At 39.6% G+C, this 241,622-nt stretch overlaps 1 protein-coding gene across 1 annotated transcript; it reads right to left on the reverse strand.

Moving 5' to 3' along the window:
• Positions 1–76,267: 76,267 nt before the first annotated feature.
• LOC128651172 (high affinity immunoglobulin epsilon receptor subunit gamma) lies at positions 76,268–239,822 on the reverse strand. Its single transcript, XM_053704479.1, has 6 exons — positions 239,689–239,822; positions 227,704–227,798; positions 200,310–200,360; positions 180,281–180,349; positions 80,977–81,003; positions 76,268–78,117 (listed from the first exon to the last, which is right to left on the reverse strand). Exons 1-6 carry the CDS (start codon positions 239,735–239,737, stop codon positions 78,055–78,057), a joined length of 354 nt encoding a protein of 117 aa, XP_053560454.1. The 5' UTR covers positions 239,738–239,822; the 3' UTR covers positions 76,268–78,054.
• Between the last annotated feature and the right edge of the window lie 1,800 nt (positions 239,823–241,622).

Below are 241,622 nucleotides of genomic sequence, written 5' to 3' on the forward strand. Positions count from 1 at the left end.
CAAGGACTCAGTTGACAGCTTGGCATATCACTAAAAAACGTATTTATATTTTAGGAACTAGTATGTGTCTAGATTGCTATCTAGGAATGTCACCAAATCATGAATCATCTTTTCGGACTTGACTGTCCCTTGAACTATAGCTATGGTGTATATCTTTAACATTTAAAAGATACACATGAGAAATACATATGCCATTGATGTTTTAAGATATGTTTTGATTGTTTTGGAATAACAATAATGATACAAGGATTGATTAAACGTGTCATTTATTCAAGTTTAAATATGGTCAGCCTACCTATAGCCATATATGGGAGTAGAATTATTTTGTTAACATATTTTTAAAAAAATATTCATCATCTAAAATATTTGCATTACACACAGAGATTTATTTGGTTACACTTTTACAATAAGATAGAATAGAAAATGAAATACATGTGCTGTCATGTATGTCATGAAATGAAATACATGTGCTGTCAACATTACAATAAGATTGTTTATTAATAAGATTATATGTCCTTGTTCATGTAAAAAGGACAAAAACGCTTTAGAAATGGAAATACATTCATTAACAATTGTGCTCACCATCCCTTAAAAGGACATTATTTTGTTTTTAAAAAGAGGATACACATAGACAATACTATTTCAATAAAATGAACACTTTACAGGGATTATATCATTGTATCAATCCTCAGATCATTTGTTAAAGGTGCATCAATTCATGCAGAGTTTCTAAATACACACATGGATGTGAAAATTGAAATATACATATATACACAAATAACAATCTATATATACATATATAAAACAATTACTATGCTAATCATAATCATGCAATGATAAAGCTAAGAGAAAAATATATAAAGACAAATAATAAGATTACATTGGAGATGTTAATCTTAAAGTCATTTACAATTGTCTTATATGATTTTTTATAAAAAAATATTTTTGGTAGGTCCCTTTAAGGATCAACAAGATAAACTAGAGCTTTAAAAAAATAACATGAAGAATGAGGACAAAGAATCGTGCAATTACATGTCTTTTATTAGTATGTAAGAAAACATCAACAACGTTTAGAAATAATCTTGTAAAAATAAGGAATATTTGAGCCATATGACAAGGTAACAGAGTGCATCACAGTCCATGAAGAGAGTTGCCAAGGGCCACCATAGCCCCATTGGAGACATATGACAAGGTAACACAGTGCATCACAGTCCATGAAGAGAGTTGCCAAGGGCCACCATAGCCCCATTGGAGACATATGACAAGGTAAAAGAGTGCATCACAGTCCATGAAGAGAGTTACCAAGGGCCACCATAGCCCCATTGGAGACATATGACAAGGTAACACAGTGCATCACAGTCCATGAAGAGAGTTACCAAGGGCCACCATAGCCCCATTGGAGACATATGACAAGGTAACACAGTGCATCACAGCCCATGAAGAGAGTTGCCAAGGGCCACCATAGCCCCATTGGAGACATATGACAAGGTAAAAGAGTGCATCACAGTCCATGAAGAGAGTTGCCAAGGGCCACCATAGCCCCATTGGAGACATATGACAAGGTAAAAGAGTGCATCACAGTCCATGAAGAGAGTTACCAAGGGCCACCATAGCCCCATTGGAGACATATGACAAGGTAACACAGTGCATCACAGTCCATGAAGAGAGTTACCAAGGGCCACCATAGCCCCATTGGAGACATATGACAAGGTAACACAGTGCATCACAGTCCATGAAGAGAGTTGCCAAGGGCCACCATAGCCCCATTGGAGACATATGACAAGGTAAAAGAGTGCATCACAGTCCATGAAGAGAGTTGCCAAGGGCCACCATAGCCCCATTGGAGACATATGACAAGGTAAAAGAGTGCATCACAGTCCATGAAGAGAGTTACCAAGGGCCACCATAGCCCCATTGGAGACATATGACAAGGTAACACAGTGCATCACAGTCCATGAAGAGAGTTGCCAAGGGCCACCATAGCCCCATTGGAGACACATGACAAGGTAAAAGAGTGCATCACAGTCCATGAAGAGAGTTACCAAGGGCCACCATAGCCCCATTGGAGACATATGACAAGGTAACACAGTGCATCACAGTCCATGAAGAGAGTTGCCAAGGGCCACCATAGCCCCATTGGAGACATATGACAAGGTAAAAGAGTGCATCACAGTCCATGAAGAGAGTTGCCAAGGGCCACCATAGCCCCATTGGAGACATATGACAAGGTAACACAGTGCATCACAGTCCATGAAGAGAGTTGCCAAGGGCCACCATAGCCCCATTGGAGACATATGATAAGGTAAAAGAGTGCATCACAGTCCATGAAGAGAGTTGCCAAGGGCCACCATAGCCCCATTGGAGACATATGACAAGGTAACACAGTGCATCACAGTCCACGAAGAGAGTTGCCAAGGGCCACCATAGCCCCATTGGAGACATATGACAAGGTAAAAGAGTGCAACAGGCACAACAATAAACTTTTAAAAAGGCCAAATGGCAACAATAAAAAAAAACATCAACATGTGGACGGAGGATTCTTATCTGCCACCTTGGAGCATCTCCAGATCCTCCACTTACTGGTCATCCTCTTCATCGTCCTGTGCATGTCCAGCTCCAGATTCAGGCCTTGAACTTAATCGCATAATTTCACACAGAGTCAAGTCCTGAACCCGGAGCTGGGCCTGCATGGTGTCGTTCATCCCTCTCAGGACAGCTGCGTTCCTCAACACGGCCTGCTCTACTCTTGCTATACCTTCTAGCATGAGCCATGCTGAGTCACAGCCTAAAATAAAGAATAAATTAAATATTAATGATAATTACACAACAGACGAAAAAAATAGAAAAGATACATTGTCATCATAAAGACAAATCATTCTTTACATCAATTAGTTTAAATTTATTCTTTACACATGAATTATGTTATTCAGACAGACCGAAATCATTAAAGGGACAGTTTACTCAAACATGTTGTCCCCTTTAATTGGTTTTAGATGATCCACTCATACAGCTTGAGTGTATAAAATCTCGTTAAAGGATTTACATTGTACTTACATTAGCAATTTAAATATTTTAATTATACTGTGGTAGGCACACCTATCCTTAAACATTTTGGCATTGAGGACAAGCTGTGTAAACATAGCAACCTGAAGAAATTACATTCCCACTGGGTTAGACAAGAGATAATGTATAAACATTTGTACATTAATTGTTGGATCCAAGTAGTGGTGATTGGTATATGTAGTGATATCCAATTAAAGGGACACTGAACCTAAATATTTAATTGACTGATTCAGATAGAGCATGACATTACAAATATTTAAAAATTACACATATTCTTTAAATGTTTGAATTCTATAGCTAGATTTTGAATGCAAGAATGTCGGTTTTTAGGGCAGGCCATATTTGTTTATCAACTTTGTTTGTCCCTGCTGGTTGATGGATACATTCATCCAACAATAAAGAAATGATGTCCACAATTATTTTATTTTTTAAAATAATTATAGGCATTTCTTTGTTTCAATAAAGATATCAAGAGAATGAAGAATAATTCATAAGAGTAGTAATGGGCATGGGCAGGGGTCTGGGTCTGGGCATGGGCAGGGGTCTGGGCATGGGCAGGGGTCTGTGACTGGTCAGGGGACTGGGCAGGGGCGGAAACCAGATGACCAGAAGTGGTGGATCCATCTGAAAATTTAATAAATATATATTAACATCTCATACATCATGAAATCAAATCAACGCATTTCAAATTGATTATGTTTTCAATATACTTAGAAGTGTGTTTGAATTTGTAAACAATTATGAAATGAGGATATGGTATGCATATAGGCACTCAGATGAATATCAATTACTGTCTGTACAATTATAACATTATTATTGTGTTTCTGCCTGGAATATGCTTGTGACATAATGATGGCATGAATTATACATTTAAAAAAAAAAAAAATTTCATGCTGCCTGATATAGAAAGGGGGCAGTAGTGTATTTGAACAGACAAATAATATTCCTTTTTAAAGTGCAAAAGCTGTAGACTTTGAATGTCTTCAATGAAATGATTTCAAATAAAGCAACATGTTGGAAACATGATAGATATATTTCACATACCATTAGACTCCAAGGCAGCCTCTTCCTCCTCCGTCACATATGTTAAATCAATCTCTGTAAAACATAACATGTTGTGTTCACGTTAAGAACAGATATTATAACATATGTTACTGTTGTTCAAAGACACACATCAATGTTGCATTAAAGATATACACACCCAAAGTTATGATTTACATCATTTTGATGGAGCATACAAATTACATTAGATTTGTTATTCTCAATGATTCATATTTTCGATGTATTGTTTGTATTAATTTAAAAATCATAAAAGCATAGTACATAGAACATTTAAGATTTCTCATGTGTGTATCACTTGATGACTGTTGTCAAAAATGAACATGGAAACAAACATATGCTATACATCTTCTGAATAACAAATTTGTAGACTAATAAAGTTTTAATTATTAATCTTTCAATATTAAAAGAAAATTAATATATAATCAGAAGAGAAAATTATATGTTTGTTTCAAATGTTATGCTTCATCAGAATCATGCTCATAATATTGATTACCAATACACCTTCAATGACATATAAATGAGTCAATGGACTTACCAGGAGACCGCAAAGGCGGCTCTATGTCACTGCTGGATTCCTGTGGGCTCACCACACCAACTCTCTCTATGAATGATATAGATATATATTAGGAAACACATTTGGGATATCACTAAATCACATCTGTATCGAATTTTAAGATTAATCAACTTGAAAATGTGAAGAATAGAGCAGTCATTAAACCAGAAAATGCTTGATTGAATCAAGGGGATTCTGTTAAAAATGATGTATTGAACATATGTTTAATTTCAGACTATATTAGACATCAAACTCATCTCATACGATGCTATTGCATATCTAAATATACCCATTGATCAATGTTCTTAAAAGAATACACACAAACCACATTTTGAAGAGCAGCTGTTGACAAATCTAAACAAACACATGTGGCACATCGAGCCATTTGTGCAATGTACAGTAATCTTGTTTAGGACACAACACATATTTATCACAATACAAAACCAAATTGATTAGTACAAATATGTAATCATGGTGCTGTTAGAGTATGCTGATATCTATAAAGTAACTCCAACAGTGAATATGTGAATTATATATCAATATTGTTTAATCCAAAGAATGTAAAGATGAATGAATCTATTGTTTATTAAAGGGACACTGACATGATTAATTTAAATCATTGATTTCTCTGTTCAAACTGTTCAAAATGATTTTACATTGACTCCTATTATAATTTGAATGTTGCTACATTTTAATCTTAAAGGCAGATAAGCAATATTGTATTCAATAAATATTGTTTGTTGAAGGTATCCACCAATCATCAATAAAAACCCAGGTTGTTCAACCAAAATTGAGATGCAGATAAACGTACATTCTTGATTTTAAAATACATTTAGCAATAGAATATTTCACATATGATGATAGTATTATATTTAAATGTTTATTAATATTGCATACTCTATCTGAATGACAACATTAATAATTGTAGATCAGTATCCCTTTAATATAAAATTATATTGATTTGACAATGTTGGTGTTAATGAATTCTCTAGTCCATATGTTGATGTAATGAATGGGATTGAGCATGCAATTCAAATCTAATATGTTATTTAAGGATATCCGAAGAATTATTTAATTTTCATCTATTAAAGGGACATTACATATAAATATTGAACAATGTGGATTTAGTATGTAATGTTCTGTCCATGTTTCTAAGACAAATGTCAATTAAAATGAGACATACCATACTGTGACAAGCCCTGCCTTAAGGATCCAGCAGCAACATCCATATCTGTAATATATTAAATGAGGATTGCATATCATTAATACAAATCATGCCATGTTTAAAATCTTTACATTATTAGCAAATCAATTTAAAACTATTAATCCTTTGGTAGTCCCATGAGTTAATTGTTTCCTCAATTCAATTCATGATAAATATATCCTGTACTCTTATTTTCAATCAGTTGTGTTGTTTACTGTAGCTTTAATTATTTTTTGGTGTTATTTCATTCTCATCAATTGATGTGCATATGTTATAATTTATTTGGATTCTTCTTTTTTTATTATGTATAATATTGAAAATAAGAATACTGTATTCTTCACATATATAATAATTCACATTTCATTTTGACCAACATGTATAAAGCAATGCCACTTACAGCAAAGCCATGTTAACGTGTATGCGCAATTCCATTTTCGCGATCATTGCGCAATGATTCAAAGCGGAATTACGCATCCGTCATTTGACCAACATGTATAAAGCAATGCCACTTACAGCAAAGCCATGTTAACGTGTATGCGCAATTCCATTTTCGCGATCATTGCGCAATGATTCAAAGCGGAATTACGCATCCGTCATTTGACCAACATGTATAAAGCAATGCCACTTACAGCAAAGCCATGTTAACGTGTATGCGCAATTCCATTTTCGCGATCATTGCGCAATGATTCAAAGCGGAATTACGCATCCGTCATTTGACCAACATGTATAAAGCAATGCCACTTACAGCAAAGCCATGTTAACGTGTATGCGCAATTCCATTTTCGCTCTGTGACGCATATTCTGTAGAGCGCAAGACACATCATTCCTATTTCATGTGTCACTAATCTAAAATCAGATATCTAAACATCATATGTAGTGTATGTTGTGAGATCTGTATAGGTTTAGTATCTGACTATATACACATTTATTGATTAAAAAAAATAAAATAAGATATTATATGAAGTTGGATAATTACCTGGTTCAGATTCTCCATCTCCTCCCAGGCCACCGGACGGAGAAGCAGCTGCCCTGGCCCCCGCGTCAGGACTTTCAGATCCCGCAGCTGGGAGGGAAGAAGAGGAGGCCGAGGATGGCGAGGATCTGAATCTTTTGGGGACCCGGAGATTGAGGAGCTCGCATAAAGTCACCTCATAAGGGAGTAGGTACAGTTTACGCGGGGCCTCTCTTTTGCCACCTCTTTTACGGGCTTGTACCCAGTCCCTTATGAGGTTGACTTTTTTGGTTAACCGCAACCTCATATCTCCGAATCTCCCAGAGGGCCTTCTTAACAGGCGCATCTGTCAACCTCCTCTTGTTCCCAAACAGCTGGGGATAAAAGTCCTTGACGGCGTGGACCAGTGCAGCGCTCTCCTCCTTGGTGAACCTGGGAGCTGACATGCCTGCTGGGTTGTCCAATAAATATATTATAATAATAATATAAACTGCCTGCAGGCATTAGAGAACTGACAAAGATGGCAACGTGTAATGGACTTTTATATGGTGAAGTAAACATGAGATGCACCATGGGACAAGTTATCTGTACATCTGATTGGATAAAAGTTTGAAATATTGTTAGAATGTCTGTGAGACCATCCTGACTCAAGTTGTGTTTGTGTGATGAACTCTGATTGGCCGTTCCTTAATGTTTCATATCTTAGTAACTTCCTTACACATACCTCATGGTGGTGCTGTAACTTCATTTTTCATGTAGACTTATTTGTAACTCATGGGCCTGTCATGCGGATATGTGTGACGCAGATTTAATATCCGTGATCCGTTAAATATTAATGATTAAATTCTATTTAACATCTAATACTGTCACATTATTAATGTTGTAGACATTTCTCGGTTTAATAACGGTCTGTTTCTTTAATACAAATACACATTTAATATTGTATGTCTTTATTGTTCATAAAATCCATTTATTGACTTATTGTGAAGTATTGATATTGCTCTATTAAATGTATTTCATAATGCACATTGATTGTGTGCTATTGCGTGACATTAGACTTTAATGTTTAAAGATGCTAATCTGGTGTTTCAAGATGCGTTTCCCACGCAATATTTCTGAATGTTCAAATTCAGGTTATAAGGTCAGTAACTTGGATAATCTGTTTATAAATGTTAAACTACAGGTTTGTTTGTTATTAGTAAATAAACCTCGAGCTTGTATTTGTCTGAAGTGCTCATATATGTTATTGTGCAATGGCGTCTTTATTTTTAAATAGACATTACAAACAAACAATTGTATCAAATGATCTGTAGAGATAGAAGATTGTTTAGACTTTAAAATGTAAATCAATGTATCTTAGTATTTAGATATCCTCAACAGAAGAAATTTAAATGCACATGGTTGAGACAATCACATAAGGCATCTATATGCATCCACCAATCTTCATCTACTGAGCCTATCTCGATATGCTTTTCAAGCAAAGTATGTCAAGATAGGAAGAGAAGTAAATACACTCTTTAAATCTCTTAAAGGGACACTGTCCAAACAAATTTAGCGTTGGTGATTCAGATTGAGCATGAAATGTTAATCAACGTTATAATTTAATCCGATTCTCAAATGTTAACAATTATCTTGTTATCTTTCTTTGCAAATCAATAATGATATTTGAGATTACGGACAATTGTTTAAAAAAACCTGGGTTGTCCTTGATGATTGTTGGATAAATTAATCCACCACAAAAAACCAAGTTCAGTCCAGAGTACTGAAGCTAATAAATTATCTATTTAATGCCTTATTTTTAAAGTAATGATAGCAACATCACAAGGAGCATTCATAATATGAGACAATTTTTAAAGTTGCTTAAAATAGAATACTCATTCAGAATGTATAAATCATTAATTTTTTAACTGTCTCCCTTTAAGTATATTTTTAGTTCATGTCCCTTTAAATAAACATTTCACAATAATGCTTGAAATATCAGAAACCTAGGCACCTTCCTTTTGATAAATTAGTATAACATATGAGTATATAAAATTTAGATTAACTTCTGGATTGTTTTACACACTGACTGAAATATATATTGTTAAGGGAGGTATTTCGGAGTCTTCAGCTTAGAGGGACATTAAGCTATATGTTATGTATGCATTTTGGATAAGATTATAATATTTGAACAACTTAATATGTTTTGGTATTCAATCATTAGATTGTAATTATATATATATTTTGGATTAAATACATATCTACATAGGCTATTTTGATGCTGATTGTTGGTTGCACATAGATACCTTATGTAATTGACTAAGATATGTGCATTGATTTTTTTTTTTACAAAGTATATTTAAAGACTGAATGTAATTCTATAGTACTTTCTAAATATGTTTAAATTCTTTTATGAATTATTTAAAAATCAATACACAATATACTTTGTGAATGTCCCTTTAAGGACCAAAACATTTGTAATGTTGATTTAACATTGTCAAAATAAACTAAAGGGGAATGAAAATTATATATAGATATGTGATGTCTAACCCAAGAGGTAAGATTTTAAAAACTACATAATATTATTAACTATAGTTAAATGACTCCACTAGAAAATCAAATCAATTAACCTGCCATCCAATAACTAGCTTGTGAAAAATATAAAGTTAAATGACCTACCATTTATAAATGTAAAAATTAAAATAATTTAGCAAATAATGTTTTGAGATACCTAAGGAAGATACAAGATCTTATAAAATTAATTTTACATTCAACAACACTGTCACTTTAATGTAATTGAACCATTTCCCCTTCTTAAAAGTGAAAAAAATTAATTTTTGTGAAATTGACTACATATCCGAAATTATTTTAACATCTAAGAATTTCAAAAGAAAAGCATCGATGGATCTCACTCCCCAATGAATGTTAAAAAAGATAGTTTAATGTAATATTCTCTGAATCAGTGGATTTTCCACAATTAATGCATTATTTGATCTTATGCATGTGCTTGTCAAATAGACAACTACCAGTCATGGGAGTCAAATTGATTTTTATTGACAGATTATATGGATATTTATTATAATCTGTTCCAAAGAGTGTATTTAATACTAAAATGTTTATTATTACCATTTTAAAATTTAATAGTTTCTGAACCAAAAATAAAAAAATATTCCTGGAAGTCATCAGATGCCAATCTGAAATGTAAAATTTTTTTTTACAAAAGTTAATACACACGTAGTCAAAGATTCATAAAATACATTTACAATCATCTTGTGTCTATGCTCTAACTTTGTTCAACATTTTTTAAAGATATTTATTAATTATATTTAAAAAAAATAAAAATATTGTGTAATAAAATAAAAAAAATAAAAAATCTGATTTTCGAATTATACATAAAAATGTATATCACATTTCAATAATATATATGTTGAACATAAATGTCATATTTCATGTCCATTCAAATACCTCTATATCAACTATAATATGTATTCCTTTTTATGATTGTGATCCCTAAATATCTAATGATGAAATATGTATGACTAATGTATGTAAGCTACCAATAATCAACATTCTTCCTGTGATTCTTAACTAGCATGCATTGGTACACCAACCTGGATAATGCATGGTCTTTGAAAGTCAATTCAGGGGTAAACAGTTGATCTTCAATAGGTGTCTTATTCATCATTTCAAAAATAGAGGACTGAAATCCCATCTAAAAATTAGAAATTCATCTAAGTGTCTGATTGTGATCCCTAAATATCTAATTAAGAACTAAATATGACTAATGTATGGAAGCTACTAATATTCAACATTCTTCCTGTGATTCTTAACTAGCATACATTGGTACACCAACCTGGATAATGCATGGTCTTTGAAAGTCAATTCAGGGGTAAAAAGTTGATCTTCAATAGGTGTCTTATTCATCATTTCAAAAATAGAGGACTGTGAAATACCATCTAAAAATTTGAAAATCATCTAAGTGTCTCCAATAGGATGCCTCAACAGCCTTATTCTATTAAATAGTTGGCACTTACCATGTGAACATGTCTTTGTATGCTTTTCAAGGTCAGCAGATTTGAAAGATAATGCCAGACATGATCCCATTGGTATACTTCAATTTCAATCTTGGCTTTTTCCACTGTCAGTCTGGGCAATCTTCACTGTCAGGCTTCTAATTCTTCCCTTTCAGTCTTTAGATTAAGTCAGCTCCCTAATGGCATAAAAGGTTTATTCAAAATTACTACAAGTGTGTGAATCATTTCTCTAGCCCTCTCCCACCCACCATTTCATAAGAAATTTCTGTCACTAGCTTACTGTGTAGCATCTTGTGTTATGTTCTATCAAGTGTGAAGATGAGTCATATTGAGCAGAACAAACCTCTAATGTGTGACATTGAACCATAGTCATGCTAGAGGATCCCTTTCTGAGTATTTTCATTTTAAGTAATGTGTAAACTAAATACTAGTTTAGAAAATGTATGCCATATGATGTATTTGTGTACAATTCATGCCAGCAACAGTCCAGACATTTATACTTACCAGCTGATGTCCTCTTTAAAAACCAGGTGGCAAAGACTCGCTACAGGACCCAATGGCCAGAGCATAACCTATATTAATAAATGAAACACATTTTTAGCATTTGATGAACAATCCTAACATGTTTGCACAATTCTCTACTTGTCATTTCCCTACAGTTCACATCTATTGATAATACTCCAGTCTAACTTCTATTCTTTACCGTCTAAAGTTGCGGTTGATGATGTCTGCTCTGACATTGAGCCCCTCGTCCCGGAATGGCCCCTCTAGAACAGGATCATCCTCCTCATCTCTGAGGAGGTTTCTGTCCGGCCGGACGGCCTGCAGCATCCCAGCCCGCTGTGCAATATTATGCAGGACGCTACAGGCTACAACGATCTTAGCCACCTTCTTTGGGTTGTACTGGAGGGCTCCTCCCGACCTGTCCAGGCACCTGAACCTCATCTTCAGGAGCCCGAACATCCGTTCAACCACCGCCCTGGTTCTCTTATGAGCCCTATTGTAGCGCTCCTCAGACACATCAGTTGGGCTACGCAAGGGGGTAATGAGCCAAGGCCGGCTCATGTACCCAGAATCACCTATACATTATGAACAGAACATAATTCCAACAGAATCCTCAAAATAGTATTTGTAGTACAATAAAAAGTTTTGTACACGATAATCCATTAACAAATGTTTATTTTAACTTTAAAATATCTAGTTCAATATTATTCTCTATCTTCCCATTTCAGCTAAGACATGCTACATATGCGTATTTCTCCTAAATCAAGCCTTGTGTAAAATGCTAACTACATGGTTACATTACATTCTCTATCTGAGCATTTAAGGTAAGACATGCTACATATCTGCATTGAACTAAAAGACATTTGCGGAAAGAGACAATGACATGGTTAAATTGCATTAGCTAATATCTTCACATTTCATCTAAGACATGCTACATATGCGTATTTCTCCTAAATCAAGCCTTGTGTAAAATGCTAACTACATGGTTACATTACATTCTCTATCTGAGCATTTAAGGTAAGACATGCTACATATCTGCATTGAACTAAAAGACATTTGCGGAAAGAGACAATGACATGGTTAAATTGCATTAGCTAATATCTTCCCATTTCAGCTAAGACATGCTACATATGCGTATTTCTCCTAAATCAAGCCTTGTGTAAAATGCTAACTACATGGTTACATTACATTCTCTATCTGAGCATTTAAGGTAAGACATACTACATATCTGCATTGAACTAAAAGACATTTGCGGAAAGAGACAATGATATGGTTAAATTGCATTAGCTAATATCTTCACATTTCAGCTAAGACATGCTACATATGCGTATTTCTCCTAAATCAAGCCTTGTGTAAAATGCTAACTACATGGTTACATTACATTCTCTATCTGAGCATTTAAGGTAAGACATGCTACATATCTGCATTGAACTAAAAGACATTTGCGGAAAGAGACAATGACATGGTTAAATTGCATTAGCTAATATCTTCACATTTCATCTAAGACATGCTACATATGCGTATTTCTCCTAAATCAAGCCTTGTGTAAAATGCTAACTACATGGTTACATTACATTCTCTATCTGAGCATTTAAGGTAAGACATGCTACATATCTGCATTGAACTAAAAGACATTTGCGGAAAGAGACAATGACATGGTTAAATTGCATTAGCTAATATCTTCACATTTCAGCTAAGACATGCTACATATGCGTATTTCTCCTAAATCAAGCCTTGTGTAAAATGCTAACTACATGGTTACATTACATTCTCTATCTGAGCATTTAAGGTAAGACATGCTACATATCTGCATTGAACTAAAAGTAGACATTAGCGGGGGGGGGGGGAAATATATGGCTAAATTGCATCCTATAGCTGAACATTACGCTAACATTTTAAAACTACAGTGGCAATTGTCAAAATAATTAACCATGTTGTGCACAAATACTCACCAACGAGATAACCAGGGGGCATTTGTCTTTCCTCAAACTGTCTCCACAGGGACGACAGAGAGAGGATGCGGGCATCATGACAAGCTCCTCCAAAATTCGCACACACATGCATAATCCTCATCTGTGCGTCACAAACATACTGCACGTTGAGGCTATGAAAATGTTTGCGATTTCTGAAGGGCGAGTCATCAATTGGAGCACGCAGCGCAATGTGGGTACAATCTATGGCTCCCAAGACATTGGGCATTTGAGCAATATCAAAGAATTCCCGCTTCAGGCGCCTCCAATCACCATCATTCTGTGGGAATCCTATGTATTGCTTACTGATACGTACCATGGCGTCCAGAAAGTTATCAAACACCCCAGAGAATGTACCTTGAGCCAGGCCATGCATGTACAGTTCTCCGGATTGAAAACTCCCGGAGGCCAGGACGTATAGACAGCTTAGCATCCTACTCATGGCGGGAACAGCAGTCCTTATTCTTATACGTGGCTCCAAATGAGGTTTAAGAAGATCGTAAAGGCCAATGAGCTGTTCGCGATCGAGCCGATACTTATCAAAAACCTCATGTTTTCCAAGGTGGGTCTCACCCTGTAGACCCGAGGACCTCGAACCAGATGACCCCTTCGTCTCAGTCTGAGCGGCCGAGGCTGCCTGATTCGACCAACAGCTAGTTCGCCAATAGCAGCACCAGCAGCGTCTACCATGTCATCGTCATCCATCTTTCAAAACAGCGTAACAAGGTAAGCACTTGATCTGATGTGGATCACAAGTGATGCATTGGCCATGTTGTTTGGGGGATTTATAGTACAATTAGTCCAATGGTAGTGAGTTTGTAATGATTGCTGATTGTATTCACCTGTTTGTATGTGAGCGACGCGAATGCTTTCACAGTGGGCGTTGTTGTTTGTTGTTTGCTGAAATATTATTTTCAAACAATGATTCTCAATGTGAAAGTGTCAAAGATCACACATACAGTGCATGTTTGTAATGTTTGTTCATATGCGTAATCAATATTTCTTAAACGCGATCTTATAGTAACAAGCACACGTCCAGGCTAACATGAATGAAAGTGCATAGTTGTGTATAATGTGCATCGAATGTGATCGATCAATGTTGCTGCAATATTGTTTATAAACGATAAAGTAACAGCTGCCATCTGTAGGATTGTATATATAAGTGATTGCCGAGCTGTCAATATTTTATGCGTCCCTTTAAAATCGCACTAATGCTGAATAACTTCCGGCTGTCATCTGTAGTATTGTATATATAAGTGATTTCCGAGCTGTCAATATTGTACGCGTCCCTTTAAAATCGCAATAATAATTCCGAACTTCCCGTCTGCCATCTGTAGTATTGTATATATAAGTGATTGCCGAGATGTGAATATTGTACGCGTCCCTTTAAAATCGCAATAATAATTACGAAATTCCCGTCTGCCATCTGTAGTATTGTATATATAAGTGATTGCCGAGATGTCAATATTGTATGCGTCCCTTTCAAATCGCACTAATACTGAATAACTTCCGGCTGTCATCTGTAGTATTGTATATATAAGTGATTGCCGAGATGTCAATATTGTATGCGTCCCTTTCAAATCGCACTAATACTGAATAACTTCCGGCTGTCATCTGTAGTATTGTATATATAAGTGATTGCCGAGCTGTCAATATTGTATGCGTCCCTTTCAAATGGCACTAATACTGAAGAACTTCCGGCTGTCATCTGTAGTATTATATATATAAGTGATTTGCGATCTGACAATATTTATTAATTGTCCCATTGAAATCGCCTTAATAATGCTGTTCCAAACTGTATTGTAGTATTGAGTGTTAAAGTTCCGAAAGGGGCGGTACAGTCATGAATCTGTGATGTGTATGGTTGAATCTTCTAATGACGTCATGATATTATTAACCTGCCTATGTAGTTCTGAAATCCTCATTGTGTTGTTGTATTGTGCTACATTGTTATTGTGTGCTGAATAAAATCTAAATGTGTGCTTTGTGGTTGCGTGATGGGTGATGCGTGTTATGTACATGTACGTATATATTGTGATTGTGTCCCACATATGCTGACTTCTATATAGCGGTCTGGCATTGTTGTTCCTTCCCATAAAGTGACATCTGTAATCTGGTGTACTGATGTTCTTGTTGTACGTAATTCCTAATGGTTTCTGGTGATGGAATCATAATGTTAAAAGTAAAGTAAAATCCATATGTTGTGTTTTGTGATTCCTCTAGAGAATGTAATGTGTTTTTCCCCCATCATTTGAATGCACATGTATGAGTGAATGTTAAAAGTAATGTATGTGCATCCATGAGTGATCATGTGTTAAGCCTATGTAGATATGCTGTTGCTGCAAGCATATGAGTTGAATAACTGAAATGCAATAATAAAGGTAAATGAGAATTGTTTCCCATTGTGTAGTGTTTGTGAATCCTGAAAAGTTGACATTATTTTTGTGTCTGTTTAAATGTAATATTTTTAAAACAAAAATGTTGTTACTAGTGATGTTGAATTGTAGTTGATGTAATATAAAAGTCTGAAAGAATGTAATGGTGTTGTGAATATTCAAACAGTAAAATCCATAAATCCACCATAGGGAAATAGTCATTTCTTGATCTATTTATCATAGCTGGGTCTAACGCATGAAATCATGTCTTTTCTAGCGCTGGTATTTGGAGTTTTTCTGTCTACGCTATTTGCGTGCGTTAGGGAAATGAGGGTTTCGCGTGCACGAGCACGTCTTCCCAATAGAAGTCAATGGAGGCTCTAAAATTTGTTCTTGTTTTTTTTCTAAGACTGGTTTTCCTCGTAAAGTGAATGACGTCATGAGCTTTTGTGAAAAAGTAACTAAATCGTGTTCTTTTTGTAATAAATAAATATTTTGTGTATGTCATGTGGTGTATATTGTTTGTATGCATCGATGAGTGTATGTTTGTGATAATGTTATTAGTTAGATGTAGGTATATGAGGGTCTTTTCCCGTGTGTCAATGTAAGTCAATGGGAAAATGGATTTGTGTGTTTTTTTTTTTCAAACACCCGAGATCTCGCAACTTTAATCCTTTGTATTTTGATGAAAAATTATTAAATATGAAAAATAAACATAGTGTAGTGTTTGTATGAGTGTAAGTGTACTTTGTGTAATATTTTTTATTTGATTCGTGGATCTTTTTTTTGTCAGTATATGTTTACTACTGGGTCTGAGGTGTCGGTAGAAATGTGAGCGTTAGGTTTTTTTTGAGTGTCGGTAACTGAACTCTAAATACCGGAGTCCGTAAGAAACCCGCGTTAGGAGCCTCTAACGCTGGTTTTCACGGCTAACGCCGAACTCCAAATCTAGGCCTTGGTATTCTTTGTTTAATAAGCAGCAATGCACTATTAGGAGCTAGCTGAACATATCTAGTGAGCCAATGACAAAAGGCATATATGTGCAGCCTCCAATTAGCAGCTACCTGCCAGAGAGTTAAGCACATTAGATAACAGAAGTAAATTATTGGAAAGATGTTTAAAATTGTATGAGCTGTTTGAGTCAAACTTTTGGGTTTCATGTTGCTTTAAGGAGTGTGCACATGTTAATAGCAGTCTACAGCAGCAGTGTTTGTAACTATGTATGAAATTGCTATAAACAATGCTGCCAGATGGCTTAAAGGGACAGTGAAGTCAAAATCAACCTTTAATGGACTGGATAGAGCATGCAATATTAAACAACTTTCTAACGGCTAGATTACGAGTTTTTGCGTTATGAGCGGCTTGGTGCTAACTTGCAAGTTATTTCCACCGCTCACCTCCCTATAGCGCTGCTATTACAGGTTTACAAAAACCCAGCATGAGCAGGCAATATGGCAGCGTTGAGCTCCATTGAGCACCATACCGCACCCAATTACCAGCATTGCTTTGAGCTGGTTTTACGTGCTCGTGCACGATTTCCCCATAGACATCAATGGGGAGAGCCGGCTAAAAAAAAAATAACACCTGCAATAAAGGAGCGTAAAGCTCCGTAACGCATCCCCATTGATTCCTATGGGGAAAGAAAAGTTATGTTAACACATAACATCCTAACATAAACCCTGAGTCTAAACACCCCTAATCTGCCGCCCCCGACATCGCCGCCACCTATATTATACTTATTAATCCCTAATCTGCCACTGCCGACACCTACATTGCAGTTATTAAACCCTAATCTGCCACCCCCGACATCGCCGCCACCTACCTACACTTATTAACCCCTAATCTGCCGCCCCCAACGTCGCCGCCACTATACAAAAGTTATTAACCCCTAAACCTAACCCTAAAAAATCAGTTCTTTTACCTGTAAAAAAAAATACAAACAACCCCCCAAGTAAAACCCACCACCTACACAACCAAACCCCCCAAATAAAATCCTATCTAAAAAACCTAAGCTACCCATTGCCCTGAAAAGGGCATTTGGATGGGCATTGCCCTTACAAGGGCATTTAGCTCTTTTCCATTGCCAAAAGTCCCTAATCTAAAAATAAAACCCACCCAATAAACCCTTAAAAAAAACTAACACTAACCCCCGAAGATTCACTTTCCAGGAGAAGTCTTCATCCAAGCGGGCAGAAGTCCTCAACAAAGCCGGGAGAAGTCTTCATCCAAGCGGCAAGAATTGGTCCTCCAGGCGGGCAGAAGTCTTCATCCAGACGGCATCTTCTATCTTCATCCTTCCGACGTGGAGCGGCTCCATCTTCAAGACATCCGGCACAGAGCATTCTCTTTTTTGACGGCTACTGAAGAATGAAGGTTCATTTAAGGGACGTCATCCAAGATGGCGTCCCTTGAATTCCGATTGGCTGATAGAACTCTATCAGCTAATCGGAATTAAAGTTGAAAAAATCCTATTGGCTGATGCAATCAGCCAATAAGATTGAGCTTCAATCCCATTGGCTGATCCAATCAGCTAATAGGATTGAGCTTGCATTCTATTGGCTGTTCCAATAAGCCAATAGAATGCGAGCTCAATCCTACAGGCTGATTGGATCAGCCAATGGGATTGAAGCTCAATCCTATTGGCTGATTGGCCTGGAGGACCATTTCTTGCCGCTTGGATGAAGACTTATCCCGGCTTCGTTGAGGATGGATGTCCGGTCTTCAAAAACTGTAAGTGGATCTTCGGGGTTAGTGTTAGGTTTTTTTAAGGGTTTATTGGGTGGGTTTTATTTTTAGCTTAGGGTTTGGGCTGAAAAAGAGCTAAATGCCCTTTTAAGGGCAATGCCCATCCAAATGCCCTTTTCAGGGCAATGGGGAGCTTAGGTTTTTTTAAATAGGATTTTATTTGGGGGGTTTGGTTGTGTGGGTGGTGGGTTTTACTGTTGGGGGGTTGTTTGTATTTTTTTTTGCAGGTTAAAAAGCTGATTTATTTGGGGCAATGCCCCGCAAAAGGCCCTTTTAAGGGCTATTGGCAGTTTAGTTTAGGCTAGGGTTTTTTTTTTTAATTTGGGGGGGCTTTTTTATTTTGATAGGGCAATTAGTTAAGGTGTAATTAGTTTAAATATTTGATCATTTCTTTTTTATTTTGTGTAATTTAGTGTTTATTCTTTTTTGTAATTTAGTTAATTGTATTTAATTAATGTAATTGATTTAATTGTAGTGTAATATTAGGTGTTAGTGTAAGACAGGTTAGGTTTTATTTTACAGGTAAATTTGTATTTATTTTAACTAGGAAGTTAGTAAATAGTTAATAACTATTTACTAACTAGTCTACCTAGTTAAAATAAATACAAACTTACCTGTGAAATAAAAATAAAACATAAGATAGATACAATGTAACTATTAGTTATATTGTAGCTATCTTAGGTTTTATTTTATAGGTAAGTATTTAGTTTTAAATAGGAATTATTTAGGAGTTAATGATAGTAATTTTTATTTAGATTTATTTTAATTATGTTAAAGTTAGTGGGTGTTAGGGTTAGACTTAGAGTTAGGTTTAGGGGTTAATAACTTTAGTATAGTGGCTGCAATTTTGGGGGCAGCAGATTAGGGGTTAATAACAGTAATGTAGGCTGCAGCGATGTTAGGGACAGCAGATAAGGGTTAATAATATTTAACTAGTGTTTGCGATGCAGGAGTACGGCGGTTTAGGGGTTAATATGTTTATTATAGTGGCGTGATGTCCGGAGCGGCAGATTAGGGGTTAATAATTTTATTTTAGTGTTTGCGATGCGGAAGGGCCTCAGTTTAGGGGTTAATAGGTAATTTATGGGTGTTAGTGTACTTTTTAGCACTTTAGTTATGAGTTTTATGTTACGGCTTTGTAACATAAAACCCATATCTACTGACAGTGGGAAGTGTAAGGAGCGCCTAGAATAAAAGGCCAGGTCCAAAGAGGATGATAAAAGGGTCTAACAGTGATAATGCTAGAAATATTTAATAACACATATTACAAATACAACAAAGTACATGGATCCATAGTACTAATTAAAAACAATGATAATGCGATAATACAATGAGAGAATAATACAATGATGATATGGGTAAAAGCATACAATATATGGCAATGATAAAGTGCAGTCAAAAATAAAAGCAAATATAAATATGGACAATATGTTCAAAAAGGTATGTAGTATGACCCCTAGGGGTCAAGGGCACAATGTGGAGAAAAATATATATATAGGTGATGATCAAGTGTGTGCAAAATGTGTCCAGAAATAAGTCTATTAATCCATAGTGAAAAAAGTTGTCTAATACTCCTAGTGGTCAAATTTCTTATGATCCAAAAACAATCCAAGTTATCCAACTGATCCAAATAAGTGAATGTGCTCCAAGAGATGGAAAAACAAAAACAAAATTGTGAACAACGCCAAAATTGGGTAAAAATGCGAAAAAATAAGAAAAAATACTCCAAAGTGATTGAGAATAAAAATAAAAAATAAAAATAAAAATAAAAATACAAATAGAAGAAACCAGTATGGATAAAATCAATAATAAGCAAAAAACTCCATAACCACAGGTTTGTTTTTGGATCATAAGAAATTTGACCACTAGGAGTATTAGACAACTTTTTTCACTATGGATTAATAGACTTATTTCGCACAGTTTTTTGGATTTTATTGATTATATTGTCACACACTATCACCTCTGCTTATTTTTGGACACATTTTGCTTATTTTTGGACACATTTTGCACACACTTGATCATCACCTATATATATTTTTTTCTCCACATTGTGCCCTTGACCCCTAGGGGTCATACTACATACCTTTTTGAACATATTGTCCATATTTATATTTGCTTTTATTTTTGACTGCACTTTATCATTGCCATATATTGTATGCTTTTACCCATATCATCATTGTATTATTCTCTCATTGTATTATCGCATTATCATTGTTTTTAATTAGTACTAGCTAATTTATTTAATTAATTTAATGATAGTGTAGTGTTAGGTTTAATTGTAACTTAGGTTAGGATTTATTTTACAGGTAATTTTGTATTTCTTTTAGCTAGGTAGTTATTAAATAGTTAATAACTATTTAATAACTATTCTAACTAGCTAAAATAAATACAAAGTTACCTGTAAAATAAATATAATTCCTACAATAGCTACAATGTAATTATTAATTACATTGTAGCTATCTTAGGGTTTATTTTACAGGTAAGTATTTAGTTTTGAATAGGAATAATTTATTAAAGTATAGTGTAGTGTTAGGTGTAATTGTAACTTAGGTTTATTTTACAGGTAAATTTCTCTTTATTTTAACTAGGTAGCTATTAAATAGTTAATAACTATTTAATAGCTATTGTACCTAGTTAAAATAAATTGAAAGTTGCCTGTAAAATAAAAATAAATCCTAAGATAGCTACAATATAATTATTATTTATATTGTAGCTATATTAGGGTTTATTTTAAATGTAAGTATTTAGTTTTAAATAGGATTAATTTAGTTAATAAGAGTTAAATTTATTTAGATGTATTTAATTAATATTTAAGTTAGGGGGGTGTTAGGGTTAGACTTAGGTTTAGGGGTTAATAATTTTATTACAGTGGCGGCGGTGTAGGGGGGGGCAGGATAGGGGTTAATAAATGTATTATAGGTGGCGACGGTGTAGGGGGGCAGATTAGGGGTTAATAAGTTTAATATAGGTTGCGGCGGGGTCCGGGAGCGGCGGTTTAGGGGTTAAACTAGTTATTTAGTTGCGGCGGGGTCCGGGATCGGCAGGATAGGGGTTAATAACTTAATTATAGGTGGCGGTGTTATAGGGGGGGCAGGGTAGGGGTTACTAGGTATAATGTAGGTGGCGGCGGGGACAGGGAGCGGCGGTTTAGGGGTTAATCAGTTTATTAGCGTGTCGGTGGTCTCTGGGAGCGGCGGTTTAGGGGTTAATAAGTTTATTATAGTTGCGGTGGGCTCCGGGAGCGGCGGTTTAGGGTGTAAGAACTTTATTTAGTTGCGGCGGTGTAGGGGGGGCAGATAAGGGGTGTTTAGACTCGGGGTACATGTTAGGGTGCTAGGTGCAGACGTTTCCCATAGGAATTAATGGGATGTCTGGCAGCAGCGAACATGAACTTTCGCTATGGTCAGACTCCCATTGATTCCTACGGGATCCGCCGCCTCCAGGGTGGCGGCTTGAAAACCAGGTACGCTGGGCCGGAAAAGTGCAGAGCGTACCTGCAAGTTTTTTGATAACTAGCAAAAGTAGTCAGATTGTGCCATACTTGTGTGCGGAACATCTGGAGTGACGTAAGCATTGATCTGTGTCGGACTGAGTCCGGCGGATCGAAGCTTACGTCACTAAATTCTACTTTTGCTGGTATCTAGGGCTGGATAACTAAGGCGAATCAGCCTCGCCTCAAATACGCTGCGGAATTCCAGCATATTTGAGGTAAACACGTTGATAACTAGAGGCCTATGTGTATGCACGTGCCTTTAGCACTCTATGGCAGCAGTGTTTGCTATTGCTATAATCATTGCTGCAAACATTTCTGCCAGAAAACTAAAGACATACACACACCTGAGCTCACCTAATATTACTCTTAAAGGGACCGTCAAGTCCAAAAAAACTTTCATGATTCAAATAGAGCATATAATTTTAAACAACTTTCCAATTTACGTTTACCACCAATTTTGCTTTGTTCTCTTGGTATTCTTAATTGAAAGCGAAACTTCAGAGGTTCATATGCTAATTTTCTTAGACCTTGAAGGCCACCTCTAATCTGAACCAGTTTTTCACCACTAGAGGGCCTTAGTTCATGTGTTTCATATAGATAACATTGAGCTCATGCACGTGAATTTACAGAGGAGGGAGCACTGAATGGCTAAAATGCAAGTCTGTCAAAAGAACTGAAATAAGGAGGCAGTCTGCAGAGTCTTAGATACAAGGTAATCACAGAGGTAAAATGTGTATTACTATAACTGTGTTGGTTATGCAAACCTGGGGAATCGGTAATTAAGGGATTATCTATCTTTTAAAACAACAAAAATTCTGGTGTTGACTGTCTCTTTAAACAAAGCATACAAAGAAAACAAAGCAAAATTGATAATAGAAGTGAATTGGAAAGTTGTTTAAAATTGCATGCTCTATCTAAATTACCAACGTTTAATTTTGACTTTACTGTCCCTTTTAGACACATGCATGATCCTCAGCTCAACTAGGATTGTTCTTTAACCCCTTAACGACTCATGTCGTACAGGGTACGTCTTGCACAATCTGGTCTTTAAAGACCAGAGACGTACCCTGTACGACATAGGAGTTTAAAGCAGCTGGAAGCGATCCTGATCCTGCACACCCCTGTGTGCCTTTCAATAGACTTCAAAAACAAAACTCTGGTATCCTTAATCTCATACTTCTTGCATCTAAAGCCACCACCCCCTTCACTTGTGTATTCTGGAACTCTTGCTCTGTTTGCAACAAGCTCACTTTTATCATTACCTCTTTATCTCCCACTCTCTCAATCTTCTGACTCTCACAGAAACCTGTCTCTCTCCTTCAGACACAGCTTCCTTTGCTGAATTGTCACAGGGGGGTCTCCACTTCAGCCACACTCCTAGGTCGTCTGATAATAGAGAAGGAGGTAGTGTTGGTATTTTACTTTTCTCTCATTGAACCTTTCAACAAATACAGCCCTTCTCTTCCCTCATATTTTCTTCATTCGAACCCACATGATTAGCTTATTCTCTCCCCTCTCTATACATGTTGCAGTCATATACCGCCCCCTTACTCCTCAACTCTATTTCTAGATCACTTTTCCATCTGGCTACCTTATTCCCTTTCCTCAGATACCCCTGCCCTCATTCTTGGCAACTTCAACCTCCGTGTTGACAATCCCACAAAACAGCTTCTGCCACTTACTTCCTATTTTGGCCTGTCACAATGGACTGACTCTCCCACTCACAAAGATGGTCACTCCCTTGACCTGATTTTCAGCTATTGATGCACTCAAACTTCACAAACTCCCCTTTTCCTCTTTCTGACCATCATCTCCTCACTTGTAACATCATTTCCGTCCCTACAACTCTCTATCCTTCTACCCCTCACACCAAACTTCACAGAAAAATCAAGTCATTAGATCAGCAACAGCTCGCTAGCTCTCTAGAACCTCCCCTCTCTTCCATCCCCTCCTTTTCCTGCCCTGATTAATCTATCTCCTTTACATCGGTCCTTGACAATCTGGCCCACCCTACCATAGCTCGGAAATTATACACTGACTATCTTCACTACAAGTTCATCTTCAACTCTTACTATTTTACTTACTATAAGTAACATTACTTCTCTACTCTTATCTCTACTCTTTCTTCAAACCCAAAACGTCTGTTCTCCACATTCAATACTCTTCTCCTCCCACCCTACCTCCTACTACAACTTCTCTCTCAGCTCAAGATTTTGCCAGCTACTTCAACAACAAAATCGATTCCATCTGAAATGAAATCAGCTCTCAACATACTACCGGTCTCCCACCCCCTCTAAAGTTTACAATCATCCAAAACCCACATAGCCATAAATTTAGCTCTTTTTCCCCTGTTACAGAAGAAGATGTTTCTGCCCTTATACTGTCCTCTCGCCTCACTACCTGTCCTCTTGACCCCATCCCCTCACAGCTTCTCCCTTCCCTCTCTTCTACCATACCCCTATACTCACACACATCTGCAACCTCTCCCTCAGCACTAGTATATTTCATATATTTCATTTTGCAAGCTTTCATACTGTCGACCACCCTCCACGTTTCTCTCATGTTTCTCTTCCTAACTGTCTAACCATACCTTTAGTGTAGCCTTTTCTGGGGCATCCTCTGCCCCGTTACCACTTTCTGTTGGGGTACCGCAAGGCTTTGTCCTCTGTCCCCTCCTCTTCTTAATCTACACATCATCATTAGGTTCCTTAATAAAGTCCCACAGGTTTCAATATCATATGTATGCCGACGACACCCAAATCTACCTCTCTGCACCAGACCTATTTCCTTCCTTGCTAACCCATGTCACTAACTTTCTCTCTCATATCTTTTCTTGGATGTCCTCTCACTACCTCAAGCTAAATCTCTCCAAAACCTTATTTCTCTCCTTATTTCCCCCCTTCTTAAAATCTACACCCCCCATTTCTCTATAACTGTTGATAACTCCATCATTACCCCTACCCCACATGCCCGATGTCTTGGGTCACATTAGATTCAGATCTTTCTTTTACTCCTCACATTCAGTCTTTGGCTAAACCCTGCCGCTTACACCTTAAAAAACAGCTCTAAAATGAGAAATTTCCTTCCACAAGACACAACTAAGATTTTAATTCACTCTATCATCCTTTCCTGCCTAGACTACTGCAACTCTGTCCTCTCTGGTCTCCCTAGCTGCCACCTAGTTCCTTTACAATCCATAATAAATGCCTCTGCCAGGCTCATTTTCCTTACACATCGCTCTTCATCTGCTGCACCTCTCTGCCAATCCCTTGACTGGCTTTCTCTTGTCTCCAGGATTAAACACAAAATTTTTACTCTGACATACAAAGCCCTCAACTGCATTGCTCCCCACTTACATTTCAAACGTTGTCTCCAGATACTCTCCCTCCCATCTCCTTCAATCTGCTCATGATCTCCTACTCTCCTCCACACTTGTTACCTCCTCACATGCCCGTTTACAAGACATTTCCAGACTGGCTCCCATCTTATGGAACTCTCTGCCTCACTCCACAAGACTCTCCTCTAATTTTTAAAGTTTCAAGCGCTCCATAAAGACTCTACTATTCAGAGATGCATACAACCTGCACTAACCTTCCTATCTCCACTGCTATCCCCTTGAACCCCTTAGCATGTAAGCCTATGAGCCCATCTGTTTGTAGTTCACTTTCACAAGAGCCGACTACAACAGTGCAACTCTCGGCAGGGCCCTCTACCCATTTAATCCCTGTAAATGTTATATTGTATATTCCCAGCATGCATTGTACAGTAGGGAGTGAGCTCCCTGGAAGGCTGAAAGTGTTCTATCATCAGCTTTTAACAACAGCAAAAAATAAGGTATCACATTAATGTAAATGTTCTCTGATTTAACACTTTCTGTGCAGATTCCTCCTACTCCCATACTGGAATAGTTTGTTATAAGTCTAGCCAATAACACAAATAGAGCAATGTTTATTTTGCATATTTTAGATAATGTACTGTTAGCAGTTTTAGGCTTTATACGTATAGGTTAACTTATGTTGGTTCTTTTGTGTTTCCTTTTTATTATGTTTTTCTTCTTTATAACTGTATAAAGCAACAGATCAAATAAAAAAAGCATTACACCCCCACAAAAGTGTGCAAAAGTGTATTAAAGTTTAGCATATAGTAACTCCAAGATATGTGTGTATGTGACTATATGTGTGTGTGTATGACTATGTGTGTGACTATGTGTGTGTGTGACTATATATGTGTGTGTGTGACTAAATGTGTGTGTGTGAGACTATATGTGTGTGAGACTATATGTGTGTGTGTGTGTGTGACTATATGTGTGTGTGTCTATGTGTGTGTGTGACTATATGTGTGTGTGTGTGTGACTATGTGTGTGTGTGTGACTATATGTGTGTGTGTCTATGTGTGTGTGTGACTATATGTGTGTGTGACTATATGTGTGTGTGTGACTATATGTGTGTGTGACTATATATATGTGTGACTATATGTCTGTGTGTCTATGTGTGTGTGTGACTATATGTGTGTGTGACTATATGTGTGTGTGTCTATGTGTGTGTCTGACTATATGTGTGTGTGACTATATATGTGTGTGACTATATGTGTGTGTGACTATATGTGTGTGTGTGACTATATGTGTGTGTGTGACTATGTGTGTGTGTGACTATATGTGTGTGTGACTATATATGTGTGTGACTATATGTGTGTGTCTGTGTGACTATATGTGTGTGTGTGTGTCTATGTGTGTGTGTGAGACTATATGTGTGTGAGACTATATGTGTGTGTGACTATGTGTGTGTGTGACTATGTGTGTGTGTGACTATATGTGTGTGTGACTATATTTGTGTGTGACTATATGTGTGTGTGTGACTATATGTGTGTGTGTGTGAGACTATATGTGTGTGTGACTATATGTGTGTGTGACTATATGTGTGTGTGTGTCTATATGTGTGTGTGTGACTATATGTGTGTGTGACTATATGTGTGTGTGACTATATATGTGTGTAACTATATGTGTGTATGTGACTATATGTGTGTGTGTCTATATGTGTGTGTGAGACTATATGTGTGTGTACCTATATGTGTGTGTGACTATATGTGTGTGTGTGTGACTATATGTGTGTGTGTGTGTGAGACTATATGTGTGTGTGACTATATGTGTGTGTGACTATGTGTGTGTGTGACTATATGTCTGTGTGAGACTATATGTGTGTGTGACTATATGTGTGTGTGACTATATGTGTGTGTGTGTGTGTGTGATTATATGTGTGTGTGACTATATGTGTGTGTGACTATATGTGTGTGTGTGTGACTATATGTGTGTGACTATATGTGTGTGTCTGTATGTGTGTGTGAGACTATATGTGTGTGTGTGTGACTATATGTGCGTGTGACTATATGTGTGTGTGTGACTATATGTGTGTGTGACTATATGTGTGTGACTATATGTGTGTGTCTGTATGTGTGTGTGAGACTATATGTGTGTGTGTGACTATATGTGTGTGTGACTATATGTGTGTGTGTGACTATATGTGTGTGTTTATATGTGTGTGTGTGTTTTGTATGGGCATATTTTAATTTATTGTCCCCCTGGAAAAAATTCTGTGAACGCCCATGCCTGATTCTTGCAGTTTTTTTTGTATTTGTCCCAGGCAGCATTCTAGTGTTTTGAACCAGCTGTGAAAAAGAGGGGGGGGGGGGGGGGATAACCAGATAATGCATCTTCTGTTTTCATATTGCTCTTCTGATAAGTTAGAATGGAGGACAATGAGTGGCATATTAACACACAGCTATACTTAAGACTTTCTCTTTCTAAGGTGTGAGGGGGAATTTTTACTGTGTGGACTGTTTATCTCACTATGCAGAGCCTGAGCCTGGGTGTGAATAATATACATACCTGCATATATATACACATATACATATTTATATATATATATATATATATATATATATATATATATATATATATATATATATATATATATATATATATATATATATATATATATATATATATATATATATATATATTGCACAATATAGCCCCCAAAGATGTTGCATGATTTCTCTCCATGCAAGTGAGTTTATGATCACTAGGCCCTAAGAGAGACTTTACCATACACCTGCATATCAATCTAAGGGACTAATTTAACTTGGGGCAAATGTGGGTTCCAGAAGGTAACTCATTATCTGTATATAGAATAGAGTAATGTTTCCTTAAGAATTTCACAAATGTTTTAAATAATTAGCAACAAAAAATAGATGTGATGTTGCATAAGGTTTATCTACTAAGTAAGTGCATTTCTGTATTTGTGATATTTCCCATTTACCAGCAATTAAAGGGATATGAAACCCAAATTTTTTATTTTGTGATTTAGAAAGAGCATGTCTTTTAAACAACTTTCTAATTTACTTCCATTATCTCATTTGCTTCATTCTCTTGATATCACTTGCTGAAAAGCATATCTAGATATGCTCAGTAGCTGCTGATTGGTTGCTGCACATAGAGGCCTTGTGTGATTGGCTCGCACATGTGCATTGCTATTTCTTCAACAAAGGATATCTAAAGAACTGAGCAAATTAGATAATAGAAGTAAATTGGAAAGTTGTTTAAAATTACATGCCCTATCTGAATCATGAAAGTTTAATTTTGACTAGACTGTCCCTTTAAGCTGCTCCCAGAATAAGCATTTTTACAATAGAGCTAGATATTATCCATGCAAACGTGTCTAACCCACTTCATGATGTCCTTATTGTACCTTTATTCAAATCCATGCAGTAATATTGTCATCTTTTTTTAATCTTTGGGTAATGCAAAATGTGTCTTAGGCATACAGCATTTGAATTTTTGGAAAGAAATTTTAGTTTTTATAATAAAGAGTTATTTTTAAAGTAGAGTTTGGCTTGTGATGGATTTTCATTTTGCTTAAAGGAGACTAATCTTGACCTTAGCTACTACAGCATTCTTACGGCTAGATTACGAGTTGTGCGTTAAGGTAAAAAAGCAGCGTTAACAAGTCCTAACGCTGCTTTTATACACCCGCTGCTATTACGAGTCTTGCAGGTATAGGGGCCCCGCACACTTTTTTGGTCTTACCGCAAACCGACTTACGTAAACTTCGTAAACCCTTTTTTTCTATGGGACTTCCATAGCGCCGGTATTACGAGTCTGTCCTGGGAGGCCAAAAAGTAAGCAGTACACCCTCTACCTCCAAGATCCGTAACGCATTCTAAAGTCAGTAGTTATGAGTTTTACACTGCTGTAGCATAAAACTCATAACTAAAGTGCTAAAAAGTACACTAACACCCATACACTACCTATTAACCCCTAAACCGAGGCCCTTCTGCATCGCAAACACTATAATAACGTTTTTAACCCCTAATCTGCCACTCCGGACATCGCCGCCACTAGAATAAACATATTAACCCCTAAACCGCCGCACTCCTGCCTTGCAAACACTAATTAAATATTATTAACCCCTAACCTGCCGTCCCCAACGTCGACGCCACTATATTTAATGTATTAACCCCTAAATCTAAGTCTAACCCAAACCCTAACACCCCCTAACTTAAATTTAATTTAAATAAATCTAAAGAAAATTACTATAATTAACTAAATTATTCCTATTTAAAACTAAATACTTACCTATAAAATAAACCCTAAGCTAGCAACAATATAACTAATAGTTACATTGTAGCTAGCTTAGGGTTTATTTTTATTTTACAGGCAAGTTTGTATTTATTTTAACTACCGGTAGGTAGAATAGTTATTAAATAGTTATTAACTATTTAATAACTACCTAGCTAAAATAAATACAAATTGAGCTGTAAAATAAAACCTAACCTAATTTACACTAACACCTAACACTACACTATAATTAAATACATTCCCTACATTCAATACAATTAAATAAATTAAATTAGCTAAATTACAAAAACAAACAAACACTAAATTACAGAAAATAAAAAACAAATTACAGATCTTTAAACTAATTACACCTAATCTAATAGCCCTATCAAAATAAAAAAAGCCCCCCCCAAAATAAAAAAAACCCTAGCCTAAACTAAACTATCAATAGCCCTTAAAAGGGCCTTTTGCCGGGCATTGCCCCAAAGTAATCAGCTCTTTTACCTGTAAAAAAAAATACAAACAACCCCCCAACAGTAAAACCCACCACCCACACAACCAACCCCCCAAATAAAATACTAACTAAGATGTTGTATTGGTCTAGGGGTTACTACCCCTGTTTAACTTGTTAAATAAATACGTTACGGTTTGTTTCTGATTGTACGCAAAGGATATTACTTTACCTGTAGTGTATTGTTTGGATGTAATTGTGTACCGGGTTCCTTTTTTTTTCTTTTTCTTTCTCTCACTTGCTTTTCACCTATAATCTTCATAACAAACTCTTCTAATCTACTTTCTTCCCCTCTTGAGACTTTTTACCCTCCTGCTCCCATTCCATCCTCCCCCCCCCCTTTTTTTTTTCTTTTTTTCCTCTTCCCTTCCTTAGATGGCTCCTAGAAGCAGCAGGTTCGCCTCTCATGGCCTTACCTTAACTACAATCAACGCGAAAGGACTGAACAGCCCAGTTAAGAGATCTATAGCCTTCAAATCACTTAAAAACTTACACAGCCATGTTCTCTTTATCCAAGAAACACATTTCCGCAGAGGTAAGGAACCCAAGTGGTTCAATGCACAGTACCCAACAGCCTTTTTTGCCTCTGGCACATCCAAAAAAAATGGAGTCGGAATACTGATCCACCAATCTGTTCCTTTAAAAATCACGCATATAGAGAAGGACCCAGAGGGCAGATATTTAGTTTTGACAGGCATTCTATATGACCACCCCATAACTCTAGCGACACTCTATAGTCCGAACGCCGATCAGCATTTGTTTATGACCAAAATTTCAAAACTCCTTCTAGATCTCGCGAAGGGCCCGATATTTCTTTCTGGTGACTTCAACTTGACTATGGACGCACGACTTGACACATCAAACGGGACTACCAGCACCTCTACCAAAATTGTCAAATCTGTTAAGACAAACGATCTCAAACCTTTTATTGCATGATATATGGAGATCTATACACCCAACGCGTAAAGATTTTACATACTACTCGCCCCCACATAATAAATATTCCCGTATAGACTACTTTTTCACTGACACGACTGGACTGGACATGGTCACATCTTGCTCAATTGGTTCTATCACTTGGTCAGACCACTCACCTGTATCTTGCATTATAAAATGGCCCGATCTACCCCCCACAACATATATTTGGAGACTAGAGGACAATTTGCTGGACAACCCTGTAATACAATTAGAAATTCAAAAATCTTTGACTGATTATCTAGCACACAATGGCTCCTCGCAAACCTCGCTCCAGAATGTTTGGGCGGCTCACAAATGCGTTGTGCGGGGAGAATTCCTCAAGCACAAGGCACGCCTTACTAAACAACACAGACTGAAACACACTCAACTGCTGGATAATATAGCGCAATTAGAGGAGACACATAAGAAGGACCCGAGGGACAGGGACGCTAAAAAGTGCCTAGAAAATGCTAAAAAAGAACTTAATGACGTATTAATGCTGGCCTTTCAGCGTAAGATGCTAGCTGTGAAACAGCAATACTACGAGGGGGGTAATAAACCAGGGAAACTGCTAGCTAGAACCACACGCAGAAAACAACTAAAAACACATATACACTTTATTCAAGAACCAGATGGCACAATCTTGAAGGGCAGTAAACAAATTGCCAGTTCATTCCATTCTTACTATAACGCTCTATATAATATAAAACACACGAATAGATCTAAGGACCAAGGCAATGACATGTTGACAAGGCAGCAAAAGATAGATCGATATTTGGCTACACTAAAGCTACCGCAGTTAGAATCTGACCACAAAGATAGTCTGGATGTACCCATCTCGTTAGAGGAACTCACTCAGGCTATTGCTGATTTTCCCAACGGTAAGAGCCCTGGACCAGATGGGATTTCCCCTAGATATTACAAGTTATACGTAAAAACACTGGGCCCTCTGATGTTACAACTATTTAATGATTTGGTAAAAGATCCCTCAATCACTAGTACAATGCTCGAAGCGCACATCGCGGTCATCCCCAAGTCAGGCAAACCTCCCACTTCCCCGGCAAACTTTAGGCCCATTTCACTGCTGAACATGGATGTTAAGATATTAGCCAAAATACTAGCGAACCGTCTGAATAAATACCTCCCTGGTCTGATTTCCTCAGATCAGGTGGGATTTGTGCCGGGACGAGAAGCGCAGGATAATACCAATAAGGTGATCCAACTGATAAACTATGAGCAGGTCGAGGGTGTGCCTATGGCGCTATTCTCGACAGACGCGGAGAAGGCCTTCGACCGCGTGGATTGGATTTTTTCTCAGGCAGGTCATGAAGGTAATGAACTTCGGAGAACCTTTCATTAATATGGCCCTCGCACTATACTCGGCCCCAAACGCTCGGGTTAGAATAAATGGAACACTGTCGGACACATTCACCATAACAAATGGGACTAGGTAGGGTTTCCCCCTATCCCCATTACTTTTTGCACTTTCCATTAAAGCGCTGGCACAAAAAGTAAGGAATAACCCAATCATCAGAGGCATCCGGGTAGGCAATACAGAACATAAACAAGCACTCTATGCGGATGACGTTCTCTATACTCTCACAAACATTGACACTTCCATTCCTGAGCTGTTGAGAGAAATTTAAGAATATGGTACACTCTCAAACTTTCACCTAAATCTTTCTAAATCTGCGCTGCTCAATATTAATGCCCCTACCGAACATACTCAGCTCCTGGCTACAAAATACAAAGTACCTGTAGCAGCCTCAAAACTAAAGTACTTAGGTATAGATTTATCCGCTAACCATCTAGACCTTTATAAACACAACTACTTGACCCTACGGAAGGAAATAATTAATGATTTGTCTTCTTGGAGAAATAAATCATTGTCCTGGTTAGGGAAAATAGGCCTAATTAAAATGAACGTATTGCCACGTATTTTATACGTGATGCAAACAGTCCCAATCTCTTTACCAAAATACTTTTTACCCCAACTGCAACGAGCTATAGAACAATTTATATGGTCGGGGGTAAAACCGAGAGTACCTAGAAAGACGCTGTATCTTCCCCGCGATAAAGGTGGTCTGGGGTTCCCTGATTTGTCTTTGTATAGGCGGGCAATTTTGCTACAGAGACTGACAGAGTGGTCACACAACACCGCACAGAAGCAGTGGGTCAGACTAGATGGACAGATTCTACAGATGCACAATGTTAGCACCTTAGCATGGGTCCCTGGACCGAAACGCCCTAAACTACTCTACAAATACCACTTAACACTAGAGACTCTACGTGAATGGGATAGGTTATTAGCCACTAGCACACATATATCCTCACCCAATTCACCAATGACCCCAATTATAGAAAACCCCGACATACCATATCACGTGTTAAGTAAACGCATGTGCTCACCTTACAGTTTAGGAGCAGGCATCCTGCACTTTGCACTGGAAGACGGCAGGCTGCGTCAACAGCACAACATGTTAGAGCACTATGGGGAAATCTTTTCCTCATGGCTATGGTACCACCAATTAGCACACTTCCTGATGCACCACAAAAATAGAAACAACTTCCTTAGGGAACTCACACCATTTGAGCTCTTATGTACGGGGTGTCTTCCACCAAAACGACTGATTTCCAAAGTATATAAGCTACTTCTGGTGCACAACTGCCATCATACACTAGGGCCTGGAATAGGGACTTCAATAACATAATAGACGAAGAGGACTGGTTGAGATCGTTTAGACTAATTAGACGTTCCTCTGTTTCAGCTAGAGTACAGGAAATACATCTTAAGCTACTTACTAGATGGTATTACACCCCAACAAGACTCCATCAACTGTTTCCCTCGGCTAGTTCTTTATGCTGGAGAGGGTGTGGCGAACTGGGCACACTTATGCATATATGGTGGTCGTGTCCTAGACTTGCAAACTACTGGACGTCAGTTCTTAGGGACATTTCCGACAGAATAGGAACACCAATTCCAAACACGCCAGAAACGATTCTATTCATTCATCTCCCTAACACTAAAACAACTCACATTCGGGCCCTTCTCTTGATAATGCTAACTGGAGCCAAAAAAATCATCCCCAGAAAATGGAAATCAAAAGACGTTCCAACACTTGCTGATTGGCGTGCCACAGTAGAAGAACTGTTGGCATTAGAAAGATTACATTACCTTAAGTCTAACCAAATGGCTACATATGAAATGATGCTGGCAGCATGGTGCTCTGCTTCTTTGTGACACCTGTAATTGTAATTAATCACCTAATACGCCATCTCACCTGAGTGGCTGCAGGAGCCAACCCCCCCTATCTCCCCCTTTTTTTTTCCCTCTTCTTCTCCCTGCTAACCTGTCCCCAGTACGCCTCTATACTTAAGAGAAAGAAAAATGATAAGTTTTCTATAAGTTTGCATAATTATATTTGAAAAATTGTTAAAAATTTCAAGCTGGTTACCACCGGAACGAATTAAGACATCCTTGGACATTGCAGCTCTACTGACCTTTTTATTCGTTCTAAATATAGTCTGGACAGTAGCATTGTCATGTACATGTTTCTACTTTATAGTTTTGTATCTATAAAAATGTACCTGTACTCTGTATAACTGATTGAAATACTTAATAAAGCTTGTTTAAAAAAAAAAATACTAACTAAGAAAACCTAAGCTCCCCATTGCCCTGAAAAGTGCATTTGGATGGGCATTGCCATTAAAAGGGCATTTAGCTCTTTTGCAGGCCCAAACCCTAACCTAAAAAATAAACCCACCCAATACACCCTTAAAAAACCTCTAACACTATCCCCCGAAGAATTAAGGTAGAAAAAATCCTATTGGCTGATGCAATCAGCAAATAGGATTGAGCTGGCATTCTATTGGCTGTTCCAATCAGCCAATAGAATGCAAGCTAAATCCTATTGGCTGATTGGATCAGCCAATAGGATTGAAGTTCAATCCTATTGACGGATCCAATCAGCCAATAGGATTTTTTCTACCTTAATTCCGATTGGCTGATAGAATTCTATCAGTCAATCGGAATCTAAGGGACGCCATCTTGGATGACGTCAGTTAAAGGGATATTCATTACGAAGAAGCCGTCGTTTGAAGAGGATGCTCCACGACAGATGTCTTGAAGATGGACCCGCTCCGCACCGGAAGGATGAAGATAGCAGATGCCGTCTGGATGAAGACTTCTGCCAGTCTGGAGGACCACTTCTGCCGCTTGGATGAAGACTTCTTCCGGTGAGTGAATCTTCGGGGCTTAGTGTTAGGATTTTTTTAAGGGTGTATTGGGTGGGTTTATTTTTTAGGTTAGGACTTTGGGCCTGTAAAAGAGCTAAATGCCCTTTTAAGGGCAATGCCCATCCAAATGCCCTTTTTTATTTAGGTTTTTTTAGTTAGTATTTTATTTGGGGAGTTGGTTGTGTGGGTGGTGGGTTTTACTGTTGGGGTTGTTTGTATTTTCTTTTTACAGGTAAAGGAGCTGATTACTTTGGGGCAATGCCCTGCAAAAGGCCATTTTAAGGGCTATTGGTAGTTTAGTTTAGGCTAGGGTTTTTTTTATTTTGGGGGGTCTTTTTTTATTTTGATAGGGCTATTAGATTATGTGTAATTAGTTTAAAGATCTGTAATTTGTTTTATATTTTCTGTAATTTAGTGTTTGTTTGTTTTTGTAATTTAGCTAATTTAATTTATTTAATTGTATTGAATGTAGGGAATGTATTTAATTATAGTGTAGTGTTAGGTGTTAGTGTAAATTAGGTTAGGTTTTATTTTACAGCTCAATTTGTATTTATTTTAGCTAGGTAGTCTATTAGTTATATTGTAGCTAGCTTAGGGTTTATTTTATCGGTAATTATTTATTTTTAAATAGGAATAATGTAGTTAATGATAGTAATTTTATTTAGATTTTTTTTAATTATATTTCAATTAGGGGTGTTAGGGTTAGACTTATGTTTAGGGGTTAATACATTTAATATAGTGGCGGCGACGTTGGGGGCGACAGATTAGGGGTTAATAAGTGTAGGTAGGTTGCGGCAACATTGGGGCGGCAGATTAGGGGTTAATAAATATAATGTAGGTGGCGGCGATGTTGGGGGCAGCAGATTAGGGGTTAATAAGTATAATGTAGGTGGCGGCGGTGTCCGGAGCAGCAGATTAGGGGTTAATAAGAATAATGTAGGTGTCGGCGATGTTGGGGGCGGCAGATTAGGGGTTAATAAATGTAAGATTAGGGATGTTTAGACTCAGGGTTCATGTTAGGGTGTTAGGTGTAAACATAAAATGTGTTTCCCCATATGAATCAATGGGGCTGCGTTACTGAGCTTTACGCTGCTTTTTGGCAGGTGTTAGACTTTTTCTCAGCTGGCTCTCCCCTTTGATGTCTATGGGGAAATTGTGCACGAGCAAGTATGACCAGCTTACCGCTGACTTAAGCAGCGCTGGTATTGGAGTGCGGTATGGAGCACAATTTAGCTCTACACTCACTTCTTGCCTTTTAACGCCGGGTTTGCAAAAACCCGTAATACCAGCGCTGTAGGTAAGTGAGCGGTGAGAAAAAACTGCTCGTTAGCACCGCACAGCTCCTAACGCAAAACTAATAATCTGGCCTTATATTTTTCTGGAGAGTTCACCCTTTTACCTCACAGCTGTCATCTGGACATCTCTCCCAACATTTGAATGTGCCATTGTTTACCTCTGCTAACAGAGCATAACTGCTGCCCCCCCCCCCCACACACATTTATATATATATATATTTGACAATAGAAGCAAATGGGGAAGTTGTTTAAAACTGTATACTCTCTCTGAATTATGTAAGTTTAATTTTAACTTGACTGTCCTTTTAACAGGAAGAGAAAGACAGAGAGAGGCAGACAAAAGGGAGGAAAGAGAGAAAAGGGAAAATGAGAGAGACAATGTAATGGATACCAGACCACCAAGGCTTCCCCACACCCTCCTACTACCTGGCTAACTCCTTTGTACAACAAATTTGGCCATTTCAGGGTTTACAGGATCTCTGAGATTTGTGATATCTGTTGTTTCTACTATGTGAACTTTGTCAGAGAAGAGCTGATCTCTTACCGGGAAAACCCTTCTAGGCTAGCCAGGCTCCTGGAACTGCCATCCGGCTGCATCACAATGGATACCCGCCTAACCTCTGTCAAGCTGGCCGGGCTCCTGGAACTCCCAGTCAGCCGTATCACGCCAGACACCCGCTAACTTTACCCCTGGTCGCTCCAGCGGCCCTTTGCCCCAGAGCTCCACTCTTTTGGGGATTGGTAGCCCCTAGGGAGGACAAGAGGTGGGAGAATTGCCGGAGGGGAGCTCCTTTGGGAACCAGGGGTTTTGGACACCCCTACCCCCCTATCTTTACCGGGTTGTAACTCTGGTCCCCAGTAACGAATCATGGACTGTGGCATCTGGGGACCGAGAGCTTTCAAATGACACCCTGGAAGTGCTCCCCCGAGATCACCCCAAAACCACCACCTCTGTGTACTAGGACTCTGTGAGCCTGTGGCTGCTATGGAAGGCGCCAGCCTGTCTGGAGGGGTGGGAATGGTAGGAGATTTGAGAGTAAGATAAGACCCTTTGTTTGTGTATAAAAGGAGTGTGTGTTTCCTACTAATATCTAGTATCCATCATTTGTGGCAGTGGTGGGATCTGCTTCTTCCACACGGTCCCTGCTGACAGCGGAGAAGTGCCACAGTAGCCGGTAACCATGGAAGCCAAGTACCGACGGAGACTGCAAGAGGCGCTGGCCCAGCTGGTCGGTCCTATGTCTGCACAGGATGAGCTGGGAGTGAGAGACTTTATCCGCCGGCAACTCTGGATGGAGGCTCTTCAACAACAGCAGGGCTATCGGATAACGAGCCTCCCCACTGATGAGGAAATATACTTGCTCCAGTTGGACTTACGAGTGCCTCTCCTGGGAGAGCAGCCCAGGGAGGAATGGCTATCTGAATTAGATGGACTGGTCCAGACTGAGATGATGTTGGATGTAAGCTACAGGGCCCTCTGATGGTACGCTATACAAAAGCAGCCATGGCTGGAGGATGGCTCCACCACAGAGGGCTTTGGCTATGGCGGCCCTGGATTACTATTTAAAAAAATGACAGAGGACCCACACTTTGGGAGGAAGACGGACCAGAGCATGGAGGAAATCTGCATGCACCAAGAGAAACTGCTGGATCTCTTGGAGGAATCCTGGCTACTAGATGGTCTGGATTTTATAAGTGACCAGAGAGAGACACTGGAAAAGGAATACAAGATGCTACTAGACCTCATTCAGCAGCATGCCACAGATTCTGCATGTAGCTGTGGCACAACATTCTGGGATTCATGGAAGTTGCCCTCCGTGGAGTGGCAACACGGAATAATCGACCAAGAGCTGCTAGATCCCGATCAACCATCTGGCCCCAAGCTTATGGTCCTGGACAAGGGAGCCACCCCAACAGAACCACTGGCAACAGGGCAGAGAGCTGCTTTCCTCTGCCCAGCACCTGCAGCAGCTCCGGGAAGCCAGGGAGAGGAGACAATTGGTCTCTCTCCCCACTGGCAGAGCCAGGTACAGGGAGAGGCGGCAGTCAGTCTCTCTCCCCAGCGGCGGAGCTGTCCCCTGGGAGCGGAGGTAGTCATCCTCCCTCCCCTTCCACAAAACCCCTTCCTGAGAGAGGAGATAGTCGGTCTCTCTCCCCAGCGTTAGAGCCAGGTGCAGGGAGAGGTGGCAGTAGGTTGCTCTCCCCAGCAGCAGAGCCAGGTGCAGGGAGAGGCAGCAGTCAGTCACTGTCCCCAGTGGCAGCGCCATTCCCAGGGAGCGGAGGTAGTTGTCCTCCCTCCCCTTACACAGAACACCTTCCTGGGAGAGGAGATAGGTTGTCTCTCTCCCCTGTGGCAGAGCCAGGTGCAGGGAGAGGCAGCAGTCGGTCGCTCTCCCCAGCAGCAGAGCCATTCCCAGGGAGCGGAGGTAGTCGTCCTCCCTCCCCAGCAGCAGAATCCCTTCCCGGGAGAGGCGACAGTCGGTAACTCTCCCCAGCAACAGAACCAGGGAGAGGAAATGGTCGGTCTCTCTCCCCAGTGGCAGATCCATCCCACAGGAGTGGAGGTAGTCGTCCTTCCTTCTCTTCAACAGAACCCCTTCCTGGGAGAGGAGACAGTCGTTCTCTCTCCGCAGTGAAAGGGTTAGGTACAGGGAGAGGCGGCATTCGATCTCTCTCCCCAGCGGTTAAACCCCTTCCAGGGAGCGGAGACAGCCTTGGAAACCTGGTTTGGGACTGTGCATTGTGTGACTATCCCTGTGCCCAGGGCTCAGGGGATGAAGGCTAGCAGGGAACCCCAAGTATGCCCCAAGCCCAGGAGGGATGGGATGACCCCTTCCAACAACCGACAAGTGGAGGGCCACCGTCAGACAGCCCCAGGCTGACCCGTTAGGGGTCTAGCCGAGTCTGCCGGTCTGAAAGGGGGAAGATGTCATGGATACCAGACCACCAAGGCTTCCCCCCACCCCCCTACTACCTGGCTAACTCCTTTGTACATCAGATTTGGCCATTTCAGGGCTTACGGGATCTCCTAGATTTGTGATATCTGTTGTTTCTACTATGTGAACTGTGTCAGAGAAGAGCTGATCTCTAACCGGGAAAACCCTTCTAGGCTGGTAAGGCTCCTGGAACTGCTGGCTGGCTGCACCGGGTACTCGCCTAACCCTTCTCAAGCTGGCCAGGCTCCTGGAACTCCCGGTCGGCTTCATCATGCCAGACACCCGCTAACTTTACACCTGGTTGCTCTAGCGGCCCTTTGCCCCAGAGCTCCGCTCTTTTGGAGATTGGTAGCCCCTAGGGAGGACAAGAGGTTGGAGAATTGCCAGTGGGGAGCTCCTTTGGAAACCGGGTGTTTTGGACACCCCTACCCCCCTATCTTTACCGGGCTGTAACTCAGGTCTTTCAAATGACACCCTGGAAGTGCCGCAGCTCCCCCGGGATCACCCCGAAACCACCACCTCTGTGTCCTAGGACTCTGTGGGCCTGTGGTTGCTATGGCAGGCACCAGCCTGTCTGGAGGGGCGGGAATGGTGGGAGATTTGAAAGTAAGATAAGGCCCTTTGTTTATGCATAAAAGGAGTGTGTGTTTCCTAATAAAATAAGTACTTCTTGTTTCACCTGAATGCTAGTCTGTCTAGTTATTTGGGTGGGAATTGCTATAATCACTTTCTTTGCTACATAGCGGCCTGTTCCAGGTATGGAAAGTATCCTTTTGGTGGAGCTACCCACTCGGGGTAGCTGGGGTATCCGTCACAGACGAATTAGAGGGAAAGAAAGAAAAAAATTGAGTAAAATAGAGAGAGAGAGAGAGAGAGAGGGAAGGAAGGAAAGAGGGGAGAGAGAGGGGATAGAGAAAGACGGGAAGAGAAAAAGAGGGGAGAGAGGGAGAGAAAGAGGGGAGAAAGATGCGGGAGAGAGTAAGAGCAAGATTGTTGAGAGTGAGAAAGAGGGGAGAGAGAGGGGATAGAGAAAAAATTTGTAAAATAGAGAGAGAGAGAGAGAGAGAGAGAGAGAGGGAAGGAAAGAGGGGAGAGAGAGGGGATAGAGAAAGACAGGAAGAGAGAAAGAGGGGAGAGAAAGGGGGGAGAGGGAGAAAGATGTGGGAGAGAGTAAGAGCAAGATTGTTGAGAGTGAGAAAGAGGGGAAAGAGAGGGGAAACAAGGGGAGAAAAAGAGGGATAGAGAAAAAGAGGGGGAAAGAGAAAGAGGGGAGAGAGAGAGAATGAAGGGAGAGAGAGAGTGAGAGATAGGGGAGAGAAAGAGAGAGGGGAGAGTGAAAGAGGTAGAGAGAAAGAGGATAGAGAGAGAAAAAGAGGGGGAGAGAAAGGGGGAGATAGAGAAAAAGAGGGAGAGAGAGAGAAAGAGGGGAAGATAGAGAAAAAGAAGGGGGAGAAAGAGGAGGAGATAAAGAAAAAGAGGGGGAGAGAGAGAGAAAAAGGGGGAAGGAGAGAGAAACAGGGGGAGAGAGAAAGAGGGGGAGATAGAGATAAAGAGCGGGAGAGAGAAAGAAAGAGGGGGAAGATTATTGAAAGGCAATCTACACCCATTCACCGGAGGGGTCTCCAGTTCCAAGTTCCGCCAATCGCACACTTAAGAAGACACGGGCAAGTTCCGGCAGCTGCCATTTTAGCAGGCCTCGGTCATCAAATTCAAAATGGACACGCTCACATAGGGCGTTCACATAGGTGCCACATAGAAGCTGTATATGGCAAAAGGCGGCGCTGGTTCTTAGAGGTCTTCAAAGAATTCCTTTCTGTGTTTCACGATCCTCCCAAAAGGGTTATGTCTGTATAGAGTAATATCAGACAAACAGCTCCACAGGTGGTTTCACAACAACGGTCAGGAAAGAGTAAAGCTGAGTCTTTGAATAAAAATATAGTTGTTTATTTGGCTCAACGCGTTTCAACGTCTTTACCGTCTTTTTCAAGAGCTATTATTCAAAGACTCAGCTTTACTCTTTCCTGACCGTTGTTGTGAAACCACCTGTGGAGCTGTTTGTCTGATATTACTCTATACAGACATAACCCTTTTGTGAGCATCGTGAAACACAGAAAGGAATCCTTTGAAGACCTCTAAGAACCAACTCCTCCTTTTGCCATATACATCGATTTTACAGCCTTTGAGAGAGACTGTTGGAAGGCAGCGGTTCTGTACAGAGGGAAGTAACTATCCGTATTGTACACATTTCTTTACTTGCCACATAGAAGCTGGTGACTAGGTCCGATACCGGGCTCTATAACCGGATCATACTGTCGACGTCAGGCAGCATAAGGGGCCAAGGTGAAGACATGGGATAATTTACCTGCCACCGCCCACGTGTACAGATCTGCTCTGGAACTGAGTGAGTAATAGTGTGTGATACTACCACATTTATTAGGCCACGACAGGCGCACACCTTACATGAAAGGGACACTTTGGCCATGCTCATTAATTAACAGTGTTACTGACCATCAGCACACCAATAACACTCCCTTTCTAAGCCATTGGAATTTCTTGAAAACTGATAATACTACTCCTGGACACTGCTTAAATATCTCATTTGGATATCACAACTGAGCATTATATTTAAAGACACATCTGCTCCAGTTATTCTGTTGATATAGCAGCCAGGAAATGGAATAAAATGGATAAAGCAAATAAACCATCATCTCTGGCACCCTCTGTGTCTTCATTTTTTCAAGCAGCAGATCATAATGTTACAGATAAATCACAGTCACAAGAGACAGTTTCCTCAGATGTTCAACCAGATAACTCTGGGATTCAACATGAATCGTTACTAGCCATACAAACCCAAATTGCAGGTCTCCCCTAAAAATCTGATTTGGAGTAATTTAAATCCTTTATAAAAGAGGAATTGAGAAATCTCAAGAAGGACTTGAATGAGATGGGATCACGGATTGATTACCTAGACGATGGACAGGACAACTTAAACAACCAGGTCAGTTCTAACACTCAGCAACTGTCTATCCAAGACTCAATGATACAAAACCTGCAAGAGAAAATTGAAGACCTCAATAACAGGGGGAGAAGGAACAATCTTAGGGTCAGAGGAGTTCCAGAAGAGATTACTCAAGAACAACTCAAAACATACATTAAAGAGTTATACCACTTTTTAACTCCTCATTCCCCTCCACTACAGAACGAGAATATTGAAAGGGTACATAGAGTTTTGAGGCCTCCTGCTAAACCACCGGCCCCTCCCAGGGATATCATACTAAGGTTATTGAAATTTACAACAAATAAGAGATTTGGCAAGCTGCCAGGAACAGACAATCTATAACTTTCCAAGGACATAACTTGCAACTATACAAGACCTTAGCCCCCAAACAATTCAGCGGCGGAAAGAAGTGAAATTCATCACAAAAGTACTGCAAGAGAACAACATACGATACCACTGGGGCTTTCCCTTTAGCCTTATTATAAATCACAATGGATCCCAAGTAGTATATACGAACTATAATGACCTGGACAAAATTATCGATGTGCCTTCATCTTCTCTGGAAAACGATACTCTTCAGCCTAAAGAGCAACGCTCCCAATGGACCAAAGTTCAGCAACAAAAAAGACGCAAAGTGGACCCCTCCACATCAACGAACACTTAAAGGGACAGTATACACTCATTTTCATATAACTGCATGTAATAGACACTACTATAAAGAATAAGATGCACAGATACTGATATAAAAATCCAGTATAAAACTGTTTAAAAACTTACTTAGAAGCTGTCAGTTTGGCTCTGTTGAAAAGGTAGTTGGAAAGCCCACTGCGAGTGGCAAATAAGACCCTCCCCCCCTCCCCCTTCTTTTGCATATGAAAAGACCCTTTACACAAACAGGAGGAAGCTGGAGAAGGTAGCTGACAGTATTCACATAAAACTTTGGGGCTTGGTTAGGAGTCTGAAAATCAGAGCAATGTTATTTAAAAATAAGCAAAATTATACATTTTATTTTAAAATAAAACTTTATGGGCTATATAAATAGATCATCTACAAAACATTTATGCAAAGAAAAAATGAGTGTATAATGTCCCTTTAAACTTAATTCACAATAAGGCCTTTCATAGAAAGTGAAAAGGACTTGAAAAAGTGATATGATGAGGACCTCAGAGCAGTGGTATGATGTACATTGTATGCCTTTTCATATTTTTGTAAACTTGGTTTATATTATGTTAATCATTAGATACCCATTTGCTCTGATAAGAGTCACGTTACTTTACCCTGACAAGTCCTATAATAATTATATAATTCTGACAGGTAAAGTTATTACATATAATAATACCTGCAACCTTTCTCTCTCAGTAACTGAAGCATAAAATTATTTACTTCCTCCCCTATTACAGTTAATGAATATATCAATTTAGGTGACAACTCCTATTTAGCCATAGATACTGTTTGCATATTAAAAGTGCACCCTGACGACGTTCTTCCCCCCAGAATGGCGCATAAATGGCAAAATGCGCAGAGTTCATGTTTTTGTTGTATGGTTTATTTAACTCTTATTGTTTGTTCTCTTTTCTCTATTCAATCAACAATTGCAATTTCTTGCAGGTTAATGGTTTGACTTTTTGGATATTTTGTTATTGCAATGCCTAACCAATCTGTGTCTCATAACAAATTGTTTAGTAAAGAACTTTTCACATCATACTCGCCTAATTTCACAATTCACAACCTAATAGAATACACCCCACAATCTCCATCATCCAATGGATAACAAACCTCGTAAGGTAAAGATCCTCTCGCATAATGTCAAAGGTTTAAATTCCCCCCAAAAGAGATCCACAGCCATAAAATTATAAAAGACTCAAATGTGAAATAGTATAGTATTCCTACAGGAGACACACTTTAGGAGGGGAAGAGAGCCTCTTCAATCCTTTCGAAAATTCAGGGGAAGCAGATTTTGCGTTACACTCTACCAAACACAATGGGGTGGGAATAATTAGGAAAGATCTCCCTTTTCAGATTACATCCTCCCACAATAAAGAAGGGAGAAATATAATTATCACAGGAATACTTTATATAAAAGTGTAACAATAGCCAATATATACCCCCAAATAATAATCCCCTACCATTCTTTCAAAACTTCCGCAATAAACTATTAGAACTGATGAGAGGATGTTTGATCTCTAGCACTCAGTCCCACAGAAAACATTGAAACTGATAAAAGCAATGCTAGCCACTTTGGCATTACATGATGCCTGGAGAATTTATCACCTAGACTAGAAGGATTTTACTTTCTTCTCTCATCCACACCAAATCTATACAAGAATTGATTACTAATAGACGTTACCGACTTAGCCCTTGTTCAGAAATCTGACATTTATCCCCTGACCTGGTCAGATCACGCTATGATTAGTCTTACCCTTGAATGGCCCACATTACAAACCCAGGACAGAGTTTGGAAATTAGACGAAACTTTGCTTAAAGATCCGTTAACATGTATTCAACTCACAAAATCTATAGAAGAATATTTTAGATTGAATAATAACACAGAAGTGGAAATACAACATGTATGGGAGGCCCATAAATGTGTTATCAGAGGGGAGCTTATAGCAATAGCAGCAGCCAAAAAAACCCCAAAACCAAACATATTTGAACTCCTTACTGACAGACCTAAACAAACTACAGGAAATACATAAACAATTCCCCCAAAATCGCTCCCTGTTAAATAGTATTGAACATAAAAGAAGCCAATTGAACCTAGGTATTTAGGTAAAGAAACCAAACGGAAAGCCCCTTTCCTTAAAAAAATATATTATGAAGGAGCTAACAAAAAAAAATATTGGCTAGACAATTAAAACAGAAAACCAATAAACTTTACATTATGAACATTAGAGATAAGGAGGGTAAACAATGGTCCTCTTCCTGAGACATAGCAGATACATTCAACATACTATGAACAATTGTATAATCTGGACAGGGACACCCAGCCCCCTAATTCAGTAATTCAGAAGACATTCTTAAATACCTTTCTCAACTTAATCTACCTTCCCTTACATTGGAACAAAAAATAATTTGGCTTACCCTTAAAGAACTTCAAACAGCCATCTCTACTTCCCCTCTAGGTAAGACCCCCGGTCCAGATGGGTTCGGAAAAGCATATTACTCCAGATTTAGTGATATCCTATTCCCCCATCTCCTACATTATTACAGGTAATTTTGAAATTATTATTTTAACTAGGTAGCTATTAAATAGTTATTAACTATTTAATAGCTATTGTACCTAGTTAAAATAAATACAAAGTTGCCTGTAAAATAAATATAAATCCTAAAATAGCTACAATGTAACTATTAGTTATATTGTAGCTATATTAGGGTTTATTTTATAGGTAAGTATTTAGTTTTAAATATGAATAATTTATTTAATTATAGTAAATTTATTTAGATTCATTTAAATTATATTTAAGTTAGGGGGGGTTAGGGTTAGGGTTAGGTTTAGGGGTTAATAACTTTATTATAGTAGCGGGGGGTTAATAAGTGTAGTTAGGTGGCGGCGATGTTAGGGAGGGCAGTTAGGGGTTAATAAAATTTATTATAGTGTTTGCGAGGTGGGAGTGCGGCGGTTTAGGGGTTAATACATTTATTATAGTGGCGGCGATGTCCTGTCGGCAGATTAGGGGTTAATAATTGTAGGTAAGTGGCGGCGACGTTGGGGGCGGCAGATTAGTGGTTAATAAATATAATATAGGTGTTGGCGATGTTAGGGGCAGCAGATTAGGGGTTCATAGGGATAATGTAGGTGGCAGCGGTGTCCGGTCGGCAGATTAGGGGTTCAAATTTTTTATTATAGGGTTTGCGATGTGGGGGGGCCTCGGTTTATGGCTTCATAGGTAGTTTATGGGTGTTAGTGTACTTTATAGCACAGTAGTTAAGAGCTTTATGTTCCCATGTTAGCCCATAAAACTCTTAACTACTGACTTTTTTTGACGGTAGGAGTCTTGTCGGTAGAGGGTCTACCGCTCACTTCTTCCAAGACTTGTAATACCAGCGTTAGGCAAATTCCATAGAAAAGATAGGATACACAATTGACGTAAGGGGATCTGCGGTAGCCTCAAGTCGCGGAAAGAAAGTGAGCGGTAGACCCTTTCCTGTCTGACTCTAAATACCAGCGGGCGTTAAAAAGCAGCGTTAGGACCCCTTAACGCTGCTTTTGACGGCTAACGCCAAACTCTAAATCTAGGCGATAGATAATAACAAATCCTTCCCCACATCAGCCTTATAGGCTCATATAACTGTCATACGTAAACCAAATAAACCCGCAGACCAAATACTGAGCTATCGCCCAATCTCATTGCTGAATTCGGACGTTAAATTATTTGCAAAAATTATAGCAAATAGGCTTAATTTAATTCTCCCCCAAATAATCTATCAGGATCAAGTGGGCTTTGTCCCAGATAGAGAAGTGAAAGATAACACTGTGCGAAATCTTCATTTGATTTTACATGTAAAGGAAAGGAAAGTACCAACCATATTGCTTTCTACAGAGTCCGAGAAAGCATTTGACCGGGTTCGGTGGTCATTCCTAAAGGCAACCCTTCAAACATAGGGGAGCTTATGTTACACTGAATTTTCGCTTTATACAACTCTCCCAATGCACGTATAAACCTTAACGTTATCCTATCTCCCCCATTCCATATCACCAATGGTACCTGGCAGGGACAGTAAAAACAAAAATGTAGTGACCAGCGCCAAAATAAGATACTACAAACTCCAACTAGATAATAGGACACCCTCTAAAAGCCTATAAAATAATCCACAAGTGACTAAAAAATACTAGGGAGCACTCACAGGAGCTTAAAGGGACAGTCTAGGCCAAAATAAACTTTCATGATTCAGATAGAGGAAGTAATTTTAAACAATTTTCCAATTTACTTTTATCACCAATTTTGCTTTGTTCTCTTGGTAGTCTTAGTTGAAAGCTTAACTTAGGAGGTTCATATGCTAATTTCTTAGACCTTGAAGCCCACCTCTTTCAGATTGCATTTCAACAGTTTTTCACCACTAGAGGGTGTTAGTTCACGTATTTCATATTGATAACACTGTGCTCGTGCACGTGAAGTTATCTGGGAGCAGGCACTGATTGGCTAGACTGCAAGTCTGTCAAAATAACTGAAAAAGGGGCAGTTTGCAGAGGCTTAGATACAAGATAATCACAGAGGTTAAAAGTATATTATTATAACTGTGTTGGTTATGCAAAACTGGGGAATGGGTAATAAAGGGATTATCTATCTTTTAAAAGAATAAAAATTCTGGTGTAGACTGTCCTTTTAAGAGTATAACTAAACAGGACCAATGTAAATTCAAAATATCAATTTAAAATATAAAAATATTAAGAGTAAACCTATATCTCACAAGCGCAGAAGATTAACCACAAAAGTGGACACAGGATTAATCACAACAGCTATATCTTAAGAGTAATTTACACTATGAAGGTGCCGGTTACAAAAACAGATTTATTCAAAACAATATTCACAAATGTAAAAAATGTTGATACTAAGACATAAAATGTAAATATTTTAATTACATAAACATTGTTAAAAAATGATTATATATATATAGGTCGACCTATTACAGTTTAAATACACAGTACAGAAGCAATATTTAAAAAAACAAGGAACACTGATGGAAAAGTTCTTAAAAAGGTTTGGGGCTTTAATCCTTAAAGTAGCAGCTGAGTAGTACCCCTGTACAGCCTGAGGGGCCCATTTATCAAAGGGCTTGCGAACCTGATCCGACACTGCGGATCAGGTCCGCAAGACCTCGCTAAATGCGGAGAGCAATACGCTCTCCGCATTTAACATTGCACCAGCAGCTCACAAGAGCTGCTGGTGCAACGCCGCCCCCTGATGACTCGCGGCCAATTGGCCGCCAGCAGGGAGCTGTCAATCAACCCGATCGTATTCGATCGAGTTGATTTCCGGCGATTCCTGTCCGCCTGCTCAGAGGCTTAATTTAATTCTCCCCCAAATAATCTATCAGGATCAAGCGGCCCTTCAAGCTCCGTACGGAGCTTGATAAATGGGCCTGTAAATGTTCATGTCAAGGCTATATGGCAATGTGGCAGTCTTATTCAGCTTGTAACATATGTTAATCCAGAGGTCTCTATACGGATGTGCATGAAGTTTAATGGAGCTGTCCGATTGGTTGTTACAGATGACACTGTGCTCCTACGGACAGAGAGTCCTCTTAGTGTGTTATCACAATTGGAAATAACAAATGTATATCCGTACTCACATATCAGTTAACAGGAGCCGGCTTCCAATATGCAAAGCACCGATCGTGCCGTGGACCACCCACAAAGTGTATGGGTTAGATGTTGGGCAGGAGTGCTAAGCTGTACAATAAACTGGATTCGGCTAGAAACCCGGTGACACAATGCAGTATTCTTTTACGGGTTTAGAATTGGTATTACAAAACTAAACATCCAAGATCAGTCTCAGAGGACAGTACTGCTGTTTTCACCATAAGAGGTTATTTTGCCTGAATCAGAGGTTTAAAATATCAAAAGCTCCCTTTCTGGAGCAGCAGAACGAGCAACGCGTTTCAAAACCGAAGTTTCTTTATCAAGCTCTAATTTGATCTGTCAAACTGCTTCCATTTAAACACAACTCTGGTGCCTTTTTTTATTATCCTTCACCTGTTGCTTAAAGGAAAACACACATCGTAGTGTATATTAAACCTGGGCATATAACATCATATGGGATATACAAAGAATCATTATAAACAATGCAAGCACAGTTATATTACAAAGTAAAAGGAAGCAGAAATGGTGTCTACACAAACTAATGTAGTATCCTACATCCTAAATAAAAACTGTCTATAATAGCCTAGATATACTTAAATAGGATCAGGTCCGACAGACTTCGCTGAATGCGGAGAGCAACACGCTCTCCATATTCAGCATTGCACCAGCAGCTCTTGTGAGCTGCTGGAGCAACGCCGCCCCTTGCAGATTCGCAGCCAATTGGCCGCCAGCAGGGGGTGTCAATTAACATGATCATACTCGATCGGGTTGAATTGCGGCAATGTTTGTCCACCTGCTCAGAGCAGGTGGACAGGTTATGGAGCAGCTGCTTCATAACTGCTGTTTCTGGCGAGCCTGCAGGCTCGCCAGAAACACGGGGCTTCAAGCTCCGTATGGAGCTTGATAGATATGCCCCCATATATTCACAAAACCAACTCTTGGAGAGAGAGAGAGTGGGAGAGAGAAAAAATATCCCCAGTAGATATTCCACACAAATTCAGAACATATTCAGGTAATTTATTTAGGAGTCTATTTAGCTGAGGATCTAGACTCGATATATAGACTGAATTATCTCACTATTAAAGAAGCTCTGTCTCGTGACTTGTCCTCTTGGAATGCCAAAAACCTTACATGGATGGGTCGAATAAACTCCATAAAAATGAATGCCTTCCCCAGACTTCTATATATATTGCAAACTTTACCTATTCCCATCCCCACTAGATATTCCACACAAATTCAGAACATATTCAGCTCATTTATTTGGAAGGGAAAACACCCCAGAAAAAATAGAACCATTATGACCCGTTCTAAAAACCAAGGAGGGCTGGTTGTTCCTGATATAGAAGCTTATAAAACTTCTGTGTTTCTCCAACGTATCCTGGATTGGAGGATCCATTATAACCAAAAACACTGGATAGCATTAGAGGAGAGATTAAACCCAGGGATAAATTTAGCCACCTTGTGTTGGCACCCAAATTGTAATCAAGTAGTTAAACTCATTCCTAATCCCATCACTAAAGAAACTATTTGGATAAGGGAGGTAGTAAATGGGGAAAATCCATACATATCCTCAAGACCATCCCCTTTGACCTCATTAGTACACAATAACAAATTCTCATTAAGTCGCTTAGGAGCTCTCATTGACCCAATAGCCCCAACACCGGACATAGCCACACACCAACTTATTAATAACAACACCATGGGGCCTATTTAACAAAGGTCTGTCAGACCTCGCTGAATGCGGAGAGCAACACGCTCTCCGTATTCAGCATTGCACCAGCATGGTGCCACGCCGCCCCCTGCAGATTCGCAGCCAATCGGCCGCCAGCAGGGGGTGTCAATCAACACGATCGTACTCGATCGGGTTGAATTGCGGCGATGTTTATCCGCCTGCTCAGAGCAGGCGGACAGGTTATGGAGCAGCGGTCTTTAGACCGCTGCTTCATAACTGCTGTTTCTGGCGAGCCTGCAGGCTCGCCAGAAACACGGGGCTTCAAGCTCTGTACGGAGCTTGATAGATATGCCCCCATATATTCACAAAACCAACTCTTGGAGAGATGCTTCATGTGGGCTCACAATTGGTTCAATTAAAGAAGAACACAACACTACTTAACCACACACAAACATAATAACAATTTAATCCGTCCTCTTCAAATCATCACATAAAACACACCCTATCTAAAATACATAAACTTCTTACATGCCCACCACCAGGTAATTTACCAAATTCAATTGAATCTTGGGAGAGGGAATTGGGAATGATTATACTTCTTCACATGGCAACTAGCATGTTTTGCAACACTAAAACCTCCTCTTCCTCAACCTCGCTACTAGAACTTAATTACAAAATACTTCATAATTGGTACCTAACTACTAAGAGATTATATATATTGTACCCTTCATCCAATAATAGATGCTGGAGGTGTGGACATGTGGGAAGTGGGATGGGACACATGTGGTGGTGGTGGTGGTGTTCACAGATCAACCAATACTGGAGGGACATAGTCAAAGAGATAGAAGAAATTTATCAAACTGTCATTCCTCTAGACCCCTTAATACTATTGCTCAATAAGCACATTAAACTTCCTTCTAAAAGCCACAAAATTCTATTCAGGATAATGACAAATAGTGCAAAGGCCCTCATAGCAAAAAATTGGAAATCGTCCGAAGTCCCTACCTTAGTCATGTGGAGACTTAAAGTCACGGAATTGTAGTACAGATATTTTAAATTAGATACTAAAGATTCCTTCATCGAATCACAAAAAATATGGGAGTAATACCTGAAACTCTGATCTACTACTAAATCCCACAACTCTCTTTACTCTTAGACTAATACATCTAGACATTAGTAAAAGGCAAACACTTTATTCAAACAGGGAAATAACATACACATCATTTGGGATGACTCACTCTTATACGCAATAACAACATTTACTCATATGCAATAGGTGAGATAACCACTAGAATATATGTATATATCAAAATAATGAGACACACTCAATGTTTATGTTTGAATTTTAAAGTTTATTATTAAAATGTAAAACTGGGAACCTTTGTTATACAGATGAAATGATAACTCCAAATAAAATATTGTTACATACTTTGCCCCATTGTATGATACTGTATATTGTTCAAAGAGTCTCAATAAAAAAGATTGTTAAAAAAAAAAAAAAAGATGAATAGAGAGAGAGAGAGTGGGAGAGAGATAAAAGGGGGGAGAGAGCAAAAAAGAGGGAAGAGAGAGTAAGAGGCAGTGACTAACATAGTGACTCCTACTACTGCGTTCTGAATATACCAAGACCTGATAGTGTATTAGCATATCAACGGTTTCCAGTAGAAATTATTATGACAATCTATATTAAAAAACATTATTGGGCATTTTTATGTACCGACATGCAGGTGGATCACTATAGGAATGCCAATAGGAAGCCTTGGGATACGTACAAGGTAATATAACTTATTGTGTTATTGTATTCTCATCCCACTAGGTGGAGGTGGGAGGGTAATTAGCCTGTTTTTTTTAAATCTGATGCTTTAAATTTTGGGGATTTATCTCACCCATCCGCTCATATCCCTCTAATTGTGTGTCAGTGGGGAGGGGTATAACAAGCTAGACAATACCCCTCTCAACCTAGCTGAAGACCTCACATTGGCTCGGGACTGTAGGCTGTCACAGCAGGACATACCTCTAAATTCCAGACTGTCCTGCACAAACCAGGACAGTTAGGAGGTATGTTAACATCACATGGGTAAGTGGTTACGTGATGCTTTTTACTGTTGGTTCATTAATATACCTTAACTGACTCTCCACATTCAGCATTGCAGCAGCAGCTCTTATGAACTGCTGGTGCAACGCCGCCCCCTGCAGATTTGCAGCCAATCGGACGCTAGCAGGGGGTGTCAATCAACCTGATCATATTCGATCGGGTTGATCTCACGCGATCTCTGTCCGCCTCCTCAAAGCAGGCAGACAGGTTATGGAGCAGTGGTCTTTAGACCGCTGCTTCATAACTGGTGTTTCTGGCAAGTCTGAAGGCTCGCCAGAAACACGGCCCTTCAAGGATCATACGGAGCTTGATAAATGCGCCAATAGACTGAAAGGAATATGAAACCCAACATGTTGCATCTGCACTAACTTTTTACTCTAAACCCGTACGCGTGCTGTCCTGCGTGCATTACAAGTTTACTTTCAGCAGTATTAGCACTCAAGCGTGAGCACCAAATACCATTCCACTTGTAATCTGGCCCAATGTGTTTATTTATAGCATGTATATAATTGTATTGGATCACCTACATTTTCATTTGCGATACACTAAACTGTGAACTTTGCACAATGTATGCATTTGCAGCAGTGCATATGAGATCTTCAGTGAGTAATAACATAATAATTATAATTCCAAATAAATTATAAATATAATGCTATCTTTATTCTGCATATGGTGTCTGTTTCTATCTTCCTTGCGTTTTTTGTACTATAATATACACATTTGCATGGTATTCTGCACTTAAATATAATATGTTTTGTTTTCCATGTACCTCTAATCCTTGTTCTATTCCCTTTCTGCCATACATAGGGTTTAAAATGTGTGTGTTTTTTGCTCTTTATCTGCATTTATTTAATTATTTATTTATATTGCATATAAGGGGTTAAATTTGCTGAGAACTGTATGCTTTGGATGGCGTCTCTTTCAATAAGGTTTTTACCCAATCAGGTATACAACACACCTTTTTATACGCAATGTCAAGTGTAGCACCTTAGGCTATGATTACGGCTTAGCGCTGAAACATGTAAGTCGTTTGGTGCTCTCCAAATTTTGTATTGTACTGAATTGGACCCTACTTGGCTGTTATTTTAACTTTGCTTTAATAAACCGAAGTTTTATTATACTCAGTGGGACTGTGTTTTTCTTTTGTTTACATAATAACATAACCATAAAATCTCTTGTTTCAGTATACCACAATATTTCCTCTAAATTATCATCTCTCGTAAGTGATGCATTTTTTATTCAGATATATATTTTCGCTGTATACTTTTGTACAACACTATACTACACTATGGCCTCTACTTATCAACGCGTTACTTTACCTGCCTTCGCCGGCCCAATACGCCTGCCTAAGCTCGCCTACCATCGCCGCCGCGGACCTGAATACGTTCGCCTAAGTTATCAAAAAAGCTGTCAAAAAGCCGTGCACCAAGTACGGGGCGATGAGCAGCGGATTGTGATAGTTATCACTCATCAGATCTCGCTGCTCTTCGGCTTTTTTACAACTTTATTGACAAGCTGTCACTAAGCACCCACACTAACTACACTGTTCTACCCCCTATACCGGCGCCCCCGGAGCCCCCCGCAACTAAATAAAGTTAGTAAACCCTAAACCGCCGCTCCTAGACCCCGCTGCAACTATAATAAATGTATTAACCCCTAAACCGCCGCTCCCGGACCCCGCCGCCACCTACATTATACCTAGTAACCCCTATCCTGCCCCCCATATACCGCCGCCACCTATAATAAAGTTATTAACCCCTATCCTGCCAATCCCGTACCTCGCCGCACCTAAATAAATAGTTTAACCCCTAAACCGCCGCTCCCGGACCCCGCCGCAACCTATATTAAACTTATTAACCCCTAATCTGCCCCCCCTACACCGTCGCCACCTATAATAAATTTATTAACCCCTATCCTGCCCCCCCTACACCGCCGCCACTGTAATAAAATTATTAACCCCTAAACCTAAGTCTAACACTAACCCTAACACCCCCCTAACTTAAATATTAATTAAATTCATCTAAATAAATTTAACTCTTATTAACTAAATGAATCCTATTTAAAACTAAATACTTACCTTTAAAATAAAGCCTAATATAGCTACAATATAAATAATAATTATATTGTAGCTATCTTAGGATTTATTTTTATTTTACAGGCAACTTTCAATTTATTTTAACTAGGTACAATAGCTATTAAATAGTTAATAACTATTTAATAGCTACCTAGTTAAAATAAAGAGAAATTTACCTGTAAAATAAAAACTAACCTAAGTTACAATTACACCTAACACTACACTATACTTTAATAAATTATTCCTATTTAAAACTAAATACTTACCTGTAAAATAAACCCTAAGATAGCTACAATGTAATTAATAATTACATTGTAGCTATTGTAGGATTTATATTTATTTTACAGGTAACTTTGTATTTATTTTAGCTAGTTAGAATAGTTATTAAATAGTTACTAACTATTTAATAACTACCTAGCTAAAAGAAATACAAAATTACCTGTAAAATAAATCCTAACCTAAGTTACAATTAAACCTAACACTACACTATCATTAAATTAATTAAATAAATTAAATACAAATACCTACAAATAAATACAAATAAATACACTAACTAAAGTACAAAAAATAAAAAAAGAACTAAGTTACAAAAAATAAAAAATAATTTACAAACATTATAAAAATATTACAACAATTTTAAGCTAATTACACCTACTCTAAGCCCCCTAATAAAATAACAAAGCCCCCCAAAATAAAAAAAATTCCCTACCCTATTCTACATTTAAAAGATACCAGCTCTATTACCTTACCAGCCTTTAAAAGGGCCTTTTGCGGGGCCCAAGAAAACAGCTCTTTTGCCTGTAAAATAAAAATACAACCCCCCCAACATTAAAACCCACCAACCACATACCCCTAATCTAACCCAAACCCCCCTTAAATAAACCTAACACTACCCCCCTGAAGATCTTCCTACCTTGAGTCGTCTTCACTCAGTCGAGCCGAATTCTTCATCCAAACGGAGGCTGAAGAGGTCCATCATCCGGCTGAAGTCTTCATCCAAGAGGGGCTGAAGAGGTCCATCATCCGGCTGAAGTCTTCATCCAAGCGGGGGCTGAAGAGGTCTTCCATCCGGCTGAAGTCTTCTATCAAGCGGCATCTTCAATCTTCTTTCTTCTCCATCTTCATCCCGCCGACGCGGAACATCCTTCCTCCACGACGAACTCCCGACGAATGAAGGTTCCTTTAAGGGACGTCATCCAAGATGGCGTCCCTCGAATTCCAATTGGCTGATAGGATTCTATCAGCCAATCGGAATTAAGGTAGGAATAATCTGATTGGCTGATGGAATCAGCCAATCAGATTCAAGTTCAATCCGATTGGCTGATCCAATCAGCCAATCAGATTGAGCTTGCATTCTATTGGCTGTTCCGATCAGGTTCTATTGGCTGTTCCTATCATCCAATCGGAATTAAGATAGGAATAATCTGATTGGCTGATGGAATCAGCCAATCAGATTCAAGTTCAATCCGATTGGCTGATCCAATATAAATCCTACAATAGCTACAATGTAATTATTAATTACATTGTAGCTATCTTAGGGTTTGTTTTACAGGTAAGTATTTAGTTTTAAATAGGAATAATTTATTAAAGTATAGTGTAGTGTTAGGTGTAATTGTAACTTAGGTTAGTTTTTATTTTACAGGTAAATTTCTCTTTATTTTAACTAGGTAGCTATTAAATAGTTAATAACTATTTAATAGCTATTGTACCTAGTTAAAATAAATTGAAAGTTGCCTGTAAAATAAAAATAAATCCTAAGATAGCTACAATATAATTATTATTTATATTGTAGCTATATTAGGGTTTATTTTAAAGGTAAGTATTTAGTTTTAAATAGGATTCATTTAGTTAATAAGAGTTAAATTTATTTAGATGTATTTAATTAATATTTAAGTTAGGGGGGTGTTAGGGTTAGGGTTAGACTTAGGTTTAGGGGTTAATAATTTTATTACAGTGGCGGCGGTGTAGAGGGGGCAGGATAGGGGTTAATAAATTTATTATAGGTGATGACGGTGTAGGGGGGGCAGATTAGGGGTTAATAAGTTTAATATAGGTTGCAGCGGGGTCCGGGAGCGGCGGTTTAGGGGTTAAACTATTTATTTAGTTGCGGCGGGGTCCAGGATCGGCAGGATAGGGGTTAATAACTTAATTATAGGTGGCGGCGGTATATGGGGGGCAGGATAGGGGTTACTAGGTATAATGTAGGTGGCGGCGGGGTCCGGGAGCGGCGGTTTAGGGGTTAATGCATATATTATAGTTGCGGCGGGGACAGGGAGCGGCGGTTTAGGGGTTAATCAGTTTATTATAGTTGCGGCGGGGTCCGGGAGCGGCGGTTTAGGGGTTAATCAGTTTATTAGAGTGGCGGTGGGGTCTGGGAGTGGCGGTTTAGGGGTTAATCAGTTTATTAGAGTGGCGGTGGGCTCCGTGAGCGGCGGTTTAGGGGGTAATAAATTTGTTTAGTTGCGGCGGTGTAGGGGGGGCAGATTAGGGGTGTTTAGACTCGGGGTACATGTTAGGCTGTTAGGTGTAGACATCACCCATAGGAATGAATGGGATGTCTGGCAGCAGCGAACATGAACTTTCGCTATGGTCAGACTCCCATTGATTCCTATGGGATCCGCCGCCTCCAGGGCGGCAGTTTGAAAACCAGGTACGCTGGGCCGGAAAAGTGCTGAGCGTACCTGCTAGTTTTTTGATAACTACCAAAAGTAGTCAGATTGTGCCGCACTTGTGTGCGGAACATCTGTAGTGACGTAAGAATCGATCTGTGTCGGACTGAGTCCGGCGGATCGAAGCTTACGTCACTAAATTCTACTTTTGCTGGTGTCTAGGGCTTGATAACTAAGGTGAATCAGCCTCCCCTCAAATACGCTGCGGAATTCCAGCGTATTTGAGGTCGACACGTTGATAACTAGAGGCCATTGGCTCTTCTACAAATATATGAAATATAAACAATAACAATTTTATGTTTTGCTGTAAGTTGTGTTAAATGTGTTTCAGAATGGTAGGAAGTGCTAGAGAAAATTCCAGTATTGTGTGCTTGGTTTCTCTTGGGTTATATTTAGTTATGTATGATATAGTGACTTCCTCTTTCCCTGCATGCTTCTTTAAGAGCTTCTATGCAAGGTACAAATGTAAATTTTTTAATTAATTATTGAGCTATCTATTATATTGCGTGGACTATTAGGCAGCATATTGTTGGGGATTATGGTTCCACTCACACTCATAGCTAAGACTGTGTACTATAGTTCTTGTGGCCCCAGGAAAAAACAGAGAAATTGTTAAAATACCTTCCTGTTTTGCAATTTTCTCTGATCGCCGCCATGTTCTGATATAATACGGCCTCTTTCCCTTCCCACCGTGGGACTCATTAGCATAATCCAATCACGTGGAAAACCTGTGTTTTCTCTCTCATGGCCCTTGCTATAAGTATTACATGCACATTTCTATTGTAGCTCTATCACATGGGATCACCTTTTTACATCTTTGGGGACATTTGGAATTACAGGTAGCTTTAATGCCTTTGTCAGACTTACAGTATATATAGAAACCCAACTTCTGTATTGTTAATCAACTGGGTATTATCGCCTAAAATATTAATAGCAAAAGGCACTAGACAGGGATGCCCCTTATCCCCGTTTCTATTTATTATATCGATAGAGCCCTTGGCGATAAGACTAAGGAAAGATCTGGAAGGTATTACCATAGGAAAAAGGTCATTAATCCTGTCACTTTATGCAGATGACCTCCTGCTCTTTATGGTCAATTCAGGGAAGAATATACCTATTTTATTAGATATTATAAATAATTTCGGTTCATTTACAGGATATAAGATAAATATGGCTAAATCAGAGATTATATGATTACAAAAGGATGAAAAAAGTTTAAAATCCACACCATTTAAAGAAACTCAAAAGCAAATTAGATATGTAGGAGTGGCCCTAAGTACAAATCCCAGAGAATGGTACAAAATAAACTATGATAGTCTCTGGAATTCTATAGCTGCCAAACTTTTCCATTATCTCTCTCAGCCAAAATACATTTGATAAAAATGATTATCCTCCCCAAGATTTTATTTTTCTGCCAAAACCTCCTCCTTTTTATTAAAGAGAGAGACCTAAAAAAAGTTATATTCACAATGTAGACAGTTTTTTTGGAAAGGGAGCAAAGCAAGAATTGAAGTTAATGCAAAAAAGAGAATATGGAAGTTTAGGATTTCCTAACATAAAGTATTATAATTGGTCCTGCATGGTTAGGGTAGCCAGTGATTAGATTACGGAAGAAGGAGTGCTGTCACATCTGCAGATTGAAAATTACATATTAGCCCCAATTTCCTTGTTAGGGGTATTGCAAGCAAGGATGAAAGATATTCTGAAAACAATAAGAGCCAGAGAGGTCATATTTAATATTGTCAAAGCCTGGAATAAGTTTAAAAAATAATTACAAATTAGGAATCAATTATCGAGATTCGCACCCATAGGGGGCAATGTAGAGTTTACGCCGAGCCTGGTGACTAATGTATTTAAATAATGGAAACAAAAAGGCCTGGTTTACCTATACCAACTTGAAGATGTAAATTTGGGCACGATTAAATCATTTAGGTCTCTAAAAAATGAATTTGCATTATCTAGATGTGATTTCTTTACATATCTGCAGATCAGACAACACTACTTCATTCAGATGCAAAATTCTGAGAGGAATTGGTCACTGGGGGAAATAGATAAGGGGATTAGAGCATATAAGGCAGGTTTGAAGTCTATAGCTGTTTGGTATAATTTACTAATGTACAGAACAGGACAGGCAAATGTGGAGCATAGATAAGGGGATTAGAGCATATAAGGCAGGTTTGAAGTCTATAGCTGTTTGGTATAATTTACTAATGTACAGAACAGGACAGGCAAATGTGGAGCATTTACAAAACAACTGGTTACAGGATTTGGCAGAAATTTCAGGTAAAGATATTATTCAAAGTTTTAAATTGTTTAATAACTGTACCAAGTCCCAGGCTTGGAAGGAATCACATATGAAAGTGATTAACAGAGCATATACTGTATATGACCAGCCAAGATAGCTAAGTGGTCGCCACATAAAGGGGCCTTGTGTACTGAATGTTCTTATCCGAATGCAGACCAGACTTATCTCACTGTTTCTGGTCTAAGGTAAGCTTCTGGCTGAAAAGATTTCTGGTCAAGGAAATAAAAATAACTAAAAGAGATGTCATTCTCCTGCATAATTACACTTATGCAGGGGAGAACATCTTCCTGATTAATACAGCAATTTTAATAGGCAGACTCAGCATATTAAGTTCTTAGGAAGCTAAAACAAGCCCGAGTAGGGCAAAGTTTACAAAGCTCATGCTCAGACAAATTAACTTAGAAAGATACAGCTCTTCTATATAGCAAGAACATTCAGTAAAACATTTTTTTGAAAAATGGCTTAATGTTATACTTGCCTACCCAGATGAAATCCAGAGGCAAATTACTGTTTGTTTTAAAAACTCTGATTTTTTCTGTATATCTATCTTATCAGGGACCTTTCAAGAATGGTGGATGGATCAGTGTCAGGGTGCCAGGAATCAGACTGAGACGAGAAGTGCAAAAATAATCACTCCTTTATTAATAGCAAAAAATAATACAAAGCCCACAAGTCAGATAACAAGCCAGGAGTCAAAACCAGAGCTGGTAGTCAGATGAGTCGAGTCACGAGCCAAAGCGAATAGTCAGACAAGCCGAGTCAGGAGCCAAAGCGAGTAGTCAGACAAGCCGGAATCAGGAACAAGGAGAACAGCAGAGTCGGGAACAAGCCAGGGATCAGGAACCAGAAGGGACGTCAGACAGCCAGGTAATACACATCAACTGGAACTCACAAACAGGTCTTAGACAACACAAGGGCAAAGCATACTGAACAGAGGCCCTTTAAATAATAAGTGATGACATCACAATTCTGAGACTGCAACCTGTCGCTGGCCAATGCAGAGAGGGCCACAGAGTGGCCCACCCTGCATCGATTGCTTACCAGAGGATATTACACAGTGACTCAATATTGAGGCATCACTGCAATACCCTGAAAGCCTCTGGAAGCGATCGCGATCGCTTCCATCACTTAAAGCCCCTGAGGACATGTCAGGCACATCCTTGGTCCTTAACAACCGTTTTTTGTAGGACGTGTCTGGCACGTCCTCGGTCACTTTGAAAAAGCTCAGGTGAAACGCACTTCAGGCATTCACCTGCCGTTGTATACCTGGAGATATAATTATGCTGTATTTATATAATGTGTGTTAGGTGTGTGTAGGTGTGTAGGTACTAATTTTGAGATATCCATATCATTACTAAGAGCTGGACTATGCCCAGGTATTTTTTACAATCATTGTGAATACTCACCCAGTGAAAGAAAGAACCTGATAAGCCCACTGATTTCCCACTGTTTCTGGGGCTCACGTAAACATAGAAAGTAAAACGTTAGGGATCTTTTTTTATTCACTGGATGTTTCACAATGGGCCTCTTAGTCTATTGTTGCTCTAAGATTTATTTGGACACTTACTTTATAGGTTAAACTGTAATTTGTGATGTATATACCGATACACTTGGTTCATGGGTGTATCCAATCCCAGGTACGCAGACAGTGCTATAATTGTTGTTTTTTTAAAATTGATTTTAATTTAGTATCAAGATGATACTTTTTAAGTAAAAGTTATCGGCTAGATTATGAGTCTTGCGTTAGGCTTAAAAAGCAGCGTTGGCCGGTCCCAACGCTGCTTTTTAATGCCCGCTGGTATTACGAGTCTTGAAGGTACAGGTGTACTGCTCCAGACTCGGAAATACCGCAAATCCACTTACGTCAATTGCGTATCCTATATTTTCAATGGGACTTGCATAGCGCCGGTATTACGAGTCTGACCAAAAGTGAGCGGTAGACCCTCTCCTGTCAAGCCTGGTACCGCTTTTGAAAGTCAGTAGTTCAGAGTTTTACACTACAATGCTGTAGCATAAAACTCTTAACTAAAGTGCTAAAAAGTACACTAACACCCATAAACTACCTATTAACCCCTAAACCGAGGCCTTCCCACATCGCAAACACTAAAATACATTTTTTAACCCCTAATCTGCCGAACCGGACATCGCCGCTACTATAATAAATATATTAACCCCTAAACTGCCGCACTCCCGCATCGCAAACACTATTTAAATATTATTAACCCCTAATCTGCCGGCCCTAACATAGCCGACACCTACCTACATCTATTAACCCCCCAATTGTGGCAGGCATGGGCTCAGCACTGTCCAAAGTATCAATATATTTGGATAAAGTTCTTAGACCTTTTGTTAGCTCTAGTTCATACATCCAAGACACAGGAGATTTTCTTCCACCAATAAAAAAGTGCTGTCCAGAGTACTGAAACAAAAAAAAAGCTTAGATGCCTTCTTTTTCAAATAATGATAGCAAGAGAACGAAGGAAAATTGATAATGGGAGTAAATTAGAAAGTTGCTTAAAATTGCATGCTCAATCTGAATCACGAAATAAATTTTTTGGGTACAGTGTCCCTTTAAGTTAGGGGATGTTAGGGTTAGACTTAGGTTTAGGGGTTAATAACTTTATTATAGTGGCGGCGATGTTGGGGCGGCAGATTAGGGGTTAACAAATGTAGGTAGGTTGCGGCGACATTGGGGGTGGCAAAGTAGGGGTTAATAAATAAAATGTAGGTGTCTGCGATGTTGGGGGCGGCAGATTAGGGGTTAATAAATATAATGTAGGTGTCTGCGATGTTGGGGGCGGCAGATTAGGGGTTCATAAGTATAATGTAGGTGGCGGCGATGTCCGGAGCGGCAGATTAGGGGTTAATAATATAATGCAGGTGGCGGCGATGTCGGGGGCAGCAGATAAGGGGTTAATAAGTGTAAGATTAGGGGTGTTTAGACTCGGGGTTCATGTTAGGGTGTTAGGTGTAGACATAAATGTATTTTCCCCATAGGAATCAATGGGGCTGCGTTAGGAGCTTTAAGCTGCTTTTTTGCAGGTGTTAGTTTTTTTTTCAGCCGGCTCTCCCCCATTGATTCCTATGGGGAAATCGTGCACGAGCACATTTTACCAGCTCACCGCTAACGTAAGCAGCGCTGGTATTGAGGTGAGATGTGGAACAAAATTTTGCTCTACGCTCACTTTTTTGCGGCTAACGCCGGGTTTGTAAAAACCCGTAATACAAGCGCTGTCTGTAAGTGAGTGGTGAGCATAAACTGCTCGTTAGCACCGCATAGCCTCTAACGCAAAACTCGTAATCTAGGCGATTATTTTTCTTTCCTGATTTAGACAGAACACACAATTTTAAATAACTTTCCAATTTAATTCTATTATCAAATTTTCTTAGTTTTCTTGTTTTCCTTGGTTGAAAATCAGGAAGGTAAGTTCGGGAGTGTGCATGAGCACTATATAGCAGCAGTTTTACAACAATGTTATACACCAGCAAGAGTACTAGATGGCACCAAAAAGGTTAACACTTTTGTGTGAGTTAAAGTAGAGTTTTGAAGAGGGACTATTGTGTGACCCCCACCTACCAACTGCATTTAGCTACCTACAGGTCGTTCAGTATTGGCAGCTGGAAAACCCTATGTATAAACTGTGTATGAACCTAAATCATATACAGGCTACTAGGATAGAGCTCACCAAAGCCCTGTCTCATGTAAGCAAGCACTTGACATTATATTTGTGAAGCTTTTAAATATAACAATAAAACACTATTACTGTTCCTCTTTTTAATGACAGTTACAATACAAATAGTAAATGCAGACTAATTAGATTCCTTGGAATATATCTGTCTCACAATATCACTGTGTGCATACCTGAAATAATGTGTGCAAATAATTGTATAATTTGCATAAAATGTTCACAAATGTGCCCAAAATATTACAGTGGGTGGACAAGGTCCCTGATTTGGGAACATGTCCGCCTCCCTACGTGGCGAATGTTCTATGTCTATGTCTGCTGCCCACAATGTTCTATTGCAAAAGGACTTGCTTGTACACTTATGCGACCAAATGTATTCGGGGTGTTTTATCTCCGCCTACTCATAGATGATGTAGAGATTAAGAAGCAAGGCCTCAAAGGCAGCATTCATTGCTTAATATGAGCCCCTTGTGTCATTATGCTGTTTATTTAGATAAATTCTTGTTTTTTTATATTTACCAAATGTGTTTTGATTGTTTGAAATGTTTTTATAATATATTGTACATTAATGCTCGATCAGTGCAATAGTTCAGAGCATCAGTGAGCAACCATTCTTCTACCTCCACTCTAATTTTATGGCTGAAGCTGCAGTTGGCTGATTTGTTGGCCCTTTTGTGAAATTATGTGCATGATCCTTTTACTATAAGTGTCTGTGGCATTGTCTCAAAAAAACCCCATCTGGTTTCTACATTTAGAAATCTTTGTGCACATGTACATTACTATTTAAGAAAATGGAATCAGTCAGTAAATAGACTATAACCTCCTGACAACTTGCAGAGGATTTATGTTCACAAATGGAAAAGATAATTCTCTGCTATGTGTTGCCTTTCTGCTTTTAGTACTTTATACCTGGAAGCGCTTGCTGTTCAAATATTTATTGCTTGGTCTTAATAGATTTTTTCATCTATGGATATTTAAATTAGTTTAAAAAATTAAAATAAGTTTATTCACATATTTACTGTAAATTCTACTGTAAAGATCATATTTTACATAGCAAAGCACCACTGAGTATGACACTGGTGCATATACAATTGACACAGAACAGTTACTTTTGTACCAATATGGCTATGCTAATTTACTTTTCTTAAAACTAGCAAAAGTTGCACTTGCATTTGATTTGTAATTAAGCATAATATACACAGCAAAATGTTTGTGAGATGATTGCAGAAGTTTACTTTATTCCATGCGATCGTCTAGGATTTCCAGCATATTTCTTTATTATATTGTCTGTGCACCTTCCTCTTTCTGTCTCACCCTCCCTAACTACCTATCTACTATATTAATGTTATATATTTTTTCCATTCTCTATACAAATTTTTGGCGGCACTGTACAGGGGCGGCACCAGGGCAGGCAGTACTCTTAGATACCACATGACCTGTAAGCACATGCTGAGAGGGTGGGACAGGGCAGTGGATAGTGTTGTGCAAGGGCGGGATCGGATGTGACCGTGTTGTGTTCCTTCTGCTCGACGGTACAGAGGCTCCTCAGCGAACTCCACAGTCAGACACAGGTATTATCCTCACAGGTACATACACACTTATGTTTACTACGGCCAGGCAGATGATAGGGTATATGTGTGTGGCATGCCCAGAGGCCCCTGACCTCCTGCCAGTGCCCTCCACTATTCTACTAGCACTTAGTCCTGCTTCTTTTTGAAACCTGGGGTTGGCAGAGGAGGCCGAGGTAAACCCATTTTTGCTCTTCACAGATAGATGACAGGGGCAACACTGAACTATCTTGTGAGTTGTGATGCAATATCTAAATAAAACTGTTTTTGCCTATTGAGAAACTCTTTTACACTAGTTGTCCACAAGGCTTACACCTCACTGCCATGCAAAGCATTATCCAAGTGTGCCAGTCCTGCAAAGGAAGAGCCACTCACCATCAGATGAATAATGTCCAACTTTCAATTGGGCCTTAGTCTGGCATAAATAAGTGACCTGTTAGAGCCCTTTCATGTGGCATGCAAGGGAGTTATTTAAGGGCTTATATAATTGGCTGAGATAGTAAAGAGGGGTCTAAGAGAGTGAGGAGAGGGCTGTGAGTGAGTGAGAGGGGGGCTGAAAGAGTCATGAGGGGGCTGTGTGTGAGGGAGAGGGGGCTGAGGGATTAGGGAAAGGGCTGTGTGTGAGGAAGGGGGTTGTGGGTGAGGGAGAGGGGAGCTGAGAGAGTGAGGAGGGAGATGTGTGTGAGGGATAGAGGGGGCTGAGAGAGTATGGAGGGGCTGTGTGTGAAGTCGAAGGGGACTGAAAGAGTGAGGAGGCGCTATGTGTGAGGGAGAGGGGGGCTAAGAGAGAGTGAGAAGGGGACTGTGTGTGAGGGAGAGGGGGGCTGAGAGTGTCAGGATTGAGCTGTGTGTAAGGGAGAGGGGGGATGAGAGATTTAGGAGGGGTCTGTTTGTTGGGAAGAGGGGGGCTGAGAAAGATGAGGGGGTTGTTTGTGAGTGAGAGGTGGCTTAGAGAGTAAGGAGGGGGCTGTGTGTGAGGGAAAGGGGGCTGTGTGTGAGGGAGAGGGGACTGAGTGATGAGGGAACTGTGTGTGAGTGAGAGGAGGCTGAGAGATTCAGGAAGGGGGACGTGTGTGAGAGGGAGAGAGGGCTGAGAGTGAGGAGGGGCTGTGTGTTTGGTAGAGGGGGCTGAGATAGTGAGGAGAAGCCTGTGTGTGAGGGAAAGGGGACTGTGTGGAAGGGACAGGGGGCTGAGAGAGTTAGGATGGGGCTGTGTGTGAGGGAGAGGGGGCTGAGAGTGAGGGAGCCGTGTGTGAGGGAGAGAGGGGCTGAGAGTGAGGAGGGGGCTGTGTGTGAGGGAGAGAGGGGCTGAGAGTGAGGAGGGGGCTGTATGTGAGGGAGAGAGGGGCTGAGAGTGAGGAGGGGGCTGTGTGTGAGGGAGAGAGGGGCTAAGAGAGTGATGAGGGGGAAAAAATGTCCAGAGTAATTGAGCACCAGTGTAGTATGCTTACTGCCAGGCCTCACACCAAAGACCCAAAAACATACATGAAAAACAGAGGCAGCAGCACCACTTGAAATAATCTCCAAATTTATTGGAAGTGCAACAAAGTTAAAACAACAATGTTTCGGACATACAAGTCCTTAATCATGCATAAATGATGTGGCAGACTTAAATAGCACTCTAAGCCCCTCCCTCTCTGACATCATAGAGCAAATCCCCCTCTACAACAGAAAAATATACATTTAAAGAGACAGTGCATAATATAAACACATAGGTAAAATTACCTCAATTAAGCATATCTCACATTTTGCATTATAAAACCTAGACTGAATTTATAAACAACATTCCAAAGATAGAGGTTACATCCCCTGCTTTATTCATAATCTAAGATGAAAAATATATATAATTTCACAAACATAGGGATAAATCCCATTCCTTGTTCATTCCTGTAGATATCCTACTTTCTAAATGATAGATCCAAAAGGCAAACATACATGAAAAACAGAGGCAGCAGCACCATACATACAGCCCCATTAAGGGAAGATACAAAATCTAACAGGGGCTTTTGTCTCTTAGGTTAATAATCAAAGCACACATTTTTTTTAAATTATTAACAAAAATTGGGGCATTTTACAACAGAGCAATCCTCTTATAACAGAATTTTTTTTTAAAAATCCTATGGCAGCCTACAAACGGTCTCATAGTTTGAGAGATAAAATTATTAGATCAGATGTAGGCCCCAGTAGGATACAAAGGCAGACTGTAATAGGTGCCTTGTTTGGGATGCATTAATTGTAACATCTTAATAAGGGGTCCTTATTTTTTCCATCCTCGTACTGGGAAGAAATTTACTATTAATGGGTTTTTCACCTGTAACACTGAATATGTCATTTATATCCTTAGATGTCTGTGTTCAAAACATTATGTTGGAGAGACGACAAGAAGGGTCAGAGACCGCATTGTCGAACATAAATCTAACCTTAGGAACGGAGTTGAGCAATCACCAGTAACCTGTCATTTTAAGGAAGCTAGGCACTCAGTGAGTCAATTAAGATTTCAAATTATTGAACACATACCTATAGACAGACGAGGGGGGGGGGGTAGAGACAAAAGGCTTAAACAGAGAGAGGCCTTTTGGATCTATCATTTAGAAAGTAGGATACCTATGGAAATGAACAAGGAATGGGATTTATCCCTATGTTTGTGAAACTATATATATTTTTCATATTAGATTATGAATAAAGCAGGGGATGTAACCTCTATCTTTGGAATGTTGTTTATAAATTCAGTCTAGGTTTTATAATGCAAAATGTAAGATATGCTTAATTGAGGTAATTTTACCTATGTGTTTATATTATGCACTGTCTCTTCAAATGTATATTTTTCTGTTGTAGAGGGGGAGTTGCTCTGTGATGTCAGAGAGGGAGGTGCTTAGAGTGCTATTTAAGTCTGCCACATCTGTAACCATTTATGCATGATTAAGGACTTGTATGTCCGAAACGTTGCTTAGTTGCACTTTCAATAAATTTGGAGATTATTTCAAGAGGTGCTGCTGCCTCTTGAGGGGGGGGGGGGGTTGTGTGTGAGGAAGAAGGGGACTAAGAGAGTGAGGAGGGGGCTGTGTGTGAGGAAGTGGGGGTATGAGAGAGTGAGAAGGGGCATGTGTGTGAGGGAGAGGGGGCTGAGAGAGTGAGGTGGGGGCTGTGTGTGAGGGAGAGGGGGCTGAGAGAGTGAGGAGGGGACTGTATGTGAGGGAGAAAATGTCCCGGGGAAGCAGGCAAATGGACTAGTGAGTGATATTTACTTTCACCAATCACAAACATCTACTTTACCTGATATTCCGCCCCATCAGCAAATCAAAGCTAGGCAGGGGGCAGAGCTACAGCACCCAGTGTTTCTTGCTAAGATCGTGGCAATCGTCTAATAGAAGCCGGTAACTTTGATTAAACTACCCACTTTTGCTTTACCCTACGTTACAACAAAGCCACTTTACTTCCCCCGCCTAGGCCGGTTTACCACTTGTTCAGGAATGACCCGAATAGTCCGGGTTTCCAAGTGTGTGTCCGTGTTTTAAGCTCTGTCAGGACCGGACATGCAGATCGCCGGGTTTGGTGAGTATTCCGCAGCTGTAGCGTGATGATGGCAGTGCCAGCGCTAGCACTGTGTGACTGCTGTTGATCCTCTGAGCCTGTAAAACGTTGATGGCAGCATTAGCGCTACACTAGGTTAGCACCAGATCTGTTATTGTACTCATTCCTCTGAGTCAGCCTAAGAATCACTCAGTCAGTGAGAAGCAGTCCAGTCGTCGTGTAGTGAAGGTGAATTTGAGTGGCAATCTCTGGAGCTTATTTACTAGTCCAGTGTAATTTTTTTTTGCCTAGCTCACACTGTACCTAATTTTAAATGTACAGTATAGGATAACTATCCATAGTCTGGTAATAATTTATCAATAATAGCCTGCACATTTTGGATGAAAGCACCAACTTAAAACTTGTATAGTTTTCAGCTCTGGGTGTTGAGATTCTGAATACTAGGGGGGTGCTCGATGGAGGGGGGGAGGTCTGTGTTGCTAGGAAACCAGGTATACAAATCCACACTCTTTGCAGAAATCTTTGCAGAACCCTGCAACCAGTAGAGGATACTAGATCAGTTGGGATGAGGGATGGTAACTTGCCCCTCTGAGCACTGAAGGGACCCTGTAAGACTGTGCATATCTGAGTGTGCAAATGAGGTATAGTTTTATGTATGTGTGAGATTATCTGTGTGCAGCACACAGAACAGGTCTATATGCATAGTGTATACTACTGTATATGTATAGTGTATACTATATGCATAGTGTATACTACTGTATATGTATAGTGTATACTATATGCATAGTGTATACTACTGTATATGTATAGTGTATACTATATGCATAGTGTATACTACTGTATATGCATAGTGTATACTATATGCATAGTGTATACTACTGTATATGTATAGTGTATACTATATGCATAGTGTATACTACTGTATATGTATAGTGTATACTATATGCATAGTGTATACTACTGTATATGTATAGTGTATACTATATGCATAGTGTATACTACTGTATATGTATAGTGTATACTATATGCATAGTGTATACTACTGTATATGTATAGTGTATACTATATGCATAGTGTTCGGATTTGGCCTGACCTGAAGGTGGCAACCCTACCCCTGCCTGAGGCCATATGGTTATATAGTATTTATGTTCTTGCAGTGGATTTTGCAGCCACGCTTGGTGCTTGTATGTTTATTATTGTGTTTTTGTTTTTTTGTGGGCTGATTCTATATTTAATCTTTATTTATGTACAAAGCAGGCATCGTTTCTACCTATAGCTGGCACCTCTGTACTGATTCACATCTCTCCCCCTCGCATCTCTCTCCCTCTCCCCTTTTCTATGTGAGAAATAATGTGTATATCAGAACATCACTCAATAAACACATACCAAATACACTGCATATATAATTTGAAGACAATATGCTTATACAATAGTTTTTTACCATTTGCCAATAATAAAACAAAAATGTCCCCGGATTTAATTTTAAAAATCTGGTCACCTTAGCATGAGGGAGAGGGGGGCTGAGAGTGAGGAGGTGGCTCTGTGTGAGGGCAAAGGTAGCTGAAAGAGTGAGGAGGGGGCTGTGTGTGACGGAGAGGGGGACGGGGAAGAGAGAGTGAAGTGGGGCTGAGAGAGTGAGTATGGGGTTGTTTGTGTGTGAGGGAGAGGGGGCTGAGAGAGTGAGGGGTCACTGTGTGTGAGGGAGAGGGGGCTGAGAGTGAGGTGGGGGCTGTGTGTGAGGGAGAGGGGGCTGAGAGAGTGAAGAGGGGAATGTGTGTGAGGGAGAGAGGGGCTGAGAGAGGGAAGAGGGGGCTGTGTGTGAGGGAGAGGGGGCTGAGGGAGTGAGGAGGGGAGGACTGTGTGTGAGGGAGAGGGGGCTGAGAGAGTGAGGTGGGGGCTGTGTGTGAGGGAGAGGGGGCTGAGAGAGTGAAGAGGGGGATGTGTGTGAGGGAGAGAGGGGCTGAGAGAGGGAAGAGGGGGCTGTGTATGAGGAAGAAGGGGACTGAGAGTGAGGAGGGGCTGTGTGTGAGGGAGAGTGGGGCTGAGAGTGAGGAGGGGGCTGTGTGTGAGGAATAAGGGGACTGAGAGTGAGGAGGGGCTGTGTGTGAGGGAGAGAGGGGCTGAGAGAGTGAAGAGGGGGCTGTGCGTGAGGAAGAAGGGGACTGAGAGTGAGGAGGGGCTGTGTGTGAGGGAGAGTGGGGCGGGAAAGAGATAGTGAGGAGGGGCTGTGTGTGAGGGAGAGCAGGGTGGAGAGAGTGAGGAAGGGGCTGTGTGTGAGGGAGAGGGGGCTGAGAGTGAGGTGGGGTCCGTGTGTGAGGGAGAGGGGACTGAGAGAGTGAGGAGGGGGCTGTGTCTGAGAGAAGGGGGCTGAGAGAGTTAGGAGGGGGCTGTGTGTGAGGGAGAGTGGGGCTGTGACAGTGAGGAGGGGCTGCTTGTGTGTGAGGGAAAGGGGACTGAGAGAGTTAGGATGGGGCTGTGTGTAAGGGAGAGGGGGCTATGTGTGAGGGAGAAGGGGACTGAGAGGATGAGGAGGGGGCTGTGTGTGAAGGAGAGGGGGGCTGAGAGGGTGAGGGAGAAGGGGATGTCTGTAAGGCAGAGGGGTTGAGAGAGTTAGGATCTGACTGTGGGAGGGAGAAAGGGCTGAGAGAGTGAGGAGGGGGCTGTGTGTGAGGAAGAAGGGGACTGAGAGAGTGAGGAGGGGGCTGTTTGTGAGGGAGAGTGGGGTGGGGAAGAGAGAAAGAGGAGGGGCTGTGTGTGGGGGAGAGTGGGGTGGGGAAGAGAGAGTGAGGAGGGGCTGTGTGTGAGGGAGAGTGGGGCTGAGAGAGTGAGGAGGGGGCTGTGTGTGAGGGAGAGGGGGCTGAGAGAGTGAGGAGGGGACTGTGTGTGAGAGTGGGCTGAGAGTGATGTGGGGGCTGAGAGAGTGAAGAGGGGGCTATGTGTGAGGGAGAGTTGGGTGGGGAAGAGAGAGTGAGGAGGGGCTGTGTGTGAGGGAGCGTGGGGCTGAGAGAGTGAGGAGGGTGCTCTGTGTGAGGGAGAGGGGGCTGAGAGAGTGAGGAGGGGACTGTGTGTCAGGGAGAGGGGGCTGGGAGTGATGTGGGGGCTGTGTGTGAGGAAGAGTGGTTCTGAGAGAGTGAGGAGGGGGCTGTTTGTGTATGAGGGAAAGGGGGCTGAGAGATTTAGGATGGGGCTGTGTGTGGGGAAGAGGGGGGCTGAGAAAGAGGAGGGGACTGTTTGTGCGGGAGAGGGGGGCTGTGTATGAGTGAGAGGGGACTAAGTGATTAGGGGAATGTGTGTGAGGGAGAGGGGGTTGAGAGAGTGAGGAGGGGGCTTTGTGAGGGAGAGGGGGGCTGTGTGTGAGGGAGAGGGGACTGAGTGATTAGGGGACTGTGTGTGTGAGGGAGAGGGGGCTGAGAGAGTGAGGAGGAGGCTGTGTCCTTGGAAGAGGGGGCTGAGAGTGAGGATGAGGCTGTGTGTTTGGTAGAGGGGGATGAGAGAGTGAGGAGGAGGCTGTGTGTTTGGTAGAGGGGGCTGAGAGAGTGAGGAGGAGTCTGTGTGTTTCGTAGAGGGGGCTGAGAGAGTGAGGAGGAGGCTGTGTGTTTGGTAGAGGGGGCTGAGAGAGTGAGGAGGAGGCTGTGTGTTTGGTAGAGGGGGCTGAGAGTGAGGAGGGACTGTGTGTTTGGTAGAGGGGGCTGAGAGAGTGAGGAGGGGGCTTTGTGTGAGGGAGAGGGGGTTATGTGTGAGGGAGAAGGGGACTGTGAGGATGAGGAGGGGGCTGTGTGTGAGGGACAGGGGAATGTGTGTAAGGCAGAGGGGGCTTAGAGAGTTAGGATGGGACTGTGAGAGGGAGAAAGGACTGAGAGGGTGAGGAGGGGGCTGTGTGTGAGGGTGAGAAGGGGATTGTGTAAGGTAGCTAACAGGAGCTGCCTGGTTGTGATGGGGGTTTAGAAGGTTAGAATAGGTCTTTGTGTGCAAGAGAGGGGCTGAGAGGTTAAGGAGTGGGATGTCTGTGAGGGAGATGGGGCTGAGAGAGTGAGGAGAGGGCTGTGTATGAGGAATTGGGGAGCTGAGAGAGTGAGAAGGGGAATGAGAGAGTGAGGAGGGGGCAGTGTGTGAGGGAGAGAGGGGCTGAGTGAGTGAGGAAGGGGCTGTGTGTGAGGGCAGGGTTTTGCATGAGGGAGAGGGGGGCTGAGAGTGAGGACGGGGCTGTGTGTGAGGGAGAAGGTAGCTGAGAGAGTGAGGAGGGGGCTGTGTGTGAGGGAGAGTGGGGCTGGGAAGAGAAAGTGAAGAGGGGCTGTGTCTGAGGGAGAGTGGGGCTGAGAGAGTGAGTGGGGGGTTGTTTGTGTGTGAGGGAGAGGGGGCTGAGAGAGTAAGGAGGGGTTGTGTGTGTGTGATGGAGAAGAGGCTGAGAGAGTGAGGAGGGGACTGTGTGTGAGGAAGAGGGGGCTAAAAGTGAGGAGGGGGCTGTGTGTGAGGGAGAGAGGGGCTGAGAGAGTGAAGAGGGGGCTGTGTGTGAGGGAGGGGGGCTGAGAGGGAGGATGGGGCTGTGTGTGAGGGAGAAGGTGGCTGAGAGAGTGAGTGGGGGGTTGTTTGTGTGTGAGGGAGAGGGGGCTGAGAGAGTAAGGAGGGGTTGTGTGTGTGTGATGGAGAAGAGGCTGAGAGAGTGAGGAGGGGACTGTGTGTGAGGAAGAGGGGGCTGAGAGTGAGGAGGGGGCTGTGTGTGAGGGAGAGAGGGGCTGAGAGAGTGAAGAGGGGGCTGTGTGTGAGGAAGAAGGGGACTGAGAGAGTGAGAAGGGGCTCTGTGTGAGGGAGGGGGGCTGAGAGGGAGGATGGGGCTGTGTGTGAGGGAGAAGGTGGCTGAGAAAGTGAGGAGGGGGCTGTGTGTGAGGGACAGTGGGGCGGGGAAGAGAGAGTGAGGAGGGGCTGTGTGTGAGGGAGAGCATGGTTGAGAGAGTGAGGAGGGGACTGTGTGTGAGGGAGAGGGGGCTGAGAGTGAGGTGGGGGCTGTGTGTGAGGGAGAGGGGGCTGAGATAGTGAGGAGCGGGCTGTGTCTGAGAGAAGGGGGCTGAGAGAGTTAGGAGGGGGCTGTTTGTGTGTGAGGGAAAGGGGGCTGAGAGAGTTAGGATGGGGCTGTGTGTGAGGGAGAAGGGGACTGAGAGGATGAAGAGGGGGCTGTGTGTAAAGGAAAGGGGGGCTGAGAGGTTGATGAGGGACTGTGTGTGAGGGAGAGGGGGATGTCTGTAAGGCGGAGGGGTTGAGAGAGTTAGGATGGGACTGTGGGAGAGAGAAAGGGCTGAGAGGGTGAGTAGGGGGCTGTGTGTGAGGATGAGAAGGGGATTGGGTAAGGTAGCTAACAGGAGCTGCCTGGTTGTGATGAGGGTTTAGAAGGTTAGAAGAGGTCTGTGTGTGCAAGAGAGGAGCTGAGAGGGTAAGGAGTGGGATGTCTGTGAGGGAGAGGGGGCTGAGAGAGTGAGGAGAGGGCTGTGTGTGAGGAATTGGGGAGCTGAGAGAGTGAGAAGGGGGCAGTGTGTGAGGGAGAGAGGGGTTGAGAGAGTGAGGAAGGGGCTGTGTGTGTGTGATGGAGAAGAGGCTGAGAGAGTGAGGAGGGGACTGTGTGTGAGGGAGAGGGGGCTGAGAGTGAGGAGGGCGCTGTGTGTGAGGGAGAGAGGGGCTGAGAGAGTGAAGAGGGGGCTGTGTGTGAGGAAGAAGGGGACTGAGAGAGTGAGAAGGGGCTCTGTGTGAGGGAGGGGGCTGAGAGGGAGGATGGGGCTGTGTGTGAGGGAGAAGGGGGCTGAGAGAGTGAGGAGGGGGCTGTGTGTGAGGGAGAGTGGGGCGGGGAAGAGAGAGTGAGGAGGGGCTGTGTGTGAGGGAGAGCATGGTTGAGAGAGTGAGGAGGGGACTGTGTGTGAGGGAGAGGGGGCTGAGAGTGAGGTGGGGGCTGTGTGTGAGGGAGAGGGGGCTGAGAGAGTAAGGAGGGGTTGTGTGTGTGTGATGGAGAAGAGGCTGAGAGAGTGAGGAGGGGACTGTGTGCGAGGGAGAGGGGGCTGAGAGTGAGGAGGGGGCTGTGTGTGAGGGAGAGAGGGGCTGAGAGAGTGAAGAGGGGGCTGTGTGTGAGGAAGAAGGGGACTGAGAGAGTGAGAAGGGGCTCTGTGTGAGGGAGGGGGGGCTGAGAGGGAGGATGGGGCTGTGTGTGAGGGAGAAGGTGGCTGAGAGAGTGAGGAGGGGGCTGTGTGTGAGGGAGAGTGGGGCGGGGAAGAGAGAGTGAGGAGGGGCTGTGTGTGAGGGAGAGCATGGTTGAGAGAGTGAGGAGGGGACTGTGTGTGAGGGAGAGGGGGCTGAGAGTGAGGTGGGGGCTGTGTGTGAGGGAGAGGGGGCTGAGAGAGTGAGGAGGGGGCTGTGTCTAAGAGAAGGGGGCTGAGAGAATTAAGAGGGGGCTGCTTGTGTGTGAGGGAAAGGGGGCTGAGAGAGTTAGGATGGGGCTGTGTGTGAGGGAGAGGGGGCTATGTGTGAGGGAGAAGGGGACTGAGAGGATGAGGAGGGGGCTGTGTGTAAAGGAAAGGGGGGCTGAGAGGGTGATGAGGGGCTGTGTGTGAGGGAGAGGGGGATGTCTGTAAGGCAGAGGGGTTGAGAGAGTTAGGATTGGACTGTGGGAGAGAGAAAGGGCTGAGAGGGTGAGTAGGGGGCTGTGTGTGAGGATGAGAAGGGGATTGGGTAAGGTAGCTAACAGGAGCTGCCTGGTTGTGATGGGGGTTCAGAAGGTTAGAAGAGGTCTTTGTGAGCAAGAGAGGAGCTGAGAGGTTAAGGAGTGGGATGTGTGTGAGGGAGAGGGGGCTGTGTGTGAGGGAGAGAGGGGCTGAGAGAGTGAAAAGGGGGGCTGTGTGTGAGGAAGAAGGAGACTGAGAGAGTGAGGAGAGGGCTGTGTGTGAGAAAGAAGGGGACTGAGAGAGTGAGGAGGGGGCTGTGTTTGAGGGTGGGGTTTTGCATGAGGGTGAGGGGGGCTGAGAGTGAGGAGGGGGCTGTGTGTGAGGGAGAGTGAGGCGGGGAAGAGAGAGTGAGGAGGGGCTGTGTGTGAGGGAGAGTGGGGCGGGGAAGAGAGAGTGAGGAGGGGCTGTGTGTGAGGGAGAGTGGGGCTGAGAGAGTGAGGAGGGGGCTGTGTGTGAGGGAGAGGGGGCTGAGAGTGATGTGGGGGTTGTGTGTGAGGGAGAGAGGGCTGAAAGAGTGAGGAGGGAGCTGTGTCTGAGAGAAGGGGGCTGTGATAGTTAGGAAATGGCTGTGTGTGAGGGAGAGTGGTTCTGAGAGAGTGAGGAGGGGGCTGTTTGTATGTGAGGGAAAGGGGGCTGAGAGATTTAGGATGGGGCTGTGTGTGAGGGAGAGGGGGCTATGTGTGAGGGAGAAGGGGACTGAGGGTGAGTAGGGGGCTGTGTAGGGTTGCCACCTGTCCCTTAAAATACAGAACACTTATAAGTTACACATGCTGCAGGGTGTGCAGGGAGGAATATAAATAGTGCTGTCCAGAAACACAATACATGTTCCTCCCTGCACACCCTGCAGCATGTGTAACTTATAAGTGTCCAGGAAAACATGGCTTAGGTGGCAACCCTAGGGCTGTGTGTGAGGGTGAGAAGGGGGCTGAGAGAGTGAGGAGGGGGCTGTGTATGAGGGATAGGGGGCTGTGAGTGTGAGAATGGGATTGTATAAGGTAGCTAACAGGAGCTGTCTGGTTGTGATGGGGGTTCAGAAGGTTAGAAGAGGTGTTTGTGAGGAAGAGAGGAACTGAGTGGTTAAGCAGTGGGTTGTGTGTGACCTAGATAGTAGTACTTATTAGATAAATGCTCATTTATTATAAATTCTTGCATTATGCAGAGTGACCTAAGAACACAATTCTGGACATATTGTGAAAAGTGTATTTTTTTTTATCAAGCTGTGAATAAAAAAAGGAATAAAGAAAAAAAATGTTTTATACAGTTTGCTTGCGCAAAGTATGATGCATCAGAAGAATGGTGCATAATTTTAAGGTAAATTCACTTTTTCCTCTATCTTAAATAATTGCATGTTAGCAGGAACACTCCAAATAAATAATTATCATTTTTTCCCCCAATGTCTTGTTCCTGTATATATAATGCATTTTGGTTTCTTATATATAATACAACTTTAATATTTAAAAAAATATATATCTGTCTCCTAGATTTATGGCCTGGTGCTCCTACATTTTAACTGTCAGGTAGTCTTCAAACTGGTCAGGTAGTTTTCAAACCATTATCTTAACCTATCTATTTTATTGTCCAAGAGTAGCCCCTTATGCTAATTGTTTCCATTAAAATGTAATATCAAACTGAAGTTTGTCAGGTAACCTAAGTATTAAAAAGCTTAGAAATGTATTTAATATGCTTGTAATTGTATAAGCTTTATTTGTATATTTACATCTTTTTGCTATAATAATTATCTTGGCCTCTCTAACATAGTATGTATGACTTTCTATTTGGGTTGCAACTTGAGGTTTGTTTCACTGTAATGTCCTTGTTATCATAAAAAAATACATAAAAATAAGGCCCAGTTCAACGTAACTGTCCCTAATTGTCAGCATAATTCTTCATTATATACAGAAATATTTAGTTTCCAATAGTACAAATAGTATAGTGCAATATATACAATGTTATAGTGCTCCACATTTGTGGATTGGTATTTAAAAAAAAAATGTGCATTACCTTAAAGGGACATTGTAAACTAGATTTTTCTTTGCATACACGTTTTGTACATGATCCATTTATATAGCCCATCTAGGAGTGTTTTTGTAAAAATGTATAATTTTCCTTATTTTTAAATAACATTGTGCTAATTTTCAGACTCCTAACCAAGCCCCAATATTTTAGATGTATACTGATGTCTACAGAATCCTGGTTGTGTAATGGGTTTTCTTTATATGCAGAGGAGGTGGGGGGAGTGTCTACCTGTTCCTTCTTTCTCAGCCCCTTCTAGTGGGTGTCCCAGCCTAACCTCATCAACAGTGCTAAACTTAGAACTTCTAAGTATGTTTTTAAAAGATTTTACACTGGATTTTTATATCGGTATCTGTGCATATTCTTCATTATAGTAGTGTCTATTACACGCAGTTGAAGGAAAATCTCAAGTTTTCTCATTTTAAAAACTGTGGGGGTGGAGTTGGGGGCAGAGAGAAAGGGGCCCCATTTTGTCATCCTGTCTTGGGCTCCACAATGGCTAGGGCCGTCCCTGGGGTGTACCTATTATCAGTACAGTATGCATTGTTTTTGTATTGGCCAATATACAAAAGAGCAATTCAACACTTTAAAAGCATGTATAGAGTGTATATACAATTAACTAATAATTAGTTAATTGTATATATAAATATATATTTGTTAATGGAAAATTAAATGCAATAAATGTAGGAGCACTGTTCTTAATTGTTAAGTCTGTTCACAAACTTTGTATTGATTGTACTGTGAAGCCTTTACGTCTTAAATAAAAAAATAAAAGAAAGACAATAGTGAAGAAATTGGACTTAAGCACAAAGTATTGCACACTCACAAGCTTGCCCTATACCTATATATATTCATTTGTTTTTGTTTAATGCGCTTGTTGTGGGGTTTGCTAGGTATTCTGACAGTCAAATTCCAAAACAGATAGACCAAGCGGAGTTGCTGAGAACACAGATACAAATATCAGTTTGGTTTTGCTCCTTTGTTTAAGGTTTCATATTGTGCTTTTTCCACTTCACCCAGACCCTGAAGGAAAAAAAATGAGAAGAAAGTCAAGTATGGGATAAAGACAGCTTTCAAAGTGTATTTCCAATATAATCCAAGTAGGGATAATCTCATTTTAACAAATACAGATTTAAATCACAGTCTCCTTACTTTTCTTTTCTAAAATGACTAACAGCTAGATTCAAAAAGTCCAAAGGGGTGGACCCATATTGTCAGGGCCGTCTTTAATACTGACTGGGCAAACATTTCCTTGGGCCCTCCCCCCCCCCCGCCCATGCAATTTCACTCTCCACCCCAAAAAACAACTAAATCAATTTTTTTAATTTTTTTTTTTAAATGATTAGCCCAGCAGTGGATCATCCACTATTGGGCTAATCATTTTCAAAAAAATATGAAATAAATTGCAATATGTGAAACTGAACCTAAGCAGTACTAATAAGTAAATAAATATATAAATTCCTCCACTGTGGATTAATTTAAAATATTTACTAATTAATTAAATGTTGGTTTTTAATTTATTTATATATTTTTTTTTAAGTACATAAATATTTAATGCAATGCACGGCATTGCATAGTAAAAATCAGTGTCGGACCTAATGTCTACAGGGCCCTGGTACAAGAATGTTGGGTCCCGCTAAAAGCATCTCACCAGTTTTGGGATATTCACTAGATATTTATTGTTTAGACAGCCACTGTACAGCAAAATTATCACTTTTATGAATACCAAGGGAATGCCTAACATACCAAACTCCCCTAACCCATATACACATATACACACACACACACTCTCCAAAGCATACACATATACATATACACACACACTCTCCAAAGCATACACATATACATATACACACACACACTCCAGAGCATACACATATACATATACACACACTCTCCAGAGCATACACATATACACACACACTCTCCAGAGCATACACATATACATATACACACACACTCTCCAAAGCATACACATATACATATACACACACACACTCCAGAGCATACACATATACATATACACACACACTCTCCAGAGCATACACATATACATATACACACACACTCTCCAGAGCATACACATATACACACACACTCTCCAGAGCATACACATATACATATACACACACACACTCTCCAGAGCATACACATATACATATACACACACACACTCTCCAGAGCATACACATATACACACACACTCTCCAGAGCATACACATATACATATACACACACACTCTCCAGAGCATACACATATACATATACACACACACTCTCCAAAGCATACACATATACATATACACACACACACTCCAGAGCATACACATATACATATACACACACACTCTCCAGAGCATACACATATACATATACACACACTCTCCAGAGCATACACATATACATATACACACACACTCTCCAGAGCATACACATATACACACACACTCTCCAGAGCATACACATATACATATACACACACACTCTCCAGAGCATACACATATACACACACACTCTCCAGAGCATACACATATACATATACACACACACTCTCCAGGGCATACACATATACATGTACAAACAATCACACACTACAGAGCACACACAAATTTATGTACACACTCCAATATATAATCCAATATTAAAAATACAATGTATGTGTGCTTCAAGATGGAAGAGAGCAGTGTCTGCAGCTGCACAGATGTTCAAATCCTCATGTGCCTGCCGCTCCAGCTTTCTGCTGCATGCGCCTACAGTCAGCCCTACCCTGAACAATCCCCACCACCAGAGCAGTTACCTGGTAACAGTGGTAACCCCAGCAGAACCTTTTCTTATACAGTATGATTGGTTGGATGCCGAGTTAGGGCTTAGCATTCAGTGCTGCACAGTGCACACCTAAAACAGCACATGGCACTAGCTTGGCATGTCACATGACACCGGCATGCTCTGGCACAGTTTCCCACAAATAAATATAAGCAGAGAACTTTTGACTGTGACAGTATTAGGACTGACATCAGCAGTCTGGCATGAACCAAAAAAAAAATAAATTATTTTTTTTTAGGACTCTTGGGCCCCATAACAAAGACTGGGCCCTGGGCAGCTGCCCCTTTTGCCCTGTGTTAAAGACGGTCCTGCATATTGTACTGCAAAAAGGTCCATAGGGATGAAGCTATCTGCATATATAGGTTGCTATTTAAAGAGAAATGCAGACAGAATTCAGGGATTTTTGGACCTTTTTATTGTTGTACAAAAGGGTCCACTCCACTGGTGTAATGGTGAAGCGCTCCTGGTGGCTGACAGGAGGGAAATTCTGCTCTATCCAAGTGCTGACAAGAAGTGACTGATATAATTTGCCTTTATACACAAAAACCTATATTAAAAATGTTACCACAGCAGTATTAGCTGATAAAAGTTTAGTAAAAAAGAGGTAGCAGCAGGAAATCCAGGCATAGTTGAAGTGTGAAAGAGAGAGCCCAGTTTATTTGAATGGTAGTTTTTAGACATGTGCATTTGTTGTATTCTGTGAACAATGAATACTGAAAATGACTGCTACTGCAGCATATGGCTCTTTTCAGAGCCATATTTATCTTGTAAAAGTGTAAAACACAAAGATCCGTGCAAATCCAGATGTTTGTGTGTTGAACGTTCACAAAAGAGCCGAATACCGTGGGAAGTGGTCTTTTTCAGCATTCGTTGTTCCCAAAATACAACAAATGCACATCAAGTAGTTTTTTGCAGTGGCTTTGAATATAGTTAACTATTACCAGCTGCTTGGCTAAGTACATTGTGCCTTTAACATATCCTGTTTTTGTACTATGACGGATAATACAAAATGAAGCATGCTAAATAATTTTGATTAATAAAGCTATGAGCTATACTCACCGTATAGACCCTGTCATCATCGCTTTTCTACAAAACAAAGAAAAAGAAAAGAAAAATATATAAATATAAAAGTTAAAAGTATTAGATCAAAATCTGAAATATTACAAATTGTTATTACTTCAAACAAAATGTTTTTGTGTGATTCAGTTTCATCTGATAATCTCAAAATGTAGATTTAGGTGTTAGGAATAATTGTTATCGTATAGGGCTAGATTATGAGTGGAGCGGTATTTAACATTCCCGCTTGAGCGATAACTTGGCTAGAAATAAGCTTTTTGCATTTGTTGGGTAGAGCTCGTATTATGAGTTGAAAGTAAACCGTTTTCACTTGTGTGCACTAATCCAACGTGCACAAAAAGCTGAAGATATAATATCGTGGCCGCGGTAAAGTATTCCCCCCATAGAAGCCAATGGAGCAAAAAGAGTGAAAAAAATACCCAACTTGCGTGCAAAACCGATCCCATATTTTCAAGTGTGCTAACCCAAAAATTTCACATTCCAATGGGTTTCACATAGAAAAATATGTTCTATTTATTCATAAATACATATTTCTACATATATCTGATGTTATTTTGGTAAAATAAATATCTATACCTATATATGTATGTATGTGTGTATGTATGTATATATATATATATATATATATATATATATATATATATATATATATATATATATATGTATATATATATAGAGATATAAAATATTAGAAAGAAAGAGCGCTACTATATTTTAGAGAGCTAAAGCGGATTACAGGCCGCACCATATCACACCCACACTTAATTAATAAAGGGGATATTCTGAACAGGTATGCCGAACATATATATGTTTTTATTAAAAACAAAGCCAAAAACAAATACTGTGAAAGTGGCCAATAACACAATTCAAGTGTAGTGCACTACCAACAGGTAATATTACTAGCATGCTATTTTGAGCCGGCTCATAAAAGTTCATCTCTGCTACCGGGCACTTGAGTGTTAATACACACTCCGTTTTTGTGTGAACAAAATGCCGTTCTTGATTCTCCTTAATTATTTATTCACTGATCCGGTACCGGATTTAAAAGATATATGCGAGAGTCAATGTGTGGCAAAATAAACAACCAGTCGCTCCAATCACATATGCTGCATTCCAGCAATCCTCAGGGTACAAGGCTTACTGCTGCACGGCTTACCTTCACTTCATTCACACACTCAATGGGTATTTACCAGACAGAAACTCTTCCGCGGTGTGTCTCACTGTGATGTATACGGCCGATGCAGCTCTTCACTTGCCCAGATTGACTGGTTGTTTATTTTGCCACACATTGACTCTCGCATATATCTTTTAAATCCGGTACCGGATCAGTGAATAAATAATTAAGGAGAATCAAGGACGGCATTTTGTTCACAAAAAACCAGAGCGTGTATTAACACTCAAGTGCCCGGTAGCAGAGATGAACTTTTATGAGCCGGCTCAAAAATCCATAGCATGCTAGTAATATTACCTGTTGGTAGTGCACTACACTTGAATTGTGTTAATGGCCACTTTCACAGTATTTGTTTTTAATAAAAATATATATATGTTCAGCATACCTGTTCAGAATATCCCCTTTATTAATTAAGTGTGGGTGTGATATGGTGCGGCCTGTAATCCGCTTTAGCTCTCTAAAATATAGTAGAGCTCTTTCTTTCTAATATTTTATATATATTTTTTTGATTGCTAGCACATAACACGGTACCCATTAGCATTCTGAGTGCCCCCTGCCCTAGTATCATAATACTGCCCTGTCCCTCCCACTTTCTGAAGCTCTATTTTATTTTATAATAGAGAAAAAAGAAAGTGCAATGTAATTTGTAAAAGATACACAGAAATATACAAAGTATGATTCTAATTTGTTAAAGTAACACATAAACTTTCAAAACATAATCAAAATTTGTAAAATCATGGCTGGATATAAATCTAACAGTCTTTTCTCCAACATAGGTGTGTCCGGTCCACGGCGTCATCCTTACTTGTGGGATATTCTCTTCCCCAACAGGAAATGGCAAAGAGCCCAGCAAAGCTGGTCACATGATCCCTCCTAGGCTCCGCCTACCCCAGTCATTCTCTTTGCCGTTGTACAGGCAACATCTCCACGGAGATGGCTTAGAGTTTTTTAGTGTTTAACTGTAGTTTTTATTATTCAATCAAGAGTTTGTTATTTTAAAATAGTGCTGGTATGTACTATTTACTCAGAAACAGAAAAGAGATGAAGATTTCTGTTTGTATGAGGAAAATGATTTTAGCACCGTAACTAAAATCCATGGCTGTTCCACACAGGACTGTTGAGAGCAATTAACTTCAGTTGGGGGAACAGTGTGCAGTCTCTTACTGCTTGAGGTATGACACATTCTAACAAGACGATGTAATGCTGGAAGCTGTCATTTTCCCTATGGGATCCGGTAAGCCATGTTTATTAAGATAGTAAATAAGGGCTTCACAAGGGCTTATTAAGACTGTAGACTTTTTCTGGGCTAAATCGATTCATTATTAACACATATTTAGCCTTGAGGAATCATTTATTCTGGGTATTTTGATATGATTATATCGGCAGGCACTGTTTTAGACACCTTATTCTTTAGGGGCTTTCCCTAATCATAGTCAGAGCCTCATTTTCGCGCCGGTATGGCGCACTTGTTTTTGAGGACAGCATGGCATGCAGCTGCATGTGTGTGGAGCTCTGATACATAGAAAAGTCTTTCTGAAGGCATCATTTGGTATCGTATTCCCCTTTGGGCTTGGTTGGGTCTCAGCAAAGCAGATTCCAGGGACTGTAAAGGGGTTAAATATAAAAACGGCTCCGGTTCCGTTATTTTAAGGGTTAAAGCTTCCAAATTTGGTGTGCAATACTTTTAAGGCTTTAAGACACTGTGGTGAAATTTTGGTGAATTTTGAACAATTCCTTCATACTTTTTCGCAATTGCAGTAATAAAGTGTGTTTAGTTTAAAATTTAAAGTGACAGTAACGGTTTTATTTTAAAACGTTTTTTGTGCTTTGTTATCAAGTTTATGCCTGTTTAACATGTCTGAACTACCAGATAGATTGTGTTCTGACTGTGGGGAAACCAAGGTTCCTTCTCATTTAACTATATGTATTTTATGTCATAAAAAAATTTAGTAAAAATGATGCCCAAGATGATTCCTCAAGTGAGGGGAGTAAGCATGGTACTGCATCATCCCCTCCTTCGTCTACACCAGTCTTGCCCATACAGGAGGCCCCTAGTACATCTAGTGCGCCAATACTCCTTACTATGCAACATTTAACGGCTGTAATGGATAATTCTATCAAAAACATTTTAGCCAATATGCCCACTTATCAGCGAAAGCGCGACTGCTCTGTTTTAGTAAATTCTGTAGAGCATGAGAACGCTGATGATATGGTTTCTGAAGGGCCCCTACACCAGTCTGAGGGGGCCAGGGAGGTTTTGTCTGAGGGAGAAATTTCAGATTCAGGAAACATTTCTCAACAAGCTGAACCTGATGTGATTACTTTTAAATTTAAGTTGGAACATCTCCGCGCTCTGCTTAAGGAGGTGTTATCCAATTTGGATGATTGTGATTATCTGGTCATTCCAGAACCACTATGTAAAATGGAAAAGTTCTTAGAGGCCCCGGGGCCCCCCGAAGCTTTTCCTATATCCAAGCGGGTGGCGTACATTGTTAGTAAAGAATGGGACAGGCCCGGTATACCTTTAGTACCTCCCCCCATATTTAAAAAATTGTTTTTCCTATAGTCGACCCCAGAAAGGACTGATGGCAGACAGTCCCCAAGGTCGAGGGGGCGGTTTCTACTCTACACAAGCGCGCCACTATACCCATAGAAGATAGTTGTGCTTTCCAAGATCCTATGGATAAAAAATGAGAAGGTCTGCTAAAAAAGATGTTTGTTCAGCAAGGTTCCCTTCTACAACCAATTGCATGCATTGTCCCTGTCACTGCAGCCGCGTGTTTCTAGTTTGATGAGCTAGGAAAGGCGATTATTAGTAATTCTTCTTCTTATGAGGAGATTATGGACAAAATTCGTGCTCTTAAATTGGCTAATTCTTTCACCCTAGACGCCACCTTGCAATTGGCTAGGTTAGCGGCGAAAAAATTCTGGGTTTGCTATTGTGGCGCAGAGCGCTTTGGTTAAAATCTTGGGCAGCGGATGCGTCTTCCAAGAACAAATTGCTTGACATTCCTTTCAAGGGGAAAACACTCTTTGGCCTTGACTTGAAAGAGATTATCTCTGATATCACTGGGGGCAAGGGCCACGCCCTTCCTCAGGATAGGTCTTTTCAAGACCAAAAATAAACCTAAGTTTCGTCCCTTTCGCAGAAACGGATCAGCCCCAAGGGCTACGTGCTCTAAGCAGGAAGGTAATACTTCTCAAGCCAATCCAGCCTGGAGACCTATGCAAGGCTGGAACAAAGGAAGGCAGGCCAGGAAACCTGCCACTGCTACCAAGACAGCATGAAATGCGGGCCCCCGATCCGGGACCGGATCTGGTGGGGGGCAGACTCTCTCTCTTCGCTCAGGCTTGGGCAAGAGATGTTCTGGATCCTTGGGCGCTAGAAATAGTCTCCCAAGGTTATTCTCTGGAGTTCAAGGGGCTTCCTCCAAGGGGGAGGTTCCACAGGTCTCAGTTGTCTTCAGACCACATAAGAAGACAGGCATTCTTACATTGGGTAGAAGACCTGCTAAAAATGGGAGTGATTCATCCTGTTCCATTAGGAGAACAAGGGATGGGGTTCTACTCCAATCTGTTCATAGTTCCCAAAAAAGAGGGAACGTTCAGACCAATCTTAGATCTCAAGATCTTGAACAAGTTTCTCAAGGTTCCATCGTTCAAGATGGAAACCATTCGAACACTTCTTCCTTCCATCCAGGAAGGTCAATTCATGACCAAGGTGGATTTCAAGGATGCGTATCTACATATTCCTATCCACAAGGAACATCATCGGTTCCTAAGGTTTGCATTCCTGGACAAGCATTTCCAGTTCGTGGCGTTTTCTTTCGGATTAGCCACTGCTCCTAGGATTTTCTCATAGGTACTAGGGTCCCTTCTGGCGGTGCTAAGACCAAGGGGCATTGCTGTAGTACCTTACTTGGACGACATTCTGATTCGAGCGTCGTCCCTTCCTCAAGTAAAGGCTCACACGGACATTGTCCTGGCCTTTCTCCGATCTCACGGATGGAAAGTGAACGTGGAAAAGAGTTCTCTATCTCCGTCAACGAGGGTTCCCTTCTTGGGAACTATAATAGACTCCTTAGAAATGAGGATTTTTCTGACAGAAGCCAGAAAAACAAAACTTCTAGACTCTTGTCGGATACTTCATTCCGTTCCTCTTCCTTCCATAGCGCAGTGCATGGAAGTGATAGGTTTGATGGTAGCGGCAATGGACATAGTTCCTTTTGTGCGCATTCATCTAAGACCATTACAACTGTTCATGCTCAGTCAGTGGAATGGGGACTATTCAGACTTGTCTCCGAAGATACAAGTAAATCAGAGGACCAGAGACTCATTCCGTTGGTGGCTGTCCCTGGACAACCTGTCACAAGGGATGACCTTCCGCAGACCAGAGTGGGTCATTGTCACGACCGACGCCAGTCTGATGGGCTGGGGCGCGGTCTGGGGATCCCTGAAAGCTCAGGGTCTTTGGTCTCGGGTAGAATCTCTTCTACCGATAAATATTCTGGAACTGAGAGCGATATTCAATGCACTCAAAGCTTGGCCTCAGCTAGCGAGGGCCAAGTTCATACATCAACCATCAGGGGGGAACAAGGAGTTCCCTAGCGATGGAAGAAGTGACCAAAATCATTCTATGGGCGGAGTCTCACTCCTGCCACCTGTCTGCTATCCACATCCCAGGAGTGGAAAATTGGGAAGCGGATTTTCTGAGTCGTCAGACATTGCATCCGGGGGAGTGGGAACTCCATCCGGAAATCTTTGCCCAAGTCACTCAACCGTGGGGCATTCCAGACATGGATCTGATGGCCTCTCGTCAGAACTTCAGAGTTCCTTACTACGGGTACAGATCCAGGGATCCCAAGGCGGCTCTAGTGGATGCACTAGTAGCACCTTGGACCTTCAAACTAGCTTATGTGTTCCCGCCGTTTCCTCTCATCCCCAGGCTGGTAGCCAGGATCAATCAGGAGAGGGCGTCGGTGATTTTGATAGCTCCTGCGTGGCCACGCAGGACTTGGTATGCAGATCTGGTGAATATGTCATCGGCTCCACCATGGAAGCTACCTTTGAGACGAGACCTTCTTGTTCTAGGTCCGTTCGACCCACTCCAGCTGACTGCTTGGAGATTGAACGCTTGATCTTATCAAAGCGAGGGTTCTCAGATTCTGTTATTAATACTCTTGTTCAGGCCTGAAAGCCTGTAACCAGAAAAATTACCACATAATTTGGTATATCTGTTGGTGTGAATCTGCAGGATTCCCTTGGGACAAGGTTAAGATTCCTAAGAGTCTATCCTTCCTTCGAGAAGGATTGGAAAAAGGATTATCTGCAAGTTCCTTGATGGGACAGATTTCTGCCTTGTCTGTGTTACTTCACAAAAAGCTGGCAGCTGTGCCAGATGTTCTAGCCTTTGTTCAGGCTCTGGTTTGAATCAAGCCTGTTTACAAAATTTTGACTCCTCCTTGGAGTCTCAACCTAGTTCTTTCAGTTCTTCAGGGGGTTCCGTTTGAACCCTTACATTCCGTTGATATTAAGTTATTATCTTGGAAAGTTTTGTTTTGGGTTGCAATTTCTTCTGCTAGAAGAGTTTCAGAATTATCTGCTCTGCAGTGTTCTTCTCCTTATCTGGTGTTCCATGCAGATAAGGTGGTTTTGCGTACTAAACCTGGTTTTCTTCCAAAAGTTGTTTCTAACAAAAACATTAACCAGGAGATAGTTGTGCCTTCTTTGTGTCCTAATCCAGTTTCAAAGAAGGAACGTTTGTTGCACAACTTGGATGTAGTTCGTGCTCTCAAATTTTACTTAGCAGCTACTAAGGATTTCAGACAAACTTCGTCTTTGTTTGTTGTTTATTCTGGTAAACGGAGAGGTCAAAAAAGCAACTTCTACCTCTCTCTCCTTCTGGATTAAAAGCATTATCCGATTGGCTTATGAGACTGCCGGACGGCAGCCTCCTGAAAGAATCACAGCTCACTCCACTAGGGCTGTGGCTTCCACATGGGCCTTCAAGAACGAGGCTTCTGTTGATCAGATATGTAAGGCAGCGACTTGGTCTTCACTGCACACTTTTTCTAAATTTTACAAATTTGATACTTTTGCTTCTTCTGAGGCTATTTTTTGGGAGAAAGGTTTTGCAAGCCGTGGTGCCTTCCATTTAGGTGACCTGATTTGCTCCCTCCCTTCATCCGTGTCCTAAAGCTTTGGTATTGGTTCCCACAAGTAAGGATGACGCCGTGGACCGGACACACCTATGTTGGAGAAAACAGAATTTATGTTTACCTGATAAATTACTTTCTCCAACGGTGTGTCCGGTCCACGGCCCGCCCTGGTTTTTTTAATCAGGTCTGATAATTTATTTTCTTTAACTACAGTCACCACGGTAACATATGGTTTCTCCTATGCAAATATTCCTCCTTAACGTCGGTCGAATGACTGGGGTAGGCGGAGCCTAGGAGGGATCATGTGACCAGCTTTGCTGGGCTCTTTGCCATTTCCTGTTGGGGAAGAGAATATCCCACAAGTAAGGATGACGCCGTGGACCGGACACACCGTTGGAGAAAGTAATTTATCAGGTAAACATAAATTCTGTTTTTGTGATGGACAGTGATCCTCTGGGCGTTACTCCCTCCAGACAGAGTCTTTCAAATTTCGTCAGTTCCCTCAATAAATCCTGTTTATGGGGTGAAGAGCCTAGTAAATGTGTAATTTGAGCATATTTTAGCCATCGAGAGAAGGCTCCACCGGCCAGTTCTGTAAGTTGTGATCTCAGTTTCAGTTTTCCTCCCTCTGTCAGGTAAGTAAACGGTATAGTTGGGCCTGTATCTGGGGAATACGCTTCATTCGGGATAAGTCCCCTATGGAATTCCGCATTTATCGGAATTGGTGTCATTGGTGAGATGTATGTCGTGAGGCCTTTGGTCTTAAGTCGAAATTGTCCCATGTACTGAAGTAATGAGCGTAGAGAGGGGAGGTTCTGGATAGTATGGGTCTACATGTTTGTTTAATCCAGCACAGTGGCCCTATCGTAGGTGAGCGCAACAGGAAGGAGTCTATGGAGGACCAGGCTTTTGTATGTGTGACATCATGCCACTCTAGGATTTTTTGCAGTACTACGGCTTTGTAGTAATGTGGTATTAACGGTACCCCCAAGCCTCCCCTACATAAGGGTTTCGTCAAGATCCTTTTACTGATACGGGGCTTTACCTTTCCCCATATAAAGGAGTTTATCATGGATTGTAGTTTTGTCAGGTAAGTCAATGGCAGTTGGATTGGTACAGCCTGGAGGAGATACAGGATTTGGGGCAAGGTGGTCATTTTAACTGCCTGGATCCTTCCCCACCAAGACAGGGGTTTCTCCTGCCAGGAGTCAAAATCTTTCCTAAGTTTGTATAAAAGTGGTGTGTAATTAAATTTGAACAACTTATTAATAGAGGGGGCCAGATAGATTCCAAGGTATTTGATTTTATCTTGAAGTAGGGTGTATGAGCATAGGGTTTTGAGATTCTCAAAGTTTTCTTTTGGTAGATTAATATTAAGGATTTCAGATTTTCTAGCCTTGATAGAGAAGTTAGAATGGGCACTAAATCTCTCAAATTCTGTCAATAAGTGTGGCAGAGACTTATGTGGGTGTGTTAGGAAGGTGAGAACGTCGTCAGCGTACAGAGTGAGCTTATACGTGTTGGGACCTAGCTGTGGGCCAGTGATATGTGAGTTTTTCCGTATGTGGGCTGCTAATATCTCAATTGATACGGCAAACAGCAGAGGAGACAGGGGGCAACCCTGTCTCGTGCCGTTTCGATTTCTAAAGCTGTCAGAGAGTGTGTTATTTGCCCTGACCCTGGCGGTCGGGCGGGAATAGAGGCTAAAGATCCTCCGAAGCATCATGGGTCCTATCCCAATGGCGGTCAGGCAGAGCCTTAAGAAGGCCCAGTCCAGCCGGTCAAATGCTTTTTCAGCATCAGTTGAGATCAGGATGGTAGGTGTTTTTGACCGGCCGGACTGCTCAATTAGGTGTAAGACCCTTGTGGTGTTGTCCCTTGCCTCTCTTTTTGGGATAAAGCCAGATTGGTCGGTGTGAATAACCTGTGGCAAAATTTTGTTCATTCTGGTCGCTAAAATTTTTGAGTAAAGCTTTATATCTGTATTGAGTAAAGATATTTTCTATAATTGCCCACCTGAGTAGTGTCCTTGTCTGGTTTAGAGATAACCGATATGTATGCCTCAAGAGAGCCCTCTGACCATGTTGTACCCTTGTCTATGGACTGGAATAGGGTTGTTAGATGGGGGGTGAGCAAATTTTTAAATTGTTTATAATAGGTATTTGGAAACCCGTCTGGGCCTGGGCATTTGTGTAAGGGGAGGGAATTTATGGCTGTTGCTACTTCTTGAGGTGTAATGGGGCTGTCTAGAAGTTCTGATAATTCTTTAGGGATGCTAGGGAGAGAGGCGTCTATTATGTACTGTTCAGTGGCTGAGGGTGTTGCAGTTGCTGGGGGGGCTTGGAGATTATAGAGACTGCCATAGAAGTTTTTAAGCTCCTCAGCTATTGAGGGGCTGCTTACTAAACTATTCCCTGCACAATTCACTATCTTGTGAATGTGAGTGTTTAGCCTATGCTCCTTAAGTGCTCTGGCTAGAGAGGGGCCGATTTTGTTAGACCTAGCAAGGAATGTCTTTTTGAGGTATATCGCCCTAGTCTGGGCTTCCCTGTACAGTAGCCTGTTTAAGTCATTTCTGTGTTGTCTCAGGAGGTTAGAAAGGGGGAGGTCCGCGGGTGTTTCTTGATGTTGTTTCTCTAGAGTGCTTATGGAATGCAGGATAGTCGAGCGTTGCGTTCTAAAGTGTTTCGCCTGTAAAGCTTTATGTTTGATGAGTTCTCTGCGCAGAACCGATTTATGTGCTTCCCAAAGTGAGTGGGGGGAAATGTCAGCAGTGTTGTTAATCCTAAAATACTCCTCAATAGTGTCTGCTATGTGTTTGGAGAGTATTTTATTTTTTAGCAATGCTTCATCTAGCTTCCAAACAAAGGGGGATAGAGGAGCATGGCTGGATATAAATCTAAATGTATTAAAATAGAAAATATTAAGTGTAAAGCTGAAATATAATAATACTGAAAGGACCCAATCTGAAATGTTAAGTAATATAAAATATAAAGCACCAAGTATAAATGTAAACTCTCATATCATGCAGTGCTATATTGCTTTAGGCTTGTGTCTCCTTCACATACAGCAATGCATAGAACACAGCTTAAACAAGTATATCAAAATCTGCCTGTCTAGAATCCTGTGAGAGAACTTGCAGTACTGGACAGTTTCGCCATTTTTCTTATTCTGTGAGTTCAGCCCCATGTGAAATCTGCACAACAATTTTTCTCCAAGCAAGAGAATCTTTTATTATCAAGCTCTGAGAGATTGAAGAAAGTGGAATCACTCTGATAATGACAGACTAGGTAAATTACATCTATATGGTTCTACTTGTGAGGAAACTATTTTAAAGAATTTTAAAAATGCACAATAGCAATTTTTTATGTTTTTTTTTTGCAAGATCAGCATTGTTTTGCCTTAAATGGACATATCCCTTGATAAGGCTCTTGAGTATGTTTATCGTGTCTCCTCAGTTGTGACAAGTTAAGGACAGATATAAATGAGTTTCTGTGTTTATTGAGAAATGAGTGCAGAAATGTTGTAGGGTCGTAATCCTATATTCGGCAGGATACACTCCAACTTCTCTGCAGCAGTTGCAAAATGCACATTCTCAGAGTTAATTATAGGAAAAGGAGCACAATAAATAATTAAAGCATATTGCAGACTTTGCTATGTCCCCAAAAAAAAACATTTTATGGTGAATTTAATTTTAAGAAGCATCCAATCTTTTTGTGATACAATATGTGATGGACATTAAAAGTAACCAGACAACTTGGGCCTCAATCTATTGGGAGCCACAATTTCAGCTGTTTTTTTGGCCAGAAAAGGCTACTTTTTGATTGGCACAGTCACAATAGTGCATATTTTGCTGATTCTCTTACTTGCAAATGGGTAATCAGGAGCTTGAAAAAATCCCTGTTTTAGGCTTACTTTTCAACTACTTTTTGAAAAACAGACTTTTATATTACACCTATGTTAAACTTTCTGAAATAGCCAATGTAGAGATTCTAGAGGTTTGTTAACATATTTGGTTTCAATTAATTAAAGCTCCAATCATGCCTATTGGCAGGGCCGGATTTACCATGAGGCAGAGTAGGCATGTGCCTACAGGCGCCTTCCAAAGAGGGGAGTCTGTCTCTCTGCTTCATATGCCTTTTCTGCGCACCTGTGAGGCTCTGCCCTCACTCGCCATATTAGATAATAACTTTGCCCTAAACAAAGATGGCCGCCACGCTGGCCCGTCCAGTCCGTTTCTCCAGTGAATATGGACAGAGCAGACAGAGAATAAGTGTGTGTGGGTTGGTTCTTTTATGGGGAGTGACAGTGAGTGACTATTTCTGTGCTATTACAGAGCACTCTGAGAGCACGTGGACATGTATCAGCTGCAGCAGCAGTGGCTGTCAAAATCAAAATGACAGATTGTACAACCAGAGTGCAGCCTTTAATATAAAATACCATATGTATGAATATTATTGCTAAAATGCAAAATGCTAAGGCTATTGCACAGGATAAACACACTTTAAAAAAACAACTGTCCCTTGGTTGATTGAGCACATTGCAGGATTGGTCAGCAAAGTTTATAAATGAAGCCCCAGTCTAGACAACCTGCACTTTTCTTGAATAATTTATTTATTTTTTTTAAATAATGTTCTGACTGGAATCTCATCATACTGGGCAAATACTGTCTGGAGTGTTTTGTTATAGATCATGGACTGCCTTTTATGTGGCAAAATTAGCAGCTGCTGCGATAAAAAAATCATAATTCTATAAAGTTTTAGGCTGTATGTATAGGTTCATACATGTGAACCGGGAGTGCGCGAGGGGCGCTTTAGATTTTTGTTGCCTACAGGCACCTAGGTTGTAAATCCGGCGATGCCTATTGGAGAGGCTGTATACAGTCAACGGGGTAAACATTTACATATGTATAGGGACATACATAAATGTAAGCATGAAGACAATGTGATATTATGTACAGCTATGGGGATCTGCAGGAGAATTCACTTCAGTACACCTACATCCACATATGGCATGTTTTTATATTTCATATTTGATTGTATTTCTCACTTGCACTGGCATGATTGTCACAAACAGTACAGGTGTTATTAAAATCAGGTGCTTACAGGAGATCGCATAATCATGAAAAGTGAAAAAAACACTATTTTGCAGGATTTTTTTTTTTAATAATATTTATTGAATGTTTTCAATATTGCTAAAACAAATGTTCAATTAGCAGGTAACAGATTCAGCATTGCTGTAAAACAATAATACATATGTGTAATCATATAGACCAAAGCATAAATTAGCAGATATAACAAGACTTTTTTATGAATAAAATACGGTATATTGCATTAACTAAATCTCACAGAATCGTATTCTGCTGTAAATGGGAAAATATATATTGAAAAGGAGAGAGGGGTCATTCTCTAGTAATTAAATACAAGGTTAGTTTTATCACAACTTGTAAGTATGGGGTGGAAGCGATGACCAAGAGTTAATTAACAAGGAAAAAGTATATAAATATGTAGATGTCAGTAAATGTTGGTACTACCTCCATAAATAATATTAAACGAGGTAAGAAACCATTTTTAGGTAAGAGAGTGTAAGGTCTTGATTAAAGACCTTGAGCAAAATGTGTGTTTTGTTGCTAATAACATAAACCCAAATAATAGAGGTGGATTAAATGAGTATAAATTGTTATAAGCTTTTGTTACATTAGAAAGGTTACATACACAGAAGTATTTGTTCAGTGTATGTGGCTTTAAAGTGAAAGTAAAGTTACCTGGTTTGCGATCCTCAGTAGCAGTCTTTGGGCATAAATAATATGACTTTCATTCATCTTTTTTTTTAATGGAGCTGGAATCAAAGTTATCGCCTTATTTACAAAACTTTATAACCTATCCAAATTCAACCCGTAAATAAATAAAAAAATTCACTCCGGGTCACGTGTTGTCAACAGCCAATTGAAAATCTGGCCGTTAGGCGGCCGTGAAACACGTCACCCGCCTACTTATTAATCTACGCATGCGCAAATGTTTGGCCAGACACTAATATATCAGGAGCGCGCTCCTGTTTCTCTGGGCACAAACAGTTTTGCCGTGAAGCGCATGCGCAGTAGACGGAGCCGTACGGGATTTGCGCATGCGCAATACAAGGCCATACCCCAAGATATCAGGAGCGCGCTCCCGTTTCTCTGGGCACAAACAGTTTCGTCAAGAAGCGCATGCGCAGTAGATGGAGCTGTACCGGATTAGCGCATGCGCAATACAAATAGCCACTGTGAATGCGCTTTGGAGCTACGTATAGAGCGGGTTGGGACCGCTCTATACGTCAGAACCCAGAAATATAGGAAGTAGAGGATGGGAGGAGTTGGAATAAATACGGTAGGAAATTAGATTTTTAATAAAACTTCTAATTATTGATACATTTATGAAAATAAAGTTAGCGATCATAATATACTAAGGTAGTAGACAAAATTAATGTGTTCGAAGGGGACCAACTTTACTTTCACTTTAAATATGTCGTAAACCAGACTGGAGTTGAGGAATTGAGCTATAACGAGGATTGTAACAAAGTATTCAAATATGAGAATATTCACTATTAGTGTTGTTTCTTTGTAAATAGATATGATATTTGTTAAAGGCATGGATTTCCATAAAACAAGTTATCTTAGGAAATATAATCAGTACTTAGCATGAAGTTCATGTAAATAAACTTAGTGAGCAATGATTAGTAAGCAACAGTTCAAGGTAACGATCATTTGTATACTTAATAGATAGACTGTAGTTAAATAGTTCAATACTCTGTAGACTGCAGTTATACTTGCGGTTTCCCTGAGTAGAAGTGTTCCAATATCAGACTGGCGTCTGGAAGGCCGTATGAGTGGGGTGTCAGCTGAGAAGTTTGTGGCTGTATGAACAGCGTGGTTAGCTGAGCGGTGCTGTCAGGTGTGAGGAACTGATGAGGCTGTGTAAACAGCGTGACAGGTGAGCAGAGAAGTGATGCAGCTTGTAGGCAGTAGTTGGAGATCCAGATTACCTGGTAAGTCAGGATAACTATGGAGGCTGGATATGCAATTGTCAGCACACAGGTAACAAAAGTACCGCAATGATTGGAAGATGTATTTCAGCAAAGTAGAAGTATAGCAAAACTACTGCAAAGAACACAAGGCTTTTAAGTTAATCCGAAGAGATTCATTAGGAACAAAATAATCAAGCAACGATGGTAAGAGGAAGTGACCTTTTATAGGGTGATTAAGAGGAGGTGCCAGTCTTAAAGAGACAATACGGAGTATTACAGATCCCCCTACTCAAGGAATCCTCTCCGAGGATTCGGATTTAGGTTTCATAGAGTAACGCTTATGAAAAATTCTGAGCAACTTAGGCGCATGAAGATCAGTGGATGAAACCCAAGAGTTCTCTTCTGGACCTTATCCTTTCCATGATACAAGATATTCAAGTTCATTACGGCATAGACAAGAATCGAGTATAGTCTGGATTTCATATTCATCTTGGTTATCAATTTTGGGTGGAGGAGTATGTAAACAGTTGGTATGTTTATTCGGAATATGAGGTTTTAATAGAGATACATGAAATGAAGGATGTATTTTGTAAGAATCTGGTAGATCTAGAACAATTGTACTTTCATTGATAATCTTCTTAATAGGAAATGGTCCTACAAATTGGGATCCGAGTTTTCTAGAGGGTACATCGACTCTTAGATGTTTGGTACTGAGCCAGACCATATCTCCGATCTTATATTTGCGACTTGGTCTGTGTTTCAGATCATAGTAGTATTTCTGATTTCTTTGAGCGTTGTTTAGATGTATCTTAAGAAGATCAATTCCCTTCTTTAGTGTAGTTGTGAAGTCAGATGCACTTTTTATGGATGTTTTATCTGTATCAGAGAGAAGAATACTTTTAGGTTGGTAACCATATGTAGCAAAAAATGGTGTTGTTTTACTGGAAATGGAAAGTGAGTTATATGAAAACTCTACCATAGGTAGTAAAGAATACCCATCATCCTGTAGATGAGACACATAACATCGTTGATACTGTTTGAGAATCTGATTGACTCTTTCCGTAAGTCCATTTGTCTGGGGATGAAAAGCTGTTGAAAGTCGAGAATCCATTTTTAGATGTTTACATAGTGCTTTCCAAAAGAAAGAGGTCAATTGTGTTCCACGGTCACTAATTATTGTACTGGGTAAACCGTGGAGCTTTACAATATGTCTGATGAAGATTTTAGCTGTTTCTGTTGCAGTTGGAAGATGAAATAAACCAGTTTGGTTAAATGATCCAAAACAACCAGTATAGTATTGTGGTGCTGTGAGGATGGTAGTTCAACATTGAAGTCCATTGATATGGTTGACCAGGGGGTGTCAGGAATTGGATTTGAACATAAGTAGCCAAAAGGTTTCTTGCGTTGAATTTTATTTCAAGCACCAACATCACATGAAGTAACATATTCAAGAATACTTTGGTTCATTTGAGGCCACCAAAAATATCTTCTTATAAGTTTGATAGTTTTTTGTACACTAGGATGTCTTGAGATTAAGGAGTCATGAAAATGATTAATAACTGTGTCTCTGAGTGTTTTAGGAACATACAACATATTGTTCTTGAAATATAAACCTGATTGGCCTTGTTTTAAGAATGTCAGTTTAGACAGATCTTCTGAATTTAAAGCTTTGAGAATCTCCTTTTTCGAAAGAACATAAGGATCCTATTATTTTGCTTGGAGGTATTATATGAGATTCTGTCTTTATTCGTGAGTTAGATTCCCTTGCTCTGGATAATGCATCAGCTTTAATATTTTGAGTTCCTGGGCGGACCTGTCGAGAGGACAGGGTTTTACTTTTTTTTAATTATTCTAAATTTTTGTGATCTGTGAATATAACAAAAGGTTTAGAAGTGCCTTCTAAAATGTGTCGCCATGTTTCCAGAGCACATTTGATAGCAAGTAACTCCTTATCTCCGATGGAGTAATTTGTTTCAGCTGGTTGCAGCCGTCTAGAATAAAAAGCTACAGGTAGTGGTTTGGATGTTTCATCTAAGCATTGAGAGAGAACTGCTCCAAGTCCTGTGTCAGAAGCATAAGCTTCGACAATAAATTGACATGTGTGGTTTGGGAGGTTCAGGATAGGTGCAGTGGAAAAACTATGTTTTAAATGTTGGAAAACTTTTTCTGCTGAAGGTGTCCAGATGAATTTTTGGTTCTTTTTAGTTAAAGCAGTCAATGGTTTGACTATGGTAGAAAAATGTAGGATACATTTTCTATAAAAGTTTGAGAAGCCTATGAACCTTTGCATAGATTTAACAGATGTTGGTCTAGGCCAATTAGTTATGGCTAGTAGTTTCTCAGGATCCATCTGTACCTTGTCTGGGGATATGATGTAACCTAAAAATTTAATTTCTTTAACACTTTTCCAATTTTGCAAATAATCTATGATCTCGGAGTCTTGTAAGAACCCAGCGGACATGCTTTATATGTTCTTCTTTGGTTTTGGAATATATCAAGATATCATCTAGGTAGATGATTACACAGATGTCAATTAAGTCTCTAAATATATCATTTATGAAGTATTGGAATGTACCTGGGGCATTACAGAGCCCAAACGGCATGACCCTATATTGAAAAAAATTGTACCTAGTTCTAAAGGCTGTCTTCCACTCATCTCCTTCCTTCATTCTGATGAAATTGTAAGGGCCTTTTAAATCTAATTTGGTATAGATTGTTGCTCCATTCAGACGTTCAAGGAGTTCAGGGATGAGTGGAAGAGGGTTAAGTTTTTTTATAGTAACTGAGTTTAAGGCTCTGTAATCGATTATGGGACTTAATGTTTTGTCTTTATTTGTTACAAAGAAAAATCCAGCTGCAGCTGGAGAGGTAGATGGCTCAATAAAACATCTAAATATTGTCTTAGGTGTTCTAATTCTTTTTGTGACAATGGGTACATTTTTCCATAGGGTATATCTGAGCCTGGTATTATGTCGATGGGGCAGTCATATATTCTGTGTGGAGGGAGTGTCTCTGCTTCCTTATCACTGAAAACATCTTGTAAATCATTATATTCTAAGGGAAGACTTGGTTCTATGCTTCCTATAGATGCATGTGGGTAGCATGGGGATTTGCAATATGTAGAAGAGAGAGTGATGTTATTATGTACCCAATCAATATGAGGATTATGTTTTATCAACCAGGGGTAACCAAGGATAATGGTATGTAGAGATGAGGGGATAACATCAAAAGTGATGTATTCAGTATGTCCATGTTGGGTTATTAACATGAGTGGTATGGTATGATGCGTAATAGGGCCATCTTGTATCAGGGTACCATCGATAAATTTCACAAATACTGGATCCTGTTTAAGTATAACAGGTATTTTATGGAGTTTAACAAACTGATAATCGATGAACAGACGAAAAGTTCCTGGATCGATAATGGCATCAGTCCTGACCTTTTGGTGGTCCCACTGTAAGTTGACATGACATTTTATTTCCAGATAAAGTAATAAAAAGATTTTTCTTACCCTCCTTCTGTCAATTTAAAATAGGGCACATAGAAACAACATGTTCTTTATCAGCACAATAAAGACATAAGTTTGATATGCGGCGTCTGTTTTTCTCTTCTTGAGTTAGTGGGCCTTTTATTATGCCAATTTCCATAGAAGTCATAGAAGCAGTTATTCTGTCTGGTTAATAGTTTGAGAGTTTCCTCTGGGGTATGTCACTCTGTAATCTGTCTGCAGGTCTTTCGCTTATCCTCCTATCCAAAGTTGTACTAAGTTTAATTAAACCATCTAAATTCTCAGGCATGTCCAATCTTGCAAGCTCATCTTTTAAAGTTTCTGAGAGACTGAGCCTAAATTGATTCTTCAAACTGCTTTGATTCCACATAGAGTCAACTGACCAAATTTTAAATTCTGTAATGTAGTCTTCTATTTGGGCATTTTCCTTGTTTCAAAGCTCTAAGTCTGGTCTCAGCTTTGATTTGCTTATCACTGTCTTCATATAAAATAACCATTGTTGTGAGTAAAACATCAAGAGATTCAAGAATTGGATCATTTGTCTCAAAAAATCTATTAGCCCATGCCCTAGGTTCTCCTGTGAGAAAGGAGACGGTTGTACAAACCTACATTTTTTTAGTATGGTAAGTATGTGGTTTCATTGAATAGAGACGAAGACAAGCATTTTTAAAATCCCTAAACTCAGATCTTTTACCAGAAAATGGACTTGGGAGATTTATATGAGGTTCAGGTATGTCAGAGATTCTAGGAGACATTATGTCTTTCATTAGAGCTTTTAGTGCTGTATTTTCTGTTTGTACCTCGGTAAGAACCCAAGCTAGCTAGTCTAACTTTTGGTTGATGTTAGCAAATTTCTGTTGGATCCATTTAGAATACAAAAGAAATATTAGTATATTTTTTGCGCTTGATTATTATGTAAGGTCTTGATTAAAGACCTTGAGCACAATTTGTGTTTTGTTGATAATAACATAAACCCAATTAATAGAGGTGGATTAAATGAGTATAAATTGTTATAAGCTTTTGTTACATTAGAAAGGTTACATACACAGAAGTATTTGTTCAGTGTATGTGGCTTTTAATATGTTGTAAACCAGACTGATAGGAGTTGAGGTATAACGAGGATTGTAACAAAGTATTCAAATATGAGAATATTCACTATTAGTGATGTTTCTTTATAAATAGATATGATTATTGTTAACAGCATGGATTTCCATAAAACAAGTTATCTTAGGAAATATAATCAGTACTTAGGATGAAGTTCATGTAAATAAAGTTAGTGAGCAATGATTAGTAAACAACAGTTCAAGGTAACGGTCATTTGTATACTTAATAGAGAGACTGTAGTTAAATAGTTCAATACTCTGCAGACTGCAGTGCAGATATACTTGCGGTTTCCCTCAGTAGAAGTGTTCCAATATCAGACTGGCGTCTGGAAGGCCGTATGAGCAGGGTGTCAACTGAGAAGTTTGTGGATGTATGAACAGCGTGTCAGTTGTGAGGAACTGATGAGGCTGTGTAAACAGCGTGACAGGTGAGCACAGAAATGATGCAGCTTGTAGGCAGTAGTTGGAGATCCAGATTACCTGGTAAGTCAGGATAACAATGGAGGCTGGATATGAAATTGTCAGCACACAGGTAACAAAAGTACCGCAATGATTGGAAGATGTATTTCAGCAAAGTAGAAGTATATAAACTCCGGACAGGAGTAGCAAAACTAATGCAAAGAACACAAGGCTTTAAAGTTGATCCGAAGAGATTCATTAGGAACAAAATAATTAAGCAACGATGGTAATAGGAAGTGACCTTTTATAGGGTGATTGAGGAGGTGCCAGTCTTAAAGAGACAATACGGAGTATTACAGAGAGTGAGTTTTGGGATGGAACGTGCCATCATAAAATGTATGGAAATCGATGGGTTCTTACCTCTCAGAGGAGGGAAAAAAAACAGGTTGTGTGGGTGGGGGCGACGTTGGGGGCGGCAGATTAGGGGTTAATAAATTTAGGTAGGTGGAAGCGATGTAAGGGACAGCAGATTAGGGGTTAATAATATTTAACTAGTGTTTGCGAGGCAGGAGTGTGGCGGTTTAGGGGTTAATATGTATATTCTAGTGGCAGCGATGTCCGGAGCGGCAGATTAGGGGTTACAAATTTTATTATAGTGTTTGTGATGCAGGAGGGCCTCAGTTTAGGGGTTAATAGGTAGTTTATGGGTGTTAGTGTACTTTTAGCACTTTAGATATGAGTTTTATTCTACAGCGTTGTAGTGTAAAACTCATAACTACTGACTTTAAAATCGGTACTAATCTTGACGGGGTAGGGTGTACCGCTCACTTTTTGGCCTCCCAGGACAAACTCGTAATACCAGCGCTATGGAAGTCCCATAGAAAAAAGCCTTTACGAAATTTACGTAAGTAGGTTTGCGGTAAGACCAAAAAAGTGTTCGGTGCCCCTATACCTGCAAGATTTGTAATAGCAGTGGGCATAAAAATGCAGCGTTATGACCTGTTAACGCTGCTTTTTTACCTAAGCGCACAACTTGTAATCTAGCCGATAGTTAATATACGGGTAGATTACGAGTTTTGCGTTATGAGGGGTGCGGTGCTAACATGCAGTTTTTTCTCACCGCTCACTTACCTATAGCGCTGGTATTACAGGTTTTTACAAATCCGGCGTTAAAAGACAAGAAGCGAGTGTAGAGCAAAATTGTGCTCCATACCGCACTCCAATACCAGCGCTGCTTAAATCAGCAGTGAGCTGGTTATACGTGCTTGTGCACGATTTCCGCATAGACATCAATGGGGAGAGCCGGCTGAGAAAAAGTCTAACACCTGCCAAAAAACAGCGTAAAGCTCCATAACGCAGCCCCATTGATTCCTATGGGGAAACTACATTTATGTTTACACCTAACACCCTAACATGAACCCCAAGTCTAAACACCCCTAATCTTACACTTATTAACCCCTAATCTGTCGCCCCCGACATCGCCGACACCTGCATTATACTTATTAACCCCTAATCTGCCGCTCCGGACATCGCCGCCACCTACATTATACTTATTAACCCCTAATCTGCTGCCCCCAACATCGCCGACACCTACATTATATTTATTAAACCCTAATCTCCCTCCCCAAAGTCTCAGCAACCTACCTATTTTATTAACCCCTAATCTGCCTAATCTGCCGTCCCCAACATCGCCACCACTATTCTAAATTTACCTAAGTCTAACCCTAACACCCCCTAAATTATTCCTATTTAAAACTAAATACTTACCTATAAAATAAACCCTAACGGCTAGATTTAGAGTTTTGTCGGTAATGACCCGCATAGCTAACGCTGGCTTTTTTCTGGCCGCACCTTTAAAATAACTCTGGTATTGAGAGTCCACAGAATGGCTGCGTTAGGCTCCAAAAAAGGAGCGTACAGCATATTTAACGCCACTGCAACTCTCGATACCAGAGTTGCTTACGGACGCGGCCAGCCTCAAAAACGTGCTCGTGCACGATTCCCCCATAAGAAACAATGGGGCTGTTTGAGCTGAAAAAAAACCTAACACCTGCAAAAAAGCAGCGTTCAGCTCCTAACGCAGCCCCATTGTTTCCTATGGGGAAACACTTCCTACGTCTGCACCTAACACTCTAACATGTACCCCGAGTCTAAACACCCCTAACCTTACACTTATTAACCCCTATTCTGCCGCCCCCGCTATCGCTGACCCCTGTATATTATTTTTAACCCCTAATCTGCCGCTCCGTAAACCGCCGCTACTTACATTATCCCTATGTACCCCTAATCTGCTGCCCCTAACACCGCCGACCCCTATATTATATTTATTAACCCCTAATCTGCCCCCCACGTCGCCTCCACCTGCCTACACTTATTAACCCCTAATCTGCTGACCAGACCGCACCGCTATTATTATAAAGTTATTAACCCCTAATCCGCCTCACTAACCCTATAATAAATAGTATTAACCCATAATCTGCCCTCCCTAACATCGCCGACACCTAACTTCAATTATTAACCCCAAATCTGCCGATTGGAGCTCACCGCTATTCTAATAAATGTATTAACCCCTAAAGCTAAGTCTAACCCTAACACTAACACCCCCCTAAATTAAATATAATTTTAATCTAACGAAATTAATTAACTCTTATTAAATAAATTATTCCTATTTAAAGCTAAATACTTACCTGTAAAATAAATCCTAATATAGCTACAATATAAATTATAATTATATTATAGCTATTTTAGGATTAATATTTATTTTACAGGTAACTTTGTATTTATTTTAACCAGGTACAATAGCTATTAAATAGTTAAGAACTATTTAATAGCTAAAATAGTTAAAATAATTACAAATTTACCTGTAAAATAAATCCTAACCTAAGTTACAATTAAACCTATAACCTACAAATAACTACAATGAAATAAACTAACTAAAGTACAAAAAATAAAAAAGAACTAAGTTACAAAAAATAAAAAAATATTTACAAACATAAGAAAAATATTACAACAATTTTAAACTAATTACACCTACTCTAAGCCCCCTAATAAAATAACAAAGCCCCCCAAAATAAAAAAATGCCCTACCCTATTCTAAATTACTAAAGTTCAAAGCTCTTTTACCTTACCAGCCCTGAACAGGGCCCTTTGCGGGGCATGCCCCAAGAAGTTCAGCTCTTTTGCCTGTAAAAAAAAAACATACAAACCCCCCCCCCAACATTACAACCCACCACCCACATACCCCTAATCTAACCCAAACCCCCCTTAAATAAACCTAACACTAAGCCCCTGAAGATCTTCCTACCTTATCTTCACCATACCAGGTTCACCGATCGATCCAGAAGAGCTCCTCCGATGTCCTGATCCAAGCCCAAGCGGGGGGCTGAAGAGGTCCATGATCCGGCTGAATTCTTCATCCAAGCGGGAGCTGAAGAGGTCCATGATTAGGATGAAGTCTTCTATCAACGGCATCTTCAATCTTCTTTCTTCGGGAGCCATCATCTTCCATCCGACGCGGAACATCCTCTTCTCCCGACGCCTACTAGCCGAATGACGGTTCCTTTAAATGACGTCATCCAAGATGGCGTCCCTCGAATTCCGATTGGCTGATAGGATTCTATCAGCCAATCGGAATTAAGGTAGGAATATTCTGATTGGCTGATGGAATCAGCCAATCAGAATCAAGTTCAATCCGATTGGCTGATTCAATCAGCCAATCAGATTGAACTCGCATTCTATTGGCTGTTCCGATCAGCCAATAGAATGCGAGCTCAATCTGATTGGCTGATCGGATCAGCCAATCGGATTGAACTTGATTCTGATTGGCTGATTCCATCAGCCAATCAGAATATTCCTACCTTAATTCCGATTGGCTGATAGAATCCTATCAGCCAATCGGAATTCGAGGGACGCCATCTTGGATGACGTCATTTAAAGGAACCGTCATTCGGCTAGTAGGCGTCGGGAGAAGAGGATGTTCCGCGTCGGATGGAAGATGATGGCTCCCGAAGAAAGAAGATTGAAGATGCCGTTGATAGAAGACTTCATCCGGATCATGGACCTCTTCAGCTCCCGCTTGGATGAAGACTTCAGCTGGATCATGGACCTCTTCAGCTCCCGCTTGGATGATGACTTCAGCCGGATCATGGACCTCTTCAGTCCTCCGCTTGGGCTTGGATCAGGACATCGGAGGAGCTCTTCTGGATCGATCGGTGAACCTGTTATGGTGAAGATAAGGTAGGAAGATCTTCAGGGGCTTAGTGTTAGGTTTATTTAAGGGGGGTTTGGGTTAGATTAGGGGTATGTGGGTGGTGGGTTGTAATGTTGGGGGGGGGGTATTGTATGTTTTTTTTTACAGGCAAAAGAGCTGAACTTCTTGGGGCATGCCCCGCAAAGGGCCCTGTTCAGGGCTGGTAAGGTAAAAGAGCTTTGAACTTTAGTAATTTAGAATAGGGTAGGGCATTTTTTTATTTTGGGGGGCTTTGTTATTTTATTAGGGGGCTTAGAGTAGGTGTAATTAGTTTAAAATTGTTGTAATATTTTTCTTATGTTTGTAAATATTTTTTTATTTTTTGTAACTTAGTTTTTATTTTTTGTACTTTAGTTAGTTTATTTCATTGTAGTTATTTGTAGGAATTGTATTTAATTTATTTATTGATAGTGTAGTGTTAGGTTTAATTGTAGGTAATTGTAGGTATTTTATTTAATTAATTTATTGATAGTGTAGTGTTAGGTTTCATTGTAGGTAATTGTAGGTATTTTATTTAATTTATTGATAGTGTAGTGTTAGGTTTAATTGTAACTTAGGTTAGGATTTATTTTACAGGTAATTTTGTAATTATTTTAACTAGGTAGCTATTAAATAGTTCTTAACTATTTAATAGCTATTGTACCTGGTTAAAATAAATACAAAGTTACCTGTAAAATAAATATAAATCCTAAAATAGCTACAATGTAATTATAATTTATATTGTAGCTATATTAGGATTTATTTTACAGTTAAGTATTTAGCTTTAAATAGGAATAATTTTTTTAATAAGAGTTAATTAATTTCATTAGATTTAAATTATATTTAAGTTAGGGGGGTGTTAGTGTTAGGGTTAGATTTAGCTTTAGGGGTTAATGCATTTATTAGAATAGCTGTGAGCTCCGGTCAGCAGATTAGGGGTTAATGTTTGCAGTTAAGTGTCGGCGATGTTAGGGAGGGCAGATTAGGGGTTAATACTATTTATTATAGGGTTAGTGAGGCGGATTAGGGGTTAATAACTTTATTATAATAGCGGTGCGGTCCGGTCGGCAGATTAGGGGTTAATAAGTGTAGGCAGGTGGAGGCGACGTTGAGGGCGGCAGATTAGGGGTTAATAAATATAATATAGGGGTCGGCGGTGTTAGGGGCAGCAGATTAGGGGTATATAGCTATAATGTAGGTGGCGGCGCTTTGCGGTCGGCAGATTAGGGGTTAATTATTATAGGTAGCTCGCGGCGACGTTGTGGGGGGCAGGTTAGGGGTTAATAAATATAATACAGGGGTCGGCGGTGTTAGGGGCAGCAGATTAGGGGTACATAAGTATAACGTAGGTGGCGGTCGGCAGATTTGGGGTTAAAAAATGTAATCGAGTGGCGGCGATGTGGGGGGACCTCGGTTTAGGGGTACATAGGTAGTTTATGGGTGTTAGTGTACTTTAGAGCACAGTAGTTAAGAGCTTTATGAACCGGCGTTAGCCCAGAAAGCTCTTAACTCCTGACTTTTTTCTGCGGCTGGAGTTTTGTCGTTAGAATTCTAACGCTCACTTCAGACACGACTCTAAATACCGGAGTTAGAAAGATCCCATTGAAAAGATATGATACGCAAATGACGTAAGGGGATCTGCGGTATGGAAAAGTCGCGGCTGAAAAGTGAGCGTTAGACCCTTTTTTGAGTGACTCCAAATACCGGCGGTAGCCTAAAACCAGCGTTAGGAGCCTCTAACGCTGGTTTTCACGGCTACCGCCAAACTCCAAATCTAGGCGTTAGTTAGCTACAATATAACTAATAGTTACATTGTAGCTAGCTTAGGGTTTATTTTTATTCTACAGGCAAGTTTGTATTTATTTTAACTAGGTAGAATAGTTACTAAATAGTTATTAACTATTTAATAACTACCTAGCTAAAATAAATACAAATTGACCTGTAAAATAAAACCTAACCTAAGTTACACTAACACCTAACACTACACCACAATTAAATAAATTCCCTAAATTAAATACAATTAAATAAATTAAATACAATGAGCTAAATTAACAAAAAAACAAACACTAAATTACAGAAAATAAAAAACAAATTACAAGATCTTTAAACTAATTACACCTAATCTAATAGCCCTATCAAAATAAAAAAAGCCCACCCAAAATAAAAAAACCCTAGCCTAAACTAAACTACCAATATCCCATAAAAGGGCCTTTTGCGGGGCATTGCCCCAAAGAAATCAGCTCTTTTACCTGTAAAAAAAATACAAACAACCCCCCCAACAGTAAAACCCACCACCCACACAACCAACCCCCCAAATAAAAGCCTAACTAAAAAAACCTAAGCTTAGGTCACCTTAATAGATTTCTCACTCTCATTCAAAAAGGCTACAAAGGCAGCTTCCCTCCCATACCAGGATGAAAATCATTGATAAATCTCTTATAAAGCTTAATAGCTTTATTGAAATGGCCTCTATATCTTCATAGATCAGGGCACCCTCCCACCACCCCAAAAAGAGGTTGGCGTTGGAGGAGGCAAACCGTTCCCCCATCGCTGTGCCCTGTCTCTGAAGATAGAAGTAATCTTCGAACATTAGGTAGTTGTTCTCAAGCAAAAATTTGATTACCCTTACAATATAAGATTTGAAATTGTCAAATGTCAAAATTAGTACCCTGGTCTAGAAAATATTTGATTGCCCTCAGGCCCAGGGAATGGGGAATAGTGGAATACAGGGAAACTACGTCTATGGTCAAACAACTGTTGTTTTCCTTCCACTTAAATGTCTTGAAGATATTAAGGACATTAGTGGTATCTTTTTTTTTTTTTTTTTTTTTTTTAAATTTGTTTCTTTTATTTTCCAACAATATATTTACATAATTGAACTATTACATGTGAATTCCTGTTCGCCTCGCAGGGCGTTACATTGCAAGGAAATAATAATAAAGAAAAAAAACAAAAGAACATAATCAATTCATTAAGCACTGTGCAGGCAAAAAAAGAAAAAAAAAAAAAGACAAAAATTATAAGCTGATTCTAATAATACTTCTTAGAACAGGACTAATCTTAAATAATAACATTCTAACCCTTACGGGTCGTGTATTTCAGGTATCTTGTCTTAACCCATTGTTTGTGTTAATTCTGCTTGGGTAATTCCATACTACATTACTGAACTTGTTAATCCGCTGAATCTATGAATTACCTGCTACACTGAAGGTGTTCAATGAATTGGCCAGGATTAACATGAGCTGTGGGAAGAGGAGAGGGATAAGCCCAGTAGGGGGTAGAGGGCTTGAGGAAAGGGGACGAGAGGGTTGAAAAAAAAAAAAAAAAGGAAAGGGGGGGGGGGGGGAAAATAAATAATTCTTGGAAAAGGAAAGAAACCTAGATATTAATTTCCCATTTTATTTCTGAATTCCAATATCTTTACCAGTTTCCTAGAAGGACTAGATCTGAATTCCTAAATGGGTAAATTAAATGGTCTATTTCTTCTTTTGGGAAAATCTTTATAAAGTCTGACCATTTTTAAAAAAATCTATTAATATCTCGTGGTTCAAATAGTTTTGAATCATGCTGTTCTAGTATGCATTGCTTTTTCAAGCAATTTTTAATCTCTGATATACTAGGAGTTGACATTTCCTTCCATTTCTTAAATAGTAAATATCTTGCTGCCAGTATAGTAGTATTGACAATAAATTCTTTGTCTAGTGGGGATCCTTCTTCTGTTCTGAAAAATATTATTCTAACATATGAGAACACTACATGGGTAATACCTATTGTTCTGGTGAGCCAAAATTCCACCCTTCTCCACATTGCTCTAACCTTTGGACATTCCCAAATCATGTGCTTAAGATTAGCTGCACCCAGTGAACATTTTGGACATTTGTTAAATTGAGTATTTCCCCATCTGCAACCCTTTTCCGGGGTAATATCCGTCATGTAGAGAAGTTTCAGATGTGACTCCCTCCATGTAGAGGAAAGTGTTGTCTGACTAACAATTGATATAGATGATTGGGAGTATCCCTCATCTAAATGTATTGGCTCTATAATTGGATCCCATTTTGATTCTATTTTTATTATGTTACTTGGCCCTTTGCTTACATTTAGTAGTTGATAGCAAGGAGAAATGGACATCTGTCCTTTTTTGACCAGCAATAACCAATTCTCTAGTGGTCCCAGCGACCAATTCCAACCTGATGTGCTTGCTAACTTCCAAATATAATGTCTTAACTGGAGATAAATAAAAAAATATTTTTGTGGGATGCTGAACTCATTCCTGAGATCATTAAATGATTTAATGCAATTCCTTGTTATATCTATTAATTGTGTCACTCTTTCAAGACCCTTTTTCTGCCATCTTTGAAGAGGTGATATTTGTAGTCCTAATTCGAACTGCGGGTTTCCAATTAAGGGTAGATAATTTGAGATTTTTTCATTAATTTTTAACATATTACAGATCTTTAGCCATGCTTTTATTGGAACAACCAAAGAATGAAATTTCTTGATTTCTTTTGGTATATCAGTCATTTTATTATGAATTAACGCTGTAGGGAGATAAGGAAAGCTTATATTCCTCTCTATGTCATTATCTGTTACGTAATCTTTACAATGAATCCAATCTGTTACTATACGGGCTAAGAAAACAAGATTATATAGATGTAAGTCTGGTAGAGCATATCCTCCAAATTTTATAGGAAGAGATCATTTTTCAAGAGAAATTCTAGATTTCTTGCCTTGCCATATAAATTTTCTGAGTGTTATATTTAAGAGTCTTATATCTTTTTGTTTTAATAAGGTTGGTATATTCTGACATATATACAGGATTTTTGGTAATAATATCATTTTGTACAGAGCAATTCGGCCAGAGAGTGAGATAGGGAGGTTCTGCCAAACCTTCAATGTATTTCTAGTGGCTTCTAAGATTGGAGATATATTAAGAGAATACCATTGTTCTGGATTTGAGGAAACTATAATACCTAAATATTTAAATGAATCAATTGCAATCTTAAACGGTATATTTTCTATAGGTTGTTTTGGATAGATTAGCCAGTACAGTTCAGATTTATTAGTATTTATCCTATAGCCTGAGAATGAGCTAAATTGGGATATAATAGATAATAATTTAGGGATGTTTTTCTGAATATTACTCATGTAAATTAAAATGTCATCAGCGTATAATGAAATTTTCAGTTCTTTTTTCCTTATTTTAATTCCTTCAATATCCTGCCTAATTAAAATTGCTAGCGGTTCAAATGCAATATTGTACAGCAATGGAGATAGAGGGCAGCCTTGCCTTGTGCCTTTCACCAGGTGGATATCTGTTGATTGTCTTGTGTTAACTAACAGCTTAGTGTGTGCTTTTTTATAAAGATTGTCAATAAATTTAAGGAATTGACCTTTAAACCCAAATTGTAATAATGTATGTAATATATGGTCATGATGAATCGAGTCGAATGCCTTTTCGGCATCGACTGAGATTATTGCTTTGTCTAAATGATCTTGCCCTCCGCCTTGTGTTTGCATCGGCTCTTTTCTAACATAATCAATAGTAAGAAATAGCTCACGGATTTTAGCTGAAGAGTTTCTGTTTGTCAGTAAGCCAATGCTTATTACCATGCAACAATTGACGGCTGTAATGGATAACTCCATAGCAAATATTTTATCCAAAATGCCTGCATATCAGAGAAAGCGTGATTGCTCTGTTTTAAACACTGAAGAGCAGGAGGGCGCTGATGATAATTGTTCTGTCATACCCTCACACCAATCTGAAGGGGCCATGAGGGAGGTTTTGTCAGATGGGGAAATTTCAGATTCAGGAAAATTTCTCAACAGGCTGAACCTGATGTTGTGACATTTAAATTTAAATTAGAACATCTCCGTGCACTGCTTAAGGAGGTATTATCTACTCTGGATGATTGTGACAACTTGGTCATTCCAGAAAAATTATGCAAGATGGACAAGTTCCTAGAGGTTCCGGTGCACCCCAACGCTTTTCCTATACCCAAGCGGGTGGCGGACATAGTGAATAAGGAGTGGGAGAAGCCCGGCATACCTTTTGTTCCCCCTCCTATATTTAAGAAATTATTTCCTATGGTCGACCCCAGAAAGGACTTATGGCAGACAGTCCCTAAGGTCGAGGGGGCAGTTTCTACTCTAAACAAGCGCACTACTATTCCTATCGAGGATAGTTGTGCTTTCAAAGATCCTATGGATAAAAAATTGGAGGGTTTGCTTAAAAAGATTTTTGTACAGCAAGGTTACCTTCTACAACCCATTTCGTGCATTGTTCCTGTCACTACAGCAGCGTGGTTCTGGTTCGAGGAACTAGAAAAGTCGCTCAGTAGAGAGACTCCATATGAGGAGGTTATGGACAGAGTTCACGCACTTAAGTTGGCTAACTCTTTTATTTTAGATGCCGCTTTGCAATTAGCTAGATTAGCGGCGAAAAATTCAGGATTTGCAATTGTGACGCGCAGAGCGCTTTGGCTAAAGTCTTGGTCAGCGGATGTATCATCCAAGACAAAATTGCTTAACATCCCCTTCAAGGGTAAAACTCTCTTTGGGCCAGAATTGAAAGAGATTATTTCAGACATCACTGGGGGAAAGGGCCACGCCCTCCCACAAGATAGGCCTTTCAAGGCCAAGAATAAGTCTAATTTCTCCAACATAGGTGTGTCCGGTCCACGGCGTCATCCTTACTTGTGGGATATTCTCCTCCCCAACAGGAAATGGCAAAGAGCCCAGCAAAGCTGGTCACATGATCCCTCCTAGGCTCCGCCTTCCCCAGTCATTCTCTTTGCCGTTGTACAGGCAACATCTCCACGGAGATGGCTTAGAGTTTTTTAGTGTTTAACTGTAGTTTTTATTATTCAATCAAGAGTTTGTTATTTTAAAATAGTGCTGGTATGTACTATTTACTCTGAAACAGAAAAGAGATGAAGATTTCTGTTTGTAAGAGGAAAATGATTTTAGCAACCGTTACTAAAATCGATGGCTGTTCCACACAGGACTGTTGAGAGGAATTAACTTCAGTTGGGGGAACAGTGAGCAGACTTTTGCTGCTTGAGGTATGACACATTCTAACAAGACGATGTAATGCTGGAAGCTGTCATTTTCCCTATGGGATCCGGTAAGCCATTTTTATTACAGACAGTAAAAAAGGGCTTCACAAGGGCTTTTTAAGACTGTAGACATTTTCTGGGCTAAATCGATTTATATATAAACATATTTTATACTCCATAGCCTTGAGGAATTATTTTAATCTTGTGAATTTTGTAAAATAACCGGCAGGCACTGTATTGGACACCTTATTCTCTAGGGGCTTTCCCTAATCATAGGCAGAGTCTCATTTTCGCGCCTGTATTGCGCACTTGTTTTTGAGAAGCATGACATGCAGATGCATGTGTGAGGAGCTCTGATACATAGAAAAGACTTTCTGAAGGCGTCATTTGGTATCGTATTCCCCTTTGGGCTTGGTTGGGTCTCAGCAAAGCAGATACCAGGGTCTGTAAAGGCGTAAATATAATAACGGCTCCGGTTCCGTTATTTTAAGGGTTAAAGCTTCCAAATTTGGGTGTGCATACTTTTAAGGCTTTAAGACACTGTGGTGAAATTTTGGTGTATTTTGAACAATTCCTTCATACTTTTTCGCAATTGCAGTAATAAAGTGTGTTCAGTTTAAAATTTAAAGTGACAGTAACGGTTTTATTTTAAAACGTTTTTTGTACTTTGTTATCAAGTTTATGCCTGTTTAACATGTCTGAACTACCAGATAGACTGTGTTCTGAATGTGGGGAAGCCAAGGTTCCTTCTCATTTAAATAGATGTGATTTATGTGACACAAAATTTAGAGAAAATGATGCCCAAGATGATTCCTCAAGTGAGGGGAGTAAGCATGGTACTGCATCATCCCCATCCCTTCGTCTACACCAGTCTTGCCCACACAGGAGGCCCCTAGTACATCTAGCGCGCCAATACTCCTTACTATGCAACAATTAACGGCTGTAATGGATAATTCTATCAAAAACATTTTAGCCAAAATGCCCACTTATCAGCGATAGCGCGACTGCTCTGTTTTAGAAAATACTGAAGAGCATGAGGACGCTGATGATATTGTTTCTGAAGGGCCCCTACACCAGTCTGAGGGGGCCAGGGAGGTTTTGTCTGAGGGAGAAATTTCAGATTCAGGGAAAATTTCTCAACAAGCTGAACCTGATGTGATTACATTTAAATTTAAGTTGGAACATCTCCGCGCTCTGCTTAAGGAGGTGTTATCCACTCTGGATGATTGTGAGAATTTGGTCATTCCAGAGAAACTATGTAAAATGGACAAGTTCCTAGAGGTCCCGGGGCCCCCCGAAGCTTTTCCTATACCCAAGCGGGTGGCGGACATTGTAAATAAAGAATGGGAAAGGCCCGGTATACCTTTCGTCCCTCCCCCCATATTTAAAAAATTGTTTCCTATGGTCGACCCCAGAAAGGACTTATGGCAGACAGTCCCCAAGGTCGAGGGGGCGGTTTCTACTCTAAACAAACGCACCACTATACCCATAGAAGATAGTTGTGCTTTCAAAGATCCTATGGATAAAAAATTAGAAGGTTTGCTTAAAAAGATGTTTGTTCAGCAAGGTTACCTTCTACAACCAATTTCATGCATTGTCCTGTCACTACAGCCGCGTGTTTCTGGTTCGATGAGCTAGAAAAGGCGATCATTAATAATTCTTCTTCTTATGAGGAGATTATGGACAGAATTCGTGCTCTCAAATTGGCTAATTCTTTCACCCTAGACGCCACTTTGCAATTGGCTAGGTTAGCGGCGAAAAATTCTGGGTTTGCTATTGTGGCGCGCAGAGCGCTTTGGTTAAAATCTTGGTCAGCGGATGCGTCTTCCAAGAAACAAATTGCTTAACATTCCTTTCAAGGGGAAAACGCTGTTTGGCCCTGACTTGAAAGAGATTATCTCTGATATCACTGGGGGCAAGGGCCACGCCCTTCCTCAGGATAGGTCTTTCAAGGCCAAAAATAAACCTAATTTTCGTCCCTTTCGCAGAAACGGACCAGCCCCAAGTGCTACGTCCTCTAAGCAGGAGGGTAATACTTCTCAAGCCAAACCAGCCTGGAGACCAATGCAAGGCTGGAACAAAGGAAAGCAGGCCAAGAAACCTGCCACTGCTACCAAGACAGCATGAGATGTTGGCCCCAGATCCGGGACCGGATCTGGTGGGGGGCAGACTCTCTCTCTTCGCTCAGGCTTGGGCAAGAGATGTTCTGGATCCTTGGGCGCTAGAAATAGTCTCCCAAGGTTATCTTCTGGAATTCAGGGGCTTCCCCCCAAGGGGGAGGTTCCACAGGTCTCAATTGTCTTCAGACCCACATAAAAAAACAGGCATTCTTGCATTGTGTAGAAGACCTGTTAAAAATGGGAGTGATTCATCCTGTTCCATTAGGAGAACAAGGGATGGGGTTCTACTCCAATCTGTTCGTAGTTCCCAAAAAAAGAGGGAACGTTCAGACCAATCTTAGATCTCAAGATCCTAAACAAGTTTCTCAAGGTTCCATCGTTCAAAATGGAAACCATTCGAACAATTCTTCCTTCCATCCAGGAAGGTCAATTCATGACCCACGGTGGATTTAAAGGATGCGTATCTACATATTCCTATCCACAAGGAACATCATCGGTTCCTAAGGTTCGCATTCCTGGACAAGCATTACCAGTTTGTGGCACTTCCGTTCGGATTAGCCACTGCTCCAAGGATTTTCACAAAGGTACTAGGGTCCCTTCTAGCGGTTGCTAAGGCCAAGGGGCATTGCAGTAGTACCTTACTTGGACGACATTCTGATTCAAGCGTCGTCCCTTCCTCAAGCAAAGGCTCACACGGACATTGTCCTGGCCTTCTCAGATCTCACGGATGGAAAGTGAACGTAGAAAAGAGTTCTCTATCTCCGTCAACAAGGGTTCCCTTCTTGGGAACAATAATAGACTCCTTAGAAATGAGGATTTTTCTGACAGAGGCCAGAAAAACAAAACTTTGAACTCTTGTCAAATGCTTCATTCTGTTCCTCTTCCTTCCATAGCGCAGTGCATGGAAGTAATAGGTTTGATGGTAGCGGCAATGGACCATAGTTCCTTTTGCGCGCATTTCATCTAAGACCATTACAACTGTGCATGCTCAGTCAGTGGAATGGGGACTATACAGACTTGTCTCCGACGATACAAGTAAATCAGAGGACCAGAGATTCACTCCGTTGGTGGCTGTCCCTGGACAACCTGTCACAGGGGATGAGCTTCCGCAGACCAGAGTGGGTCATTGTCACGACCGACGCCAGTCTGGTGGGCTGGGGCGCGGTCTAGGGGACCCCTGAAAGCTCAGGGTCTTTGGTCTCGGGAAGAATCTCTTCTACCGATAAATATTCTGGAACTGAGAGCGATATTCAATGCTCTCAAGGCTTGGCCTCAGCTAGCAAAGGCCAAGTTCATACGGTTTCAATCAGACAACATGACAACTGTTGCGTACATTCAACCATCAGGGGGAACAAGGAGTTCCCTGGCGATGGAAGAAGTGACCAAAATCATTCAATGGGCGGAGACTCACTCCTGCCACTTGTCTGCAATCCACATCCCAGGAGTGGAAAATTGGGAAGCGGATTTTCTGAGTCGTCAGACATTTCATCCGGGGGAGTGGGAACTCCATCCGGAAATCTTTGCCCAAATTACTCAACTGTGGGGCATTCCAGACATGGATCTGATGGCCTCTCGTCAGAACTTCAAGGTTCCTTGCTACGGGTCCAGATCCAGGGATCCCAAGGCGACTCTAGTAGATGCACTAGTAGCACCTTGGACCTTCAAACTAGCTTATGTATTCCCGCCGTTTCCTCTCATCCCCAGGCTGGTAGCCAGGATCAATCAGGAGGGCATCGGTGATCTTGATAGCTCCTGCGTGGCCACGCAGGACTTGGTATGCAGACCTGGTGAATATGTCATCGGCTCCACCATGGAAGCTACCTTTGAGACGAGACCTTCTTGTTTCAAGGTCCGGTCGAACATCCGAATCTGGTCTCACTCCAACTGACTGCTTGGAGATTGAACGCTTGATCTTATCAAAGCGAGGGTTCTCAGATTCTGTCATTGATACTCTTGTTCAGGCCAGAAAGCCTGTAACTAGAAAAATTTACCACAAAATATGGAAAAAATATATCTGTTGGTGTGAATCTAAAGGATTCCCTTGGGACAAGGTAAAAATTCCTAAGATTCTATCCTTTCTTCAAGAAGGTTTGGAGAAAGGATTATCTGCAAGTTCCTTGAAGGGACAGATTTCTGCCTTGTCTGTGCTACTTCACAAAAAGCTGGCAGCTCTGTGCCAGATGTTCAAGCCTTTGTTCAGGCTCTGGTTAGAATCAAGCCTGTTTACAAACCTTTGACTCCTCCTTGGAGTCTCAATTTAGTTCTTTCAGTTCTTCAGGGGGTTCCGTTTGAACCCTTACATTCCGTTGATATTAAGTTATTATCTTGGAAAGTTTTGTTTTTGGTTGCAATTTCTTCTGCTAGAAGAGTTTCAGAATTATCTGCTCTGCAGTGTTCTCATCCTTATCTGGTGTTCCATGCAGATAAGGTGGTTTTACGTACTAAACCTGGTTTTCTTCCGAAAGTTGTTTCTAACAAAAACATTAACCAGGAGATAGTCGTGCCTTCTTTGTGTCCGAATCCAGTTTCAAAGAAGGAACGTTTGTTGCACAATTTGGATGTTGTTCGTGCTCTAAAATTCTATTTAGATGCTACAAGGGATTTTAGACAAACATTTCCTTGTTTGTTGTTTATTCTGGTAAAAGGAGAGGTCAAAAAGCAACTTCTACTCTCTCTCTTTTTGGATTAAAAGCATCATCAGATTGGCTTACGAGACTGCCGGACGGCAGCCTCCTGACAGAATCACAGCTCATTCCACTAGGGCTGTGGCTTCCACATGGGCCTTCAAGAACGAGGCTTCTGTTGATCAGATATGTAAGGCAGCGACTTGGTCTTCACTGCACACTTTTACTAAATTTTACAAGTTTGATACTTTTGCTTCTTCTGAGGCTATTTTTGGGAGAAAGGTTTTGCAAGCCGTGGTGCCTTCCATCTAGGTGACCTGATTTGCTCCCTCCCTTCATCCGTGTCCTAAAGCTTTGGTATTGGTTCCCACAAGTAAGGATGACGCCGTGGACCGGACACACCTATGTTGGAGAAAACAGAATTTATGTTTACCTGATAAATTACTTTCTCCAACGGTGTGTCCGGTCCACGGCCCGCCCTGGTTTTTTTAATCAGGTCTGATAATTTATTTTCTTTAACTACAGTCACCACGGTATCATATGGTTTCTCCTATGCAAATATTCCTCCTTTACGTCGGTCGAATGACTGGGGAAGGCGGAGCCTAGGAGGGATCATGTGACCAGCTTTGCTGGGCTCTTTGCCATTTCCTGTTGGGGAGGAGAATATCCCACAAGTAAGGATGACGCCGTGGACCGGACACACCGTTGGAGAAAGTAATTTATCAGGTAAACATAAATTCTGTTTTTCGTTCCTTCCGTAATTTCGAGGAACGGACCGGCCTCTAATTCTGCATCCTCTAAGCAAGAGGGTAATGCCTCACAGTCCCAAACCAGCCTGGAAACCAATGCAAGGCTGGAACAAGGGTAAGCAGACAAGAAGCCTGCTACGCTAACAAAAACAGCATGAAGGCGTAGCCCCCGATCACGAGACCGGATCTAGTGGTGCATGACTCTCTCTCTTTGCTCAGGAAATAGAAAATAGTTTCTCAGGGTTTATCTTCTGGAATTCAAGGAACTACCCCCAAGGGGAAGGTTCCACCATGTCTCACTTATCCTCAAACCAAATAAAGAGACAGGCGTTTCTTCCATTGTGTAGAAGACTGTTAAAGATGGGAGTGATACACCCAGTTCCAATGACGGAACAAGGGAATGGGATTTTACTCAAATCTGTTCGTAGTTCCCAAAAAAGAGGGAACCTTCAGACCAATTCTGGATTTAAAGATGCTAAACAAATTTCTCAGGGTACCATCGTCAAATGGAAACCCATTCGAACGATTCTTCCCCACTATCCAGGAAGGTCAATTTATGATACGTGGATCTAAAGGATGCGTACCTACATATTCCTATCCACAAGAACATCATCAGTTCTAAGGTTCGCCTTTCTGGACAAACATTACCAGTTTGTGGCCCTCCCATTCGGAATTAGCACTGCTCCAAGGATTTTCACAAAGGTACTCGGGTCCCTTCTAGACGGTTCTAAGACCGAGGGGCATTGCAGTAGTACCATACTTGGACGACATTCTAAACAAGCGTCGTCCCTTTCAAAAGCAAAGGTATACAGACATCGTTCGGCTTTCTCAGATCTCACGGATGGAAGGTGAACATAGAAAAAAGTTCTCTGTCTCTGTCAACAAGAGTTCCCCTTCTTGGGAAACAATAATAGATTCCTTAGAAATGAGGATTTTTCTGACAGATGTCAGAAAATCAAAATTTCTAAGAGCTTGTCAAGTTCTTCATTCTGTTCCACGTCCTTCCATAGCTCAGTGCATGGAAGTAGTAGGGTTGATGGTTGCTGCAATGGACATAGTTCCTTTTGCGCGAATTCATCTAAGACCATTTACAACTGTGCATGCTGAAACAGTGGAATGGGGACTATACAGACTTGTCTCCAGTGATTCAAGTAGATCAGAAGACCAGAGATTCACTCCGTTGGTGGCTAACCCCTGGGCCACCTATCCCAGGGAATGAGCTTCCGCAGACCAGAGTGGGTCATTGTCACGACCGACGCCAGTCTAGTGGGCTGGGGCGCGGTCTGGGAATCCTGAAAGCTCAGGGATTATGGTCTCGGGAAGAGTCTCTTCTCCCGATAAAACATTCTGGAACTAAGAGCGATATTCAATGCTCTCAGGGCTTGGCTTCAGCTTGCAAAGGCCAGATTCATAAGATTCCAATCAGACAACATGACGACTGTTGCGTATATCAATCATCAGGGGGGAACAAGGAGTTCCCTGGCGATGAAGAAGTGACCAAAATAATACAATGGGCGGAGGATCACTCCTGCCATCTATCTGCGATCCACATCCCAGATGTGGAAAACTGGGAAGCAGATTATCTGAGTCGTCAGACATTCCATCCGGGGGAGTGGGAACTCCACCCGGAGATCTTTGCCCAGTTGACTCAATTTATGGGGGCATTCCAGACATGGATCTGATGGCGTCTCGTCAGAACTTCAAGGTTCCTTGCTACGGGTCCAGATCCAGGGATCCCAAGGCGACTCTAGTGGATGCACTAGTAGCACCTTGGACCTTCAACCTAGCTTATGTGTTTCCACCGTTTCCTCTCATTCCCAGGCTGGTAGCCAGGATCAAACAGGAGAGGGCCTCAGTGATCTGATAGCTCCTGCGTGGCCACGCAGGACTTGGTATGCAGACCTGGTGAATATGTCATCGGTTCCACCATGGAAGCTACCTTTGAGACAGGACCTTCTTGTTCAGGGTCCATTCGAACATCCAAATCTGGTCTCCCTCAGCTGATGGCTTGGAGATTGAACGCTTGATTCTATCAAAGCGTGGGTTTTCAGATTCTGTGATAAGATACTCTGGTTCAGGCCAGGAAAACTGGGTAACTAGAAAGATTTACATAAAATATGGAAAAAGATATATCTGCTGGTGTGTAATCCAAGGGGTTCCATGAAATAAGATAAAAATTCCTAAGATTTCGTTCCTTTCTGCAAGAAGGTTTGGATAAAGGATTATCTGCGAGTTCTCCTAAAGGGACAGATTTAGCTTTATCTGTCTTTACTACACAAACGGACTGGCAGCGTGTGCCAGATGTTCAAGCATTTGTTCAGGCTCTGGTTAGGAATCAAGCCTGTTTACAGACCTTTGACTCCTCCCTGGAGTTTAAATCTAGTTCTTTCAGTTCTTCAAGGGGTTCCGTTTGAACTCTACATTCCATAGATATTAAGTTGTTATCTTGGAAAGTTTTGTTTTTGGTTGCTATTTCTTCTGCTAGAAGAGTTTCAGAGTTATCTGCTCTGCAGTGTTCTCTGCCCTATCTGGTGTTCCATGCAGATAAGGTGGTTTTGCGTACTAAGCCTGGTTTTCTTCCAAAGGTTGTTTCTAACAAAATATTAACCATGAGATAGTTGTACCTTCTTTGTGTCCGAATCCAGTTTCAAAGAAGGAACGTTTGTTACACAAATTTGGACGTAAGTCGTGCCTCTAAAATTCTATTTAGAAGCTACAAAAGATTTCAGACAAAACATCTTCTCTGTTTGTCGTCTATTCTGGTAAAAGGAGAGGTCAAAAAGCGACTTCTACCTCTCTTTCCTTTTTGCTTAAAAGCTTCATCCGATTGGCTTACGAGACTGCCGGACGGCAGCCTCCTGAAAGAATCACAGCTCACTCCACTAGGGCTGTGGCTTCCACATGGGCCTTCAAGAACGAGGCTTCTGTTGGTCAGATATGTAAGGCAGCGACTTGGTCTTCACTGCACACTTTTGCCAAATTTTACAAATTTGATACTTTTGCTTCTTCGGAGGCTATTTTTGGGAGAAAGGTTTTGCAAGCCGTGGTGCCTTCCGTTTAGGTAACCTGGTTTGCTCCCTCCCTTCATCCGTGTCCTAAGCTTTGGTATTGGTTCCCACAAGTAAGGATGCGCGTGGACGGACACACCAATGTTGAGAAAACAGAATTTCATGCTTACCTGATAAAATTACTTTCTCCAACGGTGTGTCCGGTCCACGGCCCGCCCTGGTTTTTTTTAATCAGGTCTGATGAAATTATTTTCTCTAACTACAGTCACCACGGTACCATATGGTTTCTCCTATTTTTTTCCTCCTGTCCGTCGGTCGAATGACTGGGGTGGGCAGAGCCTAGGAAGGACTATATGGCCAGCTTTGCTGGGACTCTTTGCCATTTCCTGTTGGGGAAGAGATATTCCCACAAGTAAGGATGACGCAGTGGACCGGACACACCGTTGGAGAAAGTAATTTGTCAGGTAAGCATAAATTCTGTTTTCTTCTTGCCCGGTTTTCTAGGTCTTCTATTTTCAATTGCATTCTCAGTACTTTAATGTTTATTTCTTCTATGCTAGAGTTCTGATTCAGGGTGGTATCCTCTAAGTCAGAAATTCTCTGTTCTGCCTCAGAGATTCTTTTAGAGAACTGCTGTACTTCTGTAGTTAGGGAATTGATATCATGCTTAATTTCATCTCTCAGCTGTTCAAACTTAGGAGAGAGGGCTTCTAATATTTTGGTAACTAGTGTTTGTATGTCAATTTGCTCATTTACAATTAATGGACTGACTGGGTGGGAGTCTGCTGTAATATCTTAAATGTTCTTATTTTTCCTCTCTCTTTGTTTTGTTGCCATGGCTGAGGGAGAAGTTCTAATTTGTGCAGTGATGTATTTATCCATAGATTGTGAAAAAAAAGTGTAAGTGTGTCACTGATTAAGTGATACACAATTATTGGAGGGGAGGGGAAAGGAATTTTCCAATCCTACTGTGCAAGTAAAAAAAAAAAAAAAAGGGAGGGGAGGAGGGGTGAAGTGCCGTGAAGGAATTTATCAAGTGAATTAAGTGAAAATTAATAAAGTGCTATAGTGAATTACGTGGAAAAATTACAGTGAAAGAAAAGGAGAAAAAAAAAAAAAAAGAAGGAAAACACAAGGAGAAAAAAAAAGGGCGGCAGGCCCAAGTGTTTCAGGTCATCTCAGCCATGCAATTCTCCTATTGAGTGAAATTATTTCTAGTTCAATTATATTATTTTCTTTTTCTTTCCCTTTTCTCCTCTTTAAATCTTATATGGGTGTATAATAGTAAGAGAGTTACCCTTTTTTATGTTTTTCAAGAATCGTGCCGGCGTTTAGTTACCTTACACAGAGTTATGTTAGTTTAAATTATACCCAATTTGGTGTGATTTCAAGATAGTTATAAAAATCTTATAAGAAAATCTATTAGCAATTTTCCTATTCAAAAAAAAGATCTACTCCAATCACCCCAAGTGATCACGGTTCTGTGCTATCTACTACTCCAATTCTATTGAGCCCAGTCTTTATGAATACTTTAAGCTACATAGCAGCTTTTGATAGTACTCTTATTTCTCTTTTCCTTCCTTCCCCCCTCTCTCTCTCCTCTCTGTTCCCCCTTTTTCAACAAGCAAAAAAACAAAACAAAAAAGAAATATATTTAAGCGTAAGAAGTAGGAAAAACAAAATGAGCTTAAACAGCAGCCTAGGGTTATTTTCCAACCATCTTTAGCATGTTTTTCTCTTTAAATAGGGCGTAGTCAATAAGGCAAAACTACTTTTAATTTTATTATGCTAAATATGTATACAACACTATTCCCTTTACCGTTGTATTTATGAGACTTATGTAGAGACTCAGTAAATTATATAAGTTTATGCAGTTGTAGTTCTACCTTTCTGATTAGTATAATTGCTATACTTATATAAAAGGCAGTTTAGACACTTACATTCAGCGATTTAAACCAAAAAGCCCTTAGCTCTATTATACATATTTCAGTTATTTTGCTTGATTTAATCAAATACAACCTAAGTAAGTTTCTGGTAATTCGCTTTTGTATATTATGTATCAATTTCAATATACTTAAAAAAAAAAAAAAAATAATAAAAAAAAAAAAATGGTAGAGGGAATCTAACAATGTTGACACTATATTCTAGTATGCCAAGAGATACAAAATTTTCTTTTTTCTTTTTCTCTCCCCCTCCCTCTCTTTGTACTCAGCAGCTGTTAGCTTTAAGCATATATCTCAATCTCAGCTATGCTGTGTATTTTTTTCCCTTTTTCCCCTCTCCCTTCTTCCCCCACTATGGGTCTATTATTCCAGTTTAATATCAGTTAAATCTACTGTTATTTCTTTCGATATATTTATACACTCCTGCCAAGTGAAAGGAAACAATAGGCTCAAAACAATTTTATAGTCCCCTTCGCAGTTTGCAACTCACTGTCGTGTGAGGGAGATCAATATTCAGGAGAAACAAAGCTACATAACAAGGCAAACAAAAAAGTAGCAAACAAGGGAGCCACAATGAAAGTACCTGACCCGATTCTACGGGATCTGCAAGTCCCAAGGCAGCAACGGAAAAAGTACTCGCACTCTGGATAGAAGACTAGTCTCCCCCGCGCAGCATCGGTGGGGGGGGGGGGGGACCGCAGGAGAGTGAGAGAAAAGAAAAAAAAAAGCCTGGGTTTGTTTGAAGGCGTAAACCGCTTCACAGTGAAGAAGGCGTCTATGCTCCACAGGCTTCCTCCCTGTTCTCAGCGTGCTAGTCAGATCCGCTCAATCTGACCCCACCTAGACCCAGACTGTGTGCGAATCGTTCCGCCTCTGGATGTAAGCCGGTCCCGATCAGGATAGAACACTCCTCCTCTCTGTGACTGGAACAATCACACCAGGGGATTTGCCAGGCTCCAATCACCAGCACCGAGTGATAGGCTCTTCTTGACCGCTCAGTGTATGTTCGCGGGACCACCATCTCCATTTTCGCTGTTCTTCACGGAAGGGTAAGCGGCTTTTGCAGGGCTGAGCATCTTCTGCTCCCCCTCACGCAGCACCGGTGGGAGGGGGGGTTGATGTAAAGTTCTCGATATGCCAGAGAAATCAGCTTTGGAAGGATACTGCTCCTCCAGTTGTTTATATGGAAACCGGGATACTAGCAGTTCTTTTAAAATGTAGCTGTCCTTCCCCAGTTTTTATTTTCTTTCTTTGTATAGGAGCTAGTACTTTTGGCAACAGCAAAGGAAGAAATAGTTATCTCAGTCTGTAAGTTGCTGCAAACTGCAGCTGGGTGCGTTGGCTTAGCACCTGTGGAGTGTTTGGAGCTGGTAATAAATTGCTAAATGAGCCACCCACAGGCTAGGGTTTAGGCACTAATTCTCTGCCAAACAGCTCAGGGAGCAGAGAGCAAGTGTTCTCACGTCCTCTCGCTTGTGCTCCACCCAAGACACTCCCTCTCCTCCGTGGTATCTTTTAAATGACTCATTAAACTCGAGACCAAAGGCTGCAGGATACCATCAACCCACTCAGATAGAGGCTCTAACAAGGAGCCTATGCCAGACACAATAGGTGTGCCTTTGATGTTATCCAGACTTTTGTGTGTTTTGAGTAGGTGATAGAAAATTGGCATAACAGGATTATGAACATATAGGCAAAGAGGTCTCTATATAAATAAACCCATCCATGAGACCATTGTCAAGTAATGAAAGCAGCTCTCTTTGAATCCGCTTCATAGGGTTTCCAGAAAGCTTTATATAGACTTATTGATCATTTAATTGCCTCAATGCTTCAGAAACATACCAATGTCTATCACAAACAACATTGCTGTTACCTTTATCGGATTTTTAAATCACAATTTTTTTTCATGATCTTGTAGTGATTTCAAAGCCTCTTTCTCTTTCCTAGTGAGGTTATGTTTGTGTATTTTGAGTGTTTTTTTTTAAAAAAATTCTACAAATTGATTAGATTCTCTGTTATCCTTTTCTGAAAGAGCTCTAAATGTTTTCTCCTTGATTGTGTGGGATAAAATTTTGATTTGACCTTCATTTTCTTTTTTGGTTCAAGGGGTGGTTCCATGGTTTTAGCACTTTCAGACATTAAGTCTTGTAAATCAAGAACTGCACATTCATCCACAAAATTAATATCTAGAGGTGAAATATTTAGAATATCCAAAGCAGCCCTCTAAACAATGAGCCAAAATGTTTTTTTTAGGGGGAGGAGGCGTATGAGTCTGTTAACATAGAGTATTGTTTGAAGGAGATTGAAGTCATTACTCGGAAAAAAAACCTAGGCCATAAATAAGTACCTTAAGCTCTTCACTGGTAAGGATATGAGAGGATAGGTTAATAACTACATAATAAATTGTATGCCTTATCATTTCTGTCCCCTTAGTTGTTAACGGTTCTGTTTGATCTTTGTATTCTGGGTGATATTTACATTTGTTCCCCCACCTTTCATACCTTTGGTGTCCCTGTGAAAAACCTGGGTCTTAGGTTGTGTAATGACCTTCTCTTTGTTTGCCTCCATTCTTTCTTTGGGCCTAGCTTCCAATTCTGATTGCTGTGCTTCACTGTTCTTAGTTTCCCTGTCAATCCTGACTAGATTGCTGGGTGTTGTTTCAGCCTCAGTTTCAGACTGTACAAATTCATCTGATGTGAGCAAATATCTGCCTGAGGAAGATCCATCATCACTTGTTTCTACATCACTAAATGTGACTGTTTTCTTTTTCCAATTTATTTTTTGCTTTCTACATTTGGGGCCCTTTCCCTTTGAATTAGATTCTATCTGGCCTACCATCTGACCTCTGATTTTATTTTTTCCAAATATAAACCCGATTACTTGAGTAATCTTTGCTATCGCTAAGATATTTAGAATGTTTAAGGTTAATAATCTGATTTCTGACTTCTTCTACAGCCTGGTGGAGTATGGCATCATATGTTCTGTATTCCACAACATTTTTAAAGTTATTCATCTCTGATGAATATCCTCTTTAAGTGAGGCCAACTGTGACAGCTTAAACTTAATTAATAGTCCCATCAGTCTCAGAGAGCACTCAGTGAGTACATCATTCCATTCCATAATAAAGTCTTTATCCTCAACCTCAAAAGTGGGGATTTTTTGCAATCGCAATCCCCTTGGTATCATGCCTCTGTTAATATACTTGTCAAAGAGCCAGTTATCAAGTCTTAGTCTCTGTTCCTTAATTTTAAGTTTTTCCATAGTCATAAGTAAGTCGTTAAGGTTAACATTATCTTTGTATGATTCCCCATTGAACAGATCATCGATGTCCAGTTTATACAAATCACAGTCATCAGTAGTTTTTTTTTTTGTTTTTGTTTTTTTTTAATTATATTTTTATTGAGGAAAAAGAAGTTTACAAACACAAAACTAGTATACAGTTTACATGAATGCACACTTTAACATATTGAGCATCATCATAGAGGCAAAACAGGAATAAATTTACATATAATCCAAGAGTTTCTAAGTTTCAAAATTCCATGCCTTGCCACCGCAACTGGTATTAAAAGGTGAACAGCATCCTCATTTTTATCTCTAATACATGCTGGGTTGACCACTCAAGGGTCCATTAATAGTGCATAATAATTGTAAAGTTGGGGTAGTTTAGAACCTGAGTCAAAGAGAAGAGAGGGCTATTTGGACTCAGCACTCCTGTGGTGACCCTATATGTAAGATAAATTATAGGGTTAATGGGATATGAAGGCTAATCCTGTACTAAGTCTATGAAGGGACAGCAAACATCCAAGGTCCCAACCGGCAGACCCTCTCATATACAAGATGCTGGCAATGAAGCAGTGATGTGTGGCATAGCCTGCCATCAGGGAAGGGTTAAATAGGCTTTTGCTATAAATATGGTTTTAATAATGAGAGGGTAAAGGTTAATAGAGCTACTTTATTGAGGTTTAAAGTGCAATGTGCATTATAGGGAATGCTATATATGTTAGATAAACCTCAGTTGCCATTGTGGGATGCTATACAATTCGGTTGTCACCCTCACTATTGCCCTTATGGGTGGTCTGAACTCCGACCAAGCATGTTACATATCCATGTATTTTATTTATTTTTTGCCCCAGAAGCTCTCCTACTTTTGCCCCGCCCAGGCCTCGGCCGCTGGCCACGGGAGGAACTCTTGCAACATATTAATCTAATAGATGGATGCTATATTTCTTTATAATATAAGTAGACGCCATTTTATTATTTGTTTACTGAGGTTAATCCCCTAGGGCCCCCCATCAGCCCCACAAGGACACCCCTGGTTGAGCTAAGAAATCTATTTAGGATGGCGATGCAATTTTTCGGATGATATAAATAATACTGCATTGGATATAGAGCCAATAATAAGCGGGTCGGAGACAGCTCCCGCAATGTGTAAATTCAAATTATGAAACAGTGCCGGGTGAACCTACCTCCATCTAACAGTTCTGCCTGTAACACGCACATCAGAATGATTTATAACAAGCAAAGTCTAACTAACATTTTTAAATTTCAAACCTAGCGCAACTGCGCCTAACATTAAAGAAAAAACACATAGTGCTGTAATCCCTGCCACTGCACAAAACATATGCATTTACAGATAGCTGTCTGGATAAACATTTATAACACAATAGTTACTGTAAAAGCATGCCGCTGTGTCTTTATCCTCCGGGTTGTGATTCCCAGCGTGTGTTCTCCCTAATGAACATGACACCAGTTCTTTGCATAGATTGAATGAGTTTGGGCCGTTGCAATGTAGGCTCAGAGTGTTTATTAAAGAGTTGAACTCCTAATGAGTCCAGAGCCTGTGGTGGAGTGTGTGCACCGCTGTCATGTCCAGTGAGTACGGCCAGCGCCGTGCGGTTGCCAATTAAGGTGCTGTTGGACGGTAGGTAACCTGGTAGCTTAACAACATTTCCTGTTCTGGAGCTCTCTCCAAGTCCCTTATCGGTTGTCATCATCTGTGAGCTCGAATCTACCCGACTGGGCAGACCGATGTCATTGTAGGTTGCGGTGTATGTCAAGCCTTGGTTTGAGTGCATGGCTGCTGTGTCTAAAGCTTTAGCGGTTATAGCATTCAGTGCCTCTACCTGAAGGTTTTGTCTAAACAGCAAGCCGGTGATGGGACTGACTTGTTGAGTTCTCTTCTTTTCAGGGTTATCATTATTTGCTCTCATCGATGTATTTTTGCCCCCATACATGTCTGTTGTTAGAATTTTATCTGGTGTTTCAAACTTAGTTCCATGCTGCTTCGAGCCCGATGTCGGCATATGAGGAGCGGTGATGCATTGTATCGGCTTGTCTGTTTTTAATGAATGAGGTGTTGTTTGTAGAGATTTCCAATTGATATCATCTGTGTGCATGGAATGGTCGTTCTGTGTGAGCCGCCAAGAATTTACTAATACACAGTCAAATGGCCGGCAGAAATCCCCACTCAATTGCTTGCTGCATGATGCCGGGTTGTTGCTTGAATTGATAGGCTCTAGTGATTCCGGAGCACTCGCAGATCTATGCGGTATTTTGCTCATGAGCAATTGTATTTCCAGCTCCGAAGGAGCCTTGTCAATTAGTGCTTTGAATATTGCTTCCAGTCGAATAAGTATAGGGTCACACATGATGTAGGAATTTTCTGCCCACGTCTCAGTTATTAGATGTGCTGCTACCCCTTAACTTTGCTTTTCAAATTGAAGAGGCCCAGTAAGCCAGATTGCTCTGACAGCACTGGTAACCCGGCTCTTCCCGGGGGGGGGGTGGATACCAAATAACAGGCCGCCGCCTTTGGCCTTTCTCCGAGCTGAGTCCAGTCATCAGTAGTTTTAAGCGAAAATAATTATTTCTCCATTTGCACCTCCATGGTAGACATAGAGAACAAAACGATATAACATGAAACTATAGCAGTGACTCATTCATACAACTGGAACATATATATAACTCACAATATGAACCAGAATTAAGTTATGAGACTCTATCCAGGGGTATGGAGGAAAATGGGTATACAACAATAGAACAGATTCCCCAAGTCTTCTTAAAACAAATATTGAATGAATAGTTTTTCTTTAGAAGACGGCTATGTAAGCCTATTCTTGAAAGATCCAACATCCAGCACAACAGCACAGAGTAAGGAGCATACAATGGACCAAGCCGTTACTCACATGGTTCACAGGCTACCAAGGTTAAGGAAAATCTTCAGAACGTCTTCAGACCGGCTTGCCGCTATTTTCTTCCTGCTTTCAGCACTAGAGGCTCCAGTTCCACAAGAGGGGTCCCACCGGCTACACAGGAAGTTAGTATAGCGTCTCTGCAAGCTGCCGCCGGTCACGTGTCCACAGTTCAAATCTTCGGCTGGTGTTACTGGATCTTTATCCAGGTACTATGAATCCAAATAAGCCACTGCAAAACTCGAAGAAGTATAGCAATTTCCTCCACTCGCAAAGAAGATATAAAAAACAACAGAGAGTCTTCTTCTAAATGAGTACTGATTTAATTTATTCACAAAAACATAAAAAACTGACTAAAGAAAACGGCCTGATGCGATATCTTTATACTGGCTGCTTAGTATCTTTCTAAGGGACCCTTAAACGAGATTGTGCAATTGTGAACAGGTTTTTATAGAGGATGAGCCTCCATGTGTGCTAAGTCCAAACATATTGATGACAGTGTATATATTATTGAACTTATGGTCACAAATGCTCTTTCCAGATTACAAGTTCAATAATATATGCACTCTTGTGAACAAGTTTGGAGGCTTGTCCCCTATAAAAACCTGTTCATAATTGTGTAATCTCGTTTAAGAAGTATGTCTATCCTGTTAAGATACATATGGCATTCATATGGATACTGAGTGTTGAGGGTACCTTGTGATGACAATAGATGAATGTCACACATGTAAATTAGTTTTTTTTCCTTGCTGAGTGAACTAAGAGGTTCCATGAAGAGAGCATTGCTGTAACCTTAAGAGGTATTCCCAGTTTCTATTTCGATAACATGTAGTTAGCATTCAAAAAATCCTTTTTTTGTAGCTTTTCTGTTGAAAACTAGTTTGTGGTAGTGAGTTTTTAACAAATGATACAATATAGCATTGTGATCACTCAAGAAACTTCAAAGTCGGACAGTACGGAAAATTATCTATTCCTTGATACCTTAAACAGCTTCCAAACAGCAATATATCTGATCACATCAAACTTGTGTATCCATTGGATTTAGACAATGCTGAGAGTATTCCACCTTTGATAAAACAATGGAAAAGACCTGGTAAGGTACCCGATTGTAATGAAAAAATTATTATAGTACTTAGCGCTAAAAGGGCTATGGGCAAAACCACAAAAAGAATGGAAAGTTTAAAAAAATCCATAGGGTTTAATAAAAGTACTGATAGTAAGTAAATTAAAGTTGTATTGGATGCTTGAAATACAAGGGATTCCTTCTAAAGCCTACTGAACTGTCAAAACTATGAAATCTCAGGTTTACTGAAACATACAAATACCAATGTTCAGTTTTGACTGTGACAAGAGTAGATTAGGGTATGTATATTGAAACCCTTGGAAATGGTCAAGACATGTTTTGGAACAGGCAATGGTCTCAGAAAGTAGATATGGATGGAGAACAGAACCAGGCAGCAGAAACAGACCGAAAGGTGCACTAAGTTCAGGACTACCACATTAACTCCCTTTCCCCATAGACTTCTAAAAAGCTAGATCAACTGTGCTAAAGCAAAGGTGCTTTGGGAATACTTCAAATTCCTATGATCTTCACTTAAAAGAAATTATTATTTTTATTTTGAAATTATATATATAATTGAGAATTATATATACAGTATAATTTAGAATCTCCTTTTCGAAAAAACATAAGGATCCTATTATTTTGCTTGGAGGTATTATATGAGATTCTGTCTTTATTTGTGAGTTAGATTTACTTGCTCTAGATAATGCATCAGCTTTAATATTTTGAGTTCCTGGGCGGTATGTTATATAGAACTCAAATCTATCCAAGAACAGTGCCCATCGGACCTGTCGAAAGGACAGGGTTTTACTTTTTTTTAAGTATTCCAATTTTTTGTGATCTGTGAATATAAGAAAAGGTTTAGAAGTGCCTTCTAAAATGTGTCGCCATGTTTCCAGAGCACATTTGATAGCAAGTAACCCCTTATCTCAGATCGAGTAATGTGTTTCAGCTGGTTGCAACCATCTATAATAAAAAGCTACAGGCAGTGGCTTGGATGTTTCATCTAAGCATTGAGAGAGAACTGCTTCAAGTCCTGTGTCAGAAGCATCAGCTTCGAAAATAAATTGACAAGTGTGGTGTGGGAGGTTCAGGATAGGTGCAGTGGAGAAACTATGTTTTAAATGTTGGAAAGCTTTTTCTGCTGAAGGTGTTCAGATGAATTTTTGGTTCTTTTTAGTTAAAGCAGTCAATGGTTTGACTATGGTAGAAAAATTTAGGATACATTTTCTATAAAAGTTTGAGAAGCCTATGAACCTTTGCATAGATTTAACAGATGTTGGTCTAGGCCAATTAGTTATGGCTAGGAGTTTCTCAGGATCTAGAGTTTCTCAGGATCCAGGGGAGAGATAGCAAAAGAGGGGGGAGAGAGAGCAAACGAGGGGAGATAGAGGGGGAGAGAGAGCAAAAGAGGGGGGGAGAGAGATAAAAAGAGGGAGGGAGAGAGCAAAAGAGGGGGGAGAGAGCAAAAGAGGTGGAGAGAGAGCAAAAGAGAGGGGAGAGAGCAAAAGAAGGGGGGAGAGAGCAAAATAAGGGGGAGAGAGAGCAAAAGAGGGGGGGAGAGAGAGCAAAAGAGGGGGGAGAGAGAGCAAAAGAGGGGGGAGAGCAAAAGAGGGGAGAGAGATAGCAAAAGAGGGGGAAGAGAGAGCAAATATAAGGTCTTGATTAAAGACCTTGAGCTAAATTAGTGTTTTGTTGCTAATAACATAAACCCAAATAATAGAGGTGGATTAAATGAGTATAAATTGTTATAAGCTTTTGTTACATTAGAAAGGTTACATACACAGAAGTATTTGTTAAGTGTATGTGGCTTTAAATATGTAGTAAACCAGACTGATAGGAGTTGAGGTATAACAAGGATTGTAACAAAGTATTCAAATATGAGAATATTCACTATTAGTGTTGTTTCTTTGTAAATAGATATGATATTTGTTAAAGGCATGGATTTCCATAAAACAAGTTATCTTAGGAAATATAAGCAGTACTTAGGATGAAGTTCATGTAAATAAACTTAGTGAGCAATGATTAGTAAGTAACAGTTCAAGGTAACGGTCATTTGTATACTTAATAGAGAGACGGTAGTTAAATATTTCAATACTCTGCAGACTGCAGATATACTTGCGGTTTTCCTGAGTAGAAGTGCTCCAATATCAGACTGGCGTCTGGAAGGCCGTACGAGCAGGGTGTCAGCTGAGAAGTTTGTGGCTGTATGAACAGCGTGGTTAGCTGAGCGATGCTCCGGTAGCTGTCTGAACAGCGTGTCAGGTGTGAGGAACTGATGAGGCTGTGTAAAGGTGAGCTGAGAAGTGATGCAACTTGTAGGCAGTAGTTGGATATCCAGATTACCCGCTAAGTCAGGATAACAATGGAGGCTGGATATGCAATTGTCAGCACACAGGTAACAAAAACATAATTTATGCTTACCTGATAAATTCCTTTCTTCTGTAGTGTGATCAGTCCACGGGTCATCATTACTTCTGGGATATTACTCCTCCCCAACAGGAAGTGCAAGAGGATTCACCCAGCAGAGCTGCATATAGCTCCTCCCCTCTACGTCACTCCCAGTCATTCGACCAAGGACCAACGAGAAAGGAAAAGCCAAGGGTGAAGTGGTGACTGGAGTATAAATTAAAAAATATTTACCTGCCTTAAAAACAGGGCGGGCCGTGGACTGATCACACTACAGAAGAAAGGAATTTATCAGGTAAGCATAAATTATGTTTTCTTCTGTTAAGTGTGATCAGTCCACGGGTCATCATTACTTCTGGGATACCAATACCAAAGCAAAAGTACACGGATGACGGGAGGGATAGGCAGGCTCTTTATACAGAAGGAACCACTGCCTGAAGAACCTTTCTCCCAAAAATAGCCTCCGATGAAGCAAAAGTGTCAAATTTGTAAAATTTGGAAAAAGTATGAAGCGAAGACCAAGTTGCAGCCTTGCAAATCTGTTCAACAGAGGCCTCATTCTTGAAGGCCCAAGTGGAAGCCACAGCTCTAGTAGAATGAGCTGTAATTCTTTCCGGAGGCTGCTGTCCAGCAGTCTCATAAGCTAAACAAATTATGCTACGAAGCCAAAAAGAAAGAGAGGTAGCGGAAGCTTTTTGACCTCTCCTCTGCCCAGAGTAAATGACAAACAGAGAAGACGTTTGTCGAAATTTCTTAGTTGCCTGTAAGTAAAATTTTAGAGCACGGACTACATCCAGGTTGTGCAGTAGACGTTCCTTCTTTGAAGAAGGATTTGGGCATAAAGAAGGAACAACAATCTCTTGATTGATATTCCTGTTAGTAACTACCTTAGGTAAGAACCCAGGTTTAGTACGCAGGACTACCTTATCCGAATGAAAAATCAAATAAGGAGAATCACAATGTAAGGCTGATAATTCAGAGACTCTTCGAGCCGAGGAAATAGCCATTAAAAATAGAACTTTCCAAGATAACAACTTTATATCAATGGAATGAAGGGGTTCAAACGGAACGCCCTGTAAAACATTAAGAACAAGGTTTAAACTCCATGGTGGAGCAACAGTTTTAAACACAGGCTTAATCCTGGCCAAAGCCTGACAAAAAGCCTGGACGTCAGGAACTTCTGACAGACGTTTGTGTAACAGAATGGACAGAGCTGAGATCTGTCCCTTTAATGAACTAGCAGATAAACCCTTTTCTAAACCTTCTTGTAGAAAGGCCAATATCCTAGGAATCCTAACCTTACTCCAAGAGTAACCTTTGGATTCACACCAATATAGGTATTTACGCCATATCTTATGGTAAATCTTTCTGGTAACAGGTTTCCTAGCCTGTATTAAGGTATCAATAACTGACTCAGAAAACCCACGTCTTGATAAAATCAAGCGTTCAATTTCCAAGCAGTCAGCTTCAGAGAAGTTAGATTTTGATGTTTGAAGGGACCCTGTATCAGAAGGTCCTGTTTCAGAGGTAGAGACCAAGGTGGACAGGATGACATGTCCACCAGGTCTGCATACCAAGTCCTGTGTGGCCACGCAGGTGCTATTAGAATCACTGATGCTCTCTCTTGTTTGATTCTGGCAATCAATCGAGGAAGCAACGGGAAGGGTGGAAACACGTAAGCCATCCTGAAGTCCCAAGGTGCTGTCAGAGCATCTATCAGGACTGCTCCTGGATCCCTGGATCTGGACCCGTAACGAGGAAGCTTGGCGTTCTGTCGAGACGCCATGAGATCTATCTCTGGTTTGCCCCAACGTCGAAGTATTTGGGCAAAGACCTCCGGATGAAGTTCCCACTCCCCCGGATGAAAAGTCTGACGACTTAAGAAATCCGCCTCCCAGTTCTCCACTCCCGGGATGTGGATTGCTGACAGGTGGCAAGAGTGAGACTCTGCCCAGCGAATTATCTTTGATACTTCCATCATAGCTAGGGAGCTTCTTGTCCCTCCCTGATGGTTGATGTAAGCTACAGTCGTGATGTTGTCCGACTGAAACCTGATGAACCCCCGAGTTGTCAACTGGGGCCAAGCCAGGAGGGCATTGAGAACTGCTCTCAATTCCAGAATGTTTATTGGCAGGAGACTCTCCTCCTGACTCCATTGTCCCTGAGCCTTCAGAGAATTCCAGACGGCACCCCAACCTAGAAGGCTGGCGTCTGTTGTTACAATTGTCCAGTCTGGTCTGCTGAATGGCATCCCCCTGGACAGATGTGGCCGAGAAAGCCACCATAGAAGAGAATTTCTGGTCTCTTGATCCAGATTCAGAGAAGGGGATAAGTCTGAGTAATCCCCATTCCACTGACTTAGCATGCACAGTTGCAGTGGTCTGAGGTGTAAGCGTGCAAAGGGTACTATGTCCATTGCCGCTACCATTAAGCCGATTACCTCCATGCATTGAGCCACTGACGGGTGTTGAATGGAATGAAGGGTGCGGCAAGCACTTTGAAGTCTTGTTAGCCTGTCCTCTGTCAGGTAAATCTTCATTTCTACAGAATCTATAAGAGTCCCCAGGAAGGGAACTCTTGTGAGTGGAACGAGTGAACTTTTCTTTTCGTTCACCTTCCATCCATGTGACCTTAGAAATGCCAGCACTAACTCTGTATGAGACTTGGCAGTTTGAAAGCTTGAAGCTTGTATCAGAATGTCGTCTAGGTATGGAGCTACCGAGATTCCCCGCGGTCTTAGTACCGCCAGAAGAGCACCCAGAACCTTTGTGAAGATTCTTGGAGCTGTAGCCAATCCGAATGGAAGAGCCACAAACTGGTAATGCCTGTCTAGGAAGGCAAACCTTAGGTACCGATAATGATCTTTGTGAATCGGTATGTGAAGGTAAGCATCTTTTAAATCTACAGTGGTCATGTACTGACCCTCTTGGATCATAGGTAAAATTGTCCGAATAGTCTCCATCTTGAACGATGGAACTCTTAGGAATTTGTTTAGGATCTTTAAGTCCAGGATTGGTCTGAAAGTTCCCTCTTTTTTGGGAACCACAAACAGATTTGAGTAAAACCCCTGTCCCTGTTCCGATCGTGGAACTGGAAGGATTACTCCCATTAACAAGAGCTCTTGTACGCAGCGTAGAAACGCCTCTTTCTTTGTCTGGATTGTTGACAATCTTGACAGATGAAATCTCTCTCTTGGAGGAGAGTATTTGAAGTCCAGAAGGTATCCCTGAGATATTATATCTAGCGCCCAGGGATCCTGAACATCTCTTGCCCAAGCCTGGGCGAAGAGAGAAAGTCTGCCCCCCACTAGATCCGATCCCGGATCGGGGGCCCTCAATTCATGCTGTTTTAGGGGCAGCAGCAGGTTTCCTAGTCTGCTTGCCCTTGTTCCAGGACTGGTTAGGTTTCCAGCCTTGTCTGTAGCGAGCAACAGCTCCTTCCTGTTTTGGTGCAGAGGAAGTTGATGCTGCTCCTGCTTTGAAATTACGAAAGGAACGAAAATTAGACTGTCTAGTCTTGGCTTTGGCTTTGTCCTGAGGCAGGGCATGGCCTTTACCTCCTGTAATGTCAGCGATAATCTCTTTCAACCCGGGCCCGAATAAGGTCTGCCCTTTGAAAGGTATATTAAGCAATTTAGACTTAGAAGTAACATCAGCTGACCAGGATTTTAGCCACAGCGCCCTGCGTGCCTGAATGGCGAATCCTGAATTATTCGCCGTAAGTTTAGTAAGATGTACTACGGCCTCCGAAATGAATGAATTAGCTAGTTTAAGGACTCTAAGCCTGTCCGTAATGTCGTCCAGAGTAGCTGAACCAATGTTCTCTTCCAGAGACTCAATCCAGAATGCCGCTGCAGCCGTGATCGGTGCAATGCATGCAAGGGGTTGCAATATAAAACCTTGTTGAACAAACATTTTCTTAAGGTAACCCTCTAACTTTTTATCCATTGGATCTGAAAAAGCACAGCTATCCTCCACCGGGATAGTGGTACGCTTAGCTAAGGTAGAAACTGCTCCCTCCACCTTAGGGACCGTTTGCCATAAGTCCCTTGTGGTGGCGTCTATTGGAAACATTTTTCTAAATATCGGAGGGGGTGAGAACGGCACACCGGGTCTATCCCACTCCTTAGTAACAATTTCAGTAAGTCTCTTAGGTATAGGAAAAACCTCAGTACTTGTCGGTACCGCAAAATATTTATCCAACCTACACATTTTCTCTGGTATTGCAACTGTGTTACAATCATTCAGAGCCGCTAACACCTCCCCTAGTAATACACGGAGGTTTTCCAGTTTAAATTTAAAATTTGAAATATCTGAATCCAGTCTGTTTGGATCAGAACCGTCACCCACAGAATGAAGTTCTCCGTCCTCATGTTCTGCCACCTGTGACGCAGTGTCTGACATGGCCCTAATATTATCAGCGCACTCTGTTCTCACCCCAGAGTGATCACGCTTACCTCTTAGTTCTGGTAATTTAGCCAAAACCTCAGTCATAACAGTAGCCACATCCTGTAATGTGATTTGTAATGGCCGCCCAGATGTACTCGGCGCTACAATATCACGCACCTCCCTCTGAGCGGGAGATGTAGGTACTGACACGTGAGGCGAGTTAGTCGGCATAACTCTCCCCTCGTTGTTTGGTGAAATTTGTTCAATTTGTACAGATTGATTTTTATTTAAAGTAGCATCAATACAGTTAGTACATAAATTTCTATTGGGCTCCACTTTGGCATTGCAACAAATGACACAGGTATCATCCTCTGAATCAGACATGTTTAACACACTAGCAAATAAACTTGCAACTTGGAAATACAATTCAATTAGAATAATATTAAAACGTACTGTGCCTTTAAGAAGCACAGAAGATCTATGACAGTTGAAAATTAATAAATTGAAACAGTTATAGCCTCAATCCTTGTAAACAACACAACTTTAGCAAAGGTTTAATCCCATTAGCAAAGATAACAAATTCTGAAAGCAGGAAACAAATTACAGAATAAACGTTTTTTTATCTCAGTCAAACTATAATTCTCACAGCTCTGCTGAGAGAAATTACCTCCCTCAAAATAAGTTTTGAAGACCCCTGAGCTCTGTAGAGATGAACCGGATCATGCAGGGAATACAATGAGTTGCTGACTGAAATATTTGATGCGTAGTAAAAGCGCCAAAAAACGGCCCCTCCCCCTCACACACAGCAGTGAGGGAGAACAGAAACTGTCAGAAAACAGATTAAGCAACTGCCAAGTGGAAAAATAGTGCCCAAACATTTATTCACTCAGTACCTCAGCAAATGAAAACGATTTTACATTCCAGCAAAAACGTTAAACATAATCTCTAGTTATTAAACAGCTTTATGTATTTCTTACAGTGTAATTCTAGTGAAGTACCATTCCCCAGAATACTGAAGTGTAAAGTATACATACATGACATTATATCGGTATGGCAGGATTTTCTCATCAATTCCATTGTCAGAAAATAAAAACTGCTACATACCTCTATGCAGATTCATCTGCCCGCTGTCCCCTGATCTGAAGTTTACCTCTCCTCAGATGGCCGAGAAACAGCAATATGATCTTAACTACTCCGGCTAAAATCATAACAAAAACTCTGGTAGATTCTTCTTCAAACTCTGCCAGAGAGATAATAACACACTCCGGTGCTATTTTAAAATAACAAACTTTTGATTGAAGATATAAAACTAAGTATAATCACCATAGTCCTCTCACACATCCTATCTAGTCGTTGGGTGCAAGAGAATGACTGGGAGTGACGTAGAGGGGAGGAGCTATATGCAGCTCTGCTGGGTGAATCCTCTTGCACTTCCTGTTGGGGAGGAGTAATATCCCAGAAGTAATGATGACCCGTGGACTGATCACACTTAACAGAAGAAAGTACCGCAATGATTGGAAGATGTATTTCAGCATAGTAGAAGTATATAAACTCCGGACAGGAGTAGCAAAACTAATACAAAGGACACAAGGCTTTAAAGTTAATCCGAAGAGATTCATTAGGAACAAAATAATCAAGCAACAATGGTAAGAGGAAGTGACCTTTTATAGGGTGATTAAGAGGAGGTGCCAGTCTTAAAGAGACAATACGGAGTATTACAGATCCCCCTACTCAAGGAATCCTATCTGAGGATTCGGATTTTGGTTTCCTAGGGTAACGCTTATGAAAAATTCTGAGCAACTTAGGCGCATGAAGATCAGAGGATGAAACCCGAGTTCTCTTCTGGACCATATCCTTTCCATGATACAAGATATTGAAGTTTATTATGGCATAGACGTATCAATGTTGAGTGGAGGTGGAGGAGTTTGTAAATGGTTGGTATGTTTATTTGGAATATGAGGTTTAAATAGAGATACATGAAATGACGGATGTATTTTCTAAGAATCCAGTAGATCTAGAACAACTTTACTTTCATTAATAATCTTCTTAATATGAAATGGTCCTACAAATTGGGATCCGAGTTTTCTAGAGGGTATATAGACATTTAGATGTTTGGTACTGAGCCAGACCATATCTCCGATCTTATATTTGGGACTTGGTCTGTGTTTCAGATCGTAGTAGTATTTCTGATTTCTTTGAGCGTTGGCTAGATGTATCTTAAGAAGATAAATTCCCTTCTTTAGTATAGTTGTGAAGTCAGATGCACTCGGTGATGTTTTATCTGTATCAGAGAGAAGAATACTTTTAGGGTGGTAACCATATGTAGCAAAAAAATGGTGTTGTTTTACTGGAACTGGAAAGTGAGTTATTATATGAAAACTGCCATAGGTAGTAAAGAATACCAATCATCCTGTAGATGAGGCACATAACATCGTAGATACTGTTCGAGAATCTGATTGACTCTTTCTGTAAGTCCATTTGTCTGGGGATGAAAGGCTGTTGAAAGTCGAGAATCCATTTTTAGATTTTTACATAGTGCTTTCCAAAAGAAAGAGGTAAATTGTATTCCACGGTCACTAATTATTGTACTGGGTAAACCGTGGAGCTTTACAATATGTCTGATGAAGACTTTAGTTGTTTCTGTTGCAGTTGGAAGATGTTTTAACGGGATGAAATGAGCCAGTTTGGTTAAATGATCCACAACAACCAGTATAGTATTGTGGTGCTGTGAGGATCGTAGTTCAACAATGAAGTCCATTGATATGGTTGACCAGGGGGTGTCAGGAATTGGATTTGAACATAAGTAGCCAAAAGATTTCTTGCGTTGAATTTTATTTCTAACACAAACATCACATGAAGTAACATATTCAAGAATACTTTGGTTCATTTGAGGCCACCAAAAATATCTTCTTATAAGTTCGACAGTTTTTTGTACACCAGGACCAAAAATAGGCCCGGGCATTTTAAGGCAAAGCAGCCCACTCCTTCCCCATGTTTTATTTAACCGCCCACATACACCAATATGCACGCACACACATATAAACATACATATGCAAGCACATTACACATATAAACATGCATATGCATGCAGATTACAAATATACATATGCTCATAAGCACGCACACCACACACACTCATATGCACCCACACATACACACAATCATATGCATGCACACAACACACATGCACACAATATACATGCACACCGTACACCACACATATACACAATTATATGCATGGACACCATACATGCACACCACTGATACCCACACTCATAAGCACACACACCACACATAGACACACCACACACTCATGCACGCACAACACACACACGTATGCACGCACACCACACATACACACACTCATATGCACGCAAACCATGCATACACCCACACTCATATGCATGCACACAACACATACACCCACATATACACACAACACACAGTCGCATGCATTAATACCATATATATATATATATATATATATATATATATATCTGAAGCGGTTATAGTGGGCACTTTTCGTTCTACAAAAACACATAAAATACCAATGTATGAGATAAAAATTTTTACAAGTCACATCAAATATAACTTAACAGAGGACCCATAGGTCACTTGAAACATGCATGTAAATAGATTATTTTTGGTACTAGTAATGTGAAGTCTTTTTTATAGCTATCGCTCAAACTGGAAAGAGGCGTAAAGGGGTTCCTTACACCTAGCCCATAGGGCCCCACTACTTTATATTACAGATATATGTAATGTTATACAGAGGTCCCCTTTGCCTCACACAAATAAATAATATTATGGAGAGTTTCCCTCTGAGACACACACACTATATCCCCAGTACATTATATAGAGATATATAATATTATGTAGTAGTTCCCTCTGGCACACACACACCATATCCCCAGTACATTATATACAGATATATAATATTATGTAGTAGTTCCCTCTGACACACACACACACACAATATCCCCAGTGCATTATACACACATATATAATACTATTTAGTAGTTCCTTCTTAAAATCATCCCTGAACTCCTTGAACGTCTGAATGGAGCAACAATCTATACCAAATTAGATTTAAAAGGTGCTTACAATCTCATCAGAATGAAGGAAGGAGATGAGTGGAAGACAGCCTTTAGAACTAGGTATGTTCTTTTTCAATATAAGGTCATGCCGTTTGGGCTCTGTAATGCCCCAGGTACATTCCAATACTTCATAAATGATATATTTAGAGACTTAACTGACATCTGTGTAATCATCTACCTAGATGATATCTTGATATATTCCAAAACCAACCATGCCCCTTGCCATGCCCATCAGTCACGCCCCCTAACGGCTCTCCCACCCGGCCACGCCCCCCACTATGGCACTCATCCTCTCTGCTGCTCAAGGCCAGGTATGTTTGTCCTTGCACAGTCTCTACTGCGAATGACTGCATCTGACAAACATACCTGGCCTTTTATTATATAGAATATATATATAGTTGTGGAAAAAATTAAGAGGCTACTGCAAAATTATCAGTTTCTCTGGTTGTACTATTTAAAGGTATGTGTTTGAGTAAAATGAACATTTTTGTTTTATTCTATAAACTACTGACAACATCTCCCAAATTCCAAATAAAAATATTGTTTAGAGCATTTATTTGTAGACAATGACTGGCAGTGTTTTTAGACCTCAATGCAAATCAAACAAGTTCATATTCTTTTTTAAACAACACAATACTAATGTTTTAACTTAGCAAGAGATCAGAAATCAATTTTGGTGGAATAACTCTGATTTTTCCCATAACAGCTTTCATGCATCTTGGCATGCTCTCCACCAGTCTTTCACATTGCTGTTGGCTAACTTTATGCAACTACTGGCGCAAAAATTCAAGCAGCGTGGCTTTGTTTGATGACTTTTGATCATCCATCTTCCTCTTGATCAGAGGTTTTCAATGGGGTTCAGGTCTGAAGATTGAGCTGGCCATGACAGGGTCTTGATCTTGTGGTCCTCCATCCACACCTTAATTGACCTGGCTGTGTGGCATGGAGCATTTTCCTGTTGGAAGAAACAATTCTCAAAGTTTGGGAACATTGTCAGAGCAGAGGAAGCAAGTTTTCTTCCAGGATAACCTTGTACATGGCTTGATTCATGCGACCTTCACAAAGATAAATCTGCATGATTCTAGCCTTGCTGAAGCACCCCTAGATCATCACTGATCCTCCACCAAATTTCACATTGGGTGTGAGAAACTTTGTCTTGTAGACCTCTCCAGGTCTCCCTCTAACTGTTAGATGACTAGGTGTTACGCAAAGCTGAAGATTGGACTAATCAGAGAAGATGACCTGGAATTAGGCAGATTTATCTTTGTGAAGGACGCATGAAATAAGCCACATATAAGGTTATCCTGGAAGAAAATTTGCTTCCTTCTGCTCTGACAATGTTCCCCAACTCTGAATTGTTTTTTCCAACAGGACAATCCTCCATGCTACACAACCGGGTCAATCGAGGTGTGGATGGAGGACACCAGATCAAGATCCTGTCATGGCCAGTCCAATTTTCAGACCTGAACCCCATTGAAATCCTCTGGAATAGGATTAAGAGGAAGATGGATGGTCACAAGCCATCAAACAAAGCGGAGCTGCTTAAATTTGTGCATCAGGAGTGGCATAAAGTCAATCAACATCAATGTGAAAGACTGGTGGAGAACATGCCAAGACACATAAAAGCTGTGATGGAAAAATCAGGGTTATTACACCAAATATTGTTTTCTGAGCTGTTACTGAGTTAAAACATTAATATTGTGTTGTTAAAAAATGAATATGAACTTGTTTTCTTTGCATTATTCAAGGTCTGAAAACACTGCATATTTTTTTGTTATTTTGACGATTTAATTTTCTGCAAATAAATGCATAAGTTTTATTCAAACACATACCTATTAATAGTAGAACCAGAGAAACTGATAATTTTGCAGTGGTCTTAATTTCCCTCAGAGCTATATATATATAATCTCCCAAATAATCATTTCTACACTTACCTTCAGCTATGACACTATGTGGGGACTTTGGTCAGAAAGAACACAGACTTTTGGGAGAAATCTCCCTTTCGGCTCACACAGGCTTTATACAAAGTGGGTACATTTTCTGTATCTGAAATATATCAGACCTTCTTACAATTGTGTCTACAATCACTTCAAGCCTCGCTTTTAGCAGGTTGGGAAAGGGAAGATCTCACACGGATTACGTGGGTGGAGGCTCCTGATAGTTTAGAAAAGGCAAGGAAGCCAACCTTGTCTGAAGCATTCAGGGAATCTCCGGTTCGGCTCCTCCACAGGGCCTATCTGACATCAAGAAAACTGGCTAAATGGGTTGCTAATTGGCCCAATAAATGCACAAAACGTTCTATAGATTCCCCAAACCTAATGCACTATCTATGGGTGTGCCCACCAATAAACCAATTTTGGAGCAAACTCCAATACTGGATTCATAAGAAACTGAACATATCAATTATACTCCAACCGGATAGCATCTTATTTATGCACTGGGAAGCACAGTACAGACAGTTTGATTCTGTACTCAGTTCAATAATTCTAATTGCCAGAAAGTGTATCTTTAAACAATTGATAAAAAGGACAGGACCCTCTCTTTCTTACTTTAGAAGCATGTTAAAACTTCAATTGTTTACCAAATAATTGGATGTAAGAGTAGATGTACAAAATAGACTAGCCCTTTTTCTATGAAAATGGCGCAGATTCATTTTAACATTTGAGTTGGAAGTACAAAGACAAAGTCTTCTGCCATTTCGACATAACACCATATTCTTAGAAGACTCCTTGCAAGGAGAATATATTTGCTTCCAATTGCAATTTTTATTTTTTTCTTCTTTCCTCTCTCTCTCCCCCCACTCTCATTTACTGGGTCCCACTGCCAGTGACACTAGACTCTACTAACTCCTGCTACACAATACATTTTGGTAGGATGCTCAATTTTGTTCACTGTTTAGTTACTGTTTCTTCTGTATTTAAAAGGGACAGTCAAGTCCAAAATAAACTTTCATGATTCAAATAGGGCATGTTATTATAAACAACTTTCCAATTTACTTTTATCCCCAATTTTGCTTTGTTTTCTTGGTATTCTTAGTTGAAAGCTAAACCTAGGTAGGCTTATATGCTAATTTCTTAGACCTTGAAGGCCGCCTCTAATCTGAATGCATTTTGACAGTTTTTCACCACTAGAGGGCGTTAGTTCATGTGTGTCGTATAGATAACATTGAGCTCATGCACTTTAAGTTACCTAGTAGTCAGCACTGATTGGCTAAAATGCAAGTCTGTCAAAAGAACTGAAATAAGGGGGCAGTTTGCAGAGGCATAGATACAAGGTAATTACAGAGGTAAAACGTGTATTATTATAACTGTGTTGGTTATGCAAAACTGGGGAATGGGTAATAAAGGGATTATCTTTTTAAACAACAAAAATTCTTGTGTTGACTGTCCTTTTAAGATTTAATGATTAATATTTAAATGTAAAATCCTGAAAGAAACATGTAAGATGCTTGCCCCAGGTCTTATCCTACAAATGATACTCGGCTTGTAACTTTTATCTTACTGGACAATGTTCAATATAATGTGTCATATAGCGAGTGTTATGTATGTCTACAATTCCTCTTTCAATAAAAAGAAGTTTAAAAAAATACAGTAGAATTGCATAATCAAGAAGCGCATAATAAAAAGACATTGCTATAGCACTTACTCTGAATTTTAAATGAAACTTTACCAGCCCTCTGTATTATTTGACAGCTGTCAGCCAATCACAGACTCATATAGTATAGGCTGCCACAGAAAAGTATGCATTTAAAAAGTCTGAACACAATTTGATATTGGAAGTAAATTTGTAAAGTTTCTTAAAACTGGATGTTCTATCTGAATTTTGCCCATTTTTATATTAGTGTCCTTAAAAAAACCTCCTTCCTTCCCTATTGTCAAAGCAATACTGCTAACAAATGTATGGGGCTGCAATTGTTAAGTGTGAGATGAGCAATACACAGAGAGCTCACAGTTACTGCATGAGGAGGAAGTGGTCACTAATCTCTGGTCACTAAAATAACTCTTCCTGTTTTATATGTGACAGCTTTTCTGACCATATATGTTTCTGGTTAGATGAGATGGAAATTCTGGGGGACTCAATTCTTAAAGGGACAGTAAACTCAAAATTAAACTTTCACGATTTAGATAGAACATGCAATTGTAAACAACTTTCCAATTTACCAAATTTGCTTTGTTCCCTTGGTATCCTTGGTTGAAAAGCATATGCACATATCCTCAGCAATATGTGCAAAGCTGCAGCTGATTGGTGGCTACACACATTTGTCTCTTGTTTATAGCTCACATATGTGTTAAGCTAGCTCACAGTAGTGCATTGCTGCTCCTTCAATAAAGGATTCTAAGAGAATGAAGCAAACTTAATAATAGAAGTAATTTGAAAAATTGTTTAACATGGTATGTACTATCTGAATCATAAAATAATAAATTTGGGTTTCATGTCCCTTTAAGAAAATGTGTTACTCGATATATAGGCGGAAAACATGCAAGGCTGGAGATTTACTTTGTGCAGCAAAAAGAAAAGCTTACAAGAGATTTTCCACACTATGGGCCAGATTACAAGTGGAGGTGTATTTTGCACTCATGTTCGAGGGTTAAAACTACTAGAAGTTAGTTTGCATTCATATTACAAGTTGAAAATAAAAAAATGATGCTCTCTCGTTCGCAAAGTCATGGTAACAAAGAGACTTTAAGAAGTTGCGAACCCAACATCGCATTCCCTCATAGATTTCAAAGGAGCCAAAAACCTAACACCCACAAGTTGCGCAAACACAATCGTGGTTATTTAAAAGCGCAACATAATAAGATAATATTGCATATTTTATAATCCAATATTCTACACATAGCAGAATATGTTCTATTTATTCTTAAAGAGATCTTTTAATATATATCTGATGGATTTTTGCTCAAATATATACTTATGCTTTATACCAATATATAATCATATATATATATATATATATATATATATATACATATATACACAGATATATATCAATATCTATTTAATAATACATAAAACATATTCCGCTATGTAAATACACAGTTAAACATTTTATTAAATATGAATATTGCATAAATATAATTTTACATGTTTTCATATACTTGACAGCAAAGGGCTCCAATGCACATACGTAGTGTGTATGTATATATATATATATATATATATATATACCGTATTTGCTCGATTAAAAGACAATCCTGATTATAAGAGGAACCCCCCAACTGTGGATATTATTTAAAAAAAAAAAAAAGACCCTGATTATAAGATGACCTGACCCCCCCATAAAAAATATCACACAGTTTTTGCCATAAACACTGTTTTATCAGTGCAACAACTAACAAATAGATTATCTGTAAAATCTCAGAGGGAAAAACCATTGCATTTCTCCTCTTGCAGCTATGAAAATTCTCAGTCCCCTTTGCCTCACAAATAGCCCCCTCTGTCTCTTCACCTTCACCCTCTTAATCTTAATTCTGAACCCCTCTCTCTGCTGTACCCACAGCTGAGCTGCTCCCCCTCATCATGAATAATCCTCATTCCAGTAAGCTGTCACCCCCTGCCTACTGTTCTGTCACAGTCACACACAGCTGTAGAGACTGAGCGAGGACAAACACACCTGGCCTTCAACAAACTAACTTGTCCGCCGGGGGCGTGACCAGTGTGACTGGACAGGGCATGACTGGACAGGGCCGGTCGTGACTGGGGCAGGCGTGACAGGGGCGGGGCCGTGCGGGAGCGGCCATGGCCGTGATAGAGAGAGAGCAACAGAGAGGGGGAATGAGAGCAAGAGAGAGCAACAGATAGAGGGGAGATAGAAAAAAAGAGGTGGGGGAGAGAGAAAAAGAGAGGAGAGAGAGCAAAAGAGAGGGGAAGCGGAGCAAAATATGGGGGGGATGAGAGCGCAAAAGAGCAGGGAGAGAGAACAAAAGAGAGGAGAGAGAGAGCAAAAGAGAGGGGAGAGAGAGCAAAAGAGAGGGGAGAGAGAGCAAAAGAGAGTGGGAGAAAGAGCAAAAGAGGGGGGAGAGAGAGCAAAAGAGAGGGGAGAGAGAGAGCACAAAAGAGTGGGCGAGAGAGAGAGCGCAAAAGAGAGGGGGAGAGAGTGGAAAAGATAGGGGGCGAGGGAGAAAGATAGGGGGAGAGAGGGGGAGAGAGAGCAAAAGAGAGGGGGAGAGAGAGCAAAAGAGGGGTGAGAGAGAGCAAAAGAGAGGGGGAGAAAGAGAGAGCAAAAGAGGGGGGAGAGAGAGCGCAAAAGAGAGGGGGGAGAGAGCAAAAGAGGGGGAGAGAGAGAGAAGAGAGGGGGAGAAAGAGAGAGCAAAAGAGGGGGGGAGAGAGAGAGCAAAAGAGAGGGGGGAGAGAGAGAGCGCAAAAGAGAGGGGGGAGAGAGAGCGCAAAAGAGAGGGGGAGAGAGAGAGAAAGCAAGAGGGGGGAGAGAGAGAGAGCAAAATAGGGGGGAGAGAGAGAGAGCAAAATAGGGGGGAAGAGAGAGAGCAAAATAGAGGGGGGAGAGAGAGAGAGAGCAAAAGAGAGGGGAGAGAGAGAGCAAAAGGGGGGGAGAAAGAAAGCAAAAGAGAGGGGGGAGAGAGAGAGCAAAAGAGGGGGAGAGAGAGCAAAAGAGAAGGGGGAGAGAGAGAGCAAAAGAGAGGGGGGGAAAGAGTAAAAGGGAGGGGGAGAGAAAGAGCAAAATAGAGGAGGGCGAGAGAGAGAGCAAAAGAGAGGGGGGAGCAAGAGAGAGCAACAGAGAGAGGGGAGATAGAAAAAGAGAGGTGGGAGAGAGAGCAAAAGAGAGGAGAGAGAGCAAAAGAGAGGGGAAGCAGAGGAAAAGAGGGGGCGAGAGAGCAAAAGAGAAGGGAGAGAGAACAAAATGAGAGGAGAGAGCAAAAGAGAGGGGAGAGAGAGCAAAAGAGAGGGGAGATAGAGCAAAAGAGGGGGAGAGAGAGCAAAAGAGAGGGGAGATAGAGAGCAAAAGAGAGGGGGGAGAGAAAGTAAAAGAGAGGGGGGAGAGAGAGCAAAAGAGAGGGGAGAGAGAGAGAGCAAAAGAGAGGGGGAGAGAGACCGCAAAAGAGAGGGGGGAGAGAGTGGAAAAGAGAGGGGGACAGAGAGAGCAAAAGAGAGGGGAGAGAAAGAGAGAGGGAGAGAGAGAGAAAAAGAGAGAGGGAGAGAGAGTAAAAGAGAGGGAGAGAGAGAGCAAAAGAGGGGGGAGAAATAGAGCAAAAGAGAGGGGGGAGAAATAGAGAGCAAAAGAGGGGGAGAGAGAGAGCAAAAGAGAGGGGGAGAGAGAGAGAGAGAGCGCAAAAAAGAGGGGGGAGAGAGAGAGCAAAAGAGAGGGGGAGAGAGAGAGTGCAAAAGAGAGGGGAAGAGAGAGAGCAAAAGAGAGGGGGAGAGAAAGCAAGAGGGGGAGAGAGAGCAAAATAGGGGGGAGAAGAGAGAGAGCGAAATAGAGGGGGTAGAGAGAGAGCGAAAGAGAGGGGGGAGAGAGAGAGAGCAAAAGAGAGGGGTGAGAGAGAGCAAAAGAGAGGGAGAGCTGTACTGCAAAAAAATGGCCCGTGTAAAGGGGCTTTAGGACTAGTATATACATAAATACATACATAAATACATACGTACACATATATAAACATATATATAAAAAATATTTGGTCGGTGGCTTCCGCTTATATGGCTTTCTTGCTACGGGGTATCAGTTATAGATATTTGTTGCAGTGAGTGTGATTAGTAAAATTATGGGGTACGATCCTGACAATAGGATAATACTACGGTTATATAATATATCGGACACTTGGGGTTATGTGCCTTACATGCGGCGCTGGCTAGCGCTACTGTGCTTTACATGGGCTAAAATGGTAGATCCATTGCAGGTGTGTAGGGGTTTCACATCTATCCGTTTGTAGTGCTGTATAGCCCAGCAGTGCGATATGAGCTAGAGGTGTCTCTGGTTACAGATTATGTATTGCTTTAGTTTCTTTTAATGTGTCAGAGGGGGTTAGCCGCTCATAGTAGGATCCTACAGGGTTATATAGGTTGGCACAATGTGTTATTTACTACTGCTGGCAGAGTTCTTAATCCAATAGCATTGGGTTAGGCTCTGCATGAGGCTGGGTACGAGATTAATGTAGTTGCCGGTGTTACCCGGTGTTTGTGAGGTATAAATTCCAGTCTGACTATGCAGGCTCTTGATATGTGGGTTTTGTTTAGATACAAACCTGGACTTGTTCGTTAGCCCTGTGGCCTAGGCATAGCACTTTGAGTATTTTGATGCAGGATACCTACTTACGTGGAATTAACCCTATCTTGTATTTTATAAGCTTATATACTATGGTGGTTTTAGACATTACCTTATGACCCACTGGGGGCACACTGCCGTGCCCTAGGAGGGTGCTAGCAGCTGACTTATAACTATGGGAGCACAGGGGTTTTGGTGTAACCCTGGGGGCCTCATACATACTATATATTGTGGAGAGCTCCCATTATGTGTTTAACACCTGATAGTATCACGCCGAGCCTCTTCTTTAATTTACAGGGGTTTCTATCTCTACAGTATTATTGAATTTGCTTGTCTTGCTAATATGGGGTTGCCCGCATTTTAAATTTAAATTTAATTTAGCTGGATGGTTAAGTTTTGCATTTTGGTGATGGGAGTATGTATTATTTTATTATGTATATTGGCAAAATATTGGATGTGTTTTCTTTTTTTCAACAGTTTTTTATGTGTCCTGATGAAGGCTACATTGTAGGCCGAAACGTCAACTTATAATTTTTCACTGCTGTAATGATGAAGAATAATAAATGATTTCCTATTCGTATAAATCATGAGAGTGACCTCCTTTTCCTGTTTTTGTGTATATATATATATATATATATATATATATATATATATATATATATATATATATATATATATATATATATATATATATATATATATATACATACATAGAAACATATTTAGACATGTATATGTACAGTATGTATCTCTATGTTAAAGCCCTTTGCCTGCCTTTTTTTTTAACGTCTGAGACCTCATATCTTTGTGCCCTTATAAATTTTTTGTGCAATATTTTTTTTAAATATTTTTTATTAGATAGTGTTATTATGAAGGGAACTGTAGTTTTAAATATATTTTCAATGTGTTCTGTGACACTTTGTTGACTCGCATAACAATTAACCAGAGCTTTGAGGTTGCAGTAATCATTCTGGGGTAAATCGTGATTACCCTTGCATGTTTGCATTTACTTTAAACTTGTAATATGAGCAGAATTTAACTTGCACTCATAATCTGGCATTATAGGTTCTGTTTGTCCTTGTTACCCTGACTGGAATCACTTATCCTCCGAGATAAAACTACCAATTTTCTGTTATATAAGCCACAACTAAAGCTAATCCGTTAATGTGGGCTAGGGGTTCTATTCTCTCTTTCCTCCTGTTTTTGTCTCAGATCACGTTCCATGGGTCTTGGGGATGTCAGTTATTCCTCCCTCTGTCATGTTTATGTTATAGTATTTTTCGAATTTTACTAGTGTTAACAGTAAACTTATTCTGAAATCTTAACTTTTTCATTATTTTTTTATTTATTTTTTTAATTATATTTTTATTGAGGTTTCAAGTAATAATAAGAAACAAAATAGAAAAACACAGCAGGGTTAAAACTTGGTTATATGCACCAACAATTGCCAAAATGTAAACAATATAGTCAGTTATGTCTGTTATTTGGGACCACACAGAGGGCACAGATTTAGAAGTTGAGTAACTGGGTACCTCAGTTACTATGTTACACTAAAACAATCAACATATTTCCCAGACTTATGTACAAATATGAATCAGAATAGCAATTTATACAATTAGAGATTGACCCCGTGTTTGTAAGTGGAACCTCTTTTTCTTTTAAGGGGTGATGGGGAAAGGAGGGTCAGTGGTCCAGAGCCACTCATATATAAGTGAAAAAAAGGGGGGGGTAGTTAAAGTGATGTAGTTTCTAATTGGGCTAGTGAAAATGCTATGATATGGCAGGGGCACTGAGTATAGTTATCTAGTGGGGGGCAGTATAGGGCTATTAAAATATTGACATGACATTATGGAAGGGTGGGTGGGAGAGAAAAAATATCTATAGTACACATTTCCAATAGAGGATGGGGTGGGCAGAGAAAGATCCGGTAGGTATGTTAATTGAAATACATATGCATTTAGCGTTGAGCAGAATAGGTTATAGACATAATACAGGTTTAAGCATAGACATAAGACAGGGTACTCACAATGCTGGCATTGGTGAAGAGCCTAATTAGCTAGTATAAACACTTATGAAACGGAATAACCACACACCAAAAACAAGGAATGCAAAAGGTCCCAGACCCAATGTACATTAACCCCAAGAACATTAAAGGATCTGTAAGGGTTAACTCCCTGTGCCTCTGTTTGGATCCTCCCTCCTGCTCAATTTTGCCTATTTAAACACTGATCTCCCAGCTACCTTTGCTGGTTAATTGAGTTGTACTCATCTTTAGCACTGCTCTAAGCTACCTGCCACACGAATATCAGGACTTCCTATTTTTCCTGACCTTCGACTTGTCCGCATTGCATCCTACCTTGCACCCCACTGCTGAGACTTATTTTCCATCTACCGGAGCGCTCCGAGGACTTCTGCTAAACTGCACTAACGTATCAGCCGATACGTCATCAGCTACCGCCCGCATCTCCACTCTGCCTCTCAGTGACTCACGGCCTCTAAGTCACGCTGACGCCGCTGCAGCTCTCCGGCTTCTCTCCCACTTCGGATCAGGTTTGACTGCATAAACTAAGTAATTCATTTGTCTCTCAGTCCAAACTTTCCAGTTCTTCCCCGGATACTCTTAGCTTCAATAACTGGTAATTTTGTTATCATATTACATTTCATATCACCTCTGTCCTTATCATTTCCATGCTTACTCTACCTAACACACTGCCACATTAGGTAATGGTATGTTTTACCTAGATATACTTACTACCTGCAGAGTGGCTAAAACTAAATATCACTTTGGGTTACCTAATTCATTAATAGGTAAACCAGGTGAGACAAAACCAATCATAATCTCTATATATCTATGTTATTACAATACAGCTTACTTAGTTCCCAGATACATATTGATAGATGTTTTTTGCACATTTATGATCCTTACAGAATTAACCAGCCATAAGAGTAATAGGAACTAGAGTTGAAACTTTATTTTGTTCCTATAGAATTTCCTGAATAAACTAGGATTATGGATCAAGAAACGATATGTAATAGGATACAAACATTGTCTGATAGGATGGACACTTTATCCAATTCCTTCCATGAACTGCAGGTTGAAAACCAGGCTCTAAAAGCCTGTTTAAGGGAAGTACTCGCTCCTAAACCTGCAACTGCAGAAATTCACCCTGAGCCCCTAGTCTCTCCCCCAGAAAAATTCTCTGGAGAACGTTCCCAATTCAGGGAATTTAAAAACTCCTGTATGTTAATGTTTGAAATGAAACCCAGAACCTACCCATCAGAAAGATCTAGAGTTCCTACAGTGATTTCTTACCTCCGGGGGGAGGCTAGGGCCTGGGCAGATACATTCTATGAGTCTGAAGATCCCATTTTGGGTTCTCTTGCTACCTTTTTTACACAAATGTCAGCATTGTATGATGACCCTTATAGGCAGGTTTCTGCAGAAAATGCCTTGCGGTCACTCAAGCAGAAAAAGAATCAAGTAGAAACTTACATTACACAATTCAAAATATATGCCAGAGACTCAGAATGGAATGAGGTTTCCCTCAAGACTCAGTTTAGACTAGGTCTTTCTGAAGAGATCAAGGACGAACTGTCACGCATTGGAATACCTGCTTCCTTAGAAGATTTTTTTGCCTTGACCATTAGTATAGACAGGCGCCTCAGGGAAAGGCGAACTGAACGGGCTAATTATTCCAAAAGTTATCTTCCTACCACCTCGTATCAACCAAGAGACGCACCCCAACCTATGGACATAGGAATCCTTAAAGGGCCCTTGACCACTCAAGAAAAGTCCAGAAGGAAGCAATTAAAGTTATGCATGTATTGTGCCTGTCCTACCCATGACGTTAAGGACTGTCCAGTTCTATTGAAGAATAAGAAGGGTAAGATATTGGATTCCTCAGTTAGCCTTCTAACTAAATCTAGTAATACTACTTACATAACAATTCCTCTTATTTTGCAGTGGGATCAGCACAAGATCACCACTGAAGCTATTGTGGATACTGGTGCGTGTAGAAACTTTGTTGATCTAGATTTCTCCAACATAGGTGTGTCCGGTCCACGGCGTCATCCTTACTTGTGGGATATTCTCTTCCCCAACAGGAAATGGCAAAGAGCCCAGCAAAGCTGGTCACATGATCCCTCCTAGGCTCCGCCTACCCCAGTCATTCTCTTTGCCGTTGTACAGGCAACATCTCCACGGAGATGGCTTAGAGTTTTTTAGTGTTTAACTGTAGTTTTTCATTATTCAATCAAGAGTTTGTTATTTTCAAATAGTGCTGGTACGTACTATTTACTCAGAAACAGAAAAGAGATGAAGAATTCTGTTTGTATGAGGAAAATGATTTTAGCAACCGTAACTAAAATCCATGGCTGTTCCACACAGGACTGTTGAGAGCATTAACTTCAGTTGGGGGAACAGTTTGCAGTCCTTTGCTGCTTGAGGTATGACACATTCTAACAAGACGATGTAATGCTGGAAGCTGTCATTTTCCCTATGGGATCCGGTAAGCCATGTTTATTACGATTGTAAATAAGGGCTTCACAAGGGCTTATTTAGACTGTAGACATTTTTTGGGCTAAATCGATTGATATTAACACTTATTTAGCCTTGAGGAATCATTTATTCTGGGTATTTTGATATAATAATATCGGCAGGCACTGTTTTAGACACCTTATTCTTTAGGGGCTTTCCCAAAGCATAGGCAGAGTCTCATTTTCGCGCCGGTGTTGCGCACTTGTTTTTGAGAGGCATGGCATGCAGTCGCATGTGAGAGGAGCTCTGATACTTATAAAAGACTTCTGAAGGCATCATTTGGTATCGTATTCCCCTTGGGTTTGGTTGGGTCTCAGCAAAGCAGATACCAGGGACTGTAAAGGGGTTAAAGCTTAAAACGGCTCCGGTTCCGTTATTTTAAGGGTTAAAGCTTCCAAAATTGGTGTGCAATATTTTCAAGGCTTTAAGACACTGTGGTGAAAGTTTGGTGAATTTTGAACAATTCCTTCATGTTTTTTCGCAATTGCAGTAATAAAGTGTGTTCAGTTTAAAATTTAAAGTGACAGTAACGGTTTTATTTCAAAACGTTTTTTGTACTTTCTTATCAAGTTTATGCCTGTTTAACATGTCTGAACTACCAGATAGACTGTGTTCTGAATGTGGGGAAGCCAGAATTCCTATTCATTTAAATAAATGTGATTTATGTGATAATGACAATGATGCCCAAGATGATTCCTCAAGTGAGGGGAGTAAGCATGGTACTGCATCATTCCCTCCTTCGTCTACACGAGTCTTGCCCACTCAGGAGGCCCCTAGTACATCTAGCGCGCCAATACTCCTTACTATGCAACAATTAACGGCTGTAATGGATAATTCTGTCAAAAACATTTTAGCCAAAATGAACCCTTGCCAGCGTAAGCGTGGATGCTCTGTTTTAGTTACTGAAGAGCATGACGACGCTGATATTAATATCTCTGAAGGGCCCCTAACCCAATCTGAGGGGGCCAGGGAGGTTTTGTCTGAGGGAGAAATTACTGATTTAGGGAACATTTCTCAGCAGGCTGAATCTGATGTGATTACTTTTAAATTTAAATTGGAACATCTCCGCATTTTGCTTAAGGAGGTATTATCCACTCTGGATGATTGTGAAAATTTGGTCATCCCAGAGAAACTATGTAAAATGGACAAGTTCCTAGAGGTGCCGGGGCTCCCAGAAGCTTTTCCTATACCCAAGCGGGTGGCGGACATTGTTAATAAAGAATGGGAAAGGCCCGGTATTCCTTTCGTCCCTCCCCCCATATTTAAAAAATTGTTTCCTATGGTCGACCCCAGAAAGGACTTATGGCAGTCAGTCCCCAGGGTCGAGGGAGCGGTTTCTACTTTAAACAAACGCACCACTATTCCCATAGAGGATAGTTGTGCTTTCAAAGATCCTATGGATAAAAAATTAGAAGGTTTGCTTAAAAAGATGTTTGTTCAGCAGGGTTACCTTCTACAACCCATTTCATGCATTGTCCCTGTCACTACAGCCGCATATTTCTGGTTTGATGAACTGATTAAGGTGCTCGATAGTGACTCTCCTCCTTATGAGGAGATTATGGACAGAGTCAATGCTCTCAAATTGGCTAATTCTTTCACTCTAGACGCCTCTTTGCAATTGGCTAAGTTAGCGGCTAAGAATTCTGGGTTTGCTATTGTGGCGCGCAGAGCGCTTTGGTTGAAATCTTGGTCGGCTGATGCGTCTTCCAAGAACAAGCTACTAAACATTCCTTTCAAGGGGAAAACGCTGTTTGGTCCTGACTTGAAAGAGATTATCTCTGATATCACTGGGGGCAAGGGCCATGCCCTTCCTCAGGATCGGCCTTTCAAGGCAAAAAATAGACCTAATTTTCGTCCCTTTCGTAAAAACGGACCAGCCCAAGGTGCTGCGTCCTCTAAGCAAGAGGGTAATACTTCTCAGGCCAAGCCAGCTTGGAGACCAATGCAAGGCTGGAACAAGGGAAAGCAGGCAAAGAAACCTGCCACTGCTACCAAGACAGCATGAAATATCGGCCCCCGATCCGGGACCGGATCTGGTGGGGGGCAGACTCTCTCTCTTCGCTCAGGCTTGGGCAAGAGATGTTCTGGATCCTTGGGCGCTAGAAATAGTCTCCCAGGGTTATCTTCTGGAATTCAAGGGACTTCCCCCAAGGGGAAGGTTCCACAGGTCTCAGTTGTCTTCAGACCACATAAAAAGACAGGCGTTCTTACATTGTGTAGAAGACCTGTTAAAAATGGGAGTGATTCATCCTGTTCCATTGAGAGAACAAGGGATGGGGTTCTACTCCAATCTGTTCATAGTTCCCAAAAAAGAGGGAACATTCAGACCAATCCTAGATCTCAAGATCTTAAACAAATTTCTCAAGGTCCCATCTTTCAAGATGGAAACCATTCGAACTATCCTTCCTTCCATCCAGGAAGGTCAATTCATGACCACGGTGGATTTAAAGGATGCGTATCTACATATTCCTATCCACAAGGAACATCATCGGTTCCTAAGGTTTGCATTCCTGGACAAACATTACCAGTTCGTGGCGCTTCCTTTCGGATTAGCCACTGCTCCAAGGATTTTCACAAAGGTACTAGGGTCCCTTCTAGCTGTGCTAAGACCAAGGGGCATTGCAGTAGTACCTTACCTGGACGACATTCTGATTCAAGCGTCGTCCCTCCCTCGAGCAAAGGCTCACACGGACATCGTCCTGGCCTTTCTCAGATCGCACGGCTGGAAAGTGAACGTGGAAAAGAGTTCTCTATCCCCGTCAACAAGGGTTCCCTTCTTGGGAACAATTATAGACTCCTCAGAAATGAGGATTTTTCTAACAGAGGCCAGAAAGACAAAGCTTCTGGACTCTTGTCGAATACTTCATTCCGTTCCTCTTCCTTCCGTAGCTCAGTGCATGGAAGTGATCGGGTTGATGGTAGCGGCAATGGACATAGTTCCTTTTGCGCGCATTCATCTAAGACCATTACAACTGTGCATGCTCAGTCAGTGGAATGGGGACTATACAGACTTGTCTCCAAAGATACAAGTAAATCAGAGGACCAGAGACTCACTCCGTTGGTGGCTGTCCCTGGACAACCTGTCACGAGGGATGACATTCCACAGACCAGAGTGGGTCATTGTCACGACCGACGCCAGTCTGATGGGCTGGGGCGCGGTCTGGGGATCCCTGAAAGCTCAGGGTCTTTGGTCTCGGGAAGAATCTCTTCTACCGATAAATATTCTGGAACTGAGAGCGATATTCAATGCTCTCAAGGCTTGGCCTCAGCTAGCGAGGACCAAGTTCATACGGTTTCAATCATTGCGTACATCAACCATCAGGGGGGAACAAGGAGTTCCCTAGCGATGGAAGAAGTGACCAAGATTATTCTATGGGCGGAGTCTCACTCCTGCCACCTGTCTGCTATCCACATCCCGGGAGTGGAAAATTGGGAAGCGGATTTTCTGAGTCGTCAGACATTGCATCCGGGGGAGTGGGAACTCCATCCGGAAATCTTTGCCCAAGTCAATCAACTTTGGGGCATTCCAGACATGGATCTGATGGCCTCTCGTCAGAACTTCAAAGTTCCTTGCTACGGGTCCAGATCCAGGGATCCCAAGGCGGCTCTAGTGGATGCACTAGTAGCACCTTGGACCTTCAAACTAGCTTATGTGTTCCCGCCGTTTCCTCTCATCCCCAGGCTGGTAGCCAGGATCAATCAGGAGAGGGCGTCGGTGATCTTGATAGCTCCTGCGTGGCCACGCAGGACTTGGTATGCAGATCTGGTGAATATGTCATCGGCTCCACCTTGGAAGCTACCTTTGAGACGAGACCTTCTTGTTCAGGGTCCGTTCGAACATCCGAATCTGGTTTCACTCCAGCTGACTGCTTGGAGATTGAACGCTTGATTTTATCGAAGCGAGGTTTCTCAGATTCTGTTATCGATACTCTTGTTCAGGCCAGAAAGCCTGTAACTAGAAAGATTTACCACAAAATTTGGAAAAAATATATCTGTTGGTGTGAATCTAAAGGATTCCCTTGGGACAAGGTTAAGATTCCTAGGATTCTATCCTTCCTTCAAGAAGGATTGGAAAAAGGATTATCGGCAAGTTCCCTGAAGGGACAGATTTCTGCCTTGTCGGTATTACTTCACAAAAAACTGGCAGCTGTGCCAGATGTTCAAGCCTTTGTTCAGGCTCTGGTTAGAATCAAGCCTGTTTACAAACCTTTGACTCCTCCTTGGAGTCTCAATTTAGTTCTTTCAGTTCTTCAGGGGGTTCCGTTTGAACCCTTCAATTCCGTTGATATTAAGTTATTATCTTGGAAAGTTTTGTTTTTAGTTGCAATTTCTTCTGCTAGAAGAGTTTCAGAATTATCTGCTCTGCAGTGTTCTCCTCCTTATCTGGTGTTCCATGCAGATAAGGTGGTTTTACGTACTAAACCTGGTTTTCTTCCGAAAGTTGTTTCTAACAAAAACATTAACCAGGAGATTATCGTACCTTCTCTGTGTCCGAAACCAGTTTCAAAGAAGGAACGCTTGTTGCACAATTTGGATGTTGTTCGCGCTCTAAAATTCTATTTAGATGCTACAAAGGATTTTAGACAAACATCTTCCCTGTTTGTTGTTTATTCAGGTAAAAGGAGAGGTCAAAAAGCAACTTCTACCTCTCTCTCTTTTTGGATTAAAAGCATCATCAGATTGGCTTACGAGACTGCTGGACGGCAGCCTCCCGAAAGAATCACGGCTCATTCCACTAGGGCTGTGGCTTCCACATGGGCCTTCAAGAACGAGGCTTCTGTTGATCAGATATGTAGGGCAGCGACTTGGTCTTCACTGCACACTTTTACCAAATTTTACAAGTTTGATACTTTTGCTTCTTCTGAGGCTATTTTTGGGAGAAAGGTTTTGCAAGCCGTGGTGCCTTCCATTTAGGTGACCTGATTTGCTCCCTCCCTTCATCCGTGTCCTAAAGCTTTGGTATTGGTTCCCACAAGTAAGGATGACGCCGTGGACCGGACACACCTATGTTGGAGAAAACAGAATTTATGTTTACCTGATAAATTTCTTTCTCCAACGGTGTGTCCGGTCCACGGCCCGCCCTGGTTTTTAAATCAGGTCTGATAATTTATTTTCTTTAACTACAGTCACCACGGTACCATGTGGTTTCTCCTATGCTATTATTCCTCCTTAACGTCGGTCGAATGACTGGGGTAGGCGGAGCCTAGGAGGGATCATGTGACCAGCTTTGCTGGGCTCTTTGCCATTTCCTGTTGGGGAAGAGAATATCCCACAAGTAAGGATGACGCCGTGGACCGGACACACCGTTGGAGAAAGAAATTTATCAGGTAAACATAAATTCTGTTTTTGTGATTAAAAATAAAATTCCAGTTGTGAATAAGCATACCCCAGTCTCTGTCAAGGTTATTGATGGCACTTTACTCTCGTCTGGTCCTGTAGTTCATCACACCATCCCCCTACAGGTAATTTTTAATCCTCAGGTTTCTGAAGCTTTGTCTTTTGATGTGATCTCCTCACCTATGTTCAATATAATACTTGGTATTGATTGGTTATGTACACATAAACCTTACATAAACTGGGCTGACTGCAGTCTTACTTTTCCTAATAATCAAATTGCTTCCAAAACCAATAATGATTTAAATATCTTGCACATTGATGACTCTATTTTGCCACCTCAGTACGCTGAATTTTCTGATGTTTTTAACAAAAAAGACGCAGAGTCCTTACCTCCCCATAGGGCATATGACTGCCCGATTGATTTGCTCCCAGGTGTTAGCATTCCGTTTGGGCATATATACCCACTCTCAAAGCCTGAATTGGAACACCTAAAAAATTACATTGATGATAACTTTAAAAAGGGTTTCATAAGACCCAGTACCTCCCCTGCGGGGGCAGGTATATTTTTTGTAACAAATAAGGATGGCTCCTTGAGACCCATCATTGACTACAGAGAGCTCAATAAGCGTACTCGAAAAAATAAATACCCCCTACCACTTATCCCAGAGTTAATAGAAAGATTACGAGGTGCCACGGTTTTCACTAAGTTAGATCTCCGTGGTGCCTACAATCTGATACGAATGAGGGCTGGAGATGAGTGGCTCACTGCATTCCGAACCCGTTATGGGTTATTTGAGTATACAGTGATGCCATTCGGTCTAACGCTCCAGCTACATTTCAGTGCCTGATCAATGACTTATTCAGGGATGTGCTGGACGTTTACATTGTCGTTTATCTTGACGACATACTAATTTTTTCCCAAAATCTTGAACAACATAGACTACATGTAAAAGAAGTCTTATCTAGATTACGAGAAAACAATTTGTACGCTAAACTCGAAAAGTGTACATTCGAGTCTACCGAAATCTCTTTCTTAGGGTATCAGATATCCCCATCTGGTATTAAGATGCAGAATGACAAAATTCAAGCAATCCTCGATTGGCCAACCCCCCATAATAGGAAAGATGTACAATGCTTTCTAGGATTCTCTAATTTTTACCGTAAATTCATACCAGGTTTTGCTGCTATAACCAAGCCCTTAACTGAACTCACCAAGTTGGATCATCCATTCAATTGGACCACACAGACACAATCTGTCTTCGATTTGCTGAAATCCAAATGTACTACTGCTCCTATTCTACAATACCCAGATATGGATAAACAGTTCATATTGGAGGTTAATGCTTCAGATTTTGCCATCGCAGCCGTTCTTTCACAGAGGAAGTCATTCAAGGACCCTCTCCATCCAGTGGCCTATTTTTCAAGGTTAATGCAACCAGCTGAATTAAACTATCCCGTCGGAGAAAAAGAATTACTTGCTATCAAATGCTCTTTCGATCAATGGAGGCATTTATTGGAAGGGTCAACTCATCCCACAGTTATTTATACGGATCACAAAAACCTCCAGTACCTACAAACCAACCGTACTCTGTCCTCCAGACAACTCCGCTGGAGTTTATATTTCTCACGATTCCAGTATGTCATCACCTATAGACCTGGCACTAAAAATGGTAAGGCTGATGCTCTTTCTAGGCAAGGACAAAAGACACCTACTGAGAATCTGCCTTCTACAATTATTCCTAAACACTGTATCCTGGGCTTACTCACTGAATCAAATCAAATATTCAGTGATGCCATGAAGTGTGATACATCATTACCCATACCCGGCCTCATCAGAGGTTCGGAAGGCCTACTATATAAGGAAGGTAAATTATATGTACCTTCTACCCTTCGTACAGATATTCTTAGGTCCGTACATAACTCTCCTTTAGCTGGACACATGGGTAAAGCAAAAACTAGTGAACTACTTAAGAGATCCTATTGGTGGCCTACTATGATCTCTGACTTGAAAGAATTTTTAGCTTGCTGTACAACTTGTGCCACCTCTAAGCATTCTAAACAACTCCCAATGGGACTACTTCAATCCTTACCTGTACCACACAGGTCTTGGGAACTGGTTTCAATGGATTTTATTGTAGACCTTCCAGTGTCTAATGGGTACTCTGTAATCCTTGTAGTTGTCGATGTTCTCTCTAAGATGGCACATTTCGTCCCTGTTGCATCGGTACCCACTTCAAAACAGACTTGTGATTTAATCATTCAGAATGTCATTCGTCTTCATGGTATACCTAAGGCTTTTTTAAGTGATCGAGGATCTCAATTCACGTCCAAATTTTGGAAAAATCTTTGTGAGGCTCTTCACATCGAACGCAAACTGAGCACTTCCTACCATCCCCAGACGAATGGCCAGACGGAAAGGGTTAATCAGTGGCTAGAGCAGTACTTGCGGTGCTATTGCTCACACCAACAGGACTCTTGGGCTACATATCTACCTTTGGCAGAGTTTGCCTATAATAACCACCAAAGTTCTACCACTGGTTTCAGTCCCTTCTACCTGAATTATGGACTCCATCCTCCGTTCTCGCTACTACCCAGGGTGGAAACTCCCTGTCCTCAGGTGAATGATTTAGTGAATGACATCTCTATCACTCTTTCTATTGTACATGACAACATACTCCAAGCTCAAGCGTCTCAACGACGATACTACGATCTACGACATCGAGCTAGCCCATGTTACACCGTTGGACAATTTGTTTGGTTGTCCACAAAGAATTTGAGAATACCATATCCATGTAAAAAATTGGGCAAGTTATTCATTGGACCCTACCGCATCCTACGCGTTCCTAGTCCGGTTACAGTGACTTTGCAGCTTCCATCATCATTCAAGATCCATCCGACTTTCCACGTCTCTTTGGTTAAACTTTGCGATCATCCGCCTGCCGATACGGCTCCGCTGCACTCAGCTGTTGCTGTGCCTCCTGATGATCAATATGAAGTTCATAGTATTTTGGACTCTCGCTTCAGACGTGGGGAACTCTTTTATCTCGTACATTGGAAAGGTTTTGGGCATCAGGACGATTCTTGGGAACCTGCATCCAATCTCTCTGCTCCAAGGTTGGTCTCCTTATTCCATAGACGTAATCTTGATCGTCCTAAACCCTGAACCTCGCTGTGGTTCTTTAAGTGGGGGGGCTCTGTAAGGGTTAACTCCCTGTGCCTCTGTTTGGATCCTCCCTCCTGCTCAATTTTGCCTATTTAAACACTGATCTCCCAGCTACCTTTGCTGGTTAATTGAGTTGTACTCATCTTTAGCACTGCTCTAAGCTACCTGCCACACGAATATCAGGACTTCCTATTTTTCCTGACCTTCGACTTGTCCACATTGCATCCTACCTTGCACCCCACTGCTGAGACTTATTTTCCATCTACCGGAGCGCTCCGAGGACTTCTGCTAAACTGCACTAACGTTTCAGCCGATACGTCATCAGCTACCGCCCGCATCTCCACTCTGCCTCTCAGTGACTCACGGCCTCTAAGTCACGCTGACGCCGCTGCAGCTCTCCGGCTTCTCTCCCACTTCGGATCAGGTTTGACTGCATAAACTAAGTAATTCATTTGTCTCTCAGTCCAAACTTTCCAGTTCTTCCCCGGATACTCTTAGCTTCAATAACTGGTAATTTTGTTATCATATTACATTTCATATCACCTCTGTCCTTATCATTTCCATGCTTACTCTACCTAACACACTGCCACATTAGGTAATGGTATGTTTTACCTAGATATACTTACTACCTGCAGAGTGGCTAAAACTAAATATCACTTTGGGTTACCTAATTCATTAATAGGTAAACCAGGTGAGACAAAACCAATCATAATCTCTATATATCTATGTTATTACAATACAGCTTACTTAGTTCCCAGATACATATTGATAGATGTTTTTTGCACATTTATGATCCTTACAGGATCAGGTTAAATTATATGCCTATCAACTCACAACACAACATTATTTCAACAATCCTGCTCTACGTTGAGGCTGCCTCCTATATCTCTTGTGTATTATCAGCAGTAACTAAGCCATAAGATCTCCAAGAAGGTGAGGGGAACATGTACATGGCAGGAGTATCTAGTATAATCAATTCTACCTTATAACCCATCCCTACTATATAGCAACATATGCCCCCACAATGAACTAAACAGGAGAATCCTAGTAAAATCTGATCTATGGCTGTATGAGGCATTATGTCAGAGCTTAACTGGAGAGAGTCCACGTGGGTAATAAACTGAATGCAACAGGCTTAATAGTGCAATGTCACATAAATATATATATAAGGCCTCAGAGGCAGGTAAGGCCCAAGAACATATATGCATAAACCAGTGAAGGGAATAAAAGAAAGGCAAGGGGCAAAAATGGGCCTTAAAATAAAACCGGGATGTCCACATCTTTGGTTAGGAAAGTCTATATGGTTAATTAACCCATGCCTCTCCTAGGTGGCCTGTCCGTGTCATGCCAGCAGCTAATGAAAGGGTCAGCCGCTGTACTAGGTGACCATGGTTTCAGCCACCCTTCTCTGTTGGATCGGCGTCTACTACTCGGCTGTATATACACATGACCCAGTTTCTTCCCTGAGGCTGTGTAAGTACCCCATAGATCAGTCGCATCTTTCCGAGAATCGGTGAGGGAGGGATCAGTGGCCTGTTCCGTCTGGAAGGCTTGAGTGCAAAGGGCCGCTCCGATATTATAGATGGCCTCCGTGACGTTTGCATGTCGGGTGCTCTCCGGGTTTCCCCCAGCTGCTATTACTCCGTGGGTAACTCTTAGTTTGGGTAAGAGAGGATGGCCTGGCGTCATTCCGGTATTCTGTGCACTCTCGTGTAGGGATGTCCACCCACTGGGTTACTTGCTCCTTCGTTTCAAAGCCAGGTTTGGGATCGCATGTGGGCTTTAGTGATATGTGCTGCTTACTTAGGTTAGATGCCTCCTGCTGGGTAGCAATATCTGTCCCTTCAGGTTTGTCAGCTGACTTGTGTGCTACCTTCCCCATGGCAGCATGTAAGGTGCGGTGTAGTTCCTCAAAGTTGCGGAGCATCCGTTGCTCCAGCTCCTCAAGGGTCGCCTGCATCTGTATATTTACACCCCTCTCCATATCCGGATACTGTGCTGTAGTAAGTAATACAATTTTCACTAGCGTGGAACTGCTTTACCCGGCTGCTAGCAGACCGGGAGGGGGGGTGATTGAATGTATGAAAAATATGAGGCCACCGTCGTCGCTCTCTGGAGACACAAGTTGTTCCTTTCAGCCGATGTAAACAGGGCTATATTTGGTATTAAAGAGATCCTCGTTTGCTACCCTTTTAATTTCAGAGATTATGCGTAGTTATGGCTATTTAGGGCGAAGATGAGTAATATTTTCTGAAATTATAGAGAGAGCTTCTCCATTTTGCGACTCCTCATGGCTGTTGTTAGGACACGCCCCCCATTAATTTATTTTTTTTAAATAAAATGATCAAAAATTCCTTTTCTCTGTCTGTGTCTTTGGTTAGAATTTTGTGTTTTAAAATGCAAATTATAGTCTATATTTATTTAAAACAGCAAATATTACCTTTCTGATTACAGTACAGTTTTGTTATACTAAACAGTTACAGTGTATAGAAAAGTATTTAACATTATATAAATTATTATAGGTTGCATGTATAAGCTGTGTAATGACATGTAAATATTGCCTAAATGACATAAGATATGGTTGTTTACACGTGGTCCCATCCCCTCCAAACTGTCCCATTTTACAGATCCAAATATTACAAAATCCAAACTATTCCGAACCTTTTTCGATCCCAAAAAACTTGGATAAAGGTTTTTCTACCTGTAATACTTAACATAATAAGGGCCAGATTATAAGTGGAGTGCAAAATATCGATTTCGCTAAAGCGAGAGATGGCACAGAACCTAAGTGCAGCAAAGTGGGTAAGTAGCGCAGCGATGGCAACAATATTAAATTATTATATACATATATATTTATGTGTTAATATGTATATATACATGTTCCCATAGACTGCAATGTAAAGGCACTTTTCAGTGCAGTTTTTTTTTCTAACACCCCACATCCACCAACTTTAAAAATAAAAATGATAATATGTTTGTCTGTCCTGTTCACAATAACATTTACTGACAAGTATATTCCCCCATTCTACAGATCCTAGTCTTTGCTTAATGAACAATTTTGTCCTTCCATATGTCTGTGTTATGAACTATACAATCTGGCATTTAGTCTCACACAACCACTTCCTACCACAACATTTGCACGTTCATAACCTGGTTAGACTACAAACTCACCTCTTTCCCAACAACAAACTTATTTACAAAACCAAGATCCAACTTACTAGCGGTCCCATCACCCACTTCACAGCAACTTGTCTATAGATCAGTTTTATTTCCTCTACTTCAATTCCTTCCCAAAGCTATGAGAGACCAGACCATCAACTTTATTTAAATCAGACCATCCTCCCTTACTTCAATATACTAAAACTTAAAGGGACATGAAACCCAAAATGTTTCTTTTATGATTCAGATAGAACATACATTTCTTTTTTTTTTTTTTTTCTTTGCCTCTTTGTTTATTTGAAATGCACATCTCTGGAAGCATATCACACCACAAGAAAACTCAGCTCTGTGCAAGAAAACCATAAAAAAAAAATTATATTTGCATTAAAACCATATAATTTTTTTTTTCATTGAAACCACAAGAAAGTGTGTAATTTGTGGTTCAGTCAGATTTGTACATATGTGTGTAACTCTTTGTGTTATATGTAACTGTCCCAAAGAACTTGTTTTTTTTTGTTTGTTTTTTAAGTAAATGTATGGGTACATTGAAATAGTATAAAAAAATAAAAAGATATACAATTAGTACTCTCCATGGCAGTTAAATGACATACAAACTAGCAATTCCAGCTAATACATGGGAATATGTAATATAAGAGTATGTTCAGCTGACTAGATTGTACCTTTAATATACATCATAAAATATCGGATTTCAACCCTCATTTTACAACCTCCTCAGAACAAGTGAGGCCACTTTTGGACCTCCAATTTAGCTAACAGGATATATAAGAAGAGGATTATATTTATTTAAGGCCACTTTTGGGCCTTAGAAGAAAAATATCAACTGTAAATATAACATTTATAGGTTAAACACAATGACTATGAATATATGTATATACAAAACATTAATGGAACAAAGTAGAGGCATAAGTGGCTAACGAATTAGAGAATACTGGTATGAGGCATCCATCTTAAGGCCTATGAAGGGAACATATTTGTTGTTCAGAAAATATTTAAACAGGCTGGTAATGGTGAATATCGTGAAATGTGGCCACAAGTGATTGTATAAGGTATTAAAATAAGATTGCTAATGGGTAGCGCTAAGTTCTCTATAATGACCAGCATGAGAGCAATAGTGATCTCCAGACATTTGAGGGCAACATTGAAATGTGGTATGAAGAGATCATCTTAGAACTTGTTAAAGGGCTCCATTGTAGATTTTATAATTTTTGGATAGGCTAGCCCTGATAAGGAACATGCAATGCGATCACAGGAGGCTGTATACAGTACCTGGTTAGGGAGCTTCCATAACCATAGCTGAGAAAAAAATGCAAATGAAGAGGTCTGCCCCTTAGCTACAAGAGGTCTCAAAACTGAACTAAAACTGATAATGGACATGTTTGTTCTTTACATGACATTTAAACAGGCTAGCATTGATAGAGACCATGCAATGTGACCACAAGTAATTATATACAGTGATAAGATAAAAAGTATCATTAGGTAGCATTAAGTTCTCGATAATGCCTAACATGATAATAGTAACAAACTCAGAGCATTTTTTGGTCAGTAGTGGAAGCATGACATGGAAACAAACATATCTGCAATTAAGAAAAGTAAAAAATAAAGAGGTCTGCCACTTGACTACCAGATGCCTCAAGATTGAAATAAAAATTGGGCATGAAATTAGGTGCAGGGGGGTATTGATATCACCACGCTAAAGAACAATGATAGAGTCAAAGTTGGAGTCCTTGCGGGGAACACTATTTTAGATTAGTGAGCAGACTGTCCACTTTGAGGGTTGCATGTTGATTCCCCACCTGTACCAAAATAAAAATTCAGCCCACTCCAGACCGACCTCTCAATACGACCTGCAGTCCGTTCCAGTATAGTTTGACTGAGGGAAGGGTTAACTGGTAGGTGGGAAAGTCGGCAGACCAACACTCCTTTGCTTGTTGATGCATGAAAGCGGCTTCTTTCTCGAAGCCTCTTGTGATAATGGGTAGTTCCTTGCCGCTTACCGTCTCCTCACTAGCAGCGGAAGATTTGCAGCCTGGAGCTTGTTGTGCAGGCCCGTCAGCGTCTAAATCTAGCCCATGTGAGTATCTTCGCAGCAAAGCACCATCGTGTGCACACAGAGCAGGCCCACCAGCTGCGGTCTGGACGCCATGTTGCCTCATCATTTCAGTTGAGTATGGGGTAGATTTATGACCATTATCGTGGTTGTTGGAGTCAATATTTTTCTCAGTTCTCAAGTTAGCCTCGGGGGGAAGTTTCCCATTTGGAGAAGCTGTGTCACTAGCAATGTCTTTCCTGATGACCTGGTCTACCATTCTCGCATTCCAGCCCCTACCCTTAAGTAGGCTGCTGTCACCTAGCACTGTGATATCTGATGTAGTGTATGTCTGTGCCCTCCTCTCAGTAGTGGTGAGAATTATCTTTGCAGCCTCCAGGTCCTCTAGTTGCGGGCTAGTAGTAGTAGCGTGGACATCCCCTGATGCATAATCTGGGCGGACGTGAAAGCAGTTGTCAACAAGCTGATGTAGCTTTGCAAAATGGTCTTCCAATAATTCACATATAGCCTCTTCAAGCTTATGTAAGTTTACAGCCATGCTGGATCGATGCTTAATGAGTGTTGTAGAGAGAGTATCTGTGTCAATGCACTGCATCAAACATAAAACTGTGCACTCAGGGCACAGCTAGTTGTGGGGACGGTGTTGAGTCTTCTGGTATAGAGAAAGGCCTCAAATGTAATGGTCTGGTACTGAGGGCAATTAAGCCGCGCCTCAATCCAAAACCATATATCTCAGATCAGGTCACCAACAGCCAAGCTTCTCCGCTATTTTGAATAGGATATAGCCAGTTCAGCTTCATAGAAATTATTAGTTTTGGAGAGAGCTTAAGGAGCTGAAGCTCAGTGCATCCAGTAAGATGGCTGCCCCCCTTAAGTCCCCCAGAACATACATTTCTAAACAACTTTCCAATTGACTTTTATTAGCAGTTTTGCTTCATTCTCTTGGAATCTTTTATTGAAGGAGCAACAATGCACTACTGGAAGCTAGCTGAACACATTGGTAAGCCAATGGCAATAGACATATATGTGTAGCCACCAATCAGCAGCTTCAGCAATGAATACCAAGAGAGCAAAGCAAATTAGATAAAATTAGAAACTGGAAGGTTATTCAAAACTGTATGCTCTATCTGAATCATGAAAGAAAAATGTTGGGTTTTATGTCCCTTTAAAGCACTTAAAAGCTAGAATCTAAATAGTGGACATGTTTTGTTGGTATACATTTCATTGTAAAATTTGCTTTTTATTTTCAGTACCTTCCATTAGAGGCCTAGATCTAAAATAGAACCTGCATTTTAGTGTTGGTACCATATGGCCGGCACCTCACTCTAACGGTAATGCTGTGCGCAACACTTTTTACCTATGTCTGGCTCTAGGACTCGTTCTGCTCCAGATAATAGAAACTAACAACCAAGCTCCTGACCAGCAAAAATACCATTAACCATAATTAACTTTTTACACCATAGAGCAAATTAAACCAACCACAATTAACACCTTTAACCATCAGAACCCCTAATTTATTTACTTCTTACTATTAACCCCTAACTGCATTAACCCTTTACTCTAATTGCAATAAACCCTAACCACATCATCCTTTGAATGCTAGGATGTCCGAAGTAATTTACACCTTACTGCAATTAACCCCTTAACCCGCTAGCGACAAATAATGCTAACCACAACCAGACTAAACATAATTAACCATTACTAGACCCTCCTTAAAAATCTAACCCAAGCATATAGAATATTTACCCCCTCTGAGTTATCTCCCTCACTTTATAAACCCTTTCTAATTAAATATCACTTTGCAAACTCTACTTGTTAAACCTTGTATTCCAGGTTATCAGTATTGCCTATGCCTCCTGTCCACCATGGCGATCTGTGTATCCTGCTGAGCATTTTAGTCTGTGCATTGCCATCTGCATTTCCTACCATCTTTTGCTGTCTTTATATCTGACTGCACACTGTGTACCTGCTGGGCATCACTGTATGTGTATCTTGTTGAGAATAGCCATTGATGTTCCTGCTAGTTATCTCTGTACTCACATCCTATTGGCTATAGTTATCTGTGCTGGTCATTGTTACCTGAACATCCCACTGACTATAGCAAACTGCATTCCTGCTGGTCATTGCTGGTTGACCACAACCATCTGTGCTGCCTGCTGACCATAGTAATTTATGTATCGTGGATGGTGGCCTTACTATCTGGTTATTACTATGTGTGCCTTTCTAGCCATAACCGTCTGTGCTCTACTGGTTGGTCTTGACTATTAAAGTGTCCTACTGACCTTTTCCCTATATATAACTGGGTTAGTTTTGTATCCCTGTATCCTGCTGGTCTTTTCCTTCCCAACATACTGCTGGCCTTGCCATCTATATTATGGTTGCTCACTATCTGCCCATGTATCAATCTGTTCTGTTTTACTGACATTGACACAGTTATCCAAGGTCATCATTTTAGCAAAACATTCATTGTTTTGCAGTTCTTTATCTCATAACTTCAGCTGGAGCCAATTAGGAGAAGATATATGGCAGGATTAGATTTGTCGAATCTACTATGTGCTCTTCCAGTTGTTATTATTGAAAAACTCTTATATTTCAGACCTAACTTACAGCAAAAGCAGGCAATATAAATATTAAAAGAATATTGCAAAGTTCTTTTACTGCACATACATTGTATATTTTATATAAAAAATTGAAGTTGTGCGATTAGTGTTGATCATTGGATCAGTAGTGAGTCCCCAGTTGAACTTCTAGCGTGTTTAACCCCTTTGTGTGAGTTAAACATACAGTAGACTAGGGTTGATAATCTTAAAATGACACGCTCAAACAAATTGGAGCATGTCATTTGTCGACTGTTTTGGCCATTTAATCTTTCAAGATTTAGACAGAGTGAAATTATGAAACTTTAATTTTGACTTACATGTTCATTTTATAAAGGTATTAAAGCATTTATTTTCCTATCTTGCATTTTTAAGAGGAAATTGAATACTGTATAACAGTTCCTTGTTCTGTAAATAACTTATGTTTCAGTTCCTGTGCTGGGAAAAAAACTAAATGAGTGGACAATATGCTTATCACCCAGAATGCAACAAAAAAACAACACCCTTAACTATGAATAAGTTAGCACCATTCTCCAAGACAAAATGCTCAAGATTTATAATAAACTTCTAATATGTAAAAAGTATTAAAGCTAAATTGCTGGATTACAACCATTTGCCAAGTATTTATATATTTTTTCTGTCTGGTTTCACTCACAAAGTTTTTTTGCTTTATTATATCTGGGAAGAAGGAGAGTCTTTATCATTAAAGGGACATGCTAAATCATTTTATTATTGCCATATTGCTTGCATGTAACTAACGTTTGCAGGGGTTAAAGTCAGCTCCAGAGCTGCAATGCACTACTAGGAGCAAGCTGAACACATTTGGTGAACCAAAGATATGAGACAAACATTTGCAGCCACCAATCACCGGCTGTCTCTCAGTAATGTATTGCTGCTGCTAAGAATATGTATATATGCTTTTTTTTTTTTTTTTTTTTTTTTAAGATACAAATATAACAGGTTCTCTCCTGTTCCAACATGACTGTGCCCATGTGCACAAAGCAAGGTCCATGAAGACACAGGGCTAGATTTATTAAAGCTGAGGCAGACAAGGGCGCGTATACGCACCCCTGTACGCCTCAGCTCGTCTGTGGCGGGGCGAAATTACCCGCAGGTATTCACCATTGCACACGAGCGCAATTTTGCGCTCACATGCAATCCCGCCCCCTGCCCGTGCACAGCCAATCAAGCGCGGGCAGGAGCTGTCAATCTCCTCGGTCTGACTAGAGGTGGTTAGGGAAGCGGTGGTCTAGAAGAGGTTAGGGAAGCGGCGGTCTGGTGACCGCTGCTTGATAAATTACGGCGAGCAAGTTCTTGTGAGAACTTGCAGCCGTAGTGCTTTAATGAATCTAGCCCATAGTTTTAAGAGTTTGGTGTGGAGGAATAATTATACAAGTGGCCAGCACAGAGCCCTGACCTCAAGCCCACTAAACATCTGGAACTGATATGCCACAAATTCCCACAGACACCAAAAGCTTGTGAAAAGCCTTCCCAGAAAAGTGTGGCTTTTATAGCTGCAAAGGGGGCGGGGGGCAACTTCATATTAATGCCCATGGGTTTTGGAAAGGTACTCATATAGGTGTTCACCTACACATGGGCAAATAGAGTAAACTGAAAAGTCTCTTATAACTGCAGGCGTAAATATGATAATGTAACAGCCACTAATGAAACACTGGAAGATATAGGTGAAGTAGTCCTCAATTCATTTCGAACATGATCTTTCCTTTACAAACAGGCCTCTTGGCAGCCTCATGAGCTTCTATAACTCTATGCCTATGTCATTTTGTTAGTACCCTTTACAAGGTTTTACAAATCAAGAGCAGTTCAGGGATATACCTCTTGAAAAGCCTGGTGGGATCCATGTTCCTGTTCTCTATTGCTGTGGTAATTTAGAGATAGATTTAAATGAGCTGCTGCACTGAGCTAACCAATAACTATATAGAAAGTTGCAGGCTCAGATACATTTTACCATACTTAAGATCATTTTTATACCAAGAATATGTGACGGTAAAGATTAATAACTTTAAAGGGACATAAAACCCCATTTCTCCAACATAGGTGTGTCCGGTCCACGGCGTCATCCTTACTTGTGGGATATTCTCTTCCCCAACAGGAAATGGCAAAGAGCCCAGCAAAGCTGGTCACATGATCCCTCCTAGGCTCCGCCTACCCCAGTCATTCTCTTTGCCGTTGTACAGGCAACATCTCCACGGAGATGGCTTAGAGTTTTTTAGTGTTTAACTGTAGTTTTTATTATTCAATCAAGAGTTTGTTATTTTGAAATAGTGCTGGTATGTACTATTTACTCAGAAACAGAAAAGAGATGAAGATTTCTGTTTGTATGAGGAAAATGATTTTAGCAACCGTAACTAAAATCCATGGCTGTTCCACACAGGACTGTTGAGAGCAATTAACTTCAGTTGGGGGAACAGTGTGCAGTCTCTTGCTGCTTGAGGTATGACACATTCTAACAAGACGATGTAATGCTGGAAGCTGTCATTTTCCCTATGGGATCCGGTAAGCCATGTTTATTACGATCATAAATAAGGGCTTCACAAGGGCTTATTAAGACTGTAGACTGTTTCTGGGCTAAATCGATTCATTATTAACACATATTTAGCCTTGAGGAATCATTTTATCTGGGTATTTTGATATAATAATATCGGCAGGCACTGTATTAGACACCTTATTCCTTAGGGGCTTTCCCAAAGCTTAAGCAGAGCCTCATTTTCGCGCCGGTGTGGCGCACTTGTTTTTGAGAGGCATGGCATGCAGTCGCATGTGAGAGGAGCTCTGATACTTAGAAAAGACTTTCTGAAGGCGTCATTTGGTATCGTATTCCCCTTTGGGCTTGGTTGGGTCTCAGCAAAGCAGATACCAGGGACTGTAAAGGGGTTAAAGTTTAAAACGGCTCCGGTTCCGTTATTTTAAGGGTTAAAGCTTCCAAATTTGGTGTGCAATACTTTTAAGGCTTTAAGACACTGTGGTGAAAATTTGGTGAATTTTGAACAATTCCTTCATGTTTTTTCGCAATTGCAGTAATAAAGTGTGTTCAGTTTAAAATTTAAAGTGACAGTAACGGTTTTATTTTAAAACGTTTTTTGTACTTTGTTATCAAGTTTATGCCTGTTTAACATGTCTGAACTACCAGATAGACTGTGTTCTGAATGTGGGGAAGCCAGAATTCCTATTCATTTAAATAAATGTGATTTATGTGATAATGACAATGATGCCCAAGATGATTCCTCAAGTGAGGGGAGTAAGCATGGTACTGCATCATTCCCTCCTTCGTCTACACGAGTCTTGCCCACTCAGGAGGCCCCTAGTACATCTAGCGCGCCAATACTCCTTACTATGCAACAATTAACGGCTGTAATGGATAATTCTGTCAAAAACATTTTAGCCAAAATGAACCCTTGTCAGCGTAAGCGTGGCTGCTCTGTTTTAGATACTGAAGAGCATGACGACGCTGATATTAATATCTCTGAAGGGCCCCTAACCCAGTCTGATGGGGCCAGGGAGGTTTTGTCTGAGGGAGAAATTACTGATTCAGGGAACATTTCTCAACAGGCTGAACCTGATGTGATTACATTTAAATTTAAGTTGGAACATCTCCGCATTCTGCTTAAGGAGGTATTATCCACTCTGGATGATTGTGAAAAGTTGGTCATCCCAGAGAAACTATGTAAAATGGACAATTTCCTAGAGGTGCCGGGGCTCCCAGAAGCTTTTCCTATACCCAAGCGGGTGGCGGACATTGTTAATAAAGAATGGGAAAGGCCCGGTATTCCTTTCGTCCCTCCCCCCATATTTAAAAAATTGTTTCCTATGGTCGACCCCAGAAAGGACTTATGGCAGACAGTCCCCAAGGTCGAGGGAGCGGTTTCCACTTTAAACAAACGCACCACTATACCCATAGAGGATAGTTGTGCTTTCAAAGATCCTATGGATAAAAAATTAGAAGGTTTGCTTAAAAAGATGTTTGTTCAGCAGGGTTACCTTCTACAACCAATTTCATGCATTGTCCCTGTCGCTACAGCCGCATGTTTCTGGTTCGATGAGCTGATAAAGACGCTCGATAGTGATTCTCCTCCTTATGAGGAGATTATGGACAGAATCAATGCTCTCAAATTGGCTAATTCTTTCACCCTAGACGCCACTTTGCAATTGGCTAGGTTAGCGGCTAAGAATTCTGGGTTTGCTATTGTGGCGCGCAGAGCGCTTTGGTTGAAATCTTGGTCGGCTGATGCGTCTTCCAAGAACAAGCTACTAAACATTCCTTTCAAGGGGAAAACGCTGTTTGGCCCTGACTTGAAAGAGATTATCTCTGATATCACTGGGGGTAAGGGCCACGCCCTTCCTCAGGATCGGCCTTTCAAGGCAAAAAATAGACCTAATTTTCGTCCCTTTCGTAAAAACGGACCAGCCCAAAGTGCTACGTCCTCTAAGCAAGAGGGTAATACTTCTCAAGCCAAGCCAGCTTGGAGACCAATGCAAGGCTGGAACAAGGGAAAGCAGGCCAAGAAACCTGCCACTGCTACCAAGACAGCATGAAATGTTGGCCCCCGATCCGGGACCGGATCTGGTGGGGGGCAGACTCTCTCTCTTCGCTCAGGCTTGGGCAAGAGATGTTCTGGATCCTTGGGCACTAGAAATAGTCTCCCAAGGTTATCTTCTGGAATTCAAGGGACTTCCCCCAAGGGGGAGGTTCCACAGGTCTCAGTTGTCTTCAGACCACATAAAAAGACAGGCGTTCTTACATTGTGTAGAAGACCTGTTAAAAATGGGAGTGATTCATCCAGTTCCATTAAGAGAACAAGGGATGGGGTTCTACTCCAATCTGTTCATAGTTCCCAAAAAAGAGGGAACGTTCAGACCAATCTTAGATCTCAAGATCTTAAACAAGTTTCTCAAGGTTCCATCGTTCAAGATGGAAACCATTCGAACTATTCTTCCTTCCATCCAGGAAGGTCAATTCATGACCACGGTGGATTTAAAGGATGCGTATCTACATATTCCTATCCACAAGGAACATCATCGGTTCCTAAGGTTCGCATTCCTGGACAAACATTACCAGTTCGTGGCGCTTCCTTTCGGATTAGCCACTGCTCCAAGGATTTTCACAAAGGTACTAGGGTCCCTTCTAGCTGTGCTACGACCAAGGGGCGTTGCGGTAGTACCTTACTTGGACGACATTCTGATTCAAGCGTCGTCCCTTCCTCAAGCAAAGGCTCACACGGACATCGTCCTGGCCTTTCTCAGATCTCACGGATGGAAAGTGAACGTGGAAAAGAGTTCTCTATCCCCGTCAACAAGGGTTCCCTTCTTGGGAACAATTATAGACTCCTTAGAAATGAGGATTTTTCTGTCAGAGGTCAGAAAAACAAAACTTCTAGACTCTTGTCGGATACTTCATTCCGTTCCTCTTCCTTCCATAGCTCAGTGCATGGAAGTGATCGGGTTGATGGTAGCGGCAATGGACATAGTTCCTTTTGCGCGCATTCATCTAAGACCATTACAACTGTGCATGCTCAGTCAGTGGAATGGGGACTATACAGACTTGTCTCCGAAGATACATGTAAATCAGAGGACCAGAGACTCACTCCGTTGGTGGCTGTCCCTGGACAACCTGTCACAAGGGATGACATTCCGCAGACCAGAGTGGGTCATTGTCACGACCGACGCCAGTCTGATGGGCTGGGGCGCGGTCTGGGGATCCCTGAAAGCTCAGGGTCTTTGGTCTCGGGAAGAATCTCTTCTACCGATAAATATTCTGGAACTGAGAGCGATATTCAATGCTCTCAAGGCTTGGCCTCAGCTAGCGAGGACCAAGTTCATACGGTTTCAATCAGACAACATGACAACTGTTGCGTACATCAACCATCAGGGGGGAACAAGGAGTTCCCTAGCGATGGAAGAAGTGACCAAAATCATTCTATGGGCGGAGTCTCACTCCTGCCACCTGTCTGCTATCCACATCCCAGGAGTGGAAAATTGGGAAGCGGATTTTCTGAGTCGTCAGACATTGCATCCGGGGGAGTGGGAACTCCATCCGGAAATCTTTGCCCAAGTCACTCACCTGTGGGGCATTCCAGACATGGATCTGATGGCCTCTCGTCAGAACTTCAAAGTTCCTTGCTACGGGGCCAGATCCAGGGATCCCAAGGCGGCTCTAGTGGATGCACTAGTAGCACCTTGGACCTTCAAACTAGCTTATGTGTTCCCGCCATTTCCTCTCATCCCCAGGCTGGTAGCCAGGATCAATCAGGAGAGGGCGTCGGTGATCTTGATAGCTCCTGCGTGGCCACGCAGGACTTGGTATGCAGATCTGGTGAATATGTCATCGGCTCCACCTTGGAAGCTACCTTTGAGACGAGACCTTCTTGTTCAGGGTCCGTTCGAACATCCGAATCTGGTTTCACTCCAGCTGACTGCTTGGAGATTGAACGCTTGATTTTATCGAAGCGAGGATTCTCAGATTCTGTTATCGATACTCTTGTTCAGGCCAGAAAGCCTGTAACTAGAAAGATTTACCACAAAATTTGGAAAAATTATATCTGTTGGTGTGAATCTAAAGGATTCCCTTGGGACAAGGTTAAGATTCCTAGGATTCTATCCTTCCTTCAAGAAGGATTGGAAAAAGGATTATCTGCAAGTTCCCTGAAGGGACAGATTTCTGCCTTGTCGGTGTTACTTCACAAAAAGCTGGCAGCTGTGCCAGATGTTCAAGCCTTTGTTCAGGCTCTGGTTAGAATCAAGCCTGTTTACAAACCTTTGACTCCTCCTTGGAGTCTCAATTTAGTTCTTTCAGTTCTTCAGGGGGTTCCGTTTGAACCCTTACATTCCGTTGATATTAAGTTATTATCTTGGAAAGTTTTGTTTTTAGTTGCAATTTCTTCTGCTAGAAGAGTTTCAGAATTATCTGCTCTGCAGTGTTCTCCTCCTTATCTGGTGTTCCATGCAGATAAGGTGGTTTTACGTACTAAACCTGGTTTTCTTCCAAAAGTTGTTTCTAACAAAAACATTAACCAGGAGATTATCGTACCTTCTCTGTGTCCAAAACCAGTTTCAAAGAAGGAACGTTTGTTGCACAATTTGGATGTTGTTCGCGCTCTAAAATTCTATTTAGATGCTACAAAGGATTTTAGACAAACATCTTCCTTGTTTGTTGTTTATTCAGGTAAAAGGAGAGGTCAAAAAGCAACTTCTACCTCTCTCTCTTTTTGGATTAAAAGCATCATCAGATTGGCTTACGAGACTGCCGGACGGCAGCCTCCCGAAAGAATCACAGCTCATTCCACTAGGGCTGTGGCTTCCACATGGGCCTTCAAGAACGAGGCTTCTGTTGATCAGATATGTAGGGCAGCGACTTGGTCTTCACTGCACACTTTTACCAAATTTTACAAGTTTGATACTTTTGCTTCTTCTGAGGCTATTTTTGGGAGAAAGGTTTTGCAAGCCGTGGTGCCTTCCATTTAGGTGACCTGATTTGCTCCCTCCCTTCATCCGTGTCCTAAAGCTTTGGTATTGGTTCCCACAAGTAAGGATGACGCCGTGGACCGGACACACCTATGTTGGAGAAAACAGAATTTATGTTTACCTGATAAATTTCTTTCTCCAACGGTGTGTCCGGTCCACGGCCCGCCCTGGTTTTTTAATCAGGTCTGATAATTTATTTTCTTTAACTACAGTCACCACGGTACCATATGGTTTCTCCTATGCAAATATTCCTCCTTAACGTCGGTCGAATGACTGGGGTAGGCGGAGCCTAGGAGGGATCATGTGACCAGCTTTGCTGGGCTCTTTGCCATTTCCTGTTGGGGAAGAGAATATCCCACAAGTAAGGATGACGCCGTGGACCGGACACACCGTTGGAGAAAGAAATTTATCAGGTAAACATAAATTCTGTTTTTTTTCTTTTATGGTTCAGATAGAACATACAATTTTAAACTACTTTCCAATTAACTTATATAATTACATTTTCTTCAGTTTTTTGTTATCCTTGGTTGAAAAGCAGGAAGGCAAGTTCAGGAGTGTGCACGTGTCTGCAGCACTATATGGCAGCAGTTTGCAACAATGTTATACATTAGCAAGAGCACTAGATGGAAGCACTATTTCCTGTCATGTATTGCTCCAGACACGTGCACGCTACCTATCTAGATATCTCTTCAACAAAGAATAACAAGAGAACAAAGCAAATTTGATAATAGTAAATTAGAAACATTTAAAAAATGATATTCTCTATCTCAATTGTGTACTTCCTGTTAATACTCATTAGCTGTTAGGTACAAAAGTTCATTGTCAGCCAATAAGCCACTTAATATTAGCAGGAAGTAACTATCAGCCAATCAGCAACAGCACAAGTATCTATCAGCCAATGAGACTTAGCAGGGAATACTCTAATTTTCTACATAATTTATTTTGTAATGATAAAAGCAGTGCAATTGTAATATTTTCAAAATTACAAATAAATTAGGCTCAAATATGTAGATTTTGCACCAAAAACATTTATGCTTGATTCCAATTTACAATACAAAGTCATAGCCCAATATTTACAATATAAAGTCATAGCCCAAGATCAAAGAACATAATTATTCTCCAAAAATATGTTTTTATTGTTTACATTTAAATTTAAATGTTCTAATATGTAACAAACAATTGTATTGTAAGGTTGTATTGCTGTATGAGTAAAGCCTACAAAGTAATAATGTCATACAAGTTGCAAACATAAAAAGCGCACATGAAACTCTTAAAGTGACAGTAAGAACTTTGAGATTGTAATAGAATATTTTTAATGTGTAGTAAAAAAAAGCTTTGCAATATCATTTTCTGCCATACTATAATTTGTTTGATATATTGGTGAATTTCTATTTGTTAAAAATTGGAAGTGAACATTGCAGACTTCAAAACCTAACCCTGCCACATATCTGCTTCTAATGGGCTTCAGCAGAGATGATAAAATAAGACACTGCAAAATAATGAATATTTCACTAACAAAATGACTAGCCTTTTCTACTCCCCTAACAAGCCTAGATAGGCTCCTCTAATTAAAGGGATACTAAAGCGATTTTTTTTTCCTTTAATGATTCAGATAGAGAATGCAATTTTAAGCAACTTTCTAATTTACTCCTATTATCAATTATTCTTTGTTCTCTTGCTATCTTTATTTAAAAAGCAGACATATAAAGCTTAGGAGCCTGCCCATTTTTGTTTCAGAACCTGGGTTATGCCATCCAGGGTGCTGAACTTAAAATGGGCTGGCTCTTAAACTTTGCATTCCTGCTTTTTAAATAAAGATAGCAAGAGAACGAAGAAAAATTGATAATATGAGCAAATTAGAAAGTTGCTTAAAAATGCATGTTCTATATGAATCATGAAAGGAAAAAAAATTGGTTTAGTATCCCTTTAAGGCAAGTGGTCAGTGGTGTATGGCTACTGAACAATTGCAAGAAAATGTTAATAATTTGTTAAAAAAAATAATCACACTTACCTAGTATCTTATTTAATTACAAAGCTTTTCTTTAAGTAATATTACTGGAAAGAAAGCACCCTAGGCAGTTGCCTATATTGCCTAAAATCTTAAAAATGGTCTCATTAAAGAATTCTACATTAGATATCCCTTTAGGCCTATAAATCTGAAATACATAAATGTTTTATAACAATTACTACACATTCTCAGCTTTGTATAAAGGCTGCCTTATGTTGTAAACTCTCATTAGTCATTGACGAAGTACAGAAAGATCTAATAATTATAGAAATGTATGAAAATAAAAAAGTATGTTTATTCAGCACAATGTCATCTTTAATAAAAAAAGGACACAAGACTAGGGAAGGGCTAAATGGATTATAGGCTGGTATAATATAATTTACATTTTATACACATAATCTTGAAAGATAGTAGCATCATAAATAAGGTATATTTGCATGCAAATGTAAGCAATGATCAAATTGAGTGGCTATATTTTATTATTATTATATCAACTGCACAATAATATCAGTAGTTTATCCTATATATTGCCCTGAATGCCATGCAACATCACAAAACAGAATGACAAAACTAAATATTGCTGTCCCTAAGCCAGAAAGGTTTCTGCTATTTGCAGCCAGTCGAGCCATTTTGCTGATGGATTATGAAATGGTTTCCATTACACAAAAACAGAACAACCAAGTCCCACTGTGTAGGCTGTAAAATGTCATTCTTCTTTTTTATTGCTAAAACAGAACAGGAAATATAATTAAACTCAAAAACGAATCTGCCATAAAATGCCTAAATAAAGTGAAGGTAAACTTTGGTGAATGAAAGCCCGTTTTTTAAAAATACTATTAAAAACAGGGGCACTTTCATTCATCAAAGTTTACAAAGCAGCCGTTTTGTTAAAAAAAATTACCTTTTTTTCTTTTCACTGCTACAGCAGCTTCCCCCACATAGAGATCCTCTATTCACACGTCAGCAATGACTAATCCAGCTTCCTCCAATCACAGCTTTCCCCCCAGTGTAGTCATTGCCTGAGACCATGCTGTGATTGGAGGAAGCCGGATTAGTCATTGCTAATCTCTAGATGGGGGAAGCTGCTGTAGCAGTGAAAAGAAAAAAAGGTATTTATTTTAACAAAATAGCTGCTTTGTAAACTTTGATGAATGAAAGTTCCCCTGTTTTTAATAGTATTTTTAAAAAACGGACTTTCATTCACCAAAGTTTACCTTCACTTTAAGTTTATTAAACCCATATATAATTTATAGTTATTTTGCCTATAATTTACCTATGAAATTTGTGTTTTTCTCTTTTCTCCATAGAGACATAAGTAGACATATCATACATGTACGTATGCTACACAACAACTGCAAGTGCTGGACATCTTTTTACATCTGGCCTCTGATCAGCCAGAAACAGTAGATAAGATAAACACAATCAAGATGCTTTTCAAGTAGTGAATGCTTGGACTTCTTTGGAATTGCAAAACCCTGCTAATTTCCCTTACAAATGTAGTTTTCCTTACCTTTGTCTCCATCTCTACATGTCCTTTGCCAATTTCACTGTAGATCTGTTTCTCAGGAAAGTTGAGTTGCTATGTTAAAAAAGGATATTAAAATTACATGTTGTATAAACAAATATATATGTATATATCTTTAACTAAATCTTACCCTTTCACAGCATTAAATAGATAATACACTGTAAAATTGTTTTTCCTAAATGTGTTTCCAATTACTTGTTAAAATAACTGCAGAGTATAAAATGTATGATTAATTGCTCCTTGTGTTTGTTTTTATATATGAAATAGCGGATTTTGTTCTATGACACCACAACCCACCAAAATGGGTTGAGCATGCAGGGAAATCAGATCTCCTTATTTTATCACTTTCTGTACACACATGCTTCCTTACATTATCTGTCTGTATTTCAAATCCCAACACTTAGGCCCCAATATTCAAAACAATGACAGGTCTACTCTGCAACACAGCTAACCCCCCAAGACCCACTAAAGAACAAAAAAAAACATTACAAAAAGAACCATTACCAAAAATAAACACTATCCTAAACACTACTACTAAAAGCCCTATCCTAAAACTAAAGTCCTCTTAAAAAAAGCCCCCCCTCCTAAAAAAAAACCTATTCTAAAACTAAAACCTTCAGGGCATTTGTCAGGCAGTGCCCTAGTTGGAGTGATCACTGCTCCTTTGCATAAAAAAACCCTATACTAAAACCAAAGTAACCCCCACCGCCTCCCGCCCCCCAAAAAACTATAAAAATGGCCCTGAGAAGAGCGTAAGTGATTAAGCTCTTTTGCTTTTTATTTTTAAAACCCTATCCTAAAAAAATCCTAAAATTAAAAAGAACCTATCCTAAAAAATGCCCTGAAAATGGCATATGTGATATTACTCTTGCTTTTTTTTTAAACCCTATACTAAGACTAACCCTCCTCCCCAAGGAAAAGCATAGGGCTAAACCCCAAAAGTTTGTACTCATCAACATGAATCCAGCTCCTTAGGGGGAAGCGGCGGGTCCATGGGGTCACTAATCTTCTGTCTCCGTCAAAGTGGTCTGTCCTCTGGGGCTGTCCTCTTCTTTTTTTCAATTCTTTTTTTCCTTCATCCTCTTCCATCCTCTTCCTTATGCTGCCACTGAAGCTTGAATGCAAGCTCTCCCTTTATATAGGGGTGCTATTGCAGTTCTATTGACTGAATTTCCAATCAAAATCAAATCAGCCAATCAAAAAGCTTTAATCTATTGGTTCATTTAAATTTGATTGGAAAAGCAGCCAATAAAAATGCAAGAGCCCCCCTTTATAAGGGGGAACCTTGCATTCAATCAACAGTGTGCTGCGGTGACAGCATGAAGAAGCATCAGATGGAAGAGTATGAAGTGTCCAATGGAAAACAGAAGAGGACAGCCCCAGAGGACCGGCACCTTGGATGAAGACCGAAGAGGAGTGCCACCATGGACCTGCTGCTGTCTCCTTTAAGGAGCTGGATCCTAGTTGGTGAGTACAAACTTTTGGGGTTCAGTCATAGTTTTTTTGGGGGGGTTTAGTTTTAGTATAGGGGTTTTAAAATGCAAAAGAGCTAAATCCCTTATGCCCTTTTCAGGATATTTTTTTTGGATAGGTTTTTAAGCTTTCAAGGACTGCTTTTTTCCCCAGTCCAGCCCTGCAAAATACCTGGAGTTGGATTTGATTTTTGGAGTCTTAGAATCCTAAGGATGAAACTTACTCTTACCCCCTAAGCATTTAGAAACCTTAGAAATTAGTTGTTGGTCAAAAAAGCCTAGTAGTTTCCAATGGAGTTAAGCAGGTATAAGATTTTGAGCCAGCACCAGCAATCTAATGTCCTATACAGCTTTATAGCAACAAGAAAGGAAAGCAGTAATATATCACAACAGTGTCTAGCACATTTTCAGAAAACACATCTGATAACATATCTCGTCTGGATCAGTAGACCAGTACTGAAGCCTTCATAATACAAGACATTGACAGCAACAGATGAACCAATGCAGCCTGGAAAGCTTAAGTTTTATCTCTAGTTTCAGTTAAAGGGATATGAAACCCAAGCAATTTATTTCACGATTTAGATAGACCACTTGATTTTAAACACATTTTTCATTTACTTCTATTATCAATTTGTCTTCATTCTTTTGGTATTTTTGGTTAGGGAGCCGGCCTATTTCTGGAGCACTATATGGCAGCAGTTTTACAAGAATGTTACCCATTTGCAAGAGTACAAGATGGCAGCACTGTTTCCTGCCATGTAGTGCTCCAGATGCCTACCAGAATATCATGGGAACAAAGCAAATTTGGTAATAGAACTAAATTGGAAACATTTTTAAAATGCTAAGTATTTACTAGCTGCCTCGGTATAGGAATTACATGTAGCTAAGGCACCTTAAAGGGACAGTAAAGGGACACCTTGTAATTACAAGACATGTCTGTATTGTTGCTATATTATAACAAATCTGCCAAATCTAAACATTTTTAAAACAAATTAGAATCTTGTTTGCTGCAATTGTCTTTCAACAGCCAAACTCCTACCACCTTATTTGGAGGAGCCAATCTGGGTTTGAGTCTGCAGACAACAAGGCTAACTGCAATCATAATATTAGTATAAAATGCATTGTTTTTCCGTTGTTATCAGTTAAACCAAAAAGGAAAAGATATGTACCAGGATTAGCCTAGAGAGGTCAGCAGGGTACATTTAAAGTTCTAAGAATTAGAAAATCCTCAGTTTTCAGAATTAAATTACATGAAAAGGGGCCAAATAAATAATGAAAGTGTATTGCAAAGTTGTTTCCTTATGCAATAACTAAACATTATTGGTCAGATTCCAAGTGGTGCGATAACAGTTGTGCGCAAACGATATTGGGTTTATTAAGGCAGTTTGTGTGTGTCGGAGGTAGTGTGCGCATTACAAGTTGAAAGTAAACGCGTTCACTTGAGTGCAATTGAAATTAACACCAATCGTGTTAGCGCGACCTCAGAGCTCTGGTTAACTGTTAAGCTTAAATAAAAAGTTGCACAAAAAACATTAAAATAAATGTAAAAGTGCAGTTACAATCATAACACTATTTAATAAAAATTATTAAAAAGAAATTGCAATAAAAATTTATAAGGGCTCAAAGATATGAGGTCTCAGGTGCTAGAAAAAAAAGGGCTGCAAAGGGCTTTAACATAGAGATACATACATGCACATGTCTAAATGTCTAACATGTCTAGCGCTGCGGAATCTGTTGGCGCTCTACAAATAACCAATAATAATAATAAGTATATGTATGTATATCAATTGGTTGGATTTGGGTGTTGCGCCTGCGTTAGGAAAGAACTTGGAATCTGGCACACTATGGGGGATCCTAGGGGTGGCTGCTGTTAGAGGAATCTCACTTCCTCCTTAGTGAGAAAAAAGAGGTTTTGTTGTTTGTAGAAGGGGTGTTTCTAATAGCGCCTTCCAAAAGGAACTCCTCATGTGCATGTGGGGATATAAATGCAAAATATACCCAAATGTGTTAAACTGTATAAAACAGTAGCGATATTGTAACCAATCCGCTCACCTGTAGGATCACAGGGATCAGTGATCAATGATGTGATATGATTTAGAAAATTCCTGTCCAGGTGCAGTTCCTTCCCAGGTGGAAATGTCCTCTTGTTTATAAATTAGGCAACTAAATACTCTAATTAAAGACTGAAGTCGTAGTGTGGGACTCCCCTTCTGTTTCCACTCTGTATGAGTGGACAGAGGGTAGATAGAAGGGGTATTCCATTTTAATGTGAGCTGATGTATGTGTGTTTTTAAAATGCAAATTTTATTAGTAATTTAAAATGGGGAATAAATATATATGTAGAATTTAATAAAAATATATAAAAAACTGAGGAATATAAAATAGATCATTGCATAATATAAAAAAATATATATGTAAAAAGTATATATAAAATATATATATTAAAAAAAAAAGTGCAAGAAGCAAGTGTACTGACTAGCGAGTTGATGCCCGGCAGTAAATCGAATATCCGGATGTGATGTCATGAGTGTGTGTCACGTGCCTTATGCATTTCCTGAGCGTCTCAGCTCACTTCTTCAAAGGAGTGTAATCTGATGCCATCCTATGAGCCCTTAAGTAGTCTGTTAATTGCCAATCAGGATAATTAATTGTAACAACATTGACTAATTGATATGATAAGTATTTACTAATTTAAGCTGTTTTAAAAGTGCAAACCTTGGATTTAGGGCAAATTCCGGAATGGATCAAAAAGGATATTATTTGAATTGTGTTTGTAATGTTTTGTATTAAAAAGACTGATTATAAAATATTATTTTGTCATCAATTATCAGCCATTTTATGTGAGATTGTGAATATATGCGTAAATTTAAAAACCGCGGTATTAGAAAAATATTTTGTCTGTTTACTAGATACAAGTCATCTTGTCTCGTTTTTTAAATTACATATTATATAAAATGTTTAATGATACATCTGTTGAGGAGTGAACTATACATAACAAAAAAATACGATGTGTATATTTAAAACCGGGGTTGTACATTCATATTTTCTTATTTTTCTACTTGAGGAGCGCTAGTTTTAGCAATCAATAATTAATCAATAAATAATTAATATTCAATGAATAGGTTAAAGAATGTATATTTTATGTGTTTTGTTTTGTAAAAAATGAGAGTCCATATTAATAAAAATTCATATTAATTGATTGATATGTTGCAAATGCCAACAATTTCTTCCCTAGGGTAAAATACTTTTTCAAAGTGATAGTGAATCAAAGAAAGGCTGCTAAATCTATATCTGTATTTAGCCCATATGGTTTTCTGGTTCTGAGCTTGTATATCCAGAAGGTCTCTCTTTTTCTGAATTGTAGCAGTCTATTCACACCTTCTGTATGTGGTATATGTTCAATAGCTTTTATTTTGAGCTCCTTTTCATTTTTATTATGAAATTCTTCGAAGTGGGTCCCTATACCATATTCGGGTTCATCACTAGCAATGTTTTTTATATGTTCAAGGAGCCTGGTTTTTAGGGTTCGCTTTGTCCTTCCTATGTACAATTTATTGCAGCTGCAGGTTAGTTGATATACAACATACTGAGATTTACCATTCATGAACCTTTTTATTTCATATTTATTGTGTTCCCCATCAGTAATCCATTTGTTCTCATCTTTGTTGTTGCTGATGTGTTCACGGCATAGGCAGTTTTTTTCTATTACATTTATAGAATCCTTTTGTTTTGGTTGTTAGCCAATTTTCTTGTTTCTGTGTTTTATTGGTCTTTAATTTGGTTGGTGCTAGTATATTCTTAAAATTCAGATTTTTCTTATAGGTGATCTTTGGTCTTTCTGGTAATGTTTCCTTCAGTAGGGGATCTCTTTTTAAAATGTGCCAATGCTTGTTTAATATTTTCTCAATGTCTTTAGTGCCACTGTTAAAAGTGGTTATAAATATAGGTGTCTGGTTTGAGGGTGAAATTGTTATTTCACAATTAATTTTCCCTGCTTTGTGTTTGCTTCTAAGTAGTTCTTCTCTGTCAACCAAGTTTACTCTTTCATAGGCTTTGTCTACAGTCTTTATATTATATTTCTTACTGTAGAATTTCTGTTTTAAAGTTGCTGCCGCTTGTTCAAAGTCATTATTTTTTGAGCAATTGCGTTTAATACGCTGGAATTGACCATATGGAATATTGTCTATCCATCTCTTATGATGATTACTAGTGGCGTGTAGATAACCGTTTGTGTCCGTTTCCTTTGTATAGATTTTGGTTTCGATCCTATTGTTTTCATTTTAGATATTGACATCCAAAAAATTTATTCCAATCATTTTGATTTAAGGAGTTGACGAATTCATTGAACTGATGTTCATTTTCCTTCCAAATTATGATAATATCATCAATGAATCTCTTCCACATAACGATGTTCCCTATGAATCTATTATTGATCCATATATGTTGGTTTTCAAAAGCTCCTATATACATATTGGCAAAGCTTGAGGCAAATTTTGTGCCCATTGCTGTGCCAAATTTCTGTAAGAATATTTTGTCTTCAAATATGAAGTAATTTTTAGTTAGGATGAAGTATATAGCTTCTCCTATAAAGGCGATTTGTTTTTTATTGATGTTTGTTTCACTGGTCAGAATTTCTTTGACTGCACAAATCCCCTTATTGTGTAGAATAGATGTGTATAGAGCCATAACGTCTAATGTTGCTAATGAATAGCTATCTCCCCATTGATTTTCTTTTAGTACTGACAGGAGATGTGGGGTATCCCATATATATGATTTGATTTTTGGAACTACAGGTTGAAGGAAATAGTCCACATATTCCGAAAAATTACTAGTTAAGCTATTTATACCAGAGATAATTGGTCAACCCAGTTTTTTTTTTTACATTTTTGTGTATTTTAGGTAGGTGGTAAAATATTGCAGTTCTTATAGAGTGTCTGAGGATAGTAGTTTATACTCTTCCTCATTAAGGATTTCTCCTTTTTTAGCACTTCTTATTAATAGATTATATTCATCTGAAAAATTATCAGTGGGATCTTTTATTAATACTTCATAGGTCTCTTTATCAGAGAGTAGTCTATTTGCCTGACCAATATAATCTATTTTATTCTGTACTACAAGTGAGCCACCTTTATCGGCTTCCCAGAAGACTAGATTATGATCTTTACTTAGATTTATCAGAATTTGTTCTTCCTTGTTTGTAAGGTTTTTTTGGGACAATTTAAATGATTTACACATAGTTTCCAGATCATTATGTAACAAATCTTCAAAGAGTGATACATATTGGCCTTTTGAATGTGTTGGATAAAACACGAACCTGGGTCTAAACCAACTGTGTTTAATTATTTTACCTTCTTCTTGTTTCTTGTTTCAAGTGATTCTAAATCTAGTGACTCTAAAAGACTTAATGTAGGTAAATCACTTTGTGTTAGTGGAACAATGTTATTTGTTTCTATATTTACTATTGATTGTGAGGAAATAGTCAAACTTTCTATTTACTTACTATTCGTTTGAATGTGTCGTTGTAGGGTTAGTTTCCTGATGTATTTCTTGCAGTCAACAAATAATGAGAAGGCGTCTGGTTTTTTGCTTGGGGCAAATGAAAGGCCTTTTTTCAGGAGGTTTTATTCTCCCTCTGTTAGTTCTTTATTTGATAGATTAAAGATTTTTACTTTGGTTAGTTCATCTGAGATTAGACCGACCTCTGTCTTGTTTGCCAATTTTCTCTTCTTAGTTTGTTTTTGTTTTCCTGCTCTACATCCTCTTCCCCACTTTCTTTTCATCTTTTTTGTGGGGATGATCGCTGTAGTGTTTGGAAATTGTGGAAGACTGTTTCTTGTCTTTCTGCCCTGAATCTTGGTGGATTTTACAGTTTCTGTATTGATTCTCTCCTTTCTCTTAAGCCTAAAAATGTGTTTGTTCATGATTGTTCTGATAGGTACTAGGCTTTTGGAATCTATCAACTCTTGGTGCCTATTTGCAAATCTTGTGTCCCCTTTATGATTTTAAAAATGGTTAGTATAGGAATTAAAGTGACTAGCACGAGTGTTAGAGTAATTTGTATAGGTGGTTTAAGGTTGGTTTCTTCTGTCTTGATTATAATTACTATAATTGGGATTATGATGATAATTATTATTCGATTGTCTGGAAGAACGTGAATTAGTATTATTACCAGTTTTGAAGTACATACTATGGTTTTTATTTCTGACTGTATTTTGTTCTGTTACTACAGTTCTGTTATTTTTATTTTTATTTTTTGTGGTTGTATTTGGAAAGAAATGGTTGGTTGTGTTTGGAAACACTTCTATATTGGGTGTATCTGTTGCGTCTAAAAACTCTCTTTCTAGGTCTATATTTTTTCCCCTAGTTCTGTTTTTTTTAGTGTTGAGGTCTCTTTCTAATTTTTTCTTTTTCTTTTTAATTATATCCAATTCTAGTTTATTTGTCCTGTTTGCGATGTCTTTATCTGGTTGCTGATACTATAATCCTCATTATAGGGTTGGAGTTCATGTCTAATTTCTTTTATTTCTTTCCCTATTTTCTCAAGGTTTTGTTCTCTATATTTAATTAATATGTTTATAAATGTATTAGAACAAGTTTCCGTTGCTTCCTCCCATTCTGTGATTAATTCAATGTCATCTGAATTAAAAATCAGAGTTTTGGTAAGCTTTAAACGTTTTGGTATTAATTTTAATTTTTGATAATTCTCAAGAACTATTATGTCATTCCAGTTAGTGACTTCTAATCTTGAGTTTTTCTAGTCTCCTCAGTAAAGCTTTGGGATTGACCTGTTCTGTGGTTTTAATGGGTTCTGATATGATTTCATTGATTGACCAAGATCTTATTTTTGTTTTTATATCGAAGTAGTTCCCAAAAGAGTAATTTTCCTGGTGGTATTCCTCCATATTTCAATAATATTATTATAATATTTATATTTATATTTGTGAGTTAGTATCAATGAAGGAATATAAAATTTAATAATGTTTGCAAAAGAAGTATTTTTATCTGTTTGTGTATTAGTTGAAAACCAAAAACTATAAATAAAATAAATAACAGAACTAATTTGTAGATCAAATTTATAACATAATGTTTTTAGAGCTTGTGAGAGGTGTAGTAGTGAAGTTTATAATCAGTCTTTTTAATACAAAAATTTAAAAACACAATTCAAATAATATCCTTTTTGATCCATTCCGGAATTTGCCCTAAATCCGAGGTTAGCACTTTAAACACTGCTTAAACTAGTAAATACTTATCATATCAATTAGTCAATGTTGTTACAATTAACTATTCTGATTGGCAATCAACTTAAGGGCTCATAGGATGGCATCATATTACACCCCTCTGAAGAAGTGAGCTCAGACGCTCACGAAACACGTAAGACACGTGACGCACGCTCGGGACGTCACATCCGGATATCCAATTTACCGCCAGGCACCAACTCGCTAGCGGTCAGTACACTTGCTTCTTGCACTTTTATATATATATATATATATATATTTTATAAATAATTTTTATTGTGGTTTAATTCAAGGCATACATACTTTGGAAGTCAACTACCGGTACATGGAACAGAAATAACCATTTACAAAGCATATAACCAGTATAAGACAAGAAAAATATACATTACATGCTCATCTAACATTATACAGTCTTGATGTACACAATATTTGCCTGACAAACGATATACCTCCTAGTTGACTTACAAGGCCACTCTTGGACCTCTCATCAGACTATAAATTGAAACTTCTAGTCGGTAAACTGAAAAAAAAGGAGACCGCTCATGGGTCTCAACTGATGAACCATGTTTTTCTTTTGTTTTGATGAAATTATAGATAGGGTTCTGCCTGCAATATAATCAGGGTGAACCTTTATAATGTTTAATTTAAGGTGGAGTTGTGCTTAAAATGAATAAACATATCTATATAGGATGTAGGGGCTTGCAAGTAAGGAAAAGTTATAGGCAGTATGCGTAAGATTGGGAGGGGTGTAGGCCACTGATTTAAGGTAAAAGGGAGACTCAACTAGTATCAACCCAGGAGGAGATCACTAATAATACTCTTTGTTTATGTTGCAGCACAATATCATCCATAGAAAAAACAATACAATTACTCCAAAAACATTTAGAGAAAGAAATGGATAGCCTTTATGAATATGCTGAAAAATAAAGCTCAAAGGCTATCATGTATGTTTGGGATATAAATGCGGAGGTGGCTGTATACGTTTGTTACAAGTTTTGAGGAAATATATACTGTAAGTTGGGCACTGTTAAATGTATGAACATACCACATTTGATGTTAATAAACCATTAATCATTCAAGAGTAGGGAAAGAGACATGGAAATATATATCAAATAGAGTGTTCTCATGGATTAGGTAATAGGGAGTGAGGTATGAATTACTTAATTTGTTATTCATAAATTACATAGAAACTTTTCTAACCTGCAGCTATGTCAATGGCATGCACAAAATATATAGCACAATGGTTACAGGGTATAACTTGTACCTAGTGAGACCTAACTATGATTTTTAGTTTGACACCTGTAGATGTAAAACAGATAGGGTATCCTCACTGATTGGGCCTTAAATGATATACCATAGATCTTTGAGCATATATTTATAGATTACATATAAGCACTTTTCAACCCTGAAATTATATCAACAACATTCACAATGTTCATGAGGTACGCCAGGGTAGAAAGTGATATTAGAATACAACCGGGCTGATGATGTTATTAGGAAATGCCTATGTTGCGCTGTGATGAATCCAGTTAAGGTTGGTATACGATGCAACACACTTCCCCGTTTCTTGATTAGGACACCTCCTGGGATCTCTGTAGTTCTGAGCTTCATACCTTTCTGCATCAGCTCAAAGGCGGCATGACACACGGCACTAGTGCCTTCAAGAGCCGCCGAAGGCATGACGGTTCCCATAGCTTCCTGTGGACTCCCGGCCTCTGCTCCCTTCTTCCTTACTGCGGGCAGCACTGAACTGGACTCTTGATCATTTAGGTATCCAGCATAGGTAAGCGGCGAGCGCTGGGGCCCCAAAGTGCCACCACTCTCCCGCTGTACAGGAGTAGGTTCCGGCAAAGTGAGTTTCTTTGAGGTATAGTCGTGTACACAAACCAGCTCCTTACTAAGCGTCTCCTCAAAGGAAATAAGATAATCGTCCAGTAAACGGCACAGCTCTTCTAAGATAAAGGTTGCAGTCTCCATAGCCAATTTGATTTAGAATATATTCAGGCAAGGTAGAGAAAGATTTTACAGCTCTACTCTGAAAGGTGGACAGGATCAGTACTCTCAAGGTACTCCTTAACGACAGAGGCCCAAAGGCGCTCCGCCGGGGGGTTAGATAGGAGGCCTCAACCTCAGAAAGTCTCCGATAACTGTAGCTGGCGTTGTTCAGAGATATTATTAGCTCAAATTAGAGGGCTTCTATCTAACCCCCCGGCGGAGCGCCTTTGGGCCTCTTAACGACAGAGGCCCAAAGGCGCTCCGCCAGGGGGTTAGATAGGAGGCCTCAACCTCAGAAAGTCTCCGATAACTGTAGCTGGCATTGTTCAGAGATATTATTAGCTCAAATTAGAGGGCTCCTATCTAACCCCCCGGCGGAGCGCCTTTGGGCCTCTGTCGTTAAGGAGTACCTTGAGAGTACTGATCCTGTCCACCTTTCAGAGTAGAGCTGTAAAATCTTTCTCTACCTTGCCTGAATATATTCTAAATCAAATTGGCTATGGAGACTGCAACCTTTATCTTAGAAGAGCTGTGCCGTTTACTGGACGGTTATCTTATTTCCTTTGAGGAGACGCTTAGTAAGGAGCTGGTTTGTGTACACGACTATACCTCAAAGAAACTCACTTTGCCGGAACCTACTCCTGTACAGCGGGAGAGTGGTGGCGCTTTGGGGCCCCAGCGCTCGCCGCTTACCTATGCTGGATACCTAAATGATCAAGAGTCCAGTTCAGTGCTGCCCGCAGTAAGGAAGAAGGGAGCAGAGGCCGGGAGTCCACAGGAAGCTATGGGAACCGTCATGCCTTCGGCGGCTCTTGAAGGCACTAGTGCCGTGTGTCATGCCGCCTTTGAGCTGATGCAGAAAGGTATGACGGTTCCCATAGCTTCCTGTGGACTCCCGGCCTCTGCTCCCTTCTTCCTTACTGCGGGCAGCACTGAACTGGACTCTTGATCATTTAGGTATCCAGCATAGGTAAGCGGCGAGCGTTGGGGCCCCAAAGCGCCACCACTCTCCCGCTGTACAGGAGTAGGTTCCGGCAAAGTGAGTTTCTTTGAGGTATAGTCGTGTACACAAACCAGCTCCTTACTAAGCGTCTCCTCAAAGGAAATAAGATAACCGTCCAGTAAACGGCACAGCTCTTCTAAGATAAAGGTTGCAGTCTCCATAGCCAATTTGATTTAGAATATATTCAGGCAAGGTAGAGAAAGATTTTACAGCTCTACTCTGAAAGGTGGACAGGATCAGTACTCTCAAGGTACTCCTTAACGACAGAGGCCCAAAGGCGCTCCGCCGGGGGGTTAGATAGGAGGCCTCAACCTCAGAAAGTCTCCGATAACTGTAGCTGGCGTTGTTCAGAGATATTATTAGCTCAAATTAGAGGGCTCCTATCTAACCCCCCGGCGGAGCGCCTTTGGGCCTCTGTCGTTAAGGAGTACCTTGAGAGTACTGATCCTGTCCACCTTTCAGAGTAGAGCTGTAAAATCTTTCTCTACCTTGCCTGAATATATTCTAAATCAAATTGGCTATGGAGACTGCAACCTTTATCTTAGAAGAGCTGTGCCGTTTACTGGACGGTTATCTTATTTCCTTTGAGGAGACGCTTAGTAAGGAGCTGGTTTGTGTACACGACTATACCTCAAAGAAACTCACTTTGCCGGAACCTACTCCTGTACAGCGGGAGAGTGGTGGCGCTTTGGGGCCCCAGCGCTCGCCGCTTACCTATGCTGGATACCTAAATGATCAAGAGTCCAGTTCAGTGCTGCCCGCAGTAAGGAAGAAGGGAGCAGAGGCCGGGAGTCCACAGGAAGCTATGGGAACCGTCATACCTTTCTGCATCAGCTCAAAGGCGGCATGACACACGGCACTAGTGCCTTCAAGAGCCGCCGAAGGCATGACGGTTCCCATAGCTTCCTGTGGACTCCCGGCCTCTGCTCCCTTCTTCCTTACTGTGGGCAGCACTGAACTGGACTCTTGATCATTTAGGTATCCAGCATAGGTAAGCGGCGAGCGCTGGGGCCCCAAAGCGCCACCACTCTCCCGCTGTACAGGAGTAGGTTCCGGCAAAGTGAGTTTCTTTGAGGTATAGTCGTGTACACAAACCAGCTCCTTACTAAGCGTCTCCTCAAAGGAAATAAGATAACCGTCCAGTAAACGGCACAGCTCTTCTAAGATAAAGGTTGCAGTCTCCATAGCCAATTTGATTTAGAATATATTCAGGCAAGGTAGAGAAAGATTTTACAGCTCTACTCTGAAAGGTGGACAGGATCAGTACTCTCAAGGTACTCCTTAACGACAGAGGCCCAAAGGCGCTCCGCCGGGGGGTTAGATAGGAGGCCTCAACCTCAGAAAGTCTCCGATAACTGTAGCTGGCGTTGTTCAGAGATATTATTAGCTCAAATTAGAGGGCTCCTTCAGCTGAAACTCATGTGCTGTGTATAACCAAGCGATTGTAGATATAAAAGCTGATTGTGGTTAGATTAATGAAGAAGCCTTCAGCAGCTAGCAATTAAGCGACCTGTCATGGCCGCCGCCCAGAAGTTCCCCCTATATATATATATATTTTATATATACTTTTTACATATATATTTTTTATATTATATAATGATCTATTTTATATTCCTCAGTTTTTAAAATATTTTTATTAAATTCTACATATATTTTTATTCACCATTTTAAATTACTAATAAAATTTGCATTTTAAAAACACACATCAGCTCACATTAAAACGGAATACCCCTTCTATCTACCCTCTGTCCACTCATACAGAGTGGAAACAGAAGGGGAGTCCCACACTACAACTTCAGTCTTTAATTAGACTATTTAGTTGCCTAATTTATAAACAAGAGGACATTTCCACCTGGGAAGGAACTGCACCTGGACGGGAATTTTCTAAATCATATCACATCGTTGATCACTGATCCCTGTGATCCTACAGGTGAGCAGATTAGTTACAATATTGCTACTGTTTTATACAGTTTAACACATTTGGGTATATTTTGCATTTATATCCCCACATGCACATGAGGAGTTCCTTTTAGAAGGCGCTGTTAGAAACACCCCTTCTACAATATATATATATATATATATATTTATATATATATATATATATGTATATATATATATATATATATATATATACTGTATATATGTTTAAATGTGTGTAGAGATCTATTTATATGTGTAAATATGTATTTACAGACATACTGTATATACACATAAATACATATGTATACATATATTCATATATATATTTATATATATATATATATATATATATATATATATATATATATATATATATATATACACACTGTGTGCAGAATTATTAGGCAAATTAGTATTTTGACCACATCATCCTCTTTATGCATGTTGTCTTACTCCAAGCTGTATAGGCTCGAAAGCCTACTACCAATTAAGCATATTAGGTGATGTGCATCTCTGTAATGAGAAGGGGTGTGGTCTAATGACATCAACACCCTATATGAGGTGTGCATAATTATTAGGCAACTTCCTTTCCTTTGGCAAAATGGGTCAAAAGAAGGACTTGACAGGCTCAGAAAAGTCAAAAATAGTGAGATATCTTGCAGAGGGATGCAGCACTCTTAAAATTGCAAAGCTTCTGAAGCGTGATCATCGAACAATCAAGCGTTTCATTCAAAATAGTCAACAGGGTCGCAAGAAGCGTGTGGAAAAACCAAGGCGCAAAATAACTGCCCATGAACTGAGAAAAGTCAAGCGTGCAGCTGCCAAGATGCCACTTGCCACCAGTTTGGCCATATTTCAGAGCTGCAACATCACTGGAGTGCCCAAAAGCACAAGGTGTGCAATACTCAGAGACATGGCCAAGGTAAGAAAGGCTGAAAGATGACCACCACTGAACAAGACACACAAGCTGAAACGTCAAGACTGGGCCAAGAAATATCTCAAGACTGATTTTTCTAAGGTTTTATGGACTGATGAAATGAGAGTGAGTCTTGATGGGCCAGATGGATGGGCCCGTGGCTGGATTGGTAAAGGGCAGAGAGCTCCAGTCCGACTCAGACGCCAGCAAGGTGGAGGTGGAGTACTGGTTTGGGCTGGTATCATCAAAGATGAGCTTGTGGGGCCTTTTCGGGTTGAGGATGGAGTCAAGCTCAACTCCCAGTCCTACTGCCAGTTTCTGGAAGACACCTTCTTCAAGCAGTGGTACAGGAAGAAGTCTGCATCCTTCAAGAAAAACATGATTTTCATGCAGGACAATGCTCCATCACACGCGTCCAAGTACTCCACAGCATGGCTGGCAAGAAAGGGTATAAAAGAAGAAAATCTAATGACATGGCCTCCTTGTTCACCTGATCTGAACCCCATTGAGAACCTGTGGTCCATCATCAAATGTGAGATTTACAAGGAGGGAAAACAGTACACCTCTCTGAACAGTGTCTGGGAGGCTGTGGTTGCTGCTGCACGCAATGTTGATGGTGAACAGATCAAAACACTGACAGAATCCATGGATGGCAGGCTTTTGAGTGTCCTTGCAAAGAAAGGTGGCTATATTGGTCACTGATTTGTTTTTGTTTTGTTTTTGAATGTCAGAAATGTATATTTGTGAATGTTGAGATGTTATATTGGTTTCACTGGTAAAAATAAATAATTGAAATGGGTATATATTTGTTTTTTGTTAAGTTGCCTAATAATTATGCACAGTAATAGTCACCTGCACACACAGATATCCCCCTAAAATAGCTATAACTAAAAACAAACTAAAAACTACTTCCAAAAATATTCAGCTTTGATATTAATGAGTTTTTTGGGTTCATTGAGAACATGGTTGTTGTTCAATAATAAAATTAATCCTCAAAAATACAACTTGCCTAATAATTCTGCACTCCCTGTATACACAAAACAGGGAAGGGGACTGCACTCCTAGACCAGACCAGGTACACATCCCATGACCCTGCAACATGCTCAAAATGGCCAATAGGATGAGAGCTACTGAAATAATATTGGCTGATTTGAACAGCCAATAGGATTTCAGTTGCTCTCATTCTATTGGCTATTTTGAACAGCCAATAGGATTTTAGAAGTTCTCATCCTATTGCTGATTTGAATTTGATGAATGCAAGGTACGCCATTTTGAAACAGCTACCTTGCATTGAAGCTTCAGTGTACGGCGGGGACCATTCCACCGGGAGGAAGATAGAAGACGCCCCCGCGATGGATGAAGATGTCTCCGCCTAGATGAAGACTTCTCACCGCCTGGATGTCCGGACTTTAGCAACCTTGAGTAGATATTCTGGGGTTAGTGTTAGGTATTTTTTTTATTTTTGGGGGTGTTCTTTTCAGATTAGGGTTTGGGCTTTTGCAAAAGAGCTAAATGCACTTTTAAGGGCAATGAAAAAGAGCTGAATGCCCCTTTTAAGGGCAATGCCCATACAAATGACAATTTAGGGGAAATGGGTAGCTTAGGTTTTTTTAGAGTTAGTTATTTTTATTTTGGGGAGTTGGTTGGGTGGTGGGTTTTACTGTTGGGGGACTTTGTATTTTTTTACAGTTTCAGTGTATGACTAGGACTGTATGAAGAGGACACTTTGCACTGGATGTCTTCGCCGCTCCACTCCTCACCACCGGGATGAAGATAGAAGATGCCCCCGCAATGGATGAAGATGTCGCCGCCTGGATGAAGACTTCTCTCTGCCTGGATGTCCGGACTTCAGCAACCATGAGTAGATATTCTGGGGTTAGTATTAGGTTTTTTTTTTTTTTTGGGGTGGTTTTTTTTTTCAGATTAGGGTTTGGGCTTTTGAAAAAGAGCTAAATGCCCTTTTAAGGACAATGCCCATACAAATGCCCCTTTAGGGGCAATGGGTAGCTTAGGTTTTTTTGTAGAGTTAGTTTTTTTATGGGTTTTACTGTTGGGGGACTGTGTATTGTTTTTACATGTAAAAGAGCCTTTTACTTAGGGCAATGCCCTACAAAAGGCCATTTTAAGGGCTATTGGTAGTTTATTGTAGGCTAGGGGGTGTTTTTATTTTGGGGGGGCTTTTTTATTTTTATAGGGCTATTAGATTAGGTGTAATTGTTTTTATTTTTGATAATTTAGTTTATTATTTTTTGTAAGTTTAGTGTTTTTTATTTTTCATAATTTAGTGTTTATTATTTTTTGTAATTTAAATTTTTTTATTTTTATCGTTGTGCTAGGTTTTTTTAAATTTGTAATTTAGATTTTTTAATTGGTAGCATTTTTTATTTTATTATAGAATAGTAAGGTTAGGTTAATTTATAGCTTATGTTGTTTATTTTTATTTCACAGGTAAGTTTTTATTTATTTAAATATAGTTATATTGTAAGTTTAATTTAAAGTTAGGGGGGTGTTAGGTTTAGGGGTTAATAGTTTAATTTAGTGTTTTGCTATGTGGGGGGCCGGCAGTTAAGGGGTTAATAGGTTTATTTAGTTGCAGAGATGTGAAAGGCCAGAGGTTTAGGGGTTAATAACTTTATTATAGTGATGACGATGTCGGGGAGCGGCGGAATAGGGGTTAATAACTTTATTATAGTGGCAGTGATGTCGGGGAGTGGCGGAATAGGGGTTAATAACTTATTAGTGTCAGCGATGTCGGGAGCGGCAGATTAAGGGGTTAATAACTTTTTTAGGTGTCGACGATGTCGGGGGAAGCAGATTAGGGGTGTTTAGACTTGGGGTTTATGTTAGGATGTTAGGTTTAAACTTAACTTTTTTTCCCCCATAGACATCAATGGGGTTGCGTTACGGAGAATTTTTATTCCGCACTTCAGGTGTTAGTTTTTTTTTAACACTCTCTCTCCATTGATGTCTATGGGGGAAAGTGTGCACGAGCACGTCAAAGCAGCCCTTGGATTTTGTGTGGTATGGAACTTAACGCCACCATATTGCACGCACAAGGAGGCTTTTTAGTAACTCGTAATGGCAGCGCTATGGAGGGTAAAATAACGCAACTTTTTTGGCGTTAGTTTCGCACCCTGTTTAGTGCAAAACTCGTTATCTAGGTGAATGTTATTTATATGACCCACATGAACTATCAGTCTCCTGTTGTGAACAGCAAATAAAACAGCATGTGATTAAGAGGCTGTCAATAGCCTTTGAAACAGGCAGAAATTTAGAGGTTTAAATGTTATAAAGTTTATTAATCTAACAATGTTGGTGCAAAGCTGGGGAATGGGTAGTAAAAGCATTAACTATCTTTTAAAACAATAACAATTTTAATGTAGACTGTCCCTTTAAGTAACTGAAAGCATGCAGAATCATCTTTATGCTATATTCATATTCAATATAAAGTGTTTAACTCTGTACTGTAAATATTTTACATTCCAATGTTCTTAGATAGGACATTTTCTGTTTTGTGATTAACATTGAAATGTGAAATATTAATATTTTATGTCGGGTGAGCACACTGAGAAAATGCGATCGGGTTTGTACAACTTGTTGGGTTTCTTCCACTTTTCGCGTGGTATCTGACATACGCAAAAAAAAACAAAGTCGAGCTCAGTTAGTGCGCAAGTGGGAGCGATAAATAGCGCTCCACTCGTAATCTAGCCCTATATGTAGAAATATATACATCTCAAATTGTTTACCGTCCCTTAAAATATGTCAAGTAAAGAATATCCATCTGTGGAAATAGGGAAATAGGAAAAAGCCTAAATAATGTACAGCAACATCGCCAACTCAAAACAAGCAAGTTCTTAGAAAACCTACATTATTTATTAGGATCAGCAAATGAGGTATCGGCAAATTCAGCGTATGTGACTTCTGTCTCAGACTTCACATTACAAATGCCGCTGATATGCTGAATATGATCTACATAAATACCAAACTTGTAGGAAGAGCAAAAGATTCTGTAACTGTTATAGACAATTAACACAAGGAAGCTGCATCAGTTGATTGTCACTGCCACATGTTGTATGTTCAGTCAGGGAACAAGAGCGCACACAACCAACGGGGCATATGCCCCATGGGCTATACGCAGTAAAGGTTATCATTATTAAATTAGTAATATTTTATGCTAGATGCTTTTTTGCAAATGGACTTATTCCGCAATGAAAATTCAATTAGCATCTGAAATATACTACCATGCATTTCTAATTCTACTACTACAATTACACTTTAATGATGGGGTAAAGTCACACACAGAGGCGTTAGTAGTTTGACTCCATATAAAAGAACAGTCACGAAATAAACATAAACCAATTATTTTCTACACAAAAGAAACGGTTATCACCAGACAAATGCAGGCCCTTCACAGAAACATGCATATGCTCTTTGTAGGGCAAAAAATAATAATATACAGTATATATACAGAGTATATACCTATATATATACATATATATATATATATATATATATATATATATATATATATATATATATATATATATATATATATATATCCTCCATGTGTATCTGCACTCACAGTGCAAAGTAGGGTCATCAACCAGGGTGCGAGGTCAATTATATTCACAGTCTATTCCAATTAGGGACTGCACTCACTGGATTTGGATCAAAACTTAATTTATTAAAGGGACATAATACTCATATGCTAAATCACTTGAAACTGATGCAATATAACTGTAAAAAGCTGACAGGAAATTATCACCTGAGCTTCTCTATGTAAAAAAGGAAGATATTTTACCTCACAATCTCCTCAGCTCAGCAGAGTAAGTTCTGTGTAAAAAGTTATACTCAACTGCTCCCAGCTGCAGGTAAAATAAATAAAAAATGAATAAATGAACAGCAGCCAATCAGCATCAGCAGTGCTGAGGTCATGAACTCTTACTGTGATCTCATGAGATTTGACTTAACTCTCATGAGATTTCATAGTAAGCTTCCTTTACCTGATTGGTGAAATAATATTAGAGTGCACGATGCTCATCCTTTCAGATGTCCCAGGACAGACACACTAAAATGCTGCTTAGAAGTCCTTTACAATGGGAGGTGGCTACTGAGGAACTTTTGAGGTAAAATATCTTTCTTTTTTACATAGAGATGTTCAGGTGATATTTTCTAGTCAGCTTTTTACAGCTATGCTGCATCACTTTCAAGTGTTTAAACATTTGGGTATTATGGCCCTTTAATATATTAATAAATTAAGTTTTGATCCAAATCCAGTGAGTGCAGTCCCTAATTGGAATAGACTATATATATATATATATTTATATTTAAATTGATTGCAATTTTTAATGCTGCGTTACATTTTTGAGTGGTAAAATAAAGTACACACAGGATCTGCAAACATGCCCATGACAGAAATTTGTGCAAGGCTTTGAAGACTTTAGATTAACATAAATCACAAAATGCAAAATACCTCATAGTGTTCAGAATGCGCAGACGATTTTTGGGCCTTTGCAGTCTTAACCTGAAAGAGAAAAAATAAATAAAAAAAATATTCAACTTTCCCAATGGAATTTCTGAATTTTAATAACTTCTGGGGGAAGCGGTACATAATTTTATTATACTAGGGAAATTGAATCTCAAAGCATAGATTAGTTGAATCAAAGGAATTCTCACTGCCCACCTCACTATCCCCTGCGTATATGTATATAAATATAGCTTATTGATGGTTTATATATTTATTGTTACACAGACCCTATAATATTTTTAATAACTACTATTATTATCAATATGCACATATGCAAAATGCACAGATAGTGATACGGATATAAAAATCCAGTATAAACCTTTTAAAAACTTACTTACAAGCAACCAGTTTAGTACTGTTGATGAGGTAGTCTGGGACACCTACTGAAAGGGGCTGGGAAAACAAGAAGAGCAGACACTCCCCCTCCCTGCATATGAAAAGACAGATATGATAAACAGGAGCCCGAAGGAGTCTGTAGATGCATGTATACATCTGGCACTGTGGGGCTTGGTTAGGAGTCTGTAGATGCGTGTATACGTGTGGCACTGTGGGGCTTGGTTAGGAGTCTGTAGATGCGTGTATACATCTGGCACTGTGGGCTTGGTTAGGAGTCTGTAGATGCGTGTATACATCTGGCACTGTGGGCTTGGTTAGGAGTCTGTAGATGCGTGTATACATCTGGCACTGTGGGGCTTCGTTAGGAGTCTGTAGATGTGTATACATCTGGCACTGTGGGGCTTGGTTAGGAGTCTGTAGATGCGTGTATACATGTGGCACTGTGGGGCTTGGTTAGGAGTCTGTAGATGCGTGTATACATCTGGCACTGTGGGGCTTGGTTAGGAGTCTTTAGATGCGTGTATACATCTGGCACTGTGGGGCTTGGTTAGGAGTCTGTAGATGCGTGTACACTGGCACTAGTCTGTGGGGCTTGGTTAGGAGTCTGTAGATGCATGTATACATCTGGCACTGTGGGCTTGGTTAGGAGTCTGTAGATGCGTGTATACATCTGGTACTGTGGGGCTTGGTTAGGAGTCTGAAAATCAGCACAATGTTATTCTGGGAGTGGATGCTGATCAGGAGGCCCCAAATGCGTACAAGCAGGTACAAATCCCCGAATCCGGAATTCCAAAATCAAAGCAAAATCAAAACTTATTCTGAAATCCAAACTTATTAATTAATATTTAAAAAAAAAAAAAATTCTGCCTGTAAATCACAATCTTCTGTGCCTGTGTTTTTTATTTTACTTTTGTGTTCTAAAATTCAAATAATAGTCTGTATTTATTTAAAACAACAAATATTACCTTTTTTTATTACAGTACTATATTATCTTTCTGATTGTACTATGTATTCAAAAGTATTAAACATGGTATAATCTACCTTTAGGTTGCATGTATAAGCAGTATCATGACATGTAAATATTACCTAAATGACATAAAAACTTGATGTTGACACTTGGTCCCATCCCCTCTCCAAGCTGTCTCATTTTACAGATTCAAATATACAGATATTTCTAGATCCAAACTATTCCGAAACACATTTTCCAGTCCCAAGCTGCTTGGATAAAGGGTTCTCTAAATAAAACATAAATATATATATATAGATATTGTGAGCTATCTAGAGCTCAAAAAACCACAAGGAACTATATTTCATCTGCTCACCTATTTCTGTCCCTGATCTGGACTATTATTAAAGAGGATTTCTGTTTATCATTTTTTATTGGACATTGGAAAATAAAAGTGTTTTTATTTTAAATTTCACTTTGTATCCTTGCAAGCATCATTTATACACATCTCATGAGTGCTGCAATTAATATCCACAATTGATCTCATAGTATGTAAACTGAGCACTAATTGGTTTGCATACATACGGCTAGATTTAGAGTTTTGTCGGTAAGGACCCGCGTAGCTAACGCCGGCTTTTTTCTGGCCGCACCATAAAAATAACTCTGGTATTGAGAGTCCACATAAAGGCTGCTTTAGGCTCCAAAAAAGGAGCGTAGAGCATTTTTAACGCAGCTTCAACTCTCGATACCAGAGTTGCTTACGCAAGCGGCCAGCCTCAAAAACGTGCTCGTGCACGATTCCTCCATAGAAAACAATGGGGCTGTTTGAGCTGAAAAAAAACCTAACACCTGCAAAAAAGCCGCGTTCAGCTCCTAACGCAGCCCCATTGTTTGCTATGCGGAAACACTTCCTACGTTTGCACCTAACACTCTAACATGTACCCCGAGTCTAAACACCCCTAACCTTACACTTATTAACCCCTAATCTGCCGCCCCCGCTATCGCTGACCCCTGCATATTATTATTAACCCCTAATCTGCCGCTCCGTAAACCGCCGCTACTTACATTATCCCTATGTACCCCTAATCTGTTGCCCTAACATCGCCGACCCCTATATTATATTTATTAACCCCTAATCTGCCCCCCACAACGTCGCCTCCACCTGCCTACACTTATTAACCCCTAATCTTCCGACCGGACCGCACCACTATTATTATAAAGTTATTAACCCCTAATCCGCCTCATTAACCCTATAATAAATAGTATTAACCCCTAATCTGCCCTCCCTAACATCGCCGACACCTAACTTCAATTATTAACCCCTAATCTTCCGACTGGAGCTCACCGCTATTCTAATAAATGTATTAACCCCTAAAGCTAAGTCTAACACTAACACCCCCCTAAGTTAAATATAATTTTAATCTAACGAAATTAATTAACTCTTATTAAATAAATTATTCCTATTTAAAAGCTAAATACTTACCTGTAAAATAAATCCTAATATAGCTACAATATAAATTATAATTACATTGTAGCTATTTTAGGATTAATATTTATTTTACGGGCAACTTTGTAATTATTTTAACCAGGTACAATAGCTATTAAATAGTTAAGAACTATTTAATAGTTACCTAGTTAAAATAATTACAACATTACCTGTAAAATAAATCCTAACCTAAGTTACAATTAAACCTAACACTATACTATCATTAAATTAATTAAATAAAATACCTACAATTACCTACAATTAAACCTAACACTACACTATCAATAAATTAATTAAATACAATATCTACAAATAACTACAATGAAATAAACTAACTAAAGTACAAAAAATAAAAAAGAACTAAGTTACAAAAATAAAAAAATATCTACAAACATAAGAAAAATATTACAACAATTTTAAACTAATTACACCTACTCTAAGCCCCCTAATAAAACAACAAAGCCCCCCAAAATAAAAAATGCCCTACCCTATTCTAAATTACTAAAGTTAAAAGGTCTTTTACCTTACCAGCCCTGAACAGGGCCCTTTGCGGGGCATGCCCCAAGAAGTTCAGCTCTTTTGCCTGTAAAAAAAACATACAATACCCCCCCCAACATTACAACCCACCACCCACATACCCCTAATCTAACCCAAACCCCCTTAAATAAACCTAACACTAAGCCCCTGAAGATCTTCCTACCTTATCTTCACCATACCAGGTTCACCGATCCATCCTGAAGAGCTCCTCCGATGTCCTGATCCAAGCCCAAGCGGGGGGCTGAAGATGTCCATGATCCGGTAGAAGTCTTCATCCAAGCGGGGCAGAAGAGGTCTTCCATCCGATTGAAGTCTTCATCCAAGCGGGGCAGAAGAGGTCTTCCTTCCGATTGAAGTCTTCATCCAGGCGGCATCTTCTATCGACATCCATCTGGAGCGGAGCGGCAGCATCCTGAAGACCTCCGACGCGGAACATCCATCCTGGCCGACGACTGAACGACGAATGACGGTTCCTTTAAATGACGTCATCCAAGATGGCGTCCCTCGAATTCTGATTGGCTGATAGGATTCTATCAGCCAATCGGAATTAAGGTAGGAATATTCTGATTGGCTGATGGAATCAGCCAATCAGAATCAAGTTCAATCCGATTGGCTGATCCAATCAGCCAATCAGATTGAGCTCGCATTCTATTGGCTGTTCCGATCAGCCAATAGAATGCAAGCTCAATCTGATTGGCTGATTGGATCAGCCAATCGGATTGAACTTGATTCTGATTGGCTGATTCCATCAGCCAATTAAAATATTCCTACCTTAATTCCGATTGGCTGATAGAATCCTATCAGCCAATCGGAATTCGAGGGACGCCATCTTGGATGACATCATTTAAAGGAACCGTCATTCGTCGTTCAGTCGTCGGCCAGGATGGATGTTCCGCGTCGGAGGTCTTCAGGATGCTGCCGCTCCGCTCCAGATGGATGTCGATAGAAGATGCCGCCTGGATGAAGACTTCAATCGGATGGAAGACCTCTTCTGCCCCGCTTGGATGAAGACTTCAATCAGATGGAAGACCTCTTCTGCCCCGCTTGGATGAAGACTTCTACCGGATCATGGACATCTTCAGCCCCCCGCTTGGGCTTGGATCAGGACATCGGAGGAGCTCTTCAGGACGGATCGGTGAACCTGGTATGGTGAAGATAAGGTAGGAAGATCTTCAGGGGCTTAGTGTTAGGTTTATTTAAGGGGGGTTTGGGTTAGATTAGGGGTATGTGGGTGGTGGGTTGTAATGTTGGGGGGGGGGTATTGTATGTTTTTTTTACAGGCAAAAGAGCTGAACTTCTTAGGGCATGCCCCGCAAAGGGCCCTGTTCAGGGCTGGTAAGGTAAAAGAGCTTTTAAATTTAGTAATTTAGAATAGGGTAGGGCATTTTTTATTTTGGGGGGCTTTGTTATTTTATTAGGGGGCTTAGAGTAGGTGTAATTAGTTTAAAATTGTTGTAATATTTTTCTTATGTTTGTAGATATTTTTTTATTTTTTGTAACTTAGTTCTTTTTTATTTTTTGTACTTTAGTTAGTTTATTTCATTGTAGTTATTTGTAGATATTGTATTTAATTAATGTATTGATAGTGTAATGTTAGGTTTAATTGTAGGTAATTGTAGGTATTTTATTTAATTAATTTAATAATAGTATAGTGTTAGGTTTAATTGTAACTTAGGTTAGGATTTATTTTACAGGTAATTTTGTAATTATTTTAACTAGGTAACTATTAAATAGTTCTTAACTATTTAATAGCTATTGTACCTGGTTAAAATAATTACAAAGTTGCCTGTAAAATAAATATTAATCCTAAAATAGCTACAATGTAATTATAATTTATATTGTAGCTATATTAGGATTTATTTTACAGGTAAGTATTTATCTTTAAATAGGAATAATTTATTTAATAAGAGTTAATTAATTTCGTTAGATTAAAATTATATTTAACTTAGGGGGGTGTTAGTGTTAGGGTTAGACTTAGCTTTAGGGGTTAATACATTTATTAGAATAGCGGTGAGCTCTGGTCGGCAGATTAGGGGTTAATAATTGAAGTTAGGTGTCAGCGATGTTAGGGAGGGCAGATTAGGGGTTAATACTATTTATTATAGGGTTAGTGAGGCGGATTAGGGGTTAATAACTTTATTATAGTAGCGGTGCGGTCCGCTCGGCAGATTAGGGGTTAATAAGTGTAGGCAGGTGGAGGCGACGTTGAGGGGGGCAGATTAGGGGTTAATAAATATAATATAGGGGTCGGCGGTGTTAGGGGCAGCAGATTAGGGGTACATAAGGATAACGTAGTTGGCGGTCGGCAGATTAGGGGTTAAAAAATTTTTATCGAGTTGCGGCGATGTGGGGGGACCTCGGTTTAGGGGTACATAGGTAGTTTATGGGTGTTAGTGTACTTTAGAGTACAGTAGTTAAGAGCTTTATAAACCGGCGTTAGCCCAGAAAGCTCTTAACTACTGACTTTTTTCCTGCGGCTGGAGTTTTGTCGTTAGATTTCTAACGCTCACTTCAGACACGACTCTAAATACCGGAGTTAGAAAAATCCCATTGAAAAGATAGGATACGCAATTGACGTAAGGGGATCTGCGGTATGGAAAAGTCGCGGCTGAAAAGTGAGCGTTAGACCCTTTTTTGAGTGACTCCAAATACCAGAGTTAGCCTAAAACCAGCGTTAGGAGCCTCTAACGCTGGTTTTCACGGCTAACGCCAAACTCCAAATCTAGGCCATAAAGTTTATACCATACTCCAGAGAGGAGAAGCATTTCAATTATAAAGAAGGGGGAAAGAAATAAACAGCAACAAGGAAAGAAATCCAGCAAAAAGAATTAAAGTGTCTCTACCTAACTCCAGAGAGGAGAAGTTTGTCTGAAATACCAACATATTTCTACTCCAGGGATATCAAGATTTCCACCTGCTAAAAGTTTCTGCATACCAGCTGGAAACATCTTTACCACAGATAGAGATTACATCCCCTCCATGCTTCCAACATACCTCACATGTTTGAGGTTAAACAAGGTGAGCACATTTAAATCTCACTTTTAGTTTTTGATTGCCTAGTACTGACATACTGCACCATAATTTGTTTTTGTTTTTCTCCATTCTATGTGCGCTGAACTCTGAAACTCAACTCCATACCTTTTTCCTTCACATTCCATTTGATGATAGTGGAATATTCAGAAACTAGCTGCCATTGAAATATATCAGGAGGAACTATTTAGAGCAAAATAACCATTTGCAACGTACACAGCGCAGATCAAGAAACACACAAGCAACACCATATATATATATATATATATATATATATATATTTATATACACACACACACACATACACACATATATATATGTTATGGATAAATTCAGATATCGGGTAATCCTAGGATTATCCGGGTAAAACGGACATTACCCAAGCAGCTGTGGGGAAAGCCTGATGTATGATCATAAATCCCCTTCATTGAGTCACTGCATCAAACATATATAGCACGCACTGTATTTCCCCCATTTTCACTATCTTTTTTGCCTCCACCTGGGGGGGTTCAAGGTTCACTTGGCGTGGATGCCAGATGATCGGTGGGGCGCCTACCTTTAAACCCCCCAGGCGGAGGCAAAAAAAACAGTGTAGATGGGGGAATTACATCGGGCTTTACCCACAGCCGCTTGGGAATGTCCGTTTTAGGATTACCTGGATTTCCTACTTTACCCATAACACACACACACATATATATATATATATACACACACACACACACACACACACATACATATATATATATATATATATATATATATATATATACACACACATACATATTTATATATATATATATACACACAAAATATATACATATAAGTATCTATATACATACAAACACACATATATACATATATATATATATATATATATATATATATACACACACACATATATAATATATATATATATATATATATATATATATATATATATATATATGTATATATATATATAAACACACACATATATACAGGAAATACAGCCACACCAAAACAGAGCTATTTAATTACATAGCTGCAAGCTTTAAATAGAACACCAAAATGCTACCTCATGTTTACCAGAAATTACGTCACATCCCTTCCAGTCTGAATCATAAACCCTTTTCATTCCAATATTGATATACTCCACATACAGTGGGGCAAAAAAGTATTTAGTCAGCCACCAATTGTGCAAGTACTCCCACTTAAGAAGATGAGAGAGGCCTGTAATTTTAATCAAAGGTATACCTCAACTATGAGAGACAAAATGTGGAAACAAATCCAGACAATCACATTGTCTGATTTGGAAAGAATGTATTTGCAAATTATGGTGGAAAATAAGTATTTGGTCAATATCAAGAGTTCATCTCAATACTTTGTTATATATCCTTTGTTGGCAATGACAGAGGTCAAACGTTTTCTGTAAGTCTTCACAAGGTTGTCACACACTGTTGCTGGTATGTTGGCCCATTCCTGCATGTAGATCTCCTCTAGAGCAGGGATGTTTTGGGGCTGTTGCTGGGCAACATGGACTTTCAACTCCCTCCAAAGGTTTTCTATGGGGTTGAGATCTGGAGACTGGCTAGGCCACTCCAGGACCTTGAAATGCTTCTTACGAAGCCACTCCTTCGTTGCCCGGGTGGTGTGTTTGGGATCATTGTCATGCTGAAAGACCCAGCCACATTTTATCTTCAATGCCCTTGCTGATGGAAGGAGGTTTGCACTCAAAATCTCACGATACATGGCCCCATTCATTCTTTCATGTACACGGATCAGTCGGCCTGTTCCCTTTGCAGAGAAACAGCCCCAAAGCATGATGTTGCCACCCCCATGCTTCACAGTAGGTATGGTGTTCTTTGGTTGCAACTCAGCATTCTCTCTCCTCCAAACACAACAAGTTGTGTTCTACTAAACAGTTCTACTTTGGTTTCATCTGACCATATGACATTCTCCCAATCCGCTTCTGGATCATCCAAATGCTCTCTAGCATACTTCAGACGGGCCCGGACATGTACTGGCTTAAGCAGGGGGACACGTCTGGCACTGCAGGATCTGAGTCCCTGGCGGCGTAGTGTGTTACTGATGGTAGCCTTTGTTACGTTGGTCCCAGCTCTCTGCAGGTCATTCACTAGGTCCCCCGTGTGGTTCTGGGATGTTCGCTCACCGTTATTGTGATCATTTTGACCCCACGGGGTGAGATCTTGCGTGGATCCCCAGATCGAGGGAGATTATCAGTGGTCTTGTATGTCTTCCATTTTCTAATTATTGCTCCCACAGTTGATTTCTTCACACCAAGCTGCTTGCCTATTGCAGATTCAGTCTTCCCAGCCTGGTGCAGGTCTACAATTTTGTTTCTGGTGTCCTTCGACAGCTCTTTGGTCTTCACCATAGTGGAGTTTGGAGTGTGACTGTTTGAGGTTGTGGACAGGTGTCTTTTATACTGATAACAAGTTCAAACAGGTGCCATTAATACAGGTAATGAGTGGAGGACAGAGGAGCCTCTTAAAGAAGAAGATACAGGTTTGTGAGAGCCAGAAATCTTGCTTGTTTGTAGGTGACCAAATACTTATTTTCCACCATAATATGCAAATAAATTCTTTCCAAATCAGACAATGTGATTGTCTGGATTTGTTTCCACATTTTGTCTCTCATAGTTGAGGTATACCTATGATGAAAATTACAGGCCTCTCTCATCTTCTTAAGTGGGAGAACTTGCACAATTGGTGGCTGACTAAATACTTTTTTGCCCCACTGTACTGGTATTGGCCAAATGTTATATTATATACATGCTAACAGCATGATCCTAAACACATTTTTGCTTATTTAAAATAAAAATAAATAAATAAGAAAAATAGAAACTTTACAAATAAACTAAATGTTGTCATAGCAACCAGTCAGCCAATCACTGAATGTAAAAAAAAAAACAGTTTTAGCACCTGATCAATAGGCATACATCTTAGGTCAGCCACTGACCTAAGATGTAAACGTATGCCTATTGTTCAGGTGCTTAAACCACCTAGAGGAGGTGATGCAAAAATGTTACTTCAAAGAGCGATACAATGGATAGACTCTTGTACTTATTTATAAGTTATTGGCAACAGCAGAGAAATTACCCTAAGTTACAACATGACAGTGCACATTGCTTTACAAACACTAACGGCTAGATTACGAGTTTTTGTCGGTAATGCTTGCGGTATTAACGAGCAGTTTATGCTCCCGCTCACCTACAAACAACGCTGGTATTACGTTTTTTTTTTTTAAACCCGGTAAAAAATGAGCGGAGAGCAAAATTTTGCTCCACATCTCACCTCAATACCAGCGCTGCTTATGGTAGCGGTGAGCTGGCTAAACGTGCTCGTGCACGATTTCCCCATAGGAATCAATGGGGCAGATTCGGCTGAAAAAAAAACTAACACTTCAAAAAAGCAGCGTTCAGCTCCTAACGCAGCCCCATTGATTCCTATGGGGAAATACTTTTTATGTCTACACCTAACACCCTAACATGAACCCCAAGTCTAAACACCCCTAATCTTACACTTATAAACCCCTAATCTGCCGACCCCGACATCGTCGCCACCTGCATAATCTTATTAACTCCTAATCTGACGCTCCGGACACTGCCGCCACCTACATTATACCTATGAACCCCTAATCTGCTGTCCCCCAACATCGCAGACACCTACATTATAGTTATTAACCCCTAATCTGCCGCCCCCAATGTCGTCGCAACCTACCTACAATTATTAACCCCTAATCTGCCGCCCCCAACGTCGCCGACACCTACATTATAGTTATTAACCCCTAATTTGCTGCCCCCAATGTCGCCGCAACCTACCTACAATTATTAACCCCTAATCTGGTGCCCCCAATGTCGCCGCCACTATAATAAAGTTATTAACCACTAAACCTAAGTCTAACCCTAACACCCCCCTAATTTAAATATAATTTAAAATAATCTAAATAAAATTACTACAATTAAATAAATTAATCCTATTTAAAACTAAATACTTACCTATAAAATAAACCCTAAGTTATCTACAATATAACTAATAGTTACATTTGTATCTATCTTAGGGTTTATTTTTATTTTACAGGAAAGTTTGTATTTATTCTAACTAGGTACAATAGTTATTAAATAGTTATTAACTATTTAATAACTACCTAGTTAAAATAAAGACAAATTTACCTGTAAAATAAAACCTAACCTAAGTTACAATTACACCTAACACTACACTATAATTAAATTAAATCCCTAAACTAAATACAATTAAATACAATAAAATAAATAAACTAAAGTACAAAAAAAAACACTAAATTACAGAAAATAAAAAAATAATTACAAATTTTTAAACTGATTACTCCTAATCTAATCCCCCTAATAAAATAAAAAAGCCCCCCAAAATAATAGAAATCCCTACCCTATACTAAATTACAAATAGCCCTTAAAAGGGCTTTTTGCTGGGCATTGCCCCAAAGTAATCAGCTCTTACCTGTAAAAAAAAATACAATACCCCCCAATATTAAAACCCACTACCCACACACCCAACCCTACTCTAAAACCCACCCAATCCCCCCTTAATAAAACCTAACACTAACCCCTTGAAGATCAACCTACCTTGAGACGTCTTCACCCAGCCAGGCACAAGTGGTCCTCCAGACTGGTAGAATTCTTCATCCTATCCGGGCAAAAGAGGACCTCCAGACGGGCAGAAGTCTTCATCCAGGTGGCATATTCTATCTTCATCCATCCGGAGCGGAGCGGGTCCATCGTCAAGCCAACCGACGCGGAGCATCCTCTTCTTCCGATGATTCCTGATGAATGAAGGTTCCTTTAAATGACGTCATCCAAGATGGCGTCCCTTGAATTCCGATTGGCTGATAGGATTCTATCAGCCAATCGGAATTAAGGTAGGAAAAATCCTATTGGCTGATGCAATCAGCCAATAGAATTGAGCTTGCATTCTATTGGCTGATTGGATCAGCCAATAGGATTTAACTTCAATTCTATTGGCTGATTGCAACAGCCAATAGGATTTTTACTACCTTAATTCTGATTGGCTGATAGAATCCTATTAGCCAATCGGAATTCAAGGGACACCATCTTGGATGACGTCATTTAAAGGAACCTTCATTCGTCGGGAGTCGTCGGGTGTACCACTCACTTTTTCCAAGACTCATAATACCGGCGTTAGGAAAATCCCATTGAAAAGATAGGATACGCAATTGACTTAAGGGGATTTGCGGTATGCTCGAGTCACGGAAATAAGTACCTGCCAGACTCGTAATACTAGCGGGCATTAAAAAGCAGCATTGGGACCTCTCAACGCTGCTTTTTAACCCTAACGCAAGACTCGTAATCTAGGCGTAAAAGTTTACACTTATTTTTTCAATATTTAAACAACTAATTAAACTTTAAAAAAAATACATCTACATGTTATTCTCAGACTAATCTTTTCTTTGACTACATCATTCTATCTAGTGTTTAATGTCCGTTTAATGTCGACAAGAAGAAAGATAATTGGGCTCAGTCAGACTTGACTTATTATGCTGTGTGAATTGAAACCAGGGTTTCGATAAATAGATGAATTAGATTAGGTAGAAGCTATGCCTTCTATGTTACTGTTTAGTTTCTACAATATTTTATTTGGAGGTAGCATTATTTTATATCATACAGTTTTTGTATCTGTTGCCTTTTGCTTACATTCAGAAGTAATGTCACCAAATCCTGGAGCGGGTTTTTGATTGGCTGATTTGGCTGAACAAATTTGTTTTTTTTTGGCTAATACCAGTATGTAGAGTATATCGGTAGTGGAATGAAAAAGACTTACGATCCAGACTGGAAGTACGGCAAAAAGATTTCTGATAACCGAGAGGTAGAGGTTTGGCATTCTATTTAACCCCCTTCAAGATATAAATGTCTGTGAGAGGTACACTATGCGCCTGCCTAGATCGACCTTGGCTTTGGAAATTGACTCCTAGTAGTCAATAAGTACTGATCAGATAAAGTTTGGAAACCAAAGTGCCACAAAAAGGCTGGGTCTGAATAAATGCTAAATCAATAAAATTACACTTTATTTTAAAACATGCATGGATCCATGTTACAAACCTATAATTAAAATATACATAAAAACAATTTGACAATAGATTAAAATCACATCCAGTATCCTCTTTCTGGTGTCTAGTTTGACCAATTTAGACTGATGTACCAGTCCTTACTAATTAACATATACTTCCTAATAAGAGTTATATTTGGCTGTTCCTGAGATTAGGGTGATCAGTGGTGATGCTTACTTACAATCTGCTAAATTATCAGAAATGTCTGTTGTTAAATGTTGAGTGCATGAACTATACAAATGAGGTGACTGTGCAAATAAAAACTTTATAGTGTGTCCTTCCGTGTTGTGTTTCAATCTATAGTGCAAAATTGGAAATGAAAATAACTTCTTTCAGGTGATCAAATTATTTCAACCTGTGAAAAAATAAATGAGAAGGAATAGTAGCAAAAAATTCAAATAGTGTATGAGCTAATTGAACTGAAAAGTGACTTCCACTCAACCAAAATCAACCAAATGCAATATCAACTCCAGCATGGTTAAAACAAACAATCGTGTGTGGAATGAAATAGAAATATAAGGGCAGATAGCCCAAGTCCGTGATAGTCACTAATTGAAAAAAAGTCTTCTAAAAAAAGTGTTGTAATCCAAATGTTAGTGTTAAATCCAAACCAGCAATAAAATGTAAAAAATACAAAGAATAATAATAATAGTCTCTTGCGAAAAAATATTAATAATCACTTGTGAAAAAATATATATAAACACTTTGAGAATCAGTGGCCACTGCTAAAAACAAAAATAAAAACTAAACGTGCAGAATTGTGGAAAAGATCTATAGATAGATCTTCCTAGTGAAGGTTATCCTTGTAGAGGAAGTGCCTGCAACCACAGCAGGACCAATGAGCTGTTATGGGTTGTCTAGGTCTCCTCAAAAGCCCGGCAATCCCAAATGGCACCTAAAATAATAAAAATAGACACAATAGTGCAGAGAGTATTTACCCAAGTATGATAAATGAAAATCAACTCACCAGTCGACGCGTTTCGGTCTATACTAGACCTTTTTCAAGACTGGAATATGTAATTACAGGTGCTCTTTTATACCTATTTGGCCAATGTAGACCGGAAGTGGTTGCATGGTACTTCCGGTTTCATACCATTTGTTAAAACCCTTATTTCTAAATGGCTTTGCTTAAAACTTAATTTTGCAAACTTGTTTCTTCCAAGTAATCTTATTGCTTATGTATTTTGTTTGTTTTTGTCTTTATTATATATAAACTTGAACCAGTTTGTTTATCATAGGTCCTTAAGTTCTTCCGGTTTCTTAGGCAAATTACTTCCGGTTTACCTTGTGCCTTATTCTACAAGTATTAACGTATAATGATCAATATACATATCACTGTGAATAAACTTGTATATTCCCATAATGTATTTGTTTCTTCCAAGTAATCTTATTGCTTATGTATTTTGTTTGTTTTTGTCTTTATTATATATAAACTTGAACCGGTTTGTTTATCATAGGTCCTTAAGTTCTTTCGGTTTCTTAGGCAAATTACTTCCGGTTTACCTTGTGCCTTATTCTACAAGTATTAACGTATAATGATCAATATACATATCACTGTGAATAAACTTGTATATTCCCACAATGTATTTAAACCTTTATATTCAGACCCGGCTCTTCTTAATGTTGTCATTTGTTAATCACTGGATCGTTTAGATCTTGGAGAATTATCGATTCATAATTAAAATGGAACATCTTAGGGACAATGTTAACTATAGAGATTATAGCGTAATCTTAGATTGTTAATAAATGTTATGATTTCTTGTAACAGTTTAAAATCTATATGTTTGCATTTATGCGGTATTATCCGCTCTTCATTTTTTGGTTGCCATAGTAAGTTATCATGTACCTTGTGTGTTTAGGGAGATCTGTATGTTTAATCAAACTTCATTCTTTTGAATAGCCGTAGTATGTTATATGCATTTTTTTGAGTTGCCGTGGTAAGTTTATTGTATATAGGGGTGTGTGTAAAAAGGCAGGTTTCTTATTGGTTGAGAGCGGTTTTCCCTCTACCAATAGTGTAAGACTTAGGAATAATAACTATGCGCCTATTTAAAGACGCTTGAATCTCGGTCTTTATAAAATTGATCAGTGTAATAGTGTCACTGATATTGATTCAGTCTATCTGTTTTCTTTGGGAAAACTAGTGAAAGGCTCAACTCTCAGTTATTGCCGCAATATGCTGTATGCATTTTTTGAATTGCCGTAGTATGTTTATGTTTATTGTATCTAGGGAGGTGTGTAAAAAGGCAGTATTCTTATTGGTTGAGAGCGGTTTTCACTCTGCCACTAATATAAGACTTAGGAACAATAACTATGCGCCTGTTTGAAGACGCTTGAGTCTCGGCATTTGTAAAATTGATCAGTATAATAGTATCACTGATATTGACTTGAACTATCCGTTTTCTTAGGGAAAACTAGTGAGAGGCTCAACTCTCAGTTGTTTACAGGAGCTATATAACTCCTAGCATTCTTGCCACCTAGATTTTCTAAGCGCTATAGGCGCTCAATATTCTTACACAAATCTGATACAAGTATTATATTATTAATATTAATAAATGTGTTAACATATGGTTATATGTATTATTACGGACTCATAGTGTCAGTATCATTTTGAGAAAGCTAACATTGATTTTTCTATTAATCGCATCGGGACAGGGCTATTAAAATAGGGACAATCCCAGTTTCGATTGTTATCAGAGGCTGTATGTGACCTGAAATTACTTTTAGTAATATTAGAAAGTATTTAGAATCTATTATAATGAATGACTAAAATTAGTAGCCATTCTTTAGTAAAAGAGACGGACTTCCTATAATAATCTATTCCTTATAATATCAATTTCAATATCAATTTTGGAGAATCTTTATGGGATTTTCCATTTCTAGCAGTTGGGGGAGGCTCTTTGGAGGTTCCCATTTTAATTTGGTCTCACAATTGGCTAATACCTGTAGCACTTAGGGGAGGCTCTTTGGCAATACCAATTCTACATCTCTATACTGATATCTACCACTCCTCACTGCGAGTCTCCTGATTTCTATGTCTTTTAATATTTGGCCAGTACATGTATTCCTAATGGCCCTAGAATTTATGAGAGGCTCTTAAAAATAGAAATGTAAAAATGTCTTAAAAAATAAAATAAATAATAATAAATATAAAAATATAAAAAAATATAAAAAATATATAAAAAAATAATAAATAAAAATGTTAATAATTATATGGAGGCTCTTACTCTTCTAATTTTTGGAGTATCAATCTAAATAGTTCAATTGATCCAGATAATATGGTGATTCCTCAATCCTAATCATTCTAGGTTTAATTCAGAAAACTGCTCTAGTGGCTGAGGTGTTTCCTTCTTCCTTATACATTCCCATCTTACTTTAATCAAAAAAAGGGAAATTATCTCCCTATTATGTTTGTAGTGTATTATTTTAATTTAATTATGAATCTAAAATTTGTTTTATAGTTAGTTTATAGTTTTATACGCACTTTACTGACGTATAATTTAAACTGAAGTTCAGATGTTCATGTTTATTTTGAGCTGAGTGGAGCATCTGTTCAAGATGTTCTTAACTAAATCTGATTTGTTTTGACAGATATCTCATTTACGGTTCAAAAGACAATTGGTTCTTGACCTACCCTGGACTTAACAGAAGTTTCAATTTAGAGGCCCCAACAACAGGGACCCAATATATGTCAGATTTTGTATGTGGTCATGAGATAGAGAGACCCATTATATATGTTATATTTTATATACCACCATGAGATAGAGAGAGGCGACTGTGATGATTCTTTTTTTTCCTGTGACTTGGAGGTTTCTTTCCAAAAGTCATATCAGATTTGGATGTTTCTTTCCAGAAGTCTTCAATCTTCTACATGTTTGGGAGATCTGTATGTTCTTAATTTAGTAAATGGGAGAGATCTTCTTTATTATTAAGACCTATTGGATGTAGACAATCCATTAGAAATATCCATTTCGATTCGCTAGTTAGTAATAGTTTTTCAAAGTTACCACCTCTCCAATTTTTGGCAACTTTTTGAATTCCCATATATCTTAATGTGTTAGTATTTCCATGATGCTTGGTTGAGAAATGCTGGTATAATGGTGTATCCATATTTAACTTTTCAATCATTAGCAGATGTTCCCGAATTCTGTCTCTGAGGATTCTAGAAGTCTGCCCTACATATTGTAGCCCACATGGGCATTGCAGTAGGTAGATCACTCCCTTGTCATGACAGCGTATCAGATCTTGTATTTTGAATTCCTCTTTGGTATTGTTCGAGTTAAATTTGGTTGTTTTAATCCCACATTTACATGCTTTGCACATGTGACAAGGGTAGAATCCTTTCACCTTTTTTCCAAACACATCCCGTATTCCTTCAGTTTTTTTCTTTTGAAGGCTAGGTGCCAGTCTGGTTTTCAGATTTTTCGTTTTTCTGTATATAAACCTTGGATTTTCAGGCAGTCTTTCCCCTAGGATTTCATCGTCCTTTAGCAACGCCCAGTGTTTTCGAAAGATGTTCTCTACAATCTCTTTGTTCTCACTGTATTCTGTTACCATAGCTATATTGAGACTGTCTTCAATGGGTTTATCCTTAACCTTTTCTTTGTATTTGGTAAGGTCTTTCCTTTCTGTTTTTCTCACTTCATCTAGTTTTTCATCCAGCATTTTCTCGTTGTAGCCTCTCTCTATGAATTTCTCCTTAATTATTGAAGCTTGTTCTTCCCATTTGGAGGGATTGGAGCAGTTCTTTTTCATCCGTAACAGCTGTCCCTTTGGGATATTGTTCTTCCATCTACTGAGGTGACAGCTCTTTTTGTGGACATAATTATTACTATCCACTTCCTTAAAATGTGTAGATGTTTCCAATCTTCCTTCTCTTACCTCTATTCTTAGATCCAAGAACGTCAGGGCTGTGTGGCTCCATTCATATGTAAACTTCAAATTTACATAGTTTTTATTCATAATTTCAATTGTATACATCAGGTCTTCCAAAGTGCCTTTCCAGATTATAATTATATCATCAATATAACGCCGATATAGGACCAGGTCCGCGCCAGCTGGGCAGGAGTCCCAGAATATTTGCTCCCATTTACCCATATAGAGATTCGCATAACTCGGCGCGAACCTGGTCCCCATGGCAGTTCCACAAATCTGGCGATAGAATTTGCCTTCATTACTAAAAAAATTATGTGTGAGAATGTACCGGATACTTTCCAATATAAACTCATTTTGTTGTAATGGTATATCGGGTTCCTTATCCAAAAAGAACTTTACTGCATCGATACCCTCCTCATGCGGAATGCTCGTATATAGTGACGTCACGTCACATGATGCCAGTATATAGCCATCTTTCCAAGGTAGATCTTCAATGAGGTTCAAAACTTGCATCGAGTCCCTCAGGTAAGAGGGTAATTTCTTAACCAACTTTTGTAAATGTTGATCTATGTATTCCGACAGGTTGCTGCTTAAAGATCCTATTCCGGAGATTATTGGTCTTCTGGGGGGTTTAGTTGTTGATTTGTGGATCTTGGGTAGATGGTATAGTATCGGTATGACAGGATACTTTATATTTAAATAATTAAACTCTTTATCGTTTAGTATCCCCTCCTCATTGGCTTCTTTCAACAAGTCGGTAAGTTTTCTCTTGTATAGATTTGTAGGATTCCCTTTCAGTTCCTCATATGTACTTGTATCGCTTAGCATTCGTCTGTTTTCAGCCTCATAGTCCTTCCTATCCATCACGACAATCCCTCCTCCTTTATCCACGGATTTTATTGTCAGATTCTGGTTCCGTTCTAGCTTCGTGATGGTCTCTCGTTGTTTTCTTGACAAGTTCTGCTTCTTGTGTTTTAATTTTCTTGATCGTATCTCCCTTATCTCTTTACAAACAACAGTTTCAAAGGCTTCTATTGCTGTTCCTTTACTGCTTACAGGATAAAAGGTTGACCTTGGTTTTAGTTCAGTATGTATATACTTGTCACTTGTCCCCTGATCTTCATTTCTCCTGATATTTTCCCCAATTTTCTCTGATTCGGCCTTAAGGAAGAATCTTTTCAACGTTAGTTTTCTGATAAATTCTTTCGTATTTACGAAAGTACCAAATTTATCTAAACCTCTCGATGGGGCAAATGAAAGCCCAAAATTTAGGATTGCTTTTTCGTCATCATTTAGTGTATATGAACTTAAATTGAAGATTCCTTTATCCGTTCCTCTTTTTCCTTCATTGTTGTTTTTCTGTTTGGCCTTCTTAGTCTTTATACCTCCTCTGCTTCCTCTGTGTGTCTTGCCCTTGTTTTTGTTGTATGTTGTTTTTCTTTTCCTTTTTGGTGGTGATGTCCCAACTCTAAAAAAGGTTGTGATATGGTTGCTGTAACTGGGATTGCCACTTTTAAGTCCTTGTCTCTTGCTTTTTTGTGTTCTTTCCATTCCTCTAGTCTGTTAGCCTCTTTCTCCGTTCTTTCTTCCATTCCATTCTTTTGTTTGTCATTTCTCTGATATCCTCTTGGAGTTCCATATGGATTATCACCTTCTAGATTATTCTCATAATCTCTATAATGGTTCCTTGGTGGGTCCTGAAAGTTTTTCACTCTGTTTTGGTGATATTCGGATTTGTATCTATTCTCTCTCTGATAATATCCTCTTTCTGCCCCATGTTGGTGACCTCCATATTCACAATCTTCAGGCCTTCTTCTTGTGTCCTGTTCTGGCCCATAGTAATCAAATCTTCTAGAATCATCATGGTGTCTCCTCTCTCTATTCCAATGGTTAGAATGGTCCCTTCTGGTCCTATTCTCCTGATGCCAATGGCTAGAATTCTCCTGATTCCAATGGTTAGAGTGGTCCCTTCTGATCCTATTCTCCAGATTCCAATCGCTAGGGTAGTTATCTCTATTCCTCATATTATATCGCTGTCCCCTGTCCAATCTTTGGTTGTAATTTTGTCTTCTATAGAATCTCTCTTTTTGTCTATAAGTGTTATACCCATTGTTATACTGGTAATGATTATGTCGATGATAGGAGTCATAATTACTATGTATATTTTCTATATGTGATTTTTTATTATTCAAATATCTTCCATTTCGAAAACCATCAGAAAGGGTTTCTCTTTGTTCTAAACTTAGGTCAATTGTCTCATTCTTATTAGAAATATTAGAGCCGGGTTTGTGTTTGATATCAATATCCTCTTGAGTGGTCCCTTTTGTTATATCGGTGTCGCCTAATACTGTATTATTTGCTTTTTCTTTATTATTTAGCTCTTTTATCAATTTCTTGGTTTTCTTTTGTATCACATCCTCTTTAATTTTACTTACTTTTTTAACTAAATTTTCTTTTCTATCTGCTATATCCTTTGTTTCTGGCCCTGAGTTCTCTAGGTTTAGGATAATTTCCTCATCTTCCTTTATTTCAAGGTCTATATTAGATGTTAGCATTGATCTGTATTCTATAATAAGTTCTATTAATTTTCTGGAGGTATCAATTAGTATCTGTCTCCATTTTTCGGCAATATTTTCTGACAGCGGGAATGCACATTCTTTATGCACCAATAGCCCTTTTGGTATAATATCTAATTCTAGGCACTTTTGCAGAAAAGATATTTCAGCTTTGTTTTTTACTTCTGTAATCAATAGTTTCTCCAATTCCCTGAAAATCAACTGGATGTCAATTACATCCTCCTCATCTGTGCTTACATTTAGATTAGTTCTATCTTTCACTATTTATAAATCAATTGCTTCCCTTAGATTCCGCAAACTCTCCATCATGAAATATATAAAAATACCGTGGTGCATAGGTGATAGAAAAATTAATATTAATATTAGTACAAACTTGGCTGGCAGCTTAGCGTGACTAGGTGAAAAGATTATAAATGTCTGTGAGAGGTACACTATGCGCCTGCCTAGATCGACCTTGGCTTTGGAAATTGACTCCTAGTAGTCAATAAGTACTAATCAGATAAAGTTTGGAAACCAAAGTGCCACAAAAAGGCTGGGTCTGAATAAATGCTAAATCAATAAAATTACACTTTATTTTAAAACATGCATGGATCCATGTTACAAACCTATAATTAAAATATACATAAAAACAATTTGACAATAGATTAAAATCACATCCAGTATCCTCTTTCTGGTGTCTAGTTTGACCGATTTAGACTGATGTACCAGTCCTTACTAATTAACATATACTTCCTAATAAGAGTTATGTTTGGCTGTTCCTGAGATTAGGGTGATCAATGGTGATGCTTACTTACAATCTGCTAAATTATCAGAAATGTCTGTTGTTAAATGTTGAGTGCATGAACTATACAAATGAGGTGACTGTGTAAATAAAAACTTTATAGTGTGTCCTTCCGTGTTGTGTTTCAATCTATAGTGCAAAATTGGAAATGAAAATGAAAATAACTTCTTTCAGGTGATCAAATTATTTCAACCTGTGAAAAAATAAATGAGAAGGAATAGTAGCAAAAAATTCAAATAGTGTATGAGCTAATTGAACTGAAAAGTGACTTCCACTCAAACACAATCAATCCAATGCAATATCAACTCCAGCATGGTTAAAACAAACAATTGTGTGTGGAATGAAATAGAAATAGAAATATAAGGGCAGATAGCCCAAATCCCAAGCGCTTAGAAAATCTAGGTGGGCAAGAATGATAGGAGTTATATAGCTCCTGTAAACAACTGAGAGTTGAGCCTCTCACTAGTTTTCCCTAAGAAAACGGATAGTTCAAGTCAATATCAGTGATACTATTATACTGATCAATTTTACAAATACCGAGATTCAAGCGTCTTCAAACAGGCGCATAGTTATTGTTCCTAAGTCTTATATTAGTGGCAGAGTGAAAACCGCTCTCAACCAATAAGAATACTGCCTTTTTACACACCTCCCTAGATACAATAAACTTACCACGGCAACTCAAAAAAATGCATATAACATACTACGGCTATAAACATAAACATACTACGGCAATTCAAAAAATGCATACAGCATATTACGGCAATAACTGAGAGTTGAACCTTTCACTAGTTTTCCCAAAGAAAACAGATAGACTGAATCAATATCAGTGACACTATTACACTGATCAATTTTATAAAGACAGAGATTCAAGCGTCTTTAAATAGGCGCATAGTTATTATTCCTAAGTCTTACACTATTGGTAGAGGGAAAACCGCTCTCAACCAATAAGAAACCTGCCTTTTTACACACACCCCTATATACAATAAACTTACCACGGCAACTCAAAAAAATGCATATAACATACTACGGCTATTCAAAAGAATGAAGTTTGATTAAACATACAGATCTCCCTAAACACACAAGGTACATGATAACTTACTATGGCAACCAAAAAATGAAGAGCGGATAATACCGCATAAATGCAAACATATAGATTTTAAACTGTTACAAGAAATCATAACATTTAGTAACAATCTAAGATTACGCACTAATCTCTATAGTTAACATTGTCCCTAAAATGTTCCATTTTAATTACGAATCGATAATTCTCCAAGATCTAAACGATCCAGTGATTAACAAATGACAACATTAAGAAGAGCCGGGTCTGAATATAAAGGTTTAAATACATTGTGGGAATATACAAGTTTATTCACAATGATATGTATATTGATCATTATACGTTAATACTTGTAGAATAAGGCACAAGGTAAACCGGAAGTAATTTGCCTAAGAAACCGGAAGAACTTAAGGACCGATGATAAACAAACCGGTTCAAGTTTATATATAATAAAGACAAAAACAAACAAAATACATAAGCAATAAGATTACTTGGAAGAAACAAATACATTGTGGGAATATACAAGTTTATTCACAGTGATATGTATATTGATCATTATACGTTAATACTTGTAGAATAAGGCACAAGGTAAACAGGAAGTAATTTGCCTAAGAAACTGGAAGAACTTAAGGACCTATGATAAACAAACCGGTTCAAGTTTATATATAATAAAGACAAAAACAAACAAAATACATAAGCAATAAGATTACTTGGAAGAAACAAGTTTGCAAAATTAAGTTTTAAGCAAAGCCATTTAGAAATAAGGGTTTTAACAAATGGTATGAAACCGGAAGTACCATGCAACCACTTCCGGTCTACATTGGCCAAATAGGTATAAAAGAGCACCTGTAATTACATATTCCAGTCTTGAAAAAGGTCTAGTATAGACCGAAACGCGTCGACTGGTGAGTTGATTTTCATTTATCATACTTGGGTAAATACTCTCTGCACTATTGTGTCTATTTTTATTATTTTAGGTGCCATTTGGGATTGCCGGGCTTTTGAGGAGACCTAGACAACCCATAACAGCTCATTGGTCCTGCTGTGGTTGCAGGCACTTCCTCTACAAGGATAACCTTCACTAGGAAGATCTATCTATAGATCTTTTCCACAATTCTGCACGTTTAGTTTTTATTTTTGTTTTTAGCAGTGGCCACTGATTCTCAAAGTGTTTATATATATTTTTTCACAAGTGATTATTAATATTTTTTCGCAAGAGACTATTATTATTATTCTTTGTATTTTTTACATTTTATTGCTGGTTTGGATTTAACACTAACATTTGGATTACAACACCTTTTTTAGAAGACTTTTTTTCAATTAGTGACTATCACGGACTTGGGCTATCTGCCCTTATATTTCTATTTCATTCCACACACGATTATTTGTTTTAACCATGCTGGAGTTGATATTGCATTTGGTTGATTTTGTTTGAGTGGAAGTCACTTTTCAGTTCAATTAGCTCATACACTATTTGAATTTTTTGATACTATTCCTTCTCATTTATTTTTTCACAGGTTGAAATAATTTGATCACCTGAAAGAAGTTATTTTCATTTTCATTTCCAATTTTGCACTATAGATTGAAACACAGTCACCTCATTTGTATAGTTCATGCACTCAACATTTAACAACAGACATTTCTGATAATTTAGCAGATTGTAAGTAAGCATCACCATTGATCACCCTAATCTCAGGAATAGCCAAACATAACTCTTATTAGGAAGTATATGTTAATTAGTAAGGACTGGTACATCAGTCTAAATCGGTCAAACTAGACACCAGAAAGAGGATACTGGATGTGATTTTAATCTATTGTCAAATTGTTTTTATGTATATTTTAATTATAGGTTTGTAACATGGATCCATGCATGTTTTAAAATAAAGTGTAATTTTATTGATTTAGCATTTATTCAGACCCAGCCTTTTTGTGGCGCTTTGGTTTCCAAACTTTACCCCCTCAAGATATAGTCAGTTGTCCAGGTTCTGAACATAAACAAAACCTAGAATCTGAGCTATATATTTGTTCAACCATAATTTACCTCTTTAAAATTAAGAGCACTCAAATGTATTGTATATTGTTTTTTAGAGGACAAATAGAGCTTTCTTTTAATATCAACTGTTTATATATAAACTATACTTTTATATGAATAAAAGTAAGTGTGATAAATTATGAAATGTTATGTTTTCCAAGCAATTGTACTGTGAATATCATAGTCCTAAAAGACTTTACTGCAATAAAACACACATATTTGTGTTCAGCAATGTTCTACAATTACAACAGTACCCCCCCATATACACATTTTATGGGGTTTCTGGAAGTTACAGAGCAAAATATGGGGCCTGCCCATTTACATGGAAAATTGTCACATTGATTTTCTGGACCTATGTCGCCTTTGAGACATTATGGCAGCCCAGTAATAAAAATTACCCCATCATAGCATCCCATTTGCAAAAGTAGATAACTCAAGGTAATCTTAAAGGGGTATTTTGAGTTGTTGTGTATAGTTAATTGATTATGACCTGAGAGTGATTGGGCTTAACATAAAACATAAAAAGGGTCAGGGCAAGGTCAGAGGATCAATGAAGTCAGGAAGACAGAATAATAAACTAAAATAAATTAGGAACACATACAGAGTCATTTGAATTAAAAGTTTAACTCTGTATGGTACATTTTTAAGCAGTCTGTGATACAGAGGCCAGGAAGAGATGGGCAGGAAGGACAATAGTAACTAGAGTCCTTCTTAAATCCTTTTTTTAAATATTTTATAGCATCTGCATTTTTTCTGGGGTGACTTTTTGCAGTCTGAATGGGGGATCCTAGAGGGAAAATGGCTACCGCAAAGTCTCTGGACATTTTCTGACTGAAATGTGGGAGGATTATTAGGGGTCTGGTTAAACAAAATATTAGATATAATATTTATGAAAATTCTTTTTTGTAGAGCACATACACATTATACACTGCAACCTGAATGACATAAAAGGCTACTTTTTTGTACCAGGTTTTGGTCTTTTGCTGAAGTAGATAGGGCTGTATGCACTGGTCAGCTAAATCTACTCCCCCATATTTTTGGTGTACTCCACAATGCACTTTGGTTTTTGGATCTGTGCATCCTTTTCCTCACATACACTGGCACTGCAGTGTCATCGTGCATTGGAGAGCATGTACACTTTTTTTTTTGTCAGTGTACCGAAGGGCTAGTACCTCATCACGGCATGAACCTGATTTTGTGCACTTATGTTATTTTTTTCCATATATCAGCTTTTGGGAGAAACCTGTATGACTTTTTTGCACTGGGCTACAGGCTAGGGTTTCAAAATAAAATAAATACTTAAAAGGCTGTATGCTGGTATAATAATTGTCCAGCCATAGATTGTACCCTTTGTTCAGCAAGGGTAGGAGGAGTTCTCACACAATTTTGCAATTTTTGCCAATTGTATCTGGGCATCCAGGTGGATCTAGGAAGCTTTCTTTTCCCTCATAAATACAAAATGCCCAGGTATACCCTGTACTGAATTTGCACTGTTTATAAAATTTTATTCCATAGTGTGACAGCTTGGATGGATTAAATTTCTTGAAAATCAATCTTCTCTTAAATTTCACGAGAAATTCATCTATACAAATGTCCTTGTCAGGAGATTAATTTTATGATTTTTTTTCCAGAAAGGTGCCTTATTTTATATAGCCCCTGTCATGTGAGGGGTTATTTCTGGGAGGGGGGGCACTGGGTATTATCATTATAATGAAGAAACTGCTGAAGCTGTTTGTATCGATTCCTTTTAATAATCCCTGGGAAAAGAGGGGTAGCCAGGATAGGTTTCTAGTTCCAGTATAAAAGAATGCTGGGTTTCTTCACTATTCCAAAATGTTTTAATCTCAGAAGGGTATTGTTTCTGACATACTGAGAGTGGCTGGCATATAAATTTGTTTGAGCAGCTATATTCTCATATACTAAACCAAAAGATGTGCAATGAGTTCTTCACTCTAATCATGTTGTGGTTAAATTATACAGCCCCAGCTCACTTAATAATAATGATTACAATACAGGATCCCATCTCATGCCACAGTTAATGTGAGATATTTAAAAATTGCAGTACTTACTCTCATGCTGAGGGTTTATTATCTGTAAACTCAGCTTTATTCATTGCATGTGGAGAGCTGTCTACAAACACAAGCAACCTGTTGTGCAGTCTCAATAGTGTTGCTACTTCCACCTTGTCTCCAGTTAACAGCTCTGTAATAAGGATTCACATAGAAACCTTAGGTCGTCTTTCACGGGCCAAGTAGCTAATAATTGCCTTTTGCAAATAGACTCAGCGATGGAAGAATAACTGCTCCAAATGTTTTTCTAGACATTGTAGCACTGATATGTCTTCTTCTCTAATTGTCACTGCTCCTGAGTGCTGACTGGATCATAGGGGACTGTCTGAGTTGCTAGACACATCCCCCAACTGGTCCAGCAATCAGGAAGCAATGGGGGAGAAGGAACACACCATAACAGTAAGGACGTTCCATGAAGGGGTTAAAGCTAGTGGCTATGTAAGTAAATAGCTCATTTTTGTTATAGCTGTATTTCCTGGATAAAGTTCTGGTTTCTGGACCGAAACGTTGTGAATAACATTTTTGGTTGGAACTATAACGTGTACAGGGTTTGTGATCCGAGCTGCAGTATCCTATCTAGCCACACTTAGAACCACCCAATTAACTACACTCATTCTTGCTTGTTATTCTATTATTTTAAAAAAATGTCTTTGTTATCAAATTAAGAACCCTAATCTCTAGACATCGCCAATGAGTGAGAGGTGAACTGCTTTGTATAAAAAGTAAGGAAGTGCTCTAGAATGCAGATTCTCAAAGGAGAAAGCACATATGACAGGGTGCATCCTTGCACTGATATTTTTGTTAGCAAATGCAAATAAAACTGATCTACTTCCAGTGTTCTGTACTTTACATTTGCCTCTAGTTTTGTATACATCTTTTCTATTAGTGCAATAAACACATTGCATACTTTGCGACAAACTTACATCTTTAAAGAAAAAACTGTGAGATCTGCAAGAGTAGAATGATTAGACAATACAATGAGACCTGTAAGAAAAATTCAGACATTCTCAAGAAATGCTGTGGTTCAAGCCCATTTGCCAAGGCTGCAAGACTAATTTTACAATATAAAAATTGTGTGCCAGATTTCAAGTGGAGCACTAAGTATCACTTGCTTGTGCGCTGGTATTACAAGTTAATCGCAAATTTGTCAGTTTGCGGGAGCACAATAATTTAGCTCTTCACTTGTAATCTAGCCCAAAGTGTGTTTTTCTTCCTGCATAATGAAAATTAAACCTGTGTTTTTATGCATATCTCTCATTTTAAAATGTATTAATACAATTTTAATATCTACTTAATTAATCTGCAATTGTCTGCATATCTGCAATACTAATTTATTAAATCTATTTTAATGTGTATTTTGATTGTGATTTTTACTTCTTACTGTCAATACATAGGATTTTTTGAAACTAAGTAATTAAAAAATATTGTTATGAAACTCTAAATTCTAAAAAAAATTATAATCCGTATCTATCATGTCATAGAAGATGAATACATTTTTTTTATTGCATTCCCTCACCTTGAGGTGGCAGTAGAGAGCAGTGAGGACTATCCCATACAGGAAAAGTATTGCATCCAGGACATAGCAGATCTCTGGCTCTTGCATACCTGCAACTTTAAAAAAAAAGTTTTGTTATGTTTTATCTCTTTTCCCAGTTAAACATTTTAAGTTGTAGTTTATTGGAAAATATGATCTAAAAAAAATATAAAATATTACAGGGACATGAAACCTAAACATTTTCTTTCATGATTCAGATAGAGCATACAGTTTTAAACAAATTTGTTGACAAGCATACCTTGGTAGGCTCAGCATCTGGGAGCTAGCTGCTGATTGGTGGCTGCACATATATCAGCTAGCTCCCAGTAGTGCATTCCGGCTCCTTTTAAAAAGGAAACAAAGAGAATTAAGCAAAATTGATAATAGAAGTAGATTCAAAAGCTGTTTACAATTGTATGCTCTATCTCAGTGATGGCGAACCTTGGCACTCCAGACTGCACTTCATAGTGCCTAAGCATCATGGGAAATGTAGTTCTAAAACATTTGGAGTGCCAAGGTTCGCCATCACTGCTCTCTCTTAATCGTGAAAGAAAAAATGTGGTTTTCAAGTCCCTTTAAAAGAAACATAAAATCAATAGCTGCTCGAAACCAACACACCGTGCTCATCTCTGTGAACCTAAAATCCAGATTAGCAAAAACTCAAGGTAGCCCTAAATGCAAGAAATCATATTTTTTATGCCTTGTTGCAGGGAAGCTATTCAGTAAATCTATTAACTTCTGTAGAAAATAGAATGCTTCTATTTTTACCCTGAAATTTCCGTCAGTCAACCTTCTTTCTCAATATCCTTTTCTAGATTTAATCTTATTAAAATGCCTTCCCTCTTAAATGATTTACAGGATTTAAACTAACTTAAAGGGCCATAATACCCAAATGTTTAAACACTTGAAAGTGATGCAGTATAGCTGTAAAAAGCTGACTAGAAAATATCTCCTGAACATCTCTATGTAAAAAAGAAAGATATTTTACCTCAAAAGTTTCTCAGTAGCCACCTCCCATTGTAAAGGATTTCTAAGCAGCATATTAGTATGTCTGTCCTGGGACAGCTTAGGGGATGAGCCTTGTGCACTCTCTTATTTCCCTATTCAGCTTACTATGAAATCTCATGAGAGTTAAGTAAAATCTCAAGAGATCACAGTAAAAGAGTTCATGACCTCAGCACTGCTGATGCTGATTGGCTACTGTTCATTTCTTCATTTTTTTTATTTTTTTACCTGCAGCTGGGAGCAGCTGAGTATAACTTTTTACACAGAACTTACTCTGCTGAGCTGAGGAGATTGTGAGGTAAAATATCTTCCTTTTTTACATAGAGAAGCTCAGGTGATAATTTCCTGTCAGCTTTTTACAGTTATATTGCATCAGTTTCAAGTGATTTAGCATATGAGTATTATGTCCCTTTAAATCATCTTAAATATACAAGACTTTTGTGTAGTATTGCAATAAATTAACTGGTTGTGAATAGCTTCTGAATACATTAAAGATATATGAAACCCAAAATTTTTCTTTCATGATTCAGATTGAGTGTGCAATTTTAAACAACTTTCTAATTTAATACTATTATCATTTTTTTCATTCTCTTGGTATCTATTGTTAAAAAACAGGGACGTATACCAGAGCCGGACCATTTCTGGAGCACTATATAGAATTAGTTTTGCAATAATTATATCCATTTGCAAGAGCACTAGATGGTAGCACTATTTCCTGCCATGTAGTGCTCCAGATCCCTAACTAGGTATCTCCTTTATTATTATTATTATTATCATTTATTTGTATAGCGCCGCCAAACTCCATAGCGCTGGGTACAATGATAGGGGTATACAATGACAAAGATCTCCTTCAACACAAGGGTGCGATTTATCAGCTGAGGTGGACAGGGGCGCACATACGCTCCTCTGTCTGCCGCAGCTCGCCTCTGGCGGGCTGAATTCCCTTGAAGTAATTCTGCATTGCTTGAGAGCGCTATTTTGTGCTCACGTGCAATCCCGCCCCTGCCCGCGCACAGCCAATCATGCGCGGGCAGGAGCTGTCAATCTCTAGTACAACCGGGGATATTATATTTCACCACTTTAGAGGTGGCGAAAAATTAGGGAAGTAGTGGTCTGATGACCTCTGCTTGTTAAATACGGTGTGCAGGTTCTCTTGTGAGAACCTGCAGCCATAGTGGGTCGAAAGGCTTGCGAAGCCTTTGATAAATCAAACCCAAAATATCATGGGAACAAAGCAAATTTGATAATAGAAGTAAATTGGAAACTTTTTTTCAAATTGTATGCTCTCTGTCTTAATCACAAAATAATTTTTTTGGGTTTCATATGATTTTACCACCTTGCCTGCAATTTATTTTCAAGGGCCAAACTTCCCACACCACTTACCTTATTTTGAGGAGCAAATTTGGATTTGATACTGTATTAGACAAAGCTTGACATTTTCAAGCCAGCTAGTGAAAGATGTATTAGAGTTAGGATTATTTGTCTGCAGTATAATCTTCCAATTCTCATAATTGGAAAACCCACAATTAAATTACTGGAAAAGGGGGCAAAATAAATAATGAAATAATGTTGCAAATAGCTTCTTTTTTTAAAAAAAAATAAGCATAATCAAACATTTTATGTTACAGTCATATAGGCCTAGATTTTGAGTTTGGCGGTAAAAGGGCTGTTAACGCTCCGCGGGCTTTTTTCTGGCCGCACCATAAAATTAACTCTGGTATCGAGAGTTCAAACAAATGCTGCGTTAGGCTCCAAAAAAGGAGCGTAGAGCATTTTTACCGCAAATGCAACTCTCGATACCAGAGTTGCTTACGGACGCGGCCAGCCTCAAAAACGTGCTCGTGCACGATTCCCCCATAGGAAACAATGGGACTGTTTGAGCTGAAAAAAAACCTAACACCTGCAAAAAAGCAGCGTTCAGCTCCTAACGCAGCCCCATTGTTTCCTATGGGGAAACACTTCCTACGTCTGCACCTAACACTCTAACATGTACCCCGAGTCTAAACACCCCTAACCTTACACTTATTAACCCCTAATCTGCCGCCCCCGCTATCGCTGACCCCTGCATATTTTTTTTTAACCCCTAATCTGCCGCTCCGTAAACCGCCGCAACCTACGTTATCCCTATGTACCCCTAATCTGCTGCCCTAACATCGCCGACCCCTATATTATATTTATTAACCCCTAATCTGCCCCCCACAACGTCGCCGACACCTGCCTACACTTATTAACCCCTAATCTGCCGAGCGGACCTGAGCGCTACTATAATAAATGTATTAACCCCTAATCCGCCTCACTAACCCTATCATAAATAGTATTAACCCCTAATCTGCCCTCCCTAACATCGCCGACACCTAACTTCAATTATTAACCCCTAATCTGACGACCGGAGCTCACCGCTATTCTAATAAATGTATTAACCCCTAAAGCTAAGTCTAACCCTAACACTAACACCCCCCTAACTTAAATATAATTTACATCTAACGAAATAAATTAACTCTTATTAAATAACTTATTCCTATTTAAAGCTAAATACTTACCTGTAAAATAAATCCTAATATAGCTACAATATAAATTATAATTATATTATAGCTATTTTAGGATTAATATTTATTTTACAGGCAACTTTGTAATTATTTTAACCAGGTACAATAGCTATTAAATAGTTAAGAACTATTTAATAGTTACCTAGTTAAAATAATTACAAAATTACCTGTAAAATAAATCCTAACCTAAGATATAATTAAACCTAACACTACCCTATCAATAAAATAATTAAATAAACTACCTACAATTACCTACAATTAACCTAACACTACACTATCAATAAATTAATTAAACACAATTCCTACAAATAAATACAATTAAATAAACTAGCTAAAGTACAAAAAATAAAAAAGAACTAAGTTACAAAAAATAAAAAAATATTTACAAACATAAGAAAAATATTACAACAATTTTAAACTAATTACACCTACTCTAAGCCCCCTAATAAAATAACAAAGACCCCCAAAATAAAAAATTCCCTATCCTATTCTAAATTAAAAAAGTTACAAGCTCTTTTACCTTACCAGCCCTGAACAGGGCCCTTTGCGGGGCATGCCCCAAGAATTTCAGCTCTTTTGCCTGTAAAAGAATAAATACAATACCCCCCCCCAACATTACAACCCACCACCCACATACCCCTAATCTAACCCAAACCCCCCTTAAATAAACCTAACACTAAGCCCCTGAAGATCTTCCTACCTTGTCTTCACCATCCAGGTTCACCGATCCGTCCTGAAGAGCTCCTCCGATGTCCTGATCCAAGCCCAAGCGGGGGGCTGAAGAGGTCCATGATCCGGTCAAAGTCTTCATCCAAGCGGGGCAGAAGAGGATCTTCCATCCGATTGAAGTCATCATCCAGGCGGCATCTTCTATGGTCTTCCATCCGGAGCGAAGCGGCAGGATCCTGAAGACCTCCAGCGCGGAACATCCATCCGGACCGACGACTGAACGACGAATGACTGTTCCTTTAAGGGACGTCATCCAAGATGGCGTCCCTCGAATTCCGATTGGCTGATAGGATTCTATCAGCCAATCGGAATTAAGGTAGGAAAATTCTGATTGGCTGATGGAATCAGCCAATCAGAATCTAGTTCAATCCGATTGGCTGATCCAATCAGCCAATCAGATTGAGCTCGCATTCTATTGGCTGATCGGAACAGCCAATAGAATGCAAGCTCAATCTGATTGGCTGATTGGATCAGCCAATCGGATTGAACTAGATTCTGATTGGCTGATTCCATCAGCCAATCAGAATTTTCCTACCTTAATTCCGATTGGCTGATAGAATCCTATCAGCCAATCGGAATTCGAGGGACGCCATCTTGGATGACGTCCCTTAAAGGAACAGTCATTCGTCGTTCAGTCGTCGGTCCGGATGGATGTTCCGCGCTGGAGGTCTTCAGGATCCTGCCGCTTCGCTCCGGATGGAAGACCATAGAAGATGCCGCCTGGATGATGACTTCAATCGGATGGAAGATCCTCTTCTGCCCCGCTTGGATGAAGACTTTGACCGGATCATGGACCTCTTCAGCCCCCCGCTTGGGCTTGGATCAGGACATCGGAGGAGCTCTTCAGGACGGATCGGTGAACCTGGATGGTGAAGACAAGGTAGGAAGATCTTCAGGGGCTTAGTGTTAGGTTTATTTAAGGGGGGTTTGGGTTAGATTAGGGGTATGTGGGTGGTGGGTTGTAATGTTGGGGGGGGTATTGTATTTATTCTTTTACAGGCAAAAGAGCTGAAATTCTTGGGGCATGCCCCGCAAAGGGCCCTGTTCAGGGCTGGTAAGGTAAAAGAGCTTGTAACTTTTTTAATTTAGAATAGGGTAGGGAATTTTTTATTTTGGGGGTCTTTGTTATTTTATTAGGGGGCTTAGAGTAGGTGTAATTAGTTTAAAATTGTTGTAATATTTTTCTTATGTTTGTAAATATTTTTTTATTTTTTGTAACTTAGTTCTTTTTTATTTTTTGTACTTTAGCTAGTTTATTTAATTGTATTTATTTGTAGGAATTGTGTTTAATTAATTTATTGATAGTGTAGTGTTAGGTTAATTGTAGGTAATTGTAGGTAGTTTATTTAATTATTTTATTGATAGGGTAGTGTTAGGTTTAATTATATCTTAGGTTAGGATTTATTTTACAGGTAATTTTGTAATTATTTTAACTAGGTAACTATTAAATAGTTCTTAACTATTTAATAGCTATTGTACCTGGTTAAAATAATTACAAAGTTGCCTGTAAAATAAATATTAATCCTAAAATAGCTATAATATAATTATAATTTATATTGTAGCTATATTAGGATTTATTTTACAGGTAAGTATTTAGCTTTAAATAGGAATAAGTTATTTAATAAGAGTTAATTTATTTCGTTAGATGTAAATTATATTTAAGTTAGGGGGGTGTTAGGTTTATGGTTAGACTTAGCTTTAGGGGTTAATACATTTATTAGAATAGCGGTGAGCTCCGGTCGTCAGATTAGGGGTTAATAATTGAAGTTAGGTGTCGGCGATGTTAGGGAGGGCAGATTAGGGGTTAATACTATTTATGATAGGGTTAGTGAGGCGGGTTAGGGGTTAATAACTTTATGATAGTAGCGCTCAGGTCCGCTCGGCAGATTAGGGGTTAATAAGTGTAGGCAGGTGTCGGCGACGTTGAGGGGGGCAGATTAGGGGTTAATAAATATAATATAGGGGTCGGCGGTGTTAGGGGCAGCAGATTAGGGGTACATAGGGATAACGTAGGTGGCGGCGCTTTGCGGTCGGAAGATTAGGGGTTAATTATTTTAAGTAGCTTGCGGCGACGTTGTGGGGGGCGGGTTAGGGGTTAATAAATGTAATACAGGGGTCGGCGGGGTTAGGGGCAGCAGATTAGGGGTACATAAGTATAACGTAGGTGGCGGTCGGCAGATTAGGGGTTAAAAATTTTAATCGAGTGGCGGCGATGTGGGGGGAGCTCGGTTTAGGGGTACATAGGTAGTTGATGGGTGTTAGTGTACTTTAGGGTACAGTAGTTAAGAGCTTTATGAACCGGCGTTAGCCAGAAAGCTCTTAACTCCTGCTATTTTCAGGCGGCTGGAGTTTTGTCGTTAGAGCTCTAACGCTCACTTCAGAAACGACTCTAAATACCGGCGTTAGAAAGATCCCATTGAAAAGATAGGATACGCAAATGGCGTAGGGGGATCTGCGGTATGGAAAAGTCGCGGCTGAAAAGTGAGCGTTAGACCCTTTAATCACTGACTCCAAATACCAGCGGGCGGCCAAAACCAGCGTTAGGAGCCTCTAACGCTGGTTTTGACGGCTACCGCCGAACTCCAAATCTAGGCCATAGTGTTTTAAGTCCCTTTAACGACTTGCTTTCAAGTTAGCTATATACTGTATATGTTGAAAATAAATTCCCACAGAACATCCATTAGATTGCCTGAGTCAAACCATTTAAAATAAAGTACATTTTTACTATTAATGCAATATCTCTTTGTAGTATTAGGTATTTTGTATTTCCATATGAACCAAGGGTAAAAATCACTAAAGCACCCTCCAGTATCACCAATCCCTATATTATTGTGTGAAGCTTATTCACTAAAGAATTGTGACATGAGTATAATTTAGTGAATCAGCTACAGATAATAAAATACAAAACTAGTGAAAATAGATAGAATGGTGAAACTAGAGAGACAGGAGGTTTGTTTGTTTTTTGTGTGAGAGATTTGCCTAGAGTGTTTGTTTATTTTCTGGTGGGCAAATATTGTTTTCTGCAACTAGATCACTGCCAATATCATACACAATGACACAAGTTATCAGATGAAGCCATATGGAGAAATACATATTTACCCTAAGTAAGTCTGAATTAAATCAGGAAGGGATGTCTAGTTGTGTGTTTCTATTTTGGTTTGGGTGAATGATTTTAAAAACATTTCTACTTAAATATAATCATATCAGTAGTTTAGTCCTATTTAAATACTTCATTTTATTCCTGCTGGAAAATATCACATGCAATAAATCTATTACTTTATTACAAATTGTATGTGCCTTATAAACTCATTTGTGACCAAAAAGGACCCAGAACTAGTTCACCACAATTTCACTAAATATATCTGAAAAGGCATAGTATAAATTGAAAATCTCTGTTTCAGATGCTTAAATTTTCTCCCTGGATGACAAAAAAGTTCTTATTGGTGGACAGTGACAAGCCTCACAAGCATAAAAATATCAGTACAACTATTTTACAAAAAAAAAAACAAACATGTTTTATTGTGTGGGAAAAAAGAAACAATTTAAAAATGCATTGCATGCAGTAGTAATCCATATTTAAGATGAGAGAAAATGTATCAAAAAGGAAATCAATAAATAATTACATCAACGTTTTCAAAATTAATGTAAGATCCTATGGTCTGATTTTTAAAATCATTGTTACAGTGTTCTCAGCTTTATTTTAAACTCATTTTATCACATCTCAGCATAGGAATACACAGATCAGAAAAACAAATAGAGTCAATTTGTTGCCTCAAAATGTAATAGTTTGACCATAAAGAGACATTTTTTTCTTTATTACTTCTAAATGAGGGAATTGAAATGTATTAATTTTAAGTAAAAATGAAATGGAAAAAAACCCTCTGTGTCTCTGTTAGACTTACTCAACTCCCTCATGTACCCACTGTTACACTTACTCAACTCCCTCATGTACCCACTGTTAGACTTACTCAACTCCCTCATGTACCCACTGTTAGACTTACTCAACTCCCTCATGTACCCACTGTTAGACTTACTCAACTCCCTCATGTACCCACTGTTAGACTTACTCAACTCCCTCATGTACCCACTGTTAGACTTACTCAACTCCCTCATGTACCCACTGTTAGACTTACTCAACTCCCTCATGTACCCACTGTTAGACTTACTCAACTCCCTCATGTACCCACTGTTAGACTTACTCAACTCCCTCATGTACCCACTGTTAGACTTACTCAACTCACTCATGTACCCACTGTTAGACTTACTCAACTCACTCATGTACCCACTGTTAGACTTACTCAACTCACTCATGTACCCACTGTTAGACTTACTCAACTCCCTCATGTACCCACTGTTAGACTTACTCAACTCCCTCATGTACCCACTGTTAGACTTACTCAACTCCCTCATGTACCCACTGTTAGACTTACTCAACTCACTCATGTACCCACTGTTAGACTTACTCAACTCACTCATGTACCCACTGTTAGACTTACTCAACTCCCTCATGTACCCACTGTTAGACTTACTCAACTCACTCATGTACCCACTGTTAGACTTACTCAACTCACTCATGTACCCACTGTTAGACTTACTCAACTCACTCATGTACCCACTGTTAGACTTACTCAACTCACTCATGTACCCACTGTTAGACTTACTCAACTCACTCATGTACCCACTGTTAGACTTACTCAACTCACTCATGTACCCACTGTTAGACTTACTCAACTCACTCATGTACCCACTGTTAGACTTACTCAACTCACTCATGTACCCACTGTTAGACTTACTCAACTCACTCATGTACCCACTGTTAGACTTACTCAACTCACTCATGTACCCACTGTTAGACTTACTCAACTCACTCATGTACCCACTGTTAGACTTACTCAACTCACTCATGTACCCACTGTTAGACTTACTCAACTCACTCATGTACCCACTGTTAGACTTACTCAACTCACTCATGTACCCACTGTTAGACTTACTCAACTCCCTCATGTACCCACTGTTAGACTTTACATAAATTGCTGCTTTCTCAGTGATACCAGTTTTCTCAAGCATATACAATGCAAACATGATTTTATATTAAAAATACAAATACATGAATTAATTATAAAACAATTTAAATGTCTAAGGGGCAAATTATCAAGCGCCAAATGGACCGCTGCACCATAACTTGTCCGTCTGCTCTGAGGTGGCGGACAGAAATCAACCCGATCGAATACGATCGGGTTGATTGACACCCCCTGCTAGCGGCCGATTGGCCACGAATCTGCAGGGGGCGGTATTGCACAAGCAGCTTGTGCAATGATAAATTGTGCAAGTATGAGGTATTGTTGAATCAAATGTATGTTTTAAATAGAACAGTAATATGGCAGCAGTGTTTGTAATAATGTTTTTAACAGTTATACACTTTAAGCAGTAGGGGCAGCATATAGTGCACAAGACACAGAGGCACACTCCTGAACCTACACTGGTTGTGTATTTTTTTTTAAATAACATACTTTAAAAAAAAATAATAGAAGTACATTTGATAACTGAAGTACACTGAAGGCATGCTCTATTGGAATCATGAAAAATGAATTTATGACTTTTATGTCCCTTTAATTTTTCACACACCTTGCTTGGTTGTAAGCTATGACAATTTTAAAAGAAATATATGGCCCAACGGATGGTTCATACCTTCAATTATTATAGAGCAGGCAATTAGGCAGTGGTCATTATAACATCAGAATAACAATCCTCTTTTTAAAAAAAAAATGATTTTAAAAATGAGTATTAGAAATGTAACATTTTAGTTCATTTAAAATCGGTCAGGGCTGCACAATATGTTTGAATTCAGTCTTTTCTCTTAACCATTAATAGTGATTCATGTTATGTATTCAATATATAATTTAACACAATTGTCCTAAATGTTTAAAATTATAGCTCACAATTAAAGGCAATACATATCTTTGAAACCCAAAATGATTGATTAACAGGAGTAGAATATGATTTCACACGGATTATTCTAGTTTTAAATATTTTCCCCATATTTTAGTGATTTTAATAAAAGTTATGTTTTTACATTTATCAAGCCTCAATTAATCTGGGCATAGAGCGCTTATAAAGCATCCTTGGTTTGGAATCTCTTTTCTTTACATTTCTGATATATCAATTGATGCACAGCGCCACTCCCTAACATATAATATAATTAACTAGTTGATTTTGAGACACTGAACTAGCATTATTTACCAGGTATATCATTTGTGAATTTGCCTTTATATTGCCGTTGTTTAGTGTATTTTTATAATTAATCTTTAAACAATAGGTATGGAATGAAAACACACATAATGTGTGTGTGTGTGTGTGTGTGTGTGAAAAAAAGCAGTGCAAGTAGCCAAAGTCTAAGGTGTAGAATTTGAACACTCAAGAAACCTATTTTATTTGTGCCCCAAATGCTTTTGAATACCTTCTTTTAATTTGGTTTTTATTGCATATACAAATGGATTGGAATGAGATTAAATTTGAAAATAACACAAAAAAATCATTATGGAATCCTAACAGATTGGAATTGGGGCCAATGGTTTGTTAGTTATTATTTAAAAAAAAAATATGAAAAACAGAAAAGGAAAAAAAAAAAAAAAAAAAAATTACTTTAATACATTTAAAAGTAAAAAATACATTTTATTTATTAAACAGGCTATTTTTTTTTTTTTAAATAATGCAAAATATCAAAGAAGAAATCCCCTAAGCACTCAAAGGAAACTATACTATCAAAATCTCACTGATCCACAGAACCAATATAATAAATATGTTCTCTAAAACATAAATTATTCAAGAGAAAAATAAAATAAAACAGTTTAAAAGAAATCAAAAGCACCTGGTGAGCCCAGAGCCTAATCCCCCAGCACAAATAAGTACACAATTATAACCTGGGAAAAAGCACAATATGGGTAACTATCCCCATTATAGTGTGTGACACGAAAAAAAGATCCCTCTCACTGACCTATCTGTAACTATTAAGTACTCCGCACTGGAGCCAAAAGGGAATGGCAGTCTTCCTAGCCTTTCATATCACCCCGCTGTAATTATTTATAACATTCTGGGTATTCCCCTGCTACTAATAAATGAAAAGGTAATATCAAATATAAAAATAAATCCTAAAGGCCTTTGACAAAACTGTATGCAAAAGTGCATCAGGCTGTCCTTGTAAGTCCAGTGCCTTCCATGGCCTGTTTATAGATTTATTTTTATATTTGATTTATTAAGGGATATAATTGTGTACTTATTTGTGCTGTGGGATTAGGCTCTCGGCTCACCAGTTGCTTTTAATTTATTTTAAAGTGCTTTATTTTATTTTTCTCTTGAAAAAAAGTTTTATGTTATGTTATGTTTAATGTATTAGAGAACATATTTATACTGGTTCTGTGGATCAGTGAGATATTGATGGTATAGTTTCCATTGAGTGCTTATGAGATGCTTCTTTCCTATCTTTGATTTTTAGCATTTACTTGTCTGCATCCCGCACCGCCCTCGTGGGCAATACTTTTTGTCCACTAGGGATTATTATTGGTCAACCACCATTTTTATTTGCGACAGGCTGCGAACAGTACCAATATTTTATGATTTAGATGGTAAGAATGACAATGGGAGTTGGTTCTTGAATGGTCAAGATTATTTTTACAAGTCAGCAACTTACCTGTTCCTTGGACTCTTGAAAGAAGCAGGGCAATTGGAATAATCCACATCACAATAAGAGAGCTCACGCAGTAGGAAACCAAATGGCCTCTCTGCACGTCAGGTTTTTTTTTCTGTTCTCCAGTCGCTTTGGAGAGTTTCAATAAGTGGCAGCAAGTGTTAATGTCCAAAACCACATAGGATGCAACGTCTACTCATAGCCCAGCCCTCAAATTCTTACTCTAGATGTTGTGTGCTTAAGGCAGATATTTCTCTTTGCACAGAGTTTTGTAATATAAGCAGTACATTATTACAGCAATTTCCCTATACACAGTTTATAAGGGGGAAATACAAATTCTAAAAATAAATAATTTATTAAGAATCTGTAATTACTTAACCTTTCAGTTTTGTTATACAACTTCTGCATAACACAGGCAGTTTTTCAGCCTTAAAATGCTGGAAAAGCTGTCAAAGTAACTGAAAATACATTGAATTTTTTATACTACACATATTGAACATTTTGTGGGAAACTCAATTGTTCTTTTAAAGGAACATAAATCCCCAAAGCTTTCTTTCATGATTCTGATAGAGCATACAACAAGTTTAAAAACGTTATGACTTTGTTTTTAGTGTATTCTTTATTGAATATATTTTATTTAGTTTACTCTGCTTTATGACATGTGTATCCTCTGTTTTCAGTAATTACTCATGTCTACATACAAATTATAGGCGTTGCAATTAAAAACCTAATTAATAACATGCAGTGCACACAATGATAAAGCTTCCCCTTTTTATTTGTGATTTTTTTTTCTTTTTGTATTTTAAAGGGAGACTGAACCCAAAATTTTTCTTTCATGATTCAGATAGAGCATGCAATTTTAAGCAACTTTCTAATTTACTCCTATTATCATTTTTTCTTCGTTCTCTTTCTATATTTATATAAAAAAGAAGGCATCTAAGCTTTTTTTCTTGGTTCAGAACTCAGGACAGCAGTTTTTGATTGGTGGGTGAATTTATCCACCAATCAGCAAGGACAACCTAGGTTGTTCACCAAAAATGGGCCGGCATCTAAACTTACATTCTTGCATTTCAAATAAAGATACCAAGAGAATAAAGAACATTTGATAATAGGAGTAAATTAGAAAGTTGCTTAAAATGTCATGTTCTATCTGAATCACAAAAGAAAAAATTTGGGTTCAGTGTCCCTTTAACTATATTGTAATCTGATTCCACCTAAAACAGTTTTTACTGTACTGCATAAAAGCAAATCCTCTTAGGGGGTAAATAAGCTATTTAGTGTCAATATTAGACATTTAAAATATTTAATAATCAATGTATTTATTTGTATTTTTAGGTAAAATATTTCTTTATTGATTCACAACAGCGGAAGAAAAAAACACAAAGCAAGATAAATATATATAAGGCAGAGTAAGCATCAGATCATAACATACATATATCTCTTCATCATCATATGATTAGCAATTGTCCCATCCTAACCATTAAAGGAGGAGAGGAATAAAACCCCAAGCCTCCATAGGAAGGAGACCAGAGGTGACCCCCTGTCCATTCAGGTAAATCCCCCACTACATGTTTGAGTAGCTAAACATAATGCTGTTCTATTAGTGGTTATTAACCTATTTCTCTCCTTTGTAGATTTACGTAAATGGGGGTCTCTTCCTCCCTCCTGATGAGAAGTCTCAATTCCCATATTGGAGGCACTTCCTCAGGAGACCTATCACCGAGAGCCCCGTCTCTAACTTTGTCCTACATATACATCTTACCTCTGGAATTTGCCATGTGTTTAGATAGTGACAATTTACACAATAAACAAGGAACCAAACATTTTTAACAAATAAAACATTTTTTAAAAACTATTTAAAACTTTGGTGGTTTGTTTATGTGGTTATCTACTCCCTAAGCGACTTAAGGCTAATGAACTCCTCAAGGAGTGGGTGG

This window comes from Bombina bombina, chromosome 1 (assembly GCF_027579735.1).
Source record: "Bombina bombina isolate aBomBom1 chromosome 1, aBomBom1.pri, whole genome shotgun sequence".
Classification (NCBI taxonomy): Eukaryota; Metazoa; Chordata; class Amphibia; order Anura; family Bombinatoridae; genus Bombina; species Bombina bombina.

What these genes read in the sequence shown, in the direction of transcription:
- LOC128651172 (XM_053704479.1), bottom strand. Translation starts at nt 239,737, where the DNA reads ATGTGGATTATTCCAATTGCCCTGCTTCTTTCAAGAGTCCAAGGAACA. An exon ending in TTCAAGAGTCCAAGGAACAG is followed by an intron (nt 227,799 to 239,688) that starts GTAAGTTGCTGA and finishes TTTTTTTTAAAG; the next exon opens with TTGCAGGTATGCAAGAGCCA. An exon ending in ATGTAGAGATGGAGACAAAG is followed by an intron (nt 81,004 to 180,280) that starts GTAAGGAAAACT and finishes TTTGTTTTGTAG; the next exon opens with AAAAGCGATGATGACAGGGT.